Consider the following 288,358-nt stretch of genomic DNA (forward strand, 5'->3'; position numbering starts at 1 on the left):
ATTTAGGGAGGGCATGAAAGAAGGTATTAATAAATTCCCTACTGTCAGTGTGAACCCTCGTGGTGGTCTGCGCAAATGCATATTTAAGATCTTGGACAAATTCTTGTTGGGCCTGGTCTTCCCCACATTGCAGGTTGTAGGCTGCCTTGCGGGCCTCTTGAGGGTTTCTATGAATAGAAAATGCTTTAGGATGGCCGCCCCATAGGTGGACCATCTTGAATGGTTCTGGTCCTCCAGCCCCGTAAAGAAGCTGGAGTATTCAGGTGAAAATGTCCACTTAACATACTGCATACAGCTCTGGCTGTCCTTCAAGTGAAAAGTCTCCATCATTTGCTCAAACAATTCAAGGTGCTCCCAAACTTAATATTTGGCATTTTTGTACTAGGGCGTGATGACGCTCCTAATAGCCTTTATTTGCTTCAGGGGATCCTTGAGTAAAGCTCTCTTAACTTTGTTGGCCTTTTTAGTTCTAGTCACCCTGGTCCACTCATCCTCTGACTCAGACGCACTGCTACCAGAGGTGGCTGTCTGATCTTCTAGGCTCTCCATCATTCTGCGAGCTTGGGAATGGCTGGCAGAATGTGGGGTCTAGGCTCTTGAGACCTGTGGTGCTCTGAAGATTCTTCTGACTCTCACTTGCTCCCAGGATTGGTTGAGTACCCCCCCCTGTCCTAGCTGGGAAGAGGTTTTTAAGATGTTCTTAGTGGGTCTATTTTCATGAAATTCCCCACCAAATTTTACTGCCTGATCTCTAGGTAAGTGATATTGTTGAGGACCCAGTTCTCTGATTCTCCCCTCACTGGAGCCTCCCTTATCAGAGAGGCTGGACCTAATTATTGGGAACCTGTACATAGATGCCCGACTATCCATTTCTGGGAGGCGCTATCAGTCCCATATTGTTTTGAAGTCTGCCATCCCCATGGCCCTTGGCTCATATGAGCCAGTGGACATGGGGGTGGCAGAGTCCATTGAATTGAAGAGATTAAAGTCCCTAATGCCAGGGTTCATGAGGTTATGCTCATGGGTTTCCCTCTCCCATCTTACCTCATCTCTTTCTGCCCCAACTCCCTGATGACATGCCAAAATCTGACCTTTTTGTTTCTCTATTCAGGCCTTACTGGTCTCTATGAGTTGTTCTTGCATGGCTGTCTGTCTATGGAGCCTGTCATTATTTCACAGAGAGCCTAATTGGCTCTCTGTGTTTTGTGCCTGAATTGGGAGCATGGGCCAATTTGTGCTGCAGGAGACACACCTCCTGTGTTTGGTCCTTACTGGCCTGGTTATTCTTTGCCAGTGCCTCCTCCACCCACCTGGTGTGCTCTAACAGCTTTTCATAATCCATTTTGATTTCATCAAGTTCCTGAAGAGCCAGGTGATTTTCTTCTAACCTTGTTATTAAATGACTGACCTCATGGTCTAAGGCGTCCCTTTCCTGAGTTAGATTACCCCTCTGTGCAGCCAGGTCGTCCCTTTGTTTTTTCTTGACACTCTTTTTGTAATGTCAGTACCTGGGCGTCTTGCTCTGCATTCTTTTGCAGTAAGAGCGTCAGTTATTTTTGGAGTTTGGTGGCATACTGCCTACCCTCTGTTTCAGCTTCTTGGCTACTCTGGAGCCTTTGCTCTGCAGAGTCCAGATTAGTCTGGATTTTCTGCAGTGCTTCCCCTTGCCTCTTTGTGAAGTCTACGTGGTCTGCATACTTTTCCTGTATAGCTCCTATGTGGAGGTACAGGTAGGCCGCTATTTTGGCAATTTTGCATTGCTCCTATTTTATTTTAGGGGTCATGTACAGCTCACTTAGTGCTTGATGTAATGGCCCCTTGTCCTGCCAGGTATTATGGTTGGTTTCAGTGACTTCTTATTTTATTCCCTGCAGCCATACCTTTTCGTCCTGTTCCACCCATTCACCCCTGACAAACAATTTGTGCAGTGGGTGTTCCCTTGCAATATTGATTTCCACTGGGGTCGCCATTCCGGAAATATTAATTTCCTTCTGACTTATCTCAGTGTTACTTTACTTTTGCAAACAGGCCCAACTCCTTTGAGTATTTCTATTGAGGGGTGCTTTTACAGTGTAGCACAGTATGGTAACCCAACAAGGTGTATGTACCCCGTGAGTTAGCACGCTGTTTTAGACTGTAATGAGTGGTATGTCTAATTCAGGATCTCGCGACAAGCCCCCAAGCTGTCAGTAATTTCAATCCGGCACACACCCAAGTCAAAGCTCAGCATGTAGTGCACAACTGAAATCCTTCTTTATTTTTGTCTAAATGTTCAGTATTCTGAACGATATACCACTCATATCACACCCTTCTCCTGGAACCACCCCGGTCACACGGAACCAGGAATCAGGCTGGTTTGCAAAGGTAAATATTTATGTATGTATTCAAAAGTTATATCACAGTATGTTTTAATAGGTACACAACATTCACCAATGGGGTGACACAACACTAAATAATAGCTTTAATACACAAGGTGTAAGTAATGAGCAAAACAGTTGCAGCACAGAAAATAATACTTTTGTGTTGGTTCAAATCAGATAGCACTTTGGTTAGCAGTTCCCCTTGCAACATCCCTCAACCCCCCAATAGGCAATGTGAAGAGATAGGAGGAGAGAGCAGGGATTCAGGAGTGGCACAAATCAAACAGAATATCAGTCCCACCTTCCTCCTTTCAAACACAAGAGAAAACGGAATTGACTGTCCAACTGTCAGAATGCCTTTTAAGATTGTCTTAGAATGGACTAGGCAAAAACACTAAATATGGTCAAAAATACTGAAATTGTTCTAAATTCTTATGGGAGCCACTTTAAACAGTTGCAATGATTTGTTCAGCAGAAAACAATGGAAAACTTAAGGTCCAAGTCGGGAGCAGTTGAAAGCTATTTTACATGTGTAAAGATTTATAGATATGGATAGAATTGGATGTTGGCTACAAGTAGAAGTTGAAATTTTGTTTCTATCACAAAAAGTGATTGAGTTATGGAGGTTTTAGTAAAGGTCGTTTTTGTAAAATAGGCGTGAGAATGAAAACAGAAATGCACTTTTAAAAATGACAAATGAGTTTGCTTACACTAGGGGATGACTATGAAGAAGCAAATACCACACAGGGTTTAGTCACTGGATCAGGGTGACCACCTGATAAGGAAACCCGACTTCTTCAGATGAGAAACAAAGGGTCATCGCAAAGATAGTTCTAACAATACTGGTTCTGAAGGAGAGATAGGATGGGTTAAAGCTAGGGATAAGACAAGGCAAATATACTCCTAACAATACTGGTTCTAAATGAAAGATAGGATGGGTCTGATAGGGACAAGACTATGCAATTATACCATGCAACACAGTTCTTCCTATTTATACTCACTGGATAAGTGTTTAAATGGGACTGTCAGCTCTGGTCGGGATGGGTCTGGTCTAAGAAAAACAGCACACCAGGCACCAGACTGGATCTTCTAGGCCGGTCGCTGGATTGGCACAGGATCTGTGCTCCTAGTCTGTGGGTATTTGGATCAGCTGGATGGCAAGTTCCTCAAGCAAGCCGAGTGGTGGCAAGCCAGAGAATTTCTGGATACTGGGTCAAAAGGCCTTCTCACCCACACAGCGCTTTACTGAGTGGAGAGGATACATTTGAGGATTGGGGCCTTGCTAGAAATCAATAGTCTCTATTGCTGGCAAGAGATTTGGCATCTGGATCTGGAAGAATAGTTAAAGCTGGATGTAGAAAGCTGGATAAGAGTACTTCGCTGGAATTAGGAAAGTGGCTGGATCTGTCAGTCCCTATCTGCCCTCTGCTGTCTCTATTTATGCCTTAAAAATGACATCACAAAGGGGGTGTATGGGCCGGCTTAGCTCGGCTTGCCCCTGTGAAGGTTATTGGGTCAGAGTCTACTCTCTGCCTTGATAGGAGGAGAGAAACTGAGTGTCATCTTTATGGTACAATTTTATGATGCTGAGAATCCACCCCTAGGCATTGGAACACAAAGTCTAATTTTGGCAAAATACATATTTACACATGTGCAACCTCTATAAAAATCACACACACAGGTTGCATATTTTACATAGCAGCTATTCCTCCAATCCCAGTGGCTGTGGGATCATGTCTCCCCTTTCTACAGACGTTTGCCCTTTTCGCTATGAACACACTTTTATATTTTTATGCAAGTTTCCAGAAATGTGCGTGTTTAACATAGGAATGAGTGTCTAAAGTTTCACAATTCTAGTGGAAATACAGACCCCATAAACCCCCATTTATTGCCATTCCTGTACAGAATAAGCTACACGGTTGTACTACGTTTTCAAAGGTAGTGCTAAAAATGTGGTTAATTAATCTGCCATTTTCAGATGTTGCACCCCTTTTGATAATAAGTTATACATCTTCTAAAAATGTCCATTACATATCCTGTTAACACCAACTGGTCAGTCTTTGTCACTCCTTGAAGCATGTGATGGCCCCCTCCTTTGCAATTTGCTTCTGTCAGCCAGGGGTTTCCTGTGCTGCAGCAGTTTTACGGCCTTTCACACCTTCAATGTACTGGGTGGGAGGATGGTCATTGTTCCTTTGCTCTCTGTAGACCAGATGTTGTTCCACCCCTGCAATTGACACCTCCCCATGAGTTTCTGCTGAGGGAAGGCCTTCCTTCTGTGAGAAAACCTGCTATTCCAGTTTTGCAGCTTCAGCCAAACTAATTAACTTTAAATTGAGCAGAAACCACATCTGTTGCATCAATCACAAATGCATTTCTTTCTTGCCTTAAAATCTGTGGAATCAAAAACACAACTAAGATCTGTATTCCTTTTTGGCAACAATCCTTTTTCTGTTTGTTAATCCAGCAGGCTTTTGAGTTTTAGTTCACTTTTAGTTTCCTCAGCTGTCATTCAGGTCGCCCCGAGTACTGCACCCAGATTTTGGCATAGAGGCTGTCAGTTTTCAGACAATCCAGTTTTCTGATGAATGTTTTGCTCTTAATATCAGGACTTTGTATGTTTACAATGCTTCATTAGATACATGACTTTTAGCACCAGGCAAGATTTTAAAATGTTGAAAAGTGTTGTGTTATAGGCATTTTGGAGTTTTTAGCAACCAAGCAAATGACATTTGTAAGCACATTTTGGGTTTCACTTGCAAGTTGCTGCTTTTCTCTCTGCACTCTGTTTGCTGGTCATGGAACCCACTGGCACATTTCTGCAGGGTGTGCTCTATTCCACTGCAGATGCACCATGGCTGGCAGGTTGTACATCCTTCTTTTTGTGTGCTGAAGCACACGGTGTTTGTAGATTTTTTGTAGGTTTTTAGTGCGCACAAGGGTTTTGCCGTCATTGTTGCTGTTTCTTTCCCCATAAGTGGCAGGGTGATGCCGCATAGGCCAGCGGAGTGGGTCAATACATCCCACAGAACCACTTGACCACTGCATCACACTACAACCCAAACCAGCGATACTCATTTTAAACCATGCTCAATCGTTGAACTGCTCCTGGTAATCCATTCAACTTGCATCGCTCAATGCCACCCTGAAACAAACAAATCACCCCTTCGAATCCGACTTGACGCCAACTCTCTGCCAAGGACCAACATAACTGTACAACTTTGGACTTGGTTCGACCTGCAAGCACCACCCTCCACAGCCGGGTTCAACACTGTAAAACTGCCTAAAGTTGTTATCAGGTACTGTGAAGTGATCCTGTGCCTCTGGTCCACTTTTTAGGACCGTAGTGACTGGTTTAGTCCCCTTTCCACCTTTATCCATTAACAACATATCCCCTTTGAACTCCTCGTTGCATTTCTTGGCAGTTTCCACCCCTTCTAAATATCTGAGTGTTAGCATCATTGCATTCTGCATTTCTCTGCCTTCCTTAAAAGGGAAAGGTTTGTATATTGTTTTTGATAGTTATGTGTACAATTGATTTGTATAATTAAAATATACATTTTCATAGACCCTTGGTTGAATATTCTTTTCTTTTGGACCTGGTGTACAATTGCTGTTTGGGCTGCTAATGGCTTACATTTACACCCCTTCTTAGAGTATTGCCTTCCCTCTGCCCACATTACTACAAAATGTGAAGGAGGTATTTATCTTATATGTGGCTGTTTTACCCTTATGATTGGCTCATTGTTGGTTTGTTGAGGTTTGGGGATTGCTTAGGCGCTTTAGACACTACTTTTCCTTCTACACCTGTTGAGCAGAAGTAATTTTGTCACAGTGTGTGTGCGTGTGTTTGTTTGTGTGTGCCAATACAGTGCATTACTGTGGATTTTACATGGTTTGATCTTGTTCTAGAAAATGCTCCAGTGCTTACATCCAGTGGCCTTGTTGTTTAACCAATATACATTTTGGTTAATGGACAAAAATTAACACATACAGTACTGTTGGTCTTACGAATAATTTGCTGTTATAATCCTCTGTCAATGCCCACATGTTAAAAAGTTCACAAACAGTCTGTTTAAATACGTAGAGCAACCTCTGCAAAGTGAATGTCCAATGATGGTTATCAACCCCCACATTTCAATGAGTGTCTGGTGTGGGTCTTTCTAAGATCTACTAGAGCGGACCAATTTATCACTGATATTCTTGCCCTCTCACTGCAAACATGGACTTGGCAATGTCTGAATTGCTCATATACAGAATGTGCCAGTTATGATTTTATCAACTTCTTCAAATCTGCACTCTTCTTGGAAAAGGTAATAATGCAAAGCAGCCTCTTTTGTTTTGTTTCTTTTGTTTGGGTTGGATAAATGCTGAACGACATCTGTACTGTGCACTAATTATACATGGATTGTTGAATCTTTGTGCATTCCATGACAGAATAAACAAAGCAGTTGGTTCCAGGTTTCGACTTCTTTTGTGATCTGAAAGAGGGAGAGAACTGTGGCAGTTGGTGCATGAGCTAGAGATGGGCACTATCCACGGAGGTTCTCCATTACCCACGATGTGTCTTACCTGTGAGTTCAATAACGACAACATTGCACTTACCTTAGAGAGTCTGTCTCTTCATATCAGTGGTGACAACCTGTGAGACCTGTAGTGACAGCCAGTGAGTGTTTCGTTGGAGGCCACTACCATCATAGTTGTGGCCCGCCCTGGCTGCCATGAGCAAGGGTGACCAGAACACTATGGCAGCAGAAGGGATGAGATGGCCAAACCACAGCTGGCCTCTAAGGTGCAAAAGGTTGGAGAGAAGTGGACAGCAGCTCCAGGTGAATGCTACTCGCAGCGTAGCAGGCCCAGGAGCAGTCTCCACAAGTGCTCCCATGACCTACAGCTGAAGAGGTCTTTCTCAATGATGCATAGTCTGCTAGGAGCACGGTGGTACCTGTAGAAGTCACTGACCACTGCTGGCAGTGTAGTGTCTGGATGAAGCATGTGGAGCAGTAGAAGCCAGTCCCTATGTCCAGAGCAACAAAAACTTAATGTAAGTGGGGAAGGAATGGCATCACTGTTCCTTGGTAGAGTCTTCACTACATGGAGAGTGAACATGAGGAGGGAAGGGAAGCAACCAAGGCTCCCAGTTAAAATAGATAAAGGAATAGCGGGACTAAGTGCTATGGAGTGGACTGATTGATCGTTCTACTTGAACAACAGAACAGTTCTTAGCCAGGTAGGCAGCACACGCAGGAAAGGGGAAAAGCTTCATGCTGTAGTGAGGGTGAATGGGGTGGATGTGCCTATGTTGGTTGACTCGGGCTCTGATAGCACCATAGTTGAATGCAAGGTGTTGGACAAGTACTTCAAAGCCCTGGGACATAAACCTAAACCTCCTAGGATTAAGGCTAATGAATATGGGGGTGTGCACATTGAGATAGTTTGTGTATTTCAGGGAGATTGGAGTGCAGGGGGTGTGTTACGCCGGCCGACGTATATGTTTTCAAGAGAGGGAGAAGCTTGTTAGGATGGTATGAGCAGAGCAATTTGAGCATAGAGTTGGATCCAGGTATTCCTGGTCGGATAGCGGTGGTTGATAGAGCCTCCAGGAGTAGGTCAGATAATAGATTGAAGGAGGTGTTCAGACCAGGGCTAGGTTGCCTCAACATATTTCAACATCACATTTGGCTAAAGGTAGGCTAAAGGCTTGTGGTGGCTAAGTTAAGGAGTGCACTGATAAGTATGGGGGAGGGGTTTGCGTAGGAACCGACGAGGTTAGAGCAGGATGGGTCATTGAGACAGTTCAAGCTTCTGAGTGAGTGTCACCTATTGTGATAGTTCCAAAGGCAAGTCAACAGATTAGACTGTGTGTGTACTTGAGATGCTTGTACCACTCAGTAATAGTAGATAGGTTCCTGCTGTAAAATATAGTCGAGATGGTGATATTAATGGTGGGAGCCAAGATATTTAGTACCCTCAACGTTGCATCAGTATACCATCAGGTCAGGTTGCACCCAAGATCAAGGGAATACAGCACATTTGTCACACATGAGGGAATATATAGGTTCAAGAGAATGCCTTTTGATTAGGTGAATGCAGCATCTTTTTTCAGACGGACAAGGCACTCATTGTTGAAAGGAATTGATGGTGCAGCATTCTTTCGGGATGACATTTTGGCCACAGGAGTTACTGACCTGGAACAGGATCAGAGGTTGGCAAAGGTAGTGGAGATTATTGCAGAGAGAGGTGTAATGCTAAAGTAGAAGTGCAGGTGTAGGCTTGCATCCATAGCTTACTTAGGCTGCAATTTCAGTGCTGCAGAGGTGGAACTTTAAGAGTCCAAATAATAGGAAGGGAGCCATGTCATTCCTTGTTCTAGTAGAGTTTTATTCTAAATGTATTAGACATTTTGCCAGCAGGTGCAAGGGTATGTGGTAACTATACCAGAAGAGGGCAGAGTTTGAATGGACAAAGGAGTGTGAAGTGTTTTTTTTTTTAAACCAAGCAAGCAATACTGACAGCACCTGTGTTGGACAGTGTTGACACATGGTGTGACACCTGGGTCATGAATGATGCGAGTGACTCAGGTTTAAGAGCACATTTACTATAGAAGCAGTATTGTGTCTAGTAAGTGGTAGCACTTGCCTCACAAACAGTGAGGGAGGCAGACATCTGATCCTCAGTGGTGAGAAGGAAGCACTCAGTGTGCTGTAGGTAGTAGGACATTCAAAGCCTTTCTGTGGTCAAAGGGATTTATGATCCACATGGACCACAAGCCCTTCTTCGATGTACTTATGAGTAGAGAGCGTGGACGGTGGCCAGGAGGATAATGTGGTAAATTACCTAGTTACAGGGGCATGCCTTTGAGGTTTAGCATGTCTAAGGCAGAGAAAATATGATAGCCAACTGCTTTGTGAGAGCAGATAAACATGAGGAGAAGGAAGAAGATGTAGAAAGAGAGGAAGTTGAACAAGTGCTCGTAGTTTGTGGTGATGCTGCCAAAGGCGAGGAGAAGTCTGCAGCAGAGCGAGAGGATGAGGAGTTGCGGAAATTCAGGGAGAAATAGAATGGGCCGATATTCACTTAATCTATTCCACAAAGTTAGGGATGAGCTTAGCATGGAGGGTGAGTTAGTTTGCAAGGTTCAGAAAATAATCACGCTGGTGGGGGTAAGGAAGTTGTTTTTCTTAGCCTCACAGGTAGGAGCAGGAAGAGGCCCCAGTGTGGGTGGCCTGTGAGAGAGAGGAAAGGAGGGAGCTGGTGTTCCAATGAGGAGGATCTCAGTCTTACTGGCATAAAGGCAGAGATCATTGGCAGCACACAATTCCTGAATTGCGGCCAGACAGTCTGGTATGAGAGAAGGGGAAGATGCGGCTGAATGATGGTAAGAGGTTGCAGAATATATAGTGAGGCTGACAACGTACTGCGAAACAGAGAACAATGGCTCAGGTCATTGGAGTTGCCAGGCCTTCCATGGGAAGTGTTGGCTTTGTATGCATGGATCCCCTGATGTGAACAGGGGGAGGAGGCATTATGTGTTCATAGTGATGGAACTTTACTCCAAATGGGTGGAGGTGGAGTTGGTGCAGGCGGCTGATTACCGGGCGGTAGTGAACTTACTTGATACAATCTTTAAGAGGGAAGGATTCCCCAGGATGTTCTTGGCAGTCAATAGGGTGCACTTAACCTCAAGCCTGGTTGAGGACCTTCTAGAGGAAGTGGCGATTATACAGCAAAAGACCTCATTATTTCATCATGAAAGAAATGGGGCGGTTAAGATGTTTAGCCATACACTGATGAAAATCATGGAAATAGGAGGTAGAGTGAAGAATGATTGGGTATAGGTTTGTGCGGAATGCTATTATGGGTTTAGTCCCGCTTTAAGTGTTGAGGTGGAGGAACCGTCACACTGTGGTATGTCCCCTGTGGCTGGGGCGAGCACGCTGTGTTGAATGGGATGAGCAAGAATTGAGGGGGCTGGTGCAAGACAAAGTTGAGAGGATGAAGACACAGTATTATAAGCTTAAAAGATTGTAGTGAGGATGATGAGGTGCGAGTCAAGAAGCCAGGATCTGTGCTTAAAGGTCTCAGTAGGTTTTGGAGACCACAAATAGTGGAGAAAGTACTTGATGATGTGGTGGTCACAGAAGATAGGAGACTATGAAACAAAGGAATGGTGGCGAAAGGGTAAGAGGTTCAAACTGGAAATTGGTGTGTTTTTTTGGGAGTCCCTGAAGGAGGCGAGGCATGTTGTATGAAGTGTTGAATCTGTGTGCATTCTAGGACAGAACAAACAAGGCCGCTGGCTCCAGTTCCAGACTGCTATTATGATCTGAATGGGGGAGAGGACTGTGGCAGTTGGTGAGTTCATTAGCCACTGGGGGACTCTCATTCCTTTCACTTGTCTTACCTGAGAGCACAATAAAGACAACCATTGTGCTTACGTTATTGAGTCTGTCTCTTCATATTAAGGCATCTAATGTATCCTCGTTTAACAATCTGTCCATCAAATTTTCAGGCTGTGATACAATCCTGCCTCTGGACACTGAATGCCGCAGAATCTAAGAAACTGCCTGTATAGTAAATGATCACACTATGGGCCTCATTATAACCCTGGCGTTCCCATAATGAAGGGTCCGGTACGGGACCAGCAACCTTCATTATGGGAGTGCCGATTACGAGGTTCCCTTTTCGGGGAACCAGGCGTCCTTAGCAGGTCCCGCGAGGGGAAGAGGGAGCCAATAGGGCCTCATTACGCGGACAGCGGTGGACCAAGGTGCTGTTAGCACCTTGGTCCATGCCGGTAAAATACCGGCACCGCCTTGGAGGAAAGGGGAATTACCGCCCTATTCCAAGGTTGGTGGGTCGGTAATTCCCCCTTCCCCCTTTGCCCTTCCCCATTCCCATTTTTGCCCCATAGGGCATAATGGGAATGGGGAAGGTGCTAATTACGGCACCGCAAATTGCGGTATTGTAATTAGCTCCCTGGTCCCTTTGCGGGTTGGTTTTTAACACCTGCAAAAAGCAGGCGATAAAGTCTCCAACCCGCAAAGGGACCTTGTAGCAAGGCGGTAAGGATTAACGGTCACCGGTACCATTAACGGTGACCGTTAACCCTTACCGCCGTCCGTGTAATGAGGCCCTTGGATTTTGTCTGAAATACCTATTGTAATGGGGGTATTTCTGTTAGTTCCTTTCATAAACAGCCTGTTATTGATTATACTGTCCTATGTCTAATCTGGTACATCCAAAATAATTACTGTGCCATTCTGAAGATGTTGGGGTGTCATCGACTAGAAAACTATAATGGACAGTTTTTGAACCTGTTTACTTGAATTGATGCAGTGATTCAGATTGTTTGTGTTATGCTATGTTCTTTAATCTTTCTGTGCAGAGGGTAGTATGCTCGTTTTCAAATTTTCTTTTGAAAGTGTGCTATGCAGCAATTATTATGGCAGTTTATCGTGCATCAACATTTTATCTTGTGGTTAGTGCATGTTGTAGGGTATGGGTACAGCTGGCTTCTTTTGTTAGCTAGCTTACTTTTATAATAATAATGTGTCCATAGATAGTGTTCATGCTAGGCTCCTCTACCTTCCAAGTGCTGTAAAAAACACATGCCCCATTTAGAAAGAAACTCGTTTTTTTTAAATGTTTTTTTTGTGAATTCTACATATGAGTCTGTCCAATGCGCATTCCACTACTCAATCTCTAACACACATAATTCATCTTATATCTTGATTCATGAATATCATTATTTAATACAATGAAGCCTTATCTCATAATGTTCTCGGCCTTGCCAACACGTGTTTCGACCTTCTCTAACACAGGTCTTCTTCAGGGCTAATTTATATCAAAATCCATATATATATATACGTACATATATCAATCATGTACACAATTAAAAAAGTACAATTTGTTTTACAAATCAAAATTAATCAACATTACCGATCAGAAATGTGTTCCACATCCGGGAGAGGTGAAAGAAAAAAACTGAAAAAATATATACATAATACATATAGAGAGTACTATCATGTGTATAAACACATTTTATCTAAATATTTTTCATCCTATTGTGTGTTAGTTTACACTTCCATCCATGTGGTTATAATGAGCCAGTCACTGATCGGGCACCGCACATTCACGTGTCCACCACCAAGCGGTACTATTATTACCCATAGATTAATTAATGCATGAAGTTACATGTAAAACAAACTATTCCCTAAGTTGGTTCAAAAACCTCTCATTCTCATATCTTACTTAAGCTATGGCTGTAATCACTTCATCCACTGTACTCCAATTCTTCTAAAAGCAACACTTAAAATCTTCCTCGAATCTGTGATTAGTACATAAACTATATAATATTAGGAAGGGAAAGATACAGTTAAACTCTCCTTCCACCATCCTTGTTATCGGTTGGCAGCTATCACTTTAGCTTGCCACTGACCATACAACTTTTATTCACTGTGCATTATATGCGTCACTCCATTCATGCTTACCTCTTATGATATGATATGATATTAATAACTTGTCTATACACAAGTGTTTCAAGGTGCAACAAGGCAAGGCAGGGGGAACAAAGGGAGGACAAAGACAGCGATCTTACTAGGCCAAGTGACATTGAGATTGCGCAAGTGCAGGGTAAGGGAGGGGAAACATCTTACAAGATGATCCGTTCCTAGCAAACCCGTGACACTTCTGCTAATGTTCTCACTAATGCTGTTCAACAGCTTCCTGTAATCATTGATCAGTCAAATCATGAGAGATTACTGCAACAATGCGATTGACACAGTAGCTTTTCTCAAAACCCCCACAAACACGTACATTAAATGCACACCTCCTAATGTGCATAGTCAAGTACGATCCACCAATAAAAGCAATGATCGCAAAATATCAAGTGCTAAATTGACTTTATCATGCTCTGATATAATTATAGCCTGGCCTATTCAAACAGGTTGACAAACAGGAGTCATACATTCCACATACTATACTGTGCCCCTAATAGCACGTCTCGCTCCTCCGGACTGCAGTGATCTGCTTAACGCAGCGCAGCCTCATTCCGACTGTGTTTATGTGGTTGCCATGGCGCAGGACGTGCAATTTAATCTTGTTGATGTACCTCACATTGATTTGTGTGACACAACACTGTAAAAACTGAGATTGGATGGATTAAGTTCGAAAAGTAGTCTTGAAAGGGTTTGGCTGTAGTGCGCGCTGCTTTGCATCCAGGTGTCCACCCAGAGTGGAGGCTCTTTAATTTAATATATATTTGCATCCGTAACATAAAGACCAATAAAATGGTATAACTGACGTAAGAGTGGAGGGGCTTGTGTAGCAAGAAATGTAATTTGCACCATGGCGATTGAATGGATGCTTGGATGGGGCTTCCGAACTGGTGACAGGAAGATAATAAGAAATAGGGAACAACAGGCAGCATCATTGTTGACGCATGAAGTTGGACGTACACGTCCGGCGTCAATGCAACCACATAAACACAGGCGGAATGTCATAGGTCAGGCTCGAGTGGACCGAGAGTCTGTTGTGAGTAGTCCATGCTACTGAATCACATGAACATAACGTTATAGTTGTGCTAATTATTTAGTTGTGCCCGGATCTAAACCTTCGTGGTTTGTGCAGTAGAGTATCAGTCCCAAGGTTGTAGGCTTCTTTAATGTGTGTATTGTCATATTGTTTTTCAAATCAAAACACAATAGCAATTAAATATCAACATAACTTAAAGAATCAGCCAGGCAAAGAACATTCATCAAGAATAATACTGATTTCTATGACAATTTCCAATCAGACAGTACAGATTGAAAACAAGAGATCTACCTAAACATTGTGTTTTCAGCCAAACTCTTTTCTCGTTTATCTTGTTAAAATTGTGAACAAACCGTGAGAAAGCATCTCTCCTGAAACAGGTTATGTGACATTTAATGCAGAAGTATCTCAATCGGAGGAATGTAAAGCTAATTTGGCCCTGCCAGAGATTCACACTAGCAAAGTGCAGCCTGTTTCCTTCATGGACACGGCCACACATCACTCCTGTAGCCATGCTTTTTGTTTTTTTCTGTATGCAGGAGCATTAAAGGGGAATGTAGCATCTAGAGTCCTTCTGTCACAAATGAGATAGTTATATGTCTGCAAGATCCAATGCATTAGATTATCAGTTTAGTTAGTACTGTCCATCTTTTGTTGTCAGAGATAGCAAACTGGCTGCTTGGTGATCGAGGGACTCGGCCCGGATTTGGAGGAGGGGACTTAGATGGCGTATTACTGATGGACTCCTTCATGAATCTGGGCGGGTCTTCAGGAAATTGCATGCTAGATCTAGTTAATAGAGGGTTGCCAGGGAAGTCTAGTGGTTTGTCTCATGGAAGGAGTAGGTGGTTGCTACTACATACAACCATCTATGGGTTTGCTGTTGTAGGTAACGGTCAGTGGCTGGGATCCTGAGCATCCAGCATCAGTATCAGGTTGAAGTGATAGGGAGTTTGTTTTTAATTCTGTATTGGTTTAAATAAAAACATTCCCGAATACAAAGTAGATACAATAAGATTAACTACATAGCATACAAACTTAAATAAAAGGCATGTTAGCCTTGTTACATTAGTGAAGAATACTGTGAGAAACCTGAGGGTATTGTAGAGGAGCAGGTAGATGCTATCTCGCCGGTTCCTGCTCCCTCACCGCTGTCATATTGGAATAATCAGAGAAGAGCAATACATGGGGCCCCCTGCATTGTTCCTATACCGCATGGTGTGTAAGAGAAACACTATGCACTCAGACAGCCATACAGATTGTGTCCTCACACTGAAAGTGTGGAAGGATGTTGCATGGAAGAATGCTACATGGAAGGATGTCACCTGCCAAGATGTCAGAATGCATCAATGAATATTATGGGCGGACGTTAAAGTGAAAACTGATGAGGACAAAGTGATGTCATAAAGAAGATATATGAACCTATGCTGAAACGATATGAAAATACTTAGGAATAGTGATATAACTGAAGCACTAAGAACAACATGTACCTAAACCTAAAGTAATTATGGAAACAAAGAAGATGAAGTAACTTACTGACCAATAACTGTATACAAAAGTAACGCAATGTAGAAAGAAAAAGTATGGAAGATTGCTATAGAGGAATATCTGACGTGGCAAGGACGGCCATAATGGGAAAATGGGCGCTGGCTAACGTTGAACTTAACGAAGCTACCTCACAGACAGGCCAAGGCTGTAGAATCAGGAAACGCAGGAAAAAGAGCTCTGTGTTCACACCCAACGATGAGTCAAGGTTGGACTAATTGGGAAAACGGGTAGTAGTTTGACGGGATTGACATGCCTACATTTCATTTCACGTATGTGCTGCTAAAGAGCCAAAGGTCCAAGGTTGGGATGGTATGTCAACCAATCAGTGTAGTTGAGGGACAACATAATATGCAATATAGCTTAAACGAATCCACTGTTGTTTTGTCCACTATAATCAGTACTATATGTATTTAGAGGTAGTTCAAGGTAGGTCCTGCAGGTAAGGGGTAGCCACTGATGTACTAATCCTTATCTGTTCTATCAGTAGATATGTGCCCTTAAGCAATCCCTTCCCTTGATAGGTTTTGTATTTTGCCACGTAGAAATACATCATAGAGGATGCATATTGGGGTGAGTGTGCAGGCATCAGTTCAATGTCTGAGAGACCTCCCTACTTTATTAAATTGACAATAAAGTGGTACTTTGCCATATTCTTTGAGTCTGTCTGACTATTTGGTTTGAGATCATTATTGTAATTCCATCTTACACAAACAGACGCTTTAAGGTGCTAGAGCACAGTATCCTCACACCTACTCCTCTTGGATCCTCTTCTCAGGTGGCCAGGAAAAGGCCATTGCTTTTGGAACCTGACCCTGGGGGTGGACATGTGATGGAGGGTCACCTGGGTGGAGGGTCCTTGGGGATTAGGGAAAGGATATCCACAGTCGAGACATGGTAACCCCCCTTTTCTGGTGAGAACCAAACTTACCCTCCCCCTGACTTTATAGGCTGTTGTACACATCTTATCTAATTATGCCTAAAGTGCCAAGGGTTATCGGTTGTGTGACCTGTTATGGGGTGGACCGTGTGGTCCGACAAAACTGCGCTTAGACCGAGGCACCCTTCCTTGGAGTAAACCAAGAAAAGTCAAGAGGCTGAAGCTGGTCGGCTTAAAGTTGTAAAAGTGATATAAAGAAAAGGCAAACTGCATACGTTGATTTGAATGTCAATTTGAAGCCTAAAGAGCTGTCTACTTGGTGAAGGGAAGGGAACCCCAAGACCATTTTGTGGAACTGTGTTGAACTTGGGGAAGGGAACCCCAAGACCATTTTGAGGAACTGCGTTGAACCTGGGGAAGGGAACCCCAAGGTTATTTTGTTGGAACTGTCTTGAATTTAGGAAAGGGAACCCGGAGCAAACCTGGAGCCGGAAGAAGCTCAGAACTTTAGTTTGAACACTGTTTCTTTGTTTGCTGACATCCCTACACATTATTTAGCTTCAGTTGTGAGGGAAAGTTTAGGTTTTGGACACTGACAGACTTCTAAGTTGAACTTACTGACTCAGACTATCATTAGTTCATTTAAGTAGGGAAATGCCGTGTTAGTATAGTGCAAGTTAGGACTTACACTATTGCGATATTTGAGTTGATAAGACTTTTTATTTGAACTTTGAATCTTTTGTATGGGTCTTGCTTCATAATGCCTTTGCACTACATAAATAGTGATTTCATCTTTACACAGCATAATACACTTAAAAGTTTATTATTTCAGATATATCAAGAATCATATCACAATAATTGATAGACTGAAGAACCTGAGAGAAGACGGAACCAGAAGGAATCAGTCTTAATAAAATTAGAGGTCAAAACACATCTTTCAAAGACCAGAATCCGAAGTCCCTGAAGTGCAGAGCGGGAGACTAAAGATGTTTCAAGGTTTCAACTTCAGTCCAGATGTTACCAAAACGTCAGGGAGAGGTAGATTATTGCAATTTTAATGCGAGTATGCAGAATTTTGTTGGGGCGGAAACCAAATTGAGCTTAAATCTTATGAAGTGAAATCGCCTGGTTGCCTTAGGGAATGCTTATTAAATATGGACTGAGTGTTCCCATTTCTTTTGTGTTCCTGTGCATCTTGGAAATTAAAGTTTATATTTCATTAATGCCATACATGTAGTACACCAATAACTTTCCCAAAGTTGATATTTTACACAATTGGGATTTTTCACCTTAATCTCTGTAGAGAGATTTAGGTCAACAAGTACTTTATTGCATGTCTTTATGCTGCAAGCCCTTCACGGAATCACATCAACCTTCCTGAAAAGCCCTATGTCATTCTGAAACAAATGAGCCAGGGGGAGGATCTAACATTTTTTCAGCAGCAATAAGTGAGTCCAAAGAAGTCTATCTCTCAGCAAATGGAGTTCTAGCTAGAAACAATCCACATCATGGGGGACAGAATCTGGAAGTGACAGTACCTTACGCCATAGTCTTGTTTTGATCACACTTAATTCATTGATTTCCAACTAAAGTAACATCTTCAAACCATATGTCAATTTATGGACCACTTTCGTCTTGTAGTGGTAATAACTATTTTCTTAATGTTCCCAGTTAATGTACCTGCTTTTATATGTGAAAGCTGTGGGATAATGCTTTATTAGGATTTCCAAATAATAGGAAGCCTGAGCACAAAAGTTGGTCATATTTCACAATTTAACATTCTCAATTGTCCACTGAAAAGCAATTTTTTTCCTTTGTTTCTTTGAATTAGCTAGCCTCATTATCTTGGTTTTCAATTTATTTATGTGTAGTTTGTAAATACGAGTATAGTTTTGAAGAGAGCTCATCAGCCTTTCTGTGCCAATTTGGGTATTGTCCACCAACAGGACGTCATCAGCATATGCTAACCAGAAGAAGTGTATCAAACCTGTTCACAGGGAAGCAAAGGAGGCTGGCTCAAGATTGTCTCAAAGATCAGAAAGGTAGAGATTGAAAAGATATGGCACCAGCTCACAACCTTGCCTTAAACCGAGATAGCGATTAATTTGAGTTCAAAGGTAGCCCTGTTGGTTCAAGCTCACTTGGATGCTTGGATCAGCACGTAGGTGAATCAAGATGATTAACAGCCCAGCCAGAAGCCCCAATTGGTGAGATTAAAAGCAGATGAAACATCTTTGAATCCCAGAAATATGGGGGTGGCAATACTACTCCATGTCAACATAGTCTTCGAGATAGCTTAAGTAATCGATTTGAAAGGCCATTAGGGCCAGGTGCACTAGAATTACAAAATGTGTAAATAAGACAAATAATATCTTCTATATCAAAGCATAAGTGCCATGTGCTGGTTATCAAATTGTATGGCGGGATTGGCCCTGAAGGTTTAGATCCGGGCACAATCTGAAATAGGATTTATTTAAAACTCTAACTGATCCATTCCAGATTGATAATTTGCATCCAGAAGTTGGAATTATGTTTTGCAGAAAATAGCTTTAGCATGGCTTTACTATCTCGATGGTTCATGTTGTATTGATGTTGAATTAGGCAATGTATATGTACATTTGGCGTTAAATCTTAACCAAGTTTATTTTGACAATCTCATGATTGATATCTTGTAAACTTTGAATCAGTCTTTTTAGCTCTTTTTTCTTAGAGTGTACACATTTATCATATCTATTAGAATGTGGAGCATACTACACTTCATATTATATCCAATGTTTTGGGTGTTGGCTATCAAGAAGACTGAAATTTAATGCAGAAGAAACATTATTGCTCTTCCATTCTTACCCTTTAGTGTCAAAGATATTTGCAATTTCTTTATTAAAATGATGTATGTTTTAAGGATCCCAGACACCACTATTAGCAGCTGGATAAAATATCAGGTTGTTAGGGTCATTCGACATAGTTTTCATTCTTTCCATGTGTAACATAGAAATTAGCATGTTGTGGGCACTAAGATTTCAATTAATAAGGTTAAACTCTACACATCTTTGGAAAAGGGTCGTACAGAGAAATATGTAAACAATGCACAAAGTATAAGCCCCTCTATGTTAAATTAGACCACCATGAAAATACCCTGCCACATTACCGCTCAGTTTTTTCAAGCACCTGTCATGTAAACATTGGGAGTCAATGGATAATTTTGGCATACTATAGAGTAATTCCTCATCATTATTACGCAAGACAACATTAAGACAAGTGAAGTTAAAGTGGCTGATGATAATTACTGCTCCACTATTTAATTCAGATGGCTACCCTTCTAGTAATGTTGATATGCTCCCAAGAGGCCACCAAATAATCTATGAAAAGAGATGGAATGAACATAAAAAATGGGAGGATTTAGATACCAAATCTTTTGCAACAAAATAATAGATATTCCATTCAGTAAGGAGCATAGGGTAGCATTAGTTAAAAACTGTCGATGGCCCCTAGAGTTCCAGGAAAGTAGGTTTACTTAATTAATCTACCATTGAAGTCTGTTGGAGCCACCACCCATTTTAATAGTATATCGATGGAGGGCTGATGATAGCCAGGACCAGTCGGCTTTGTCTATTGAAGGAACACTTTTGGTGCCAAGTACTCAGACTGTGCAAAGGCTACCACAGCCCTCCTGATAAATAATTTCCATAGGTTCCACTTAAGTTGTTAGTGGGTGTAATATCATGTAGATAGTCATTTGTGTAAGGCAGAAGAACATATCTCATCGATCTAAATTACTCAGTTTCTGAAAGAATCATATATTATGCAATTTTTCCATGGCATATCCAAAGTGACAGTCAGTTTGTGATGAATCAATGAATTCAACAAGATCAATGTCTCTAGATGTGAATAGCCTCAGGCATGGAATGTCATACATTAAGGCCAGAATGTTCAATCATAGACCAACAGGGGACCATTGATTCCAATGCCAGTCTAGGTGCTCTCAGAGGCTGAATATATTACTTGTAAATAGGTGATAACCTTTGGGAGTCATTGGGGGTCATAACAGGTTTTTCGGTAACCCACCTGTAATACCAGTGGGTTACTGGCAAACCTGCCTTACCATTACCGATGCCTGCTATCCCAGTGTTACCAGGATATTATGGGTGCCGGCAACAGTGGTAAGTTCCCATTCCATGGAGTCCAAGAGGTTTGCTGCAATCACAGGCACCAGTAGTACAGGTGCCAGTGATCGGGGCAATTCCTTACCAGTAGGGGCCTGAACTTCTGGCAGGTCAGCCTGCCGGTAGTTCATTGCCCCTACGTGCAAACTCAGAGTGTGCCGGTCCATAAAAAATGGCAGATCTGGATTTACGGGCATTTTTCCAGCATTTTTACCAGACCGGAACACTCATAGTAAAGACCATTGTCTTGATAATGTCGATTACTCTGCAAGGTTAAATTAATGGTACATATTGATTTATTGTTCATTTCATGGGTGAAGGTTGTTGACTGTAGTGAGGTTGTTACAAAGGGGAGGTTATTTGAAAGATCAACTTTAGAAGTTATAGCCGTTTTTGGGGGCTCCTTTTGGGTATCACTATGATTTGTTTTTGAGGTTGTCTTTTCAAATGATAATATTAATATCTTGTCCATAGTTGGCTGGATTTCAATGATGATTTGTAACTCTTCTGATACAGGAGGAGGGAGGGACGGTTTACTTTTCTTTTTTCCCTTTCTTGTTTTTACGTTCCACAATGTTTGTTTGTTTCAGTGATCTCAAGGGGCAGTCTCAAGCATTGCTTCCTTGGAGTATAGTGAACACAGAAATTTCCTAAATGATTTGCGGATGGATGTCATATTTTAAAATGTTGTATCTTCTTTGTTGGAGGTGGTTTGGAGCCTCTGGGATTGGAGCTAGGGATTGCTATTTTCCAGGGATGTGGTACAGCACCCAACAGTTGTCAAGGAATTGCAGTTTTTAGGCATTTCAGAGGCTGCTTGCAAAGCATCAGGTTTCTTGAATAAGGAAGGAACATTTGTGTACAGTGATCCCTTGATAACGATTTCTTGAGGCATCAATTTGGATAACAACAAGTACTGGTGGGAAATTTGAAACTAGACATATTGTCAGAGGTCCTGGCAAGAACCCCAGGATTCCATTTGCTGTTTTATAGTGTTCAGGAGTACTTTATGATGTTTGACCTTTGCACTAATGTTGTCATATAACTTTACAATAGATTTTAAAACCAAGCTTAGTGCAGAGTTTACTACTGAGGTTGCACATAGAGGGAGGGTGGCCGGCCATACAAAGATGAAGAGTCAGATACTTCAGAAAGGTGGATTGTTTTTTTAAAATGTATTTTATTTGAAAAATCTACAGTTTTAACATATGTAAAACTTTTGTTTCAATTCTACTGACATTACCCACTAAACTCCTCCAAAACCAATAGCTCTTCACGTCAAAGAAAGAAGGCAGATGATCAGAAACAAAGATAAGAACATATCAGCCAGTTTGTACACGACATGCAAGGAGTCAATTAATTATCTGTTCATTTTCACTAAAACACATAATTGAATCTTAAGGTCACAGCTCAAAACGGCATTTCAGAAGTGCATCATTGCAGCAACATGTTTTGCATTTGCGTCAAATGAAATCTTGAGCCACCAAGTGAACATACCATCATCTTAGGGAGCAAATTGACCAAGGGGTATAGATCGCAAGGCACTAGTTTTCTCACACTCAATGATTAGATGTTTCAGCGATTCAACTGCCAATGAACAGAATCGACATAGATTGTCTTTTGCCAGTTTGTCTTTTCGTTTCCTTAGATTTCAAGATGTTAAATCCAAACCTAAGGAATTGCACGCGATAGTAGCGAGAAGGAGAATGCATTAAATAATGCGACTGGAGATTTAACTTTTTTTGACCAATGCCTGGCCAGTGTGTTAAAGACAGTTTTTCTCGTGTGTCTATGTTGATGATCCAAACCCAAGACTCGAATTTCTTTTTTGCAACTTGTGGTCTGGTCAAAAGATCAAACTCTGAGATTCCCGCGGCATCAACCGAAGCTTGTACTCTGAGACGCCACATATCTAATAAGGTAGCATTGGTATCAACATAGAATTTGTTGAATATTTGGTAGGCGGGCATTGGATTCTCAACAGAAATTTTCCACAATAATGTGATTGATTTCCAAATCACATGGCTATGCAGTGAGTTCAATGACAATTCATCTCGTAATGATATCATTGAGATGCATTGTGGTAGATGGAGAACATAGCGCCAAAAAAAGCCCTTCTAGAGAGTTCCAGATGCGCTCGCTGATGGTCCAGCTGACCTAAGCACCAAAAGTTAGTATAGGTACTACCTTTTGTAAGTAGAACATTAAGACCGGGGATAATGAAAAGTTACCATAACTTTTGTTTATTTTTGCCGGTTGAAAGGCAAGGCTCATGGTTTTTAGTTTCAGGTCTTTCACCCATTGATGTGCACAAATGAAATTGTTAAACTGCATACCCAAGTATCTTATTGAGTCTACAGTGTCAAGGAACTGGCCATCTACAGTCCACCTAAACGCCTTTGCCTTTTGCCACAATTTTAACAATTTTCTTCAGTGTTAATTATGAGCTCATTGATCATTAGGTACTCATATAAAGAGTTGAGCAACCTTTGGAGACCAATTTGAGTTCTATCAATTAGCACCAGATCATCTGCGTAGGCAATGCAACTTACTGAAACTCGGTTAACCTTTGGGGAAAAACAGTGGACATGTCCTAGATGATCGGGTAAATCCGCCAAAAATAGTTTGAACAGATCCGCGGCAAGGGGGCACCCCTGCTTTACACCCCTTGCCGTTGGAATGGGATCGGACAAGTCTTCATTTCTATTTAGGCGTACTCGGATTGAGGTGTTCTAATTAAGAGCCATAATTGGATCAAGAATATTTAATGGGCACTTGCACTTTCTAGGTGGATTGTTACTCTTATGTTTAAAGGATAACTACTCCTTAACTGACACAAGCCGCTTCAATCTGCTACCAACTGTGTGCAACTTCCACGCCTCTGTGAGCATTTTGAAGCCCAGGTACAGATGTCACATACAACAAGGTCCATGTAGCAACAACGAGCCGGTCCCAAGCATGCAAATGTACTCTGATCCCCTCTGCGGCACTCTGCACCTCCATGGGGATTTTGAAGCCCTGATACAGGTTTCACCCACAGCAAAGTCCGTGTAGCAACAACAGGCCTGACCCAAGCGTGCAACTGGGCTCTGTTGCAATATACCTTTTTGAGATGTTTAACTGATCATACAGAACTGTGGCCAGTGGTCAGATGGACATTTGACCTGAGGCAGATTCTGGTGGTTCTGTGACTGACGACTCAGGTAGAACATCTGTCAAGGATTTAGGTATGGGCTGATGCTTCTCTGGCGATTGTCAAGGGAGGTCGTAATTCTTTAGGTGTTAATTCTTCCTATAGAAAAAAGGAATTGTTTTAACAATTTCAGTCTGAATCATGTATGTGGCAATATTCTCAGGGTAAGTATTGATTACTGCTCCTCTCTGTTGCTTGGTCTTCCTGCCTCCCATCTTCTTCCTCTTTGTTCTGTTCATAATACCTTTATTTGTTTCCTTTTTTCTTTACCCACTTGGTCTTCTATTACTTCTTCTCTATTTTCCATTTCACTACTTTTGAATCACGTATCATCTACCACTGTCTCTCAACTGTCTTTAAATGTACCAATTGGTCTTGCCCCTCCTTATCTCTCTTCTTTACTCTTCTTCTATGTCCCATCTCGCTCTCTCAGATCGCAGAATGTATTTCTTTTAACTGTTCCCAAACATCCCTGTGCTTCTTCTCATTTCCGCTCCTTTGCTCTCTTAGCTTACAAAACACTAGAACTCCCTTCCTCTCTCACTTCGCTCTGCCACATCACTCGTCTTTTATTGCTTCTTGTCTGATTAATTCTCTTGCTTCCCCCTCTTCTGTTTTACCCATGTCTATATTTTATCATGATTGTACTGTTTTTTTATATTTTTTTGTTCAGCGCCTTAAAATAAAATGAAAAATGAAATGAAATCTTGTCTGCGTGAATATTGTAATAAGTCGCATAGATTCATTAATTGCTCATGCTAGACATGTGGCTAGGAAGCCATACTGTTTGATCCTTTGGATATTATTTAAACAGGTCATTCATGACCATAAAACCGTGCAAGAAGCCACACTGTTTCTGATGTAACATACTGCTTTTAGTCCATTTAGCGATTCAGGGCCCGATTCTTAATTTGGCGCAGTGAACGTGCTAATGAGCACGATTCACTGCGCCAAATCTGGACGCCCAGGCTCCAGCAGTATTCTGAAGTGGGGCTGGGTGTCCTCGTAGTGCACGACAGTGCACTATCAGGTTTGCGCCTGTTTGTTTCATAAAGGACGCAATCCTGAAATCTCGGCAGCATATTTGTAAAATAACGACATTTTCGTTATTTTACAAAAATGCTGCCGAGAACACCAAAGTAAGCAACTTCAAAGTTGCAGGATACAACGTTGAAGCTCCTTACTTTGGTGTATATGATAGTGTTTATATACACCCTTGTGTTGCTTATGAATACTTTCATATACACCAAAGTAAGCAGCTTCAAAGTTGCAAAATACAACGTTGAAGTTGCTTACTTTGGTGTATATGAAAGTGTTCATATGCACCAAACGGGTGTATATGAACACTTTCATATACACCAAAGTAAGCAGCTTCCACGTTGCATTGGGTGCAGATATGTCTCTATTAGGATACGTTTAAATATTTAAACGTATCCTAATAGAGACATCTCTGCACCCAATGCTTAATTCTTGTGGCACTCCTCCAGAATAACAGCGCCAAAATGGAACTGTATATGTGCGGGACTTTAGCACCCATATAAAACTGGAGGAGTGCCGCAAGAATACCAGTCGAACGAGGCAGCTAAGGAATGTGGTGGTTGCTAGGTTGGTTTCCAACCCATCCTAGCAACAGCCACATGTATTCCGAAATTGGCGGATTCCTACCGACTTCAGAAGAATGCACCACCTTCAGAATAGGTCTTAAATACGCTTTTGACTACCTTTTTGGTACTTAAGACCCAGTTGAGAATCTGACCCTCAGTGTATAATGAGCAGGGTATTTTGGTTTTTCATTTCGATTTCTCTGGGGAATTCTACTGTACTGCTAAATTGAAGAATTTGGTTATTTTGCATAAACATCAGGGACTTGGTGAGCGAATCAAATTGAAAACAAGAAAAACAAAGGACGCATCTTCAGAGTACTTGGCTGTTGTTTGGAAAAACATAATAAGGATCGATGGAACCAAGCCTGGGAGTGGGACCAAGCCTGATTTGCATATAATATTTCCCCTTTTTGTAATACGTTGGAAGGTGAAGAACGATATTCTGGAGACTTGGCGGGAGTAATTGCCAGAGGTTTAAGATTCATTCTACCCCTTCCAGCCATCACCTATTTGTTTTGCTAGGTTCCCCACATAGGACATCATATAGAGGTTTAAGGCCAACTCGGTTAGTACGTGGAGAATCCAATAGGGATTGAATTTCTGACTTTATACAGCACTGCATACTACTCTACCAATAAAAATGAGTGGCACAGAGTTCAAAAGAGTGAAAGACTTTTGCTCAGTTGCGTTATCCCATCAATGGTACAAACAATGATGAATTACTATTGACACAATTTTGTGTTGCACTTTGTTTTATTTAATTGCAATTGACATTATTTATTTCTATCGGCCTTGTAGATGTGTCTTTCAATTTACTGATAACATATCAAACGTAAAATTAAATTAATATATTTTCCCGTTTATTATATAACAAAGATTGTCTATGTAGCCAAATCTGCAAGGGGCTAAGTAAGCATTACCTCAGTAGTACATACAGTGAAGGATTTCCCTGAATGTTCAGTTTTTCATGCATTCATTTTATTGGTAGAAGATCTATACTGTGTACTTGGTCTAAGGTAATAGTGGGACACTTGACAAAGAACATGGATTTTGTGATATATATGGCATGGTTACAGTAGCATGCATGGCTGTTTACATAGCTCAACAGGAACAGAGGGGTGACATACAAGCTATGTTCAAGCTGCTTCTTATGAACACTATTGCCAGCAATGTCTTCTTTGGGTTAGATTGCTCTTTTAAATTGGCTGGCTTTGTTAAATGGAAAAAACACGCCTTCATGGGTTTTATAAACAAAAGTGAGATTCTATTGCTCTAAAGAGATGTGGAATGGAGTACCAGAACATGTGTGTCTGAAAGGAAAAGGAAGGTCCTCCCATACGTGCGCGTCTGAAGCAGGGTGTTACTGCTAACTCATTTATGCCACATCTCAAGTATCTGTTGGGGATATGATGACTTATTTTAATTTGACGAAAACGAAGCCTCGAGTTATTCTTGACTTTATAAAAAAAAAGCAGGAGATGATCCATGTAACCTGCTTCTCTATCGGCAACCAGTGCTTGACATGAGACTGGTGAGCCGTGGTGAAAATATTTAGTATTGCCACATTTTACAGTTTCTGCAGATTCGACACCAGATACTCTGGAGTTCGTAATTAAAGCTCTTGACATAGTCCAAACGGAACAACATTAGGTCGATCAAGCCTTTGTCAGAAAGAGACGTTTCAGATAAGAGTACAAGGGATAAGGGAAGGATTTTCAGAGTTAGATTTAATCATTTATAAACTCCAAGAAAATTGGGTAGAAAAGTATCTGATTCTAAGAGCCATTTACCATTTCGGACATCACCTTAACATATTTACAGATGTCCATGCTTTATTTTTACCACGAAATCTTTGCCTTGGAAAATGTTCAAAAATATTTTTTTTTACTAATTCGCCTGAAATTGTCAGTCTAGAACTCCATGATATTTAGCCACTTGTTTAAAAAAATGTCTTCCCATTGGTCAAAATGTACCATGATGTGTCAGGTATACATTGTAGAAGTTCCTGGGCAATCTTTAATTAAAATGCACAGAGGCTTCTTCCGAATTTGGCAGTAAGTATGGTGGTTATTCCACCAGGCAGAATTACCATTATGGCTAATGTGTTTGGTGGGATTACCTCTATACTACGAGCCCATGGCCATGGAAAAATCCTCCTGGTGGAATTACTGCCCAAATCTGCTACCGACTAATAATTCTGACAATTTTTAGCAAAATTACAGTTACTGCTGCCAGTATTTGAAGGAATTACCAAACAGTAATTCCACGCAGAAATCATGGGAATTAGCACCACGTGGAACTAGTCACATCCTGAAAAGGGGAAGTTGATTGGAGGCCATTTTGTACAATCCAATCCATTGCTTTTCAGCTTCCCCAACAACCACTGAATCCGAAGAAAAATAACATTTGTAATTTATTTGTAATTTATTGATTTATAAACCACTTTCGCCAAAGCGCTATACAAGTGCAGAGTGGTACAAAGTAAGTAAAAGCAATACACAAACCAAAAGGGAGGGCACGTTTTACATTTGAGTAGAAAGCAGATGAGATTTGAGAGAGCAAAAGAAGATGGACAGCATGGAGCAGGAGCAAATGGAAAGATGTAAGGAGTACCAGTGTTTGGGAGGAAGCAAGAGAAAGGAGCGGAAATGGGATTGGGCACATGGTAGTTTAGGGACTGACAAAAGGAACAGAGATTGAGAGCATCGGGATCAGGGAGGAACAATGAATTAGTTAAAAGAGGAGAGCTAGGGAGGGGCAAGACCGTGCATAACTTTGTAGACAACGCATAAGAAGTGAAAGAGTAGGCAAGATTCAAAGAAGAGCCAAGAAATTTTAAAAGGAGTCGAAATGGCACTGCAGGTAGATAGAAGAAAGAGGGTGCAAATAGAGGAGTTGAAAATGGGGCAGAGGGGCAACGCTTGAGGCTAGGATAACTAAATAAAAGAGCCGAACAGTAATCAACATGTGACAAAACCAAGGTGTAAACTTTATTGGCACTGAGAATTAGAGAGCGATAGTAGAAATGTGGGTGGAAAACGAGAGAGACGAGTCAAAAATAAAACCAATATTACAGGCGTGCAAAGAAATGGGAAACAAAGAAGGGGAAAAGGGATGGGAGAAGGGGGACAGGAGGAGGAGTTGTGGTAGACGGAAACTAGAGAATGTCAGTCTTAGAGGAGTTAAAATGTAGGAAATGGGAGTGCATCTAAGATTGGACAGTGATTAAAGAGTCAGTGTTTATTGCATGGATGAAGTCAGAGTAGGAGGAAAACGATCTGGGAATCCTCAGCTTAAAATTGTGAGGAGAGATCAAAGGAATGAATAATGTCAGCTAAAGAAGAGGTAAATAGTGAGAAAAGGAGAGGGTTGGGGAATGGCCTTTGGGGGACACAATATTGTAGTGGAAAGAGGAAGATTTTGTTAGCCCAAGTGGCTGAGATAGAACGATCAGCGAGTTAAGAGTGGAACCTTGCAAGAAAAGAACCCGAAAGACCTAGAGAAGAGAGGGAAACAAGAGAGAGGTAGTGGTCAGCAATGTTGAAAGCCACCGTGATGTCAAGAAGAATCAAGGTTGATGATTGCTTGGCATGACTATCAGAGAGCAGAGAGTTAGATACAGAGAGAAGGTCAGTTTCCATGGAGTGGAGAGCATGAAATCCAGATTTAGAGAGGGAAAGTAGAGAACAAATGATGCAGATGAGCCGAGAGCTGGGTATAGACAACACGTTCAAGAATTTTAGAAAGATAAAGATGGGATATGGGTTGATAATTTGCAGCATTAGAGGGACCAAACAAAAGGACGTTTTTTTAAGAATGGGGAGGACTACTATATGCTTGAAGGAGGACAGGAAACAGAAATAGGCGAGGGAAAGATTAAGAGAAAAGGATGAACAGATGGATAAACTTTAAAGATGAGAGAGGAAGGAAGTAGATCAAGATAAACAGTGGGATAAAAAATGTGCAATAAAATGGGCAGTGTCTGAGCCAGGAACAAAAGAGAAAGAGGACAAAGAGGAAGGGACTGGCAACGAAAGAGGTAAAGTGCTATGAGTAGGAGGGAAAGCAGATTCAGTGGCAGAACATTAGAAGGCATTTTTTGGTAAACAAAATCTGCAGAAGTATGGGAAGATTGAAGGGGGGGGTCAGGAGTCACAGGAGAAAAGGTATGATTCGAGATCTGGAATAGGTGACGACAATGAGGAGAAAGAGAAAGGAGTTTAGAGTAGTATTTTTTCTTGGCTGTTAGTAGAGAAGAGTCACAGGTAGAGAAAAAAGATGAAAATGTGTAAAGATTAGCGATGAGTGAGTCTTTTGGCCCACCAAAGTGAGGTACCAAGAGACAAAAGAGCAAAAGGGTTGAGAAGGGTGCAGTATATATAAAGTAGAGGTAGAGCAGAGATAGGAGATGTTAGGGCAAAGTCAAAGTAAACTATGTCAAGAGACAAATCGAAAGGCAAAGTGCCAGAAATTAGGCTTTGTAGGCCCACAGTCAGAGGCAGAGTTTACCGTACTCACTGAGGAGGTTGAGCCACACACAGACCAGCTGCATCTATCGAGCAGTCGGAAGACCACACTGGAGCTCAAGTCTGGCATCTGGACTTTGGTGTGTGACAAGGTGGTCGCGGTGGGGACAGAACCCAGGGATATCAAATATGTCAAACAGTGCTGGAATGACCTGAAGGCCAGGGAAGACAGTCTCCAGGCACACCATCACAGGGAGACAGCTGCCACAGGAGAAGGCATTGCAGAGTCACTGAACCTGAACCCCTGGGAGGAAACGGTTAGCAGCATATTCCACCTGGCATGGCTGGAAGGGTGTCAGATCTCCTGAGTGTAGAACTGGTAGCCAATCTGCTCCTGGTAAGTAAAAGATAATGCATTGTGTAACCTGATAAACAGTACAGAATTGCAAGGCCTCCACTGCTCCCCAAACATGCACTATGGTGTGAATCAATGAACAGGACATCTGTTAGGTTACACTGTGCTACACTTTACATAGAATGAGAGGGCACTCTTTAAAGTACCTTAACTCTAACATAAAAGGTGCCTGATGTATCCTGAATGGGCCACCAACTCTCCAATCCATCATCCATAACCCTCTCACACAGGCATCCGCAAACATGGAATGGAATGGGCCACACAGATATATGTGGGACATATGTCACCTATCCACACCCAAGAAACTACTATCAAGGCCTGTGGAGATGCATTAGTCATCAGTGAAGGTCCCCTCCATGAAACATTGCACCAAGCATCACCACTCTCATCACCTCCTGTGCTCACTATACAATCCCTTTAGCCCCACAGCACCTACTGCATGCATGTAGTCAAGAGGCAGTCACCAAGCTATGAAGTCTTGGGGGTCGGATGTGAAATATCAACAACTTTCTCAACAAGAACTGCATTGGGTGGCCTAATAAAATACTCAAATGTAATGCACAATGCACAGTGCAATGCTATACAATGCAATGCTAACTCTTACACATAGCATTGGACGTGTCGTGCTAATTGGGTCAGGAAAAGTCAGGTACTTGACTCTAAATGCATACATCTGATACCAATTAGCTCTCCTCACATGGATAAAAGGTGTAACATAGAGACACACTCTGAGCAAGGTGGATAATGAGTAAGAGGAGAACTTACAGGGTGAAGGAAAACCTACTAGAGCACAGCAACGAACCATGAGACGAGAGCGACGGGTGAAATACCCCAGGGGCTCCCTGCGGGAGGTTGTTGCCTCCAAAAGGCTGCGAAAGACACGTGGAGAAGGCCGAGTCCCAAACAAGAAAGCTGAATTGTGTTTCAAAGATGCCAGTGACCCTAAAGGGTGAACGGCAGAGTTGGGGAGGTGAGACCAAGCGTGTGGTACAAACCTTGACTCATAAACTGAAGGAGAGTAAAGACAAGAAAGCACCACACACAGCCGGTGAGTTGGCAAGAGACGTGAGAGACCGGTGCGTGTCAAAGAAAGATAAAGTGGCAACAAAATATCACACAATTAAATGCTGCACACATGTGGATGAGACGCAGAGAAAGGCAGACCTGCAAATGAACCTTGAAGTGACGATAGCTTCAAAGTCAGCGATACTGAGTAACGGATTGGTGCCGCAAAAGGAAGTGGCCCACCCAAAAGTCTCTGTGAAAGGTGAAAAGTTTGGGGCAATAAAGTGAATGAACTGCAAAAGCAATAAGATTGAAATTGACCCTGAGAAAAGGGGAGTGTAAAAGGTAAATGTTGAACTTTGGGTCATAATACAGTGAACTACCCAGATCAGGAAGAAGCACTGGGGCAAATAAAATAGCAGTGTAATTCGAAAGCTGGAAAGTCGAAGTAGTCCTGCGGAGGTCTGCAGAAAAATGCCACGCACATTAAAAAGTCTGCGACATAATTTCGCGCACTGTAAAACTTGTGTATAGGCATGTCATAAATGCCATATCATATATCATATCATATCATATCAGGAAGCGGTCTGTTAAGTCAGGGGAAGGGAACCCCTAAAGGAGATGAATTAAGCTTGGGGAAGGGAACCTCTGCAGGTGTTTTGTTTTTCTGTGAAAGGCCCGAGCCCGACTGAGGGAGACCCATGTGAACTTTTATTGTGAATGATCTGAGCCCGACTGAGGGAAACCGATGTGAACTTTTGCTTTAAGAGGTCTGAACCCGACAGAGGGGGACCGACGTGAATTTTTTGGTGAACTGTGTTTTGGAAAACTTTAACTCCAGGTGGGCCTTGATCCACGTCTTGAACTGCCTTTGTGTTATCTTGCTTACAGGGATCGCCTTACTCCATGCTGTCCAACGTGGGGAGGAGAGCTGACTCAGCCAAATGTATTCTTTATGTTTGAACACTGTGCATACATATTCTCCTTTTCACATTTATTGTACAAGATATAGGGTAGGAATTAGGTTTTTGTTAGTGAAGGCCATTTTGATTTGAGGGACTAAACTAGGAAAGTTTTATTTATTGGGTGTTGGTTGAGACTACTCCCATCTTAGATATAGGGCAACGTAGGAGTTTCTCCAACCCTATTGAAACTTCAATGAAGGTTTTACAAATTGTACCTTTTGTGTCAGTGTCATATTTGTGAAACCATGTCTCCCTTTCACACAACAGCCACAGTTGCAACCATAACCACAACCTTTATGTGTCTCTGAGGCTACCACCACTGTCCAAACTACAACCTTCGGGACAAGGCGGTCTGTGGTATTACAAGACTCCATTCAACACACTTCTGTTGTCACAAGCGGTGTGCCTCATCAACTGAACTCAACGCCACTTCCCTCCCTCTCCCATCTCACCACGGTGTCACCACGCGTATCCACTGGCCATGCTCTGCAGTGACATCATGATCAGGATAGTGATTTCATTCTTGAGGATGACTTTTCAGGTGGCAGGCCATGTAAATTTGGAGGGAAATGCCTCATGATCGACCATCAAGAATCCCCAATAACACACTTGGCGTGATCTAGCAGAGACTCAACAAGATGGAGCAGACACAGAAACACATGGAGGCCATGGTACAGGAGCAACTGAGGCACTCTCATGCCGTGTGTGATGCCATTCAGGAGTCATTCAGGAGGGTGCCCTCTGATGTGGAGAGGCAGGGCAGGAGAGTAGCAGATGTCAATGTGGTTGCCACAGTAGTGGTGCAAAGGGTGCGGGTGTTGGCAGAGTCAATATCATCCGCAATGAGACCGTATTGAGGGCCTTCACACTCTGTAGCACATTCTGGGGGTGACACGGCCAGCTCCATCCCGGCCTCGCCCAAAGTGGGACCTCTACTCAGCACCCCATTGAGGCACTCTTGACAGAGACAGCCCCCCTCACTATCTGCTACACATGGATGTGACAAGACCCAATGGACATAGAGCAGACCATGCCACAGACAATGTTTAGAGTATGTGGGAGGTGGGTGGGCATGTGTCTGTTTCTGTTAAATTAAAAATCTGCACTGGAGCAAATTAATCCAGTAGTCATTGAGTTTACCTTATAGAAGTGCTTTTAGTGAAGTTAAATTACAGTGAAATGTGCATTCATATGTGCACAAAAAAAGAATAAGAGTTAGCTCATGAAAGATGACGCATCCTTTCCTTGCCTCCTCACGTCCGCATCAAGTGGGCCTTTAATTACCTGCATCATTTGAGTTTGAATCAGGGTGAACACTGTCATCCACTGGAGGTATAAGGTCATTCTTCCTAATGCACATGTTGTACGGTATTGGACAGACCATGACCATCTTCCCTGCCTTCTCGGGGTTGTATGTGAGTGCCCCACAGATTCTTCACTTGATCAGTCCAAATGTGTGCTCTGTGCAGACCCTTCTCTGAGTGTGCATCTCATTGTACGCCACCATCTATGAGGTTTCAGGCCTTGTAATGGGTTTCTTCAGTCATGGCAGCAGTGGATAGCCTGAGTCACCTACAATAGGTAAGAGAAGTGTGTAATGATGGAAGTGTGTGCTTACCTCGTTCAGATATTATTCTGGTGAGTGCCTTTGCCAACTTTTTAACCACCTTATCACAACTGCAACATCACACCTACTCAATTCAATATTCCTGACATGTTGCAATATTTGAATGGTACTTGTGCTGGGCATTATTGGGCAGTTTTGTCATTTGCCTTCCTGTTTATTAGTGTGAGGTGGCTATTGTCAGGGATCATGGGACATACCTCAGTGTATCCTCTGTGCCCTACCATCATGGCCACTCATGTCACACTGTGCGGAGGGAGGCGGTGATATGGGCAATGCGCTAGTCATATGAAGTGCACAGTGTTGTGCCGCATGCAGGATTGCATTCTTTTACTCGCATGCATCAACTACTAAAATGGATTTGGCCATGCAGTCCATGTTTATGGCAGTACTCCTGTGCCTCCACCCCTGGATTTCCCCCTTTTCATTCTTCAGGGCACATGTGCATTGCACATTGCTTCTCATTGTTTCCACTTTCCCAATATCCATATATGATGGTCTCTGTGGGAATCCATGCACTCTGACAAGGAGCTGTTCCTCTGGCATCATGGGTAGAACCCGGGAAATAGACACAACAGTGGCTCACCATGAGATCAACATTTCAGATGACTTGGATGTATATGGAATAGTACAGTTTCCTGTTGCAATAGATTTGTTACTGTACAGCCTATTACACCAATCACATTGGGGAAATGTGGTGTTGGAGAGAAACGTACCTATAAAAAAGGTAGGGGGAAATCTTGTTTCGTTATAGGTTTCAAGGGAGCAAACCTGACATATCTTATAGACGAGCCAAAAAAGGGGGTGCGCTCCCATATGTAAATAGGTGTATCGACACAAATCACTGGATCATTCAGAAAAGTCACACTCTAAATACATTCAGGACAGTAGGGAAAAGAAGTCTAAGGAGAATACAACCTGACCTCATTGTTAATGCAATGAATAATGAAACTTTAATAAAAGAGCACACAACGTTAAAAACATGTGCATGAAAACTAACATGTAAAATCTAACATATAAAAACTGACAAAGTGACTAGTGCTTACAAGGAGAAAAGGTGCTAAGTGCTAGTCGCCAAGTTGCTAGTAAAGAGCAAGGTACATAATTGAACTGTATCTCACAGATACATAAAGAACACCAAATGTACCTATAAACATATGAACAGTTATACACCTTTAAACAAATTCAAACTACATTTTTTGACAAAAGGAAAACCACACAGAGTACATAAATCGAGAACCCTCTTTGTTAGGTGTCTCTAGTTCTGATGCCCTAGTCAGGAAGTACCTTAAGTGCATCAAAGGAATATTGATCCTAAAACAAATACTTCATATTAGTATCTGATCACATTGGGGAAATGTGGTGTTGGATAGAAACGTGCCTTGGTGGCATTTACCTCGTTTGGGGTGGTGGGCATTGTGATGTGATTAGGTACACATTGCATTAGTGCATGAAGCACTAGTATCAGCACTTTAATAAATGGGGCTGCAACATGTCATGTAGCATCCCATCTGTGTGCTGCAATGTGCTAGTTGCTAGCAAGTGCAAGACAGCCACCAGATTCAGCATGGGTGGGATGGCAGTCCTGAGGCTAATTCCACTCTGGAGGTCTACCCGTCTGAGGGTGGACAGCTTGGCTATGGTGTCCTTGTTTAGCCAGTAGAGTGTGATTATCTACTCATCCATCACTGCCAATGGTTACGGTCTGACATTGTTTATGGATGGCCTCATCATCATCGCAGGTTTCCTCTGCCTTTTGTAGAGGCAGTCTCCTTGGCAGCTGCTGCACTGCATTTATCTGTAGCTCAGTGTACAATAGAAAATGGTGGCGCCCATAATCCATATTTGCTAGGGGTTGAATGTTTCTTCAACGTGGGTTTGGTGAAAGCGGTTGCCCTTAAATACTCTTTTCAATGAAATTGGAAGCATCTCTGGCTTATTTTTATCACATGCATTCATATACCTCCACTCCTGAGGTGGAGGTAACTGCGCTACTATTTTGAAGGAATTATGATCTGTTATTGATGGTATTTTGGTGGTATTTCATCATGTAATACTGTGGAGTTCTCCTTCCCTTTTTTGGCAGGAAATTCCTCCATTGGAATTACTACTGGTGGAATGACCACTGTGTTTTAGCAGTAATTCCTCCAGTGGTAATTCTGCCAGCAGAATTACCACTGATTTGGTAATTTTGTAAATTGGCTATGTGGTACAAGTGGCAGTAACATAATTTCTGCCACTTTCTTACTTCACCACCAAATCCAGATAGAACCCCACAGTGCCGTCCATCTAGATGTGGGTGGTCCAAGTACTACAGAATGCATCCTGTGCAACAGGTCTAACATTCTAATATTAATTAGATATTAGAAAGACACAGATTAGGGTTAATAATAGACAAAGTCTGGAAGAGAAGCAATGTAAGTTATAGGTCAGGGTACTGAAGTAAATACTGCAGAAAAATAAATGGTTTCATATAGAGCACAAAATTAAGGATGATGCTTTGAAGAGAACATCAACATATTGAAAAAGGTGATTACTACAAGTGATAGGGAATTTCACAGCAGCTCGAAGACAGTGGGATATATGCCAACATATTTAATACCTAACAATATATCAGCAGATAATCCCAACAAGTAATGTCCAGGTACTGCAGGATGACACAACGAATGCCATGTCATTGGGTTGGCAATAAACATGGCTAAATGACTGGTTTTACTGCTTGCCCAGCCATTTGATCTGAATGCGCATTTGTCCAATTAGTGAATATGCACTGTCCAGTGTGTACTATATATCACTCATTTCTATAATGATTGCCAGTGAGAAGACCTTTGTCATAGTTCTTCTCGTTTGACAGAGTCCATCATTGTTCTTCGTCGTCGTGCTTCTCCTTCCACCTTATTCCTTTATCCCAGTTCTTCCTTTTCATAATAGTCCTTCATCAAAGACATTCATACAAGTCCTTCCCCTTTATAAAGGTCCTTGATAAAAGCCCTTTAACATACTCTTTCTCCTTTGTCATAATTTGTGAGTACAATCCTTTGCCCTTGTCTTCCTAAATCAAAGTTCTTCATCATAGCACTTCATTCTAGTCATTCTGCTTCATCATAACCCTTCATCATAGTACTTTTCATCATAGTACTTTTCATCATACTTCGTCTCCTTCATCATTTATTAATGCGTTTGTTGGTGTTTTATAGGGATGCCAGCTGCATCCACAGTCATATAGAGTGTCTCACTGTCTCAAGAAGAAGGAATGGAAGGGAGTTGTGGCAAGGAGGAGGTCTGATCATTTGCAACCATGGAACATTTCAGTTCACATAAATGCAAGCAAAGGGAGCAATAGAAGTGCTGACACATACAAATCATGAAGTATAAAAACAGGGGAAAGTAGTAAAGAATGCAAGGATAACAATGTAGTGCCAACAGAGGCATAATTTCAGACAAAACCAGCCATGGTCAAGAGCAATCCTCTGTGTAGGTAGTTTCATCTCTTCCACGTCAATATCTAGGTGTATGGAGGAATAGATGGAGTTTTGAGCTTACATCTTTCTGTGAACAGTATAGTGTTGCCAACGGCTTTGAGGGATACTGGTAGTTCATTCCACAATACTATTCCTTCAGTGTCTAGTGATCTTCAACCACATTTATTTTATCTGTTGGGACCTTCCGGGGGGCATATGAAGCCTGGTAGGGCAGTATTTTATGATTTTCTTGTTTGTTTGTATTCTGGACCTAAGCCCCATTATACTTATTGGATATAACTGATCACCTAAAAAGTGTTGTAAATGCCCACATTGAGTCAGTGGAAGGCTATTTGTGTATTAGTACAATTGGTAAAGTGCTAGGCCTCTTGCCAGTTGCTCTTTGTGTGACTACTTCCATAGACAGAGAATGCACATAAGCACGTGAAGCTGTAAATATAGCTTCTAAGAGGGATCTTGAACTTGCAGTGTGAAGAAAAGAAGACCTTCAAAAACAATGGCAAGGTCTTTTGTGGCATACCCAAGGGTGAGGGGAAAGACCATGCTAACCGTGCATCTACAATGGATGCAAAGTGGCACAGAACAGTTAGGGTAAATGATCTCTGTTTTAGAATCATTTAGGCATAAGGAGTTATCAATCATCAAGTCTTTGATGTGATGACAGGATGAGATATGGTGGTGTTAGGAAGTGGACATATGAGCCTGATGGCAATCAGGGTATCATCAGCATAGGCTTGGAATGCAAAGGAGATGGAAGCAACAACATCCCTTAGTGGCTTTAGGTAAACGCAGAAGGGTCAAGGGGAGAAAACGGGTCCATAGGAAACACCACAATTGAAAAAGGTTGCCTTAGAAAGAAATAGAACAAAACTGACTTGCAATTTGCTAGCTTAAAGTAAGGATGGGTCCCAATTTAGGGCATAGCTGATAATGATGTTCAGTAGTTCAATGGAGTGTCATTGTCATTGTATCAAAAGTGTCTGATACATCTAGGAAAATAGAGATTATAAGTCTGCGGTTATCAAATGAATGCAGGAATGTGTATCTCATGAACAGCAGAGCTGGGTCTTTCCCACTAGCTAGTCAAAACCCAAACTGGTGATCAGAAAGAACGTTATTAGACTAGCTATTGTGCATAAATTGTTGGGTGGCCATATTCTCCAGAGTTTTCCACAGACATTTGGTGTTTGCTATAGGGTGGCAGCTGGATAGGAAGGTGAGATCAAGGGTCATTTTTTTTTAGCAGAAGTTAGATTCAGTTCTTTTATGAATTATCAGGAAATCAGCTATTCCTAAAGGAACTGTTGACGAGAGAAGTCAAGGATGGAGGCGGGTAGGCATTGTTATCTCCAGTAGTAATGGCATAGCTGGGGATGACCTGCTCTGACAAGACCTTCATTTTTAGGGCAGTTTTGGTGATTTAAGAAGGCATACCTGGTTGAAGATAGACACAGTAGTCCTGGGGTTAGGGTCATATTGAGGAGGGTAAGATTAGTGGTCCTGGCTTGAAATGTTTGTCTGAACCAGATAAATTGTATCTCAATGAAGCAGGGGTTTTCGTTAGTCAGCTATCAAAGGTGGTGGGGATGATTGTCCTCTCTGAGGGAAGTGTTCTTGGCAAATCTTGATGACTTCATATTTGAGGTCTGGGTGACACTGTTGTGCATGAAAAATGGTTTCTTCAATTTTATGTTGGCATGATAGCTTCCCAGATGCCTTAAAAAATTGGTTTTCCTGCTCACATGATTTTTGCCAGTGTATTTGCTGAGTAATCTGAGGGCATCCTCACTTCTGTCCGCAACATATCCTACCCCAGGTGACCAAGGAAAGGCTGTCACTAGCGGGCCATGACCCTGGGGGTGGATATGCAAGGGAGGATCACCTGAGTGGAGGAGACTTGGAGGGAGGAGATGAGGTACCCTTAAGGTGAGAGTGGTATCCCCCTTTTTTCTCTCAAAATCATCTCTCCATCCCCCAGACCTTTGTGGGCTATTGTAGGTCAGATCCCTATTTTCCATTGACATTTATTCATGCACACACCACTTTAGTACTGGGACAAGGAAGAAGCAACAACCACAGACAAAATACTCTAGAACCAACAATGTGCAGTCTAGTAGTCAGAGAACCAATCATCTTTGCGGGAAGTTTAAATACACACAATACAGGAAGAAGAGAGAGAACGGTGTCAGTTATGGCTTTGCATGTGAAAAGACCAAGTCTCCCTGGGAAGCCTTGAAGAAGGAAGAGCAAATGCAGGTGTGGTGGAACGAGGAGATTCACTGACGAGAGCTGCAGCAAGAAAACAGCAGGCCGCGGGGACGCCGAGCGCAGAGGAGACGCTCTGGGACGTTTACAGGTGCAGGCAAGCCGGACAAGGCTTACCAGAGCTCTAATCCTAGACGCTGGGAGAAGTGGCGACCGCGGAAGCTAGAAGGCGATGAAGGAAGTGAAAGCAAAGCAGACTTCACCATAGCGGGTGCTACAGTTTACCGTGAGAGAAACCAAATGCGCCAGAAGAGACTGGTGAGTCCTGTGAAATGGAAAAGGGATGCCCGGGCATTTTGGAGGTGGCCTGTGTACAGAAATAGCAGAAAGTAGAAAACTGAAGCAAAGTATGGATGTCAATGACATTTCACGTATAACAAAGCACTTTTTGAATACTGATCCAAATTAAAGTACATTTCACGTATAACCAAGCACTTTCTGAGTACCGATCTGAATGAAAGTAAGCAGTTTGGATACTGATCTGAACATACGCAGTTTTGTGAGGAAACTTCTGAATATCCAAGAACTGTGAACTTTGAGAGAACAAGCATTGGCCAGAACCATATGAACTATACCACAGAAGTGTGTGTTTCAAGAAAACTGTGAGCTTTGAGAGGACGAGCATTGTCCATAGCCATATGAAGTGCCATAGAAGTTTATTTTTCAAGAGAAACAAGTATTGACGAGAGCCACAAGAAGATGGGAAAGTGCTCATGTGATTGGTGCAAATGTATGTTTTGAAAGAAAAAAGTATTGGCAAGAGCCATAAGAATATGGGCAAGTGTACCCTTTGCAGAGTGTCTCACAAGAAAAGATAAAGCATCAAGAGGATGTCAAATGAGCCTGAACTAAATACCACTGTGAAGCTAAAACAGGGCCAACATGGAGGTGAAGGAGAAACCAGTCCAGTGTATCAGTTCTGTGACCTGTAATGGGCGGCCCGCGTGGTACAACAACTGTGCCTAGACCGAGTACACCGATCAATGGAAAGCCAATTGAAATACCTGCAATAGAGCATGTGGGTGAATCTGAAAGAAACCCAGTAGTGAACTGGAACTGAGGATTTTAACTTTCTGAAATTGTTGAAAGACCTGAGGCCTTGGGGAAGGGAGACCAATCTGGGTTTTGTGAACTATCCTGAAGCCTTGGGGAAGGGAATCCCCTTTGTGTCTTGTGAACTATTTGGAAGCCTTGGAGAAGGGAACCCCCTTTCGGGAGACTTTGTGAACTATCTTGAATCATGGGGAAGGAAGATCCTTTCCTACCCAGAGCTGCAAGAAGCATGGAACTGTTATTTGAACACATTTGAAGATGACATCCCAACACAGTATATATAAATAGAGGTAAGGGCAAGTTTATGTTTTGACACAGACACACATTTACTTTGGACATCCTGAAATAGACTATACTTAGTTTCGTTTAGGTAGGGAAATCCCACCTTAGTACAGGGCAAGTTCAACCTTTTTCCAACCATCCTTCTGATTTAATAAAAGTATAAAGAGAAATCCTGAATTCAGTTGTCTGTGTCTACTTCATGATGCCTTCACAATTTCCAGAGACCTGTGTTATTCTTTTTATATTGGACAGCTCAGTATTATATATATATATTTTGTATTGACCTTTCAACAATACAGTTAACAAACAACAGATTGACCAGCATGGCACGGTAAGGGAGAATTGTCACACATCCTTGCCAAAGCATCTTTGCCCATGATCAGCTCATCTCAAGTCCACTTACCCAATGTGTACTTCCCAATGACAGGTATCTCCTTTGTGCCCCCCCTGCACTTTGTGTCCTTGCATTTCCTCCCCCAACCCCAACAAAAAACTAACTCCCAACTGTGCATGCTTCCCCCTGCCAACCACCACACCCCTGCCTGATAACTCAGCCACTGTCTATTCCCCCCCGCTGTGTGGTTCCCATTAGTTTCACAGTCTACTGTGTCCTAAGCTTCATGGCGGCATGTCGTCCGATCGCACATACATCCTTAGGACCAGTGCATTCCACCAACAATGTTATCACTGGCTTAATTTTGTCACCAGCTCGCTGCCCTGTACCAAAACACTGTCTCTGCCTCTGCCCATTTTTTCAGGTCTCTACACCAAGGTTCCACCAAGTGCCCCTCTGCTGTTTTCCATGACATGGCGATCCAGTGTTTAATCAGGACGCAGATAAGATCATTCATTCTGGCTATTGACGTTTTAGTGCACCTTCCTTTGAACAGCCCTAATAAGCTTGCTTCTGGCGGCCACAAATGCATATGTATCCTTGCCCCCAGACTTTATCTGTGTTGGCGTTGATGTGGTCCAATCCCACCCCCCTCAACCATTACTGCAGTGAATAGATCACATGTAAGCCAAGGGGGGAGAGGCCCCCTACCCCACGGCACCTTGCCTTATAATGTAACGTAGAAATTTGCCTGCATAACCTAACCCACAGCCATGTAGATAGGCGCCATTTTATATTAGAAGAAACGCCATCTTTTTACTAGGTCTCAAAGTCATCCCTCTGCAAAACTCAGCTCTCCCAAACCCCAACACCTCGCACAGAGAGACCCACCCCCGCCGCCTCCCTTCCCTGCCAGCTCTGTGCAAGCCTTGTTCTCACGGCATGTCCAATTATTTATTGTTGCAATTGCCCAGCATCACTTCCCCAGATTATGCTCTCTGCAGAGCGTGAGATTGAAGCAGGCCTCAGCACAAGTGCCCATCTATCTCCACAAAACTGCCCATACCCCTTTCAACACCCACCCTGCCAGGCCACGGACCAACGGTCCCTAACACCTCTATCTTTCATGCTGATGCCCATCTGACCTCCTCATAATGACCATTACAGAACACCCACCATAGGCTTGATCCTGCATGGTAATATATTCGCTCCCAATCACAACATGTCTGGTCATGCTATGAGGCATCAGGGAACATAAATAATAGATCAAACCCGCAAGGGGAAAAACCTGGTTGTGGTATCAAAGAGGGCTGAATACAGAGGTTGGAATGCCAATATATAAACCCATGTTTCTCCAAAGTACCCCATTCATGCAAGGAGTTTATGGTTGCCATTAGTCACATATTATCAGTTCCTGTTGTGTTAGCTTAGACAGTTAGGAATCACACTTGTTCTGACCTTCACCGTGGAGATGAGCCCAGCTGACCCACGTGCCACCAAACTGTCTGGAAAGCAGTGCCCAATCACAGCCTGGCATCCCATATAGAACTAACTGTGCCACATGGCCCCTCCAATCCACACCCCGAATTTGTACCCTATGTGATGACATATTTGCTGATGATTTATACCCGTGTATTCTTTGGCAGAGCACTCTCTTCAGTAGAGTACTTTGCTTGCTAACTTTATTTTATATAAAGTTTGTTTTCCTTGCAATTCATCTCTTGATCACATTCCCTGACGGGGTGTGTCGCCATTATTTGGTCTAATAGCAATTGCGTGTTTTAGGGTGCCAGCCTTCATTTGGTGACCCCTTTGCGTGATATTCCTTGAAACCCCTGTGCTTGCAGCGAGATCCAGGGTTTCTCCGACAGGGCCGCCTCCACCTACGGCAGACCAGTCCCCCAAAAATGCATACGCAGAGGAAAAAGGTAATTGTGGGTTCCGGCTTTGCAAACACCCCCTGCTCGCCTGAGCCGGGTGCGGCCCCAGGTAGAGGACCAAATGTTGTGGATGCACAGCAAACAGAGGCTCGGAAGAACACAGGCATGTGAGTATAAATTGCTAGGAATGACAAATGTGGGGGATTTAGAGTAGAATGATTGGGAACAATCAAGGGTTGTATGTGAAGGAATAGGTTGATTGTTTAAAGTAAAGTACTTTTTTCCTTTTTATGGCAATTCGGTTTTTATTCAAAGAGCAATAAGGTGAAAATATAGCAGAGATATGGGAACCTAGCTTCAAAAGGGGGTGGAAGACTGTGCCGCGGTGCACTGTCCCGACCAGTGCAACAAATAAGGAAGAAAAAAAGTTGGAGCCCAATATAATTAGGGGGCTTGGGAATAAGTAATGGTTGTTGTTTTAACTTGTTATTTTAGCTTATTATTTTCAGTGTTTTTGTAATATGTGGAGGTAGGCCCAGGAGGGCAGATGTTATGCAAGTGTTAAGTAGGTGAGAAAGCAAAGATGCTCTAAAGAGGAAGGGCGTGGTATAGTTTTTTTTTTCTTTTGGGCACCTGTTTTTTGTTCATTGTCCTTGGTTTGTTTTTGTTGGTTTTAAAACGTTCAATGTTCAATGTTTTCCATGTGTAATTGTACTATGTGTTGTAATGTTTAAAACAAAGGGTCTACGATATTATTATTTTTTATTTGTTTATTTATTTGTGTGTGTTCCAAATGGAACTTTACAAAGATTCGTATTCCTATGTTTCCACGATTTCTGAGGGCATCAACCCAACATTTTCATTGTTTCTTGTATAATCTTCACCAAGTCAATTTGCCACATTATTCTGTCTCCTCCAGTCAGTCTGAACCACCATTGGTCAGCATCGAAGTGTCCATTTGACCATAGGTGGTCAAGGTAGGCTGATCTTATCGGTTGATTTATTGGACAAGACTTGCTGTTTCTTTATCAGCACCACAGAAACGACACTCATTTGTGACCGAGATACCTCGAATTTGGCGAATCTCGTTGGTTTCAATTAAATGTAATCTTATCCTGAGAAAGTAATTCCTAGATGGTCTGTTGGGAAATTTTTTGATGTACCTCTGAAGTTCATTTACTTTGCACAGAGTATGTGTGAGATAAGCTAAAAGTTTGTTTGCTGCTACTTCCACCTGAGTTTGCGACCAATCGAGGTTTTTAAGTTTCTCGGATACTCTGACCAGGTTCGTAATCAGGTCATCTTCTGAGCATGCTACTGAGGTCAATAGGGCTAGATTATCCTTTTCCAATTTGTCAACATTTTCACTTTGGCAGTTTTCATTTCTTTCCCTATCATTGCGTAGATGTTCTGTCCGTTTTGGGTGATGCACTTTTGGTAGAGCAGGACCGAGTTGATGTTTACTGTGCCTGCTAGAGAGAGGAGACTAAGTTCTCGCCGGAAGGCCGGCATTGAAGTTGAATTTGGCAAACACAAGACTTTTTACCAGAAGTGGCCCTCTAGCTTTGTCCAGAGTCCTTTCAGAATTTGTGGCATTGCTTCTGCTCCATTTGTAATTGAAGGCACTACTTTTTTCTTGTAAAATTCAATTACAGGGATTGTCGAAAACTTTCCGAATTTTAGGTCTATAGCTTTGCCATGGGCTGCTAGCCTTTTGATTTTCATTTTCAGAGATTCTTGCATTGCACTTTCTGTACGAGAGCTATCAAGGGTCACACCCAGGTATTTGAACTCTTTTGTTTTTTCTATCTCTGTGTCTTCTAAATACCGTTTGTATTTGTCAAATCTTTTTGGCACGCATTCCAAAATCAGTATTTTTGTTTTGTCTTTGTTAATTGTAAGTGTTTTTCTGCTGTGTAACGTAGTAAGTTTGTTAGCTGTCTCTGCTGTCCTATCTGGGTCTGGTCAAACAGGACGAGGTCGTCAGCGTACATGAGTCGACTGATGTGAACCTTGGCCAATTTTGGCAGGAAGGTTCTTGTAAGGCCCTCAGTTTCGCCAAAGTTGCCCATGTACGCAAAAATAACTCAGGAGCAAGAAGACACCCCTGTTTAACCCCTCTTCCAGTGGGGATTTCCGCCGAGACTTGTCCTTGCAGGGTTAGTCTCACCCTAAGAGTAGTGCCTGTATGCAGGGCTTTTATTGGCAGGAGAATCTCCTTAGGGCATTTCCACCCTTCAAGTTTAGACCAGAGATGAGACCTGTCTACCAGGTTAAAAGCCTGGGAGAGGTCGACAAAGGCCACAAATGATCTTGATTTTCCTTCTAGAACCTTGCTCTTTAGAATGCTGATGACTAAGATGTTTGCTGATGTACCGACATTTTTTTTTAAGCCTGTTTGGAATCTATCGTGACATGGGGCAAGTTTCGCCCAAGTTTGAAGTCTTTTCAACAATAGGGCACCGAAGAATTTTCTGATACAATCTAAAAGAGCAATTGGATGGAAGTTTGACGGGTCGCTCACGTCCCCCTTCTTGTAGATTGGTACGATAGTCGCCTTGGTCCAAGAAGATGGAATAGATTTCGATTTTGCACATCTCACAAAGATCTTTTTTAAGACGTTTGACCACTCTTTTGGGTTATTTTTAAGCTCCATATTAGAAATCCCATCCGGGCCGACTGCTCGGGAGTTTTTTTAGGTTTTTTAGGATCTTGAGGATTTCTTCTTGGTCGTCGAAGTAGAGCCAACTCAAGGAGTCGTTTTCTATGGAGCTATCGTCCACCTTTGTTGGAGACAGGGACGTCATTTCACCAAAATGCCAGGGGTAGCGGAAGTGACATCACCCGACCCTTAACCCTCTGATGACATCACAGGAAGTGATGTCATTAGACCCCGCCCCAAAGTGATATAGCGGGTAGCGATGGAACACGACATTTCACCCGTTGACAAAACAGGAAGTGGCATCACATAGCATTGTACACTATGAAAAATATAGTTATGATATCACTATATGATGTACATTCATACAAGAATGGATCGCCATATGTATCATTAAGTTCAGTGTTTATTGGCCCGTATTACCAAATGACTGTGTATGCAAGCAGAAGTGCTATATAATAACACATCATTAAGCGCTTTATATAGAAAAAATATACACCCAATATCACCCAACCTGTGTTGGTACTCATTTATCGACCTCAGAAGGATGAACGGCTTAGGTTTAGTGAGGCGTTTAAGAACAGACTAAATCAGTGACTCACCCCCTGAAGTGTGCCTGAAATAAACATTTAATGAGGCCAGCAATTACTGTATAGAATTCCAGAAAGACACATTATTTGGTATTCCTATTCTTTCTTATTTAGGGTCAGTGCTGAAAGTGTTAGAAGAAAAATAAGAACAAGTGCCTCAAGTCTTTTTTTTTTAAGGGGCCTGAACAAGAAAGCCAGCCACCCCAGAAGTAAAGAGCCACAGCCCAGGAGCTTGCATAACTTTAAAAAAAAAAAAAAAATGTATTTTTTTTTTTAGTAGATGTCGCAAGGGACACCACAGAGGTCGCAAGGGACACCACAGAGGTCGCAGTTGCGACCCCTGGCGACCCCCAAATGACGTCCCTGGTTGGAGATTCAAAAAGGGTTGTAAAGTAGTCGATCCATTTCTGCTCCCCCATCGAATTAATGATGGAGTTTTTCCTTGATGGGGTTGTAGACTATATGAGGAACCAGAATTCCCTAGCTTTGTTGCCACTGATCGCTTTCAGGACATTTTCCAAGTCTTGCTGATAGAGAAGTGAGCAAGTGAGCAATGGTTTTTGACTCAGTTTCTGTAATTTCTGGATGCTTCTGACATTTTTGCCTCTAGTTGGCTAGACAGTGTTTGCTTCAATTTTCTCTTGATTTTCCAGAATTCATGTCTTTTTGTGGCCAGCTGCGCATCATAGATGTGTCTATGCGTGACACCGGGAGTTTGGGATGTTTTCTTTTTTTTAAAAAAAGGCCATGAGTAGAGGCACATAGTCTGGTTCAGGGGTTTCTTCCAACTGGCCTTCTTCAGAGTATCTTTGTGTAAGCTTCCTTACTGCCGATGTTGAGAGTTTTAGGTGATTTTCCTGATTGTTTACTTTAACTCCATAAGGCTCTTCATTCGCTCTTCGGGCAGTAGTTGACCATGTTGTTATTAGTTGGTTGTGGTCACTGTCTGTTGTCTTACGCACCTGGAAGGCTGCTACAGTTTCCAGAAAGGGACGGGAGACATAGATATAATCTATGGTGGCTCTCAGTGCTCCCTGTTCCCATGTTGGAGGGCGATCTTTCTCCATGAAGACCGTGTCAAGATTTAGCATGTGTCGTGAAGACATCAACTTGCACCAAAGTTTTCCTCTCTGGGCTGCTGCTGTGGTTTTGGAGTTTTTTCCATCTGTTTTGCAGGGTTTTTTTGATGTTACGTTGAGGTCTCCACAGATTATGATATATGACACCTGATGCGTTGACTGGATTTTGTCGATTAGGTCTTCCATCATGAGTATAACATTTTTTGAGTCTATGATTGCTGGATTCCAATAGGTGTTTAGAATTACTATTTCTGTACTTTGCGCCTTTGTAGAGCCTTCTAACTCAATAAGAACTGCCAGTATTGATAGATTCGTCAACAGGATTTCTTTCATTTTCAATCCTACTCCATTTCTACAAGCCACTAGTAGGCCAGATGATGGTCGGCCTAATTGACCTTTTTAGCAGGAGCCAAGACCAAGTCGTAGCCATCCAGGATGGGTTTATCAATGGTTTATCAATGAGCCAAGTTTCTTGTAAACAGATCACATCAAACAATGCCAAGTCGGCATCACCCCGAGTCGTCAAGTGGAGCTGTCCACGAGTGTTCCAGGAACAAAGTTTTAGTGCAGTCGGAGGCGGGTCGGCTGGCGGGCTGTCGTTGTCGTGGCTCTGCCGACCTTTGGATTGCTATTTATTGACGTTTTTTGAAAGTGCTTTTGGGAGCCTAGACCAAATTCCCTGAAGATTTTCTTTTGGCTGTACATTTTGTGGCGATTTCATTGTCTCTAAAATGTTTTTTTTGCAGCGTAGTAGGCATTCATTTTTTTGGAGAATCTTTATTAACTGATTCCTGTGAGTTTTTATTAGAGTTTGTATCTCTATTTTTCCCACTTGTTGAGTTCCTTTCACTTCTTCTTTGGGTTTGGGCCAGCTCCTGGAACGATTTCAGGGGAGCTGAGGAGACTATTTTTTTTTTCATTTTGTTCACTTTTTAGGAAGCTGCCACTCTTGATTTTTTCTGATGTAGTCGTTTTCTTTGTATAAGAGTGGTCCTCAAGCTTGGTTCTGGTGGAGCCTGTACGTGTGGTCCTAGAAGAGACATTGTCCTGTATTTCTCTGCATTCTTTAATAGGCGTTGAGTTTCTTGTCACCCTACATCCGAATTTAAATAATTCATCTGTTTCTTCAGTTATTCGAGTCTGAGTTTTCTTTGATGGAATGTACAGGTGGGTTTTTGCTCTTCGATTGGAATGATAGGGGTCCATTAGCTTCAGATCCTCTGATTTAATCTGTCGAAGTGCTGGGATGAGGCCAAAAAGGGTTAGAACTCCTCTTCTATTAAGGATAATTTCATCGCGACTTTCTGACCTTTGTTCTATTTTGAGAGTCCAAACGGTCTTTTAGATAAGGTTTCGTTGGTCACGGTAGGATTCAGTTTTTGATTTATAATGAACGCTCCAGGTATTTCCTTTTCCCGAGTTGGGTGTTCTTTTGGGCTCTCTCGGCTTGAAGCTCGCTGCGGATCTTCTCTGCTTGAGTTTCTGCCCCTTTCTCTGTGTTTGTACTGATGATCCAATTTCGGGGTCTCCCGATTTGGGGAAGGGGAATTTGTCCTTGACGAAAATGATATTTTTCTTTTTCCAGCGTTGGCTAGGTTGGTTTTTGAAGTATAATGAAGAATTTTTCTTCTTTCATCCATGGTACAAAAGGGAGGGCTCTTTGTCTGTCAGGGCGGGGGACTAGAAGAGAGACTAGAAGAATGGACGTTCTACTTATCGAGTCGTTTTCTAGGTGTTCACTAATATTCATTAGTTGATCGTCAGCCAGGAAATCTTCTACTGTTTTTGGAGAGTGTTGGGTTCCTGTGACATTGGCAATCTGAAAGACGAGGTTAGAGTCCTGGAGTGTGGTAGAACGACCCTTTTTAGATTGGCACTTCTTTGACTGCTGCAGCCGGAGCACTGATTTTGACTTGTCGGTTTTGTCTGCCGATTTTACTGTTGGAGCACAAAATATCGGGTAAGCCTGATCTTTTTCATTAGGTTGTATTTGATTTCCAGTGGGTCTTGGGGGTGTTTCTTCACTGATATGTATAACTTCACTTTGTTCGTAGTTCACAGCACTGTTTTTAATAGTGGTTGAGGGCTCACTGACCACTGGGAGGGCTATCGAGACAGAAGTTGGTGGAGTTTGCATTTGTGTGGCAATGGAAATCCTCTCTTGATCGTGCAGTGTTACGACTTTTGATTGATCTTTCAGAGGTAGGGTATTTGTTTTTAGACGTTCATCCAAGGCGGTAATATATCCTTCCAGGAAGATCAGTTTGGTGTACATCATTGCCTGCATAGTGGTGTGGTCTTTCAGATTTTCACTAATGGATTCATATAACTTTGTAAATGGCGCCAAAGGTATCGACACCACAGACATGATGGATAAGAAGTCCAGTTTTTTCTTTGCCTGGGACTCCTGAAGGATTTTTATTTGAATTTTACTCATTTGTTATCGATTTTCTTGCTGGAGAGTTACTAAGAAGGTCTAAAGAGTCGCTCCTGTCCTGGCTTTGTTTGCCACTTTGAGATTCTCTCGGGTCCCACCCCTGAGATTGGCCTCCCGCCCGCTTCTTATTTCCATGCTTGTGATTTCGCTCAGGGGTATTTGGCAGGGGGGTAGCCGCGGAAATGTTCACTTCTTCAGCCTTTTCAGTGGCAGGTGAGGGACTTTTGTGGTTTGGCTGCACTGGGTCCTCTGAAAGTGTTGCTGGATGGACATATGGATTAGTCTTCTGGACCGGAAGATTTTCCCCATTCGATGGTAAATTTCCTGCAGGCGAGATAGAAGCCTGGGGTAACGTACCTAGGGTCTTTTCTTGTTGAGCCACTGGGCTTGCCGGGGAAGTTTGTTGTTTGTACGCACCCGATCCGGGGGCACATCCTTGTTGCCGGGGCAATGAGTCCTGCATTGAAGCACCCGACACTGACGGCAAGGACTCGGGCGTTTGCGGGGCTTGAATCTTAGGAGGAGTTTTAGGTTTCATGGGGGTGCCAGTGGAAATATCAGTTTTCCTAGTTTTTTGGGGTGGTTGACAGGAGTTTATTGCTTCTAGTATCTCAGCATCTGTAAGGTCCTCCTGGGCACCCCTGGCCTGTGGGACGAAAGCATTGAAAAATTCCGTTACCAGACTAACTGCTGGTGTTTTGCCTGATTCCAACGCCCATAGTTTTATTATTGATCTTGCCCCGGGATGTACGATGTTGCGAGGCTGTTGCTGAGTCGGCATGTTCTTTTTTTGTATGTTAGACTTTGTGTTCACATTTGCTTTTTGTCTACGTTTTTTCACCTTCTTTGGCAACATCGTCTGGCTCCAATGTGTTTCTTTTTGTTGTTCATGTTTTCCGGCTCTGTAGTGTTTAAAATGTCCTTTTCCTCGGGCAAAAAAAAATGGGTCAGCCTCATGTAGCTGAGATAGGTTTCTTAACAATTTGTTCGGCACTGGCGTCTTTTCACATGTTGAAGACTCTGGGTGCATGTGAATGATTGCAGTGATTGATCTATTTCCTTCTTCATTAGTTGTTTGGGACACATTTGCTGACGTTGCGGCAAGTGACAACGTTGCCGTAGCTGTTGGATTAGTGAAGGGCTGACGTGTAAGCAGCATCCCTGTGGGGCTTTGAGGAGCTGGTAGGATCGGACTCGTCCGGCCCTTGCCACCTCTTTGCCCGTGTTGGACTTCACTGTTTTCTGCAGATCCAACATCAGCTAGATGAATGCAGCCCGTCTTCGGCGTACCCACGCCCCTCTCCTTTTGCTCACTGCACCCGCCCTTCCCTCCGGAGGGACTCGGGAGCTGGACCGGGGAGGAGGATGCGACGGGAGCCGGCGAGCTACTTGTTGATGTTGCTGTAGATAGCGACGGCAGCCCGGGGGGCCACAAGCCCTCCCCCGAGCCTCCATTGTCACCGGTCGAATGCTCCTCCGGGGGACAGGTTTCACACACAGGTAAGATCGGTTTGTCTGGTTGTCTCTCCACTCTCGGATCACGAATGTCTTTTTGTTTTTTTAAAGAGGTTACCTCAGTGCTTTTGAAAGGCTGGACAGAGCGTTCTTTTTCGAGGGGGCGTATTCCCAGTTTATAACTGTTCGGGGGGGTACGAGTTTGTGCACTACGCAGTAGGCGACCCTCTTCCAATTCCAGAGCCTGCACCTCTTGTTCCGTAGATTTGTTGGAGTGGGCAGTCTTGGCAGCCATGGCAGATAAGACTGCAAGACTGCCACTCTTCGCCACTCCGCGGAGGAGATGACGTTTTGTAGGGAAGTGAGGAAGCAGTAGAGACACGCCTCCAGGCGTGAAAGCACAGGAAACTGGAAACAGACTCACGAGGTGAGCAGCAAGACTGCCACTCTTCGCCACTCCATTATAGATTGTCCCAGACAGTAAGAAACAAGGGTGACACCGGAAAGGAGATAGAAAACGAAGGCCCTACGAGGTGTTGGGGATCCAATACGTATTAATGGGAAAAGGGGGCTTTTTAGGACATGGGAACGCATACCCCACTGTCACATATTTGTAAGGATCTCCCCCTGTAGAGTGAGCGAATACAAATGTAATACATTCTATGGGTAAGTGAGACAAAGGGGGAGGGACTATCTCATGCTTGGCCAGAAGAAGGATCCTTTGACAAGGGGACATTGGAACACCTAACCACATATCTAATGGCAAAGTATAAGGGGAAACAGCTCCAAAACAGACGGGAAGTGAGAGATTTGTGGAGGATTTAAGAGAAAACACCCACCACAAATAGGAGGGAGAAGGGGTCAGGGTCGCCCGAAGTAGTGAAAGGAGATGAGGGTGAGGAGAAAAAGGAGAGGAAGGACCTAAGAAAATATATCCATTACTTACTAAGCCAGCCGAGGGGTATACAGATCCAACATATGTATCTGGAGGCAGTGTGCAAGCCACCCACAGCACAGCCCCAATGCCACCTTATGACTCATCGGCAACCACCCCGATCCCTGCAGAACCAAGTAGTCAAGACCTTGAGGTGACAGTAACGTCCACCCAAACAGAAATAGCTCCTTTGCGAGCAATATGTGAAGGAACACAAGCATCAGGGGGGGCCCAAGCCCTAAAAAGCTACTCTCTCCTACCAGAAGATGAGTGGAAGTCTGGGAACTTTCTCTTTAGGGTAGATAGTGCATCAATATGGGCAGTCTGAATATAGGGGGATTAGGGGATTAATATTCTCGAGTGTAACACGGTTGCCTCGGTGAGGGACGGAGAATACTGGAGTGATTTTGACGAAGTGGAAGAAGAGGCCGTAGGAGGGATACAGCAAGTGCAATGGGCATCCCAAAGGGGGAGTGAGCGTTGGGAAGGGAGACTCAAAGAAAAGAATGGGAAGAATAATATTAGCAAAAAAGAAAGCAACAAAGGTGAACAGTGGAAAGGTAAAATCAGAGCTACAAATACCCCTTATCCATAAGGGAATGAGGCGACCCCACTATGTACCCTGGGCACAGATGGATAAAAACAATCTCCTCAAATCCCTCCCCCTACTCAGAGTGGACACGGGAAAATGGATTTATGCTTTCAAAAAGAACACTGCAGGTGTGCCCTTGGCAATAGGAGATATTAGAGGTCTCTTGGTGTCTGCGGTAGATGATCAGGACGAAGCAGTGTGGGTTCCCAGGTGTGACGACAAGTAATGACACTCACGATGGGGAATCGATTAAAATAACGTAAGAGCACAGGTGTGGGATTCCCTGCGGAGAACCTTCCCAGACCCCTGATTTAGATTCCATAATGCAGTGCACTATGGAGGATGAGGAAGATGCTGCGCAGTTCATTCTTCGGGTGCAGGAGATGTGGCGCACAGAGACGGGCACTACGTGATAACAGTCTTCCTCCCTATTTTACTTTAGAATTAAGCAAGGCCTCCCAAAGGAAGTACAGAAGGCCATTGATAAAATAGCAGGTATAGAAGCCAAAGGCTGACCTGAGATTCAGAACATTGTAGTGCACCACTGTAGGAGGATCAAAGAGAGGGAGAAGGAAACTATTCAGAGACAATTAGCTGAATAAGCAAAACTGGTACAGACAAAATTGGTGAAGATCACGGCTGTCACAGCAGCTCTTCCCTCAGAGCAACAAGGGAAGGAGGGAGGTGTTTCTTTAGCAACACAAGCAAGGATGGCTGCAATGTGGGCAGACAATGGGCAGGAGCAGTGGGGAGGAGAACAGCAGTACATGGGACCCCAGTGGCAAGGAAGACCTGCAAGAGGATGAGGTGGGTTCCGGGGACAAAGAGGAGGGGATACGGGGGACAAGGGCCTTGGGGGGAAGTCCCGGGCAATGCTGGTCATGCGGGAGATGGGGACACTTTTCGTGGGAATGTCACAGCAGAGAAGGTGGTAGTTATCAGTACAAGGAACCCTATCAGAATCAACCTCAACGTGCACACCCCCACATGGTCAGCCCATACAGCCTCCCCCAAGGAACTTAGGAACAAGATGAGAAGCCACACCATCCACAGCCACCCAGTTACAAAATCCTACGGCACCCCCTGCACAACATGCAATCACACCAAGACCACCCCAACCAGCGTCCTAATAATCCTTTTGCCACCACCCCAAACACTGCGCCGGCACCTTAACAAGGGGCGTGCGTGCTCAGTAAAAATATTTTCTCCCAACCCGGCACAGATACACACCCAGATTAGGACAGCCCACAGAGAGCACTTGCATGTCCAGTCCTATCAACTACCTTAAATCCAGAAGAGGAACCACTGGTGGGGGCAGAGATAGTAAACAAATAGTTCATCTTTATGGTGGACTCGGGCAGAGAAATCATGTATATGTGAATATTATTTTCCGTTATCTGGCAAAAATATCAAAACGCAAGGGTTCTCTGGGGCTGTAGTCACGGTTCCTTTTACAGAAGATTTGGATGTCAAGATGGGGGAAAATAGTACAAGCCCTCCTACTCTACTGTGAAAGTTCACCTGTTAATTTACTAGGGTGAGATTTGCACAGCCATTGAATATTACAATATCTTTCACTGACAGAGGAATTGTTTGTTCCACTCCTGAAATGTGTCCCCTCAGGGCAATGCTTTTGATACATACTGCGGCTAATTAATTTAAGGTGAGAGGGGTACCAGTAGACCCCGACACATGTGTGTACGTGATCAGGGTTTTGGCTAGGGCAGTGCCTGAACTGACTAGGAAAGAATGGAGAGTGCCCTCAGATTTAGTGTTCCGACCTGTAGCTGCCCCTGAGATTGTTGCTGGCACAATATTGTCCTTAGACTTACAAGGGGAGTACAGGTATCTGCAAAATGAATAGTGGCAATAGGGATGGACACGCATGGATGCGAGTGGTGCACAGTACTATGCATTGACCCAAACATACCCTTGCGCGAATTAACAGATGAGGAACTGTTCACAGATGATGACAATGATGGAGAGATTATTTTGGAGATAAGTGTCCCTTGTGAAGTAATGGTGCAGTACAGAAAGGTGCCGAGCCACCTCATCGCTGTCAGTGCACCACATTCCTACTATGACACAGATATGTAACGAGTGCCCTCTCATCTGTAGACTACAAACCCCCATGATGTAGGGTTATTGAGGGAAGTGACTCCTGTGAAAATTACTTTAAAACCAGGAGCAATCCTAACAAGAGTGAAGCAGTACCGATTGTCCCAAGAAGCAGAAGAAGGGATCTAAAAAACAATATGTGCATTACTCCAGCAAGGTATAATTGTCCCCTCAAACTTCCCATGCAATACCGCAGTGTATCTGATTAAGAAAGTGACAGAAGGGGCGTGGCGTATGGTCCAGGACCTCCGCCCACTCAATGATATCATTCAAAAGGAGTTCCCTCTTGTCCCGAAGGCTGCTTCCATTTTGTGTAGCATCACAAAAACAGGCCACCCATTTTACTGTGGTCGATTTGAAAAATGCATTTTTCTCTGTGCCCCTTGACCCAGACTCCCAATACCTCACAGCATTCACACTGGGTGGGAGCAGGTACGAACACCGCAAATTGCCCCAAGGGTAATGTGAGAGCCCTAGCATATTTAACAGGATATTCATGAAGACCAATGCAATATTCAAGTTCCCAGCACCATTATTCAGTACGTAGACTACCTTTTGTCTGCAGTGTGAGTGAGAAAAGTTGTTGAAGGGACTCCATTTCCCTCCTCCACCTACTTGCCCAAAAGGGTTACAAGGTAGATAAGAAAAAACTGCAGTATTGTCTGACTGAGGTCCTGTACTTGGGCCAATTGATTTAAAAAGATGGTAAATGATTAATACCCGACAGGGCGGCAGCAGTGCATGCCTCAGCCAGACCCCACACAGTTAAGAATATGCAGAAGTTCCTTGGGATATGCAACTACTGTAGGGCCTGGATACTTGACTATGCAGCTTACACAAGGCCCCTTTTGCAAGGTCTAAAAGAAGCACAGAAAGATAAAACACACATAACGTGGAAACCAGAGCTGCAACAAGCATTTGAGAGCCTGAAAGCATTGATCAGCACAGCTCCCGTCTTAGCCACACCTGACTATGATTGAGAATTTGACCTGTTCTCACATTCCAATGGAACACTCAAGACAGCAGAGTTAACACAAAAAACATCCCTGGGCCACAAACCATTAGCATATTACAGTGGCACACTCAACTTAGTAATGCAAGGTCACTTCGCGTGTGAACAAGCACTCACAGTCGCCACCTTTGCTGTTGAAAAAAGCTCAGCAATTGTTATGGGGTATTCCATCACCTTGTACATCAAACACTCCCTATTTTCCATACTTGAAAGGTCAAAGTCTACCCTCACCACCCAAAGTGCAACTGCCTATGAAATGATACTATCAAGCCCAAATATCCATCTGGTGCGATGCAAAATAGTAAACACAGCCACGTTCCTCACAGAGCCATGTACCGTAAAAGATATGCAAGAACATTATTGTGCCATATACGTAGGGAAGGAGGACGATATTCTGAAAGCGAGAGAAAATGCATTGCAGGAAGGGGAGGTGTACTTTGTAGATGGATCAGCATCCATTCTGTCAAAAAACAGGTGAAAGACATGTCGGGCTGCAGTAAGGCTGGAAGAAGGGGAATATGAAGTCCTAGTGAGACAACGATTGCCTTTACACTATTCTGCCCAAGCCGCAGAAATAGTGGGACTGATCGAAGCACTCCATGCTGCAAAGGAGTGTGCAGTAACAATATAATCAGATTCGGCATAAATAACCACTATGGTACATGCTGGATTATTGAGATGGAGAAGGGGTTCAGGAGAGCAGATGGGTCCCCAGTACAACATGCTGAATTGTTAAGCAAATTGATTGAGGCACTTGCAGAGCCTTCTGTAGTAGCCCTTGTGAAATGTCAAGCACACACACATAATGATGATGAAATTTCTTTAGGAAATGCAGCCGTGGATGCAGGTGCCAAAGAAGCAGCATATCTTCCCATACCAATGGCCACAGAATGCATAGTGATAAATAAACAAGAAGAATCCAAATCAGAATGATACAACTCATTGCCTATTGCCCAAATAATAGAATTGCAAAAATGAGAGCCCCACCAACAGAGCAGGAGTTGTGGACCAAACGGGGGTGCATGCAATCACCCAACGATTTACTGTGGTGACAAGAAAGTACAGGGAAGGTGGTCATGCCCGTAGAATCATTGGGTGTAGCATTCAAACAATTGCATTTTCCAGCACATACTTCCAAACAGCATATTGCCTCCGATCTCCAGGAAGATTGTTTTATGCCAAACCTTCAGGAATACATTAATAAAATGGTAATAGAATGTACAACTTGCCAGGTATTCAATTGAGGGATGACACTTAGAGCACTCAGGGGGACACTAGCCCGTCCTGTAGGACCCTTCCGTGAGCTGGATATTGACTATGCAGACATGGGAGAGAGATGCAATGGAACAAGATATGTAATTGTGGTGGTGTGTCCCTTTTCGCGATAGGTAGAAGCAGGACCCTGCGCCCACCCCGACGCAAACTGTGCAGCTATGTTCCTTGCAAGAGAGGTGTTCACCCGTTGGGGAATATGCAATGTCATACTATCCGACAACAGAACACATTTCGTAAATTATCTATTCATAGAACTAACATCACTATTGGGCATAAAACACAACATGTGTTAAATTTACCACCTGCAAGCAAATGGAGTGGTTGAGAAAATCAACAGCCTCCTTAAAAGTAGAGTGTCCAAACTGTGCCCATACCTAAAAAAGAATTGGGTGTACTGCCTGCCCATGACCCTTTTCCAGCTGCGCACAAAACCCAGAAAGGACCACCATCTGTCCCCCCATAAATTGTAACTTGTTGAAGGATGCAAACGCCTCTGCCACCAGGAAGGAGAATGTCTGATGCAGCTAGAGCAGCAGTTGTCCAGGGGGAAGAATTCAAAGAATACCTCACCCAGCTCACGTGAGCAGTACGATGCATTGCAAAACACATTGCACTGTCATTCACCAGAGAAAGCGAAACAAACACAACAACTGCAGCGGCAGACAGCCCTGCACAAAGCTTAATGCCTGGTGAATTGTTTTATGTGCGAAGCATTGTGAAGAAGTGGAACTCGCCGAGTTTCCATGGACTTTACGAGGTCATATACTGTACTCTCCTCGCTGTAAAAGTAAAGGGGCTAAGGTACTGGATACATCTCTCAGATGTAAGGAAAGTACACAGCAGCATAGTACCTGAAACACTGGATAGCAATCAAACCAACGTTGCAGTACCATAAAAAATGATACTGGACTTAAAATGAATACAAGGTCAGTTGTAAATAATGAGTGAAAAGACACATAAACATGTAAAAAAGTAATGTAAATATAAAATTAAGGGATTTTATTGTTTGTTTGTTTATTTATTTAGCGTGCAAAACCCTGAGGTATCTAGGCGCTTAAGAGATTAGTTTCAATGCTTCAGGTTACAGAAAAGGAAGCGTAAAAAGTGCATTACAACATTGTGGAACGTGTTAAGGTAATACATCACATGCAAAGTGCAAAAGAGAAGTACATGGTGATCACATCCATTAAGCCTGCCCCCATTTTGCAGGGCGGCAGCCAAAAACAGATGCAAAGGCAAAATCAGTGGGCAAATACATGGTGCCTACCCCATGTTGAAAGCCGGCAGCAGCACACAGATGCGAAAGTCAAATCAGTGGGCAAATGCATGGTGCCTACCCCATGTTGCAGGGTGGCAGCAGCACACAGATGCGAGAGTCCAGCAATGGGCAAATACATGGTGCCTACCCCATGTTGCAGGGTGGCTACGGCAAACAGATGTGAAAGTCAAACAATGGCCAAATACATGGTGCCTACTCCATGTTGCAGGGCGGCAGCAGCACACAGATGCAAAAGTCCAGTAATGGGCAAATACATGCTGCCTACTCCATGTTGCAGTGCGGCAGCAGCACACAGATGCAAAGGTTAAATCAGTGGGCAAATACATGGTGCCTACGCCATGTTGCAAGGCAGCAGCAGCACACAGATGCGAGACTACGGCAACCAGGGGCGGGGTGGAGGGATCAAACAGCATCAGAGGTGACCAGGGGAGGGGTATGGGCACACACAGCATCACAGGTGACCAGAGGGGTGGGAGGCACACACAGCATCACAGGCAACCATGGGGGGTGTGGGTGGCACACACAGCATCACAGGTGACTAGGGGAGGGGTGGGAGCACACACGGCATCACAGGCGACCAGGGGAGGCATAGGGGGCACACACAGCATCACAGGTGCCCGGGGGGGAAGGATACCTGAAGTGGACAGGGAGCAGACAAGGCCTCAGTGTGGGCCTTCGATGCTAGTGGCCAGCAACCGCCTCCCGGATGCAGTAATTGGTTAAAGAGTCACCTGCAGCCAATGGGATGGGGAGCAGGGCCAGGCCAAGACTGAGGATCAAGTGTAGAAAGGCGGCGCCATCTTGGAGGGCCACAGAACAATGAAACTTACCAGATTCCAATGGTAGGTAAGGCAGAATGAGCCAAAGATGATGAGGAATGCTACATTCAGGTGGATACTTCGGCAAGCACGGAAAATAAAGCAATTTTAAGAGAATGTTTTTTTCTTCCTGAAATGGTGCCGCACCGATGTGCACTTCAAAAATCACACCAGGTTTACTCCAGTGGCTGCAGATGATGAATGCAGCAAGGTGAGGAACGTGGAGAGCCTCACACGAAGATTCCGATGCTGGATGCAGGACGAAGCAGGAAGAATGCTTTCTCTCCATCTCTCACTCTTTTACTCTTCTCTCATATTCTCATCTCCATCTCACAAACGCTCAACTCTATTTCTTACTTGTCCCATTTAACACCCTCCCTATTTCTATCATCCCTTCAGGTGCCATGATGACGGAGTCAACACCAACACCTACTAATCAGTTAGAAAGCAGTAGGAATAGAATTAGTGCCACAGAATGTATAGTTATGACTGCAGCATCTATTTTGTCGCAATAGTTTTTACTATAGTAATAACTGTTTCAGGAATATATTGGTCTGCATCTTTTATCTGGGGGTCCCATATAAAAGAAGGGGGTGAGGGGGTAAAACTAACATGGGACAACAAAACACTTTTTAATATCACTATCCAGCACAAAAAAGAGAATGGAATATTGTTTAATAAGGAAAATTAGATTGTGTCCGATGTAGAAAATGCCAGGTTACTGCACCCGATCACGTTTACAAAAACACAAGCTACCTCACAACCTACTATAGTGCCTACCTCATTGTTTAGAGAAACAGACAGTGTGCTCCATACCCCAGCCTCTAATATGAAACTTGTGTCCTCTTCTCCCCCTATGATGTACAGACAAGACCCTGTTAGCACTAATATGAATGTAAATGATGATATGTTTCCAATGTATAGTCAACAGTCCCTAAACGCTCAAGGGTTGCTATGTACCAATGATGAAATGTGTAAAATGCTTACAAAATGACCAAAATCTCTTTTGCACAATGGAACCTAACAGTTGGTATTCTGACATGAGTGCAACCGGGCAAAGAGCAAACAATGGCAGTTGCTACCTGTGTTCCTTGATACCCCATGCCTCTGGTATGCTGAAAATGTTAGTGCCACCAGAAGCTCCATTAGTACAAGCCCAATGTTTCCTCCATCTCACACTTTATAGAATAAAAATCTCCTTCCAGGCACGCACGTTGAAATTGAAACTCCTCCCGCCAGACGAAAAGCTCTGCAAAGAAGGGTTGCAAGGTCCAAACTGTTATAAGGAACCGTTTCTGGCAATCGAAGGCACAAGTTTGGTGCAAAACAAGCAGAGTCAACCTACATGTGCAAAGCAGAGGTGCTACCTGGCTTATCGGATCAAAGACAAGAATGGATGGACCAAACTTGTGCACAGATATAGACAGAGCACGTCACAAGACTGACATTGGTCACAGCGCTGGAAAAACCCATCAAGGTCTGCCAGGAAGAAAATCATGAACTTTCTTTCTATGGAGAAGGGAAGGTGTCCATGGGTTCCAACCCACACTGCAATAGAACACTTGTGATCCCTGATCTTCGCAAAGGCACTGCTGCCTTAATGGAATATTATTGGGGGTGCGGCAAACAGGCATACGTGCACCTCCCGCCATCATGGAGGGGTTATTGTACGCATGCAACACTGCACTACGCACTGCTGGTGACACCTGAAGAGCATGTCAAGGGGGGAGTGGTGCGTCAAGAACAACAAAGGACACCCCGACCAACTGAAGCGCAACCCCCTATCTTTCAGATATTTCCAGAGGAACTACATGTCTCAAGCATCCTCTGACCTCCTTGCTCAAATCATTGATGAGTACAAACTCTTCAGTTCAGCAGAGAAATGTTTTGCATCACTTGTGCTCAGTATCCAGACAAGAACAAATGCAAAATGGCGCCAGATTGTACGCTGGGACCTCATCCAACTGGCTAATGATACCAAAGAAGAGTTCAACGTCATCAAGGTGGAACTACGAGCACTTCGACTAATGACAATGCAGACCAGGTACATGCTGGTCCTCCTAACTGCTATGGAGGGTGGTGTTTGAAAGACATTTGGGAGTTCATATTGCACATTTGTATCTTCTTCAGATGCTGAAAATGGGACATTATCACATGTGATTGCAGCCGTACATGAACTGGGCGTGAAAATGAGAAAAGAAGGAGGAATACAGAATGATGACTAGTTCTGCATGGCATTCAGGTGGGTATCCTCTTGGCTTGGAACAATTATACAGATGCTGGTGCCTATCATTGTGTTCTTCCTGCTGATTTTCTGTGTGCGCCAGTTGGGACAAAAGCAGTGCCAAACAATGCAATGATGATGGTGACAATCGGCAACAGAAATACAAATAATAATGTACCACATGATACTAGGGAAGCCCAAGCGCAAACTGGAGAGAATGATGAGCCCAAATGCTGCATGGTGCCAATATACCACACAGGGGATGAGGTAGACAACTATTACCACACTACTATCAAACCGCCCCAAGATCTTGAGAATTATAAGGAGGTGTGTGTTGACCTGGACGGGGATGGGGGATGTATTTACATGACATGCTCTCCTGAAGAATATGCATGGCGTTGGGAGCGTTTAAGAAGCGGGTGTAGGGCATGGATGCCCATCAAAGGTACCCCCCCTGGGATGAAGCAGTAAAAAAGGGCTGAGGAGCGTATACGTACTGGCAGAGGGTATTTGTTACTTTAGGAGTAACGAAAGGGGGGAATGTTGGGGATGAAGTGGTCCAACCCCACCTCCTCCACCATACCCACAGTGAATAGATCATGTGTAAGCCAAAGGGGGAGAGTCCCCCAACCCCACGGCACCTTGCCTTATAATGTAACATAGATATGTGCCTGCATAACCTAAACCACAGCCCTGTAGATAGGTACTATTTTATATTAGAACAGATGCCACCTTTTTACTAGGCCCAAAAACCATCCGTCTGCAAAACCCAGCTCTCCCCATCCCCAGCACCTTACAGAGGGAGCTAAACCCCACAACACCTCCCTTCCCAGCCAGCTCTGCACGAGCCTTGTTCTCAGTCATTTATTGTTGCAATTGCCCAGCATCACTTCCCCAGATTATGCACTCTACATAGCATGAGATCGAAGCAGGCCTCTCCACAAGTGCCCATCCATCTCCACAAAACTGCCCATACCCCTTTCAACCCCCACCCTACTAGGTCACGGACCACCAGTCCCCAACCCCTCACTCTCTTTCATGCTGATGCCCATCTGACCTCCTCATACTGACCATTCAGGAACACCCTCCATAGGCTTAATCATGCATGGTAATATATTTTCTCCCATTCACAACATGTTTGGTCATGCTATGAGGCATCAGGGCACATAAATAATAGATCAAATCCCAAGGGGAGACACCCGGGTGTAGGGCCCCAGTGTCAAAGAAGGGCTGAATACAGAGGTTGGAATGCCAATATATAAACCCATGTTTCTCCAAAGTACCCCATTCATGCAAGGATTTTATGGTTGCCATTATTCACATATTATCAGTTCCTGTTGTGTTAGCTGAGACAGTTAGGAATGTATCACACTTGTTTTGACCTTCACCGTGGAGATGAGCCCAGCTGACCCACGTGCCACCAGACTGACTAGAAAGCAGCACCTAATCACAGCCTGGCATCCCCTATAAAACCAATTGTGCCACATGGCCCCTCCAATCCACACCCCGAATTTGTACCCTATGTGATGATATATTTGCTGATGTTTTCTACCCTCATAAGGTGTATTGTTTGGCAGAGTGCTCTCGGGCAGCAGAATTCTTTGCTTGCTAACTTTATTTTAGATAAAGTTTGTTTTCCTTGAAATTTCTCTCTTGGTCTCATTCCCTGACAGGGTGTGTGGTCATTATTTGGTCTATTGGAAGTTGTGTGTTTTAGGGTGCCAGCCTTCATCTGCTATGCCCTGCCAGAACTTGATGATCATACGGCATGACCAAAACATGTGCAATATGTCTGCCTTCTTGTTTGTGCACCTCGGGCATTTCACTCCCCTGCTCCCGGAAAAAGTGAAATAGTGTGTGGCATCCTGTATGGCCCTGTGTGTGACCTGCAACTGTATTAGCTTAAATCTAGCATTTCTCAACACCTTCCTCATGTACATCAAAACCTTAGCCCATTCCCCATAGGTAAAGGCGCACCCCACATCCCTTTGCCATTTGGCCCTGGTCCACAGCTGGTTTACTCAGTGCGTCTATTATCAGTTCTTAAATCCTGGAAATAACTGCTCTGATAGGTCAGGTAAGCTCCTCAACCCGCATTCGTGAGTCAGGTCTCTCAGCGTGATTATTTCATGAGGTTCCCAGTGTAGTCTGATAGAATGGACTTCCTCACACATCTTTCCAGAGACTGCGGCTAGGGGTATGTTGCCCAAGTACGGGTCCCGTTTCTCCACCAATTTCCACATTCTGCACCAGAGTGCCCGCCCAGTGGCACCAACCAGGGCGCCCTTCCAAGCCTGCCCTCCTTCACCCAGAGCAGTTCCATCAGGTAGTGCGGTTTGACCCCTTCCCCCAGCAATCTCATATCTAATGACACTTCATCCACCAGCCAGTCTACAATAAACTGCAGCTGCCCACCAGACAGTATGCCTCGAAGTGCGGTACCCTTGCCCGCCCCCATCTCGGTAGTCCCCATGCAGCACCTCTAGTGAGATTTGGCACCTCTTGCTCCTCCAGATTAAACCTCGCACGGTGGAGTCCAGTTTGTGGAAGAACTCTCTGGGTATCTCGTAGGGATTATTAGCAAAATGATACAATAGGCACGGTAACACCACCATTTTAAGGAGCATCACCCTACCAATCACCGAAAGGGGTAGTTTCTGCCAGAATGCCACAGATCTCTCTACTCCTTGCAGCGCCTTTAAAGTGTTTGCCTCATGTTCCTCCTTTGGATCGTGGTGTGAATTCACCCCCTGGTATCTGAAGGTGTCGACTGTCCAGCACAAGCCCAAATTTGGCAGCTGCCTATGCTCAAACTCCGCAAGGCCTGCCAAAGTGAACAGGCACACATTTCCTGATAGCCTTGCAAAGATATCCAGTACTGCCAGAATATGTGGCAGGTTTTCCTCGGGGTTCTGAACATACAACAGCATGTCGTCCGCAGTTAGCAAACATGCGTCTCTTCTCTGACCGGGATGCCTGCTTCCTTGTGTCCCTCCTAAGATAGACCGCAAGTGGCTCAAGCGCTAGTATGAACAGCATAGGGTAGAGAGGGCACCCCTGTTTGGTGCCCTTTCCCAGTTCCCAATTTCCACTTATCCAAGATGTGTCTTCCTGTCCTAACTCTGGCCAAAGGTCAGGTATAAAGCAACTGCACCCACTGCACAAAGTCCGGGCCCACACCAAAGTGCTGCAGTGTCGCTTGCAACCAGTCCCATCATACACCTTTATTGCGTCCCTTCTATGACATGGTGCAATCTATGCAAGTTCCAGGATTAACTTCTGCCTGGGATGTATCCTGCCTGATCCGGGTGCACCAGTGTACCAATCACGATCTTCAGTCTGGCCGTCAACAGTGCTGCCATTATTTAACAATCCTGGTTTATCATCGAGAGTGGCCTGTACGACCCGCATTCTAGCAGAGGTTTCCCAGACTTCAATATTGAGCTGACTGGCAGTATACCCCCCTCTAATGCCTCCTCCACCATCTGCAGAAGATGAGGAACGAGTTCCGATTGTGTATTCCCTGCAAAATTCTGATGGGAACCCATCTGTCCCTGACGTCTTGCCGCCGCGTAATGATTCTATGATCTCACGGAGGGAGTACCCGATGGTCGTCTCCCTGGCATTGCTGCTACATTACCCAGCCAGAGACTTCACTTGTGCGTCTCTGTAGGCTGGGTCCCCCGCTTCTCCGCTGCACATCTCCAGGGCTCTCAAAGGGTTTCCTCCCTGTCCCTCTCTCCCAGGAGCGGGCGCCCCTGTCCAACCTCCTGCCACTTTCCTCCAGCCCCAACACCGCCGCAGCCCAGGGATCCATGGGGACCCAAGTGGCTCACCTCTCAGTCCGGGTTGGGTCCCCAGGCCGTCAACAGCAGCTCAGCGTTCTTCTTTGTGGGGCCGGAAGGCTCCACGTCCTTCAGCCGCACCCTGTGGCTTCACAGCTGCCTCCCCGCTTCAGTGTTGCTGCTTCTCACTTTGGCGTGGCTTCGCCTGCCGCAACCTCAGTCGGGCTTCTTCCGTCACCTGCTTCACCAACTTCACCTTACATGTGCCAGCAGCTGGCAGAGGGAGGGTCTCCTCACTGGGCATCTCTGGAGGGGTCCTCTGCTGCTTGGATCATGCTCTGTTTGGGCCTCCCAGGCAGTCGCGCCATCTTGCTAGCCCATGGCTGGGCTCTTCACGGTCGTGTTTGCGGTTAATCCTTTCCTGTTTCTGGAGCGCTGCAACTTCAGTGCACTCAGGCCGCTTTCCAAAGCTGGTGTGTGTTTTCCAAGGGCCCAAACATGCATATTTCCACGCTTTACAGGATTATCAGTTACGGATCTGTAGGAGCACCAGAGGCTTGCTGCTTACTCCATGGCTTCTTGCCATGCCCTGACAGCTCAGTACTATACCATTTATTTCATTTCTGGCACATTTTCTAACCTTCTTTTTCTAGCAGATAATGAGGTGTTGCAGGTCTAATGATTGGGTGAGCTCTTCTTACAATCTGGTAAAAACCATCAAGGAGGGCAGTTTGTGGTGGAAAAGCCATTGCTGTTTGCAAAAAGAAGACATGTAAACCCATTGTATTGGTCTCTCCTAGAGAGAAATATTATCCTGATCAGACACAGGGGCATGGACCTTGCTGTCTCTTGCCAATCTTGAGAGAATCAGATGGTAGACAGACCAGGGCAGTAACATGAAAGTTAGTGAAAACCACCAAATTGCAGATCGCAGTATAAGTGGATGCATAGTGCCAATGGTGATTGTCATGGTTTTGCAATGGTCCAGGAGGTAGGAGTTTGGTTTGTTTCCAAGGCAGTCTAACCAGATGTTACAATCCCCATAATAAGAATCTTATCATTTGCTGATTCACCATGAGGGTCAGGACATTCTTTGACAAAGAGAGTGGAAACCCTACGGGGCATTTATATGGTGATGATAGTGACACTAGTATTGGGATCTAGTGAAAATCTGCGTGACAGACTAGCTTGGGCCATACTCTGAGGGGATACACTTGACCTCGCTTCCACCTTTGCTCATCCAATTACTAACATGAATGTTATATTCTGTAGGCAGAGTGGTGTGGAATAAGGTGGTGCAATTGTCTGTGTACCACATATCCAATACACATAGATCTTCCGAAAAAGGTTTGATATCTGTCATGTGATTGTTAGATGTCCTGATTTTTAATGCACCTATTTTCAAATAGTTCCCTAGAGAGATAGTAGCTGTGCAAGAAGAAGCAGCCAATAAGGTGTCCTAGAGCATGGTTGTAGACATGGTTTTAGACAGAAGGTTACTATTTAAGTGTTAACCACCAGTTCCACAGGCTGGAACGGGTGGTAATCGCCAGGGCCTGTGCATGCGTTTAAAATGGGCCTGGCCCTGTTACCACCCGTTCCAGCCTTTGGAATGGGTGGTTAAGGGTATTAGCACCCACCTTGGATGCTGCATCCCATTCACAGAAAGAAATACTATACAAACATGGCCGTCATGGATCAGGAAGGCGGGGCTCTGTACAGAGTCGCTCTTCCATTTTCATGGGAGCCAAATGGGGCAGCGGGGAAGGAGCGGCAGCAAAAGCTGTGGTGGCAGCACTTACCGCTGCTGCAATGAGGTAAGTGGTGAGGGGGGGATTGAAAAAAAAAGTGAATGGAGGGTGGGGGAGGGAAGATGGCATGTAGGCAAACCAGCCATCAGACAGCTTGTAACACAAGCTAGATCAGCAGTATCAGTCCATGTTCCTAGCCACCTGACTGGTTGGCTCCCCACGCAGGGTGCTAATAGACATTATGTCATCATTTATTATGGTACTACCTGGTCGGTGAGAATGCGATTTTTCAACTGTAAGATGTCAACCTAAATATTACTAAATTCTGACGACCTGGAATGGGTGAAAAAAAGAACAACAAATGGAAAACATTCAATTGCGACACAGATATCCGGGGGATAAACTGCAGGGATATAAAGGTAGCTATGGAGTAGAGCAAAAAATTGCATCTCTAATTAAATTGCAAAACTTCATTAGAAATGGAAAATAAAATGTCAAGCCGAAGTGCAAACATAGCGTTATTGTAAGCGTGTATATTTTATGCGTGAATCACAGTACTTTAATACCATTTGTGAGCAAGGACATTATGTGTCTTGCCTTCCCTACAACTACTTTTATGCACTCAGGGCACTCCCTATAATTGCCGCTCAACCATTTCAGAGATCATCGTGTAATTTGAAATGAAATAAACAATTGGATGGCTCAGTACTAGACTGCATTTTGACGTTCTTGCCTTATAGACTGTAAAGATATGTACCCATCTGACAACATTAATATTTGAAATGACTGTGCTAATACTGATTGTATTGCATCAATAATCCAAAATATACACACCACTCGCAAAATCATTTAAATGAGCTGCTAGAACACAATGCAATCATATAGTTTTGCATACATTGGACACATTTCAAACAATTTTGCTGGAGCACCATTCTGTACAGAGAGACTGTTCATCAAGCTCTCTCAGTGTTATTATTTATGTTATGTTATTGATATTTATACCACACACCACTGCTTTTTCATGGTCTCCAGGTGCTCAGGAGGATCTGAAAAGGAAAGAGGGTTGTGCTTGCTGACGCTCCTTTAGCCACCCCCCACCATCCTTCTCGTCCTTTCCTCTTTTCTCCCCTGATGAGGTCGCTAGACAAGTCCGATCTATGAAAGCCTTGTCAAAACAGGTTCATCCCTTTTCCTCTAAAACCATCAAGGACCACATTGACACCCTCGCTCCGGCCCTTGCTGATTTTTGCAACCACTCCTTTGCCTCGGGATCCTCCCCTCCCCTCTGAAGCACTCCTTTGTGCATCCTTTTCTCAAGAAACCCACAGCTCATCCTTCTTGTCCAGCTAACTATTGCCCAATTTCCACTACTCCCTTTCTGGGTAAACTCCTGGAGAAGTTGGCATCTCTCAGCTTAACCTTCATTCCAATTCTGTTGGCTGTCTCCATGACCAGTCTGGCTTCAGAGCTGCCAGAAGCACGGAAACTGCTCTCCTGAACATCCGTGAAGATCTGCTCTCCAACCTTGACTCTAACATTCCATCTGTCCTCATCCTCCTCGATCTCTCTTCTGCCTTCGACACAGTTAACCATACCATCCTGCTCAACCGTCTTCGTGAAAAACTGGGTATCACTGATCAGGCTCTGGCGTGGCTGACCTCTTTCCACTCTGATCGACCCTCCCAGGTCCAACTTGGGTCCTTCCTTTCATCTATCTTCCTCTCTACCTGTGGTATTCCCCAGGGGTCTAACCTCTCGCCCTGGCTTTTCAACCAATACCTGGCAACTCTCTCCCACTGTATTTCCACTTTCTGCTCAAATTTCCAGTGCTACGCTGATGACACTCAACTCATTTTCATGCTGCCCTCTGCCACTTCCTCTCCCTCTCTCATCTCTGATTGCCTAACTGCCATTTGAGATGCCAATGATCTTTGTCTGAATGCCAGCAAGACAGAGATCCTCCTCATCGGCACACCTTCGCCATCCTTTGCCCTCACTCGCTGGCCCGTCTCCTTTGGCCCTGCTCCTACCCCCACCTGCGAGGCTAAGAACCTCGAGGTCATCTTTGACTCCACCCTTTCCTTCTCCGCCCACATCTCCGAGGTCTCTAAAAAGTCAAATTTCCTACTGCACCTCCTCAGAGGTACTCTGCCTTTCCTCTCCTTCCCCAGAAGCTCATGGTATCACAAGCTCAGGTTCTCTATAGCTTGGACTATTGTAACAGCCTCTTTCTAAATCTACCTGTCTCTACTCTCCGCCCTCTGCAACTAATCCAGAACAGGACTGCAAGACTTGTCCTTGGCCTCAAGCCCTGGGATTGTATCTCTCCAGCTCTGAAATCTCTCCATTGGCTCCCTAGCAGATGCAAGAATAAAATTTAAAACACTCTGCATTATCCACAAGGCTTTCTGGGGCCTGGGTCCAAAATACCTTCAGCTATCCCTCCGCAAATACCTCCCCTATCTGGCTCTTCGCGCCTCTACCTCCAACTCCCTCAAGGTCAGTCGTTTTTCAAAGAAACGAGCTGGGGGTAGATCTCTGTCTTTGGCTGGGGCCTCCCTCTGGAACAGCACCTCAAGACCTTCCTCTTTTCTTCTGCCTTCGCTCCCCCTCTCCCCTACTGATCTGTTCTCTCTTGGCACTGTGCACCTGGCCACCCCCTGTCCTCCGGGTCCAGGTACCTGCTCACCCTGCCACCCTCCCACACTGCCCCTGGGCTACCCTGTGCACTGGGGTCTGTATCTGTACCCATACAGCCCCCCCTTTTTCTTCCTGCACTTATCAGACCTACCCTGTCTGCTGCCTTAAACCTAGCACTTGCAAATTGCTGGCTGCATTACCACTGTTTGTTTCCTATATTATTTATTTATTGTTATTTATCTGTTTCTCCTCTGCTTCGCTCTTTCCACTTCTCCCCCCTTCCATGCACTTTTCCCCTCCTCCTCTCCCATGCACTTGCGCGTTCTCAATGTCACTGAGCCTAGTAAGATTGCTGTTTTGTTCTCCCCTGTTCCCCTCCCTTGCCTTATCGAGCTCTGAAACACTTGTGTACGAGCGCGATAGAAATAAAATATCAATATCAATATATCTGAGGCATAATGCTGGAGATTCAGCATCTTGGGTTGAGTGAGACTCACAAGAGGGTGTGGTGTTTGCTGTTTGATTTCTGGTTTGTGCTGCAGTAGGTCTTTGTGAGTGTTGTATTTGGTGGTTGAACAGTGAGTTTGGAAGAAAGTTGAGGTTGTCAGTCTGTTTAGTGGTGAGGGGGTCTATGTGTTCTTGCAAGCTGTTTTGTTTCGATTCTTATTCTGCACTTGGCTATATTATGCTTTCTTTCATTGGGCCAGTCCTGTTTGGTTTGGTTGTGTTCAGTTTGGTTTGGCTTTTATAATGATATGTGGTACCTTTCCTATTTTCGCAGTCAGGTATTTCTCTTCAGTGGTGCTTCAAGTTTAGGTGGGCGAGTTAAAGAGGCAGGTAACAGTAGTAGTTTTCTGAATGTTAGGTGTGTGCAGTTCCTTGGGGAATGACCTCCTAAGTTTTGTTGAGATACAAGAGCCTGGTGATTCACCAAATTTAGGTTTTGACTGTTGCTTTGGTTCAAGGCATTTGTCGCTGCTTGATCTGAGTGCTTGTTTTGGTCTATAGTAGGCGATGTGTTCCTCTATTAAGGCTGCTCCTTGGCCATGTATGGCTCTGTGCACTATGCAGAGCTTTTTAAAGTGAATCCTTTTTTGACTGGTAGCCAATGTGGGTTCTCACTGTTGGTGTGACGTGTTTTCTTTTGCTGAGCCTGAGGACTAGTCTTGCAGCTGCGTTCTGTATTTGCTGCAGTGAAGTCAGTTTTGGTGAGGTAATACGGCATTCCAAGGAGAATCCAGTTGGCATAGTCTACCCTTGGCATGACAAGGGAGATGACGGTGAGTGTTCTGTGGTGGAAGGTGGGGAATGGCTGGATCTATTTGATTTTCCTTAGGTGGAAGAAGCATTTCTTTACAACTGCATTGACTTGTGGTTCCAGTTTTAGGTTGTTGTCCATTAGTATTCGAAGATTTTTAACCACTTTTGAGGGTTCCGGTTGGTTTCCCATTTCACTAGGCCTTGGAATGTGGTTTTGATCAGAAGGGTTGTTGGGCGTGATCATGATATCTGTTTTGTCAGGGATGATCTTAAGGCTGTTGGTGCTCATTCATACATTGATTTGTGTCAAGCAGTTTATGAGGGTTTCATCTTGTTCTCAAGTGGGGCTGATGTTATAGATGAGCTATGTGTCATCTGCATAGTTGTAGCAGAGAGCCTTGTTATTAGAGGAGGTTGATGAGTGGGTCATGTAGTTGTTGAAGAGTAAAGGTTATAGATATGAGATTGTGGCACTCCACAGTTTGGGGTGCATGGTGCTGACTTGTAGGTGTCCAGCAAGGCAATGGGCCTCATTACGAGGTTGGCGGTAGCCGTGACTGTAATGCAGGCACGGCTGCCGACGGTATTTATTTTTTTCGGCGCCCAGAAATGGTTTATTACCGGGTCAGTACGGCCTTGCCTGGGCTCCTGAAAAAATTCTTCCCCATTCCCATTGAGCCCAAGAGGGCTCAATGGGAATAGGGAGGTCGGATGCACCGGCGCTGTTTATAATGGTGCTGGTGCATCCGACATGCTGTGCTTACGGGTGCCTTACATTCTGCCAGGTCAGCCCTGCCGGAATGAAAGCACCCGTGAGCACAACTCGGGGTAGGCCGGTCCGGATACAACGTTACCGGCATGCCTACCGGTACCGTTGTATCCAAACCGGCAAGCTTGTAATGAGGCCCATTGCCTTTATTCCCTATTTCTCAGATACTTATGATCAGGGTTGCATGGTAGACTGTGTCGAAGGCTGCTGAAAGGTTGAGTATTAGCGCTCAGGTGATGTTGGAGTTGGCATTAGTTTTAAGATTGTCCCAGATGGATAGAAGTGTGGTTTCCATTCTTCTCATAGGTCTGAAACCTACTTGTACCTGGTCAAGTACCTGATTGCTTTATACACGTTCCAGGATTTTTACATGTACATAGGTTTCTGGGTGTTTTGCCAATTAAGGATGTTTGAGATAGGTTGGTAGTTGGTTAGATCTTCTGTGTTTCCTGAGGGGTCTTTGAGGAGGGATTTAATGAATGCCACTTTGAAGCTTCACAGTGCAACACCTGTCACCAGAGACTTATTCATGAGGTTCTGGAAGTATACTGGAGATGTCTCTTAAGTGAGAGAGATCTTGTAGATGCCCAGTGTGCTAGGGGCTGCTGGTGATCTTGCTTTGTCGCTTCAGTTCACTAGTTTGGTGAACAATTTTTTCGCGATAGCTGGGTAGTTGTTTGCGTTATTGGGGATACACTTGATGATTTGCTGGATGTATAAGATTTAGTTTTTTAAGTGGTTTGTAAGGTTGTCCCACAATTTTTGGGAGGAAGTGGGTGTGTTGTTGCAAACTGTTGGGGTTCTTAGCTCGTTGATGATACTGTACATCTCTTTGTGGGGTTGCTAGCTTTTGGGATGCTTTCATTGTAGTATATTTTTTTTTTCTTTGAGGGTTTCAGTTTGATGTAGTTGTATCTCTTTATGGTATTCAATGATTGTTTAAAATAATTCTAAGGCATACAAGTGATCTTGTAAATTGGTGCTGAAGTACAGTACTGAAGTACATTCTATTAACATATTATCTAGTCACACTGCAACCAATGTATTACCTATAAAGCATATGTAAAGCAGACAACTTAAGAGTGAACATTTACAAGCGTGTGAGGAATTTTGTTCCTCATTTTGGACATGGGGAAGAAACTGAGTATTGTGGTTAAAACACGCATGGGTCAAGTGTGAGGCATTGCCATCTGGCAAGGGTGCAAAGCTCCAGCATTTTTTTGTTTAATTAAGTAATACAATTATGCAGGTAATTCCATCTCGGAAAGGGTAATCTGCAGAGCAGAATCCTCTTTCATAAGCTACATGCTAAATTAATAGTATATATCAGTGTCCTGCTGCATCCGTATACTGATCCACAGCATCTGCTCTACCAGTGGGCCTGAGCAGGTTCAGAGGTCACAGATGCCCAGATGAGAGTGGCAGTGATAGACAAGTCACTGCCGCGAAGGGGTTGCAGTTGAGATATGCATCCCTGAACCAAATCTATACTGATCATATGTACCCCATGATGGTGGCAGGATAATCTCTAAAATAAAGCTATGCCTAAATTTAGGCATAGGTCATGGTACTACATATGCTCACGGCCACCCCATCGCAATTGATATCGCACATGTGTCAGCTCCTCTGATTCAGCTCTGCTGTGAAACGTGATGTGTATTCTGGTCTGTGGGATATATTTACCCACTCAGCAGTATTTCCCCACATCACCAAGCTGCACTTCAGCAGAACCAGCAAAATAGCTGCGCTGGCTCCTGTGAGCACCATTGCCTCACACCAAAACTGCATTTTGCAGCAGCAAAAGGAGGGCTGCACTGTTTTGCCAAGCGCCATTGGGCAATATAGAACTGGGAGCACTCTGTGAAAGCCTACTAGGGTGTGTTCTTGTTTGTCTCAAAGAAATGGAGTGAAACAGCAGCGCTGCTTTGCTGCAAGCCCAAAGTTCCTATTGAAAAAGGGAATATTTCACCTTTAAAATGATGCTGGTCTGATGCCATTTTTCCCTGTTCTTCATCACACTACCTTTATCAAAAAGACCCTGTCATGCCCAGCCATATTCACATTGTGTTACATCAGACAAGAGCCTTATTCCTGAATGACAGTCTGTGCCAGCCAAACCTGAGAACATCAACAAAAGCTTTCCTTCCGCTATACGGGAAACGCTAAAAGTTTGCTACAAAATGTCAGAAAAATCACTGCTTGAAAACAAAATCATAGCTTTCTGCGCACATGTCAATTTCATGATGACTTTTGCCTTGTGCAGACTGTTGTGTAAAACAAGCTGACTACAGCTACAAAACCATGTGGGAATCCACATGGAAGAGCAAAACCGAATTTGAAAGGACTATGCCAGCTTTCCCCACATGTGTCAGAATGGGCTCTTACAAACCAGAGAAAAAAAAATAGCCGGTTTTAAAGAGTACAATGTTGAATGAAAGCTTGTCCGTGCCTAGCAATGTAAAGGGGTTTGTTGCTGGGGAAACATATATGGGCTGTTTTATTCAACAGGCTTGATTTGATTCAGGACAAAATAAAAGAAAAATAAAACTGTTAAACTGCATGGGCTGGCTTTTGCAAGCTCCCAGAACAGGTTATTCCAGTTGGAAAGAGCTAAGGCTTCCCCAAAAGGGAACCACCATAAACTTCCGGGACACCTGGATGATAATCGCTAGGTTGGAAAACTTTGATTGAGCAAGACAAAGAAACTTCACATACTAATCAGACTTCGGTCTGGGCTGAGCCATTTTACAATGGAACTTCTAGGACACGGATGTGCGAAGTGAAAAATCACACTTCCTCGTGACTTTTACCAGACGCTTCAAAGGAAATCTTAGTGACAACCCTTGGTTGAGGGGGTAGCCTTGGAAAGGCATGCCCATATATGGGGAGCAATACTGACATTGGCCTCCAAGGACTATTTATTCATAAAAATGTTAAATACTTTTATCTGTGCAGCAGGACTTTGCAAAAATTTGAAAAGGTAACTGTTTAAATGTGATTTTATGGGCTTTAATTTAAGATGTCATAGACTTCACTGACACATGGGGAATAGAAATTGCAGAGAATTGGGTATTTTAAGGGAACTATCTATGCTGCCACTACGAATTTTAATACTTACATGACTGATGATAATCCAGACACGCGTGTAAAGTTACAGAATTTTAGTCCGAACATTAATACTCAAAATTACTAAAAAGTATCAGAAGGGTGAAACAATGTCTTACAGATTGCAGAGTTGGACTGGTATGTTTTGCATAAAATATGTAACCTGTTTATGTGATTTGTTAAGATACTTCAACTGTATGAATGCTCCATTTATGGCAAAATTGGATGCTAGCTAAAGTAACTGTGTGAGGATTTGAACATTGAAAAACTCACATCATAAATCTGACATCTTGCCCTTGAAATCCAACCAGCTGAGAGTGAGGTGGGGACTATCACCCCTGACCAATCCAGTGGTTTAGAGGTGTGCCTAACTAAGCCTGCCCTACCATATACTTCTATGTTGTCACTATACATTATAAATAAGAGTCCCTGACAGGACTCTAAACACTCTCTCTCCTGAATTTCCTGTGGCTGCATTCCTGATCTGCTCCATTCATCTTGCTGATTACAGATTTCATTACAAGGCCAAAGCATTGCTGACCCTACTACAGCAAGGCCAATGCATCGCTGATCCTGTCCCAGCAAAGCCAGTAATCCAGAAAACCCCCCACTAAAATCCCATTAAAAAAGGGAAAAGCCTTGGTACCTTTTGCATCCTGAAATCAGACTAGCTTGCTGCCCACTACCTGCATGCCTGCTGCAACCCTGCCATCCAGCTGTCCTTGCCATTAGGTGACCAGAATTGCCCAGCCGTTTGCTGTAAGGCGTGCCCGCTGTGTGGTGACCAGAACCAGTTGGCTGGTCCATAATTCCAAACCTAAGCGTGGAATGTGAGTATCTCCACATCACAGATAAACACATAGGCTACCAATCTTCACCCTTTTGTCTGTATTACACTCTCTAAGCAATGCCATTTATACCCTGGTAACTTGTTAAAACTTTTAGAATTCTCTGTGCACCCTGTCCCTGATTTCTAAGTGCTAGCGCCATCTCTCTTTTCATTTCTGTCTGGTGTAAATCCTAAGCCCTTAGTTATATTTTGAGTAATCAAACTAATTTCCAGTTAAAGTTGAGCACTGGGGTGATAAGGTTGACCTTTGCGAATCAAACTTGGAGCTTACTGTGTTCCTATTTAACAATATAGTCTAGATAATTTAGTTTAAGTAACATTTGCCTTTGTTTCAAAACCAAAGTTTTCATTTTGACTGCTCTATTTTTCCTAAAACTGAACCCTATTGCACCTTGAAAATCTTTTCCAAATTTTCCACCATTCTTTCACTTTGATATTGTCCCAGTGATATACATCTGTGCCCCAGACCAAAAACCGCATTGCGATTTTCAGTATTTCACCCGTTTTTATAAAAAAACGTTTGGGTCATTTTGAACCGGAATTGAGGAATTTGCAACTTTCCAACGTGTCATTCGGCAGCAGCATGTTTTAACTTTCCCCTTGTTTTCAGATTATATGCCTTCTGTTGATTCATTGCCTTGTGATTGCTAGTGTTTATTCATTGTTGCCATTCTGAGAAATCATATTTGCCTCACACATTTAACCTCACATTAATTATGTATTTGTCAATTTCTGAATGTCATTTCATGCCTTTCCAAATGGTTTAAAATCCGTTTTTGCCTTGTCGGATTTTGATTCTGTTTTCTGCCCCTTATTCCTGACTACCTGCTGCTTCTTTCTATCCACTCAGAATCTGATTAATTGGGGGTTGAAGGAACATTGCAAGGGGAAACCTTACCTTGGGTGCTATCTATCCTAATTCAAAAAGTGCTCCTATTCACTTGTGCGTGGTATATGTTCTAGAAGAAGGTTAACCAAGTGCATTACTTCCATTTTCCTTGTAATTATCACCCCATTGGTTATTGCTGACCCATATTAAAATTGTATGATTTCCTTTGAATCTTTAAGTAAATAAAATATTGCATTTTCACCAACCAGCCTGGTTCATGGTCCATTGTGACCTCGGGTATCTTAAAAAGGTGGTGTGAGACGAGTTGGGTACCATCTCAAATTGATCCTCATAAAATAAAGAGAAAGGCATCTCAGTCGTGTTCTACATACTAGGCTGAGACCAAGGTGTGTGTCGCCCGATTGAAATCCTTAACAAACTTGGGGGCTCGTAGCTGGGATTGGGTTTTGGTTGCCACCCGTGGAAGTCTAACACAGCAGACTAACCTGCAAGGTCGTGATACTTTGTGCGGTTGGAATACTGTGTTACATTGTACTATTGCGTCCCCAAAACAAATACTTTAAGTACCATGTCTGTGGATAAAATTAAAGTTAAATCAACCCCAAAATAGACAGAAATCAACAGAATACAAGTTACCCTTAAATAAATAAATAAATAAATAAATAAATAAATAAATAAATACTGTTTCAGTAGAGATCTATATGGCTAGGGACCACCTTCTGCACAAGTTATTTGTCAGAGGTAAATGGCCAGAACAAGATGAAAAAGTCTGGCTAGAAGAAGTAACACAACAGGTCACTGCCATGAACCTGGATATGTGGCAGGACGGTGGTCTATTACACCAAGCATTGAGTGAGTTATATATGACCCCAAAAATTGAAGAGGAGCAAATTAAAATTCACAATCGCGGCCTACATGTATCTCCACATGGGTCTGACATGGGAAAAGCATGAGGAAAACACAACTCTTGCGCAGATTCAATCTGAATTATTAAATAAAATCCAGACGGATCTAAAATTAGCAGAACAAAAATCACAAAAAAGCCACGATTTGGAGGTAGAATCTGGAAATTGCATTCTAAAACTAAAAGAGGACTTGACTCTCTAATAGCAGAATAATGTAGACATAGAGGCCCAACTAGAAGCAGTAAAAATAGAGTGTCAGGAAAAGGTTGAGCTGACTCAACAATTAACGTATAGCAGGAGCTGCTCAGGACAAATAACCATGCTGCAAGATCAGGTCAAAAGGATGGAAGAGGAGAATAGCAAATGCATTATTAAAGAGCTCCACTCCCAAGCAGAATTAGATCAAGAGTGCCAAAAATTAAATACCATCAAGAAACAAAGGGATGACCTGGCTGAACAGAGGGGCACCCTAAATCAGGAAAAAGACGCACTATGCCAGGAAGTAAGCGATTTAAAAACAGAGTTACAGGGAAGTGAGTTAGGCCTCCAGAAACTAAATTAACTCAAAACAGAATATGGGAATCTACTGGAGCACGCCAGACAGATAGAAGGTGCTCTGGAAGGGAATACCCAAACCAAAAATGCACAAACTCAGGAGGTGAGTCTGCTGCAACAAAAATTGGCTCAGGGTGCTCAAACTACACAGGCAGCACAAAGAGATAACAAGGTCCTACGTGAAGAGAATGATGGGCTCCACAAATAAGTGGCAGCGTAAGAGCGGGTCATAGAGGCTAGTAAAACCCTGATAGCTCAACAAAAGTCACAGATCTTTGCCTATCAGGGGCTGAGAAAGAAAAACTAGTGAGGTTGGAGAAGAAGTATCCTAGATCTAATACCAACTGGGGGGACCCCGAACAGGTAGAGAGAGACAGGGTAACCCCTGATCATAGTATGATGACCACTATACTAAGGGACTCACACCCATTTAATCCTTTGCTCACTGCTGATTTCATGGCTACCGGTTCACATGAGCCGGAAACCATGAAGCCATCAGAATTGAATAGGCCAAGCATAATGGAGCTGTCAGGTCAGCGCCCCCCAGAAATTGATAGAAGGGTGTCCTCATGCAGGTTTAAAAATATAAATCCTGATTTCTCTGACTAGGAAACCTCCTACGAGGAGAGAGTCAGGGAATCAGACCTGCAGTAGCACTACCACGAAAGGGACCAGTTGGTTCGATTTGCTCAGGAACAACAGAAAAAGAAGCCCCATAAGAGCATCCTGAAGACCACCACCCAATCACGGCAGTGAGGGGGATACTCTGCCAACCCTGGGAGCTGGGAGGAGTCAGAAGACTACTCTCCTGTGCACTGCAGGAGTGAAGAAACTAGGTCCCACCATTCTGCGAGCCCCTCTCAAGCTCACAGAATCAGGGAGCGCCTAGATGATCATGAGGAGACCACAAGTAGCAGCGCCTCTGAGTCTGAGGTTGAGTGGACTCGGGTGACTAAGCCAAAGAAGGCAAATAAATTCAAGAGAGTTTTGAAAAAGGGCAGATTAAGGCCATTAGGAATTTCATAACCCCATACCACAAACACGCAAAATATTCAGTCTGGGAACACTTGGAACTCTATGAGCAGATGATGGCCACTTTTCATCTTAAAGACAACCAGAACTGCATAGAGTATGTTAAATGGATCTTCTCTCCAGAGTACTCCAGCTTCTTTGTTGGACTGAAGGACCAGAACCATTCAAGATGGTCCACCTACAGGGCGGCTATCTTGAAACACTTTTCCATCCACAGAAACTCCCAAATGACTTGCAAAGTGGCATACAATTTGCAGTGCAGGGAAGATCAGGCCCCACGAGAATCTGTGCAGCAGCTCAAACGCGCCTTTGCACAAACCACTAGGAGGGTGCGCAGGGATAGCAACGAGTTTATAACTATCTTCTTTCATGCAATCCCAAAGTATATCATGACCCAGCTGGTGAGGGATTTCCATGATAAAAGATCTCTGGACTGGGTCATAGAGCAGGCGACCCGCATTTATGAAGTCCAAAAACCTGCAGAAAACAAAAATCAGACCAAAAACCCCAAGTCCGCCAACACCCCTGCTACTGCTAAGGTAGCAGAGGTGAAGGTTGCACCCATTTTAGACCTAGAGATGGGGGAGCCTAAAAATGTACCTACACAAAATCAGCAAAATCAGAGATCCCGAAGGCCTTCAGGTCAATCACAAACAGGTGGCGTTCAGGGAGGTAATCCCTCCAATGGGACCCCTAACTCCCCAGATTATATAAATCCCAAATATAAGGGCAACTGACCAATCTGGGGGAATGTATGGACTCCCCCATCCCAAGGGGGGGTTTCAATCAGGTAAGTACTGCCTCTGGAAACTTCCCTCCTAACCTCCCCCAGTAGGGCAGTAATCCCCCAAATGCAGGGTTAAGTTTCTTTCCCCGGTACCCACAAAACCCCAATCTGCAGGACAACCCTCCTTTCTTTCCCCACTTTCAGGAAACCAGACAACCCAATCCGAGAGAGGGTAGGCCAAGGTTGGAGGGTTACCAAAATACACAATATCCAGGGTACTACGGGAGAAGGGATAGTTACCCTTCCCGTGATCCACCTAGATTTGAACAGAGACCCCGCACCAGCCGGAACGGGTGTCCCAACTGCAGCGCCAGGTCCAGAACCTTAGCCAGGATCTGGGTCGCATGTCGAGGGCTCAACAGAACCCTCAGATGAACATGGCGGCTCAGAATCCCACAAACCAAGGGTCTGGCACCCCAGAATAATGACGGGGAGAGAACCCTTACAACTCACCGGTTCCAGAGGAGGAGGCACGGGGAAAGGGAGATGTAAAGCTCTAGAGGAAGCTTCCTTCCTCACTCGTGAAAATCTCCTGGACACCCAGGAACCGGAACAAAAAATCTCCTGCCCCTGAAAATCTGCAACCCAGGGAACAGAGGGTGGGTAGGAGAAATAAAGACCTTAAAAAGGCCCATTTTGTGGAGGAAGTTAGTGTTTTCCAGTTGGAAGGGGAAGAATCCTTAGAGGATTCTTGGAAAAACTTCTCCTTCAGGGACAGGGGAACTCCTCCCAAAGAAAAATGAGTCCCGAGCGATCTAAATGAAGACTTGGCGGGTGTGGGGACTGATTCAGAATCACCTATCCTTGAATCCCAGAATGAGCATCCAGAGAATCAAGTATTGAAAGAGAGATCCCAACCCTCACAAACCGTTTCTGGGACTGCCTCCAAGAAGGGGGGCATCCTAGAATCAGAAAAGAAGGAGCCCAAAACTCCCAAATATTAGAATGTCAAATTTTGATTTTAGATTCCAAAACTCCAACACAGAATTATGCCCAAACTACCCCTTTGTCAGAGTCCAGAATAAAGAAAATGACTTCCCAGCTTGCCCAAAATGCACATTACCTTTGCCCACTTGAGGAGAAGGAGGGTAGATTTTATGCCCCTGTCCAAGTGCAAGGGCAATGTACATTTGCAGCGCTGGTGGACACTGAATCCCAAGCCACTCTTCTGTCAAAAAGGGCCTTTGATCAGCTAAATACCAGATCCCACTCACCCCTCTCCTTGGACAAGTCCAGAACTTTGATGGGAATGAAATTCCTGTCAAGGGCACTGCAGATTTGGAAATAAAAATGGGCGACATAAGGTGAAACACCCTGTCATATTCGTGACTCCAGAGGGCACACCCTGTCTACTAGGGAATTACATTCAGCGTAGGTTGTCCTCCCTAATAGACGATGTGAACAAGGTCCTCTGGACTCAAACTAACAGGCAATAAAATTAAACCAGAGTATCAACCTGATCATATTGAGTTTCATTTCCAGAACAATCAAATACCTGACGTGACAGTAATTGCTGTAGGACAACAAACTGGTGATGGGAACTCCTCCCCATTCCTAAAAATAAACCTTCCTGCCAGTTTCAAGTGGCATTCCAAACTAGAAGGAAATACTTTGAAATTGTATACCGATTCCCAATTTGAAAATCCATGTCCTGTAGTAAAAAGTGATGAAAAACCAGCTCAAAGCTTGGCTGATATTCAGAAAATGGGTGAACATCTGTTCATCCCCATTCAGGTTAATGGGGATAGGGGGTGCTGTTTGCACCAGAGTAGGCCTGGATAGTGCAGAAAGCTTAATCAGCGAAGCGTTATTCAGGAAACTCTCAAATATCAGACCATTCCCAGTGTTGAGGCGGTTTATCAGTGGGTACGGGGCCTGGAAATTCCCTATTCCAAACATCTTCTGTTTAGCAATTGTATGCTGGAAATGTCTATCTCTGGTAAAAGCATAGAACAAAATTGATGGGTTGTGCAAGGTGTTCCCTATGCCTTTTACATAGGCAGTAACATTCTCTACATTTTATACTGATTCACAATCTGAAGATCCTAATTATATAGTCAAAAGTGATAAGAAACCAGCTCAAAGTTTAGCTGATATTCAGAAAATAAGAGAACAGTTGTTCATCCCTATTCAGTTAAATGAGGGGAAGGAGTCTGTTCTCGCCCGAGTGTGCGTGAACAACGGTAAGAGCTTAATCAGCTAAGCCATGTTCTGAAAGCTCCAAAAAGATCCAGCCATTTCCACATTTAAATTGATCGATAAGTGGGAAATGGGCCTGGAAACTCCCAATTCTAAACATCTCCTGCCTAGCAGGTGTATGCTCGAACTTTCAAACTTTCATTATTGGAATGCCGTTTGATGACTGACATTTTTCCATGGATCTAGGAAATTAACTGATAGGACCAATCCCCAATGACTGTTTTGACAATGATAGTGACAATGACTTACCACCAGGCAGGATCTTCACCCGGCAAGGGGGGAATTTCCTGGTGTATTCTTCCTGCCCTTACGGTGAGGAAGAGGTGACCTGTGACATCAGGCAGGATGAGGTGATATTCCAGGTCCACCAGGACTGTCTCTCCTACCCGAAACCCTCTGTCCAGGTCAATACTCTAACCATAGACCTCTCCACCCAGCTGGAGGAGGTCGCTGAGATAGCAAAACCGGAAGTCTTTCCTGGCCTCAGGCAAATGGTTGAAGAGCGGGTCGACCTAGCTGATGCCTGTGAGACTTCGGAGCAAAAGCAAAAGTTGAAACAGGTTTTCTTAGATTTTCAAGATCTCTTTGCGGTGGACTCGTATGACTGTGGTCGCACCGAAATCCATACAACAACAATTACCACAGATCCTGGAATGACTCCAGTGTTTGTGAAGCAATATCACTTGCCTCTCGCATCCATGGAGTCCCTGGGAGAAATCATCAAAAACCTTGAGTCCCGTGGCATAATTTGTCCAGTCCACAGCACCTTTAATAATCCGATGCTGGGGATTTTAAAACCAAACTGCCAGTGGAGACTCTGTGTTGACCTTAGGGAGCTAAATAAATGGGTTCACATGTCCCGATGGCCTCTCCCCTACATTGACCAGGTGCTGCCCCAGATCCAGGGGTCAAAGGTATACACTGCCATTGACCTGACCAATGGTTACTGGACCGTGCCTGTCAGTAGGAAGGACCAATACAAGCTGGCCTTTACCTTCGGGGGGCAGCAGTACACGTGGACCTGGATTCCATTCAGATACATACATTCTGGCAATGAATTCAACATCTTCCTACATAAATCCTTGCTCAACTTAGATGACAGGGGTAACCTGGCCTATGTGTATGATGTCCTGATAAAAAGCTCAACTGTGGAGGAACACATAGCGGAAATCTGTTATGTTCTGACACAGTTGAGGGTTGCCAGAGCAAAACTGTCCTTCCAAAAAGCACAGTGGTGCAGAACCCGTGTCAATTTCTTGGGGCATGAAATAACTCCTGAGGGTCTTAGCTCCCAGGAGAAGAAAGTGGAAGCACTCCTAAAACTGACTGACCCACAACTCTGCGTGAGCTAAGGAGCCTCCTTGGACTGACTAATTACAGTAGGAAGTGCATTGAGGTTTACGCAGAGATCACAAGACCCCTGATCCATCTGTTGAAGGGGGGGTCAAGTGGGAGTAGGGTCCAGAACAAGCCGAGGCAGTAAAGCCACTCAAAAGAAGCCTCTCACAAGCGCTTTGTCTAGCTTACCCTGTCAAAAACAAGGATTTCTTCTTGTAGACAGGGTTCTCGAATACATGCTTGACAGCAGTATTATATCAAAAGCATGACAAGGTCAATAAAGTCATCTTCTATGCAAGTAAGACTTTATCCTCTGTGATGAAAAATTCTACGATTGCGAGAAGGCACTCCTGCCAACGGTGTGGGCATTGAAAAATTACCGCCCGTTCATCCAGGGGGAAAACATCATAGTGGAGACTCCACACCAGACTTTGCAATACCTCCAAAGTGACAGAATCCAGGCCTGACATGTGAGTAATTCCAGAATAACCTCCTGGATTTGGTCAATGCAAGGCTTTCCTGTGGAGATCAGATATGGCCAAAACAAGAAGAGTCCCCTCGCGCAAGGTCTGGCTGACTTGCATGATTGTGCCAGAGAAAACTGTCTCAAGGACGAAAGTCTTAACACCCAGAACAACATGGACGCGTACCTGAATTCCCCGCACAAAGTCTATGAAGAAGATAAGTGAGAGGGAATGCCCACAGTTTATATGGACGGGGGCTCCTACCATGTTGACAACAACGGGAAAAGGAACTGGTGGCCGGCGTTGGGAATGCTTGGGTGAATGTGTAATACTCAAAATCAATTTCTCACCCAAAGTCTGGGAAGCCGTCGGAAATCACCTACCTGTATCCCGTTGGATCTGGGTTGGCAGTGCAGGATGTTCTTCGGTGTGCCGATTAATGGCATCTACCTGAATTCACTTCTGGGTCCTAGCACAAGGCTTGGACACAGAAAGAACCCCAGGGAAACCCCGAAGGGAAAAAACCCTGAGAAGAGCTGCTAGGGTTCGTTGATCCTTGATGCAGTGCTCCCTTGACACTAAAGGCAGGTATAGTAGTAGTTCCTGCTTGTGAGGTTAACTATAGCAGAAAAAAGGAATGGAGATTAACACTAAACTCCTGTTTCTAGTTAACACCCTGCCACCTCTTTTCCCCCACCTCCCAATGCCTCTCTTACCCCTGTAGAGCGGTTATGTAACTGATATGGAGAAATAACTGCATAGGAGATGAGTGGATTAGATTGCGGTATCTGTAGAAAGCAGAACATATAGAGGAAATAACCAGGGAGTTGACAGCACAAAGAGCAAGGATTAACCAGCCCTGTGTTATCCCTACCGATGGACGTGGAGGGTTTCACGATCCAAAGCGTTCTGGCTTTCCGGACCGAATAGATTAGACTTCAGAGGAGGAATGTTGATCCTACGGGAAGGATGGATATAGAAATCATATAATCCAAGAATTTACGGAGGACTGGAGAGATGTGTTTCGAGGGCAATGAAGAGTTCAGAGTAAAGGACCTTACAGCGGTGTGAGGGAATGGCTCACGGCAAGGGAGGAGAGCAGCTTCCGTGAGCGGGGACCGGTAAGCCTCTCAAAGTAAGATGGACACGTGATCTATAAGTGATCTATACAGAAAGGATTAGATATATTAGTGGCTGAAAGAATATTGCATCAGAAGTATAGCACACTATCATGAGAAAATAATCCTGCACTAGGCGAACTCACGGAGCGTAGCATGACTCCTAAGAGAGTAGCAACGCAATGTGTCTTGGAACCGCCCCCAGCATACATGAATCTGGAAGTGGGCGTCGTCCTTGGCTTACTCTTCATTGCTTGATCCACTAGTCCATTTGGGTTTAACCCTTTTGGAGTCATTCCTGCACTGAAGTGGGTAAAGGCTGGAAATATTTGTCACAGAATGATGCCCTGCAACCCTCCACTGGGTAAGAAATCGGTCCCCACAGTAGTCAGGTGGCAGAGTTAATGGCAGATCATCAGGCAATCCTCACTGCCGTCGAACACCAACTCCACAAACTGGTCATAATCACTGACTCGGTCCGGAACGGGTTTGTGGAGCACCTGGGTAATTGGAAAACCTGAGGCATGCTATGTGCTAATAATAAACTGCTGAAACATGGCAATCTAATCCAAAATATTGATGACCTGGTCAGCTCTACCGGGATGACCATCTATTGCAAGAAGATCAAGGACCATTCCAGAATAGAGGGGCCAGACAAAATTGAAAATTACCTAGCTGATCAGCTGGCCAAAACCGGAGCCATCCAGGGGGATCTCCTTGAGATCGAGTCCCTGTTGGGGGTAATCCTGATCACTGCTATCACTAGGTCCCAGACAAATGATCACAATGAACCCTCAACTGCCCAGTGGAGTAAGGAGACCCCAGATTCTGATGTAATCATGACACAAAAAGGGGATCCGATCATTGGTAAATTTCATCAACACATTGAGGACGCTGAGAACTTTCCCCTGACGGATACCGATTACTTTGGGAAAAAGGACCTCAGAGTGTTGATGAAGTGTCAAAAAATGTTCTGAATCCAAGACGGTTTGTTGGTTAGGAGATCCATATCTGGCTGTGACCAGTGGTTGGTCCCTACCTCATTCCGAAGCCTGATGCTAAGTCACGCCCATGATGCGGCCACAGCCGGTCATCGGGGGTGTCAAACTACATTAGAAATCTTGCGTGAGGTTGCATACTGTCCACACATGGGGCAGGACCTCGACCAATATTGGAAGGGGTATCTTGTGTGCGCACAATATCAGCCAACTTCACTCACACACCGAGCTCCCCTCCAGAAGAGGGGGATAACACTGCCTTGGTCAGATTTACAAGTAGATTTCATCTGGCCCGTGATTTGCTCCTCTAGGGGGAACAAGTACATGTTAACTGTAACCGGGCCCCAAATTGCAAGGCAGAAACAGCAGCTGCCCTGATGATCAACCACATATTTTCGCGTTTTGGCATACCCCAAAGGATTGCATCAGACCGAGTGTAACGCTCACCTGGTATCCACGGGGACATCAATCAGCCTGTTCTGACCTCATACTACCTCAAACCCTTCCCTGGAGGCTATTCGACTGGAGACTGGGCCTGAAACACAGGATTTGTAGAGTTTAACTCCCTATTGTCTCTGTGTGCTTGAACCCCTTCTTCCCCGGGGTCCAACCCGTCCCTTTAATCCACAGCTCAGCTTGTTTTCTTGGATAGTGTGCTCTCCATCCTGCCTTCAGCACAGGGGCGTGTTGATTGATGCAGGCTCGTTGCTGCCTAGGTAAGTCATGGCAAGAGTCCGACAGGTAATTATAATCAGTCTTTTGAACAGTTCTCTAACTTCGTTCCTTTCCTTCCGTAGATGATGGCCGGCGTCCGGGGATGGCAGCGTGCTGCTGAGATGAGTAGCGCTGAAGGTGAGTGAGAGCGTGATGCGCGATGCACCCCTTTTGTTTTCAGCGTGGATGCCAGTTATGAAGAACAAATGCGGTGGGTCAGCGCGGTATGCGGTGCCTCTAGATGTTTCCACACTAGACAGAGTCCCCCCAGAGCGGCTGGGATTCAGGTAAGCGTTTGAAACTCGTACAGTATTTAAAAATAAGCAAAGGTTTGCAGAATTCTTACTAATGCCTTTTTTCTGTTCTTTTCCCTTTTCCTTAGGAAGAGGCGTGCCGGGATGGGAATGACACTGCCGAAGATGCCCGGAGAACAGAAGGAGCGATGACTGATGGGCAGAAGCGCCACAAGGTAATGCTGTTCCTAACAGTGTTCTTGTTCTTGCAGGAGCTGAGTGCAGAAGAAAGATGCAGGCCTACTGGAGACTGATCCGAACACGGTGAGTGTCACGCTGCAGGTGCAGAAAACGCAAAGCATGTTTCTCAGCCTGGGTGTGGCTTAAATAGTCTCTGAGTATCCCAGGTGCCTCTGGGCTGAACCACACCCAAAAGACTAGACCGCACATGCAGTTCTGGGAACCGAAATATGTGGGGGCATCCATCTTGTCCCCATCAATGCACTACAAGTCCAATCCCCAATGTTATCCTATGGGAGTGAGTGAGTCTGGTGCCACAAGCGCCAAGTCTGCCTCCAAGTGGGTCTTTGGAGGGATGGAGAGGCCCTTGAGGGCCATATAGGTGATCGCGGCCTGGCTCCAGCCTGACATCTTGGAGGGCTGGGGACATGAGGGGCAGGAATCATGACAGCACTCCCCCCCAAGGCCCCTCTCAAGGTGGCTCTTCTGTCTGGTCCTGGTTTGGTTGGATGGTTTTGATGAAATTGTCTAAGCAAGTGAGGTGCATGGATATACTCACAAGGCTCCCATGTCCTGTCTTGTGGACTATACCCCTTCCATTCTACTAAGTATTATAATTGGGATATGACGTACTTTGAATCTAGGATGTCCTTGACTGCGAATTCTGGCTCCCTGGCGACTACTACTGGCTGCGGTAGCGTTGCTACCCGGGTCCCAGGTTGAACAGGTTTAAGGAGAGACACGTGGAACACAGGATGAATTTGCATGTTTGACGGCAAAGCTAGTCTGACCGCAACAGGATTTATCACGGAGGTGACGGTGAATGGACCCAGGTATCTTGGACGGAAAGTTCGGGCTCCTTTAATGGACACGTGTGTAGACGCCAGCCAGACTTTGTCTCCCACTTGGTAGTTGGGGGGCTTTGATCGGTGTTGATCAGCAAACTTCTTTTGGTGATTCTTAGCTTGAAGTAGGTGTTCAGCTGCCCTTTTAAAGGTTTGAAAAATGGTTGTGTGCAAGGTTTTGACTGCTGGCATTTCCAGGGTTGTAGGAACGTCCAACGCAGATGTACGTGGGTGCCTGCCATACATGGTATAAAAGGGTGTCTGCCCAGTGCTGGTGCTTAGGGAATTATTATAAGCATATTCAGCTATCCATAATAGGTCGAACCAGTTTCCTTCAGCTTGGTGTAACATGCAACGCAGATACTGCTCGAGCGTCTGATTTGTCCTCTCAGTTTGACCACCCGTTTGGGGATGGTGCCTGGTGGATAGTCGGATGTCGATCTGGGCCATAGAGCAGCATTTGCTCCAGAAGTTAGATACAAATTGAGTACCTCGGTCTGAGACCAAAACTGAAGGAAACCCATGGAGCCTTAGGATGCCTTCAAGAAATACCTTTGCCAGAGTGGAAGCATTTGGGAGCCCCTTAAGAGCAATGAAATGTGCCATTTTTGAAAATAGGTCCGCGACCACAAGAATAGTGTTAAACCTTTTACTTGGTGGTAAGTCAGTAATAAAATCGAGGCACAACGTGTGCCAGGGTGCTGGTGGGATTTCCAGTGGTTGTAATAGCCCAGCCGGCTTCTGCTTGGATGACTTGTTTTCAGCACACACTCCACAAGATAGGATGAATTGTATAATGTCTTTACGCCACGTGTGCCACCAATAATTTTGTTTTACCTTGGCTAGGATTTTAGCGATTCCGGGGTGACCCTCAATCAAGGAATCATGATAACCAGACATGACTTGTTCTCGTAGTTCTTGGTTTGGTAAGAATAAACGATTCCGAAAGTAGGGCAACTGATCTTTTATCATGTAATGTTCTCCTTGTGCACATCATGCTTGTAATTACTCCAGACTCATCAGGTTTTGGATTTCTTCATGTAATTCTTTCTGAGTTATGGTTGCTGTGATTCCTAGGAGCTTGTCAATCGCGATGATTGCTATTGGGTCAGGGGTCTGATACCCTTGCTCTTCCACCCCCATACGGGAAAGGGCATAGGCCTTCCCATTTTTCACCCCTGGTCGAAATGTAATCACGTGGTCATAGTCCGCAAAAAGAAAAAGAGCCTAACGTAGTTGTCGTGAGGATTGGGCCTTTGCCGTTCTTAGGTACTGGAGGCTCCGGTGGTCAGTTATTACGGTGATTGTGTCTCTGGCGCCCAAGAGGTAGTGCCGCCATGCCTTAAAGGCTGACTTAATAGCCAGGAGTTCTTTGTTTGTGATAGCGTAATTGAGTTCAGGGGGTGTGAATTTACGCGACCAGAAGGCAACAGGGTGTAACTGGCCCGTTTCGGGGTCCTTTTGTGAGAGGTCGGCTCCCATAGCCATGCTTGAGGCGTCCGTTTCCACCAGGCATTGGAGATCAGGGCGAGGGTGGCGTAAGATTGGGGCAGATGTGAATCTTGCTTTGAGTTCCTGGAAAGCCTCCTCGGCTTCTGTTGTCCATTGGAACTTTTTGTTGCTTTTCCTTATTAATGACATGATGGGATGCACGATTTGCGAAAATTCTGGGATGAACCGGCGGTAGAAGTTTGCAAAACCCAGCATACTTTGAACCCCCTTGAATTAATTTGGGGATGGCCAGTTCAGGATAGCATCTACCTTGTGTACATCCATTCGGATTCCTTTCGGGCTGAGAATAAAGCCCAGGAATTCTACCTCGGAGACGTGGAATGAGCACTTTCCGAGCTTGGCGTAGAGCTGGTGTTGACAGAGTTTCTCCAATACGGATCGGACGTGTTTAACGTGGTCCTGCTTTGATGCAGAATATACTAGGATATCGTCGATGTACACTAGAGCACAGACATCAATCAATTCCCGTAGGACATCGTTCATGAAGTATTGAAATGCAGGAGGCGCGTTGCAAAGGCCAAAGGGCATTACTTGATATTCATACAAGCCGTATTTGGTGAGAAAAGCGGTTTTCCATTCATCCCCCTGTTTTACGCGAACAAGGTGATATGCCCCCCTCAGGTCTAGTTTTGTGTAGATTTGGGCATCTTTGACTTGATCAAGCAATTCAGGGATCAGTGGCATGGGGTAGCAATTTTTTACGGTAATAGGGTTCAGTGCGCGATAGTCGATGCATGTTCTCAAGTCTCCCTCCTTTTTCAGTACGAAGAATAGAGGACAGGTTGCTGGTGACTTCGAGGGACAGATGAACCCGTTGGCCGGGTATTGGTCAAGATAGGCCTTCAGGTGCTGGTTTTCTGGTTTCGTGAGTGCGTAAATTCGCCCACAAGGGATTTTTGCACCAAGTATCAGGTCAATTTGGCAATCGTATGGTCTATGCGGTGGCAGGGTATTAGCCTTTTCTTTCTGAAGGACATCTTGAAAGTACTTGTATTCACTTGGTAGGGTGCCGATTGCCACGGTCACAAGCGTGGAGGTTCTGGTGTCTATTGGTTGTTTCTCTTGGCAATAGCATGTGTGGGCGCAAGTCTCGGGAAAGGCCAATTCTTTTGCTTGCCAATCGATTCGAGGATTGTGAGCTACCAACCATGGCATTCCCAAAATCATCCGGAACTGTGGTGCCTTAATGAGGTCGAAAACGATAGATTCTTGGTGTCCATCCTGGCACAGAAGGGTTAAAGCTGCAGTGCATTGGGATACTGGACCAGAAGCTATTTCCGTGCCGTCGACTGTGGTAACAGTGTCGGTGGTTGATTTAGGGCGTAACGGAAGCCCCATCTTTCCTGCAAGATCCTGGTCGATGTAATTCCCAACGGCTCCACTGTCTATGTATGCTCTTACTGCGTGCATCTGAGATGGTTGTTGGTGATTGATCAAGACCACAGATAGTGCAAAATGGGAGGTCTGTAGTTCACTTTCTTCGCTCGACAAGTGGACCCCTACACTTGCCGGGCTGGGGAGTTTTCCGATTCCTTGATGGTATCTTCCTTGTCCATGGCCCCTACCGTCCTTCTCAGTGGCTTCACAGGGCACTCTTTAAGGAAATGACCTGACCTTCCGCAATACAGACATAACTGTTGCTGTCTCCTTTTATCCCTTTCCGCTTTTGTCAAGGCGGATCTGACCCCCCGCCCCCCGATTTGCATTGGTTCTACTGAACCTTCCCTTGTTCGGGCAGTATTGTCCTCTGAACGTACATACATAGGGCGAGTGTCCGGTCTGGTTTGATCTGCTCTTCGGTCCTGCAACCTATGATCCAGTTGAGCAACAAGGTCAATGAATTCTGAGCAGTCTTTCGGGGGGTTCACTACTTGTGCGTGAACATCTTTGAGCTCCCCCCGCAACCCCCGATGAAATAACGTGGACTCTTCTCCACTGGCCAATTCTGCTTCAACTACGAGTCTATTGAACGTGGCTATGTATGTTAATAGGTCTTTATTCCCTTGGCGTAGGGACAGAAGTTCGTTGTCTAATGCCTGTCCATGAGTACAATGGTTGAACAGCTTTTCCATCTCCTGCTGAAAGCCCCTGAAGTCATGCAGCAAAGGATCTTCTTGGGCCACAAAGGGTACAGACCAGTCCGCGGCACTACCACTCAGGTAGGATAGCACAAAAGCGACCCGTGATTGGTCATTCGGAAAGGCCCCTGGCCTACAAAGGAAGTGCAGGCGGCACTGGTTCATGAACCTTGCAAACCTCTTGGGATCCCCCGTAAATCGTTTTGGCGGGGCCAAGGGAACTGCCCTAGGAAGGGTTATCTGAACTGGATTGGCTGATGGCGCTGGCATCGAGGGCACACTTCCCGGCAATGGTGCATGCCCTGCTTGTGACTGGAGAAGTTGCCGGATTAAATCATCAGTGTGTTCTTTGGCTACTATCAGCTCACTCCTCAGGGTGTAGGTCTCCTGCCTTGCTGCATGTACTTCGGAACGTAGCTGCCCCAACATGTGGGCTAACTGGTCGGTTTCTGACGTTTCCATGATGGCCAGGTGGATTTTGATGTGAGGCTTTGCATTCTGTAACGCTCACCTGGTATCCACGGGGACGTCACTCAGCCTGTTCTGACCTCTTACGACCTCAAACCCTTCCCTGGAGGCTATTCAACTGGAGACTGGGCCTGAAACACAGATTGGTAGAGTTTAACTCCCCATTGTCTCTGTGTGCTTGAACCCCTTCTTCCCCGGGGTCCAACCCTTCCCTTTGATCCACAGCTCACCTTGTTTTCTTGGATAGTGTGATCTCCGTCCTGCCTTCAACGCAGGGGCACGTTGATTGATGCAGGCTCGGTGCTGCCTAGTTACGTCACTGGCAAGAGTCTGACAGGTAAATATAATGAGTCTTTTGAACAGTTCTCTAACTTCGTTCCTTTCCTTCCTTAGATGATGGCCAGCGTCCGGGGATGGCGTTGTGCTGCTGAGATGAGTAGCGCTGAAGTTCTTTTTCTGTGTCTTTTAGGTGCCGCGACGTTTTCAGCGTGGATGCCGGTTATGAAGAACAAATGCGGTGGGTAAGCGCAGTATGCGGCGCCTCTAGATGTTTCCACGCTAACCTTGAGTGTCTTTTCACTCTTGTAGATGGATGAGAAGTTCCGGAGACAGAGTAACCCAGAGCGGCTGGGATTCAGGTAAGCGTTTGTAGCTCGTACAGTATTTAAAAATAAGCGAAGATTTTCAGAATGCTTACTAATGGCTTTTTTGTGTGCTTTTCCCTATACCTTAAGGAAGCGGCGTGCCAGGATGGGAATGACACCGCCGAAGATGCCCGCAGAACAGAAGGAGCGATGACTGATGGGAAGAAGCGCCACAAGGTAAGGCTGTTCCTAACAGTGTTCTTGTTCTTGCAGGAGCTGAGTGCAGAAGAAAGATGCAGGCCTACTGGAGACTGATCCGAACACGGTGAGTGTCATGCTGCAGGTGCAGAAAACGCAAAGCATGTTTCTCAGCCTGGGTGTGGCTTAAATAGTCTCTGGGTATCCCAGGTGCCTCTGGGCTGAACCACACCCAAAAGACTAGACCACACATGCAGTTCTTGGAACTGAAATATGTGGGGGCATCCATCCTGTCCCCATCAGTGCACTACAAGTCTAATCCCCAATGTTATCCTATGGGAGTGAGTGAGTCTGGTGCCACAAGCGCCAAGTCTGACTCCAAGTGGGTCTTTGGAGGGATGGAGAGGCCCTTGAGGGCCATGTAGGTGATCGTGGCCTGGCTCCAGCCTGACAACTTGGAGGGCTGGGGACATGAGGGTCAGGAATCATGAAGCTGAGGTACTCACTTCACCAGTGAAGTGATGACAAAGATGTGGGAGATACTTGGGGTAAATTGGAAACTTCACATTGCCTACAGCTGTCCTCTAGTGGTCGAGTTGAGAGGTACAATAAAACAATTGTGAGCATTCTAAAAATGTTTGTGGCAGATTCTGGGCAAAGTTGGGACATCCGATTCCCGCTTTTTCTGATGGCCATCAGATCTACACCTTCTTCTGCAACTAAGATGTCTCCATTTGAGCTGATGACTGGACGAAGGATGGTGCTACCTCAGCATCTCCTTAATAGAACACAAGAGCAGACACTGATAAACGCCTCCACAACTCATTAATATGTTGAGAATCTAAGAAAACACCTTCATCATGCTTTTGCGTATGCTCAACGGAATAGGAAAGATCTGCAGAGGGTATTAAGACTCAATATTATTTAAAAACAACCAAAAAGGAATACCAAGTAGGAGACAGGATCTACTTGTACAATTTCCAAAGGAACCAGATCAAAGAACGTACATTTTTGCCAAGCTGGTGGGGTCCTTTTGAAATTGTAGATAAAATTTCACCTGTCGCCTACAGAATTCGCATCCCCAAAGGCGAACTGACAGAAGAGAAATGGGTCCATATTAATCGGCTAAAGAGTTGTCAACCTAGGAACACTTTGCAGCAAATTGAGGAGCCAAGGTAGAATCAAATAGAGTAGGCATCTGAAGGATAAACCAGAGAAAGAAGAACCAGAAGGGAACAGATAGATTTATATGTATAATTATGTAACAGGGGGTATTTTTCTTCATTGTCATTTGTCATTATTGAATGCATGTGTGTCCCACTGCTGTCATCCTTACGGGGGGGCAGTTAGTGGGAAAATTTAGTAACCGGTTTGTGTTTATTTCATAGACTCGTACTGGTTTCGCCCATTCATCAACAAGAAGGACCTCTTTGAGGACCGGAAAAGGAAAGAACAAAGGAAAAGCCAGGCCGTCGCTCCACACCATAAAGAAAAACCTAAGGGGAAGCTGTGGGTGTCGCTTCGCACTACAACGTGAGACAATGAGAGGATCGTGGAAGTATTGCTCCCTGATGATGGCATGACTCCACCTGATGAGCCCCATTTTGCCCACTTGATGAATATCACTTTCCCCTACTCTACCTCAACAAGAAATCTCAGAAGAGTCGGGGAGGGATTTGTGGGATATATTTACCCACTCAGCAGTACTTCCAAACATCACCAAGCTGCACTTCAGCAGAACCAGCAAAATGGCTGCGCTGGCTCCTGTGGGCACCATTGCCTCGCACCAAAAGTGTGTTTTGCAGCAACAAAAGGAGGGCTGCACTGTTTGCCAAACACCATTGGGCAAGATGGAACAGGAAGCACACCGAGAAAGGCTACTAGGGTGTGTTCTTGTTTGTCTCAAAGAAATGGGGTGAAAAAGCAGCGCAAGTTCCTATTGAAAAAGGGAAGATTTCACCTTTAAAATGATGCCACTCTAATGACATTTTTCCCTGTTCTTCATCACACTACCTTTATCAAAAAGTCCCTGTCATGCCCAGCCATATTAACATTGTGCTCCATCAGAAAAGAGCCTTATTCCTGAATGACAGGCTGTGCCAGTCAAACTTGAAAAAATCAACAAAAACTTTCCTTCAGCTACACGGGAAATGCTTACATTTTGCTACAAAATGTCAAAAAAATCACTGCTTGAAAAGAAAATCATAGCTTTCTGTGCACATGTCAATTTCGTGAAGACTTTTCCCTTGTAGAGACTGTTATGTAAAACAAGCTGACTACAGCTACAAAACCATGTGGGAATCCAGATGAAGAGCAAAACCGAATTTGAAAGGAATATGCCAGCTTTCACCACATTTGTCAGAATGGGCTTTTACAAACCAGAGAAAAAAAATAGCTGGTTTTAAAAAGTACAGTGTTGAATGAAAGCTTGTCCGTGCCTAGCAAGGTAAAGGGGTTTGTTGCTGGAGAAACATATATGGGCTGTTTTATTCAACAGGCTTGATTTGATTCAGGACAAAATAAAATAAAAATAAAACTGTTAAACTACATGGGCTGGCTTTTGCAACTCCTAAAAACAGGTTATTCCCGTGGGTCAGAGCTAAGGCTTCCCCAAAAGGGAAACACCATAAACTTCCAGAACAACTGGATGATAATCGCTAGGTTGGAAAACTTTGATTGACAAAGACAAAGAAACGTCACATACTAATCAGACTTGGGTCTGGGCTGAACCATCTTACAATGGAACTTCTAGGACACGGAAGAGCGAAGTGAAAAATCACACTTCCACGTGACTTTTACCAGAAGCTTCAAAGGAAATCTCAGTGACAACGCTGGGTTGAGGGGGTAGCCTCAATATATGGGGAACAATACTGACATTTGCCTCCACGGACTATTTATTAATACAAATGTGAAATACTTTTATCTGTGCAGCAGGACTTTGCAAAAATTTGAAAAGTTAACTGTTTAAATGTGATTTTATGGGCTTTAATTTAAGATGTCATAGACTTCACTGACACAGGGGGAATAGAAATGGCAGATAATTGGGTATTATAAAGTATACATGATGCCAGTACAAATTTGAATACTTACATGCCTGACGATAATCCAGACACAAGTGTAAAGTTACAGAATTTTAGGCTGAATATTAACACTCAAAATTACTAAAAAGTATCAGACGTGCGATACAATATCTTACAGATTTCAGAGTTGGACTGCAATGTTCTACATATAGTATTCTGCTTATATTATGTAACCTGCTTATGTGAATTGTTAAGATACTTCAACTGTATAAATGTCCGATTTGTGGCAACATTGGATTTTATATTAAGTAACTGTGGGAGGTTTAGAACATTGTAAAACTCACATCATAAATCTGACATCTTGCCCTTGAAATCCAACCAGCAGAGAGCGAGCCAGGAACTCTAGACACAATCTCTTCTGAATTTCCTGCGGCTGCGTTCCTGATCTGCTCCTTTCATCTTGCTAATTCCAGATTTCACTACAAGGCCAAAGCATTGATGACCCTACTCCAGCAAGGCCAAAGCATTGCTGATTCTATCCCAGCAAAGCCATTGATCCAGAAAAACACCCACTAAAATCCCATTAAAAAAGGCAAAAGCTGTGGCACCTTTTGCATCCTCAAATTAGACCAGCTTGCTGCCCACTACCTGTATGCCCGCTTCGACCCTGCCATTCAGAGGTCCTTGCCATCTGGTGAACAGAATTGCCCCACTGTTTGCTGTAAGGATTGCACACCGTGTGGTGACCAGACCCAGTCGGCTGTTCCATCATTCCAATCCTAAGCGTGGAATGTGAGTATCTCCACATCACAGAGAAACACATAGTCTCCCTAGCCTGACCCTTTTGTCTGTATTACACTTTCCTATGTATACCCTGGTAACTTGTTAAAACTCTGTGCACCTTTTCCTTGATTTCTAAGTGCTAGCGCCAGATCTCTTTTCATTTCTGTCTGGTGTAAATCCTAAACCCTTAGTTATATTTTGAATAATCAAACTAATTTCAGTTAAAGTTGAGCACTGGGGTGTTAAGGTTGACCTTGCGAATCAACCTTGGAGCTTACTGTGTTCCTCTTTAACAATATAGTAGATAATTTAGTTTAAGTAACATTTGCCTTTTTTTCAAAACTGAAATTTTCATTTAACTGCTCTATTTTCCCTAAGACTGAACCCCATTCCATCCCGAAAATCTCATCCAAATCTTCAGCTACCACCATTCTTTCACTTTGATATCGTCCCTGTGATATACATCTGTCCCCCAGACCAAAAACGGCATTGCGATTTTCAGTATTTCACACGTTTTTATAAAAAAACGTTTGGGTCATTTTAAACGGGAATTGAGAAAATTGCAACTTTCCATCGTGTCATTCGGCTGCAGCATGTTTTAATTTTCCCCTTTCTTTCAAATTGTATGCCTTCTGTTGATTCATTGCCTTTTGATTGACAGTGTTTATTCATTGTTGCCATTCTGAGAAATCATATTTGCCTCACACATTTAACCTCACATTAATTATTTATTTGTTGATTTCCGAGTGTCTTTTCATGCCTTTGCAAAGGGTCACATTTTGATTCTGTTTCCTGCCCCTCATTCCTGACTATCTGCTGCATCTTTCTATCCACTCAGAATCGGATTAATTGGGGGTTGAGGGAATGTTGCAGGGGGAAACCTTACCTTGGGTGCTATCTATCCTAATTCAAAAAGTGTTCCTATTCACTTGTATTTTGTATATGTTCTAGGAGAAGGTTAACCAAGTGCATTGCTTCCATTTTCCTTGTAATTATCACCCCATTGGTGATTGCTGCCCCATATTAAAATTGTATGATTTCCTTTGAATCTTAAAGTAAATAAAATATTGCATTTTCACCAACCAGCCTGGTTTATGGTCCATTGTGACCCGGGTATTTTAAAAAAGGGTGTGTGAGACGAGTTGGGTACCATCTCAAATTGAATCCTGAGACCAAGGTGTGTTTCGCCCGATTGAAATCCTTAACAGTCCAGCTGGGTGTAGTCCGCCATATGGCATGACAGGAACCTGGAAGGCCGGGCCACCTCTTTGATTTCTTTGTGAGGGCATCCCCCATCTGAGACAGCAACAGCAGGCACCTATCCTGGGCCCGGGCATCAAAGGAGCACACCCATTCAAAAGCAGTACCTCACACCATAGTGCTGCATCAGGCCTTTATTAATAGTGAGAAGGGAAGGGGCATGATTATATAGGCAGGTGGCTCTGGTAACTGGAAAGAGACTTCCTTCCTTTTGGTTCACTCTGTCTCTCTCTGTTTCCAGTCCCCACACTTCCTCTGGATCAAAGCATTTTTGATGTGTCATCAGAAGGACAAAGTCCCCTTCCTTCAAGAGCAGGGATTGGACCAGTTAGGGAAGCTAGCTTTAGTTCAATCACCTGGCGACTTGAGCCTTTAAAATAAGGGGTCTCCCACCCCTCAAGAGATTCTCTGAAATCCTCTCAGGTCCTTTAAGGCCTCAGATTCAATTTGAAGAACTCACTGGGCTTCCTTTGGGAAAGATATATTTTCCAAAGCCCTCAGCCTGAGGTGAAGAAGAAATCATCCAAGACAGAAGGACGATATGTCCCCTACCCACTCCAAGGGCACATCAGGAGTGGCCTTTGCTGTGGACCAGGACCTGCCACTCTGAGTAGGCCTCATAGGAACCAGAGAGCCAGAGCAACCAAAGCTCCATGTTCTGTTATGATATAATATGATTTGATAAGTCATTTACAATGCGACTGTACACAAGTGTTTCTAGGCGCGACAGGGCAATGGAGGGAAAACAGAGGGAGGACAAGACAAACGATCTTACTAGGCCTAGTGTTATTCAGATTGGGCAAGTGCGAGAACGAGAAGTGCAAGGCAAAAGGGAGGGGTGTGTGCAAAGGAGATAGGAGGGGAAAACCGGACAGCAATTATCTGAGTAAGTGCAGCCAAGGCAACACAGCTCTAGGCAGGGCAAGTAGAACAAGGGACTGTAGGGTTACAGTTACAGACCCTAAGTGTGTGGTAGGTCCGGAGGCAGTGCAAGGTTGACTGATCAAGAAAGAGCCTGGTACCCAGTGAGACTCTAAGGGTAGCCAAGCAACCAGTAGGTACAGCATACAGGTAGTTTGGGTAGGTCAGCAGGGGAGGGAGATCGGGAAATCAGAGGAGAAGAGGAACATTTCCAGCTGCTTCCGGAGCTTCAGGTGTTCTGGCTCAAGTTTGAGAGGGGCAGGGAGACCATGCAGAGGAGAGAGATCTACCCCACTCTTTGCCTGGAGAAGTGTCTAACCCTTAGATAGTTGGAGGTAGCTGAGCAGAGAGCTTGAGAAGGAAGGTATTTTAGAAGAGGACATTAGATGTAGTGCAGGTACCGGTGCCAGCAAGATTTGTGGACAATGCAAAGGGTCTAAAACTTGATTCTTCCAGCCAACGGGAGCCAGTGGAGAGATTTCAGGGCTGAAGAGATATGCTGTCTCTGCTTGAGGCCAAGGATAAGTCTTGCAGTCCTTTTCTGGATTAGTTGCAGAGGGCGACGAGTAGAGTAAGACAGATTGAGAAAGAGGCTGTTGCAGTAGTCCAGCCTAGAGAGAATAAGGGCTCTGGAGACAGTGAGCTTCTGGGGGAAAGTGAGGAAAGGAAGAGTCCCTTTGAAGAGTTGCATCTGGTAGTGGGACTTCTTAGCGACGTCCGAGATGTGAGGAGAGAAAGAGAGAGTGGAGTCGAAGATGAGACCAAGGTTCTTTGTCTCGCAGGAAGGGGAAGGAAGAGGGTAGATGGGCGGCCGGAGTGAGATAGGGAAAGCAGGGGCAGGGGTCCCAATGGGAAGGATCTCCGCCTTACTGGCACAGATCGTTGGAGGCACACCAATCCTGAATCACAGATAGACAGGAATGAGAAAGAGAGGAGAGGAGGCTAAGGGGAGCCTGAATGAAAGCTGAGTGTCATCTGCAAAAACAATAAAGGTTAGAGGAGAAGGTAGAGACCAGGTGGGCCAAAGGGGCCAAGTAGAGGTTGAAAAACCAGGGTGAGAGGATAGAGCCCTGGTGAACTCCACAGGTAGAGAGAGAGGTGGCAGTAAGAAAGGGGCCAAGTTGGACCTGGGAAGGGTGGTCCAAGAAGAAGGAGGTCAGCCACTCCCGGGCCTGATCCCTGATGCCTAGGTTCTCACAGAGTCAATTGATAAGGATAGCGTGGTTGACCATGTTGAAAGCAGAGGAAAGATCAAGGATGATGAGGACAGGAGGAATGTGGAAATCAAGGTTAGAAAGCAGAACTTCATAGGTGTTCAGGAGAGCAGTTTCCGTGCCTCTGGCAGCTCTGAAGCCAGACTGATGGTCATGGAGACAACCAACAGATTCAGTGTAGAGAGTAAGCTAGGAGATGGCCAGACTTTTCAAGAGTTTTCCCAGGAAAGGAGTGATGGAGAATGGACCATGTTTTGCCAGGCAGTTTGGATCAGCAGACGGCTTCTTGAGTAGGGGCTGTACAAAGGAGTGCTTAAGAGGAGAGGGTAAAGTTCCTGTGGAGAAAGAGTGGTTACAGGAAGCAGCCAAGGCTGGAGCGAGCGTGTCAATATGGTCCTTGATGGTTCTGGAGGAGGAGGGGAGCACTTCTTTGGATGATACTTTCATAGATCGGAATTGCCTAGAAACCTTGTCAGGTGTTGTCAGAGCGAAAGAGGTGAAAGAAGGAGGAGAGGTAGAGATGGCCAAAGGCAGGCTGAGAGAAGAAGAGGTAGAGGAAGAGGAGATAGGATGTCCTGAGTTTCAGCAGAGATGTGAGAGTGATTACACAAATCAGCCAAGGCTGGATGAGGGTGTCAATATGGTGCTTAATGGTTCTAGAGGAGCAGGAGAGCACATTCACCCCACCTGGAACAAGAGGGTTGCCAGCACTTTTTTCTGCACTCCTCCACCACTTCAAACTTGATTGCTATTTAAAGCAGCTCAAAACTGCATCAGGGCCTAGCAAAAGCTCATCACTCGTTAGGCATGAAGAGACTGCTCGATGCCAGGACTCAAACTGAATCACTGGAGATTTACATGCTGACTCTAACCAGGTGTTACAACCACGACTTTACCCAGCAAGCCCTTGAACTGACTCCTCATCGAATATACATTGACACATCCAAGAACACAATGATGATGACTGTCACCAGCCAGCTCAAACTGCTGGAGAGTCACTCATCGAACCATCCCAGGGGCTAAAGCCTGTCTCGTTCTGGCCAACTGTGAATTGTTCCTTGGACCGCCCAACCTGCATCCTTGAGAACCGCCCTTCTACTCCACAGAGCATTCGCATTTGCCCCTACTCAAAGCCCACTTGCTGCTTGGGCATATACGATCCAACGATTTGAACTGAGCTTGATCCGACACATTTACCTTTGACACTGGATCTGACTCCGTCAGCTCACCAACAACTGAATCCAGGTACTGTTGACTCTGAACTGTCCCCTCAGAGACTAGTTAGGTCACTATCACTCTTGTTTTCAACCAACCATATATCCGTTTGGTGGCTAGTGATTTACCTACCACCCCTGGAACTACTCTCAGAGTGCTACTTCATCCAGTCTGTTGCATCTTCTCTGTTCTTACTTTGAGGTGGGTTTTTGTACAGTATTTTCTATTTGTTCTACTTGCAGATAGTTGGTTTGCATTAAAGTAAGTACATTTTATAGAACCTTGATTAGACGTTCCCTTTATTTATTTTGGAATGTGTTTGGGTCACTACTGGCTCACCTTCACACTGCATTTAAAAGAATAGCTTTGCCCTCGGCCCACGCTAACACAAAAAAAGGCGAAGTAGGAATATCTCTAAACTATCACTGTTTTACCTTTAAGATTGCGTTGTGTTTTGGTTTGTACAATTATGAGGGCTCAGTGGGGTATTTTACCCCTACTCACCCTTTTACTCCTATCACTGAGTGGCAAATACAGAATGCACTTGTAGTCAAAATATCAACAAGCACATCAAGCCTGGCAATGACCTGACGCATGACTACTCTGCAGAGCCTCAAAGGATATTCGCTTGGATTAATCTGATCCATATTTAATGTTACATTATATTGATTTGTACTGCACACCGCTCCAAACGCTCATGGAAAATGGTGTCCCCTTTTTTAGGAATGATTTGAAGAAATAAAACGAGGAATGGAACAGGTTTAGTGTACATTACCTTTGGGAAATATCTAATTTTCAGCATATGCATTGTGGGTAGAAGATAACAGGCAGGGACAGCTGAGGCTTGTAAAGCAGTCGGGAAGGAACCAACATGGGTAATCATGCTTCGAGAACTAACATTCCCCATCAAAATATACTCACCAGCCATAGATTGAGCACAGCACCGTTCATTACAGCATGTTGGTCATCCAGGATGAACTGAAGCCAAATAACACCATCATTATGGTCATACCCTGCAAGTATGTTGTTCCTCCCAGACCCCTGCTGCCCTGGCATGGCTCATCTCATATTTTTCCATAATAACAAGCCAAGTCCTTGATCCTGCTAGATTGGGATAGGGACGACTTACCATCCCTCATGGACCAGCCCATCAACAATATAATCAAAGTGAAGTACTCCACTATAGTGGACTGCTTGAATGGTGTCAGATTGCTGAGCTGCACTAGTGCATCTCTTGTAGTACCAGAGGCTGAGTTGCAGCTTCTCAGGAACCGTATGATGAAACCAAGCATGAACATTCAGATGGTGTATTATGCAGATGTTTGCTGATCACATGTCCATGCCTACTTTCCAGGGTCAACTCATGACTGATTTGTGTAAAAAAATATGTATGTGTTTGATTCGGCTAGAGCGGCACAACTGGTTTAATATTCCAAATGGACACTCCCAATCCCCACAACTCTGAGCAAATTCTCAAAACTCAACATTTATTTAAAGAAATAACTTAATTCTAACAAAATAGCTCTCCAGATTTATACCAAGGAAATCACTACAATTCTATGGGCTCATAAAAAATGAATCAGCAAAACAAAATTTCCCTGCCTATTGTGAGAAACCCAAGGGTATCCTCACACCTACTCCTCTTGATCCTCTTCTCAGATGGCCAGGGAAGGGCCATTGCTTTTGGATCCTTAATCTGCGGGTGGAGAAGAAGAGGCGACTAGGAGTAATGAACACAAGTAACTCCTTTCCATACTTTAGTGCTGGGATGAGCAAGATGCGTGCCAAGTACTGTGAAGGTCAGGCATGTCCCTTTAACTATGCTCAGGCAAGTCCAATTGGAAGCCTAAACCAGCAACCCGTAAAGTGGTTGCAGGTATATCAATGTGTGTGTGGCAGAGGCCAGCAGGGGTCTCTTTCTGTGAGGAGGCAGCCGTGGTAGGACCTGAGAGGAAGCCAGGATGCTGTCAGAAGTCCCAGCAGACCTGTGGAGCCGGGGTTTGAGGTGGACGTTGGACTGCCACAGGTGTGTGTGAGCCTCCTGATCAGGAGAAGAGCCAGAGTCGGGGGAAAAGAAAGGAAGAAGAAATGAAGAGCAGAACTGGTAGTATGTGCTGGGAAGGACCCGGAGTGCGAGCAGGGCTTGCATAGACCGGCCCGCCAGCCTGTGAAGCACAGACGAAGCAGCAGAGCTGCTGGAGAGGAACAGCGAGGACCGGTGAGTCCAGGGGCAAGGCACTCGAAGATGCGTGAGCAGCAAATGACGTATGAAGCAAAACTGAATACCGAACTGAATGAAACTTGAAGCAAAGTTAAATTAAGCATCCTGAATGCCGAATTGAATGAAACTTGAAGAAAAGTTGAGCTAAGCATATTGAATACCGAACTGAATGAAAACCCGTAGCAAAGCTAAATCACATACTTTGAATACTGAGTTCGGTGAAAGCTAAGTGAAAGCTGTAAACTGATGAAAGTCAAAAGGGAAAATGCCCATGTGAAACCACTCTATTGAAAGAGCACAAGTGTGAAAGAGTGTGACAGGAAGGTGGGGAACTAATAAGACCACCACAAAGTGAACTATATGAATAGAGACAATGTGACTAGGCCAAAGATTGGCATAAGACCTGCAACATATTATGGCAAAGCCAAGAGGCTGATCAGTAGAAGCCAGGGGAGTGTGAAGCTGCACATAAAGCCAGTCGTCAGACAAAAAGAAGCTAAGTGGATGTTAATTTGGACACAGGACAAATGCTGAAGAACTCGTGTGGGCTGAAGAGCCTAACGTTCCTGTTTGCGCGACCTGTGATGGGTGGACCGTTTGGTCTGACAACTGAGTCTAGACCAGACACCCCTAAATTGTGAAAACCAAAAACATTGTGAAGCACACCAAAAAGGAGAACTGTAAGTGAACTGTTGATGAAATCCAGAAGGAGGGTCAAGTTGACCTGGAATTCTGTTGAACTGGAGGAAAGTACAATTTGCTATGTTGAAGTATTGGGGAATGGAACCCTGAGACTTGATGAATTGCAGATACTGGGCCTCATTATGACCCAGGCGGTAAGTTACCGCCTGGGTCGTACCCTTACCATTCCAAGGTGAGTGGGGCGGTAAATCCCCATTTCCCATTTTACCCTTCCCCATTCCCATTTTTGCCCCATAGGGCATAATGGGAATGGGGAAAGGCGATAATTACGGGACCGTAAATTACGGTGCCGTAATTATCTCCCAGGTCCCTTTGCGGCATGGCTTTTAACGGCTGCAAAAAGCAGCCATTAAAAGCCATCCCGCAAAGGGAACCTTGTAATCAGGCGTTAAGGGCCGGCGCCGTTTACGGTGCCGTAAACCCCTTAACGCCTGAGTCGGAATGAGGGCCACTGTCTTGAGGATGGCACCTCAAGACCCTTTTCTTTTGAACTGTGTTGTCTTGAACTTGGGGAAGGGAACCCCGAGGATTAATAGCCCGGTGGCACCTGGAAGTGAGGCACTGGTAATATTTTACGAGTCCGGCAACAATCCGCCGGTAGCACCGGCAGGGTTACCGCTGGACTCGTAATGAAGCCCATTGTGTTTCGAGGTGCAACAAGACAAGAGGGGTAAGGGGGGGGCAGGGAGGACATACAAAATAAACATTCGTACTAAGCCTTGTGACATTTGGATCGTGCAAGTGTCATAACAAGAATTGCATAGGAGAGGTGAGGGGGGAAGTGCCGGTCAGAGCGGAAGAGCCTGTGAGAAAAAGTGAGTGCCATGGGAGGCCAGGTGAACAGAACCAGGGGAAAGAAGTGAGAGCAGGGGAAGGAAGGTCCATGAGCTAAGTGCAAGTTAAGGGGCAGGAGGGCTACAGGGATGCAGGCCCATCCAGGCTAGTGTGGGTCAGGGGTCCAGATGGCAAGTGCAGGATGAGGTTGTGGTGTCAGGAGAGACGAATTGCAGGGGTAGACTGGACTAGGGGGGCCTGATGCCCAGTAAGAATCTGAGGGAACCAGGCAGCCAGTCAATAGGCAGGCAGGGGCCACTTATTTGCTTTAAAAAAATGTGTTTACTGTGTTATGGCATGAAATCAACCTGTTCACAATTATAACATTTAACTATACAAAGTAGTGCAAAAAGTCTACTATTGCTAGGAATCCACTTATACAAATCTGCTTGTGCAAAATAGTGCACAATTGTGCAAGAAGATTATTTACATTAATTCAGTACATTTATGTAATTTGAAAAAACTTGAAACAATCACAATCGGAATTAAAATATAGTTGGAAATAGCACTAACAGAAATCTTGATACAGCTAAAATGAGGTAAACATATTTCCCTTCTAAAATCCTAATCCATCATTTATCTGTGGGTAAGGAGTAAAAACCATTTATAAAACGTAAAAACCACATCTCTCGTTATGACATTAGTGCTACACACTCTTTCAGGAGATGTCTTAAGGTTTGAATTGTGGACTTATTTGTGCAAAATCTGCAGTTCCTCTTTGATGCCCTGATTCTCTGAATTTCTTTTGTAGTGGGAGTGTTTAATCTAAATCTTAGAAATAGCTGTTGCCTTTTTGCATAGAGAAATGTTATTCTAAAACAAGACAAGAGGCTTGCATTATGCTTATCTTTCTTTATTTACTGCCACACCAGCACTTTAAAACTTTAACTTTAATACAGCACATTTATGTCTTTTCAAAACCACGGTTCTGGAAAACGAAATGGGTCAGTTTAAATGTTTAGTCCTTCACTTCTGTGTGTCCAATGCAATCACCAGGGAACTACAAGTCCCATGAGACTTAGGTGTCTGGTAGTCCAAGCCTCTATCCTCTGCACCTATCAGAGGGCAGCCCCATGTATAAGAACCCCTCTGCCCAGGTCCTTTCCTCTTTCTTTTTGCTGCCTGAGATAAGTGACATCATTTTTTCTACCGTTGATTATAGCATGAAATGTTAGTCACGTTATACAGTTTTGATAATGTTTAAGATTACATGAGGGGGAATCATTGTATTACTCAGTATTAGCGCTCTCGCACTCACTATTTCACAGTTTCATTTCTCCTCAGAAGTTTACCTCGGCGTAGCAAAGCGCGAGCATTGCGCAGCAAGCGATTTCTTTCAGCGTGTGAGAAACGTAGATAGTAGTATGCAGAGCTAGCGGGGGCCAGAGCCATGAGCGATTCTGCCTGCTTCTGGCTGCCGAGCCCCACTCTCTCTAGGATCATTATGGCGCCGGCGAACACGGCAGCCGTTAGGACCCAGGGGAGCAGGAACCGCCCAGGTTTCCCAGTTTCCCCTGGGAATCCTGCTTCCGTTCGTAGTGTGCTTGCAGCCGCGAACGAGTGAAGTGAATTAATCAGACCTCCAGAATCAATTTAAAAAATAAAAAAAACAAAAAAAAGAATACATTATAAATCGCAATAAGCGGTTTACATACACACGCTGCAACGATCTACAGCACGTGTGGAAAAACCATAAGAGCCTTCAATTGCTGACTTCCTCACAGTTGGCTCTGCCAACACCAAGAATATGGCTCGCTTTGGCACCCCAACTAACACTCCATCCACTTCCCCAGAGTGGAGTCAAGAAGAGTGGGAAGAGGATCCTTTGCAACAAGAATCAGACTTGTCACAAAGTTTTAAAAAGGTGCTAGGAGACTCCTAGAAGCAGGCTGTCTCACAAGGGGTGCAACCCATTACAAAAAGGCTGGAGACTGTGGAAATGATAATGGCTGAACAGCAGAAACAGCTTACAGCCAAGAAAAGACGGGCTAGTAGCCCTGAAGAAGGAAGGTCAGCAGGACACCCCCAAAAAGGGGTTGAGAAAAAGGGGTGTAATGTAGCCCAGAAGAGCAAGCACTCTTTGACCCCCCGGGCAATACTGAACGGGTTAACATTGTTCCCCAATTGGTAGGCGACCCTGTCGCCAGGCTTAAAGAAGCCTTTCTGGCAAAGAAGAGAGATGGCCAGGGGAGTACAATTTAGGGGAAGATGACGAGGGCTATTCGCCCGATGATGAAGGGGGTGAGGAAGAGGAGGACATCAATAAAGATGCAGAAGACCCTCAGAACATTGACTACATGGCAGACATGTTCGAGCCGGAGGCCATCCAGCACCCTAAATCGTCAGAATGGGTACCATCCCCCAGAGTGGCACTATACATGGCCCAGCATATTAGAAAGCCCCTGGAGAGGGAGGTGAGATCAAGAATGAGATTGGAGTTCCCTAGACCAGAGCTGCCGAATAAACTGGCAGAGACACCAGACCTAGAACCCAAGATGGTCACTTTTGTAACCAAAGCATCTCGAGACGTCAGAAAAGGAGTAGACCACACCTGGAGGGGATGTCAGGACAATCTCCTGGACATTTCAGGTCCATTAGCAAAAATTATGGACCCTGCTGAGAAATCGAAAGATACAGGTACTCCAGTAGACGCGACCATCCTAGGCAACTGGGCGCAACGTGCAGTATGCCTCTTGGACAACCCCAATTGTGCCCTATCTTCAGAAAGGAGAAGAGGAATCTTATTGAAAATAGACAACAAGTTGAGCGATCTAGCCACCTACGAAGCAGGTGAAGGCGCCAAAGGTCTGTTGTTCGGAGAGGCGTTCGCGAAAGAAATGTCACAATTTGTCGGAACTTACTACGCACTAGAGAAGGCCCAGAGTTCCATCAGGAAGATCTTTCCAGGGCAAGTTTTTGCCGGGACCGGACGACATAGGGGTCGCTCTTCCGGTCGCTATAACTTTCAGCGAAGGTATCATAATCAACGCGCCCAGTACTGGGACTCTAGAAAACAAGACTCCTTCTTCCCAGCTAGATCAAGGTTCCCTAGAGGTCACAGAGGAAGAGGATCTTACAGGCAACCATGGGCAGCAGCCGGTGAGTATTGCAAGTTGGCGTGTGGCAGAAAGAACCCTCCACTACCTGAGTGAATGGCAAGCTCTATCAAGCGATGCATGGGTGCTGCAAGCAGTAGCGGGTCTACAGATAGAATTTATAGGAACACCCGTGCAAAGAACAGAACCTCACCCTATATATATGGCGCAAGAGGAGTTAGCGCTCCTGCACAGCGAACTCAGCAAATTAGAAAGCAAAAATGCAATAGAGCGCGAATACCAGGGAGGTCCCAGATTCCTCAGCAACATGTTTCTAGTTCACAGAGGGGGGACACGATGATACCAGTAATCAATCTGAAAGACTTAAACGAGTGGGTGGTGTACAACCATTTCAAAATGGAGGGGATTCATCTTCTCCGAGACTTTCTGCATTCCGGAGACTGGCTAACACATCTAGACCTCAAGGACGCATACCTGACGATTCTGATAGCGACAGCTTATCAGAAATATCTGCGCTTCAGATGGAAGGGAGAAGTATGCCGATTCACTTGCCTCCCGTTCGGTCTGTCCTCCGCTCCTTGGGCTTTCACCAAGCTCATGAAACCGGTGGCAGCAGCCATCAGAGAAAGAGGCATTTGTATCATCATCTACCGAGACGACATTCTCGTCTTTGGGCCAGAGAAGGCTACTCTAACAAAGAATGTCCAATGGGTTTTCTTGCTCCTGACCTCCCTAGGGTTTCTAGTGAACCTAGACAAATCTCAGCTATGTCTGATTCAGAGGATAGAATTCCTGGGCTTTAAAATAGATTCAGTCAAAGCGTCTCTCAAACTCCCGGGACACAAAGTGAAAGCGATCAAGAAGGAGCTCAGAGCGGTTCTAGCGAAGGGGACTATCTCCCTTCGCAAGCTGGCCAGAATAGTAGGTGTTCTGGCAGCCTCCATTTAGGCAATATTTCCGGGGCCTCTTCATTATCGAGCACTTCAGCGGCTCAAAATAAGACATCTACAGGAGGCCTTCGTTACCATCAATTAGTGACTCTAGATCACAAAGCCCTCACAGAGCTCAACTGGTGGCTGAAAAATTTGGAAGCTTGGAACGGTCGTGCCATTTTTGGCGATGCCCCAGATCTGATAATAGAATCAGATGCGAGCAGGTCAGGCTCGAGAGCCAGATGCGAGCACGTTCAGACAGGAGGGAAATGGTCAGAAGAAGAGTTGCATCTCCACATAAACTGTCTCGAGTTGTTAGCGGGCTCTTTTGCTCAAGATGGACAACATCTCTGCAGTACGATATATAAACAAACTAGGAGGAACAAAGTCCAAAATGCTAGCCGAGATAGCGAAGAATTTCTGGCATTACTGTCTCCAGAACAGGATATCCGTATCTGCAGAATATTTACCAGGGAAGCAGAACAAAGTAGCAGACTGGAATTCATGTTATCTTGTGGACTCCAGCGATTGGAAGCTACATCCTCAGGTCTTCTAGCGATTACAGGATCTCTGGGTGGCCCTGCACATAGATCTGTTTGCGTCCAGACTGAATGCTCAGACTCGAGAGTACTTCAGCTGGAGGCTAGACCCGGATGCAGCGGGCACAGATGCATTCCTGCAACCATGAACAGGAGCAGTACATTATGCCTTCGCGCCATTCATTATGATCACGAGGGCTCTAGCAAAAATTTGCAGAGATCAAGCAGAGATCGTAATTGTGCTACCCCTATGGAAGGCACAGCCTTGGTTTCCAGTAGTGATGGAACTTTCTACGGATTTTCCGAGGATAGTTCCTCATCTGCCGGACCTTCTTCTCGACCCGTCTGGGCAAGCTCACCCGCTGGTAACAGCGGGCACGTTACACTTGATAACCTGCAGGGTTTCAGGAAAAGATGGGACTTGCCAGGAATTTCACAGCTCGCCGCAGATTGCGTAAGAGACTCCTAGGCGCCTTCCACCCTTCGGAGCTATAGTGCGGCATGAAACGGGTGGAACAGATGGTGTTCAGAGCACGAGTTGGATCCCGTTTCAGCCCCTTTAGTAGAAGTCCTCAACTTCTTAGCTTTCAAATTTCAAGAAGGTGGCACCTTCAGAACGGTGGGAGTTTATAGGTCTCCCATTTTAGTGGGGCATGAAGAAATAGAAGGTAGCACCGTGGGCGAGCACCCAGCAGTCTTGTGGTTGCTCAAGGGGATGAAGCTCAAAAGACCACCTATGCCCAAGTACAAAGTTTATGGGATGTCAGAGACATTTTTCACCTCTTTCTCAGATGGCCCAATAACGAGAACTTATCCCGATCACAGTTATCAGGAAAACTAGCCATGCTACTTTGCCTTACAGCCTGTAGGAGAGTATCTAATGTCAAAGTTCTTGAGATTGATAGGAAAATATTCTATCCAGATGGCATATCATTCACCATTACAGACAGATTCGAGAGTAATTGATTACCCATACTTCACAAGTAATAAAAAGCTTAGCATCGCGCAGTGTATTAAGGATTATGAGAAAGCAACAGCGCCCCTTGGACCGCAGGGAGTGTCCCAGCTACTCACAGCATGCAGGAAGCCCTATCATGCAGTAGCGGCAGCAACCATTGCTAGATGGTTGAGAGAAATAATGCATTGGGCAGGTATTGACTTGAGTCTCTTTGGCGCGCATTCGGCCAGGGGGGCGTTGGCTTCAAAAGCTTTTACTACAGGGGTGTCTTTACAAGACATTATGAAGTCAGCAGATTGGTCCTCTGAGTCAACCTTTAAGACATTCTATTTTAAACCTGTATCCAAGATACCAAGTAGGGTGGTGGACAGCATTGAACAAGCATAATGCGAGCCTCCTGTCTTGTCATAGAATAAAGATTGCCCACGCTAACAGCTCAGGAAGTCTTCATTAAGATAAGGAGGCAAGCATTATATACCACCCAGAATATCAAGAAATCAATTTGCGTTGTCATGTTGTTAACTATATATCACCGTTGCTCATTCCCACCCTCATAATTTACTCTCCATTCCTTACAGGAGATGAGCAAAAAACGGCCGGATGAAGAAGTTCTCAGAAATTGAGGAATGACAGTTCTAGTTGGTCATGTTGGACCGAAGAGTTTACAGTTTCAAGGATTCTTGCCAGTTCAGTTCCGAAAGGATTGCTTCATTGGCGAAAGACAAATAAGTTCAAATGCTCAGACATAAAGAAAGAGGAAAGAACCTGGGCAGAGGGGTTCTTATACATGGGGCTGCCCTCTGATAGGTGCAGAGGATAGAGGCTTGGACTACCAGAGACCTAAGTCTCATAGGAATTGTAGTTCCCTGGTGATTGCATTGGACACACAATAGTGAAGGACTAAGCATTTAAACTGACCCATTTTGTTTTCCATAACTGTGGTTTTGAAAAGACATAAATGTGCAGTATTAAAGTTAAAGTTTTAAGTGCTGGTGTGGCAGCAAATAAAGAAAGATACGCATAATGCTCGTCTCCTTGTCTTTAATAGAATGAAGACTTCCTGAGCTGTTAGCGTGGGCAATCTTTATTAAACACTTCTGAATCACTCCTAGGCGTTTCTCCATGCAACAAATGTGTTTTAAGATATTAGATTTCACACATTCATCTTTCATCTTGCACCAAAAAATAGAGCATCGTTTTTTCCTCAGTGTATTAGGTTGTCTAATTAAACTCTGCTCTGTTCCGTTAAATAGACTTAACTGGTCTTCAACAAATTGTTTCCATTTCGTAAGACTCTGATTTGAACTTTCTAGTTTAAGTTGCTTAACAGTGGCTCACATGGTGGTTTCATCATTTTTCTGTAAAGAGACATTAGTTTCCATGTGACGATTACCTGCAGGAGCAAAAGGCTGAAATAGAAGCAGATGATTTGTGCTGGAACTGCCTTGGGCAGACTGAGTCAGTATCTCCAAAAGGTACCCTCCGTCTTGAACCACAAGGTAGGATCCAGCATCCACAAGGTCTCAGATCCTCATGTGAAATGTAGCTACTATCTTAGCTTTGCAAGATTTAATAATTGGTAGCATTGAAAAACAACCACATTTCCTGTGCAGTCTTTTGGCTTGGATTGCTAGGTCTAATGTTTTGGCTTGAACACCATCATAGGTTTTCTTTTTGGATACTTTCCCATGGAAAACAAAACCCAAATAGATAATCTGGTCAACAGATGTTGCTTTATTTTACAAGTTTTACTAGTTTGTAATCTTTTAGATACAAAGAGAATTTCAATTTTTTGCCCTTTGATTAGAAACACCAAGATGTTTGATTTTGCTGAGTTGATTTCTAATTAGTTTCTTTTAATATGAGATTCAAAATCTCTCAGCTGCCATTGTAGCCCAACTGGTGTATGATCTAAGAAGAGGTCGTCCACATGGGCCCACCATGAAATAGGTAAAGCCCCAAGGTACGGTGGAAATGATTATGGGCCTCATTACGACCCAGGCGGTAATCGCCCGTCATTACCGCCATGGCGTAATGAGCGTTTATGCCGTGGGCCGATGGCGTAAAGAGCGCCACATTATGACCCATCGCGCACGAGCATTACGCCATGGCGGTAATGCAAATAACGCCATGGCGGAAAAGGCCCCTACCGGCATCGTAAAGCGAGCAAGGTGCACTTCCGCCACCGTAAGTAGCGTCCACCGTAAGTAGCGGCCACCGTAAGTAGCGGCCACCGTAAGTAGCGGCCACCGTAATTTGCGGCGGCTGTAAAAAGCAGAACCGGAAATAGCGTCATCGCGCCGGAACGGGAAACAGCCCGTCGGCCATCTTTAAAAACACAATCCATTGCCATCCTACCGAACAACACCAGACCCAACCCTGACACCTGTCCCAACCTATCACCCACCCATCCAAGTACCCGAAAATGCCAAAAGCTGTGAAAAAGGCATGTGACCGCCAGCGCCAGGAGAGATTCAGCCGGGAGGAACTCTGCATGCTTACGGAGACCCTGCAAGACAACGCAGGTGTCGTTTTCTCCCCGGAAATGACCAGGACAGCCATAGGGAAGAAGAAGGCCATCTGGGCCCTGGTGGCTGAGCGCGTCAGCGCGGTGGGGACCGTACCCCGCACCCCACAGCAGTGCAGGAAGCGCTGGGATGACCTACGCATACGGGTCAGAGCCGTCATCTCTGCAAACCGCAACCTTGCCCTGGGTACCGGTGGAGGGTCGGAATCCCCCCTAAAACTCCAACCGTGGGAGGAGATCTGTGCTACCACGATTGGCATGGAATCCATTGAAGGCGTCGGAGGGATGGAAAGGGGAGCTCCGACATCAGGCGATGAAGGTAGGTGCCTCAAACAAGACATGCCATAGTCACTGCAGTCCAATCATGTGTAGCACAAGGTTGCCCTAGAGTGTAAATGCAACACATATCAACACTGCCCATAGCCACATGCAAGCACCACCCTGTATGCACTGCTGGCACCCGCATACCTGCATCCACATTCCACACTAATAGGAGACAACCTGCATGGCACTGCCTGAAATCTGCCTCATCTACTGACCAGAATAATGTCAATCATTGTCATTCCAAAGTCCGCAGACCCATCAATAACGCACTCCCTCCTTTGCTCCACCACAGGCACAGATTCACACCCAGAGGACCAGGACACCCCTGCGCCGAAGAGAGCCAAGAAGACCATCAATAACGTCCCTGCACCCTCAACCTCAGCTGCAGTGAGGCAGACCCCACTACAAGCAGGTCCCACTGCAAGCATACCTGACGTCCCACCGGCAAGCACCCCTGTAGGCAGCAGGCCAGCAGCAGCTGCTCCACCTCCACCGACATTGCCTGCCACAGAAGGCACGGGGTCAGCGGTCAGCAGCAACATCGGTGAGACAGCTGCAACAGCTGCATGTTCAGACTCAGACATGGAGCACGAGGTCAGAAGCCCCACTGACCTACTACATTCCCCCTGTTTCTCAGACGCCAGCCCCCATGAGGATCACACACAGGGGCACACAGAGGTAGAGGAGTGGCCTTCCACCCCATGCCCTGTCCACACTCCACAGGAGGGGAGCAGCCCCTCCATCACTCCACCAGCACTGGCCATGGGCCATCAGGGCCAGCAGTCCCTCGAGGACATCACGGAACGGCAGCATCAACTGTCCACGATGCTGAATGAGCATGCCGCGGAATGTGTGGGGGCTAGGTCTGCCGTTGAACAGGCCACGGAGACCCTAAGGGCCGAAGTAGCACAGAGCACTGCCACCCTGAGGGATGCCATGCAGGCCATGTCCAGGGACATCTGTGCGGAACTTGCCGCCTTGCGTCGTGCGCTCACTGGGCACACCCACACCCTACCGGATGTGCATGCACAGGGGCAGCCAGGGACATCCTCCACTGCCAGTTCTGCACAGAGCAGCCCCGTGCGACGTTCCGGACGTAACCTGTGCTCCACAGCCAGGGGTGCCCCGGGGGCCGGGAGAGGGGGCTTGTAACAGCCTGTGGCCACTGTCACAGGCATCTGTTGACACCTAGAGGGGGTGTGTTGGGGTGTGCAGGGGGGAGGTGGGAGGGGGTGTGTTGGGGTGTGCAGGGGGGAGGTGGGAGGGGGTGTGTTGGGGTGTGCAGGGGGGAGGTGGGAGGGCGTGTGACACGACATTTCATAGTTTCAATACACTTTTTTCTTTCAAAAAAAGTAATGTGTGGACATTTTCATTGCGTATGTGTGCTTTATTGGTGTACAGTCCACAGTGTGCATGTCCCAGAGACACACAGTGCCCCAAGTGCAGTCTCCATGTGATAAACACCAGCCGTGTGTGCTAGAAGCAGTGGTCGATGATACTTTGGCGCATTGCACGCCCCTCCTGTGCATCGCCTCCTCCATGGGGTGCCGCCCCATCTGCACCCTCCTCATCCTCATCGTCAGGTGGTTGCAGTTCTGCGTCAGGGGGCAGGGGCACATTCCGTCTGACGCACATATTGTGTAGCATGACACATGCCATGACGATCTTTGCCACCTTCTCATGGCCATACAGGAGTGCGCCACCAGACCTGCTGAGGCTTCGGAACCGTGCCTTCAATAGGCCGAATGTCTGCTCTATGACCACACGAGTACGTGTATGTGCACGGTTGAAGTCCTCCTCGTGCTGGTTCTGCGGGTTCCGGACTGGTGTAAGGAGCCACCTCTTCAGGGGATAGCCTGCATCACCTGTATGTAGGCGAGAATGTATGTGTCAGTCATGTTGTCTGATCAGGAACATGATGTTCCACCATGGCTCGCATCCAACTGTTACTTTGGCTCACTTCTACATGCACTGATTGATTCACACAATGCAACCAGTATATGCTCATGGCTCCCATGGCCTGTTTTGCATGCCATCACCCAATGTATGCAGAGGGGTTGTGTGCATTGTGAGTGCCCATCCTCTGTCTCCGTTCTCTGTGTTACTCACAGCCAGGTGGAGTATGCATCACCCCCCCCCTTTCTGCCAGGTGGAGTATGCATCATCCCCCCCCCCTTTCTGCCAGGTGGAGTATGCATCATCCCCCCCCCCTTTCTGCCAGGTGGAGTATGCATCATCCCTCCTCCCCCTTTCTGCCAGGTGGAGTATGCATCACCCCCCCCCTTTCTGCCAGGTGGAGTATGCATCATCCCCCCCCCCTTTCTGCCAGGTGGAGTATGCATCATCCCCCCCCCTTTCTGCCAGGTGGAGAATGCATCATCCCCCCCCCCCTTTCTGCCAGGTGGGGTATGCATCGGTACATCATTCACCTGCCCACTTCCATGACATTGGACTCACCGAGTAGCCAGGATCTTGGGCCTGCATGTCGCTCCATGTAGCGTGGTATTGTGGAGTTCCTCAGGACCATAGAATCATGGGTTGATCCGGGGAATCGGGCACAACAATGTGTGATGATCTTGTTGGAGTCACAGACCATTTGCACGTTGATTGAGTGGAACTGCTTCCGGTTGCGGTACGGTACCTCCATGGCACGTGGAACCACCAATTCCACATGGGTGCAGTCGATGGCACCAATGCAACCGGGTATGCCGGCTAGTGCATGGAAACCCACTTTGGTGTTTGCAATCTCCTGGGCAGTCCGTGGTAATGAGATGTGGTCGTCTGTGTGCTTGAGGAGGGCATCGAGCACTTGGATGAGTGTTCGTGAGAATAATGGTTGTGAAATGCCATGCAGGTGCCCCACTGTGTGCTGGTAGGTGCTTGTGGCCAGGAAGTGGAGTACAGACACTACCTTCAGTAGGGGGGGGGGTGGCGGTTGGACTTTCTATCATGCTGACGATGTCGTTGTGTGTCATGTCTACGATGGCGGTGATGGTGTCCCGGTCCAAACGGTACAGGGTGTGGATCTGCTCAGCAGTGAGGTTGAATGGATTGGCTCTGATGCGTGGGATTGGGGGCTGCCTGCGTGGTGGCACTGGCTGTGCTGGTGGGGCTTGCTGGGCCTGCCTTGCCCTCCTTCACCTCCTGCGTCTCCTCTGTGCTGCCTGTTGTTGTTGTTGCTGTTGTAGCACATGCATTGCTATCAGGTCCTCCAGCCCCAACATTGCTAGTCGTATTGGCATCATTGTGGAGTGTGACTGGGTGTGGGAAGGGGTGGGTTGTGCTCTTTTTGTACTTCCCTGAGTCTGTATTGCCTTCACCTGTGCTGTTTCTGTGCACCTGTGGCAGCTGCATTCACTTAACATGGCCCTTTACGGTTGGTTCGCGATGGCGTTATTTGCACCATGGCGGTAAGGTACTTAACGGGCTGGGTGATGGTGTTAGGTGCATGTCCGCTTGGGTCGGCATTTGCGTACCTTTCCGCCATGGGGCTAAGTACGGTGTGGGCGGTCGCGTGCGCGCACCCTTAGCGCAGTTAGCGGCAGCGTTAACTACGATGCCGCTAATGGCATCGTAGTTAACAGTCACGGGTCATGATCGGACCTGGCGGAAAACGATGGCGGTAACCATTTACCGCCATCGTTTTTCACTTAGCGCCAGGGTCGTAATGAGGCCCTATATCTCTAAAAGAAAATCCTTGATGTCTGCGATGTCAAAGTTGAATAAAAAGGGAGCCAAGATTAATCCTTCTCTATAGCCTCTAAATGTCTTTATCTGAGTCGACATATTCCCATCTACATTCAATTGAACTTGTTTATTGGTGTTAGAATGCAAATGCCTCAACTGGCAAACCAATGATTTTGGGCACCCCAGCAAAAATGTTTCTCCCAAAGGTTATTGCGACTTACCCGATCAAATGGCATGGTTAAGTCGTTAAAGGCTAGGTATTGTAAGAGTGCAGAAGTACGCGTCTGACACAATAGTGGAATGGTGATTGCCAAAGACATTTATTAGATGAAAATAAAGGAGAAAAAACCCAAACGACTCCAAATACTAAGAGGGATTTCCCCGCTTCAATTAAAAATACTATGGAATCTGTCAGGATGTCCAAAGTAAAGAGTCCACAGTCCTGTGTCAAAATCCTATTCCGTTCCCTTATAATTTTAAATAAACTAATCAACTGTGTTGTTTTCAGCGGCTCCGTGTTGAGACTGTGGGGATGTCTCTCTTCCTCAGGTTATAGTGCTGTTTGTAAACAACATAAAGTTACAGGTTCACCATGCTTCTCAAAAACACAGTTCACAAGAAATATTCCTTCTTTGTCACAGTTGCCTTCACTGTGATATCTTTGGCATATAAACATATTCAGCACTTTGGTCAAGGGGGTGACTCCCTCCCCTCTGGTCCCAGTTCACGGTGTTAGGGGGATGACTCCCTTGCCCTAACCTTTCTCAGGTTTCTGGTTGCTCATGTCTCTGTAGGTGGAATGTCTCCATTCCAGGCCTTCCTCGGGCTTCTGAAATAATATACCACTTGTAGGGGGAATGTCTACCGCCCCTGGCATTTTCCTGTGTTTTCAAATGACACAATGCTTGATGGCGGTATGTATCCCTTCCCCTGGCCTTTATCAGGCTTCTTCACAGTTTGTCTTGTCAGGTGGCATGGCTTTCTACCCTAGTTTCATTTACCTTTTCATTATACACAGCCCCCTGACTTATCACTCTGCCAGGTACTGTGACTATGAAGAGATACTGAAGATCTCTCTTCCTTTTTATGGGTGCCGGTCCCCAACTTGCTTCTTTTGTGTGGTTCTCCTTCTGGATAGACTTGGTTCACTCTTCTGCCAAATACTGTCATGTGGCACAAGGTATGAAAATGTCCCCCTTGGATAGAGTCCCAGGGCCTGTATTCTTGACTGTCTCTCCCCTTTTGGACTCTATACCACCTTCGTAGGGCCCTAGCACCTTCCCAGCAATGTGCGTACCTTTTCTCCTGGTCTTCGACCATCATGAGTCTTCCTTGGCATCTGCGATCAGCTTTCGGGCTTCCCTAACCCTTGTTGTTTCTCTCTGAGCTGCGACGGTTCCACAGCAGTACACTTACCTCAGGTAGCGCGGATCTCCCTTCTCGCACTGACCCGCTGTAAGGAATGCCTGGAGCATCTCTTGGTGGGACTGTCCGACCCCAGACTTGCCCTGTAGCTTCCCACTCCCTTCTTGGCATCCCAGTCTGCTTTTTTCTCAACTGGGCCGTGCTGGCGCTCGCAGCTCCTCCAGGGAGGATTGGACATATTTTGCAGTCCTTTGTTCCTTTTTATATGTTTAAAGTGTCCACATTGAAAGGCGTATGTACCTTGGTTCCATGGTATGCTCCCTATTGTTCTGCAGATCTTCTTCATCCCAGTATTGTCAGGATTACTCTCCTCTGGGTTAGGTGAGTTCTCCTTTGTCTCAGTTTCTTGTTGTACTCCGTCTCCTGCTAAGTAATCCCTAAGGGATCCTCTACAGCCATAGGTAGAGGTACTGCGAAGTGCAGAGGTGGTTGTAGGGTGCGAGTATAAGAGAGGTTGGGGTCGAGGGGTGAAATACCACGTTCTCCCATAATAGTTGTCAATGGTCCCATTGGGGGTTTCCCTCCCGATGAGATCCTACTGCTGAGTACCACCCCCAGGGGGACTATCGGGTAGCAGCCTCAACTCCCTGGCCTTATGGGAAGGGGTTCCCCCCATGGGAGCAGTGACAATACCCTGGGATTCATCACAGTATATAGGTTGCTTTTTAACCTGAGATCTTTCTTGTAGAAGCAATGTTATTACCAATTCATTGAGATCCTCAGTCATTTCCTTTACCCTGACTGTCAAGGGTCTAGCCTTCCACTATGTTTGGCCCAATTTTTTAAGTGATTCAGCAGAAAATCAGAGAAGAAATTATCTCAAAACATTGAGCAATACTATCGGGCGATAGTTCTTGGGTTCACACCCATCCCCTTTTTAAATATGGATACCAGGTGGGGCGTCTTCCATAAAGGGGACACTGAGCGAGAAAATATTATTCAACCAAATAAATTGAACGGGATACAAGACCATAAGTCCGGGTTTCCTTTCCTGATGGGATTGCATAACCCATCTGGTCTCGGTGCTCTTGAGGGTTTTACTTGAATGATTACTTCCAATCTTCTCTTGCAAAGACAACTCCCAAATTGAATCATCCTGATGTAAACATGTAGGAATATCTACTGTAGATGCAGGGTATAGTGTTTTAAAATGAGCAACTCAAACAGCCACAGATATGAGATTGATTAATTGAGGTGCATGGTGGTCAGTATCTCTATTGATAAGTTTCCAAAAGGTAGAAGATTGTTTAGAAACCAATACATGCAACATTAGTTCTGAAACCTTGTGCACTAGCTGGTATTTATACATTCACAGCCAGTTCTTATACCTTAACGTTAAACTCTTCTTCAATTTCCTAACTTCTCCTGAGCGTATACCATGTAGCTGTCTTATGTCGGGCCTCAGCTTTCTTTTTTTCTCGTTGACGTTTTTATCATAGTGATGTGTATGAATAGGCACATTTGAATTGTTATATTTAGCGCATTTCAAGAGTCTGTGAATATGCCTGTGAAATGTTTGGATTATATCAATCCTGCAAATAATTATTCAAACTTCTCTTATGCATAGAAGTCAATTGCCCACTATAGCAATTTACATTTCTCAGGTTCCATGAAATACGTTGCCCCCCTGGCTAATTTTGATAATCTCACTCTGCTTTGATCTTGATCCTTCTACTTTCATCATTGTCCAGTTGTGGCAGAGAATTCAGTGGCCAATTTGATATGTGTGCAATACAGTTAGTGAGGAGCAGCCTGTAGTGAAAGAAAGAGTAGCAAACATGTCATCAAGAACAGCGGCCGATGGCTCCCTATAACACGTTTTGAGAGGGAATGTCTCCTTTTAAGTTCCCATTCAACATGTCAAATCCCCAAACACCCATTAGTTCCAACCATAATTTCCTTCGCTCAATAGAGTTTTTTCAGTAGTGTGCAATGTTACTAGCGCAACTCCCTACTTCTTCATTGCATATAAAATTAAGGTTACCTCCTAACAGCATACTGTCCCCTTGTTGATCTACCCGCTGCCCCTCTAACAAATGGTTCAAACATTCAAACAAAACTGGTTGGGCTAACAGTAGTGGATTCCAATACAAATTAATCAATAAGACAGAATCCACACTGGAATATAATGCTTTATCCCAATCTAGCCTAATGACTTGAATAAACAGAGATAAATCATGCCACGTGGCAGCAGATAGTCCTATGTGATTATGAACCGCTACTAGGAGGTCACTATAAAGTCTAACCTTCTATCCTTTTTTAGCTCAGTTAAAAAAACGATGTATCCATCTCTGAGGGGTTTATCGCTTAACCATACTTCTTGCAATATCAAAATATCAAACTTCCCTAGATAGAGAGCACCTGAGTGGGCCATCAAGAGATGGGAAAAGCCCCTTGTGTTCCAGGACAGAATGGTTCATACATGGTTAGTAAAGACAAGGTTCCGTGCCAGACACCAAAGACAGGGGCCTATGCAGAGCCTTAGCCAACCATGACTAGTCTTGGGGTGCAGGTGCTGCTCGTTCATCTATGTTATGTGGCAAGGTCACCTGCCTCTTAGAGGTTTAATTTTTGTCACAAGTTATAAGTAATGGTGTTGTAATTGCCAGGCGTTGTGTACACTTGCTGTATGTCTTGTCAGCTTGAGGCTGGACCAAAATCTCTCACCTATCTTTAACTTCAACCAGGTCATAGCCCAACGTGTACTACCAGTAGTAATGTATCCACAATTATTCTTAATCTTATAAGAAAAATAACCTTATCTAATTTAGATCCATGACAAATTGCACCTGATCTATGTCTTTAGACTTCAGAAATCCCAAACAAGGAACAGTGTCTAGTAACAATTGCACATTAGTTCTGGTTAAAATACACATGGAATATGTGTGTAACCAAAGGGTGTCTCACCCACTGGTCCTCGGGGACTTGTCATCCAGGTGGCCAGGACACGCCCATCGCTTTTGGATCCAATTCCTGGGTGTGGACCAGTGCGGCAGGATCACCTGGGTGATGGGTCTTCAGGGAGCGGGGGTGAAGCAGCCAATGATGAGACACAATATTCCCCCCTTTTTTGTACACCTAACACATCCTATTGTTTAGGATTTTCTGATGTCTCAACCCCCCAACCCTCCTTCTGCACAAACACTGGGCCGAGGAAGAGGGTGACTGAGAGTAACAAGACTAATTCTTATACATCACACTGGACATGTCCCGCTAATCGAGTCAGGCAAAGTCAGGCACTTGACTTTTAGTGCATACATCTGATACCAATTGGCTCTCCTCACACGGATAAAAGGCGGAACACAGAGACACACTCTGAGCAAGGTGGAACACGAGTAAGAGCAGAACTTCCAGGGAAAAGGCGAACCTACTGGAGCAGAGAGACGGACCAAGGGACAAGAGCAGTGGGCCGAGAACCCCAGGAGTTCCCTACAGGAGTTTGTTGCCTCCAAAAGGCTGCCAAAGACAAGTGGTGAAGGCCAAATCCCAAAGCAGAAGGCTGCATTATGTTTAATGGACACCAGCGACCCTCCCAGGTGAATGGAATAGTTGGGGAGGCAAGGCCAAGCCTGTGGGACTAACCTTGACTCGTGAATTGGAAAACAGTAAAGACAAGAAAGAAACACACAGAGTTAGTGAGTTGGCAAGTGACCTGAGAGACTGGTGTGTGTTAAGGAAAGATTGAAGTTACAATATTATATCGCAAGTGAAGGCTGCACGTGTGTGGATGAGACACGAAGAAAGCCAGAGCTTTGAATGAACTTTGAAGTAAGGCTAGCTGTGAAACCAGCGATACTGAGTAATATAGTCGTCCGATGAAAGGAATTAGCCCACCCGAAAGTCTCCCTGAAAGGTGATATGTTTGTAGCGATAAAGTGAATGAACTGTAAAAGTGAAGTGTTCCAAATGAACCCCGAGAGAAGGGGAGAGAAAAAAAGCTGAACATTGAACTTTGAGTATAAGTGGTCCTGAGGAGGTCTGTAGAGAAAGCCATAAACATTCAAAAGTCTTTGACATGGTGAAACGTTCTGAGCCCGACTGAGGAAGACCCGAAGTGTAATAAGTTTGGGGGAGGGAGCCCCCTGCAAGTATTTCTGAAATTTTGTTTTGCAGAGGTCTGAGCCTGACAGTGGGGGACCAATTTGAACTTTGCCTGAGCCCGAAAGAGGGGGACCAGCATGAACTTTTTGTAATATGTTGTTTGGAAGACTGAAAAGAGAGACTTTAACAAACATGGGAGTCCAGATGGGCCTCAATCAACATTTTGAACTGTTTTTGTGTTAAAAACCAGACCCACAGTGCGTCATCCTGCCTACGGGGACCACCTTATTCTGTGCTGTCTAGCGTGGTGAGGAGAGCTGATTCAGCCACATTTATTCTTTATATTTGAACACTGAATTTCCTTTACATACATATCTCCTTTATACACTTTTTATACAAGAGATAGGGCAGGCATTAGGTTTTGTTAGAGTAGGTCGTTTGGATTTGACGGGCTCAAATAGGACTGTTTGATTTATTGTTTGATGGTCAAGACTACTTCCATCCTAGTAATAGGGCAAAGTAGGAGTTTTTTCCAAACCCAGAAAATGTTCTTTTCCTCGATTGGAACTGCTCATCTAAAGGTTCCTCTTCCAATAGAATAGACGAGATTGCACGTAGGAATTTCCTTGAACTGGTATAAATGTTGCTCAAAGTAGTTTTATTGTTTCTAGATTTTTTCAACAGTGGCAGCTTTCCCTGGAAAATCATTTTTTTGGGCTGAAAAATCACATAAACCTCTTTTGGGGAAGTAGTGTATTGACCCTGCGAGTCCGGACTAACATTGTCCCAATTGAAAGCATTTAAGCAATTTGGTGAGGCTTTTCTAGAACTCTACAGGGACAGCTGGCATGATTCCCCAAGCTTCACCTAAGTCATTCCATTTGATTGATACCGAGATGAAAGACTAAAAGCATCTATAACAACACCCTCTTCTTTGTTTGCCTCCCTTAGACTGGAGGTTATCGCAGCAATGCTGTACTTTGTTGTTGTTGTTGTTATTATTATTATTATTATTATTATTAATAATCTTTTACATAGCATCACATGCCCATGGGCCTCAAGACGCACAATTAACAGTAAAAACACAGACAATACAAGTAAAACAAAGTCAGTAGGTCAGTGCTGAGAGTGAGTGGCTGTAGAATCGAAATCTCCTTAACATGGTATGAGGTTAAACAGATGAGCTTTAACAGCTCTCTTGAATTCTGTCAGGGATCGGGCAGCTCTCAGTGCAAGATTAAGCGCATTCCATTCTTTGGGTACCTGCATGTCAAAACATGTTCCTCCCGCCTGAACCATACTTGTATTAATTTATAGCTGTCGCTGGAATGCAAATGCTGGCTTGGGTGCTTTACGATCAGGGGGTGCATAAGATATTGGTGGGCTGTGGAAGTCCTGCATTTGTAGGAGAGAGCTACACGGTTGTAAGTAATCCTGTGCCTGACAGGAATTCAATGTAAGGCGCTTCTAGAGTCCATTATATGTTCTTGTTTGGATAAAACACAGTCAGTGCGTACACTGCTCTTCTGAGTGATTTGAAGGGAGTGGAGGTTAGCGTGGGAAGTTCCAATGAGAAGGCTATTGCAATAGTTGAGCCTTGTATTTACTAAGGCCATGGCACAGAAGCAATATATTGCTGAAGGAAATATAATCCTAATTTCATTCAAAATGTTATGATAAAGCCACATGCCGATCGTGTGTCAGCCACATGAGACTCAATATCAGATGGACACCCAGGGTCTCTACACATCTAGTCACCATGATCTTGCTGCCTGCGATGTGGAAGCATCATAAACCAAGTCTTGTGTGGAGGGGCAATTGCCAGAATGAGAGTCTCTGTTTTCTCATTATTGAGTGCTAGGGAGTTTGAGGGCATCCAGGACTGGATGGCAGCATACAACCCATTCAAGGTCTCTGAGCCTTGTGTGTAGTCACCTGGCAGTTTGATGACCACCTGAGTATCATCGGTGTAGCTGGTATAAAGAACACCCAGGCAGTAGAAGAGGTCAAGCAGAAGCCTTATATTGATATTAAATCGGGACGACGCTATGCATGATCCCTGTGGCACTCTGGCAGTGATTGTGGTTGGTGTCGATTGAGCATTCCCTAATGGCATTCTGGAGATCCAAGGACACATGAAAGAGACATCCCAATGTATGGCTCTATCAGAGCAACAAGCTCTACCTTTCAATCTGTCGACAAGTATGGTATGGTCGACAAGATCGAATGCTGCTGAAAGGACTAATAGCTTTAACAGAACAGGTTGACCTCTTTCCACTGTACCTATAAGATTGGATTTAAGGTACAGAAGGGCAGTTTCCATCCCTTGTCTTGTTCTAAAGCCTGATTGTTGGGTGCCTAAGATGCCATAGTTCTCGATACAATTATGTAGTTATAAATATGCTACCCTATCCACGATTTTGAGCAAAAGGGGACATTAGTTATGGAGTGACAGTTTGGCCCACGTAGGATCAAGGGCGCTCTTTTTCAATGGAGGTGTGATCCAAGCCTCCTTAAGTGATCGTGCTCTATACCCTCCCTGAATGACTTCTTGACCTTTCTAGTGATCCATGGGATGAGCATGTCTAGGGACCCTTTGAGGATGTTAGCAGGGCAGATGTCTCCCTGACAAGACGTGGGTTTCAGGTCGGAGACTATCTTAAATATTTTGGTTTCAGAACATTGTTTGAATTCGAATTTAGGTATTGGAGGTTTAGTAGTAGAACTAGCAGGAGTTGTCGTAGTGGTGTGCAGGCCATTATTCATACCATTGAGACTATGTTGACAAGTGAGTATGGCTTTTTGGTGACCAAGAACTTTATCTGTACATGTTTTCTGTATTTCCTGGCATCAAGCTGAGTCTCAGATGACACTTTGAGTGCCAGTGTCTTTTCCCTAAAATTCCTTGAGAATTTGGAAGAGTTCACTGGAGCTACATCTGGTATCGCTTATCTCTTATTGCAATATTTAGATTTAGCTCCCGTGATAGCATTCTTGAACATTTTCACAGAGTACTTGTAATTTTTCAGGATATGCATGCAAGGGTTTTTGCGCCATTCCCTTTCCAGGGCTCCTTTCTTGACTCTCGTCTGGAGGACATTATTATCAAACCAGACGTTCTTTAGGTTCTCGTTCTTTATTTTTGTAGTTTTACCTGGTGCCAGAACCTCTATGGAAATGTATATGGCAGAAGACAGATGAGATGTCACATCAATAGCATTCTCACAGGAGTCAAGTGGCCGCAATTTATATTCCAAGAGAGCCGTGAGTTTAGATGGAGTTACATTCCTAATATTCTGGCTCTTTTTGAGAATTCTAAGCTGTTTATCCAGCAGACTGGTGCCACTGGGAGACGGACTATGGTGTTAACCAGTAAATGACCAGACCAAGGGCATACAGATGTGAATGTGCTCTTAATTTGCAGTTGGTGTGTGAGAACCTAGTCCAGAGAGTGTCCATCTCTATGGGTGGGTTATTTAATCTATTGGGTATGGCTAATGGCATCCAAAGCCTTTAATAACAATGTGGCTTGTTTAGCATATTTATCTTCATCTCAGTAGTTGAAATCACCTAGGACAATTACGGGAGACTTGGGACTTGGTAATGTTGTTGAGGAGATCAAGGAATTGTCCTCAAATAGAGGCATATCCTTAGGTGGTCACAAGATGGTTAAAATACTCACAGCGATGTTAGGGTGTATTTTCATTTATCAGGAGGCGTTCACAGCCCTCTGGATTTACGTGATTGACTATGTGACAGTCCACATGTTCCTTGACCATAAGAGCAATTTTCCCATTTTTGGGTAATACGGTGAGCTCTATAGATTTTGTAGTCCCGGGGGAGAGCTTATGCAGCTGCCATCTGCATGGTTTCATTCAGCCATGTCTCTGTTATGGCCAATATATCAAGATTGGCTGTGATAAGGTGGTCTACAACTTTCCACTCCATTTTGTACGAGGGAGAGGGTGTTCAAGAGTGACATGCTAAGGTATGAGGCTTGGGGAGATTTAGTATTAGTATCTATATTGGCAAGGGATATGTTTGCTTTTCGTGGATCAAATGTTTCGATATCAAATTGTGGAATGTCTTCAATATTATGTCCACTTAATGGTCGGAATCATGTTGTCCATGGCCCCTGGGTTCTCAGCCTGTGTACTTCTATCATCTATTGTAATGGGTTCGATTTCCTTAATGCAAATTGATGATAAACTATAAACAACAATAAATAAATACAATTGATGATGGTGCTAATAGAATGTGCGGGGGAATGGTGAGGGAATGATAATGAGCCACTAAATCCCCATGTTCAGAGTGATATTGCTCAGTGTCGTGGGATGTGGTGACCTTCGTGTGGGTAAGCAGTTCCTCAGACAAAATGCACAGATGTGACATGTTGGAGACCTTTTGCTAGCATAAACTCTTCTTTAAAAGAGATTTTGGAGTTCATTGTAGATAAAAGCATGTTTTAATCTCTCTGATATTCATTAATGTTTTCATACAAACATACGACAGAATTCAGAACACAATTAAGTGCTGTATTCTGTACTGTTCTGCAAATATTTCTTTGTGCTGCTAAAAATTAGGAATAGGACATGTTGTGCATAGGGGCATTGCTCCCACCCCCAAAGGGTAATTTGAGGGGCTGTATTTAGTCCTTTTAACGACGAGGTGGGATTGCAGTGGTATTTTTGCACTAGTATTAGTTCTAAAAAAGACGTAATTTTAGCCTGGCGCGACAAAGTACATTGAGGTGCCATCTTGGGTGCAGAAAATTGATCTTCTCGGACCGCGACTGTGTCTTTACAAGTGACCATGTGTAGCGGCCACGGGCAGACCCTCCAACATATCAGGGGAGAGGGAGAGGCGCGGCAGGCCTGATTTGCTGCAGAGCTCATAGATTGAGAAGGGAGATGGCAGAGGGCAAACAGCAGCGCAATAGCTCACATGATGGGTTCCATACTCACCCCTCATAAGACAGAAGGTGCTCAAACTTATCCTTGTGGGGGTTGCACCATTTGGTCATTCAAGTTTCTGATTGTTTGGTCTTAATCATGGCAGCCGATCTTCTGAAGCAGCTGGCAGAAGTGCTGCGTTCCTTGCTGAGTGCTGGTCTTGTAGGAGCCCCTCCTCCATGAGTGCTCCTTGAATTCAGGTTCTCCAGCAACTGCGATTCCACCAATAAAGTGCTCATGCAGTTGAATGCACTTATCAGCTGCACTTCCATGCCACTGTCCGCGCAGACTGCTGCTATGGTAGTAGGAGCCCCTCCTCCACAGGTGCTCTCCAATTCAGGTTCTCCAGCAATGGGGATTCCACCAACAAAGTGCCTGTGCAGTAGGCTTCACTTGCCAACTGCACTTGCGCAGTATTCACTTACTCATACAAAACCATTTCAAAACACTTCAAAAACACCTGGTGTCAGAGAAAATGTACTTCAATAAATGACATTTAGAAATGTCTATTCATTCAATTTAGCTTACCGTGAAGAAGTGTGGGGCTGTGAATGTTTTGTCTATGCACAGGTCATTTAAATGTAGGCAAGAACAAATTACAACTGACTCCTACAGGTTTTCATTAGGGAAATTATACTCTCAGGGTTTGCCCACTCGTCTCTGAACACATATGTCTACCATGGATGGGGTGACATGTAGGGGCAGAGTAACATTTAGGCCCTTTTATTTTTACACAACACCACTGGGACTGCTTTATTTTTCAATTGATATTTGACGCGTGCTCCCATTTTAGATTTAGGTTTAGTTTAGGCGTTTATTCACCCTGCAATTATAGTTCAATAAACCCTCTTGAACTGTGATCACTTATGTCTGTCTTTACTGTTGCCACCATGAGTTCCTTACAGTAGCCATATATAAGTTATCTTGTGTCACCCGACACAATGGCAGCCACTGAGATCACCTTGTGTGACAATCTCTTTCTCTGAACCAGTGTTAAACAGCACTTTATGATATGATATGGTATGATATGATATGGCATTTGTAACGCGCCTATACACAAGTGTTTCAAGTATGATGTATTGCCTGCACTTCTGGTGCTGCATACCTCGCAGACAGCCATCACCTGGCCTCTTCACTGGCATCAGACAAGCTGCCTCTTCAGCATCACCTACAATGCTACTTGGTAATTGACCTTGGATTTTGCAATCATGCAGACATCAGCCCAGGCTGCTTGTAATTACAGTGTTTAGTTATGAGGTGTACCTGGCGTCCATTCTTTTCTAATATCCTGATGAAGTCTTGGAAATTTCTACTTCAAACATGGCAAGATCTTTATTGCCTATACCTTCTCATGATCTGCGGCCTATTGAACACAAACGTAGCTACCTCTGAATAATACAAGCTCCCCTCGAGCTATCCTTTGGTCTTAAATCTGGTTTTAAACACGGAGTTTAACACCTGGGTTTGATTATATAACAGTAGGACAGTAGGACAGTTAGGCAAAAAGAGCACAGCAGTTGCTTTAAAGTACTTCCTTATTTTTCTACTTCAAGAAATTCTGTTATGTTATTACAAACACCACCATTCCGCATTCACATTCTCGTCCTAATTAGAGGAGGTTAAGGTAGCATGATCACGGAAAACAACAAAAATAGCCCTTTTAGACATTAACCGCAGGTGGCCATGCACATCTAAATATACACATTGTATTTATAAAGGTACAAATTATTTCTTCAAAATGAATCATAACATAGACTGTAATATCACAGCAAGGACAAATAAAAAAAACACTCTTCTTAAATCCTACTATTTTCTGAGTACATTTTCTCAGAATCCATTCCTTCTGTGGTACTTTCGTATGCTTCATCCACTCTTGCCATCTGCACAGCAACAGGAACACCAGTATTAATATTACTGCTTGTCCTGCATTTTATAACCAATCCAGCACTCTCTTATAACTCAAGGAATGCAATACTTACTAATAGTAAACAGAGCTTGTCAAAATACATTTTCTTTTTCATTTTGCAATTATTTCTTTATTTAGGGCATCTAGTCCACAAGCAATTGGGATATACCATGTTACAATATGGGCATAGACAAATGTTCATGTTTATCACCTCCATATTACTAAGTTAGGAAACGGCAGAGCCGGAAAAGAGCGAGTGAAGCAAGGCACTCACGTGTCTTCTAGCTCCCGCAACTTTCACTATTCAGTCTCGTGTACAATTTGCACACTATCCTCAAGACAGGCCTTCAATCTCATCTACCTGAAACACATCACACAATATAAACTTCACGTGGGGTATATATTCAAGAGTCATATTTCAAAACTGTCTTTAGTCATGTGTGTACAGAACACAGTCAGCCTCTCACCTGCGTTTCTAAAGTGGGCGATAAGTAAATGGGAGCGTTGGTGGCCACACAATAGTGTGTCACAGAATGTTCTACATGTTTATAGCTAGGTGGTGTTTGACCATATAATGCACCAATCTACCTGTCAATGTGCCAAGGGGAAATTACACTCTTTTTCAACACCCCTATGATTCAGTGCCTTATGACCTTATAAATCCATTACAGATAATCAACACGGTTGCATTGAGGATTGTAGGCTGGTTGCCAATCCAACCATGCAGCCCCTACACTGAGAGGTGGACTGATCTATAGAGAAATTGATGGATCACTCAACAGGCTAGAGGAGCTGGGGCAGAGCCAATCTCATGTCATGCACATCATTTCCCGAGCTTGCTAGGTCTTTAAGGCAACTAGCCAGTTATGTGATCTCCCTCTCTTTTTCTAAAGGTTACAAAGCGGGCCTGCTAGCCTTGGAATGTCGAATTTTCTCAATAATGGGAAGTTCATTGAAGTGGAATAGTGGTTCCGACAGCATCCATCTCGTTGCCTTTGTGCACTTTCTACCAGTGACATAGCTTAGTGTGTTAGTCTCGTGCCATTGAGCTCTGCATTCACACTCAGCATCACATTTAACCCTGCAATACCATACCAACCTTTAATCCTTTGAAGGATATGACATACATACTTTTTTCACTGCTCAGAGAAATCTAGCAATCCATTTGTGAGACTGATTACACAAACACAAAATACACAGCCCACATATTAAAATCGGTAGCAAAGCTGCTAAACATTTTGCAGATATCTGTATGCCCCAGAAATAGCACCACAAGCAGACCCTGCTGGTCCAGGAGCTTTCGCAAAGACACATCCATGCTCTCCTTTTGATGATGTTGGCTCCTTAGTTTTTTTGCCAAATGACAAGGCACCATTTAGCAAATCATGTGTTCTCCTGTAAGTTCTGGTGGGTGCCTTAAGAGAAATACAAGCTTTCTGCAACCTCTCCCATCTTGGCACAGTAGTCCATGCACATGCCTCTCCAATCCGTGAGAGCATAGTCAAGGTGCACAGCAAAGTTGTACAAAGTGGGCCAGTCACTCAAGAGTCCTTAAAGCAAAATACACCACCAGGGTGCAAGTTGTAGCCTCCAACAATGCAAGCTTCGGCATGATCTTACAGAGTACATTTCAGTGCAAAATAGGCTATACAATGTTGTCTTGCTTGCACTGTTAGTAAAAGGAATACTAACAAGGCACTCAGTCACTATCTCCAAAATACACAGATTCATGCACCAGCACACATAATCATTCACACACAAACTGCATACAAATTTGAAGCACATGTAGAAACACTATAATTTTTAAACTCACATTTAGTTTCCACTTGATGGCCTGCGCTAGCCCAAAGAAGGGGATCTCGAGCCAGCAGCAGCCAAAGGCAGGGCTGACAGTCGGGATGGCAGATGGGAGAAGAGGCCATCTCTTTTCGTGACTTACATTTTCCAGAGTCAGATTTGAAGGGCAAAGACTCCGGCAAAGTGTATCTGTAAAGTCTGGCAGGCACACAATTGTAAACGTGCAGAAGAGAAGTTTCAGCTCTGCTGAGTTGCCAGGCAACATGCTCTGGCTTCAAAGAGGAAAGAGGTGATCTCTTCCTGACCTCTCTTAAGCATACACAGACTATGACACCGAATTCATTCGAAACAGTCAATTTCTAGTGTGTTGAGACCGGTCCATTATAACTTGATTTCCATTTAGCCCATGTTGTCCGTATGTCCTGTCGAACCTTGTACAACACATGAAAAAAGACCTCTCTCACTACTGTGATGAATCAGGGTTGATGATTCCTACAGAAACTGCGACCTGGGACCCTTCTTATGTGGCCAGGGAAAGGTAGATTTTCTCTGATACAGACCCTGGGCATGGTGTCCTGCGGGAGGATCACAATGGTGGGGGCGGGGGTTGAGAAGAATGGGAAAATCCTTTTTATAACTTCTCCAGTGTACCTACCCTCCTGATGGCGTACTGTAACATTGAAGAAGTGGAAAAAACAGATGTTTGCATTGTAGACTCCAAGTCCCGCAATTCCTAAAGTACTGGGATGAAGAACAGGGCTGTCAAGGCACAAGGCTGCAAGTTTCAGCCTATTAGTGGTAATGATCCATACCTATGGGAAACTGGGAGGCATCAAAGGAACATAGTGGTGCAGGAACTGCTGTGGCTTGGAGTACGGATTACGGTTCTGAGAGGGTTTTTTCATTCAGAGAACTGAGGTACATAGATCATGCAACAGGAAGCGTTACAAGTACAATCTTCCCCCTGAAGGACATTACTGCAGAGATTGCGCAGGGTGAAGCACTGTTTTTACAGACTTCCCCCCTGAAGATCGTGGTTGCAGAAGTAGCGCAGCAGGAAGCCTGAAGTCAAGAAGCCTTTCACTCAGCAAGACAGACTCAGCTAGCAGGCGAGCACCAGAGAGCCTTAGGAGCACGGTACGCTCCTGTTTTGCTTTGCTCAGCGTGGGCCACAGAAAACCAAGCAAGGCAATTTTCCACGACGCCCGAAGCAGAAGAAGCCAGGAACCCAAGAGCAGCGAGGCAAGCAGCCACGTACAGCAAACCTGGTGAGTTCACTTGTGTGTTGTGACCCCGGTTGAATACCAAACTAATGTAAAAGCAGCAGAATGGCAGAAACCTCAATATGAAGCATTTCAAACTGATGTAAATCAAAAAGTTATTGTGAGTTCTTTGTCACAAGTGCAAGAAAGAAAACCGTGTTGGCTAAATTGGAAATTTTGTGGTCGAGTTGGAACTTTTGTTGTTAAATTGGAATCAAAATAACTGAAGTGGAACTTTGCTACAAGACCGGATTTCCTTATCTTTTTGGAACTGTTGATTAGAATCCTGCTGGAATCTGGGGAAGGGGAATTCAAACGGATTACAAGGAGGGACTGTTTTCAGGTTTTAACATAACTAATACATTTGTTTTATCAGAACTGCCATTTATTACCTTGATGAGTTATTGTATGTACAAGTGTGAGGGACAGAATCATTTTGTTAGAGTGTTTCCTTTAGTTTATTTTAGGCAGGGAAATCCTCGTCAGGGCAGGCACAGGTAGGTGTGTATCCAACCTTTTCAATTAATAAAATGGCATCTTTTGAAAAATATTCACAAAGTTGTTTGCATCACATTTCAGACTCCTCAGACTATGGTCATGAGAAAGCAGATATACTGGAGAAGGTATGACCCTAGCAAGAGTGAAGAAACGACACAACAAAATGCTAGTAATGAGAGAGTTAAATTCAGAAACACCTAATTCTGCTAGGTTGAGGATAGCCCTTTTTAGGAAAGCACAAGTCAGGTAGGGGGATACATGCAACAAGGTAATTATAAAGGACGTGGTGGCATTGGGAACAGAAGAAATTACAACCGACGGAACAGAGGGAGAAGAGACAGTGGTCCAGAACATTTTTTAGAGAAAGATCAGAAACGGACAGAGTGGGGGAACGAACCCAGAATCACAAGTATCAAGAGATCCTTGTAATTAATCTGTTAAGTTACAACCCAACCTCGCATGAAACTAAGGTTTTGGAAAAAGGGCTAGGTTTTGTTACTGCCAATTCCCATGATAAATTAAATTTCAGTTTAGAATTTTGTCAACTGATGGGAAAAATTAATCTCACACAATATTTTACACATAATGTCATGGAAACAGCCAGCAATGGTTCTGGGTTACGAAACCCCTCTACTGTTTCCCCCCCTATAACTAGTATAGTGCAGAAGCACAAGTCTTTGCAAGCAGAGTACTAAACAAGAACCGTTGTTCCTTGTGAAAGAAAAACTTAATGTTCCTAAATTCTTTATTCTGCCTAAAATTCATGAATCACTACAGAACCCTCCAGGCCGTCCTATTGCTTCTGGGATAAATTAAGTACTAGAACTTTTAACAAAGTTTTCCGATGTCTACCTGAAACCATTTGTTAGGGAAATTAAGTCAGATGTGCAAGACATGATTGCAGTAATTAAGCTCAGTGAAGACCTTGATTTTGATCCCAACAAAGAAATTATTGTAAGGTTTGCCATAGTCTCTCTGTATACAATGATACCTTAGATTGTGACACTGAGCATGTTAGAAGAACTAATTTATGTGAAATGTCCCAGCCATAACACACCCAACTTGTTCATTTTATGGTTTGTCGAAATGGCCTTGACAGAGAAATATTTTCGATTTGATAAATACATGGTACGGAAATAGGAGCTAATGTAGCAGCCAGTGTGACAAATCTGTACATGGAAAGATTAGAAGAAACCACGATATTTGCAGATTCCAACCCTTATAATCTAAGATGAGAATATGGAAGCACTATATCGATGATGTCTTGTTAATATGGACAGGTGATGAGGATGAGCCAAGAGCCTTCACTGAGTGGTTGAATAACAAGGATAGATATCTGAAATTCACAAGTAATTCGAGTAATATGGAGATTCATTTCCTGGATATTGAAATATGCGCAGATCCAGCTCTTGGTCTTCAAAGTTAAACCCTTCCATAAACTGACAGATAAGAATGCATTGCTACTGTGGACTAGTTTCCACAGAAACATACATATGAAAATCTCCCGTTGGGATAATTCTTGAGGCTGAAAAGAAACAGCTTGATTGGGAAAGAGCTTTTAACCAGGACATTACATGCACAAGGAAGTCCTGGGAATAGTGGTTAATTAAAAGAGACAAATACAACAACAGAGAGGCACTTTTGGAACATAATTTGATGACGAAAAGGACAACCTCAGAGAATATTGTCTTTCTCAGCACTTTCTCGAACTTAACCAATAGAATAGTAACATTATTACAAAGAACTGGAGACTTTTAGAGAGTGGGAAATGCTCTCTGAAACAACTTTTATGTCCCTATAAAAGAAGTAAAAATCTAAAAGATTGCATTATGAGAAATGACATTGGTTTACCACAAGCACAGCAGACTAGGCTCACTGAAATATGGGGCACCACCAAAATGGTGTGACACACAGCTTGCAGAAACTGTAAATGCTGCAGAACAACTAATCACAGTGTGGAAGTAAATATCAGTCTTACACGCCGATGGAAACAGTGCATGTTTACTAATTACAACTCCTCAATGATTATCTCTGCCATCTGGTGCCAGTGTGAATTGCTCTACGTAGGCAAGACACAGGGGAAAACAAGAATCAGAATAGCAGAACACAAAAGCTGTATAAGAAGTAAAATAATGACAGCCCCCTTCGTCAAACATTTCAAATCCAATGGACATATGTGTATGGATCTGAAATGGACTATCCTATATCAAATAGATAAAGGTTGTGACACTACGGCCAGCAAGAAGACATTAATCAAACAGGAGAAACTATTGATTTTCCTGACATAAAGCAAGATACAAGGTCTCAATGAGTGTATTGAGTGGAATAAAGTGCAATGAGGCTTTGACTAGTATGCTGTGTATGGTTTAGAACGAGTGCCTTTTATTTTACCACTATAGGAAACTCTGACTTGTTTTTACTGAAACAGAACTTGACGATCTGCTGCAGCGTTTCCAGGTGTTAATACAATAATTATAACATAAGGTTTCCCTTTAAGATGGAGGCCAGTGAGAAAGAACTTATACAAGTGAATATCAGTCCTACACGCTCATGGAAACAGTGCATGCTTATTAATTGCAACTCCTCAATGATTATCTATGCCATCTGGTGTCCGTGTGAATTGCTACATATAGGCAAGACAGAGAGAAATGCAAGAATGAGACTTAGATTATTATGCTGTGTATGGTTTAGAACGAGTTTAGAATGAGTGTCTGTTCACTCTGATTTGGTTTGCCTGAAATGATCTGCTGCAGCGTATCCAGGGATTAATACAATATTAGAACATAAGGTTTCCCTTTAAGATGGAGGCCAGTGAGACAAAACTTAGTGGAAAGCACCTTTGACGGCCGTTGATGCCATCACGCAACTGGAACGTAATATAGGAAGTATAAGGTAGGAAGCAGATGCTCATTTTGCTAGTCGCAGGACTGGGCCATGCTGGAACAGTCAGTACCAGCGGTTCCATTTTCAGCTTAGAATTCCCTGCATTTTCGACAAATGCGTTGACAGGGTGACTGTGTTCTGTACACACACGACTAAAGAGAGCTTTGAAATACGGCTTTTGCATTTTGACACCACAAGTAGTTTATATTGTGTAAAGCGTTTCATTGTAGCTGATATTGCAGGCCTGCCTTGAAGATAGTAGTACACACATTGTATATAAGACTTAATGGCGAAAGAAGAAGGATATAGCAGCACAGGGAAATCTTCCAAACTGTAGTTCTCGTGAAACTCAAAAGGGCTATTGGGGAGTTTTCAGAGGAGAATGAGCTAAATCTTCAGGTTTTAAACAGACAAGCGGATGTGGAGGGGCATCTTGCGTGTAAATATTACAAGCTGATTGTGTCAAGGGCAAGGAGCAATGAGGGCTTGCTGGGAGAGTGGAGGGAGAGATTGAGTGTGACTTGCCAGAGGAGCGTTGGTGGGGGATTTGTGGGAATGTCTGTCTTTCGTCAGTGAGTTTGCGAGAGAGATCACGTCAAAGTAAGATACTGAACAGAGGTTACGGGATGCCTGAGAGATTGCACAAACGTGGTATGTCTGATTTTGATCATTTTTGGGGTTGCGTCCATATGTTAGGCACCCTTGAATTTATGCTCTGGGAGTGTGTCAAAGTGAGGAACTTCAGGGGGAGAGTATGCATTATTTTGAATAAGATTTTGGGAAGGTCTATGGACTTTGATGTTGCCACCCTTATCCTAGGGGATGATGAGTTGCTAGAGAACCTTTATTCTGTCCAAAAGAAATGGCTGTTCAGGGGCTCGCTTGTAGCAAAAAAACTTATTTTGAGAGTTATGAAATCTAAGGTGTCTCTGAAAGAGGAGGATTGGTTGGAGAAAATGTTTAAACTTGCTGCTATGGAGAGAATAATATTCCACCTACTTAAGGAAATAACCTTATTTGAGAAGATTTGGGGTAGATTCATGGAACTGTACAAACACTGTATGTGATTTTGTCTGTGGGGGTTAACTTGTAAAATTGTAAACAGAAGATACGTGAGTGCTTTACTTCACTCGCTCTTTTCCTGCTGCGCCTTCTTCTATTCAATAATATGCAGGTGTTTTTAAACCTGAGTGTTTGTTTTTGACCATATTGTTACAGGGTATATCCCAATTGTTTGTGGACTAGATGCCCCACTGATTCCTCACTACTGGATTGGTTAGAAAATGCAGGACAAGCAGTAATATTAATACTGGTGTTCATGTTGCTCTACAGGTGGCAAGAGTGCATGAAGTATATGACAGTAGCAAGGAATGAAAGGACTCTGAAAAAATTTACTTAGAAAATAGTAGGATTTAAGGAGTGTTTTTGTTATATATCCTTGCTATGGAATTACAGTCTATGTTTCGATTATTTTTGAAGAATGGATTTTTACCTATATGAATAAAATGTGTATGTTTGTATGTGCATAGCCACATGCGGTTAATGTTTAAAAGGGCTATTTTTGTTTTGTGTGTATGTGGATCTAGGGAGGTCCTTTTAGCATCCCTAGTGTCTCCCTGATGTGTTTATTATGTAGCATGCTCACAAAAGACATGGTGACTTACACCAGTATTTTGTCCTGGGGGAGTGATGTTGCACTCCTCCATTGGCCAATTTCCCTATGAGCTAGTATTGCTCAGAAATTATAATAATTCGTTTTTTATATATCGCTTTAATCTAAAGCGGTTCACATCGGCCATATTTACATACATTACTATTATTACCCAATCAAAATTGGTATGCATTTATTGACCTCCGAAGGATGAAAGGCTGAGTTGGCATTGCCAGGATTTGAACCTGTGACCTGCAGATCAAACAAAGATCACAGCACGGAGTGTTTAACCCGCTGAGCCATTTTACCGGCTTTCAGCCAATTAGTGGGAAGCCATTACATTCCCCCCAGTATTGCAGCACTGTCGCATGGCTTTTGGGACAGCCGTCACAGGATGTAATGGAGTGGCACACCGAGACCCCTAAAGCTAGAGCAGCAACAGGGTTGTCCGCGTGGCGCTCCTGTAATGAGAGGGAGCAGGATTCCGAGAGCCATTGCTGCCAGACTCTTGGCATAGCACTGCCCTAACACCAGCACTGCTCTCCACCTTGCCCAGGCCACACCTGACAGATACAGCCCAGCCACTTTGAATAACCTGCTCTCTGCCCTCCTTACCTTACTCAGATGGGGGGTGGATGGCTCCACGCCCTTGTACACATTCTTCACCTAGCCACACCTGCCAGGCCCAGCCCGGCTTCTCCATATTTGTCAAATCCAATCACCACTCCCTGGCCTGCCAGGCCTCACCAGGAGACAGGCCCCATGTAAGCCATGCCCCTCCCTCTTCTTTAGATTGTAAGTGGTTGCTGGGAACTAGTTAGTTCCCAGCGACATCTCCAGACAGATTGACTTTGTTTTTGTTTTTCTTTGGTTTACACCCTTTCACCCCATGCACATAGTAGCTTTATAGACCACACCCTCGGGCCATACTTGGAATTTTGAACTTATTTCACTCTGGCCTTTAAATTGGTCATCAGGGCACATAGCTCCTGGTAGGTCCCTCAGTCTAGGTCTATAAAGCTTAACCATACCATAATATTTAATTGTGAGAATTGCATCTCTCATGGGAATTTTTCCAGATGTTCAGGTTTTCAAAATTACAATGCTTCCGAAAATATGTTTTTCAGATACACACCAATGCCTGATTGACTTGGCTTCATCTCAAAGCCCTTTATTTATGATTGGTCGACGTAAGATACTTTTATTACTGGTGCACATGAATGTTGCCTTTGTGTTTATGGTGTCCATCTACTTATATTTCACCAGTTCTCTCATTGCCATTGTAGGTTGTGTGAATGTGTTCGCTTCTGTGTTCATTTCAGGGACGTCATTTCACCAAAATGCCAGGGGTAGCGGAAGTGACATCACACAACCCTTGACCTCTGATGCCATCACAGGAAGTGATGTCTTTTGACCCCACCCTAAAGTGATATCATGGAAAGCGATGGAACACGACCTTTCACCCCCTGACAAAACAGGAAGTGGCATCACATCGTATTGTTTCTAAGTACACTACGAAAAATATGCTTACAATATCACTGTAAAGTGATATACATTTATACAAGAATGGATCACCATATATATCATAAATATCAGCGCTTATAGGCCCATATTACCAAATTATTGTGAATGCAAGCAGACGTCCAAGGCCAAATTATAATGATGTGTTATTATATAGCAGTTACGCTTAAGCGCTTCATATAGAACAAATATACATACAATATTACCCAACCTGTGTTGGTACTCATTTATCAACCTCAGCAGAATGAAAGGCTGAGTTGACCTTGCCGGGAGTCGAACCTGCAGATCACACACACACACACACTGCAGCAGAGTGTGCTCAACCCACTAAGCTATGTTAGCAGCTACAGGTATCAGAAAACCAGCCACACCAAAAACAAAGAGCCACATGCTGCTGGCCACAGCCCAGAAGTCTCAATTTCTTTTTTTTTTTATTGGAAAAAACTGTTTTTAAAACAGTTTTTTAGGGGTAGAAAGGGAGATCACAGGGCTAGCAAGGGAGACCTCAGAGGTCACAGGTGCGGCCCCTGGCGACCCCTAAATGACAACCCTGGTTAATTTTTAAAGAATTGCATTTGGTTACTTCCATAGCCTAGAACAAGATTTTAACATGTTATTTTTCTTTTTTTAATAAACCCACATGTATTTTTTATAATAGTCTTTGGTAGGGCATTAGATCAGCTTTATTCAATAAGCGATTTTCAAACATTAGTATTTCTTCATGGTATTTGCCTTTTCATAATGTTACTTTGTATGTTGGTTAACAAAAAACAAACATACATGTATTTGGTCCTATACAAAAGGCATTGTCACAGTGAAACATGTGCATGAGGTTGGGAATGTATATCCCACTCCTGCTGTATTTAATAAGGAGACAAAAAGGTGTTCCTGTTTCCACGTGGATTGAAGGGGCACATGCTATCAAGTTGTAATATGCAGAAAAGAACATGTTTGCACTTTATGAATCAAAGGCAGTTGTGGTGAATGTTTAAATTGGAGGGGAGTAAATATTTGCTACAAATATGCCAGAGCAAACAAGCTTATGGAGTGAGCCTGAATCAACGAAGAGGCGTTAGGGGGAGGTTTCCCCCTGAGAAAATGTTCTGAATAATGGGTTTAAATGGTGCATTAAATACCACAATTTCTGTAAAAAATTGGTAAAAAGCCAAAGAGTTTGTAATTGGTTTTGTAAGGTAACACCAATCCAAAATTGCAATAGATACAAGCTACCAATAGTGCACAGGAGCATTTCCCAATACATTTTCATGATGCCTTTGCCCACAATATATACTATTAACACGCTTGGCGGGGATGCCAGCCAATCTGGAGGCAAGGAATGCAGGCTGATACTGCCGATCTAGCCCGTGTTCCAAGCCACATGATGGCCTGTTCCCCCACCCATCATCTTCCCCCCCACCGTCCATTCCCTTTTAAACAAGCTCCTGTCCCCACTTAGCTCATTACTGTGGTGGTGGCGAATGCTGCCACTGCAGCTCTTGCTTCTGCTCCCCAACGCTCTGTGATGCTGCCATGGAATTGGAAGAGGGTCTCTGTATGGAACCCTGCCTAACCAATTCATGGCAGCCATCTGTGTGCAGTATATTCTTTCCGTGAACGGGATTCTGCGATGGGACCGATATTTCCCAGTATTCCTGTATGCGAACATATTCATGTTTGCTTTTCAGATGATACTTGTAAGCATACTATTAAAAAAAGACCATGTTGGATGACAGTATCCCCACGTAAGAACATCCTCATGTTGGCTATGCCTTTAAAAATGCCATTGCACAATAAGAAAATATTTCCAAATTGGCTGCACAATATAGGCCAGTCTAGACACGTAATAACACATATTGTGTTTACTTTGCCTTTGATGCACAGTAAACAATGTCATGTCACAGTTTGAAATAGCGAGACTGGATGCAACAAAATGCCAGAATATCCATGCAAACACACTTAGCATGCTTGCTTTATCAAAGATGCCAAGATAAAAAAAAAAAAAACTCATACCACAGTAAGAAATGGATACACTGGCTGCGCGAAAATGGCAGTATAGCCACATAATAACACATAGCATTCTTGCTTGATGTTATTTTATGTTAGCTTGCATTTGTAAAGCACCTACTGTCATAGTGCATGGCATTGAAGCACCTTTGCCCGTCAGAGAGGCAAAGGAGGAGTAGGACAGAAAATTCAGTAGTGGTAGGGTGGATAGTTGGGATGAGCAAGAAGGATAGATAATGTGCTCAGGCAGGCATGAGAAGGAAATAGTGGAAGAGCTATGTGTACAATTGCACCACATTTATCATGGGACTAAACTATATTCTATGGGGTGCAGCACCAAAAGGAGAGATAGCTGGAGAAGAGGTTGTTGCTGCTCCAGTGGGTATATCTGGAATCTGCTCATTGCATGGTGATCTTGGGCATGCTGAAGCCATGCCCAAGAAAATACATATGGCAACGCCCTTCTACTTGCTTCCCCAGGGTCCCCAACAAGATTTGGCTGGGGTTGTAAGACGGAATTTGTCAAATTTGGATCAGCTCTTTGAAAAGCATGCAACATAAACTCTAATATCTTGCTTTCCTCATTTATTTAAGTCATGGTTACCAAACCCTAGGCTTGAACACAAAGCACTTAAGAAGAGCAAGCCTGTCTATGGATTAACCATGGCCAGACTTCTGAGACTTGCACCGAGTCATCATTGGCCAAGGCATATAGAGACCATGCACAAGACAACATAGCTTGCACAACCCCTCTATTCATTCTCCTGAGCCACAAAGGGCCCAGTTCTATAGATTGGAAAGCTGTAAGGAAATATGGGCAAATCTAACTGAGCTTGGGATTTCAACCATGGCTTTTTGATAGCAGAAGCCCCAATCCCGAACCTTTTTCTGAGTTTCTTGTGTTTATGTTCCCTTTTCCTTGCCAGTGTAGGGGTTCCCCTCATTTTTTTACTCCAGTGCAGCAGTGGTGGCTGCTTTAGGGTTCTTGATTTTGAACCATTAATACCTACTTGATTTATTTCTTGTTTTGAACAACACATAATTTGTATTCTGATTTGGCACACTTGTGTTCTTGTTTCTCCAATCCCACATGGCAGAGAGCTCTACGCTAAGTTATAGTGAATAAGATATTCTAGAAATCATTAATGCTCCATCTCTGTTTTTCCCTCTGGGCAATGATTCTCACATATCCACTCAAATCTCTAGTGAGGAGCTCACCAGAATTAAAAAGAAGTGTTTCTGCATGGAGCATCATGGTCACTTCCTGCACAAATATTTAAAAGCAAATATGATTCTCGCAGGATTAGTGATAAGAAATAAACCATGATTCCTTGACGTTTTAGAGTATGGAATAAACTTCTGTTATGTGGCAACAAACACTCAGCACAAAGACTCAGCACACAGCTAAAACACAAACTTGACATTGAGGTATGTACATTTTTAGACAGCACAACAATAACCAATGCTAGGGACAAGTGAGCTGACAAAGCTAAACTAGTCAATGATTTCAAATCTACCACTTTGAGTAAAAAAACAAAACAGGTAGGGATATAAAGGACTTAAATAATAACAAAATGGTATACCCCTATCTGGCCTCTAATTATTTCGAACTAAAAAACACTAATTGTAACGCTTACCTCTGGGGTCCTGCAGGAGTGCCTGGTCCGGTCTGTCGGCGAACTCTGGTCCGGACTGTGAACGCCTTCTGTTGATACCCAAAACGCTCCCTCCGCTCTGCTCGCTGCAGGTGAACTCACCCAGCGGTCAGAGGGGCAGGAGTGATCTGGAGGTACGGGAATCTGGATCACTCTTATGTTGCGCCTCCGAGGCGTGCTGCACCAAGTCTCTTAATCTCTTTACAGCCCGGTTTCCTCACTGGGCTGGTACTAGTCCTGCTCAGTTCCTTTCACTGAGCTTCGTAGTTCCCCGGTAAACTCCCCTCCAGTTCCTTCACTGGGACGTGGCGGTTCCAGTTGCTCCACTGGTGAAATGGGCGCCCAGGCCTGCTGCGACCCCCTTATTTGCCGCCTCTAGTGTTATTGTTTTTACTTATAAGCAATGTCCTTGTGCTTGCTACTGTGCTGCCAGTTCAATATTCTGCTTTCTTCCCAGGGTTAATATCCTAATGGAAGAGATAGGCATAGATGAATACGGCACTGCTGCTGGTTCAGGTAAGGTATTGCGAGGGTGGCGGGTGGGATTAATGACATGACCGCCACTTATGGTATGTCTTTTTGTCTTTCTTTGTTTTAGGTGTGAAGGATGCAGAACTCCGTCGCACGGGTGGAATCCAGCAAGCGGTGCTGAGCGGGATGCAGAACTCCGTCGCGTAGGTGGAAACCAGCAGGCGCTGCAGAGCGGACGTTGCTGAAGAAGTCAGAAGAGTACCGCGATCTGAATTCAGGTAAGAGCTTGATCCGCGTAGTGAAGACTCAGCTTTTCCACATAGAGCAGATCTGTAAGCGAGATGCCTTGACATGTAGTGCTGATCGGAAGTTCGGAATCTTGATCCGACGTGCAGATTAAAACAGGATCGTGACAGGCAAGCGTCACACTGGAAGTCAAAGAAAATGCTAAGCACTGGGTCTGGCTCAGGGCGGGGTTTATATAGCCCCGGGCCCACCCAGAACCACCAGACCACAATGGAAACCAAAAAGGTGGTACTCTAGGGGCCATGTTGAATATCACTGTTGGGTTCAGCCTGGGGGCCATCTTGGAAGGGGCCAAAGGCATACATAAGCCTATGTCTGCGCCACACATCCAGTTTTCAGGTCCAGGTGCTTCTCTGAGCCTTAGGGAGTCCCGGAATCATGACACTAATAGAGGGAATAGATCTTGTGAACAACAAGGTTTTCCGAATCCACGGACGGGGTGGGTAGCTTTTTCTGACACTTCCCCAAGGGATTTTTCATCTTACGACTTTGAGGAAGGAGGTTTTTATTCATTTAGAGGTTGTAGACCCATTTTAGGCAGAGGAGAAGGGAGGGGCAGACGCAGGCCATATTACCCTCCAGAATATTACTACCAGGGCCCTCCACCATCACAACGATTCTACAAGAAGAGATCCAGGATGTAGGGATGGAGAACAGAACCATTTTTAACCTAACGTATATGGAACCTTCCTCTGAGCAGGTCTCTCTATTAACGAAGGGCTTATCTTTTTTTCCTACCACTTCCACTGATTGATATATGACCAAGCAGGAAATCCACCATTTTCGATGCAAGGTTTGCCCAAAAGCATTTTTCAATGAGAATACCGATCAAGAACAATTCAGGACACAGGGATCTGTCTAAAATCTACTTTACACCTCCCAAAAGAGTTGATCATTTTTTTAATGTGTGTGTTACATGACATCACTAAATAACAAACACAAAAGACAAACATTCGACATGACTTTAGAAATGCTGAGAGAGGGGCATTAAAGTCTCTTAGCAAGAACCAAAATCTGACTATAAAACCCTCTGATAAAGGTGGTGGTATTGTGTTTATGATGTCTCAACAATATGAAAAGATGCTGATGAATTTACCTAATGATGGCCAGAATTACAGAACGCTCAAGAAAGACACGGCAAAAACAAAAGATATAAAAAGGTAAATCGAGGAAAGAACACTATTTGAGTTGGAAAGAAATTGGTTGAGTAAGAGAGAATTCGATTTTTCAAACATCTCGATTGGAAGAGTTCTTCAGTTGTATGTACTGCTGAAAATACATAACAATTGAGAGAATCCCCAGGTAGGCCTATCGTCTCAGGGTGTGGATACATTTTGGAACCTTTCTGCCAATTCATTGATCTTTTCTTGAAACCTATCAGTCAAAACACGTTATCCCTCCTGCAGGATACTACCTCTGTCATTACTGTTTGCAAAGCAAAAGCATGAGAAATATTGAAGATATTCTAGTAACCATGGATGTCCAGGTGCTATATATGAGTATCCCCAAGAAAAAGTGGTTGAGTGTATAAGACAACACCTGGTAACTAGTCTCTTGGAAAATTGAGTCCCTCTGGAATTCATTTTAGAAATAATGACTATTGTGCTGCAGAAGAACTACTTTATTTTCAACAAGCAATTCTATATTCAAACCAAAGGGACGGCAATGGAGGCTGTCTTTGCACCCAGCCTCACTGTGCTATATATGGCTTTGTTGGAAGAACAAATCATCTACTCAGAAGATAAACCCTTCTTCCACCACATCTCGATGTGGAGACGATACATCAATGATGTCCTTTTCATTTGGCATGGTGACACAGATACTATCTTTCTTTTCCATACTTGGTAAACAGTTGTAATTCCAATACTAAGTTTAGACTTGAGTACAGCTACACTGATGTGAACTTTCTTGATTTAAATCTTAAGATTGTTGACAATTCGATTAATTGTACCCTATTTCGAAAACCCATGGATAGGAACACAGCCTTACATTACACGAGTTCCAACCCCATTAGTCTGTGGGATAAGTTGTCACTGGAGCAGTATTTATGTATCAGAAGGAACTGTACTGACCTGGAAGACTTTAAATTTCATTCTTAGATATTGGACGATCGCTTGCACAGAAGGGGTAATCCAAAGAAACTTCTCAGCAGCTTTAAAAAAAGAGAAAGAGCAAATTTCACCCCATGAGAAATCCTTTTGAAAAAACATGATAGGGCCATTAATAAAAATCGTACGATATGTGTTCACACACACTCACCAATTACATCTAAGCTTAAGACCATTATCAAAAAATATTGGCCAATAGTCAAACTTAGTGTGCCAGATAAGGAACCACCAATGTTTGCAATGAAACATGCACAAAATCTAAAGGATAAACTAGTGCAAGCAGCCTTTTAAATATCCTTCTGCCGCCCTAAGACTACTGTGTGGAATTTACATACCTTGGTGGGACACTACCCATGTGGACAGTGTTCAGTGTGCAAATGCATAGAAGAAACTGTACCATTTATGATAGGGGATAGACAATGGCATCTGACTGACCTCGTGAACTGTAAAACACAGATACAGTAGTGTATTGCATGGAATGCCCCTGTAAATTGAGGTACATTGGGCAAACCATGTGATCAGTGCAAAATAAAAGGGCAAAATACATTTGTTCGAAAGTGAAAAGGTCAAATATTTTCGACCAAGTAGACCCAAACTGATGGGAGATACAGGCCCCACTGGGGCACACCACAGACAGTAAGTGACGGCAGAGATGCACCATCGCCCCAGCAGACTCTTGACATCCAGAGTGACAGAAAGGAGTGCACCCAGTTGATAGCATCCGGGCTACACAGCCCAACATCTCTTTAAGTAAGAAGGAGGTGTTTGTAATCTAAAAGATCGAACATCACTGATAGATCCAGTAAAACAAATAGCCCTGTGTTACCCTTTTCAGTGATGCCCAACATGTGAGTCTGCAGATCTAGAAGGGCTGTTTCCGTACTGTATGATGGCCTAACGCCAGATTGTCTGGGATGTAAGATATCATGTGCTTCTAAATATGTTTGAAGCTGGACAGTTGCTGTTTTGCCCAGCACTTTCAGCAAAATGTTGCAGTTTGTTACAGGTCTCAAGATAATTGTTTGCCTTGTGTCTGCTCCAGGCTTCTTGACCAGAGGTGTAATTGTGAATGATTTGAGGACTCTGGGACGTGGTTGTTTTTGAATGATGAATTAATGAATCTGACCAGGAAGGGAGTGAAGATGTGTTTATGGTCCAAGATTACTTTAGGTGGGATAATATTTCCTGGACATGAAGATGGGTGCAGTGAGGTCAGGGTATTGATCATATCTGGTGATAGGAGCGAAGCCGAATTTAAGTAGCTGTTCACTGGACCTAGTTTTGGAAGTGAGAGGTAAATTGGATTTTTTTCGCTTAGGATCTTTGCTCATGCTTTTGACACTTTAGCTTCAAAAGCTAATTGTATCTTTTGCAGTCCTGGTTAATTGAGATACAGGGCATTGATAGGGCTATAGGTTTTTTCGAGCAGCCTAAAAATATCAAACAGTTTTTTAGGGTAGTTATTAGCCTCCTCAATCTTTTTGTTGGAGAAATTCTTTTTGGATTAAAAAATAGCCAATATGTATGCTTTTTCAGAGATCTTCCAGTTCGTTTTGTTTGCTTCAGTGGGATTTTTAAGTCACCTAGTTTGCGCTTTCCTTTTACCTTTTTTCAGAAGGCTAAGTTCCTGGGTAAATCATTTTTGGTGAGATACATTGTCCTTAACCAGTGTGTCCCTGAAAGATGCCACTCTATCCAAAATGGCCCCTAAGGTGGAGTTAAAGGTGTCGACGAGGATGGTTGGGGGATATAACTCTTGTGTTTGGATAACTTGTAGATGCTAACACAAACAGATACGATACATTTTGTTATATGTTGAGAATACTGTTTAATAATTTAAAATAGCATTAGCCTGGCAGAACATTTACTCTGTGATTCTCGAGGAGATACAGGTGCCAAAGCCCTTCTGCATGCTTCCCAAGGGCCCTCAACAACATTTGGCAGGGGTTGTAAGACAGAAATCCGAATTAGCCAATTTTGCAACTGCTCCCTGAAAAGCAAACAGAATAAACTCAAATGTTTTGGTTTCCTCATGTATTCATGTCATGGTTACCAGAACACTAGCCTGTGTGTGGTTTAACCATGGTCAGACCTTTGAGCCTTTTACAGTGTCATCATGAACCAAGGTATGTAAAAACCATGCACAAGACAACACCACTTGCAAAGCCCCTCTATTCATTCACAAAGGACCAGGTTCTATAAATTGGAAAGCTGTAAGGAAATATGGGCACATTTATCTCAGGGTGGGATTTCAACCACAGTTTCCTGGTAGCAGAAGCCCCAGCCCAGACTTCCTCGAGGTTCTCTGAGTCCTGCTTGGGCTTTTAAGGTAACTGTCATATTTGTGTGTGAGGCAGGAATCCTCTTAGGCTGAGGCTGGGTGCTTATGGGAGTTAATTTACATAGGGCCTCATTACAACATAGGTGCTCCCGTAATGAAGGGTGCTGGTACGGGACCGGCACCATTCATTACGGGATGCCCGATTACGAGGTCCCCTTGAGGGACCCGGTAAGGACGCCTGCTCAGACCAGACGTCCTTTGCAGTTCCCGTGAGGGGACTAGGGAGCTAATAACGGGCCCATTATTAACAGGCCTGTTATTAGTTCCCTCCCAATTCCCATTGAGCCCTATGGGGGCTCAAATGGGAATGGGGATGGGTTCCTCCAAAGAGGAATTACCGGGTCCTCCAAGGTCAGAATGACCCGATAAATCCCCATTGGAGGAACATGATACTGGAACCCGATATGAAGGCAGCCATGCCGTAATTAAGGGCATGGCTGCCTCCATACTCATAATGAGGCCCATAGTCCTGCCTTTCACTAGCCTTTTCACTCCGGGCTGCAGTTACTGTGTCCTGTTAACAGAGGGCATCATGTGAAAGTTAGGTCAAAATAGGGGTGTATGATTTAGTTAACAGATTAGATTTCCTAGTCTACCCTTCTGGATTTTCTTTCTTTTTTTTGCGTGCTTAGGGGGTTGCTACTGCTGGTATTTCACCCTATTTGGCCCATGCAGGGTAGGTGCAACAGCTAAGGCACCATCTCATTTAATGATTTCCCCTCATAATAGTAGAACTGGCATTGGCTTTAAAAGGCCAAATAGAATGCAATGCCTTGAAGGGAAAGAGCAAGTAGTGTGATACATGCTTAAAGGGCAGTCTAGACTGCAATACTTAAAATAGGGACAGTAGTGCTGAAAAAGCAAAAGTATACTCAAAGCGCTTTGATGCTCAAAGACGCTTCAAGAGGCCTACATAGCAGAGTCACAGACACAGAGCGAGAAGGGTGTTTCTGTGTTAACATACATTTGTGCATTCATTTATGATACCACTAAGCAGCTTGATAGCTTGATCATATCATACATACATGTATGCAAACAAGCTTACATATGTAGTTATGGGCAGCCCAGTACATAAACCCATATGCATACATATAACAAATAGTTATAACAAGTAGGCAGTAAGAATAAATCCACTCCATTTTCTATGATAGAGGAATAAGCAGCATTTTGCTTAAAAGCAATGACGTTGAGTTAGGTCATTGAATTAAGGACATTTAGGGGCTTTAGATATTTTAACTTGAAAGCATAGAGATCATTTTTTAAGAAGCTGAGGCTTGATAATTCAACAAGAAGCTGAGGGGAGGTACAGATCATATTGTTTACCAATATCATATATCATACCATTGAATAGGGAAGATACTTCTAAATTAGATTTAGAAGTAGGGGACTCTCCCGCCAAGGGATGGCATTTATGGTAAGCAGAATTTCCCAGCGAGAGCCCCTATAAATATGCTGTAGGCCCAAAAGCAATGGCTGCAGACAGTTGGTGCTTATGCTGATGCCATACCAGAGATTTCAGGGGGTGTTAGCTCTGATCTACACCTTAGAGTAACGTTATAGATTGAGATGCAATGGGTTTTGGCTTGATTGAATAATGTGCAATAATTATGGACCTGCATTCCATTCCTTTTGCACATTTTGTGCTTTGCATTGAATATTGTCATATGAACTTAAAACATATGATTCACACAATAGGTGTATTGATTTAATATTTGGTTTGATTAAGAATAGGTTTTAGTGTCTATACACTGTATTGTTTCAGTGTCTTGAGCATTGTGATTTGGCTTTAGAAGTGTTGTGCCGCTTAACACAATATTCCCCTAGACTATATTGCTACAGTGACTTCAGCATTATGGTTTGACTTTCGAAGAGCTGTGCATTTTTTTCAATAAAGAAAGGGGGATGGACACAGCTTTTGGTGTTGTAATGAGAATTATGCACCAAGAGGAGAGGATTGATGTTAATTGGCTTCCGTAAAGAAAAGTGACTTGTTACCTACCAAACAGATGTGTTTGAATCTTAATTTGAACTAGCGAGATATAATGAGGGACATTGAAGATGACAAATGTATTTGAACAATGTGTTGATTTAGCAAGATGAAATTAGGGTTTATAAATGTAAATAAAATACTTATTATATACAACAGTGGTCGTTCTTTACTCAAAGGTAAATTGGTAGCTGTGTTATATTGTATTTTTCCTCTCTCAAAGCCTTTCTGTTTTGTCAATTATCTCCATCCCTATGTGTGCATTTTAGTAGCAACACAAGAATTGTCATGGAATTGTTGCAGAACCCGTAAGTAAACTGTCAGGTTTTTGGGGGTTGTGAATTGCAGTAACCGTTAGGAGGGAAGAGACACACGCTTTGAGGCCCTCAAATTATAAATCTAATCATTGTAGCAAGAGCACAATATCAGCTCTGAACTGGTCGAGGGAGATGTCCTCTGCTATCTATCCAGTGATTGATAGCTTCTTGCGTCACATAGAAGAACACTAGACCTCACTATGCGCTGAGCCGAGGTTGAGGACAGTCCCCATGAGATCAGAGTCTTCCTAGCCCGGGATGATTGCTAGCCGACGTGCAACACTACCAGCTGTTTTATGGCAGATTTAAAGGCGCTATAAAATTAGACATTTGAAGCAAAACGTCTACATGAAGATAGAGAAGCGATAGATGTGCCTCACTTTTAGCCCATCATCACAGTCATCGATGTATCGCAGGTGTGAAAAGTGGTATTCTCTTTGACAACCGTTCAGACCATACCCAATTGATGATTTCGACGACATGGAATTGACTTCAATCAATCAGGTCGACTGACTGGAGAACCAGAAATCAATGATGTAATCACTGACATTACGGCATAGCTGCGCTTATACATGAAGTACCTATCCATCCATTCATGAAGCTACGCATACCTGCACTAGTATATTGCATATAGGCATGAAGCACATGCCTATGACCCATTTAGGCAGTGGACAAATACACATACATGTTTTTATATTCATAACTTTCGCCAAAGCTCAAACCACAAGACGCAGCAAAATTCATATATATAGCTTGCATATTCTTAAACTACTACTAACATGCAGAAGCCATAATAGATGTTATAGAAGTTATGAGCCATCAGACCCAGCAAGAAAGGAGACAAGTTCAAGAAACACAGACAAGCTGACATGATTGCCACAGCTCGAGACGAGCAGAAAGCAGGACACCCAGCCAAGGACGAAGGGGGAGCAGGAAAATTTCAGCTACCGAGATAGTGAGCCACCTGCAGAACTTCAAACTAAAATCCTCATAATTGCAGACGAGAGAACTTCCTTTTGTGGTCTTGACAAACATGAGTTGGACAGAGAAGACTGTTCCCAGAGAACCAGAGGAAAGAAGATGTGTTTGGTTGGTTTACCCTGTTGCCTACATTTCATTAACTGACTGCACTCTAACAGGTTTGGGTGATCAGAGTATAGCAGCATTAGAGAACGCTTTGCACCTCCATGTTATTTCCCATCCCCTTCAAGAGTTACATTCAGACTGAGAACTGTTTGGGCTCCCAAGGTTGTGGGGGACTCACTCTGTCCAATCCAAATTCACCTTTAGCATGGGGATATCATTTGTTACAAGGGATAATGATCTTTCTATGACCCTGCAACATTGTAGATGGGTGCTCTTAGGGGTGATGCTAGGAGGGGCCACTAGACAAGGCCAGCCAATCTCTAAACTAACCTATGTATTTTCTATATGTATCTTGCCCAGACCGTCCAATCTACATTGTCGATAGGTTTCCAGGAGGGATCCTGTGTTTGTGACATCACACTGGAACAAAGTAGGTGACACATGCTTGGAAGCTGAGAGCTCTGGACAAACTTTGTTTGTCTGATGTGATCCCTGTTTATTTGCTAATACACAACAGTAACGTTGTCCTATGGATGAGTCTACCGTTCTTGTGGTTCGGGGTTTCTGATGGGTCCAAGTGTACTCTGCTTTTATCTGGGGTGACTGCTAGAGGAGCCCGGCCACACTGTACAAATTGGTGGCAGAGGAGGTTGCTAGGTTCTTTCCGCAAGAGCCCACCTTGTCGCCCTGCATGCCCGAGGGGCTGTGTGGTGACCCGCAGAAACTGAAGTCCAATTTCACGTGTGAAAACACAAGGAGGTCCACAGGAGCGGTCTTTTGGAAAATTCCTGCCTGCTTCCCGGGGGACACAGATCAGACTGGATGGCAGAGTGGCAGGCTGGGGGAGAACTGGTGCCCGAGAGACCTCAGCGGATCATGGAATGTAAATATAGACTCTATATGGTAAATGTGGGGAAAACAGATCTGTTCAGGGGTAGTCTAAGGATACATGTTTGTTTAGCAGCCGGTTTATTTGGAATGCTTACACAGTCGGCTTAGCTTGTGGAAGAAGAAAACTTTGAAAAAAAGAGATATGGTGGTTTACCTGGATATATTGGTTAGTGGAAAAGATGACCTTATATTGTGGAAAGATGATTTCCTACGTTTCTCACTGAGATGTAATCCTGTAAGGCAACGCTACAGAAGAGAGACCACACGATTGCTTGGTTTACCCTTTTAGGAGAAGCTAAATAGGAAGACAGCTGTGTATTTGTTATGCTGTGTCTTGTTGTGCTGCCATAATTCTTCCTCTATGGTAGTGGTGACGTCACCGACAAGGTTGTGTGATAGGACTTGGTGTGTGAAAAGTAGTGAAATTTGGTAGACAGTTTTTTGATCTTGGTGTAAAACCATTGTTGTTCCGCTGGGGCAGAGCGTGAGGAGAATGCAAGTGGAATTGTAAGCTAACCCTTAAGGGCAGAGAGCCACAAAGTGGCGGTGAATGGACCACGCCTGTGTTTATGGTGTTGAGCTGGAGAGGCAGAGAAAAAGATATGTTATATTGTAATTAATCAAAATTGGTAGTCTCAAAAACCTCCAGTTGAGGCCAAGTAAGTATTTGACAAAAGTATTGTTTTAAGGTAACATAATGGGGGATACGCCTCTCCAACACTTATGCAAGTCACTTCCGCAATATCAAGACAAAGAGGGTAATTCATAGAATTCAGCGCACAAGTGGGGCACGCGGCTGGCGCACAGTGTGCACGTGTGACTTTCTGCGGCAGCCGCGTGCACTAAAATCCATTTCCACGCACAGCGTATTCATGGATTTTAACATCCAAAACCAGCCGTGACGCAGAGTGGCGCATCGACCCTACAGCAGCGCCAGTTATGCCCCAAACCCTTCCCTGTGCGCCATGTACAGCGCACAAATCCCGTACATGGCGCACAGGCTCACAACCTCGGAAACGACTGTAAAACTCCCCGCGCACCCCTCCGAATACACGTACCATGCTGCGCGGGTAGTCTCACACGCAATTGTCCCTGTGCGAGAGTGGGGTACGTGTATTACTGGGGTTCGCGGGAAGTTTCACACGCGGTTGGCCCTGTGCGAGTGGGATACGTGTATTACTGGGTTTCGCGGGAAGCTTCACACGTGATTGGCCCTGTGTGAGCGGGGTACGTGTATTACTGGGGTTCGCGGGAAGTGTCACACAGGATTTTGCTGTCAGAGCGGGGTACGTGTATCCAGTGTGGTGCACGGGGAGTGTTACACATGAATAGGCAGTGTGGGTCCTCCCAGGTGTCCCCTCTACCCCCTCGATGGCCCTTGCAGGCAGCCCACACCACAGGGGACTACCCTGCACCCCTGGTCATGTCCCGCAGGCAGCCCATCCACCATGGGCATGCCCCCCAGCCAAGCCACATGTCACCTTGCAATATGATCACCAACTCATTTCCAGGCCCCCACTCATGTCCCACTCATGTCCCCCTGCACCCCAACCCCCAGCAGTGAGGGGCACCTGCCAGCAGGCCCCCACTCATGTCCCATTCATGTCCCCCTGCACTCCCCAGCAGTGAGGGGCACCTGCCAGCAGGCCCCCACTCATGTCCCACTCATGTCCCCCAGCGACCCCACCCCCCAGCAGTGAGGGGCACTTGCCAGCAGGCCCCCACTCATGTCCCTCTCATGTCCACCCACCCACTCACCCACCCAGCAGTGACATGCCCATCTCATGACAAAAACTAAAAGTCAGCTATGCACATCAACATATGTCTGTCACACACACACACACACAGAGGTTGCCATTGCTTGAGTAAACCCACATGTCAACATGCATGAACCCAATGAGTGAATCCCACACATTGAAGTAAAAGATCAAAATGTATTAACATGAAAACCAATTGAAAGTACTTAAAGCATAAAATAAAATGAAATGCATGTCCAAATAAAAAATAAAAAAATCCTCAAAAAAAACCCAAGTAATCCAAAAGGAAAATGGCCAAAACTCTCTGTCCACCAAACCAAATACAAATGAAACGCAAAAATGTAAATCCATTGATCCATGGTGAAATGAAATTAAAATGTCCAAATAAATCCAACGTCCAACTATGTACAATACAATTTTCAAGGGTCTATCTAATAACCTACCTAGCAAAAAAACTATTTACAAAAGTGTGGGGCATAGTCCAAAAGCCCCAAAATAAAAATAAAAAAAGGAAACCTAACACTATAAACTATTTACAATGGCAACGGGAAAGTCCTGCCGCTCACTCAGTGATGTTTTCGGCCAGGGCATCATCGAACTCAATGTCTATTTGATGGAGGTGGGCCTCTGTCCTGGCCCCGAGGTCTCGCAGGGAGGCACTCATGGCCTGTTCCAACTTCCTGCGAGTCGCCTCGAGGCACTCTGCCCGCCTCAACGCCCGACGCATGGAGAAACCCGCCCTGACCATGGTGAGCCGCGCCTCTTCCGCCCGCCACCGCTCCGCACCTATACGCTGGCCCAACCGCTGCCACACGGAAGACACATCCATTCCAGGGTCCTCCTGCCCTCTGGCCGATGCCTGCCCCCCTGATGTCGATGGCCCCGAGCCATCATTGCTCCCACCTAGAGCCTGCTCCTGCTGCTGCTGCTTCTGCTGTCCATGTGCCCTGTCCGATGATGCCTGCACATCCTCCATCAGCTGGTCTCCAGCTATGATGTCCACCCCTGCTGGACCGCCAACTCCCGACTGTGGCAGGGATGGGATCTCCACCAAGCTGGCTTTGTTGGTCAGGCCAGGTCCACAGGGGGCCCTGGTGGAATCTGGGCCGGAAGACGGCAGGAGAACGACTGGCGCATAGTCTCCACAGAGGAGGAGAGGTCCGCCAGAGTGCGTGTCACATTTAGGAACCCACCAACCAGGGCCCCTCCCAACAGTGCCACCTCGTGACGCTGCTGTTTGTGATGGCGTGCATTCTCCACCCAGGAAGAACGCACGTCATCACGAATGTCATGCATGCGCAACGCGACACCAATCAGGATGGAGCCCATACGTTCATGGGACCCCTCGGCCGCAGGTAGTGGAGAGGCAGATGACATGGCACTCTCCCCTACCTGTGGACGGGCCTGGGACAGGGCATCCCTGCTGGTACATGGTGGTGCAGTCACAGGATCAAGGACAGGGACATGCACAGGCCACTCCGCGGTGACCTGTGCTGCCTCCTGACCCTGTCCCTGGACTGCACCATTACACCAGTGGTACTACCCCAACCAGGCCCCATGTGCGGCTCAGTAGCGGGCTCCTCCTGTGTGGAGACCACCAACCTGGAGGGTGGCTGTGGCTGGGCCTTGCGTCGCCGCCCAGTGGAGGCATCCCCGCCGCTTGGCTCCAAAGCGCCGTCTCCGCCCTCTTCTTCGTTTGACGCTGCATAGAGGGAGACATAGAACACAAGCATTGGGGTACAGTACAATATTCCCCTAGACAGGAAGCAATAACACATGAGTGGCAGTGCCTAACGTCACTTCCATCCTGTCCCTCCACAACACATGGGTGAATGCACGCAACACACATGCATAAACAGGCATGGCGCCTGCAATCAAAATCAGCATCCATGTACAAGGGCCACTATTAATCAAAATGTTGCCTTCAAACTCACATGCATCATGGCTCACACTGATCCCATGCACACACATCGCCGGAGGGTCATGCATCATGCCTTGTACACCACAGACACAGTGGATAGACACAGTGCATACAACGGTGACCGCACTGCATGAGTGAATGTACACATCATCACGGACATGTGTCATGAATCCATGGTGTATCAAAGTCACAGACACACTTCTCAGACACACACACATGTGCACCATACATGTACATGACAGCAGCACCCATCCTTCACACCCCCACCATGTGCAAGAACAGACACTGGCATGCTTTCATGTGTGCATTTGCCATACAGCTCCCCATGTAGCATTGGAACTCATGCACCAACCATGTGGTTCGCACATTACTGGTCTCACATGCATGACCATGATGTCCCTGCACACACATATCCATACATGGCCCATGTCACACATACAGGCAAGTATCAGACTACCAGCACACTGCAACATGCCCTGTCTCAGACACCAATGCTTGACCACTTACTGCTCAACTCCAGACGGGTCTTCCTCCGAAGGATCTGGGTGTGGAGCACTGGGCATACGTGTTCCAGGACCCTCATCTGGATGTCACTCATGCTGACCCGGCCCGACGCCGCGAGGCGCCGGGCCTTGTGGAGGGTCCTGGACCTGAAGTCCTCCCAGCGCTTCTTGACGTGCTTGATGTCACGGGTTGCCACCCCCTCCGCGTTGATGGCAACCACTACGTCATCCCAGATCCTCTCCCGTCCTTCCTTGTTGGCGCGTGATGTTCCAAAGAGGGCATCATAATGCCCCAGGACATGCTCCACCAGAACACCAACTTCCTTCACACTGAACCTGGTGGCCCTCTGCCTCTCTGGCTGGGGGTCGCCAGTGGTCTCAGATGGTGTTTGCCCCGACATGGTGACCCCCAAGGCAGGCGTGGGTGGGCAACTAGGTCCTGGGGCTGGGCTGTGGAGCGATGGTATCCCATTGGGGAGTCTTCTGTTCCAGCAGAGGTGGACACAGCAACTGGAACCCTGGCTGACGTGCAGGCACCAAATAGCAGGGCACGTGGGCAGCAGACAGGCAGGCAGCAGCAGATGGCAGGTGGGAGCATGCTCGGGGCTCTGGAGGGCAGTAATTCGGCCTTCTGAGCAGGAGCGTGGTCTTCCGTGTGTTGTTGCGTGGCCAGCTTGATACGGAGTGATTTGGCAAGTGAAAATCTTGCACGTCTGCATGTAATTAGAGGAAAGGCCCTTAGCGCGTAAGCGCGTCTGTGATGTTATGCGCGCGGGCGTTTCCCTCGTGACGTGGTCATAGTGGCTCATGGCACGTGAAAAAACTGCACGTCTGCGTGTGAATGCGTGGAATCCGAGGAAAGGGCGTACGCGTATATGACGTGATGCGCGCGGGCATTTCCCTCAATACGGGTGCATGTTCATCGTACACGTCCAAAAACTGCACGTCCGAGTGTCAGCTCCTGTAATTGGAGGAAAGGGCCTTAGCGCATACACGTGTAAGTGATGTTGTACGTGTGGACCGCTTTAAAACGTACGTGTAGGACCCTATTTCCTTGTGCGTGCTTTTCGTGGAGAGCGAGTGGGTGAATTCTGTACTTCTTGTCGGTTCACACGCCATTACTTCACAGCGTTTCAAGTTCGTACTCCCTGTTACCTCTGACCGCGTTAATTTTTTAGTTGGGCCTGTTTCCTCAAAGAGCGTTAACTTCTTCTTTTGTCCTGTCTCCTCAGACAGCGTACAATCCTTCTTTTGGCGGGGGTGTTGCCAACGCGCATCTTTTTCACTTTCTTTTTCCAGGCAGACGGTGAGTCGCGCACGTATTTACCAACTGTGCTTGCCCCGTGTGACCCCTTCAGAGGTCATTGTAGGCTGTGTGTAACATGATTACGCTTATTTTTGTGTTCCTGGGTGCCACAGCGTAGTGCCGGTTCATTTTTCCACACACGTGGTCTACGAGGGGTTGCGCGCACGCAATTTTTTGTTTTCGGGGTGCATGTGCGTTGCGTGACCCGTCATCTTCCCCCAGGGGTCACAGACAGACTTGCTAGAGCACTAGGGTACAATTTCCATCGAGTACCCTACCACTTTCACCCCCAATTGCCCAGGACAATCATTTACTGCTACTCCCATACGCACAACAACATCAGTGCCATGGTTGGGAGGCGACCAAGCGGTAAGGGAGGCAAAGGTGGCTGACCTCAAAAAGGTGGCCGTGGTGGACGCGGTAGGGGACGTGGCCAGGATTTGCAGGGTGACCCTAGACCCCCATGTGTGGAGGACCAATCAGGGACACCCATGCCCCCCCATGGTTGTGGGAAACGTAGCTGACACCATCCCAGCTCAGCCCTTGTTGGACAAGCCCATTGTGGCACGTGAACTGGCACAGGATGACTCCCAGGCTGACTTTGAGGTCAGCAAGTCTAAGCCACGTGTGGTGGTGCAAGTTGGTGTCACCAGGCCACGTGGATCTGGGGCAGCGATGTCATCTGCTGCCCCAAGTAGGCAGGGTGGGGAGGCTGCAGGGGCAGCTGCAGCTCTATCCACCCCAGCTCTGAGTCTCCCAGGGACAGTCTCTGAGGACTGGGACAGTGTTGGACCAGGTCCATCAAACCGATCTTGCCCCTGCCAACATCACACTTCAGCCAATGCCTGCACCAAGACCTATGGTCATTGTGCATTCGCTCACTCCTAGTAACCAGTCCACCGGCGCTTCTGCCCCTACTGGCCAGAGCAGCGTAAGCCACTCAGGCTCCGCTCCACCTTTGAAAAAGAGGAAGAAGGGTGCTCTGGCAGTACAGGCTGAGACCCCAGACACGTCTACATACTCCGGCACGTCAAGGAAGCCTAGCTTTAATGACGCCAAACTTGATGCACTTGTGGCCTATGTGTCGGCACATAGCCGCGAAATGGTGGTGACTGCAGGGTGCAAGACCACACCTGGTCAACGTAGGGCACACTGGCAGACCATCGCGGACCGCATAAGTGCCCTTGCATTTGTGAGGCGCACACCTGATGATTGCTACAAGCGGTGGAATGACCTGAAACGCAGAGCAAAGAAAAAGCTGGCCTCAAATCATGCCGCTACTCTGGTGACAGGCGGTGGGTCTCCACCAGAGGACAACAAACTCACTGAACATGAGTCTGTTGCGTGGACCTTCATCACAGAGGAACAGATCCAAGGCGTGGGAGACCTACTTGATTATGACGCATTGTCCGGTGAGTGCCCATGCATGTGTGTGTAATCCATGTGTATGTTGTTTGGGTGATGGGTTCTGATTGAGTGCCAGGTGAGGGTATGTACTCCTGAGAATTATGGGTCACCCATGTGCTTCCTCCAATACATTCACGTGCCTTTGATTTGGGTATGACAGTATCCCTTCTGCCCACAGTAGCCAATTAGCCCCACATTACTGCTGTTGCCCTTGAACTATCATCTTGCAACAACATTGTTCTGATTTTTTCTGTGTTCATTCAGGCTGATAATTTAGATCATCTCATTTTTCATATGCTTTTTTCATCCCTAATGCCACATATGTGACATGCTTCTGTCATTGTTTACACCCCACATTGTGCCACATTAGTTACCTGGTTATGTGAATGATTAGACCATTTAGGGCGAGAGAGTATTGGCCTGCTGAATTTTTTTTTAGGGCCTGTTTGCATGTGGAACATGATAGTTGTTTCCTGTCATGTTGAAGTGACAAACCATTGATGTGTACATCTGCCTACAATCACTGTATTATTGTACACTGGATGTGTTGCAGTGTGTGGCACATGCATATTTTGCAAAACTATTCTGCATTAATCTTCTCATCATGTCCATGTGACATGGATGTGTGCCAGTACTCATTCACTGACATATAGCTGTAGTTGTCTAATTTACCATGGCTTTGCTACATAACATCTGTGTGCTGGCATGTGTCATGTATGTGTATTGGACATGACACTCACAGGCTGATATGTGATGCCAGTGCTACACAACATGCTTCGAATGTGTTGCTTTTCCATCTTGATGTCCTCATTTTCTGCCTTTTTGACTCCCCTTCAAACTCATTGACAGTGCATGCATGCCATGGTTATAGTCATGTGGGACATGTGTAAACCATGTACAGGATCTCTGTCTTGTCAGGCCTATGTGTGTGCTATGGTGCTCATGCCTGTTTCCATTTCTTGTATTTCATGTTTTTGCAGGTGACGACGCACTTGATGCTGGTGAGGTTCAGGAGATGGTGCAGACCGAGGAGGATTCTCAGCCACGACCAAGCACCAGTGGGGGACGTGGTGTGGTGGTGGGTGAAAACACTTTGGTACTGCAGACCATACTGTCGAGGGGTGTCTCTGGATGCAGCTCCCCAGACCTCTATTCAGGTGCTGAGTCGGATGATGAGACTTATGTGCTGTCGCAGGTCAGTGCTTCTGGCAGGGATTCTGTTCTGTCCAACCCACCTGCACCAGGGGTAGAACCCTCTATGGGGATGTCAGTGTTGGTAGGTCTGCCTTTGGCGGTTACGGATGCAGGGTCACACTCCACAGCATCTGATCCTCTTCCTGGGCCAGCAGATCAGAGGGGGAATACAGTCCTGCAGCCTCAGGCAGTGCCAGCACATCAAGGTGCAGATCGCCTTGCCTCGAACAGGTGTGGTGCCCGCCGACGCGGTGGCCGTGTGCCACCAGGCAATACTGTATGGGAAAACTCCATGTACCGTATGGCAACCCAACAGGCAGCATCAGTAGAAATGATGGCTCAGGCAATGGAGAGGGTGGCCACTTCCATTATCCCCCCTGAAAGGCAGATGGAGCAACAACAGCAGGCAACAGACTCCATTTGCCAATCACACAGGGAAGACATGTTGGCGTCCAAAAGGGACCGACGGGCGGCACTGGAGACTCTGTGCAAATCCATATCAATAGAGTCACAGGGCCACAGGGAAGCCCTGCAGGTAGAACTCCATAACCTCAGGCAGAGTCAGCTTGACCTTGAGGCTTCCCGAAATGTTAGGGCAGAACAGCAGCTGGAGCAGCTCACACGTTCGCTCTCAGCTGAGCTGCAGGCAACACATGAGGAGATCCGGGCATCACGCGAGGCCATGCTTGCAGAAGTTCAGGCAACCCGTGTGGTGCTGCATGGGGATCTCTGCACTTTAATCCTCCAGAATCAGACCTTCCAGACCTGCATGCTTGCTGCCATGGAGGACCATACCAGGGCTTTGCATGGGCTGCCTCCCATAGTGCCACCACATCCTGATTCAGCAGCAGAGGGTGAAGAGAGCGACAGCAGTTCTCCCACAATGGCATAGCCGTGCAGGCCATGAGCCCATGGAGGTTTTTTTTTTTTTGCAACATTCACGCAGGTGGGTGTTGGTGTGCACCCTGTCCTCAAACCTCCTGGGTGCCCCCCTGTCCTCCACATGGCCATTTTTAATTTTTTTATTTTTTATTTTTTTTACAGTCTGTTGCCTTGTGTGGCTCCCGTGGGCATCCACTGTATTCCGGCTGGGCACATGCAGGCTTGTCCTGAGTTTGGGTTAGATGCTTGGGTTCGTGACACACACACCCCTCCTGCTTCCCTTTTCCATGGGCTTGCAAAGGGTGTGACCAAGTGACAGTGACTTACACAGTGTCATTGGGCTCCCATGAGCTGTGTGGGCAGTCTGTAGTCGATATTGTGTGGACATCCTTAGTGGGTATTGTTGTTGTATTGTACACTGCATGGTGTATTGATATGTGCTTCTGCAAGCCGGTCAGGTGGCACAGCGAGTAGAGCGCCTGCTTGACATCCGTGCAAAGCCTGCTGATGCAGGTTCAAATCCCGGCGGGGCCAAACACAGCCTTTCATCCTTCCGAGGTCGATAAATGAGCACCACACACCGTGGGTAATAATAAGCAGTGCTCAGATACCTGAGGGTTCGTAGCGCTATATAAATGACAAATTATTATTATTATTATTATCCATGTCTTCCTCTTAATTTGCAGGTTCCTTCCTCATGTCTTCATAAGGCCTTCTCCTTTGCAGATGGAGTTCATGTTGTATGCAGTACACTGACACATTTGCATGGCAGCAACACTCTACAGTTGGAAGGGGTCGATGTGCTGGCTTATTCAGGTTGTAAGACTACCACTACTTTGACTTAGTACTGTCATGTTTTTGCAATGTTTCATGGTGTGTTGCTGTATTGTGTTGGTGGTAAGTATTTGTTCATGTGTGCTGTTTGCTATTGATTACTGGGAGCATATTGTCTGTGGGCAGTTTCCATTTGAGACAGTGCACTTTGTGACACTTGTGTCAGGCCTTGTGCATTGCTTTGTTTGCTTTCACATTGCATGACATGCCATGGTGTGTTGGGTGGCTGATCTGGGGAGGGGTTGGGTGACATGGTGCTGTTTTCATGTTGTATTTTGCAAGGGGGTAATCAATTTAGCAGCATAGATGTATGTCTTATAATGACACAGCATTGGTTGTGTTTCAGTAGGTAGGGATGCACACAATGTAACACTTCCAGGTGACCAATCTCAGGCTGGTATGGTTGTGACAGTTGACTGTCCCTTATGTCATCATCATTGATTGTCAGCTGGTATTTGCCAGGGCTGTGTGCACTCCACAGGGGTGTGATTTTAGGTGAAGTAATTAGCCACCAGCTGGGTCCGGGCTGCCTCACCACGTGCCCTTTCCCCTCCATGCGCAGTGGCCGTGCATGTGGTTGGGAATGTGGGGAACCACCATGACCTCCGGCAGGCCCCGGCGTGTTGCAACGTTGTGCAGGACACATGCTGCCACTAAGATCCTGCACACTACTGGGGGAGCGTATAGCAGCTGCCCACCAGAGCGATCAAGGGAGCGAACACGTGACTTGAGCACTCCGAATGTGCACTCCACTATGCCCCGGGTTGCAATATGGGCTGTGTTGTATCTTACCTCGGGTGGTGTGGTAGGGTTCCGAATTGGCGTCATCATGTGGGTGCTCAGAGGGTAGGCACTGTCCCCTGGGGAGGTGGTGATGGGTATCATTAGTGGGGTTGTGACATTACTCAGTATCTGACATGCATGCATGTGCAGTGGCATTTATACTCACCAAGCAGCCATGTATCGCCATGCCGCCCAGCTTCTAGGTCCCCGTTTAGGGTTGACATTCTGTAAATGAAACTGTCATGGGTGGACCCTGGATAGTTGGCATATACTGAGTTGATAATTCCCTTGGCATCACATACTACCTGCACGTTGATGGAATGCCAGTGCTTGCGGTTTCTATAGATGTGCTCCGTTGCCCTGGGGGGACGTAGAGCCACATTGGTGCAATCAATGGCACCTAGCACTTTTGGGAAGTGTGCCACCCCGTAGAAATCCTGAACGGCAGCCTGCCTTTCTGCAGGTGTTCTGGGCAGGTATATGTGCCTGCGGACTGATAGGCATGTAGTCATGATGGCCAACACCTGGTGTAGGCAGCGTGACTGTGTGGCCTGTGACATCCCCCCCACTATTGCACTTGTCCGCTGAAATGATCCAGTGGCCATGAAGTGCAGTACATTAAGCACCTTTTCCAGGGGCTCAGTGCTTGCGAGCACAGGGTGGGTGATGTGAGGTCATCCCCCCACTCACTCACCAGGTATTATGTGAGGTGGAAACCTGTACCTCCCATACACCTGGTCATCAGGCATCCCAAAAAGGCTGGTTCTGGGTGTAAAAATTCTGGGCCTGACTATCCTCCTCCTCCTGCGGTATCCCTCGACCACTGCTGCAAGGAACGGTATATTCATCTTAGCGTCTGAGCTTGTTTGTTGTTTGCGTGCACTTTTATGCTGCACTGGTCCACGTAGCCTGCTTTCTGCTGGCGTACGTGTTTCCGGATTAGCGCGTCTTTTTTGGTGCACGCATTAGCCCCGTTCGATTCCATGAATACGTGTTGTAGGCGCACGTGTGGGCATTGCGTGCATTTGCCTCCTGTACTCCATTCCGCGTGTTATGCCCCGTGTTACGCCTACCTTTGTTGTGTGCGCTGTGCTATGTGCGCTTAAGCTGTGCGCGTAGCGCACGCTGTTTGAAGATGTGTGCGCCAGCGTGCGCCACGCAGGATTTTGGCGCACATCCATGGATTTAAACGCACACGGACTTCCATGAATCGCTGTGCACGGGTTTCGCTGTGTTTTTTGCACTTGCGCTGCAATTCGCATACTTTCGCACGGAAATTTTCAGCGTACATTAATTCCATGAATCGGCCTGAAAATGTGCAAGTATAGTGCCGAATGGACTTGCGACATAGAGGGCGAGTTGGCAAAGCCATGGCCCAAAGACGGAAGTTATTCCAAATGTTTGCAGGAACAAATTGTCACATATCTACAGGCAGCATATAAGGGGAGTACATTAAGCAACCAATTAGTCATTTTAGATTTGTGGAGGATGATTCCGGACAAGAACAGGGATTTGGAGAGCAAATAGCCCTCAGCTCCCCCCCCCTTCTTTTCCTCAAACAGCAGATGCAGATACTGCCACTGAGAGCAACAGACAAAAGCGAGTGAGACGGCACAAGACAACAGCAGTGAACGCAGGGAGAGCCACGAGATGCAAGCACAACTACAGGAGAGTGACACTGGGAAGAAAGGACTTGCTACGAGCCAAGTAACATCAACCAAATGGATAGGTGGACAGATATTGCACAATCTAGACGGAAAGCCAGCAAGTGAAACACAGAACGTGGATAAAGAAGCAGCATCCAGTAAACACAAGGAGGAGGAAGCTAAAGAATGGGCGGAGATAATTGAAGAAGTGCAGAGGAGAGAGAGATGGAAGAAAAGGAGAAAAAGGGGAGGTTACAAACTGAAAGAGAGCGAGCAGAAGAGTGAGAAAGTGAAGAGAAGGAGTGAAGGAAACAGAGAGCTGGAAGACATAGCAAGGAGAAAGGCAGAAGAGGAGCAGGAAAGACAAGTACAGATAAAGAAGGAGAAGGGGAGGTTAGAAGTCGAGCAGATCGTTAAAGAACGCTGATGCAAGCAAGAGGAAGGGTGCAGAAATTAAGAAAAAACAGGGACGAGAGCGGGAACTCTACTAAGGTAGCAGGCGTTAAGACGGATTTGACATGTTGGAATGATGAGGATGGGGAAAGTATACAGAGAAGGCTAGGGGGACAGGAGGGGCAGCACGGCTGCCTCACAAGCAGACAGAAGCGCTGATCCCTCGGTGAGAGGTGAATGCAAAGTTACAGACCGAATGAAAGGAAAACAGTGGGATGACGTAATGTTAAGGACACTTAGCTCCAGTGACGACAGACAGACAGGGAGACAGTGACAGCAGCATCGGAACCATGGGGTCAGGTGAAGACTCACAGAAGAGTAAGAATGATGAGGAGGGAGAACACTTTCAGCACTCCAGAGAAGTGAGCCTAGACTGAGACACAGTGTGGGGAGATTAGGAAGGCTTGGCCAGAGAAGCAGGATACAATGAAGGACAGTTGTCGCATTTCTCGGGGGGGGCAGCAAGACACAGGCGATATCACTTCATACATGCAGAGGCTTAGAGCCCAGCCAGGACGGAAAAACACAGGGATGGCAAGGGCATTCACTGCCACTAAAGATATGGGAGGACATGACGAAGGAGGGAGAATGACACAATTCCCACTATTGGAGAAGGGAGGTCAGTGACCCCAATATATACCATGGCAACCGATGGACAAGGACAATTTAAGATGCAAGCTACCAGTGTTGGTGGCAGGGGCGGGCAAGTGGATCTATGACATAGAGAGACTGACAGCAGGGATGACATTAGCAGTAGGAGACATGAAAAGCCTACTATCAGCCATTATTGGGGAGGTAGCAGATGACCTAAGGAAAAAAGAAGAGTATCCTATAGTAACAGCAAAGAACATGGCACACAATGATGCGCCATTCAATAATTGCCAAGCAGCCGTATGGCAAGCTCAAAGAGAACAGTACCCAGACACGTCGGACATAAGCGTGATTATGGCAAGCAGAATGCGTGAGAATGAAGACCTGCTCCACAGATTCAAGAGAAATGTCATCTTGAAATGAGGGAAGCGTGGGACAGAACAGTGGGGTTATTTTATCATATATTATGTCAAGGATTACCAGACCAGGTTCAGAAGCAGTTTAAGATACTAGTGGGGAGGAAGGCTAAACCGTGGTCGGAAATTCAACTAACTATAGTGCACTATTGCAGACTAATGCAAGAGAACACAAGAAAAAGGCAGGAAGAGAGGAAACAGGAGTGAGCAAAACTAGTACAGAAAAAATTATCCAAACATACAACGGCAGGGGCGCTGTTAACAAGCAGAGAAGGAGTAGTTTTCAGCACGTGCAGTACAGGCCATAGATGGCAGGATGAGGAGACATGAAACAATGGACAAGAGGACAACGAGGGATGTCTCTGGGAAGAGGGTTCGGACAACCGATGCAACAGAACACATGAGGATTTCAAATGGGACAGCAAAGGCTAATGGGGGGTCCCATAATATGTTGGTTTTGCAGATAGCAAGGACACATAGCCCAAGTGTGTAGGGATAGAGAACTGATATATCAAAATGGGGAAATGCCACAACAACCTATGCATGAGACTAAGCAGACATACGCACCACAACAAATGCACACGCAAGACATGCAAGCACAGGCATACACACCACAACAGATGCATACCAAGACATGTAACCATGACAAAATCAGCCCATGACACATGCTTTACCAACACAGAGTACGTGCAGCTAATGCAACCAATGCAACAAGCGCAAATCCAACAGAACACCATATCAACGACAAATGCAGAATCGATGCAAAAGCAAACTCCTGCGTGAAAACTCGGAGGGGTGACTGTCATAGATGGATATCCATTCACAGGGACAGGTATGTCACTGTACCCACAATAGGATAGCCCACAGAAAGACCTGATGTGGTCGATCCTATCCATTACACCTAATCCAACAGAGGAACCACGTATAGGGGTGACCATAGGTGACAAGACATTTTCCTTTCTCGTGTATATTGGGCCACTAGATCCTGTATGAGGGGGTGAGACATTCAATTGCAGACATTTCCATGTTTGCGCAGGGATTTTCTGGGGTGTCGGATTTGGTTTCTTTTAATGATGATTTATCACTTTCATTGGGAGAGCACAACATGACTGCCACGTTTATATTCCTAACAGGCACCAGTAAATATAATGGGTAGAGATATGATGAGCAAACTGAACATGACCATGTTGTTCACTGGCAAGGGGATAGTGTGCTTGTCCCCAGGAATTCATTACATGAATGTGAGGGAACTCAGGCAAGCTTATTGTGGGCAGACAGTACCAGTGGACCTTGAACTGTTTTCATATGGGCTGAAGTGCTAATTGCATAGCTTCCAGGGATACAGGGAAGGCTATTACGAATACCCAATGAGTTCTTATTCAGACCATAGATCCCCTTAGATGAGAAAGAAGGGAAGGTGATCCCAAAAGAAATCGAGGCTTTCATAGTGAGAAATGAGGTGATAATATTGCATGGGACAGACGACACAGGACAATATCGGAGGACAGCGAATGCTGTAGGGGAACGATACAGACTGACTGACCTGACAGATGGGGAACTATTCCAAGATGACTGATCAGACAACAATTCGACATTGAGTGTGACACATTGGGTGGGAAAACTTTATAGAGATGTGCCACAGAGAATGCCAGTGTTGCGAAAGCAACCTCCACCATTCTTTGAAGAAGATTTAGGGTGAGTGACCAGTGTTTTATGGACCACTATTCCCTATGATGTGGGTTTGTTAAAAGAGATTGGGGCAGTAAAGATGAAGTTCACACCAGGAGCTATTCTACTGAGGGCAAGACAGTATCCCATATCAAGGGAAGCAGATGAGGACCTCTACGAGACACTAGCTGTATTGGTGAAGCAGGGAATATTAGTATCATCGGAAATGCAGTGCAACATGGCTGTGCATCATGTGAAAAAAGCAACAGGAAGGTCTTGGCCTTTTATTCGGATTTGCGTCCTATGAACCAGATATGCAGTGTCGCTGAGGCACTTCCCCCTTCCCCTCCCTCCTGGCACCTCTCTCCTTCTCTCTTCCCCTCCCTTGCGTGACCTGAATGACACAAGGCCTAGTAAGATCGTCATTTAGTCCTCTTTTGTGTCCCCCCCTTGTCTTGTCACGCCAAGAAACACTTGTGTATAGGCATGTAATAAATGCCACATCATATCATATCATATCATGTAATTTCTCTTAAGGTTTAAATACCTTTTCTTGGGTGAACCACAGTTCCCAAGAAGAGTAAAGCAAAATTGACTTTACTCCCCTTTTCTCTTTGTGGGTCCAGCACACACCATCTTATGTGGAATGCTGGGGTGTTACTTAATAGCCCCTTATCCTACCATACACCTTCTCCCGTTGGGTTAGTGGGACCAACTAAACCTGATACGAACTCCACTGGACAACCATCCCCAACTTGCTGTGCTTCTCCGTTGCTGCGTGAGCCCAATGCCCAGGGTCCAGTGTCCATAGTCGGGTATAATGTCTGCCACTGAACAAATCTGGCTCGAAGATCCAGGAGCCTCCTAAGGACCCTTCAAAAGCAGAACCTCCAGATCCAAATTCCCCTCACCAGAGTGCAGTACAGAGGGAGTGAAGGTAGTCCAACTGATGTATGTGGTCCGCATCAGTGCTGTTTACACAGCAAGGAAACCGCAAAGTGCTGCTGAACTGAAAAGAGCCAGTAGCTGCCGGCGGCCTTCCTAGGTACTGCTACAGGAGCCCTTCAAACATCCTCTGTCGTGTCCCCATGACTGAGGCTCTGGAACCAGGGTCTGCATCCCTATAGCAAGACGGAATCCAGCTGTACCACTCTTCTTGCCTTTAGCCATGCTTTTCTCCCAAGGAATTGCATTTTCTTACCTTTTTCGAGTTGATTTCAACTCCCTTCCCACAAGTTTAACAGCTTGTGACCCTACAAGTGATTTTCTGAACTCTCTAACTTTGTGCAAGAGTTTTGTCCAAGAAGTGCATCAGATCCACAGACTGTGTCCAATTGACTTTGGCTGTCCTGGCTCTCTAAAGGCACTCTTCTAGATTCATTGGGCGTCATTATGAGTCTGGCGGTAGCCGTGTGGGTAAAAACGGCACGGCTGCCACCGGAGTCATTTTTTTTCCAGTTCCCACCAATGAGGACATACCGGGGCATTACAGCTCGGTTATTCCTCATTGCCGGGTGGCAGAACATATTACCCCCCATTCCCATTTCAGTCCCATTGGACTCAATGGGAATGGGGAGGACGGATGCACCGGCACCATTCATGAATGGTGGCGGTACATCCATCTAGGTCTAAAAGCGGGTGCCTTCTGAAAGGCACCCGCTCACAGAACTTGTAGTTTGCCGGTCTTGAAACAACGGTACCGGAAAGCTCACTAGTGACCGTTGTTCCCGGACCGGTAACCTTGTAATGACTGCCATTGACTTTACTGCTGTTTGTCCCTCATAGGTGGTAGCTTGTTGTATACTAGTAAAAATAAGAAGAGAGAGAGGAGAGGTGAGGCATGCACTCCAATTCCTGGCCAATATACTACCTGAAAAAAGAAAAAGAATAAATGGGTTAAATCCCAAAGTGTCCAATTCACTGGCTTAGATCCCAATTGTTGCAAAAATATTCACATGGTTAGATCCCTTATGCTGCATTGGTACTGCTGTTCTCCTCCTTCAAATATTCACAGGGCTGGATCCCTTATGCTGCATTTGGGCTGTTGTTCACCTCCTAGCGCTTTCGTGTGCCAACACACTTCAGGGAGGCTTTGTTGCCTTTCACTTCAGGTGAATCCAATTAAATTGCTAATGCAGTCTCTAAGAATTATGGGAGCTGTAGTGAAATCATTAGTTCATTTCAGGTGACCAAGGAAAGACTACCCTCCAGGAGCACATATCTTACCCTTAGCAGGGGGAGGGGGAAAACCATAACTATGATTCTCCACTGTAGGGATACTAGTACTGCTGGGAAACAGTTATCTAGACTTCATTGGAGTATTCAATTGTCCTCAGAATTGCTGAGAAATTATTCTAACCTTTTTACTTCCCTAACCCTTTCATTTCTGCAACTCAGAGTCTACAAAAGTGTGTTGGTGTGTTTTATATAAATGCAAATACTGTCACCTCAGGATGTAGGATTAGTGTATGAAGCATAACCAAAGAGTATCCATTGACTTTATTTGACTCTGAAAAGAAGTTTTGAAGTGTATTTTAATTGTTACAACAAATTGCCTTTTTTATCGAATGCCTATTTAAAACTGATGTTAAATAAATAAAACATTTTTTTTTAACTGAAACCTTGAGCGTAGGTTCTACTTGGCTACTTGTATTTACGGATTTCAATTGTACAGCTCTACATTTACCACTCTTGAGGCCTGGCTGCTCAGTCACACTACCAACTTGTGTAATACAGACCTATATCAAAAGGTGGGTTACCTAATACCAATCAGATAAGTGTTGTGTAGTCTCACCCAGTGTGACTATAGCAATTCTTACCTAACAGTTCCAAATCCTGCAACAATTCTGTGCAACATCCCAATGGAATCCACACAGTTCACGGTAATCGATTTGAAGAACGCCTTATTTTCTATACCACTTCACGAAGAAGGAACTTCAGTGGAGGGCTCAGGTAGAAGAAAAACAGTTATGGGTGAGAAGGGGATGTTCAGTACCTCTCACTGACGCCTTATGGTGACAGGAAAGCACAGGCAAACCTCTACTCACAATAACAATATTGCAGACTGCACTCACGCAATTGCATTACCCTACTGTCATGAGTAAGGAGGTACTTGCTGCACCTATAGGAGAAGAGTGGTTCTGGCCGAATATGGCAGAGCATATAGCTGCATTTACATAGAACTGTGTGACATGTACAAACAATTCTGCTGGACATACTTTACTTGTAGTGAGAGGAGCCATTACACGCCTGACGAGTCCCTTCCAACATCTCCTATTGATTACATTGATATGATCCAGGTGTGCCAAGGCTACATGATAGTGGTTGTATGCCTGGTTTCCTGATGGATCGAAGCTGGCTCCTGTTCACACCCGAACACCTTTAGGGCTGCAAAATTCATCGTTAGAGAGGTGTTCCCACGATGGGGGGGTGTGAAGTCCTGCAGTCCCACAATGGACCTCATTTTGTGAATGAGATTTTTGAGCATATCACTACCCTCCTGGGGATACAGCAGGAGGGTAGTCCTCGGGATACAGCACACATTCTCCTGTGCTTATCACCCGCAAGTGAATGGGACATGTGAGTGCCTGAAGTTCCTGCTCAAAGAGAAAATAGCAAAAATAAAAGCCACTTGGAAAAAAAGATGGCTCCACTGTCTACCCTTGGTTCTGTTTGCATTGCGCAATCAGCCCGGGTCTGACCACCACTTAACGCCCCATGAGGTGGTAACAGGATGGTGCATGGCTCCTCTCACTAGGGCATTTACAGATGTGAGTGCCACCTCCAATGTTTGCGGTGATGAGTTGTACAACTATGTGGATTCCTTGATTGTTAGTACATCTTTTATTTCTCATAAACTGCAGGGGAGAGGGCAAAGAACATGAAGAATCACAGCCGCAAATGATTTGATCCAGAACAGTAGAGCTAGAAAAGGATAATACACACACATAAGTTAGGTACACTGGGCATCATCCAGAGTCAGGCGGTCCAGTAAAAAAGTGCCAGTATCTGTGGATACCGGCACTTTACCGTATCACCCGACTATGGGTTTGCTGGTGGGGCACCTGGGTTACCTCCAGCTAAATGCTGGAGGTAAGCTAGGTGCCCTACCGGCCAAAAAAGCCCTCATTACCACCACCGGCATTGCCATTGGTGGCAATGACAGATAATCCCCTCAAGGAGACCTATGAGACTCCATGAATGGGAATTTACACCGTACCGCCGGCACTCGGATTACGGCGGCAATGCCGGTAAAGGTAAGTACCAAATGCCAAAATCTTGATGGCTCTACCGCCAGGATACCGAAAAACCCGGAATGATGCCCACTGTCTTTCCTTATACACAGCATTCATCGAGAAAGTAAAGAGACTGTATTTTCCTTATGATATTTCAACAACGTAACTCATTTCAACAGTGCTTTACGAATTTTGCAATACGAAGAGACTCAGAGCACATGATCCCTTCAAGGCTGTTTTTCCATGCATTCCTGTTATATGTAGCACAAACTTACCCACAATTGACAAGTGGAGACCCATCCATTATCACTTTGCTTGGGGACCCAAGAATATGTATAATGTGGGAACAACTGTTTTAAGCAGCACTTGCTCAGTATTACCGGTGTAGAGCTTGAATTTACACACACTTACAAGATAACAACCCCTTTTTGGGGCTTTGCAACATCAATCAACAAACACCTGGAGCATCGCAAGGCAACAAGATGGGGAACATTATACAAACTGTTCTGGTAATGTTTTGTGCTTTTTGCTGTTTCTACTTCTTCAGACTCCTTGTTTTAAGAGGATTGTTGTTTGCACATGCACAAGATTCGATCCCTACTAATTTGACCCCACACCTTCTATGAACTCTATACCGATTGTGCTTGCACAGGTTTCTTCCCAGTGGCTCAGTTTGATTGGTGAGTTTGAGCCACAGCCAGTAGCCAAGCCCTGGCTCCGGTTGGCTGACAAGATATTACACACTCTGAGGCACGGGTCATCCCAATGTTTTATAACGTCCTTTACTATGCGGAGGGTGGTGTCAACCGCACTGACTTTCTGGGCCATATAAAAGCATAGAATAAGGGAGACATACAAACAGTGACACTAAAGGAGATACAGTGTCCCAAGACGGGACACCCAGGGATAGGAGGAATGCCAGGATGTTGAGAAAGAACACAGATGCTGGTGTATGGTCAAGTATACACCTCAGAAGGATGGAAAGAGGGAGTAGTTGGCAGTAAAGCACATGCTCGCCGTAAAGGTTCCAGTGGAACTAGTACCGCAAGAAAATTACTAGTGCCTCAAGTAATGGGAAGCAAGCGCCAAATTGCTCACATGGGTAGAAAATGAAGCAGGACCCATGCCCATCATACCACTTAAGAGAGTTGCTCTATGTTTGCAGAATGATGGAGAAGTAGAGGTTGGGGAGAATGAAGAATGCAAACAGATTTCAAAGATACCAGGCATGAAGGTAGGAACAGCAGTGCTCATGGATCACTGCTGGGCTTGTGGATCGAAAGCATAACTAAAACTTCCACCTAAGTAGGGGGAATATGCTCACTATTACATCTGAATATCCCAGCATTGGTAGTGCCTCAAGAGGACGTACACAGATGGACAACATAAAAAGTAAGATGAGGGCTGCAGAACTGACAAGAATAAAAAGAGGAAACTATGTATCATCAGACATGGATAAGGCATTAGATGCAGTACCAAGAGAGCACTGGCTGTTCAGAAAGACAGAGATGTTTTTTTGCATCTATTGTTCCAGTAGTACAGACAAGTGCAAATGGCAAATGGCTCCAGATTACCCGTTGGGAGCTAATGCAGACAATAAACTGAACAGTCAAGGGATTCAACACCATCAAGGAAGAGTTGAGAGCAGTGAGGCTGATGACCATCCAGCACAGATATGCTCTGGATCTCCTCACGGCCATGAAAGGAGGCATTTTCTGCCAAGATCGGGTCTTCTTGCTGTAAATTCTTTCCTGCCAATGATGAAGTCAATTGGACATTGACGAAGGCCATCACCAGGCTTTCTGAAGTGCATATGAAGATGGAGGCAGAAGCGAAAAATAGTGGGAAAGATGTCATACATATTCTCATGGATGCCAACACGGATGGAAGATGGACTGAAGGTGCTGGCTGAGCATTACTACTAGTATTGATAGCACGCTGTGTCATAAGGTTAATCATAGCACAGTGCAGAAAACAGCTAAGAAGACTTTAGTGATGGAGGTGCTGATTGACATAGAGAGAAAAGAATATAAGTACACAAAATCATGAAATGCATTAAAAACACAACTGACACAGTGCCCTCTGTTCCCGACAGGAGCAATGTTCGGGTATCCCCTACAACACACGTGACTATTGGGGGAAGTCGGATTAGTGCATCCTCGACAGCGACTGCAGTTATATCACCTGGAGCCTGGATGACCATACCAAGTACTATGGACATCTCGGAGGGGTAACGAAAGTGTGGTTCCCGAAACTGCAGATAAGTAGAGAGAGTCATGTCGGTAGTGTCGTCAATTCATCGACCAGAGGGGGGATGGTAGAGTAGGGCCAAACCTGACCCTCATGCCCCCCGCAAGACTCTCTACACAAAGACAGAGAAACAATAGATGCACCTTGCTTTTACGCCCATCACCATAGACATCGATGTATCACAGGTGTGAAAAACGGAATTCTCTTCGACAACCATTCAGACCATAACCAATTAATGATTTTGATGACATGGAATTGAATTCAATCGATCAGGTCGACTGACTGGAGAACCAGAAATCAATGACATCATCAGGGAAATCACGACGTAGCCACGCTTATACATGAAGTACATATCCATCCATTCATGAAGCTACACGGACCTGCACTATTTTATTGCATATAGGCATGAAGCACATGCTTATGACCCTCTTAGTCCGAGGACCAACGCACACACATGTTTTTATATTCATATCTTTTACCAAAGATGAAACCACAAGATGCAGCTAACATGGAAAAGCCAGAAGGGACTCTATAGAGGTTATATGCCATCAGACCCAGCAAGAAAGGAGACAAGTTCGAGAAATGCAGATGAGATGAAATGATCGCTGCAGCTCAAGGTCAACAGAAAACAGGACACCCAGCAAAGGACAAGGGGGAGCAGGAAAATTCCAGCTACCGAGATAGTGAGCCACCTGTAGAAACTAAAGCTAAACTCCTCACAATTACAGATGAGAAAGTTCCATTACGTGGTCTCGACACACATGACCCAGACAGAGAAGACTGTTTCCAGAGAACCAGAGGAAAGAAGATACAAGTGTTGCCTATGTTTCATTAACTAACTGCACTCTATCAGGCTTGGGCAAGCAGAAAATGGCAACATTAGAGACCGCTTTGCATCTCCATGTTCTTCCCATAACCATGAAGAGGTTCATTCAGTCTGAGAACTCTCTGGGCTCCCAGGGTTGGTGGGGACACACTCTGTCCAATCATAATTCACCTTTACCATGGGGATATCATTTGTTTCTGTGACCCTGCAACATTGTAGATTGGTGCTCAAAGAGGCGGTACTAGGAGGGGCCACTAGATATGGCCAGCCAATCTCTCAACTAACCTATGTATTTTCTATATGTATCTTGCCCAGATCAATCAATTCAGATAGTCAATAGGTTTTCAGGAGGCAACCTGTGTTTGTGACATTGCACTGGAACAAAAGCGGGAGACACATGCTTAGATGTTGAGAGCTCTGGACAAACTTGTTTTTCTGGTGTAATCCCTATTTTTTGCTAATAAACAACAGTAACTTTGTCCTATGGCTGAGTCTTCCATTCTTGTGGCTGGGAGTTTCTGATGGGCCCAAGTGTACTTTGCTTTTATCTGGAATGACTGCTAGAAGAGTCCAGCCATGCTGTATAAGATCGCTTGGGATCTTTGGTTGTGCTTCTGGCACTTTAGCTTGAAAAGCTAATTCTATTTTAGTGCAGTGCTGGTTAGTTGTGATACAGGGCGTCGACAGGGCTTTAGGTTTTTCTAGCAGCCCAAAAATATCAAACTGTTTTTAGAGTTGTTATTAGCCTCCGCAATCTGTTTGTCGAAGAAATTCTTTTTGCATTAAAAAATAGCCAATTTATAGGCTTTTGTAGAGATCTTCCAGTTTGTTTAATTTGCTTCGGTGGAATTGTTAAGCCACCTAGGTTCTGCATTCCTTTTACCTTTTTTCAGAAGGCTAAATTCCTGGGTAAACCATTTTTGGTGAGATACATTGTCCCTGACCAGTTTGTCCCTGAACGATGCCACTCTATCCAACATGGTCCCTAAGGTGGAGTTAAAGGTGTTGACGAGGATGGTTGGAGGATCTAACTTTTTTGTTTGGATAATTTTAGATGCTAGCACAAACAGGTGTGATTAAATTTGTTATATGTTGACATTACTGTTTAATAATTTAAAATAGCATTAGTCTGGCAGAACATTGTGTCTGTATTTCTCAATGAAATACAGATGGCAATGCCCTTCTATTTGCTTCCCTAGGGCCCGACAACATTTGGCAGGGGTTGTAAGACAGAAATCCGAATTTGCTAATTGTGCAACAGCTCCCTGAAAAGGAAGCAAAATAAACTCTAATGTGTGCGTTTCCTCATTTACTTATATCATGGTTACCAAAAAACTAGCCTGCCTGCGGCTTAACCATGGTCAGACCTCTGAGCCTTGCACAGTGTCATCATGAGCCAAGGCATGTAGAAACCATTCACACGACAACACCACTTGCAAAGCCCCTGCATTTCTTCACAAAGGTCCAGGGTCTATAGATTGGAAAGCTGTAAGGAAATATGGGCACATTTAACTCAGGGTGGGATTTCAACAACGGTTTCCTGGTAGCAGAATCCCAAGCCCAGGCTTCCTGGAGGTTCCCTGAGTCATGCTTGGTCTTTTAAGGTAACTGTCATATTTTTGTGTGAGGCAGGAATGCTCTTAGGCTGAGGCTGGCTCTTATGGGAGTTAATTTACATAGTCCTGCCTTTCACTAGCTTTCTCACTTTGGGTTGCAGTTGCTGTGTCCTGTTAATAGAGGGCATCATGTGAAAGTTAGGTCAAAATAGGAGTGTATGATTTAGTTAACAGATTAGATTTCCTAGTCTACACTTCTGGTTTTTCTTTTTTTCTATTTTTTTGCGTGCTTAGGGGGTTGCTACTGCCATGGTATTTCACCCTATTCGGCCCTGCAGGGAAGGAGCAACAGCTAAGGCACCATCTCATTTCAGAATTCCCCCTCATAATAGTAGAACTGGCATTGGCTTTAAAAGGCCATATAGAATGTAGTGCCTTGAAGGGAAAGAGCAAGTAGTGTGAATCATGCTTAAAGGGCAGTCTACAGTGCAATACTTAGAATAGCGACATTAGTGCTGAACACAGTAAAAGTATACTCAAAGCACTATAGTGCTCAAAGAGGCTTCAAGAGGCATGTATTAGTATTGTATTGAAAATATATATAGTTACATAGCAAGAGTCACAGACACAGAGTGAGAAGTGTGTTTCTATGCGCACATATATTTATTCATTCATTTATTATACCACTAAGCAGCTTGATAGCTGGATCATATCAGACATACATGTATGCAAACAAACTTATATATGTAGTTATGAGCAGGCCAGTACATAACCCCATATGCATACATATAACAAATAACTATTTTTTTTTTAATACTTTGTTTAACCCAAGGGTTTTTAAAAGAGTTTATGTTGCATTGTCTATCAGAACCTTTGTCCGTTTATCTATTTTTCTTTATCTATCGTTGATAGAATTGAATCCAGAATTTTTGCTGTGGCCGTTACCCAAGTTGTTCGTCCACCCCCAATTAGCCTCGACCACCAGATCTCCTCATCAAAAATGTGAGCTGTAGCTAGAACAGGCTTCAGATACGGTCTTCTGATGGTTTCGATTCCTGCACATGATAGGAGAAGATGTCTTGTTGTTTCGACTACAGACGGATCTTTCCAGAATCTGCATTTGTTTGAGAGTGCCATGCCTCGTATCTTCAGAATTTTGTTAGTATGTAACAGGTAGAGGCAAGCTCTTAAAAAGTGCTCCTCATCTTCCGATTAGGATATTTTTCCACAAATGGTTGAAGCACATGAAGTTTGTGGTTCAAATGAGGCAGATGCAAGACCAATTTGTACGATGCTGCCTGGTCAGAGGTGGAGGCCCAATCAAGTTCATTTAGTCTTTTGTGAATCTTCATAGGGTTCTCAATTAGCTCTTTTTTGGAGCATTTGATCAGTTGCAGTTTGGCTTCTTGTTCTTCATACCATTGATTTAGGGCCGAACATCGGCCTCCCTCTGCCTCATTGTTTACAGCTTCAAGTAACTTCGGGCGATTTTCCAACAGAAGCTTCCTGAACATCATCATGGTGTTTCTTTCCACTATCGATAATAGTGAGAGCTGGCTCAGCTCTCGTCTTATTAAAACCTTCGGCGTGGAACTGGGTAAATTCAGAACTTCCCTCCAGTAGTAGCTTTCTAGTTTAAGCCAGGTTTTTTTGGGTTCGGCACCATAGACAAGTGTAGGAACAACGTCAGCTTTGTAGTAGTCCATGATGGGTGATAAAGAGAAGCGACCAAATTTCCTATCCATCGCTTTAGCCTGTGAGGTTAGGCTCTTTATTTTTGCCAGCAGATGTTTTTGCATAGCATTTTCATGTTGCGATTTGTCGACCATAATACCTAAGTATTTGAACTTGGCGTCCTTCTCAATACGTTCTCCCTCCATGTACCAGGCAAAGGTGTCGCTTTTTTCTCTCCCCTTTCCAAAGAATTGAATTTTGGTTTTTGACTTGTTGATTTCGCGGCCATTTTCTGAGATGTATTCGGCGAAGTTGTTAAGCTGCCTCTGTAGCCCTTTAGCTGTTTGGTCAACAAGGATAATGTCATCCGCATACAGGATTCTCAATATTTTTGTGTTTCCAAGTTGTGGTGGGAAAGCTCTGACCTTGTGCTCTGTTTCCTTGTAATCACCTATAAATCTCAGGAAGAGCGCAGGGGCCAATGGACAGCCTTGCTTGACCCCCCGATTTGTCATGATCTCTTCAGATAGGGACCCTAGATGGTCAAGCCGCACTTGTATTCTGGTGTCCGTATGGAGTGCTATGAGAGGATGTAATATCCCCGCTGGACAGTTCCAATTCCTTAGCTTCACCCATAGTCTTGTTCTATCAACTTGGTCAAATGCTTGACTTAAGTCGATGAAAGCCATATAAATTCGGGATCCCCCAGCTAGAGACTTGCTTTTAAGAATGCTCAATGTTAAGATGTTAATGTTGGTCCCCACGTTCTTTTTGAAGCCGGATTGGAATGGGTCATTACAGGGTGCCCCGCTTGCCCAACTTTGGAAGTGGTGATGGAGCAGTGATCCATAAACTTTGCCAATCACATTTAGGAGAGCGATGGGACGGAAGTTCGTTGGGTCGTCTATCTTTCCTCTCTTGTAAATAGGCACTACAGCGCTAGTCCAGGATTTGGGTAGTTCCTTCACTGTTGTAACTCTTCAAAACACTTCACTAATGAACCCGGCCCATGCCTCAGGATGCTGTTTCAGGTTCATATTTGTCAGGCCATCCAGGCCAGGAGCCCTAGAATTTTTCAGTTTTTTCAAAATTTCCACGATATCTTCATGACCGTGAAGCTCAACCCAGGGTGATGCACTTTGGTCCTGTATAATGGTAGACGTTGCAGAAGGGTCATAGAAGAGATTTTTGAAGTGCGTAGTCCAGATGTCTTCACCGATGCCATTAATTAATGAGCCGGTAGTGGTTTGTTCTGTCAAATTGATCAGGAACCAAAATTCACGGGATTTTTTACCACACACAAGCCTCAACATTTCCTCCGAGTCTCTTTGGTACAAGGAGTAGCGATGCTCTTTTTGCCATGACTTGTATTTCCTCATCTCGAGGATCAGTGCTTGTTTGTTAACCTCAGAACTGTCTTTCACAAATGCTCTCTTTAATTTTCTGAGAAGGCATCTTCTGAAAACCAAAGTTTGATCGTAGTTGTGAATTGGTTTGTTGTTGGATGTTGCACCTTTCGATTTTGTTTTTTTTAAGATGTTAAGCAGTGCGCCATCGTCAGGTGAAATGCGAGCATCTCCTAGTGACCCTAACTGGGCGTATTTATTTGTCAGAGAGATTACGTTATTTAAGCTCAGTGATAGGCGATTACCTTTCAAATTAACTTCCACATTTGAATTGAACGTTGCTTTTTCGAATGAAGTGGCTGGCCATGTAGTACAAAGTAAATTATGGTCACTTGCCATGGTTTTAACGATGTAAAAGGATACAATAATCGCCAACAGGGCAGATGAAACATAGATATAATCTATAGTGGCCGATGAAGTACGTCCTTCCCATGTTGGAATGCGTTTTGTACTGGCAAATGTTGTGTCCAGATTGACAAGATCTTTCAAATTCATCAGCAAAGTCCATTTTTTACCACACGATTCGGCCTCAGTTCCAGTTCTTTGCGCAGACTGCATTCAGGTCTCCGCATACGTACAGGTGAGGTTCGGTGTGATCAATGTAAGCTCTGTCGATTTCTTTTTCCATCATGTTCAGGAAGTCTTGATCTGAGATGGAGTGTGGATTCCAATAGACGTTTATAATTATAGCTGATGTTGACACTGTTTTGTTAAAAACTTCATTCCAGTAGTTCCATTTCACTTGGACTGTTAACATAAAGAGAGACACGTCAGGATCTTGATCATTTTCATCCCCTTTCCAATTCTGATCGCAGTTAGCAGGCCCGATGATGGTCTCCCTTTCGGTCCTTTTTTGGCCAAGGCAAAAGCTATTTCAAACTCGTCCAGGACAGGCTTAGTTGTGAGCCATGTCTTCTGAAGGCACAGGATGTCAAAGGAAGCCAAATTTACATCTCCCAGCACTGTAAGATGTGCAAACCCTCGTGTATTCCAGGAGCCTAGCTTGACAATTGAGTTGGTTGTGGGACGTGTTGTTTCCTCAGAGTGTTTCTGGATGGGCTTCAGTTGCTATTTTTCTTGAAGAGCCAGGGCTTTCGGAAGCCAAGTCCAAAGATTTTGTAAGGGATTGAGGTTTTCCCTGTTCCCGTGCTGTATTTGGTCTTTTGTCACGTTCTGCATGTATGTTCTTTTAATTAATGTTAGAGGGCCGCAAGGGGTTCTTTCATTTTTCTTTTATGTCTCCTCTTGTCGTTCTTTGCAGATGTTAGAAGTAGAGGGTAGTCCATCTGACTTTCTTGTTGGAGCTGAGAATCTTCCTGCCATATCTGGGCTAATTAACGTCTCCATCAATGGTGCTGTTAGTTTCCCGTTGTGACGCTGCTCAGAGAGGTTGTTCTGGGTATCTTCCTGTGGAGATCTCATGTGCTTAGTATTTTCTTTTGTTTTCCCTGAACTTGAGTATTTAATACTGGTCTTCTGGGATTCCTAATGTTGCTCGTGTCTGGTGTTGTCAATTTCTCATAGGTCATATCTCAGTTTTAACAGTATAACAGATAACTATGACGAGTAGGCAGTAAGATCAAATCCGCTCAATTTTCTATGATAGAGGAATAAGCAGCATTTTGCTTAAAAGCTAAGATATGCCAACTACTGACATTGAGTTAGGTCATTGAATTAAGGACCTTTAGGGGCTTAAGATAATTTAACTAGACCCTGTTGAAATAATTTGTTAAGGAGCTGAGACTTCATCATTCGGCAAGAAGCTGAGGGGAGGTAGGGATCATATTGTTTCACTATATCATATATCATACAACTGAATAGGGAAGACACTTCTAAATTAGAATCAAAAGCAGGGGATTCCCCTGCCAAGGGACAGGATTTATGGTAAACAGGATTTCCCATAAATATGCTGCAGGCACAAATGTAAGGGCTGCAGTTGGTGTTGATGCTGATGCCATGCCAGAGGTTTCAGGGGGTGCTAGCTCTGATAGAGTCACGTTATAGATGGAGATGCAATTGGTTTTGGCTTGATTGCATAATGTGCAATAAGTCTGATCCTGCATTCCATTGATTTTGTGTGTTTTGTGCTTTTGAATATTGCCATGTGAACTGAGATACACATGATGCATATGATAGGTGTATTGATTTAAGATTTGGTTTGATTCAAAATAGGTTTGAGTGCATATACGCTATATTGTTTCAGTGTCTTGAGCATTGTGATTTGATTTTAGAAGTGTTTGCCACTTAACACAATATTGCTGTGACCTCAGCATTAAGGTTTGACTTTCGAAGAGCTGCGCCTTTTTTTAAAGAAAAGGAAGGTGGATGGACATTGCTTTTGGTATTGAAATGAGAATTAAGCACCAAGATGAGAGTAGTGATGTGAATTGATTTCCATAATGAAAAGTGACTTGTTACCTACCAAACAGATGTGTTTGAATTTTAAGTTGAACTAGCAAGATATAATGAGGACATTAAAGATGACAAATGTATTTGAACAATGTTTGATTTAGCAAGATGAAATGAGGGTTTATAAATGTATATAAAATACTTATTTTATAGAACAGCGGTCGCTCTTGACTCTAAGATAAATTGGTAGCTGCATTATATTGTATTTTGCCTCTCTCCAAAGCCTTTCTGTTTTGTCAAATCTCTCCATCTTCATGTGTGCATTTTAGTAGCGACACAAGAATGTTGTGGAAGTGTTGCAGAACCTGTGAGCAAACTGTCAGGTTTTTGGGAGTTGTGAATTGCAGTAACAATAAGGAGGGAAGACACACGCTTTGAGACCCACACATTTTAAATCTAGTCATTGTAGCAAGAGAGAGAACAATATCAGCTCTGAACTGGTCGAGGGGAGATGTCTTTTGTAATCTGTCCAATGGTTGATAGCTTCTTGCATCGCATGGAAGAACACTAGACCTCACTTTGAACTCAGCTGGGGGTGAGGACAGCCCCCATGAGGTCAGAGTTCTTCCTAGCTCGGGGTGGTTGATTGCTGACGCGCAACTGTTTTATGGCAGCTTTAAAGGCGCTTGAAAATTAGACATTTGAAGCAAAAAGTTATAATGTAACCTCAACATAACATAACATGACCTATCCAGCTAGTATAACAGGAAACCAACATCATATCCCCCTAAGGAATTAATGAGTACATGCAGTAGCACTCAAGTACATTCTGCTTAATGTGAATTTAGATTTGGGAAAAGAACAGATTGATCCCAGCTGAACAAGACATTACACAACATGTTTCTACAGCTTAAAACATGACATGGGATTTTCAAGTCTATGTTGGATTTAGGGATGAGCCAGCTTGTCCAGGAGCCTACTCACTCACTGGGCAATATTTTAGATATTATATTTTCAGATGTCGCAGCTGTTTCTGTCTCAACAGTAATGCCAGACCTGTGGTCTGATCAACAGATAGTGCCTTTTCTGATGCTACTGCCTGCTATTAAATCATATGTACAATCTGTTAACAGGCATAGTTGGCACGCAGTAGAGTATGACTCCCTGGGGCATTTTATTAATGATAAATGCAATATTGCTCCTTCCTTGTCCCCGATGCTGTTTAACATCTACTTACAGCCACTTGTGTGTCTCATCCGCTCGTATGGACTCAGGTGCTACTTTTATGCCAACGACACCCAGATTGTTTGATTAGATTTTTGCCAATCTGAGGTGTCGTCATGGTTGAGTTGAGTTGATGCCTTGCGGCCGTGGCTGGGTGGGTGAACAGCAACTGGCTTACTCTCAACAGGGACAAGACAGAGGTCTAGTGGTTGGATCCCCCTCTAACTCTTCTCTCTGGACTTCTACGTTCTGGCCACCTATTTTGGGTGTTCCTCCTATTCGGGTGACAGTGGTCAGGAATCTAGGTGTCAATCTGTCTGTGTCACTTTCTACTGCTGCCCAGGTTAGTGCAGATTGTAAAGCCGGTCACGTTCAACTAAAGGTTCTCCGCAAGGTGTTACCTTTCTTGCCCAGATGTCTGTGACCTTTGGTAGTTGCCTCTTTGGTGCTTTGTCGCATTGACTAATGTAATGCCTTGTATCTACCCCAGCCCCAGTATTTATTTCAGCGGCTGCAGCTACTCTGGAATCTGGCAGCCAGATTGCTACCAACTGTCCGTATGGGGCTGATATCACCAGTCTCCTCACTGTCTGCTCGTTGCCAAGATGGTAGCATTCAAGTCTCTTTGCTTTGTGCTTTGGGCGTACTATCTCCTGGGGTGGAGTACCTACAGGATATGTTTGTTCCGTATCTTCCTGGGTGCCTTCTCCGCTACAGTACTGCCTGTCTGCTCACTGTTCCATGCTTTCATCTCTCAAGGATTGGCGCCTTAGCTTTATCAATCACTGCAGAAAAATTGTGGAAAGCTCTGCCACTTACTGAGAATTTTTTAGCATCTTTATGATTTTAGGTGCGAATTGAAGACCTTGTTATTCTAGATGCCAGAGGTAGGTTCGTTTTGCCTGATGGTCCTAGCACCAAGATGCCCTTGTGTTGATGTGCAGTTTACAAATTCGTTAAATAATAATAAATAATAATAATAACAACACAGTGTAGCATGTAAATCTCGCAGAGTGTTGCACTTCAAAACCAGACATGGCATAGATGATGTAGCTCAGTTCAAGCATATATTAAAACATGCCATTGCTAGGCATCCCACCACCGGGGAAGGCTGTCAGGAAAGGCTGTAAGCCTGTCTGAGCCAATCATTCAGGCACACAACGCGGCCTCTCCTCCATTAAGGCCACCACAGAGTCAAGGGGCTGCTCTCTACTGCCTGAAGACACTTACACCTATTGCGACCGGAGGATGAAGGCCCCTTGGAAGATGGCTGCCTCCTTTGCCTACTTCCAGTGCTCCCTCGTGTGCCCAGTAGGAGTGCCCATGACCGGCAGCCCTGATTGGCCATCTCTCTGCTTATTTCCTGAACCTCCCTGAAACTGGCAGGCAAGGCAGCATTCCCCACCGGGGCAAGCCGCCGGGAAAGGCTGTAAGCCTGTCTGTGCTTGTCCAGGCCAGACAAGTGGCCTGACAGACATCCATACACTCAGGTATACACCATCCCTGTTACACCACTGGCTACTTTTTATCACATCTATCACAAACTTCCAACTATATCATCCAGCGGTATCTGCTGCATGAACCATATAACCTTCGGCTAACACAGGGTTTGCCCAAAAAACACCTAAGACCTGTCAGTATTTGCTCAAGCTCTACAATGGCAAACTGTGCTTCCACCTTCCAACACAATACTTGAAGCTCTATGACTCTATTCGCAAAACCTTTGCACTCCCAATGTAGCACCCTGTAACATGGGGTGAGGCTTTTCCGTGTGCGCTTGGCAAACCTACTACATTTACCATTATACATCTTGGCGATTATGTCCCCATACATGGTTTGCATCTATTCAAGCCTAGCATGCGGGATATGTCTTTTAAATGCCAACTCATGTCTATCCTCAAACTCTACTCCAGTTTCGTGAACCACAGAGGTTTATTAATATCACCTGTAACTTGAACTTGTAACCATTACCAATCCTGCCGACTGTGTTCCGCCACCTGCACTGCGCCTGTGTGAACCTTATGAGTGGGGTGTTTTTCCTTGAAGCCAGGCCATGCCTGGTCACGCTCGTTACTGCATTTTCATTAACCACTTATGCATTCTGTAATATCACCTGTAATGAAAAATGGTTACCGCTCTCCATCTTGCCAGCTGTTTTCCTCCATGCACTGCGCCTCTGAAGATTTTCCGGTTGCACAGAATGATTTTTGGATACCCCCTTCCTGGCTGTGTCTCATATGTTTGATAGCACACCTGAAGTAGCCCCCCCTACCATGAGGTGAGGCTTTGCCAGTTTGTGTTGCCACATCTATTTTGTCTCATATGCTCGATTGCAAGCTTGTAGGAGCCCCCGATCCTTGAGGTGAGGCTTTGCCTATCTGTGCTCTCATACCTATTGTGTCTCACATGCTTGATAGCATGCCTGAAGTAGCCCTCTACCATGAGGTGGGGCTTTATTAACCTGTGTTCTCATACCTATTTTGTCTCATGTGCTTGACAGCACGCTTGTAGTAGCCCCCCTTAAAATGAGGTGTGGCTTGATATAGTGTGCTTCTTCCACCCTTTACACTGCAAACCACATGCTATCTTGCACTTTATGAAATGTACCATGCACTCTCTGTAACTAGCGCCTAGATGCCTCAAGGTTTTGTGCACTGATATAAATGCAAATAAATAAAAAACCCAACAGAAACAGCACCTCAAAGGTGGCATCTCATACAGACAAACACATACACACACATGCACAAATGCATGCACATACACAGAAACACACACCCACTCTCTTCTTGAGTCTCAACGTTTCTGGATTTGAAGTCTGCTACTGATCTTGGGGTGTCGTGGTATATTACGCAGTCACCCTCAACTCAGGGTAGCGCACAATAACTCACTATTGTTTGTTACGGTTCACTTTGGTAAGGCTTCCAACCCATCTCGCACCCAACCCAACAAATACTTGGGGCCACAATGGACTAGGAACCAGGCAGGTGTGTAGTTAGAATGTAGATATATTAATTTATTTTAACCAAATTTGACCAATTGTCTAACATCAGCCACCAATGCTGTGGCAACCCAAGAACAGAAATTACTTTGTATGGCACCACCACAGAGATAATACTGTGATGTGCAGTCACAATTTCCTGCAGCTTTCTTTTTAAATCACCCACCAATACAGAAAAAGAACAATTCAAAACACACATGATCGCTGATTTGGTTATAATAGTTTTCTCCCAGCGACCCCCACTCTCCAAACATCAATTAGACTTGGCCCCTCTGAATTGAAGGCCAGTGGCAGAGAGTGGAAACACAATGGGAAAATCCTTTTGGGGTTCTGATAAATATGCACTCTTTGAAAAAGGGATTCAATGGGAAAATAATTTTTTCTACTTATTACCACATATGCTACATGAGGGAAAGAAATGGAATGGGAACCTTCATTTTTCCACACCTAAATGGACAGGCAGGGCTTTTTGGTTTGTGTCAGAGCACAATGGGAACAAAGTGTCAATTTTGTTTCCCACCACACATGCAAAGGAAATACAAGGCCTCAAACTTCTGATTTAAAATGAAAGGGAGCAATGGTGAATTTTGTTTTGCCCCCTGCATACTCATGTGGAAACATGGTTTTGGGATTAATTATTTCAGCAAATCTTTATGTTTATATTGGCTCAAAACACACTGGGAAGAGCTTGATAGTTTTGAATGCAAAAAAAAACACATCCCGTGATTTACAAAAGGGAATTAATTGATTTACTTTAATTAAATATGCTAAGGATCTACACAGACAAAGAGGGTATTTTGCTATGGGGAAATAACAAAAACAATGCTTGAAAATGCAGTGCCTACACAGTCTATGGCTTTAGGGATAGTTTACTTACAGGAGAGGCCTTGTGATGAGCATCAGGGAACACCGGGCACCTCTGGGACAGCAAGGGTGTCAGTCCAGGATAGTCCCCTCTGGCACCTCCAAGGGGTCCCAGCCAGCTTTTATGTCTTTGGGTCCCTGTCTCCAATGCAGGATTTGGGGCCTCTCCACTTGGGTGTTTCTCACAAGAGTTCAGCAGCAGGTTACCTCCAGGAATAAGTGCAAACTGGTTTACTTATAGGGCAAATGACATCAAAAACTTGTCATGATTCCTGCAGAAGGGATTGGTTGATTTTCTCTACCCACCTGTGTGCTAATAGGACAGGGAGATGAGAGGTGTGAGGAAGGAAAACTCTGGGAGGAGAAGATTTGTCATCCAAAACTGACATGTGGGCTTGGCATGTTCAAAGCTCTGAACATTTTTCAACATGGTAAGTACCCTAATATTTCAAATCTTTACATGTATGGCTACATTTTTAAGAACTACATTGTAAGGCAAATCAGATGATGCAAATCTGAAGTCGGCATGCCCTTGCTATGCAGAGATACAGCTTTTCTTCATTTACTCAGGAGCTGTATCAGTGAAAAATATGCCACTTCATAGTTCCCATGTTGAATTTATCTTTCACCCTCACACCAACTTTCAAATCTCTCAGAATCAAGGGAAGGCCCAAATCAAATTTTCATTAATTGATAACTTTGGTTATGTTTATCACACAAAATTAGTTTTAGCATGGTCCCAAGGGGTTTACTGTCACCTTTAATAAAAGTCTGGATTATCCGTTGTGACGTATACACTGCCCCTTTTATGCAATAATATGTATTTTTCCATTAACTAAACTCCAGTCTTTTCTTTATTTACTTTCAATTTAATTTCCCCTTAAGCATGTGATCAGCCAGAGGCTGGCTCATGTTTATCTTTGCCTCTCCCTGCATGGCCTGTAATGGCCCTGGCTGCAACTCTAATGGACATTTTACGGGAATTGTGACCTCAAGGTCACTTCTGCTGAAAGAACAGGCATGGCTTTATCTGTTTCCACCGTGGTTTAAATCTAGGCAGTGTATTTCAATCTATATTTTTAAGCAATGGCCCTGATTGATGGTTGACAACCAGACCTCCCTCTCCAAGACTAGCAGAGGAAAGATCTTGGAGGTTAAGTTTAATCTTTAGGAGACAATTCTGCAAGAAATGGCTTTTAAATTCAAACACAATGCATTTTACATCACATTGTATAAGGCACTTGGGCCTTATATCCAGGTGTAATGTACTTCTTTAATCTCACAGTTACAAATACATGAATATCACTTCTGGATTGTCGATATGCATGGGGCAGTTATATGAGAAGGCCATGTTCAAACTTTGAAAGTCAAGTAGGTGCTTCTATCTGCAGACTGTCATTTGGATGAGGGAAAATCAAAGTTATTTCATTCCTTACAATTGCACTTAACTTGGTTTCACTTGAGATGACTGGAGCACAATCTGGTATTACATTGATGACAATGTACACACTGCTATCTGTGTCTTTAAGAAAAAATGCAGCTCTCCATGGATTTAGTAAAACAGCATTGTCAGCCACGTCTTTAATAATAATAATAATAATAATAATAATAATAATAATAATAATAATAATAATAATAATAATAATAATATTTCTTTTTCTTGCTGCAATGCATATCTTTGCACTTTTGAGATACAAGCCCATTGTCTTTCCTTTGAGATTCAGGGCTGTCTTAAGTTCAACAGGCCTCATGTCTGACATCACCATTTCTGTGCTGGCCTTATACTTCAATGGGACTTTGCAAATCACTCTGCCCTCTTTATTTCTGGCATTCAGGGGCTCTATTTCACCCCTCTGGTCCTCCTCTTGATTCTTTGATTTCAGTGAGACAAAGAGAAGAGCACGGAGAGAGTGGGTTTTCTGTTTTCCTTGTGGCCTGGGTTCATTCCAGAAATCTCCTTAGAGCATGTCCGCTCTTTTCCCTGTCCTGAGGAAGTGGCGCCCTGTTCTGCACGCCACTCTTTTTGGGATTTTGGGTTTTGGTCTTAGATCCCCTGCCTTCCCGGTAGCTCCACCTCCGGCCTGTAGAGGCAAGGAGTTTTTTAATCTGCTGAGAATAAAAGAGATGTTAAGTATTTCATACAGTACTCATTTCCCCGGTATGATCACTGTGCGAATTGACAACAAAACAATGAGTTACACATTACTTTTCACTTAACGTATATGTGTTTGGTACATTCCTGATAAGTATATATTGTTTTACTCCCTGTAAATGTGTTATTTTCTCCATCCGGGTTCCCATTCTTTACTTTTATTCCTCAGATTGTTCCTGGGCTCTACCCTCACTTGGCTCTTAAATCAGTCACAAGTTCTGTCTGGGTTGACAGCTTTTCAACTGATTGATATGAACCCATTTCTCTTTCGTCTGTCCTCCTTTAGGATGCAGATCTTATAAGCGACAGGTGAGATTTTATCAACAATTTCAAAAGCACTGCACCAAGAGCAGAGGAAAATCCGCTCTTTGATCTGGTTCCTTTGGATATGGTTCAGGTACACCCTGCCTCCTACTTTGTACTCTTTCTTGGTGGTCTTTAAGTCATAGTGGGTGTTCATCCCCTCCGACTTTTCTAAGTTTCGCTGAGCGTAAGCAAAAGCGTGCTGCAGGTGTTTTTGTACATTTTCAATGTATTTATGAGTCGTGGACACATTGATCAGGGTCTGCTCTTAAGTTCTGTAAGCAGATGCTCAGGAAGCACCATTTTTCATCCAGTCATGAGCTTGAATGGAGAAATTTTTTATGCAGAAGATGGTGTGGACCTGATGGCTATCAGGACAAGTGGTAATCGGATGTCCCTACTAGGTCCAGTGTCTGCCACAAACCTCTTCAAGATGCTCACAATCATTTTATTGTACCTCTCAACTCCCCTGCTCTAGGCTGGGAAGTAGGCAATGTGGAGTTTTCTCTTTACCCCTAGTATCTCCCACATCTTTGTCATCACCTTACTTGTAAAATGACTTCCTTGGTCCTACTCAATCCTTTGGGGAAGGCCAAAATGAGAGAAGATGTGATTGATCATTAGTGCGGCAGCTGTTTGCGCCTTGCAATTTGGGGCTGGAGGACATTCCACCAACTTGGTAAACCAGCATGTCACGGTCAAAATGTACTTGTTTCCTCTACAGGAGTGATTCACTGGCCCGATGAAATTGACTTGCAAATCTGACCAAGGCAGTGTCATTTCCCTTTTCTCTAGGGGAGCTCGGCATGTTAGAGAACTTGGCTGAAACTGAGCACACACAAGACACCCCTTTAACTATAGGTTGAGGTCCTGACCCATGTGTGGCCAGTTTGCGACCTCTTACAAGATTTCTAAAGTTGTATGAAACCCCCTATTGCCGGCAGTGGCCACGTCATGGGCGTGACTTAACATCAGGCTTCGGAATGAGATAGGTACCACCCACTGGTCACATCCAGATATAAATCTCTGTACCAACAAACCGACTGGGATTCGGATAATTTTGGAAAACTTCATCAACACCCGGAGATCCTCTTTCCTGATATAATCAGATTTTGTAAGAGGAAAATTCACAGGGTTTTCAAAATATTGATAACATTTCCCAATTATAGGGTCCTTTTTTTTTGCTGTGATCAAATCTGCATCTGGGGTTTCTTTACTCCACTGGGCAGTTGAGAGTTCATTTTGGGCATGTGTTTGGGACCTGGAGACACCAGTGACCTGGATTTCTCCCAACAGGGATTCTGTTTCTATGAGATCCCCGGGGATGGCTCCGGTTTTGGCCAAGTGGTCAGCCAAGTAATTTCCCTTTTGCAATAGATGGTCATGTCATTAAAGGTGACCAGATCATCAATCGCTTGAATTAATTTCCCATGCTTGAGCGGTTTGTTGTTCGCACACAGCATGCCTTAATTTTTCCAATTAATCAGGTGCTCCACGAACCCATTCCTGACATAATCAGAATCAGTGAATATGACCAGTTCTTTGAGTTGGTGTTGCATGGCAATGAGGATGGCTTGATGTACCGCCATCAACTCTGCCACCTGACTACTTCAGGGACCTATTTTGTACCCAGCAGAGAGCTCTGGGGCATCATTCACCCAGGCATTCCCAATGCCAGCCAAAGGTTCTTTTTCCCTGTCATTATCAACATGGTAGGAGCACCCATCCACATAAACTGTGGGTCTCCCCTGGCACGTGTCTTCATCACAGACTTTATGTAGGGAAGCAAGGTACGCCTCCATATTGTCTTTGGTCTTTAGACTTTCGTCCTCGAGATAGTTTTCTTGAGCACAGTCATGTAAGTCAGCCAAACCTGGCGCTAGGGGACTCTTCTTGTTTTGGCGATATCCGACCTTCCACAGGAAAGACTTCCATGGACTTAATCCATGAAGTAATTCTGGAATTAAGCACATTCCCTGTTCGGATTCGGTCACTTTGAAGATATTGCAAGGGCTGGTGAGGAGTCTCGACAATTATATGTTCCCCCTGGGTGAACGGCCGGTAATTCTTCAATGCCCACACCGTTGCCAGGAGTGCCCTTTCTCAATCATTGAATTTTTCCTCCACAGAGGACAAAGTCTTGCTTGCGTATGAGATTACTTTGTTGACCTTGTTGTGCTTTTGGTATAATACTGCCGTTAAGCAATTATTTGAAAACCCATTCTCCAAGAAGAATTCCTTGTTCTTTATTGGGTAAGCCAAACCAGGCCAAACCAGGTGCTTGGGAAAGGCTTCTCTTTAGTGGTTTTACTACCCACCCTTTAATAAATAGATCAAGGGTCGTGTGACCTCTGTGAATGGACTAAGGGTTGCGTGAACTCTGCGAATGACCTCAATTCCACTATAATTAGTGACTCCAAGAAGGAGGCTTCTTAGTTCACACAGAGTAGTAGGGTCTTTCAATTTCAATAATGCTTCCACCTTTTTCACCTGGAGACCCTCAGAGGTGATTTCATGCTCTAAGAGGTTCATGTGGGTCTTACACCACTGTGCCTTCTGAAAGGACAGTTTTTCTCCGGCTTTCTCCAACTGGGACAGAACATAGTGTATTTCAGCTATATGTTCATCAACAGTTGAGCTCTTGATTAAGACATTTGGGCCTCATTATGACCTTGCCGGTCTGGAAAGAACGGTGGTGGTAAATCCGCCACCACCGTTCTTTCCGGACTGGCTGATTAAGAGTCCTGCAGGTGGGAGGTGTTATTCCCGCCACGTCTGACCTGGCGGGTTTAACACCACCCGCCTGCAGGCGGACATGGAAACACCGGCACCATTACAGCATGGTGCCCGTGTTTCCACTTCCCCATTCCGACTCCATGGGAATGGGGATTAACAGAATTCCGCCTCCGGAATTACCGGGTCACCAGTGTTGTAATGTCCCAGTGATTCAGGCAATCATGGAGGTGGAATGGTAATACGAGTCTGGCGGTAACCTGCCGGCATTTCCGGCACGGTTACCGCCGGCCTTGTAATGAGGCCCATTGTCTACATAGGCTAGGTTTCCCCTTTCGCCCAAGTCGGGCATGACCTTATGTAGCAAGATATTAAATTAGTTGCCAGAGTTTATGTATCCAAAGGGGGTTCAGGTCCACATGTATTGGTGCCCCCGAAGGTAAAGGCAAGCTTGTACAGGCATTCCCTACTCACGGGTACTGTCCAGTAACCGTTGGTCAGGTTAATAGCGGTATGCACCATTGACCCTTGAATCTGGGCCAGTCCCTGGTTGATGTAGGGAAGGGGCCATCTTGACATGTGAACCCATTTATTTAGCTCCCTAAGGTCTGCGCAAAGCCTCCATTGGCCATTGGGTTTGAGTATCCTCAGTACCGGGTTGTTAAAGGTACTGTGAACTGGACAAATTATCCTACGGGATTCTAAGTTTTTAATAATCTCTGTGAGTGACTCCATAAACGTGAGAGGCAACCGGTATTGCTTCACAAACACTGGAGCCATCTCAGGGTCCGTAGGTATGGAGGTTGAATTTATCTCTGCATCCACAGTCGTACAAATCCACGGCAAAGATATCCTGAAAATCCAAAAACACATGCTTCAGCTTCTGCTTTTGCTCCTCATTCTCACAGACATCAGCAAGTTTGATTTGTTCTTTGACCATCTTCTTAAAGCCCGGAAAGACCTCGGGTTTGACAATTTTGGTGGTATCCTCCAGGTGGGTGGAGAGATCTCATGTTAGGGTGTTCACCTGGACATGAGTTTTCAAGGATGGGAGGTAGTCACTGTTGACTTGAAATACCACCTCATACTTCCTGATGTCACAGATCACCTCTTCCCCACCATAAGGGCTGGAGGAGTACACCAATAAATTCCCCCCTTCCCGGGTGAAAATCTTTTCCGGCGGGATATTTTTGTCAAAATTGCAACAGTCATTTTGAATTGGTCCGATGATCTCATTCAATAGAATAATGTTGGGCATCAACATTATTATTATTAGGCGTCTGCACCCAAAATGATACTTCTAGGGTCGCTGTTATCCACCAATATTTACCAATATCCACCAATATTCAAATGGTGTCATGTTCTAGGTCAACTAGGGGTGTTGGATGTAAATACAAACCTTGCTGTTGGAAGTGATAATTCAAATGTATACAAGCATCCTTGTTTTTGAGTTTCTGTCCTCGCTTAATTTTTAGGGGAATTGTAAATTGTCGTGCCTGTCCTGGGATGGTGACCTCTTCTGCCATTTGAACTTCAACCGCATACGGCAGCAATTGAGCTGACCAAAATGCTTTCTCAGTGTTGTCAAAGCCCATGGGGTTACCCCCAGTCGGGACCAGACTTTGTAATTAATTAGGTCCAAATTAATTGCAAATCGATTGAGAATGTCACTGCCTAAGTAAAAGGCGAAGGGGACATCTCTCACAACCCAACAATTATGTTCTATGATTTTGTCGCCAATGGACATTTTTAGCATGCACCTGTTAGGCAGCAAATGTTTGGAATTTGGAGTTCCCAGGCCCATTTCCCACTTATCAATCGACTTAAACATAGGAATGGTCTGATCTTTTGTGAGTTTCCTGAATAATGCTTCACTGATGAAGCTTCTGCCGTTATTTAGGCATACTCTGGCAAGAACAGGCACCCCTCATTTACTCTAATGTGGAAAAACAGCTGTTCGCCCTTTATCTGGATGTCAGTCAAACTTTTAGATGGTTTTTCATCATATTTTATCATGGGATTTGGGTTTTCTTCTGATTGTGGATTGGTATAACATTTCAGAGTATTTCCTTCCAGTGTGAAATGCCACTTAAAGCTGGGAGGAAGGGTGATTTTCAAAAAGGGACAAGGGTTCCCATCACCAGTGTGCTCTCCTACAGAGATGAACGTGATGTCTGGGACTTGATTGTTCCTTAAGTGGAATTCTATTTGGTCGGACCATTGTTCAATCATGTGGCATGTGCCATTTAAACTCACATCATGTGTAATTTGTTTTAATTTGATTGGCCGGTTAGCCTGAGTCCAGAGGACCTTGTTCACACAGTCAATCAGGGGTGATAACCTCCAAAGGAGGCCATTCGCCAGTAGACAAGCTGTGCCCTCTGGAGTGATGACTATCACCAGGTATTTCACCCTATGTCACCCATTTTGATCTCCCTTCGATGGAAATATCATTCCCATCAAAGTTTTGGAGTTGACCTGGAAGATGTGTGAGGGGATTTTGGTGATTATCCCCCCCTTTCTGAATTTAGTTGGTCAAAGGCCTATTTGGACAGGAGATTAGCTTGGGATCCAGTATCTACCAGAACTGATAAAGCACATTGACCCTGTACCTTGACAGAGGCATACAATCTTCCTTCTCTCTCTTCAAGGGGACAAAGAAAATTAGTATTTTGTGCAAGCTTGTCAGTTCATTTTTTTTACATTGAACTCCGACACTATGTCTGAATCCTGGAATCTGTAAAGAAGATTTTGCACCCATTTATCTGTGGGTTTGGGAAGTCCCCTTTTTCCCTTGATCCTTTGCTGTCCCCTTTTCCTTGAGAGAGTTATCCAAACATGTTTGGGGGGAGGATCCCTCATTGCTTTCAGGGTCACCTTGGTGACATTGTTGGGGTTTAAGAATGTGTTGCTCTGGGTCCATCTCCATACTTACCCAGTCTAAATTAGGGTATTTTGGGACCGATTTTTCCTTGGGAGTGATCCCTCCTTCCCTGAAAGAGAAGATGTTCTTCCCTGAATCCTCCAGGGATTCTTTCCCTTTGAATGGGATGATGTTGACTTCCTCCATAAAGTGGGTTCTCTTTCTCTCTTGACTTCTCCTACTTACCCTCTGTTCCCTAGGTTCTAGCTTTTCGGGGTAGAAAATTGGTGTCCAGGTTCAGAGGTTTCCAGGGGGTTTGTTCTGGTGAGAAAAGAAGCTTCTGCTAAGGCTTTGCATCTCTCTTCCCTCTGTGCTCTCTCCTCTGGAACCAGTTGGTTGTCAGAGGTTTCTTCCCATCATTGCTCCGGGCACCAGACCTGGCTGTGGATCTGTTCTGAGCAGCAATTTCCATTTGAGGGCTCTGCTGAGCCCTCAACATGTGACCCAGGTCGTGTGTTAAATGTTGGACCTGGTGATAGAGCTGAGACATCCTTTCTGGTTTGTAGGGGTGGTCTGGATTCATACCTTTGCTTCTCCGGAAATGGTAGCTGTCCCTTCTCCCAGAGTAGCTTGGGTATTGAGAGTTTCCCTGATAACCTTCCATCCTTGGTCTCCCTTCTCCCTGATTCGGGAATCTATTGCCCTGAAAGTTGGGAGAGTGAGGAGGATTTTTCTAGAAATGTGGGTTTGATGGGTATCTTTGAAAAAGACTTAGGTTGGCGGTGGAGTATTTCTTCTCTCCTGAGGGAAGTTCTGAGGGACATCTTGAGGGATGTTTCCTGGGGCAGTACTTATCTGATTGGGCCCCCCCCTTGTGCCGGGGGAGTCCATTCATACCCCAAGATGGGTCTGTTACCCTTGTATCTAGGGCTAATATAGGTGGCAGGGTCAGATAGAGCGTTGGTGAAATACTCTGGCTGGCTGCCACCCGATTCGGTTGGATCAGAGGGTTTCCTCTGCCTCTCATTTTGCTTATTAGTGTTGGTGGGAGGAGTATTTTAGGATCCCCCCATTCCCACATCTAACATGGGGAATTTTTCACTTCTGCCACCTTTGCAGCAGAGGGTTTGGTTGACGGTTTGGGGTTTTTAGGATTATTTTTGTTTTCAGAGGGCTTTTGTATTTCAAAAATCTGGGTGGCCTGTTCTATCACCCAATCCCGGGTCCTACACTCATGGAAGTCCCTTACCAGTTGGGTCATAATGTATTTTGGGAGCGCATGGAAGTAAGTGTTAATGAACTCCTGGCTATCTGTGTTCACCAGCCTAGAGGTCTGGGCAAATGCCTGCTTCAGCTCTTGCACAAACGCTCCAGATGCTTGGCTTTCCCCACACTGCAGGTTGTAGGCCACCTTGCCGCCCCCCTGAGGGTTCCTGTGAACTGAGAAATGCTTTAAAATAGCTACCTTATAGGTGGACCATCTATGGTGATCTTGATGCTCCAGCCCTACAAAGGAGCTGGAGTATTCTGGGAAGAATGTCCATTTGATGAATCCATGGAATTTTGGTGATTCTTGCTGCCAAATGAAGTCATCATTTGGTCATACAGTTCTAGATGTTCCCATATGGAGTAGTTGGCATTATTGTGGTAGGGAATCATAAAGCTCTTTATGGCCTTTATCTGTCGAATTGGGTCTTTCACAAGACCCCTCTTCTGTTTGGCAGACTTTCTTTTCTGCTGCACCTGAGTCCACTCACCCTCTGACACAGAGATCCTACCATTGGTGGTCCACTCCCTGTCCTCTAGGTGCTCCCTACCTCTATGAGACTGGGAATCCCTTCCAGAATGATGTTGTCTGGTCTCTTCTCCCCTGTGGTACTGTGGGCTCTCAGGGTCACTTCCCTTGCACTCCCCTATTCGCACAGGGGAGTACCAATATCCCTCATCCCTTCTTCCGGGTATGGTGGAGAATTCGGCCACCTCCCTGAATGTGTGAAGGTTCTTAAAATAGTCTTTTGAGGCCTGGACACTGGTTCTTGTCTGTCTGCAAAGCAGACCAAACTGTCCCTTTGTAACTTTAGTTTCTGCCAGTCTAACTCCCTGATCTTTTCATCATAGGAGTCCTCCTGGTCAGAAGTACATGTCAGGGTATTTTTAAATCTGGGTAGAGATGAATACCCGGGACAAAGACTGATATGCAAATGGATATTTCCCATCTGTGAAGGTACAGTGAGCAAAAAGCAATGGCTGCGAACTCTCAATGTGGTTAATAACCACTGAACAGGTTATCATGCCTTGTTCTTTCGAGAGAGGGGCGCCTGCTACCTTTTTTGTATTTTTGAAAGGAACTTGGGGTTGGTCACCCTAGGTTACCTGGGGGCAACCAGACGTGGACTCCCTGCTCACTGTGCTTAGAGAGGCTCAGCTTCACCTCACTGATGATGCCCAACAAGGCTGAAACACGTGTATGGGGTTGCTGATGGTACTCTTGTTCAGAGAGGAATTGCCATAGCATTTCGGTGCTGGACTGCCCTTGTGGGCGGGACAAAGACTGATATGCAAATGGATATTTCCCATCTGTGAAGGTACAGTGAGCAAAAAGCAATGGCTGCGAACTCTCAATGTGGTTAATAACCACTGAACAGGTTATCATGCCTTGTTCTTTCGAGAGAGGGGCGCCTGCTACCTTTTTTGTATAGTAGAGATGAATACCCATCAATATCTGATAAGGACTGGCCTTCCAGCTCAGTTGGACTAGGCCAGGTTGAGTCCAGCGGCCTCATGTTTCCCTGTTCATGCAAACTGGCAGGCATGAAATTAGCAGCACCCTGTGCATATAATGTGGTGAGTAAGGAGGTCATCACTCCATGATTGGAGGGTGCCTATGCATACTCTAACTGGTTGGGGTGTCTCAAAGCCAGTTTGTATTTGGCTATTTCCTTTTCCAATCTCCCAGATTTGTTTTTCTCAGCCCCTATCTCTTCATCATATATAGAGGCCTGAGTTTTCAACTCTGATACCAGTGGTTGAGTATTTTATAGTACATTTTTATGTGCCAATAGTTGGTCACTGAGCCCCTTGTTCTCCTCACAAAGGGACTCATTTTCCTTTTGTGAGGCTTGTATTGTCTGGGCATATTAAGACCTCTCCATTTGCAGGAGACTAACCTCCTCCCTTTGTGCACTTTTGGCCTGTGTTGCCTGCTCTATGTCAAACTCTGCTTGCTTCACATGTTCCATTCATTTTTCATTTTCTATCCTCATGTCAGTGTCATGGCCACTGGTCAAGGCCCATCCACTTTATATCCTTCAGGGTCCCAATGGACCCAGTCTTGGTGCCTCTGGCACCAAGCTCATTTTAAAGTGTGCTCAGCACACAGTATGCTCAGGGCACATGCATCTGGGCTGGGTGGGGCCATACAAATGTATGGAAGGCACGTGCAGAAGACAGGGAGAGTGGCAAGGTGGGGCCACAAGGTGGGGCCTAGAGGGAGTGGCTGGGGCCAGGCTATATGAGCCACCACCACCCGCATGCTGGCGCTTTGCGTTAGTTTGCCTGTGCAGCATAACGCTTACCGCCATCTACAGATCCTTACCTGTTCAGTACGAGCATCTTCAGCCTACGGAACCCATCCATCATCTTACCTGGAATCAGCCACGTCATCGCTGGAAGCACCGGTGTCCGCTTCTGACTCTTCAGCTGCCACGCATCTTACCTTGAGGTCATCCACACGATCACTGGAAGCTCTGCTACCCGCTTCCAACTCTACAGCTATCGCATGCATCTTACCTGAGATCAGCCTCGCTATCGCTTAGGGCACTTCTACTCATTTCCAACCCAGCAGCGGCCGCATGCCTCTTATCTGTCTCCTCGAATCCACTTCGGGCAGCACCTTGCACTTACCTGTCCCGAACTCCCAATCAACACGGGGTCCTCTTCCGGCCAGCATGCTCGTGGATCTTCTCATCTGGCAGCCGGCAGGTGTCCGGAGAACCGCTTGCCATCACCTGCAAAGGAGACAGAGAGCACAAGGTAAGCAATTGCATAAACTTTAAACGCTGGGCAGCGCAACTCACGAACTTGGCGCATCATCCGGAAAGTCAATTTACCACATGTGGGTTTTCCAGATTGGACTTTCATCCATCTCCACGCACTCGTGGGCCATCTTCATACCTAGAGAGAGGGAAAAGGACAATATAACATTAAGGACAGTAATCATTGCGGAAAATCACCACAAAGGATACAGACAATAATCATTGTTATAAACACCTACCTTCAAGGCGGAATCGGTCGCAGCCGGTCTGGACTTCCATGCTAAGGACCAGTGCACAACTAGGACCATATACAGCACCCCTGCTGAGAGAAAGCAGGATGGAGAGCTAATCCTTACATTAAAACAGGTGAGCTTGCATGGGCAAACTCTTGCTCACTTCATTCTGGCACAAAAGGTTTGAGAGGGATCACGACACTGCCACACCACTCTCACTGCCTCTCATCTTCTCTCAGGGACAGTACCAACATACCGAGTCTTCGATTTCGCAACAGCTGGGGTAGAGAGTCGATTGAAGGGAGCCAAGTCCTGGGAGGGCTCCAACCATTCCCCAACATCTCCGCAGAGACCAGGTCAGCTTAACAGTCAGTCAGTTCCTGAGAACATAACTCACTTGTCTCCATGTCCATCCTTAACTGACGCACTCCCTGAAACAGGGAACTTTTCTCCTGACACGATTTGCTATTTTTTTCCCTGAACTGTTCTCTCTGTTGTTTCAGGGTGTTCAGAATTTGACGCATCTGGTTGAATTCCCCTTAGGAATTTATATCCCTATTGATAAACTGGGTATTTTCATCTTTCAGTTGTTTTATCTGCGTTTGAAATGCAAAATTGTCCTCTAAACTGGCTATATTGTGAAGAACATGTTCACTTAATTTGTGCTGAGGTGCTCTCAGGTTTTCAATACCTTCTTGCTTCTCCTCTTTCAGTGCAGAAAATTGAGTCTCTTGCTCTAAATTCGCTTGCTTTTATGTCACTAACTGATCTTTTAGCTGCTGAATAATGTCTTCAAATTACAACTCTGAATTTTGTCTCGGTTTCGCTTTTTCCTCTCATTGTTTCAACTACCTCTGTGCTTGATCCAAAAGTTCATATTGGTTTTGTACAGAGGCTACACTATCCTGGTATCTTTCATCCATGATCATCATATGTAAGTACATATATGCCGTGTTCTGAGCCATTTTAATTTGCTAATCTCTGCTGGACTGTGTCATATATAAGTCTGTCAAGGCCTGGTGTAGCAGCCCATTATCATGCCACATATCAACATTTGCAGAGGTAACTTCCTGCATAATTCTAGCTTGCCACATGTCATGCTCCTGTTTGACACATTCACCTTTAATAAACAATTTGGATAAAAGGTGCTTCCTGGCCATATTGATTTTTTACGGTGCTCATTCTGAAATGTGTTCTGCATTTAATATGCTCTCTATGCAAGGGCAAAATCTCAACCCTGTTCCTGCTTAGTTTGTACTCACAATGACAACTCATATCAACACTGTTTTATCTACACACCATCCTAAAACCCAGGGTACAGGTCGGAATAGCGCCTTCACAATGCAACACAACTTTCCATCCACTGGAATGCAATTACACCTAAATGAATAGTCTACTGCTACTGCACTGTCACAAGTGGAAACTCTGTACCAATCCTGGAATGAGCCAGTTTTGGCGTGGTTTATTACACAATCACCCTCAACTCAGAGTGGCAAACAATAACTCACTAATGTTTGTTAAGGTTCCCTTTGGTAAGGCCTCTAACCAGTCTCACACCCAACCCCAAAAAATACCCAGTGCCACACTGGACTAAGAACCAGGCCAGTGTGTAGTACGAATGTAGGTTTATTAATTTATTTAAAAAAATGTTACCAATAGACTAACATCAGCCACCAATGCTGTGGCAACACAAGAACAAAAATTACTTCAGTAATGGCACCAACACAGAGATAATACTGAGATATGCTGTCTCAATTTCCTGCAGATTTCTTTTCAAATCACCCACCAATACAGAAAAAGAACAGTTCAAAACACACAGTGATTGCTGATTTGGTTATAATACCTTTCTCCCAGCTACCCCCACCCTCAAAACACAATTAGACTTGGCCCCTCTCAATTGAAGGCCAGTGGCAGACTAGGAACACAATGAGAAAATCATTTTGGGGTTCTGATAAAAATGCACTCTTTGGAAAAGGGAATCAAGGCGAAAAATAATTTTTTCTACTTATTACCACATATGCAATATGAGGGAAAGAAAAGCAATGGGAGCATTCGGTTTGCCACACCTAAAAAGGACAGGCGGGGCTTTGTGGTTTGGGTCAGAGCACAATGGGAACAAAGTGGCAATTTTGTTTCCCACTGCACATACAAAGGAAATACAAGGCCTCACACTTCTGATTTAAAATGAAGGAGACCAATGGGGAATTTTGTTTTGCCCCCCTGCAGGCTCACATGGAAACAGGGTTTTGGGATTCATTCTTAAGGCAAATCTTAATGTCTATACCGGCTTAAAACACACTGGGAAGAGCTTGTTAGTTTCGAAGGTTAACAAAACACACCCCAGTGATTTCTATAGGGAAATTAATTGATTTAGTTATATTAAATATGCTAAGGATCTACACAGACAAACAGACTATTTTGCTAAGGGGAATAACTAAAACAAGGTTTGAAAATGCAGGGCCTACACAATCTATGGCTTTGAAGATAGTTTAACCTACAGGAGAGACCTTGTAATGAGCATCAGGGAACAGTAGGGTACCTCTGGGACGGCAAGGGTGTCAGTCCAGAATAGTTCCCTCTGGCTCCTCCAAAGGTCCCAGTCAGCTTCTATGTCTCCTGGTCCCTGTCTCCAAATCAAGATCTGGGTCCCCTCTGCTTGGTTGTTTCTCACAAGAGTTCAGCAGCAGGTTACCTCCCGGAATAAGTGGAAAAAGTCCAGCGCTGATGAAAATTGGTTTACTTATAGGGCAAATGACATCAAAAACTTGTCATGATTCCCGGGGAAGGGATTGGTTGGTTGTCTCTACCCACCTCCGACCTGTGTGCTAATAGGACAGGGAGATAACGGGTGTGAGTTAGGAAAGCTGTGGGAGGAAAAAACTTTGTCATCCTATACTGACATGTGGGCATGGCATGTGCAAAACTCTGAAAATCTATCAACATGGCAAGTAACCTAATTTTTTTAATCTGTACATGTACGGATATATTTTTAGGAACCACATTTTAAGGCAAATCAGATTATGCTAATCTTAAATTGGCACACCCTTCCTATGCAGAGATATGTTTTTTCTTCATTTACTCAGGAGCCGCATCAGTGAAAAATATGGCACTTCATAAGTTGTTAATTTTATCCTTCACCCTCACACCAACTTTCACATTTCAATGAATCAATGGAAGGCCTAAATAAAATTTTCTTTATTAACTTTAGTTATGTTTATCACACAAAACTCGTTTTAGGCTGGTTCAAAGGGGGGTGACTGTCACCTTTAATAAAAGTCTGGAATACCTGTTGTGGCATATACGATGCCCTTTTAATCAATAATATGTATTTTTCCACCAACTAAACTCCAGTCTTTTCTTTACTCGCTTTCAGTTTCATGTCGCCTTAAGCATGTGATCAGCCAGAAGCTGCCCATGTTTATCTTTGCCACTCCCTTCATGCCCTGAAATGGCCCTGGCTGCAACTCTTATTGACATTGTATGGGAATTGTGAATTCTGCTGAAAGAACAGGCATGGCCTTATTTGTTTCCACTTTGGTTTAAGTCTAGACAGTGGATTTCTTTCTATATTTTTACGCAATGGCCCTGATTGATGGTTGACAACCAGACCTCCCTCTCCAAGACCAGCAAAGGAAAGGTCTTGGATGTTAAGTTTCATCTTTAGGAGAAATGACCGGCTGCATGTACAATTCTACAAGAAATTGGTCTTAAACTCACACACAATGCATTTTATATGACATGTTATAAGGCACCTGGGCCTTATATCCACGTGTATTGTACTTCTTTAATCTCACAGTGCAAAATACATGAACACTTCTGGATTGTCCGTATGTATAGGGCAGTTATATGAGAAAACTATGTTCAAACTCTGAAAGTCAAGTAAACACTTCTCTCTGCATGCTGTCATTTGGATGATGGAAAAACTAAGTTATTTTATTACTAATAATTGCAATATGTTTGGTTTCACTTGCGATAACTTGAGCACAATCTGATATTACATTGAAGATAATGTACACACTGCTATCTGTCTCTTTAAGTAAAAGTGCAGCTCTCCATGGATTTAGTAAAACAGCATTGTCAGCCACATGTGTTTCTTTTTCTTGCTGAAATGCATTGTGCATATCTTCGCACTTTTGAGATTCAAGCCAACTTTCTTTCCTTTGAGATTTAGGCCTGTCCTTAGTTCAAAAGGCCTCATGTCTGACATCACCATTTCTGTGCTGGCCTTGTACTACAATGGGACTTCCCAAATCACTCTGGTCTCTTTATTTCTGGCATTCAGGGACTCTATTTCACCTAGCAGGGGTTAACTGATTTGAAGATGATAATGGCTGCTCTGTTGTTGGCCATGGCCTTTGATCTTCAAGGGAAAGGGACTGCACCCTTCACATCCTTCCATCACTCTACCCTGGGCCATATTGTTCTTTCCTTTCATGCAGATGTGCAATTCCTCCATTAATGAAGATGTGTTATCTCTGTTGACCAGAGGAAGGAACATTTGTCATAGATGCCCCTTAATAAAAAATGTCATGCCACAGTATGAAATGGCTAGACTGGCTTCCCCAAAATGGCATTTTAGCCATGTGATAAATATAACATACCATTGTGTTTTAATTGACAGACTATTGTTACTGAACATCTATGATAGATTTCCAGTAAAAAATGCCTTTGTTGCCGGACCCCATGCCTCTCCCCCACCACCATATTTCCCTTTGACATTTTAAGACAGCCAGGAATGCTTCCCACTGCAAAAAGCAATTGAGGGCGCAGTCTGTGTTTGCGTTGGGCTGCCGTGGCTTGTTCATCATGTTTGAGGGTTCAGGCAGGTCGGTGCCACTCAATGAACAGATGCACAATGTCTAGAAGACAGTGAAAGTGTGCAGTGCAACGTTCTTGCTGGCCCTCTGTCACTCTTACAGACCACCAAATATGTAGCAATAATCATTATAGAGTCACTTTAGTAGACAGCTACTAAAGTGACTCTATAATGATTATTGCTACATATTTGGTGGTCTGTAAGAGTGACAGAGGGCCAGCAAGAACGTTGCACTGCACACTTTTACCTAGGTTGCCCTAGTGTGCAGTAAGTGCCCAGTTGCCTATGTTCATCCAACACATCTGTGCACTCACCATGCTGAATGATTAATCACATAACATTGTCACCCATCTACTTTGATAGGTATTCCTTTGTGTGAATCTCTGAATGGTTACCCACCCCAAATCTCTCAGCAACATCTCTTTGCATGTTTTATTTCCACTTTCATGCCTCTGTCAAGTCCCTGTCGTCATGCTGCACCCTGGGACTAAATGTGTGCATGCCAAATTACTTTCAGTTTTGATGAGTGGCCTGTTTGTAAAATGCAATAAATTCAGCCCACATTTCTGGATTGGTGTTAATACTCCAGCATACCTACTCTGACCAAAACTTTGTTCAGGATGACACTTTAGAATTTCTCTTGGACTGTCCATACCCTATTTTGTAGGGTGACTGAATGTGTAACAGTTTTCATAACATGTTTATAATGTTATCTCTTGAATGTGTGCAAGATTTTATTTCCTTGAAATATAAATTAAGTTGAAATATATCTGACATATGTATTTCAATGCTTTCTGATTGGTTGCGTGTTCTATGAATAGGTTGAGAAGTAGACTTTTGAAGTAAAGTGTTTCCAGGGTTTCCCGATGCGACAGCAGTATTGTTTACTAATTCTCTTAGTGCAGCAAATATTGATTTCATCTGAGAGAGTGCCACAATTGCAGATTATACAATCCACGCCCCTACATTATACAGCTGTGTTGTGTAATATAAATACTTACTCACATGTATGTTGTGTGTAAAGAATATTAATATATTGACCTGTGCATTGTAATGTTATGTTTGTGTAAAGTGCGTAATTATTCTGAATGCTGATATTGCTTCAAAGTTGTAAATCGTTGCAGATGTGTTTGAAGAATATATACAGTAACCTGTGGGATCTGGCTGTGTTTAGTGCTTACAATCTGTGAAAGAGATGTTTGTTGCTACGTGTGTATTGAAATATACACAGTGCAAAGGGAAATGCGTGAGTAAAATATTGTCAGGGGGTTGGGGGGGAGGAATGGGGATATGTGTTAATTGGTTTCATTTTTCGATGTTTAGGATACTGGGAAAAAGGGACTGAATTGTCGCGACTGTGCAGTTCAGGACTAACTTTGGGTTATTATGCATGATTGGCACCAGCATCATGGGCATGCCATGAACCATAATACTTAATAACCAAATGTAGGTGTTTTCTATGCATAGCACCAATTCAGTAGTGACAGAAAACCATTTGCTTTGAGGCCTCCATCACTTAACAATGTACTTTATTTTAAAAACTATATTTTCAACAAATCAACTAATTGGCACTAATATCTCGAATTGACAAAGAATCAAACCTAGACTAAATCATTTATCATCTAAGCACATATGGTCAACCTCTACAATAGGAATCAGTAGAGGAATCGTCATGTGGAAGTTGTAGGGCATCTTTGTAAATGCACGTGTAGAGAAATTGGGAAACATGTCTCAAAATAGTTTATTTGTGATTGTGGATACACTTAGTGGGATGGGATATCAAGGGTATGCTGGGACATGCCAGCACATATGCACCAGAAGTATTTAATTGGCCCTAGTGTCAAAGTTAAGTTTTCAATTAGATGAGCTTCTGATGCCATCTAGAGTTGGTCAACCTTGAAGACGGAGGTGGTCTCTACATCCTTGGATATGCTCTGTCAAAGCCCTATTGAAACTGCATTTAAGCTAGAGGTTAGAATTCCTTAAAAAGAGGTGGTTTAAGATTATATCTGCTAGGAGCTTTAAATTGTCAGTTTTATAGTGCAAGAGCCAACACACAGGCCTTTTGAATATCCAGGAAGAGTGTGCCATCAAAAATGTTGCAGGAGTCTTGGCTACCAGTTCGAGTCACCACCCCCAGTCTATACAAAGGGATTAGGGTAGGAGTTCATTTTTTTCTCACATGGCTCTCTAGTCCTACAGGATGTAGATTTTCCCCAGAAACCCAATTTTTATTTATATATTGGAAACATACAAAGTGCTCTGAAACCACTTTAATAGTCCTGAATTTCAATGTAATTCCAATGTTTGAAAACGTATATCTTACACACCTGCCAAGTTTGCCAGTTCGATGCAATATATTTAAACCAATCCTGTTATTATTTTCTTTAGTGCTGCATGCTTGGACTTGTAGGCCCACCCTTGCAATGAAAAAAATGAAACTACAAGTTCCAGCATGCAATTGGAAGCAAAAACCAAGACTGGCTCAAGGTTTTCCGCATGGAACTGGGAAAGATTTCAAGGAGGCTATAGATGATGTGTTATTGTAATAGTAATCCTGCTCAGTACGAGAGAAACCGCAGGTTCAGATAGTTGGTATATGTGCTTGGCTGAGGAGCCAATAGAGCGAAGCTACCACGTATGGGATTATGACTCAATGACTCTAAATCAGAATCCCCCCTAAAACATAATGATACTGCAGTGCTCTGGAGCCTCAGTAGGGCCAGGTTAGCCGTCCTCTGGGCCAGTGCATAGAGGTGCTCGCCCCAGGACTCGAGTGTGGACAGAAAGGACCACTTCTCTTGCCCGTAGAGCACCACATGTTTGTGGGGAACTTGGTGCTAAATAATTCATAGATGACTGGATTATGGGTCAGGGTTTCATAAGTAGCAGAGCATCTACCTTGCTGCATTCTACTGAAAAAAAGTGCTGTGGCAGTGCAAAAGGGTCTCCGTTATTCCTGCTGTGCCGCAGGGTGCACAGAACTTCTCACTGACCCTGGATGCACCTGCTGTGGTGAGCTCTTCTCTCCCTTTCCGGTCCACCTAGCAGACCGGAGGGTCGTGGCATAGCCAGCAGCAGAGTGGCAGGACCCAGCAGGTTTGAAGGGAAGAGAAGGCTGAACCTTCGTTCCGGATGGTGGCTTAAGCCTCGGCCTGGGGAGCAGAGCTGGCGGCTTAAGCCCCAGACCCTGGACAATGGCCTTAAGGCAGGCACAGCTTACGTGGCTGCCCAGGTATCTGGTTACGGCGAGACAGCCCTGGCCATCTGGTCCTTCGGCTTGGCCAGACTGGCCATCTGGCTGGGTGGTTGGACCAGATGGCCCGAGTTGTGGCTGGCCCAGCTGACTCTTCAATTTCTCTCCAGCCAGGCTTTGAGGGGTTTTAACAGTTGATGCGAAGTGTCTTCCTGCTGGGTTGTTGTAGACACCTTCTGAGCATTTGGACCGGTGCCCCAGGAAGGTGGCAAGCCAACCCCCCGAGGGGGCCATGGGCCTCCAGTGCAGGTGTGGCCCAAGGGGCTTGAGCACAGGGCAAGGCTTAAGCGAGTTTGGCAGCTGAGGCTCAGTTGGCAGCTGGGGTCTGGCCTAGCGGAGAGCTACCAGGGCAGCACAAGGCAGTTCGGGGCCCCCTGGGCTTACATCCCAGAGCAAACCGACATGCCCCAGAGGGCAAGAGCAGAATGGCAGTACCATCAATCACCGCAGCTGGACACCCATACATAGGGAAGGCAGTCAGTTTGAGTCTCGAATGCTGGCCAGGGCTCCCCAACGTCGGCTGGGGTGTTCTGCGTCCGCACACCACAATAACCGAGTCAGAGCACTCACCCCCTATGCGGCCATGGTGGAGGTACCCATGCCCCTCAGCAGTGGCCCTGTACACCCTCTGGAGGGAAAATCTCTAACATGCCCCCAGCTGGCCGTGGGTGCTGACCTGTCATTGGGCACCACACATGGGACCCAGACTTCTACCAAGGGCTAAGCCCTGACACCTCAGGGCCAGAGCCCTGTGGGCCCCCTGTCTGCTTCAATACCCTTTCCCCAGTCATGGGAGCTCAGCAACCGACATGGACACAATGGCCCTGCCAGGCAGAGGTCCTACCGTTCCCAGGTGTGTTCCCCATCCTTCACTGAAGGGAAAAGCCCTATCACGCCATAGCCAGAGCTCCAAGAAGGCCGGGTATGCTGACTCTGCCCTTGGGCACCTTCCTCCCACATGGGACGGCCGCTCCTATGCAGCAGAGGTCCCAGTGCATCCCTAATGCGCACAGGGCAAAGCTCCAAGATGGCCAGGGGGGATTCCCCCACTCTTGGGCACCTGCCCTGAACATGTGTTGACCATCCCTCTGTCCACTGGTGTTCCCTGTGCACCCTAGCAGTGTCATTTTTCCTCCCTCGAGGAAAAACCTCTATTGCTCCCCAGCCAAAGCTCCAGCATGGCCGGGGAGCCTGTCTCACACATGGGTTGACCGTCCCCCTGTCCAGCAGCTATCCCGGCAGGGTCCCAGTGCCTCCCTAAAGGTAAAAGCTCTGTCTTGTCCTAGCCAGAGCTCCAGGACTGCTGGGCATTCTCCGCTCTCCCTTAGGCACCTACCCACAGGTGGGTCGACCGATCCCCTGCCCCAGCCCGAGCTCCAGGATGGCCATTGGTGCTGTCACCTTACTTCGGCACTTGCTTTGCATGTGACTTGACTGTCCCAGTGCCCAGCGGCACTCCTGGGGTGCAATGACAGGCTCCCGAGACGCAATAGAGGGAAATGTTCTATCACACCCAACCAAAGCTCCAGGACAGGTGGGTGTACTTACCCCTTCTTGGGTGCCTGCTTCACATGTGGCTTGACTGTCCCTGTCCCTGGCTGTGGTCCCCTGGTGCCACAGCGGGGTCCCCATCCCTCTCTGGAGGGAAGCTCTATCACTCCTCAGCCAGAGATCCAGGACATACAGGGGTGCCGCTCCCTCCCTTGGCTACCTGTCGACTTTCCCTCCGCTCAGCAGTGGTTTCGGGGTACCCCAGTGGATACTCCAAAACTGTATCACTGCCCCAACAGAGCTACAGGACGGCCGGGGGTGCTGCCCCCTCCCCTGGTGCCTGCCTTGCATGTTTGTTGACCATCTCCCTGCCCAGTGGAAGTACCCCTGTGCCCTAGAGGCCTGCCAGTCAATTGCGAGGGTGTCAAGGGCCCTTCCTGAAAAGTCACACTAGAAAGCTTGGCACTACCAGATGGCCGCTCTCCAAACTGACCATCTAGTATTTGGGCATAGAAATGAATGGAAGGACCAGATGGCTTGCCTGTTTGGAAGACTAGATGGGCACAATTTTACATTTTTCTCCAGCTGGGTCTATATGGAGGCTGGGTACATTTGGCCAGACCTCCTCCCTCTGTCACCCAGGGTACATAGATTACCACAAAGCTTAGTCAACTTCCCCTGGATTACTGTTGAGAGTGAGTTAGGGTCCTGTCTGCAATCCACTTGCTCACTGTCCCTCACAGGCTCTGTGTCAAAACCTCTTTACCCCCGCCGATCCAGCCAAGGGTTGTTCCCCATGAGATGTCCCAGCAGAGCCGGTCTGCTAGAGTGGAGCCCTGCATGAGGTCTTTGGAGCTCTTCTGAGAGGCCTATCTTTCTGGGGAACCCTCCTGTTTGTTGTCTCCTCAGATAGGATCAAGGGGGCCAACTGTTCCTTTGCCAGGGCACATGGGGCCCTTCCTGCTCAGGCCCTTTAAAATGCATTGCACTACCAAATGGCAGCGGGTCGAGCACGGCCATCTAATACATGGAAGGAATAGATGGCTGGCCTGCTCTGGAAGTTCGGATGGGCGACATATTGAAATTTCTCTCCAGTTGTTGGCTGGACACTTTTGCCAGACTTCCCCTTATGACACCCAGTGTACACAGAATACAAACATAGCATAGCCACCTTTCACCGGATTACTGTAGACAGTGTGTTAGGGTCCTGTCTGCACTCCACTTGCTGCGCCACCCAGGCTCCATGGCGAAACCACTGCATTCCCCCAAGCTGGTGACACCATGCCGGGCCACGAAAAAAGCTTTTTTTCTGCACTATTCCAAAAGGCCTACTGTGTAGCAGGGAGGGTGCCTGGCAGAGAACCTCAGCTGACTTCTACACGGAAGGCAGGGCAGCCTACCAGCGTGCTGCCTCGCAATCAATGTGATTGATTAGGTGCACTTGTTCATCTAGGGTTGGACTGCTTGGATGGCCTTGCCTGTTGTTTCTAGGAATTAGCTTCCACCCGCCTTGGGACAGTGTTGACTTGAGGGCAAGCCCCCTCGGGAAAGGCCCATTGTGTGGGTGGCACTCCCCTCCGAACAGAGCGAAGGCTGAGCAGCCCAGCAGGCTCTGTAATGGTAAGATCAGAGTGGATGGGTTGGGTGGAGCTAGCCCCCGACTGCCATATGGTGGTGCAAGCAATGCTGTTGCCCCTTCTCCACTGAGCACCTTTCTCCAACAGTTCGCAATGATTGTTGCATGGGGTGTTCACCCCCTCTCACCACACCAGTGGGGGCACGTGGCTAAAGCCTTCCCACTTTAAGTTGTGCCTGGGCCTGGGTTGATGGAGCAGACTGGGCCGCTGGTGCCCATGTGGTTGACCTGTCCACCCTCTCAGCCACGTCTTGGGGAATGCTCTGATGCTTGGTCCCTCAGAACACCAATGGTGTAAAGGCTGGCCTTCGACAGGGGCACGGCTCTCCATTTCCGCTTACATGGTTGATCCTGCCAGTAGCATATGCTTGTCTCATAGATTGAGTCTTGCACATGTTATTATTATTAATATTATTATTATTGTATTTATTGAGCACAGGTCTAGCTTTGAGAAGCAACAGAGTTCTTTACAGAGGTAACAACAAAACAGACATACAGCAGCGGGTAGGGTGAAGAGGGACACAGAGGAGGTGTACAGCTGTACAGGGAGGCAGGGAGGAGAGGGGCGGACAGTGTCTAGCAAGTCATGTGGCGTGGAGGCAATGTGATGGAATAGGTGTTGAGGAGGAGAGACTCATTGAAGAATTTGGTCATGAGTTCTTTTCGGAATTGTAGGATCATGTGGGCTAGTATAGTGAAACTGCAAATGGCTCACTAAATCATTTGCTCCATGTGTTAGTTGGATAACTGTGGTAATACTATAGCTAACAGATGCTGACGAGCACTGACCTCCCGGGACACATACAGTGTCTTATGTGTGGCAGGAACCCCTTTTGAGTGCAAAAAGAAGTTTATAGGCAGTATTACCTGCCAGTGTCATTGAACTCTGATGATACCAAACTAGTTGTTTGATCTTGGGAGTGAACCTAGAGTGTGTTATGAAACAAGTGCTGATGGTTTCATTTTCCCAGAACTTGTTGGACTGTATACAATGCTCATTTTTCTGTTTATTTCAATTAGTGTAATGGATAGCCACATTGCAGAATAACAGTTAAACAGAGAATTCACTTGGTCAGAATTATACGTGAATTTGTGACGTAACTTCCAAAACTGGCTATAAGGTAGATTGTCTCTTAAGATTTTAGGGTGTTGACTGGAGTAATGCAATACTGTATTATTGACTTTGGGTATTTATACAAAATTGTCTAGAATCTGTCAGGAGTATGTTTGGCAATAATGTCAAGAAAAGGGATCTCCACAGAGCTACATTGCATAGTAAATTGTAAATCAGTGAACGACTATTAAGACAAAATCAAATTCTTAGAGTAATTCAATGCTGCCATTCCAGATTATGTTGGATGCAAACTGTTGATTTGGAAAGAGGAATTTGTTCACAATGGAGACCATACATACATTGCCGTAACTAAGGGCAGATACGGCACTCATGGCTGTACCTTTGACCTGTAGTTAGCGCTTTGCCAGACACGAAACACTTTACCAAGAGTCACCTGATAGAGTTTGAGGAACACGTCCTTTGGAATTGCATGAAGAGAAACTCACAGAATAACCTTATATTCAGCCCCTTCTAGTGTTTGTGGGATATGTTTGTATACAAGTCAGTAGGGATATTAACAGGTGATGCTCTGCATCCAAAGGAGGATTTCTATCACCCTGATTGCATCTCACGTGTCTGTTACAAAAGCTTTAGTACTAAAGGTTAAGGTTTTTCGTAATGAGTCTATGTATTGGCCTATGGGTTCCAAAATAAAGTGAATCAATAGGTCTTCCAAGATGGTTTATTAAAGTGTTCATACATTTTTGGGGGCACATAGAATTTTGGCCTCTTAACATCTCTGTGTTTGAAAAATCTGCCTTTGCGTTTGCTCACAAAGCCATTTTCAATTCCTTCTGAACATACATCTTGTCAATAGCTCATGCCTTCTTGGGGAGGTTCTTTTTCCAAAGGCGTGAAGTGAGAAGCATCGGAAAGCAGGTCATTGCTTTACTCATAATGCCAGTCACAACACTAGAAATAAAATGTTGATGCTGGTATCGAACAAACATACGCTGGCTGGCTTTGCCAGTAATAAGCCATGCCACAATAAAAAATAAACATGTGCAGGCTGGCTGGACTAATGTAGGCCAGTATGGCCACATAAGAACACCCCTAATGCTGAATTTAACATTGATTCCCAGTAGAAAATGCCATGACATGGTTAGATACTATGCGTAGACTGGCTGAACCAATGTAGGCCAGTCTGGGCATGTTAGAACACTAATCATGTTGGGTTTACCTTTGATGCCCAATAAGAAATGCCATACCTCTGTTAGAAAATATAGCCAAATGGGGAGTACCATGGTAGGCCTTTACAGTTACAAAATAACCCTCATATAGGCATGTCTAGCTGCGTAAAATAACTATCATGTTTGCTTTTCCATTGATGCCCAATAAATATTGCCATGCAAAAGTAATACAAAATATCCAGACTGGCTGTACCAAAGTAGAACAGTCCAGCCACGTAATAACACTTATCATGTTTGCTTTAATATTAATGCCCGGCAAAAAATCCCATACCACTGTAGGAAAATATAGGTCAATCTAGCAACATAAAAGAACTATAATGTTTGTTTTACCATTGATGACTAGTAAATATTGTACTGAAATAGTAACAGAATGTATTTTGTATGGATGTACTATAGCATTACCATTGATGACCAGAGTGAGATGAAGACAGAGCATTTCCCTGATTGTGTATTTAAATGGGAACACAAGGATTGGAATACAGTGAGTCATTTTTATAGATAAGCCTTAGGTTGTTCTAATTTTGAAGAGATATTTGAATATTTTTCAATGTTGATTCTTTTATTCTTCTTGCAACTTGAGTGATGAACTTAAAATAGCAATGTATGCAACATACTTTTATGAAGGTTCAATAGGTTGACTTAATGTATGCACACACCAAATACATAATAGTAACAATACAACATTGTGGTTAAATTAAACAATATGTTATTCTGCTTTACACAATCATCAAGGGGATTACTAAATATCTTCTTTATCTTGATTTAGATGGGTGTCAATAACTGGATGAGGAAGAGGTGTTGAAACATTTTCGGAGTACATTTAAAGAGTAAATTACAAGATGAAAACAATGACATAGGGATCCAGTATTGACATTTAAAATAGAATTCATACATCATTTATGAGTTTGTACGTGTAAACTGCATGAAGTTTCCAAGCCAATGGGCATTAGGAAAGTTTTTGAGATACAACACCAATGATCCTACCTTTTTATGTTATGTTATGTTACTTTGCATTTATATAGCGACTTATATACCATTGGTATGGTCTGAAGGCGCTCGGCGGTTGAACGCCCTTGGGAACCGAAGTTCAGGTCAGTAGAGAGAGTAGAGAGAGTCAAAGGTGCGTGTGAGCACCGGCTATGTGTGCAGCTGGTGCAATATTCGTGTAATAGCTGCTTCTTAGCGGGAGGTGTGGTGGTTGAGAGGTCAAGAGTATGTGTTCGTTCTGGCAGGATTTATCCAGACCGATTGTGGCTGCATTAGGCTTGAGGAGAATGCCTGGGGTGCGTAACCAGCAGTGTTTAGTTAGAGTGATGGGGAGTATGAGGCAGGTGTTGGTATGAGAACAGTTATACCGAATGGTGTCATAGTATCTCTGTGTTCTAGTTGAGTGGTGGTGTAAAGAAGAGAGTAAGCGTGGTGATGTGAGACGGTGGGTAACATGCTCATTGAACATTCCATGCATTCCAAACCATTCCATGTAAGTCGCACAATTCTATGCACTCCAGTTCGCTCCATGCCTTCAAGTCCACTCCACGCACTCCAGTCCGCCCCACGCACTCCAGTCCGTGCCACGTACTCCACCCCGCATCATTTGCGTTGTTTTATGCACTTGTATTTCACCTGCATCTCTTATTTCACCTGTACCATCCACATACTTCCCGGTACCTCTCACATATTATACCAGTACCTTCCACATACTTAATTTGTTCTGTCCACATATTTCCCCTTCCATCCACATATTTCATCCTTCCATCCACATATTTCACCTGTTTCACCCACATACGTCACTTGTTCCCTCCACATACGTCACCCATTCTATCCACATACGTCACCCGTTCCATCAACATACATTGCTCATTCTGTCTACATACGTCACCCATTCCTTCCACAAACTTCATCCGTTCTGTCCGCTCTAGGCACTTAACGGCCCTAAGTAGTCATCCACTCTACGCATTCATCCGCTCTACACACTCATCAGCTCTAGGCATTCTTCCGCTCTACGCACTCATCCACTCTATGCACTTATCCGCTCTACGCATTCACCCGCTCTACGCACTCACACAATTCACGCACTCACCTGCTCTACGCACTTATCCGCTCTCATGCAATCCTCTGCTTTCATGCCCCTTCCGCTCTCACGCCCCCTCCGCTCTCACGCATTCATTCGCTCTTATGCACTCGTCTGCTCCATATATCTGTCTGCTTCATACATTCATCTGCTCTACCCACTAATCTGTTCAATGCATTCATCCACTCTACACACTCCTCAGTTCTTACTCACTCCTTTGTTCTACACACTCCTTTTCTCTACATACTCCTCTGTTCCGTGCACTCTTCCGCTCTGTGCACCTATCACTCTCTGCGCATCTATCACTCTCTGCACACCTATCACTCTCTGTGCACCTATTACTCTCTCTGCACCTATCACTCTCTGTGCACCTATCATGTTCTGTGCACACATCCTTTCTGCGCATCCATCCGCTCATGCACTCATCCGTTCCTGGCACTCATTCGCACTATGCACTCATTCTTTCATGCTCACATCTGCTATATACACTCATCTGCTCTACCAGGTTGTTCGCTCATACGCTCTCAACCGCTCAAAACACTTATCTGCTCTATACACTCATCTGCTCTATACATTCGTCTGCTCAATACACTTGCTCTATACACTTTTCTGCTCTATACACTCGTCCGCTCTATACACTCGTCCACACTATACACTCGTCCAATCTATACACTCATCCGCTCTATACACACATCCGCTCTAAACACTCATCCGCTCTATACACTCATCCACTCAATACACTCATCTGCTCTGCACATTCATCTGTTCTATGCACTCCTGCGTTCTTCACACTCGTCCGCACTTACGCACTCATCTGCCCTACACACTCATCCGCTCTACACACTCATCCGCTCTATACTCGTCCCCTCTGCATTCATCTGTTCTACACCCTATCCGCTCAACATACTCATCCGCACAACATACCCATGCGTTCTACACTCTCATCTGGTCAATACACTCATCTGCTCAACGGATTCATCTGCTCTCGCCGCGCACTCATCTCTTCCAAGCGCTTCATTCATTCTAACGATTTCATCTGCTCCATTCACTTTGTTCATTCATCTGTGCATTATTGATTTCAGGCCATGTCACTCGCCATACGCACTGGATCCGTTCTGTGCTCACTATATTTTTCATGCACCACAATCGTCTCATGTGCTTGAATCGTCTATTCTCTATATTCCATTTATGCCATGCATTCATACAGTCGGTATCATCTGTCTGTGTACTCATTAGTCTCTTGTATTAATCTTTCTATCCTCTTCTCTTTATTCCTTTCGCCCATTTTGTTCATTGCACTCGCTTGTATTCATCTTTCCATCCTCTTCTCTTTATTCGTTTCGCCCATTTTGTTCATTTTGCACTCATTACATCCATTTCATTAATTTAAACCTCATTGCTCTTTTCATATGATTTATTCTTTTTATCCACTTCACTGCTTTGATCTATTTCACTCGTTCTATTCTGTTTGTCTTTTTTAGTTTTCTAAGCGGTTATTAGTTGTCGCATTCTCGCATGGTCTTGGTGTTGTATTGTTATTTGGCTTATTCTTGTTCAAGATCTAGTAGTTTGTTGGGTTGGTGTTGTTGAGATGCTGTTGTTCAGTTTGGGCTGTTTTACGTACGGGTTGTTTTTAGGGGAAGAGCCAAGTTTTCAGTAGTTTGCGGAAAGACATTAGATCTTCAGTTAGGCGGATGTGGGGTGGGAGTGCGTTCCACAGCGTCGGGGCTAAGGCTGAGAATGATGATCTGCCTAGCCTGACTGAGTTTGTTTTAGGTATGACTAGGAGGCCGGCTGATCTTGATCTAAGAGTACGTGGAGGGTGATAGGGTTTAAGCTTGTCTTGAAGATATTATGCACTGCTCAATGAGAAATGCATAAGGTTTTGAAAGTCACCCTTCAGGCCACTGGAAGCCAGTGCAGAGTTTTAAGGGCTGGGGAGATGTGGTCTCTCGGGCCAAGCGCTAGTAGCAGTTTGGCTGCAGCGTTTTGTGCTCTTTGAAGTTTATTCAGTTGGTAAGCATGGACTCCGAGGAAGAGGGGGTACCATAGTCCAGTCTTGATATAACAATTGATAGGACCGCAGAGAGTTTGTTGGGAAAGGAGAGATATGGAAAGATGCGCCTAAGAGTTTTAAGGTGGTAGTGGCAGGACTTTGAGACATTGTTGACTTGACGCGAGAGTGTTAGGTCTGAGTGAAGGGTACATCCAAGGTTTTTTACTGAGTTAGGTGGAGTCGGTGAGTTGCACATGCATATGGCCAGGGTAGTGGGAGTGGAAGAAGTTCGGAGCTGCCACACACCATGATTTCGGTTTTGGAGGGGTTTAACAAGAGGTGGCTTTGGGTCATCCAGAGCTCAATGTCGAGGAGGCAGGAGGTGAGGTCAGGTCGAGTTCAGGAGTTTTAGAATCAGTTGAGTGTTATCAGCGTAGTTGTAACACAGGATGTTGTGTGAACGAATTATTGGTGGGAGGGTGATCAAGTATAGATTGAACAGGAGGGCAGATAGGCATGCTCCTTGTGGAACTCCTGCATCGACTGGTCGTGCTTGGGAGGAATAGGTGGAAAGTATCGTTATTTGGTACCTATCTTTGAGGAATGAGGCTATACATTTGAGAGCGGTTCCACAAATTCCTATGGAGTGGAGGCGGTCAAGGAGGATTGAGTGATCGATTGTGTCGAAGGTGGTGGATAGATCGAGAAGGATTAATGCAGCGCATCCTGCGGAGTCTGCTGTGATTTTAAGGTCATCCCAGATTGAGGTTAGGGTGGTTTCAGTTTTGTGCCGGGCTCTGAACCTGATTGTGCAGGGTCAAGGAGATTGTTTGCTTCGACAAAGGCATTTAGTTGGGTGTAGGCGGTTCGGTCAATGAGTTTGGCAAGGAACCTGGTGTTTGAGATGGGGCGGTAGTTTTTGGGCTCTAGAGGGTCGAGCGAAGGTTTTTTTATTAGAGGTTTGACATGAACCGTTTTGAATGCTTCGGGAAAAATACCCGAGGAAAGGGAGTCATTTATGATGGATCTTGCGAGTTCTCCTGCGCAGGTAGAAGCAAATATTTCTTTGAGGGTTGTGGCCAGGCAAGGGTCTAGTGGAGAGCCGGATGGTTTGCGGGCAGAGAGAAGCTTGAGAAATTGGTCGGGTGATATTGGACTAAAGGAGTCGAACGTTGGTTGCGCAGTGGTCGCAGGCGGTGGGTTGGTCGGTATGGGGGGAGGGTTGCCTGGTGCATGTAAGAGAGCTAGTTTGGTGGTTAACGCATTTGTTCTTTTGAGAGCCGTGGCGTAAAAGTGGAGAGAGAGAGAGTCGCACAGTGATTGTGAGGGGGTCGGGACTGTGGTAGTGCATGATTGTTTGGTGAATTCATTAATGATTTTGTGGAGTTCTTTGCTGGGGTTTTTGCAGTTTAGGATTCAGGAGTTGTAGTGGGCTTTTTTTGCTTTCCGGATTTCAGCCTTGTACTGATGAAGGTGTCGGGCTAAGGTGGCTCTGCTCTCTTTGGTTTGAAATTTGCGTTGTAGGTATTTATACAGTTGTTTAGTGGTTTTCAATTCAGGTGTGAACCATCTAGGGAAGAGGCCACGGCGGGCTGATGGTTTGCAAGAGGGTGTGAGCCGCATTGGTGAGTCGTTGAGCCATGAGTCGAAGGCGTCGGGCGTTATTGGGTTGGCAGATAGGTGGAGGAGACTGGAGGAGTGCGTCAGGAACGATTATTTGTTTTTTCCAGAATTTGCGGAGACTTGGAGGTTCTGGTTCCGGTAAGGGGAGCGGGCTGGGTGAGCGAATGGTGAAAGCGACAATGAAGTGATCGGACCAGATGATAGGAGTGGGGGGGGTTTAGATGTATCTGGTTGTGAGAGCTAAAGATGGCATCAAGAGTGTGTCCTTCATAGTGAGTCGGCCGTTTATGTGGGGTTGGAGATTAATTGCGTCTAGACCGTCAACCAGAGAGTGAGTCATGGGGTTGGTGGGGATGTCGAGCCATATGTTGAAGTCTCCAAGAAGGGCGAGGTTGGGATGGTTTAGTTGAAGGGTGGCAATAGAGTCACAGAGGTTGTTTGAGAATTGTCTATCATAGCCAGGGGGCCTGTAGTAGGAAACTGTGTGAGAATGACAGGGAGAGGGATAGTTTAACGAGGAGTGATTCGCAGGAAGGAATGGAAGGTTGATTGTCAATGATTGAGGCGTGGAAGTGAGACTTGAAGAGGAATGCTATCCCCCCTCCTCTAGGGGGTCATTCAGTGGGATGAGTGAGTAGTCAGGGGGGAAGGCTTCATTGGCGATTGGGGCGAAGTCATCAGAGAGCCAGGTTTCGGTGATGAAAACCAGGTCTGGTTTGTCAGAGACAAGGAGATCAAAGATGCTGTGTCTGTTTTTTGCTACGGATCGGGCATTGAATAGGATGCAGGTCACTTCGGTAGGTGAGGTTGGTGTCAGAGCTGCAGTCGAGGTGGGTTGGGAGGGAAAGGGTGGAGACTGGAGCGGGAGAGGGGTGGGGTGGTTGATGATCGGTGGAAAAAGTGGGCGAGCAGCAGGGTTGGCAGGATTCAGGGGGGCGGATGGATGTGTGTGTTAGGGAGATTGGGTTAGGCCCGGGGGACTTGAAGTTGGGGTGTGGGCGGTTAGGAGTTTCAGTTGCAGATGGTGAGAAGTCGAGGGAGAGGGGTTTCAGGAAGGGTGAATCAGGGGGGGATGGTGGTGATTGAGGGTGGGAGGTGGTGGGTCGGGACAGGGAAGGCGATGAATGCTGGGAGATTGAGGGAGACCAGTTACGTTTCCTCTTTAGTGTCTTTGATGTGATTGGTGTGTGTGAGAGTGTCGGGGAGGCCAGCGGGGGATCAGGGTTGAGGCTTCTGTTCTCGCTAGAGCAAGCCGTGTGGTTTTTAGGGAGGGGAAGGGGTGTGGTCGGGAGGGGATGGTGGCAGGGGATAGTGGGAGAGGAGGGAGATGCATGATTGCAGAGTCGGTCGTGCCCAGTATGATAGGAAGGGGAGCGGGCATGATCAGCATAGGCTGGTCGTTGGCGGGGTTCAGGGGAGAAGCAGTCTTTATGTTGGTCTTTATAAATTTGGGAATATCACTGGGTGAGATTAATCTTGGTTTCTGGGATCTACTAAGCGGGTGATTTTAATTAGGACTTTCTAGTTGTAGTTCTAGGTTCAGTCAGGGCACGCTATTGGGCAAGCTTCTAGATTTAAGCAGGGGCCATATTGGGCTATTAGGGATACTTCTGAATTCAACTAGGACATGTTATTAACATCTAAATTAGGGTAAGCTGTGTTATTATGTCTACTTCTAAGTTTAGCTTTGGCCAGAGAGGGAATTAGGGGCACTTCTAAATTCAAGTTTGGACAGCGGGGATGTTTAGGCACACTTCTAAATTCAGTTTTGCATAGACGGGATAATAGGCACACTTCTAAATTAGACTTTGCACAGAAGGGATGTTTGGCCTGCTTGAGACTTTAAGGTTTTGCGCAAAGGGGGCTATTAGGTGTAATATTAAATTCAACTTTATACAGAGCGGAAGTTAGGCCCTGTTCTAGATCCAAACAGGGTGGACTATTGGGCGCCCTTCTAGATTCACCAGGCCACACTATTAGGCATACTTCTAATTCAACCTTGCACAGAGAGGCCTATAGGGAATATTATTTAATTGAATTCGGCACGCTATTAGGTACAATTCTAAGTTCAACACGGACAGGCTATGGGGCACACTTCTAAATTATACTTTGCATAGAGAGGCTTTTAGGGACACAAGTCAGTTCGTCCAGGGCACGCTATTTGGCAAAATTCTAAGTTCTATTTTACACAGAGAGGATATTAGGCACACTTCTAAATTCAACTTTACACAGGGAGGATATTAGGCATAATTCTAAATTCTAACTTTGCACAGCGAGGGAGTTGGACACACTTCTAAAATCAACTTTTTATAGAGAAGGGGTTGGACACACTTCTAAAATCAACTTTGCATAGCGAGGGAGTTGGGCACACTTCTAAATTCCACTTTGTTTAGAGAGGCTATTGGGCACACTTCTAAATTCAACTTTGCACAGCAAGAGAGTTGGACACACTTCTAAATTCAACTTTGCACAGCGAGGGAGTTGGACACACTTCTAAAATGAACTTTTTATATAGAGGGGGTTGGACACACTTCTATATTCAACTTTGCACAGCGAGGGACTTGGACATACTTCTAAATTCAACTTTGCACAGCGAGAGAGTGGACACACTTCTAAAATCAACTTTGCACAGCGAGAGAGTGGACACACTTCTAAAATCAACTTTTTATAGAGAGGGGGTTGGACACATTTCTAAAATAAACTTTGCACGGCGAGAGAGTGGACACACTTCTAAAATCAACTTTTTATAGAGAGGGGGTTGGACACACTTCTAAAATCAACTTTGCATAGCGAGGGGGTTGGACACACTTCTAAAATCAGCTTTGCACAGCGAGAGAGTGGACACACTTCTAAAATCAACTTTGCACAGCGAGGGACTTGGACACAATTCTAAATTCAACTTTGCACAAAGAGGGGGTTAGACACACTTCTAAACTCAACTTTTTATAGAGAGGGGGTTGGACACACTTCTAAACTCAACTTTTTATAGAGAGGGGGTTGGACACACTTCTAAATTCAACTTTGCACAGCGAGGGACTTGGACACACTTCTAAATTCAAATTTGCACAGCAAGAGAGTGGACACACTTCTAAAATCAATTTTGCACAGCAAGGGAGTTGGACACACTTCTAAAATCAACTTTGCACAGCGAGAGAGTGGACACACTTCTAAAATCAACTTTGCACAGCGAAGGAGTTGGACACACTTCTTTTATTTTTTTTACTCTTTTTATTGTTCAACGGTGGTCTCAACAGTTACAGCAACATAACCCATCAAGAAACACAAGTCGACAAGCAAAGAAAACATTTACATTCAACATTATATGGACATTTCATCATTTGAGAGCAACTCACACAGATAGGTTCGGAAGGGGCCCCATATGTCTTTTAGTCGGCTTGCCCCTGGCAAAGTCACAGCAAATTGTTCCTCACATTCATTGATGTATGTAAGGTCACGGAGGAAAGTAGTCACATTTGGTGGCACAAGCATCTTCCAGGCTTGTAGGATACATTTCTTAGCCACAGCACATGCGACATTAAATAGCCTCCTGGTTTTCTCCGAGCACTTGCCAATGTCCCCGAATAAATATTTTTGGGGGGTCAGCTGTGGGGGTATCTGTGTAATTTCAGTCAATATTTCGGCCGCCTCTCCCCAGAATCTCACAAGAGATGGACGCTTCCAGTACATGTGAAAGGAGTCCGCATGTAGGGCTCCACACTTGGGGCATTCCCCCCCATGTTCCATAACAAATTTTGCCATTTTAGCTGGCGTGTCGTGTAACCTATTTAGGAGTTTAAATTGTATCAAACGTAATCCTGCATTTAATGAAACCTTTTTTGTGAGTGAACAATATCTGCTCCATTTGTCCTCCGGGATAGGTATTTGCAAGTCTGTCTCCCATTTGTCCTTGACCCGGTTCACCGAGGGGGTGTGGGCCTGTACTGCCCCATAAAGTTTAGAAATGCCTAGCCCAGCCTTCATTGTGATGAGTTGTGTGCAGGGGTGTTGAGGAGGTTCATCTGGGAACATTGGCCATCTTTTCTGAAATGCGGCCCTTACTCTGTAGTATTGTAGTATTTTGAGTGGCCCACCCCCCATCGCTGTAGTAAAGTCCTCTCTGGTTGCAAATTTACCATCCATGAACATATCGCCCACCTTCATTTCCATGCGTGGATCCCAGCCCTCCTGGATACTCACATCCGATATAGGGGAGATGCCCGGAAAATTCCACAAGGGGACCTCTGGGTTGTATGGTGTTTCCAGCTTCAGTCGTTTAAATAATGCCCCCCAGGCCCTGACCGTGCAGCTACCCGGATCGTAATCACAGGTGTCTTTGTGACGTGAATTAAATAGGACCGACTTAATGTCTGCTGGGAATATAGTTTGTGCTTCCACCCAGGTGTGTGGTGTAACCCCAGGTTCCTCGTACCAATATTTTGCAAACTGCCTGTGCGACCAGGTAATAGAGCTCAAAGTCTGGAGCCGCTATGCCTCCGGTGTCGTAGGGCTCTGTCATTTTCTCCCACCCAATTCTGGCCACCTTCCCGTTCCATATAAAGGTTACTACCAGCGACCGTAGTCTCGAGAAAAAGTCTTTACCCGGCCATATGGGTATATTTACAAATAAATGTAATAGTTTGGGGCTATCGTTTTGAATAGGGCTATCCTGCCGTACAGGGATATAGGGAGGTGTCCCCAGATCTGTAACTTGGTGCCCAATGTTTGCAGCGCCTTCTGATGGTTGTCCACGTAGAGGGTTTGCCTGGTCCTAGACACTAACACCCCGAGATATCTAATATATTGGTCCGACCATTTAAGGCTGCAGGTGTTCGCAGGGCATTTAGTGTGGGGTGTGAGCGGGAATATTTCCGATTTGGTTATATTAATGACGTATCCTGAGTAGTCCGCAAAATCATGTATATCAGTCATAATGGGCGTTATGTTTTTTTCTGGCTCGCGGACGTAGAGTAACGTATCGTCCGCGTAAAGTGAGATTAGCTGGATAGAGCCTTTCATGTTAATTACCTTGTCCCTGTGTCTCAGCCGAACCGCAGCTGCCATAGGCTCAATAGTTAGGGCAAACAAAATGGGCGAGAAGGGACATCCCTGCCGAGTTCCTCTACCCAATTGGAACATCTCAGAAATGGTTCTATTAGTGCAGACTTTGGTGCCCGGAGCAGTATAGAGCAGCCTTACGAATCTGATAAACGCCAGCCCCACCCCAAACGCTTCTAAACCCGTGAAAAGGTAGACCCATGATACAGAATCGAACGCCTTTTCGGCGTCTATGGCTACAGCTGCTGCGCTTCTGCCCGGGTCAATCTGTGCTATTATACTAAATAGTTTGCGGAGGTTCCGCGCGGTGGACCTCTGGGGAATGAAACCATTCTGATCGGGATGGACTAGAGTGGAGACCAGGGGCAACATTCGATTCACCAGTACTTTAGCAAAAATCTTGGCATCAACATTGATGAGCGAAAGGAGCCTGTATGATGACATGTCGCTAGGTGGGCGTCGGGGTTTGGGCAGCACAGTGATAATGCCTTCCCTCATCGTCGGGGGTAGTATGCTTCCCCCTAGGGCTTCCTCCCAGGTTTCCAACATTATGGGGATCAGTTCCGTGCGGAACTCCTTATAGAATTCAGCCCCCAACCTGTCAGAGCCCGGTGCTTTGCCAGACGCTAGCCCCATAATTGCCTCACTCATTTCTTCCGCAGTGACCGGCTGATCTAGTGCCATTTTACTCTTGAGTGAAAGTTGTGGGAGCCTGAGCGACGCCAAATATGTTTTAATCTCAGTAGTCGTCTTCCTATCTTTATTTGAATACAGCGTCTGATAAAATTTGGCAAATTCTCCATTTATACCCTCTTCGCTCGTCAGTACCTCGCCAGCAGTGTTTTGTATGCTAGTGATTGGGTATGGCTGCTACTCATGTTTAATCAAGTTAGCCAATGTTCTGCCCGCCTTATTACTTTCACCATATGTGCGTGCTCTGGCAGGGGCCGCTATATATTGTATTTCTCTAGCAGCCAGCTCATTAAAGGTTTGAATATGTTTATTAATCTCGACCAGAATGGCCTTATCGTGTGTATAGCTATACGTCCCCTCAAGGCTGTTCAAGGTATTTTCTACCCCTTATAGCTCCCTCCTCACTCCTTTCAGGAGTCCAGTGGATTTCAAGATAATTGCCCCCCTAGCCCAGACCTTAAAGGTTTCCCATATCGTGGAGACTTGTGTGACTGACCCAACGTTAGTCTTGAAAAACTCTGTTATTTCTTCCCGTAGGGTCTCCGCTACACTCGGGTCACCAAGTAACCCTCCCGGCATACGCCATCTTCTGGCAGGTCTAGGAGCATCTCTCAGCCTGAACTCCAGTGTAACAGGGGAATGGTTGACAGTGTGCGGGACAGGATTTTGCAGCTGTGCAGTGTCTCAGAGAGGTTCTGGGATAGAAAGAAATAGTCTATTCGCGATTCACTGTCGTGAACGGATGAGTAGTGGGTATAATGTCTAACGTCTGGGTGTAATGTGCCCCATGCATCTATTAACGCCATTTGTGGAAGGAGTTGCCCCAATGTCAGTGCCATTTTGGTTGGTGTCCTCGTTTTTGTACTGGATCTATCCATCACCGGATTCAGGGCCATATTGAAGCCCCCCCCCAAATTATGGAGAAAGCATCTAGTTTGTTGAGGGTCTCATATATGTTTAAATAAAAATCTGGATCATCGATGTTGGGGCCATATGTATTAACCAAAGTGATTTGCTTTCCCGCTATCATCCCTCATACAAGAACAAACCTCCCCATCGCATCCACCTGTGTCCCTCTGCCCGGAACCCCAGCGAGGGATGAATGAGAGTGATGACCCCCCGGGACTGGGACGAATAGCTCGTATAATATCATGTCTTACCACATTTGGGCATTATATTCATATTTACTGCGTCCATAGCGTGGGTCTCCTGTAACATCACAATCTGAGGGCAATGTCTAGAAACAAAGTTATTGACCTTCCTGGCCTTCATCGGGTTATTTAAACCTCTTACATTTCAGGACAGCAGCGGTATTCGCAGTCCCACTGTGGTAACATTCCCATGTGTAATGACACTTGCCATACCATCAACCAATTCCAGTATTCACATGGCGGGAGCAGCAACCGCAACTGCGAGACCACTTAACCTTCAAACCAAGCTTAATAACAAAGCAACTTACCCCCCTCCTCCCTTTCACCCATAGCTCAACGCAGCTAACTGTTGCCTTGCAACCTGACCCCCCACCCGCATCATCTCCGCCAACTCGACGATGTAACCCATGAACACTCATAACTCACCCGGTGGGCTTTCCTATTGAGTTAGTGGACATTTCCAAAGGGGCAGCCACTGTTGCCACTTGGCCGCCCACGCCGGAGGCCCCAGGCTCAGTAATTACCCACTGAAATCCTTACTTTTGAAAGATGTATCCTGAATGACTTCGCTAAACTACAAACTAAAACAATCAAGACCAAACACAACCTGAGTTCAGCTGAAAAACAAGCTTTGATGTCGCTACAGAAAAATAAAAACATCATCATTAAGCCCTCAGATAAAGGTGGCGGCCTAGTCATTATGACCATTGACCAGTATAAAGATATGGTGCTGGCACTACTCAATGATACAGATAGTTATACTATCCTTCGTAAAGATCCAACACGAGAAATCTTTCAAGAGATCTCAGAAACCGTAAATTTCGCTTTACAGCGTGACTGGATCACCAAAAAAGAATCTGAATCCCTGTTTTTATGCACTTCCAAAAATTCATAAGGATCCTGCTAATCCACCAGGCTGCCCGTCTCGGGCTGTGGCTCCATTCTTGAACCACTCTGCAAATTCATTGATTTCTTCCTGCAACCCATCAGTACAAATACATCCACTTACCTTAGGGACACTACACACACCATTACCATATTTGAGGGCATAGATTTTGACCCCACCAAACAACTTTTGGTAACTATGGACATTAAGTCCCTTTATAAAAGTATACCGCAGGAGGTAGCGATCGAATGCATCAGGGCATGGCTAACTGCCGAGCTCCCAACTGACCGGACCCCTACCAATTTTATCCTTGAGCTAATGTCAATAGCACTACGGAAAAACTTTTTCACTTTTGACAACTTACTGTACCTACAGACAAAAGGTACCGCCATGGGCGCAGCTTTTGTTCCCAGCCTGGCAATCCTGTTCATGGCCAAATTCGAACAAGATTTTGTACTCTCCAACGTTAACACATGGCAGCCCCAGGTTAGCCATTGGTACCGCTACATAGATGACGTGATTTTCATATGGACCGGTACCACCCCCCAACTAATGTCCTTCTGGGCCTGGCTCAACACATGTAATATTGACATTCAATTCACCATTGAGCACAGTGCTTCTGAAATCAAGTTCCTGGACCTGTCCATTCAACAAAAAAATGGTAAACTTACATGTGATCTATATCGCAAACCCACATCCAGGAACACATTACTGCACTATACCAGCAACCACCCTGCACACGTTAAGGACAACCTTCCATATGGACAGTATCTTCGAATACGTAGAAACTGCACAACACTTGAAGACTTTAATCACCACGCAGACAATCTGACCACCCGCCTAAAAGTAAGAGGTTACCCTAAAAAACAGCTTGAGTAAGCCAGGAAAAGGGCACGCAACAGTAACAGAGAAACCCTTCTCGAGTTACAACACGATACCCAAGACACCAAAGAAGATCGCCTCACCTGTGTTGTTGTTACCTTTGGTACCCATACATCACAAATAAAGAAGATCATCAGCAAACATTGGCACATAGCACGCCTCAACCTTCCAGAGGAACCAATTCCCAGATTTGCCTATAAAAGAGCAAAAAACATTAAGGAACACTTAGTACACTCCCAATTCCAGCCAAACAAGAACCCCACACGAACATTAAGACCACTGCAGGGCCATCACCCATGTGGCAATTGCGTGGCTTGTCAATTCACAAAGAAAATGAGTAACTTCTAAATTGGACAACGCAAATGGATTTTGAGGGATCTCACTAACTGTAAAAGCCAGAACGTGATTTATTGTATCAAATGCCCCTGTGGACTTCAGTACATAGGTCAAACCACAAGAGCAGTCAATATCAGGATCTCGGAACACAGATCTAGAATTAGGTGTAAGAACCTTACATCACCCCTAGTTAAACACTACATGGAGGCAAACCACACACCAAACAATCTCCTCTGGTGGGTGGTTGAGAAAATTAAAGGGAGCCCCGACATCCAACAAAGCCTCCTTAGGAAAGAGTCCAGGTGGATACATCGACTAAACACCTACCTCCATGGCCTCAATGAAATCTTCCAGCCAGTAATATAACAATTATGACGTATGCTTGCTTCAACGTCTCTGACCACCACTACTGATTAGACCCTCCACACCCACACTTATCAACAATCCACCCCACTCCTATCTCCCCCCCCTTCTTTCACTCCTTCCAATCTTTAACCCCCACCCGCTCCCCCCCGCCCCACATCCCTCACTACTGGCAATACTTCAATCATTTGCCATCACGTGATAAGACACCACCCGTGCCAGCCCATAACTCAGCAAGTATGACACTACCTAACTTGATGACTCCCTGCACACAAGCTTCAATCAACAATTTTAGACTAACCAATCTCGTTTTTGTCATCTAAAAAATATGCACGGAGACATGTATTTCTCCTTTGTCCCTTTGCTCAGCCCACGACTCCACATGAGGCTGACAGCAACACTTTCCTTACACCGAGGCAGGCTGGAGACTGATACCATCTCCCCCTGCATGCTCGAGTGATTTCGTCTCGGGTCGCCATGACAATGATCAACTACGCGGCTTAGCGCATGCGTGATCATCACAGCCCCGGCAATTTTGAGCAGGCAGACACAGTCTACACACACCCTCAAACCAGAGGGGACAGGCGAGACGAGCCTCCAGCCTCTCCCTCTCCCAGCGGATGTTTGCTGACTCATGCAGCAGGTCTGCAAAGTAGTGAAGCAGGTAAGCGTGAGATGGGATTCTTTTCTTTTTCCCCAGGCATGTCTTCACCTCGCATGCAGTTTTCATTACTCCATGTAACCGGCCAGTTCCCCACTCGCCATTTTCACTCGTAGCCCATTCTTTTGGCACACGACTGGGTTTAAACACCTTAGACCAGCCGCCGCACTGCTTCTGCATCCCCCACGTGCACACAGCATTGTGAATGCACGCAGGCATCCAAACGCACAGCGCTCAGTCTGGGAGTACCTTTTCACGTTGTCTTGTTTCTGGATGAAAGCATTAGTAGCTATAACATTAAACCACAGTTCTGGCGCATGGGATTTTTTAACCACCATCCCAACACTCTCCAAGTAAATGAGCTCTGGTTTTCTGTTCTGCCTTTTTCACACAGGCAACAGTTGCCAGCCCACTGTGAATAACCACGTTCCACAAGCACCGACAGAGTTGAAATTTTATCCAAGCGGTGCTGTTTCATTACAATCAGGTACTTAAAATTGGTAGAGCATTACCCTCTACTTTTTAACATTCTCTTTCACTCATGTAGCTACTCAGCCATTACCTACCAGTACCACATAACTTGGGGCCAAGATACCCCATCTACAGCTTCTGTTCCCCTTTCCTTTTATTTTTAAACTCTGCGCAGGATATCACCAAGATGTAACTGTGACTTTACCTGAGAGCTCTCAGTGTTCACACAGATGCATGATCTTGTCGCCTGATTTTTTCCCCGTGTGGTCTACACCCGAACCTCTGGGATCTGAAGCACCGGCAGGTAAGCCGGCCACCGGTGCCGAGAGTTTACAATATTTTTGTTTAGTGCCCTAAATACAAGGGGCACCCGCTTGTCCACATCCACCCCACTCACTCGATATCCATATATTTTCCACAGGGTCCCCAACTAGGAGCCCTGATGAAGGCGGACCTATCGCAATAGAATACCGCCGAAACGTGATGAAAACAGGGAATTAAATCAAACACATATATCCCTGATCCTTTGGAACTTATATTCTGGTTCCAACTATCAAACCTCAAGTTGGCAAGGATAACAAAGATATCTTGTATCAAAGACCCTGCAGCATTAATTGCTTGAAATTAACAATTGCAAAAAGGGACTACCACTGAACAGAATCCACAGTTTGGGCAATGATATTGTCTATCTATTGAACCAGTATCATGCATATGTCCTTTTTGCACTCTATTCTATGATTCAGTCATTTTAGTGAAACGAAATGAACTAAACCCAATTTTCTTTGTGTTTCTTGTTTTTGTTCTGTGAATATAATTGTGTTAAAACACCTATGTATACTGTAATCTTTCCCCGAAAAAACGTTGTCTTCTCAATGTACCATGTGGATGTACTTATATTTTGTTTTACCCTTGGTTGAGATTATAACCATGTTGATTTCCGGTTATGTGTTGTGTTTTTCTAAAAATATATGATTTTGACCTTCTTCTTGGAAGTAAGAAGTGATTGTCTTTTGTTCTTCCTAAATTATATTGGTTATCTATTACCTATTTCTCAAACACTGGAAGCATCACTGTAATATTTGTCCTTTGAAACATAGAGCAATTTCACTACTTGGGTGGACACATGAGAACAACGGTTGACCTCACCTCAGGATTTCCGCAATCCGGAAACCTCGTAAAAATAATAATTAACTTTTAAAGAAAAAATATGAAAATAAATAGTAGCAAGGGTACATTCTTCTGTTTAGATCAGTAATTACGGAGATCAGTCCAGTCCAGTTGTATCGACTTATATGAAGGAAGGTGAGCAAAATACCATGGCGGTGATGGTGTAGCTTCATCCATTTGTCAGATCTCTTCAGTCTTCACTGGGATTGGGTCTCGCATTTTGATCGCATTTGATCCACATGGAGGCCTCCACGTATGCCATAGCTTCAGCAGGGTTCTCAAAGAAATGGGCCCTCTCTCCGTGCTGGATTCTCATTTTTGCGGGGAACATTAAAGCGTAGGGGACACCACGGAGCCGTAGCTGTCTTTTAACCATCTCATAGGACCTACACTGTGATAGTATGTTCGCAGAGAAATCCGGATAAATATGGATTCTACTTTCCTCATGTTGTAGCGTACCTTTCTCTCTGGACAGCCGGAGTATTGTATCCCTGTCCCTGTAGTTGAGGAGCCGTGCTATGATGGTGCGGAGTGGAGCGCCCGGCTTCGGAGGCGGTGCAAGGGTACGGTGAGCTCTTTCAACAAGGAAGTGGTCTGAAAGGGATCCTGTCCCCAGCACAGACTTTAGCAGTTCCTCCACTTGCCTTTCCATGGAGCCCTTGCCGAACGTCTCCGAAACCCCGAATATCCTAATGTTGTTTCTACGGGACCTCGATTCGAGATCCTCACACTTATGCAGGGTTTTGCGCAGTTCGGTTTGAAGTAGAGCTATGTCGCGGCCATGTTGTGTGAGTACCTCTTCGCTGGAGCTTATTCTTTTCTCTGCCTCCATGATGCGCGTGCTTTCCTTTTCCACTCTTTTCCTTTTCCACTCTCGCCTTCAGGGAACCAATTGTAGTCGTCCAACTTGACGTTAACAGCCAGGAAACCATTCTGCACGATTGTTGGCAGGGGATCCAAGGAGTCCGTGTCTCGGCTTTCGGATGTTTGTGCCGCCCCTCCCATTGTCGCCTGCGGTTGGGAGCTGGCAAAGGTATCCATTGGGCCGTTTTTTTTCCCCCCTGCAGCCTTCTTCTCAGTGCGGCCCATTAGTTACCACCACTGGTGTGGAGTGGATTGCGTTCTCCCACGTATATGTGATGGGTCCTCCAGAGACCAGAGTTGGATGTCAGCCGTTGTATGAGAGGGTGGTGTAGCAGCCTTAGCCCTGTCTGCCAGCAAGGAGCTTGTTGCAACCCAAATGAGAGATTGAGGCTTTGCGCGACCAAGGTGTATACTCCCGTCCTCGGGTCGTTATTATTGAGCTCTCGCGACCCTCTCCCCGGATCACTCACCGTGCCAGCGGCACTCGAGCCGGGCCTCCGCTTCGATGGGGGGGTGCGTTGCTGCAGAGCCTTCGACCAGGTCTCACCTTCCTGGCCCGACGCGATTGTGCCTTTTCCCAGGCGGGGGGGGCAGCGATGTAGTGCGTTGCAGTCCCTCAGCCGCGCCCGGGTGTTGACGCGTCGCCTCTCCCCCACTCGGGCGGCCCACGGCTACAAGCACCGGGCTCACGTAGATGCCATGTGGAGCCATCGGGCGGCTGCGTCGCAGTCGTGCAGTCGCCGCAGCCTCACATCCGGATATCTCTGCTGTTTTGGGGCCGCCGTGGTGAGTGTTTTCAGGATTCCTTCCGCCGCAGTATTTTATGGTCAACCGTCAACCAACTTGGAGCTGGAAGGATGAATTTGGGGCAAGGATTTTAACCGAGCCGTAGCTCTCCACCTAGGTGGCCATCTAGAACGTGCGCAACAGCGCCCCCCTCGGAGTTGGACACACTTCTGAAATCAACTTTTTATAGAGAGGGAGTTGGACACACTTCTAAAATCAAATCAACTTTATATAGAAAGGGGGTTGGACACACTTCTAAAATCAAATTTGCACAGCGGGGGACTTGGACACACTTCTAAAATCAACTTTTTATAGGAAGGCTACTGGGCATCCTTCTAAATTCAACTTTGCACAGCGAGAGAGTTGGACACACTTCTAAATTCAACTTTGCACAGCGAGGGAGTTGGACACACTTCTAAATTCAACTTTGCACAGCGAGGGAGTTGGACACAATTCTAAATTCAAGTTTGCACAGTGAGGAAGTTGAACACACTTCTCAACTCAACTTTGCACAGCGAGGGAGTTGGACACACTTCTAAATTCAACTTTGCACAGCGAGAGAGTGGGCACACTTCTAAAATCAACTTTGCACAGGAAGGGATTTGGACACACTTCTAAAATCAACTTTGCACAGCGAGAGAGTGGACACACATCTAAAATCAGCCTTGCACAGCGAGGGTCTTCGACACACTTCTAAAATCAACTTTGCACCGCGAGAGAGTGGACACACTTCTAAAATCAGCTTTGCAAAGCGAAGGACTTGGACACACTTTTAAAATCAACTTTGCAAAGGGAGGGGGTTGGACACACTTCTAAACTAAACTTTTATAGAGAGGGGATTGGACACACTTCTAAAATCAGCTTTGCACAGCGAGAGAGTGGACACACTTCAGAAATCAACTTTGCACAGCAAGGGACTTGGACAAAATTCTAAATTCAACTTTGCACAGCGAGGGGGTTGGACACACTTCTAAACTCAACTTTTTATAGAGAGGGGGTTGGACACACTTCTAAACTCAACTATGCACAGCAGAGAGTGGACACACTTCTAAAATCAACTTTGCACAGCAAGGGAGTTGGACACACTTCTAAAATCAACTTTGCACAGCGAGAGAGTGGACACACTTCTAAAATCAACTTTGCACACCGCGAGAGTGGACACACTTCTAAAATCAACTTTTTACAGAGAGGGGGGTTGGACACACATCTAAAATCAACTTTCTAAAGAGAGGGGATTGGACACACTTCTAAAATCAGCTTTGCCCAGTGAGAGAGTGGACACACTTCTAAAATCAACTTTTTATAGAGAGTAGCTTTGACACACTTCTAAAATCAACTTTTTATAGAGAGGGGGTTGGACCCACTTCTAAAATCAACTTTGCACAGCGAGACAGAGTACACACTTCTAAAATCAACTTTGTACAGCGAGTGGACACACCTCTAAAATCAACTTTACACACGCGAGGGAGTTGGACACACTTCTAAAATCAACCTTGCACAGCGAGGGAGTTGGACACACTTCTAACATCAATTTTTTATAGAGAGGGGGTTGGACACACTTCTAAAATCAGCTTTGCATAGCGAGAGAGTGGACACACTTCTATAATCAACTTTTGCACAGCGAGGAGTGGACACACTTCTAAAATCAACTTTGCACAGCGAGGGAGTTGGACACACTTCTAAAATTTGCTTTGCACAGTGAGAGAATGGACACACTTCTAAAATCAACATTTTATAGAGAGGGTTTGGACACACTTCTAAAATCAACTTTGCACAGCGAGAGAGTGGACACACTTCTAAAATCAACTTTGCACAGCGAGGCAGATGGACACACTTCTAAAATGAACTTTGCACAGCGAGGCAGTTGGACACACTTCTAAAATGTTGAGGGTTGAGTGGTAGGGTAGTATGGCGTGAAGTAATTGCTTCTGTCCCTGCCCTTGCCACACTTACTTATTGTTGGCTTCTTGCTTCTCCTGCGGATACCTGCAGATACGACCTGGAGCCGTCTTTGTAGGAGCCGTCCTTTGCCTCACGATCCTTAGCCGATGGGGCTGCCGGGCAGAAGGCTGCCCTGGGAGGGTCAGAGATGAGCTGAGTAGAGGATAGCTGGGCCAATGGGGGACAGTAGGCGAGCACAGGGGAGGGCTGAGAGAGGGAAACCAGGAAGCGGGAAGATGTCGAGGGATGCGGCCTAGAGGGACACGTTCCACAAAATAGGGGGAATTTATAAGTTTAAATTGGCTCGGATGGGCTCACCGCACTCCTGCAGTGATCGTGGATGGTAAGAGGGGCTGGGACTGCTAACGGGTTGTTCTTCCTTCAGTTGAGCACATAGGCTGTAATTACACACTGCATTGTATGTTTCAATCCAATTCTTACGATTAACAGCCAATTTTACTACACAGGGATTTCTGTAACAAGTCACAGGGGACTTCCACATCCTGAAGAATTTTGATCCACATTTGGGAGAATACCCTAACAAACTAAAATCAACTTTTTATAGAGAGGGGGTTGGACACACTTCTAAAATCAACTTTGCACAACAAGAGAATGGACACACTTCTAAAATCAACTTTGCACAGCGAGAGAGTGGACACACTTCTAAAATCAACTTTGCACAGCGAAGGAGTTGGACACACTTCTAAAATCAACTTTTTATAGAGAGGGAGTTGGACACACTTCCAAAATCTACTTTTTATAGAGAGGGGGTTGGACACACTTCTAAAATCAACTTTGCACAGCGGGGGACTTGGACACACTTCTAAAATCAACTTTGCACAGCGGGGGACTTGGACACACTTCTAAATTCAGCTTTTTATGGGAAGGCTACTGGGCACACTTCCAAATTCAACTTTGTATAGAGAGGCTACTGGGCACACTTCTAAATTCAACTTTGCACAGCGAGAGAGTTGGACACACTTCTAAATTCAACTTTGCACAGCGAGGGAGTTGGACACACTTCTAAATTCAACTTTGCACAGTGAGGGAGTTGGACACACTTCTAAATTCAACTTTGCACAGTGAGGCAGTTGGACACACTTCTAAAGTCAACTTTGCACAGCGAGGCAGTTGGACACACTTCTAAAGTCAACTTTGCACAGCGAGGGAGTTGGACACACTTCTAAATTCATCTTTGCACAGTGAGAGAGTGGACACACTTCTAAAATCAGCCTTGCACAGCGAGGGACTTGGACACACTTCTAAACTCAACTTTTATAGAGAGGGGGACGGACACACTTCTAAAATCAGCTTTGCACAGCGAGAGAGTGGACACACTTGTAAAATCAACTTTGCACAGTGAGGGACTTGGACACAATTCTAAATTCAACTTTGCACAGCGAGGGGGTTGAACACACTTCTAAACTCAACTTTTTATAGAGAGGGGTTTGGACACACGTCTAAATTCAACTTTGCACAGAGAGAGAGTGGACATACTTCTAAAATCAACTTTGCACAGCGAGGGAGTTGGCCACACTTCTAAAATCAACTTTGCACAGCGAGAGAGTGGACACACTTCTAAAATCGACTTTTTATAGAGAGGGTTTTGGACACACTTCTAAAATCAACTTTGCACAGCGAGAGAGTGGACACACTTCTAAAATCAACTTTGCACAGCGAGAGAGTGGACACACTTCTAAAATCAACTTTGCACACCGAGGGAGTTGGACACACTTCTAAAATCAACTTTGCACACCGAGGGAGTTGGACACACTTCTAAAATCAACTTTTTATAGAGAGGGGGTTGGAAACACTTCTAAAATCAGCTTTGCACAGCGAGAGAGTGGACAGACTTCTAAAATCCACTTTGCACAGCGAGAGAGTGGACACACTTCTAAAATCAACTTTGCACAGCAAGAGAGTTGGACACACTTCTAAAATCAACTTTTATAGAGAGGGGGTTGGACACACTTCTAAAATCAGCTTTGCACAGTGAGAGAGTGGACACACTTCTAAAATCAACTTTGCACAGCGAGAGAGTGGACACACTTCTAAAATCAACTTTGCAGAGCGAGGGAGTTGGACACACTTCTAAAATTAGCTTTGCACAGTGAGAGAGTGGGCACACTTCTAAAATCAACATTTTATAGTGAGGGGGTTGGACACACTTCTAAAATCAACTTAGCACAGCGAGAGAGTGGACACACTTCTAAAATCAACTTTGCACAGTGAGAGAGTGGACACACTTCTAAAATCAACTTTTCACAGCGAGAGAGTTGACAGACTTCTAAAATCAACTTTGCACAGCGAGGGAGTTGGACACACTTCTAAACTCAACTTTTTATTGAGAGGGGGTTGGACACACTTCTAAATTCAACTATGCACAGCAAGAGAGTGGACACACTTCTAAAATCAACTTTTCATAGAGAGGGGGTTGGAAACACTTCTAAAATCAGCTTTGCACAGCGAGAGAGTGGACAGACTTCTAAAATCCACTTTGTACAGCGAGAGAGTGGACACACTTCTAAAATCAACTTTGCACAGCAAGAGAGTTGGACACACTTCTAAAATCAACTTTTATAGAGAGGGGGTTGGACACACTTCTAAAATCAGCTTTGCACAGTGAGAGAGTGGACACACTTCTAAAATCAACTTTGCACAGCGAGAGAGTGGACACACTTCTAAAATCAACTTTGCAGAGCGAGGGAGTTGGACACACTTCTAAAATTAGCTTTGCACAGTGAGAGAGTGGGCACACTTCTAAAATCAACATTTTATAGTGAGGGGGTTGGACACACTTCTAAAATCAACTTTGCACAGCGAGAGAGTGGACACACTTCTAAAATCAACTTTGCACAGTGAGAGAGTGGACACACTTCTAAAATCAACTTTGCACAGTGAGAGAGTTGACAGACTTCTAAAATCAACTTTGCACAGCGAGGGAGTTGGACACACTTCTAAACTCAACTTTTTATTGAGAGGGGGTTGGACACACTTCTAAATTCAACTATGCACAGCAAGAGAGTGGACACACTTCTAAAATCAACTTTGCACAGCAAGGGAGTTGGACACACTTCTAAAATCAACTTTGCACAGCGAGAGAGTGGACACACTTCTAAAATCAACTTTGCACAGCGAGAGAGTGGACACACTTCTAAAATCAACTTTGCACACCGCGAGAGTGGACACACTTCTAAAATCAACTTTTTACAGAGAGGGGGGTTGGACACACATCTAAAATCAGCTTTGCCCAGTGAGAGAGTGGACACACTTCTAAAATCAACTTTTTCTAGAGAGTGGCTTTGACACACTTCTAAAATCAACTTTTTATAGAGAGGGGGTTGGACCCACTTCTAAAATCAACTTTGCACAGCGAGACAGAGTACACACTTCTAAAATCAACTTTGTGCAGCGAGAGAGTGGACACACCTCTAAAATCAACTTTACACAGCGAGGGAGTTGGACACACTTCTAAAATCAACTTTGCATAGAGAGGGGGTTGGACACACTTCTAAAATCAGCTTTGCATAGCGAGAGAGTGGACACACTTCTAAAATCAACTTTTGCACAGCGAGGAGAGGACACACTTCTAAAATCAACTTTGCACAGCGAGGGAGTTGGACACACTTCTAAAATTAGCTTTGCACAGTGAGAGAATGGACACACTTCTAAAATCAACATTTTATAGAGAGGGTTTGGACACACTTCTAAAATCAACTTTGCACAGCGAGAGAGTGGACACACTTCTAAAATCAACTTTGCACAGCGAGGCAGATGGACACACTTCTAAAATCAACTTTGCACAGCGAGGCAGTTGGACACACTTCTAAAATGTTGAGGGTTGAGTGGTAGGGTAGTATGGCGTGAAGTAATTGCTTCTGTCCCTGCCCTTGCCACACTTACTTATTGTTGGCTTCTTGCTTCTCCTGCGGATACCTGCAGATATGACCTGGAGCCGTCTTTGTAGGAGCCGTCCTTTGCCTCACGATCCTTAGCCGATGGGGCTGCCGGGCAGAAGGCTGCCCTGGGAGGGTCAGAGATGAGCTGAGTAGAGGATAGCTGGGCCAATCGGGGACAGTAGGCAGGCACAGGGGAGGGCTGAGAGAGGGAAACCAGGAAGCGGGAAGATGTCGAGGGATGCGGGCTAGAGGGACACGTTCCACAAAATAGGGGGAATTTATAAGTTTAAATGGGCTCGGATGGGCTCACCGCACTCCTGCAGTGGTCGTGGATGGTAAGAGGGGCTGGGACTGCTAACGGGTTGTTCTTCCTTCAGTTGAGCACATAGGCTGTAATTACACACTGCATTGTATGTTTCAATCCAATCCTTACGATTAACAGCCAATTTTACTACACAGGGATTTCTGTAACAACAAGTCACAGGGGACTTCCACATCCTGAAGAATTTTGATCCACATTTGGGAGAATACCCTAACAAACTAAAATCAACTTTTTATAGAAAGGGGGTTGGACACACTTCTAAAATCAACTTTGCACAAAGAGAGAGTGGACACACTTCTAAAATCAACTTTACACAGCGAGAGAGTGGACACACTTCTGAAATCAACTTTGCACAGCGAAGGAGTTGGACACACTTCTAAAATCAACTTTTTTATAGAGAGGGAGTTGGACACACTTCTAAAATCAACTTTTTATAGAGAGGGGGTTGGACATTCTAAAATCAACTTTGCACAGCGGGGGACTTGGACACACTTCTAAAATCAACTTTGCACAGCGGGTGACTTGGACACACTTCTAAATTCAACTTTTTATGGGAAGGCTACTGGGCACACTTCCAAATTCAACTTTGTATAGAGAGGCTACTGGGCACACTTCTAAATTCAACTTTGCACAGCGAGAGAGTTGGACACACTTCTAAATTCAACTTTGCACAGCGAGGGAGTTGGACACACTTCTAAATTCAACTTTGCACAGTGAGGGAGTTGGACACACTTCTAAATTCAACTTTGCACAGCGAGGCAGTTGGACACACTTCTAAAGTCAACTTTGCACAGCGAGGCAGTTGGACACACTTCTAAAGTCAACTTTGCACAGCGAGGGAGTTGGACACACTTCTAAATTCATCTTTGCACATTGAGAGAGTGGACACACTTCTAAAATCAGCCTTGCACAGCGAGGGACTTGGACACACTTCTAAACTCAACTTTTATAGAGAGGGGGACGGACACACTTCTAAAATCAGCTTTGCACAGCGAGAGAGTGGACACACTTGTAAAATCAACTTTGCACAGTGAGGGACTTGGACACAATTCTAAATTCAACTTTGCACAGCGAGGGGGTTGAACACACTTCTAAACTCAACTTTTTATAGAGAGGGGGTTGGACACACTTCTAAACTCAACTTTTTATAGAGAGGGGTTTGGACACACGTCTAAATTCAACTTTGCACAGAGAGAGAGTGGACATACTTCTAAAATCAACTTTGCACAGCGAGGGAGTTGGCCACACTTCTAAAATCAACTTTGCACAGCGAGAGAGTGGACACACTTCTAAAATCGACTTTTTATAGAGAGGGTTTTGGACACACTTCTAAAATCAACTTTGCACAGCGAGAGAGTGGACACATTTCTAAAATCAACTTTGCACAGCGAGAGAGTGGACACACTTCTAAAATCAACTTTGCACACCGGGGGAGTTGGACACACTTCTAAAATCAACTTTTCACACCGAGGGAGTTGGACACACTTCTAAAATCAACTTTTTATAGAGAGGGGGTTGGAAACACTTCTAAAATCAGCTTTGCACAGCGAGAGAGTGGACAGACTTCTAAAATCCACCTTGTACAGCGAGAGAGTGGACACACTTCTAAAATCAACTTTGCACAGCGAGAGAGTTGGACACACTTCTAAAATCAACTTTTATAGAGAGGGGGTTGGACACACTTCTAAAATCAGCTTTGCACAGTGAGAGAGTGGACACACTTCTAAAATCAACTTTGCACAGCGAGAGAGTGGACACACTTCTAAAATCAACTTTGCAGAGCGAGGGAGTTGGACACACTTCTAAAATTAGCTTTGCACAGTGAGAGAGTGGGCACACTTCTAAAATCAACATTTTATAGTGAGGGGGTTGGACACACTTCTAAAATCAACTTTGCACAGCGAGAGAGTGGACACACTTCTAAAATCAACTTTGCACAGTGAGAGAGTGGACACACTTCTAAAATCAACTTTGCACAGCGAGAGAGTTGACAGACTTCTAAAATCAACTTTGCACAGCGAGGGAGTTGGACACACTTCTAAAATCAACTTTGGACAGGGAGGCAGTTGGACACACTTCTAAAATGTTGAGGGTTGAGTGGTAGGGTAGTATAGCGTGAAGTAATTGCTTCTGTCCCTGCCCTTGCCACACTTACTTATTGTTGGCTTCTTGCTTCTCCTGCGGATACCTGCAGATACGACCTGGAGCCGTCTTTGTAGGAGCCGTCCTTTGCCGCACGGTCCTTAGCCGATGGAGCTTCCGCAGCAGAAGGCTGCCCTGGGGGGGGGTCAGAGATGAGCTGAGTAGAGGATAGCTGGGCCAATCGAGGACAGTAGGCGGGCACAGGGGAGGGCTGAGAGAGGGAAACCAGGAAGCGGGAAGATGTCGAGGGATGCGTGCTAGAGGGATATATTCCACAAAATAGGTCGAATTTATAAGTTTAAACGGGCTCGGATGGGCTCACATGCACTCCTGCAGCGGTCGTGGATGGAAAGAGGGGCTGGGGCTGCTAACAGGTTGTTCTTCCTTCAGTTAAGCACATAGGCTGTAATTACACACTGCATTGTATGTTTCAATCCAATCCTTACGATTAACAGGCAATTTTACTACACATGGATTTCTGTAACAACAAGTCACAGGGGACTTCCACATCCTGAAGAATTTTGATCCACATTTGGGATCCTAATAGGATTATCTTTAACATACAAGATCAAAGTATGGAAATCCTTAAATATAGAATCCCTAGGTGGATCCATAAATGTACGACAGAAGAGCATTTCTGACATATAACAAATACTCTAAGAGAAAGAAGGCCCAACTTGGAGTGGATGGCCACTACCAGAAGTCAATTGTGCAGCCTCAAGATTTTATGACACATTAAAGATTCTACACAATCCAATTTTTCGATAATCCCGGGTTGTGTGGTATCAACACGATAGGTTAGTTTAGAGACTACCTTACCCTCATGGAATTTAATTAAGGGTAAAAGAGAAAACGGGCCATATTTTCTTTTATTTTGCCTATTTGGCCAGCTAACAGTATGGCCTTATGACATAGGTATTACCAGATGTAAGCTCTATTGGGTTTTACAGTAATTGTTAAGCAAAAATAGATTTGATTATGCATAGTTTTAAGTCTTATGTTGTAAAACCCTGTGCACTTTTTTGTTTTAGACAACTGTAGAATTTTTGTTTTTGTAGGATTTATATCAAGATACGTGTCATTAGTAAAAACATTAAGAACATTGATTAAGCATTGTAAACCAATATGCTTTCATCACAGCATTCTGTTTGCCTGTTGTGTGATCATAGAAAGCTCCCTGAACAAATGACAGTGACTATCAACAGATGATTTTATTACTGGAAGATCAGCACATGGTACTGGGTCCAATGGTGCTCTTTGCTCTTTAACATGCAGTGTGCATAGACCCCAAATAACAATTTGGTGAGATCCACCTGTCCAAATGAAGACATTTTCTTATTAGTCCAGATTAGTCTAACCTATAATAGAAAAGAAATGTGGTCAATGTTACAACCTTCTAACACTCCTTTGAAAGGGTCTTACATTGTGTATGGCCTAACTGTTTGTAATGTGATTGTGTTTCCTACACCCCAAGCATCTTTTGACTTGTCACTGACTTCCTCATAACAGGAGAAAAAAGAAAACTAGTCTTCCATGACACTCCCCTCTGAATGCATGACAAAGGAGAGTGGCACATTTTTCAGGCTTTTCTGCAACTTAGGTGAGCCTTCAACAGATTTTAACTTAAGTGACACATGGAAATAGTTATTTAATAGCCACACCATAATGATGTTTCCACACCCGTTAATAGCCTAAATATGTGTGTCGTGCCAGGGGTTGATTCACCATCTCATCATGCCTTGATTGGCAATGCACAAATACAATTTTAGTCATATTTAATGCAATGCAAATACAGACAATCAATGCATTTGGCAGGGTTATGCTCTCCATTACATCAGCTGTCTGGCACTTAGGTAAGCCATCAGCAGATTCTTAATTAATTGACATATGAAATTAGTTATGTAATTACCACACCATAATGAAGTCTCCACACCTGTTGATAGCCTAAAAATGCGTGTGGTGCCAGGGGGTAATTTATCATCACATCTTTCCGCAGTTGGCCATGCACCAATACAATTTTAGTAATGTTTAATTAAATGCAATGCAAATACAGACAATCAATGCAGTTAGTAGGCATATGCTCTTCCATATATCAGTTGTCTGGCACAATACCTACTACATTTTTCTGCATTACAAAATGTCTTTTTAAATTAGCAGAAGCATATCCAGGAGTCTATGGAATTCAACATTAGAGAAGATACATTTTGATTGCTCAACCAATTTAGATTCCAAATTATACCCCAGTCATGATGGATATTTTTAATCCAGATACCTTTTACAAACCCTAATTTCCATTACACATCATCTTCTCACATCTAACCCCAGCACCTCTCCATTTCTCAGACTCAACATCACTATACTTCTACATCTCACTCTCTTTCTATTGCTCTCTGGAATGCAAAGTCTGAAATAAAACCTGCTTTACCTCTAACTTCTTCCTTATTCATTCTGCCTCTCTTGACCTCATTACCTGTACTGAAACCTGGATCCCTCCTTCCGACTCTGCAACCCTTTCTATCCTTCATGACCCTGCCTACACCTTCACTCACTCTCCACGCCCCACTGGCAGGGTTGGTGGTGTAGGACTGTTTTCATCCTACAAACCTCCTATCTCTCCTACTCCCATATCTCCAGCTAATTCTCCATTATTTTAATACATGATCCCCACAATCACTGCCCCCTATGGCATACATATTATCTCTCTACCTGCCACCTGGTCCTGTAGGTCAATTCTTCTACCGCATCATCCAACTAATTGCCTCTATCCCTCCCTATCACCACCTCATTTTCATTGGTGACTTCTGCCTCGCCTCTTTCTCTCTTTTATCTCTGCTGCTCTATCCACTGACTTTAATTCTCTTCTACTTAACTACTCACTCTCTTCTGTCCATTGTCTGGCCCCCCACTTAAATGGAAACTCCCTTGAATGTATTCCCATCTCCTCTCAACTCTCCGCCTCTAATATTTCCACTCTGCCTTCTTCCTGTGATCACTCTATCGTCTTTGCCTCAATCTCCACTCCTGCTTCTTCCTCACTCTCACTCTCTCCAAACTCCCTAACTACCTCTTTGACCTACACCACTCTTTCTACTCCTATGCTGAACTCACCTTTACATCCACTGACAAAGTCTTCACTAATTTTAACACTGCTCTTTATGCTCCCTTTTCCTCTCGCTACCATCTTACTACACTCACTCCTAAACCTTGCCACCGAGGACCCTATATTACACCTCCCACCCTCACCTTGAAAACCAAAATGTGGAAAAAGCTTTGCACTTGACAAAGGTCAAGATGCTCCAACATCTCCAACTCTATCTCACTGCTCTTCAAAACTTTTCTTCTAATCTTGACTCTGCCAAATGTGCCTTTCATCTCTCTCTCCTTTCGTCTCAGTCCTCCCAAACTAGGCACCTCAAAAAATATCTCAACTCCATTATCTCACCTCTTAAACCTACCTTCATCTCCTCTATTATTTCTGAAAATGATATTGCTCTCTTCTGTGTATCTAAAATATCTAAGATTCACAATACCTTGCTAATTACCATATATCTCCTCTGCCTGCTCACGTTTCTCCATCGCTTCAACCCTCCTCTTCCATGTCTTTCTTTTTCCTCACCAACTCAGATGAGATTCTTGCCCTTCTCCTCAAAGCTAACCATTCCTGAACTCCCATTGACCAACTGTCCCCACACATTGTGAAGCACATAGCTCCCAGTGTTGCTCCACATCTTATTTCCCTCTTAAACTCCTCTCACAATGCCACTTTTCCCTCATCCTATAAGACATCTACTGTCATCCCACTCCTTAAGAAACCTGGTCTAGCTCCTACCTGTCCTGCCAACTTTCACCCTGCCTCTCTTCTACCACACCTTTCTAGAATCCTAGAGCAAGTAGTATTCAATCGACTCACTGACTTCCTTGATAATCACATCCTCTGGCACCCTCTTTAATCTGGCTTCCGACCTCTGCATTCTACGGAGACAGCTCTTGTCAAGGTCATTAACTACATTAACTACATCTCTTCCATGTAGAGTGGCTACTTCATGGTGCGGCTTGACAGACATTCTCAATAACGTTGCTAGGCCGTTTTCTCTAGCGAATGTGAAGCAGCGAGCTGCAGGGGTTATGTGGAGCAGTGCATAGCTTTGCAGATTGGAGGTGGAGGTGGAGTGGATGGGAGAGTCACCATTAACTTTACGGTCTGCTGCCTAGACAACAAGCCCTCAAGTTTGGCCCGCGGATATATACACAGCACCTCTGCTGACTTGCCCATTTTCTGTTCTTTCTCGTGATCTATTGGAGTCTGAAGAGAGAGGGGGTTCTGCGCACTAGCCTTGCACTCCAGGCTGTTTGATACAGCCCCCAGGTAATGACCCATGGCCACCCATTCCTATATCCTACTATTGCACGCCCTGAAGGTGCTGATTTTATCACACCATGGACTCGTGACAACCCACTCCTGCAGTGAGTGCAAACCGCACACTGCAATTAACGGTTTGATTGTAACCCTGTGGTGAATATATAAGCAGCGTTTCCTATTTGGCCTTCTTCTCTGCTCTCCACCCACCTAATTCCCCTCCACCCCTTCCTTACCCCATCCCCTGTTGTGGCAGTTGTTGCAGTCTACTGGATGGTGCAGTGTGTTCTCCCTTTTTGAATCACCTTGCTGCAAAGGTCACCCTCCATCAAAGCTGCTTTCATTTAGCCTTTCATTTGGCACAACCTTATTGTAGTCGTGATACAAAGGTGTGCTCAGCGGTAGGCGAGGATGCCAGACGGCAAGGACATTTACAATTGTAAACAGTAAAATATGTACGGCGCTCCATCGCATACCTCCATATTCTTTCTGGAGACCCTCCACAGCTTCCCTCCTTGCCTTTTAAACCACACGGCTGAGAGATCCAGATAGAAATCTACCCCTAGGTAAACTACCGGCTTGCTCGTCTGGGTACGCCTCTGAACTAAAACTTACTAGCAGTTCAACTAGCACCAACTCACTTCAGTCTGCTAAATAGGCTAATGATGAAGACGCAGGCACAAGGTAAACAGCCTTGCAGCACAGTTGTGAAGGTGGGTAAAAGAGCTTGCAGCCCAACAGGAAAGAAATGTGCCATAAATGGGGCTCCACAAGCAAAGAAGAGAGCAAGATATTACCATTCCCCCAATAATGTCACGATACAGCCTAAGATCCCCTTCTTCTACTCTAATGTAGTTCCTGCATGCCTCATTCCTTCAGGTGAAGTTGATATGGCCCCAAACAAGATTGATCTCCCATTATCAGAGACACCTGAGGTAGAACAAGTGACCACATTTGACAACTCTGGAGGATTGGACAATAATGGATCATTGCTGAACTACAAAATAAAGAGGAACTCGTTAGGTCCTCTATCCACCCTTGTGGAAAAAGTAAAGAGCCCCAACCTGTCGGCAACCCCTAACTTGGAGGCACTGGTAGCGTGCTCAGACAGAATGACAGCAAGCGACACCGAGCAGGTGCCAAACAGAAGTCGAGAGGGCAAAATAGGCATTCTCTTCTATATTGATATCTTTGGTGATCAGACTGGACATGCTTATGGCTTTATGCACAAATATGTCCAGTGACCAGTGGGCCATAAAAACAATTTTCTTCAAAATACTGAATCATCAAAGTGTGGTAGAAAACTGTAGCCTAGCTAAAGCAATTGGTACTGATACACAGCTAGAAGACAAGGGTCCCTTAGAAAGAGGTCTCCAAAGAAGGGAAATGCCACTAATTAAACAGATGGTCATCTCCAAAGGTGCTGTAGTGGGGGAAACTGAAGACCCCCTCTCAGCTAGACATGAGCCTGAGTTGGTTCACTCCACAAACAGCGATTCTTGGAGGCTCACGGCTGAAAATGAGGAAGACACGTTGGAGGCACTTTGCTATGAAATCTTACTACTTAATAGTTCCCCTAAAATCCCAAAGATAAATAGAAAGTTGAGCCTGAGAAAACTCCTGATAACATGTCTTCCATGGGAAGAAACCACCATTAATCTGGAAGGCAATAAGCTACATGGCCTTACTAAAAACACAAATATATCTAAGGGGGCTTAAACTGTTTCATTTTCTAATGATCTGGGTGATGGGATACGCAGAAAGGTTGAATTGAGGGGCTCCATGGATAAATGGGTGCACCCTACAAACAATCCCTCAGGAGAAAAATGATCAACGGCTACCCACATCCCTGTGAATTTGCTGCATGATCAAAGCAGGTCTAACGCGGATCATCCTTTAGAAACCAATCCCAGGAAATGTTGGTGCCAAAAGCAGTCAGGGAAAGTCTTGCAGGGAGATTGCCAAATCAAGCCTTCAACTAAAGACCAATATCCCATAGTGGGGATCGACCCATGTCCCCTGACCAAGGGGTCTCCCACACTCAAATGACCAACAACGGTAGGAAAAGGTGGAATGAATTTGCAGGATTAGAGCTGATTGTCAAAATTGAAGAACTTCACCCGAAGCAGGACAGCCCTTTTTTAAACCGGTGAAGAGTATTGGAGCTATGGGGGAAAATACCAGATCTGGATACCATTACCTCAAATGATATCTGTGGCGTGGAAATGCCTAGGTAGAATAGCTGGCACAACTGGGCCATCATACAAGTTAAACCACCAGAAATTATGTCACTATTAAACATTTGTTTGAATGAATTAGCAGAAATGGATTTAAAATTGACAGTTTGTCTGACCAGGGGAAGGAAGGTGGCAGCGAGATTATATGCTGCAAGACATAACACGTCTTTGTCCAAACCAACTGCCTTGCAAGCAGCATGTTCTGGTTACGAGTGAACATTGAAAAATGACTGACCTGCTCTTGATATTGAGAAGTTGTCTTTTGATTGCTGGTCCTTCCTTTCCCATCCTCAGGGAAAGGAGATCATCAAATCGAGTGATATATTCTTACTACGAGAGACCTGGCTGATGGATGATCTCCTTATCGATAGGTGCACTATAATTTTGGTTCACACTGTAGGTGGCAAACAAGGGAGTCCTTCGGGTGGAATAAGTATTGATGCAAAAACCTATTTGGATCTGGATTCTTTCATGCCAGAAGTAGCATCCAAATCAGTTTTACTGGTCATTGTTAGCCTGAGGTCATCACATTTTTTAACAGTGATTGTAAATGTATATTCTCCTTCAGGTACAGTGGGATATATTGAGGACATTATTAAGTTGCAAAATGTACTTAACAATTGGTTTGTAAAACATCCTACTGGGAGGGTTATTGTAGCCGGTGATATGAATGCTCCAAGATTGATTGATGAATGTGATCTTGTTAATGAGGATCAGACTGGAGAACCGCTGACCACTGTCAAGGACAGTGGTGGTGCTTGGGCTAGGCTAGTCTTAATAGGACTATGCATGGCAGTGGCACAAGATATAAAACCTGGTCAAATCGTACCAGTTGGTCTTGTCTTGACTACGTGTTTATTGACAGAGGGACAGTAGAGGTTTGTAATAACTTTGAGATTACTCCCACCGCACTAAGTGACGACTCAGTCATGACATGGACTACTACGCTCCCGAACCCTTATAGGATCAAAAAAATGTATTACCAAGGTAATGTAAATTCTACAGGTAATCGTATCTCTTGGAATGGAAAGAGCAGTCTTAAAATGAGCAACTTCATAAATAATCATAAGGCATCCACGGCCAACTGGCTTAGAAATAATGACTGGGACTTGAGGCTATTTATGAACTGGCTCAACTCACAAGTACAGATATTACCAAAAGTTTATAAATCCTTGAAACAACACAAAAATATCTTCGATCTTGAGATCCTAGCGAGAAAAAAAAACTGCAGAAGCTGCAAAGAGCTGTCGATAAGAATAACAGCATCGCTGGATCAGATCAAAAACCTCTTAAGAATGTGATGAAAACGAAGTACAAAAACTGGGTAAAAAACCATAAAGCATGACTTAAATCAGCAATTGGCTTGCTCTTCATAAACTCTTTAGAACCAGGGATGACAAACAGTTTTGGGGAATGGGTCGAAGATTTCTGAAGAACTGCTCCATAATTGAACCATGCCCAATTGGCGAGTCAGTATGGCAAGCGACTATTAGGAACATGTTCTATGGTGTATCAGCCCAGGACCAGATCTGCTTTGAGTATGTGCCCTGCCCTAAATTCAACACAGATTTTGGGTGCAAAAATATCGTATTAAACATCAAATCTTTAAAAAACTCACATGCCGCCAGTCCCGATTCAATGGCAAATGTCGTATTTAAGTCCGATCCAAGATTGTGAACCCATATACTGGAACAATTGTTCAGCAAAATCTTATTTGAGGGCTAAATCCCACAGTCATGGAAGAGGGCCATTTTAATGCCAGTCTTTAAAAAAGACTCTCGATATGACCCTCACAATTATCATCTCCTGGCAATGATTGATGCAAGTCGGAAGATTTTTCCCAGCATCCTATTTAGGAAGGCGATAAAATGGTCCATAGAAGCAGGGCGCCTTTCTCCTTGTAAATCCGGGTTTAGAAGTGGATTTAATACATTGTATAATATGAGTATTCTTCAATATCTCATTTCTGAGAGCAATAAAAAAAAGTGCAATTAAAAATTATACATATGTTTCATTGATTCTTGTAGAGCGTTTGACATGGTCCCTCGCCAGAAGCTCTGGGAAAAACTTGACGGCTGGGGCATGAATGGCACTCTGCTTTTTTTTTTGTCTCTCTTTTGTATTCTGAGAACAGTGTTGCTATTCGACTATACTGTGAAGGGGTGACTACTGGTGACATTCAAATGAATGTAGGTGTGAGACAAGGCTGTGCACTTGCACCCCTTTTATATAATTTGTATGTGAGTGATATGGGGCAGGCTATCCCAACTGCACAAAGTTATCCGCCCAAGCTTGGTGTCAAAAAGTTACAATGGCTCAGCTATGCTGATGATACAATCCTATTGGACAAAACGGCCATCGGTCTCCAATGCTTCATTTTAGCTATTAATAAGTACTCTGTGACTAATAACTTAAAGATAAACATTGGAAAACTAAAATAATGATATTAGGTAACCAACACAAATCATCTAATTACAAATGGTACCTGAATGGAACTCCCATGGAAGTGGTGGATAAATACATTTATCTGGGTTTCCACTTGTGTAAATCATCCTCTAATGATTATTATTGCAATATTGTGACTTCTAAGGCAATGAAAAAATGTCTTGTCTTTAAAAAGATCATGCGCACAAAGGGTGGAAAGAACTAAGAGGGCCAAGTAGCCTTATATAGCAAAAGTATTGTTCCAGCTATACTTTATGGCCTGGACATTCTCACTAAATATAACATAACATGCCTTGACATACTTGAGTGTAAAATACTCAGATCAATCCTAGAAGTCCCCCAATCAATACCGGTGCAAGCCCTCAGATGCGAGTTGGGCCTACAATCGTTGAGGACGTATTAGCTAACTCAACAGTGCCAACTCTATATTTCTATCTGCCTAGCGGCTGAATCCCTTTATTACCATCTGGACTGGTTATATTGCATAAGCTGTAGTAATGCATTTTTACAAGGGCTGAGGGCTGAGGCAAACTGCAATAGGGCATATGACAAAGATACAATTACCACCGGATGAATTAAGAGACCACCCTAATTGGTTAAAAGTATTAAAAAAGAGAACTAAACCCCTAGCTGTCTCTAACAATTTGGATTCTTTGGCAACTAAATTAATGTATATAGAATAATGTAAGCAAGCATTCAGGGTGCTCCTTGGTAAAGTATCGCTCTATCCCGATCCGTACATTCATTACTTACCTCCGATTTAATATATTACCCACGCTGGAGCATACGTGGAGGTGGAAAAGGATCCCCCGTGAAAAAAGAATGTGTCGTATGTGTGGAAGCGAAATCGAGACGGCCCGTCATGTATTAACTCAGTGCCCAAAGATTTTTGACTATTATGATAAGGGCTACGCTTAGTTTTGGGCAAACCCGCAACAGAGCGAGAGGGAGATCAATTCTGGAGTCCCATTATGGGCACGGAATCTGTGGTAATTATGGCCACTCTGTTTTATATTTGGAAATGTATTAACAATTGTATCTCTGACCCTCCCCGATCCTTGTATATCTATGAAATCGGGGCATATGTAACAAATGAAAGTTTTGTATTTGTATTTATTTTATTTATAATTTAAATAAAGATTTTATAACGAATGTTGACAATTATTCTGCAATGAATTTGAACCTACTGTTATATTTTATCGATATTGTATTTTGTACTTTGTATTTTAAAAAAGGCATTTTAGACTTCTCATACAATGTGTATTGATAAATGTGTTTAAGGTTAATTTTAACCAACAATAAAAAAAGAAAACAATATAATAAAAAAATGAATTCATCTCTTCAGCTCGGCATGCACACCTTTCATCTATTTTCATTCTTTTGAACCTCTCTGCTGCCTTTGATACTGTCGACCATTCTGACCTTCTCTCTACATTATCTCTCCTTGGCATCAGGGATAAGGCCCTTGCTTGGTTTGTTTCATACCTTGCCCCCAGACACTTTCAGGTGTCCTGGAACACACTTACCTCCACACTCACCCCTTTCACTGTTGGAGTTCTCCAAGGGTCTGTCCTTGGTCCACTTCTCCTCACTCTCTATACTTCAGCTCTAAGCACCTGATCTCCTCTTATGGCTTCTCCTATGAACTCTTCACTGATGACACTCAGATCTTCTTCTCCTTTCACTCCTTATCTGAAGAGCTATTGCCAGAAATGTCAAACTATTTCTCCTGCCATCTAATATTGCATGGCGGCTCACTCGCTCATGCTTAACTGAATTAAGGCTGAGGTTCTCAACTTCCCAGCCAAACATGCTATCTCTTCCTCTCCTCCTCTTTTCACGTGTCTACCTTCCTTACTCTGCTTCCACTAGTAACCTTGGTCTTATCTTCGACCCATCACACAATTTCTTGCTCTTCATCTCCAAATATGCCACTTCAGCAAGACTCAACTTCCTCAATATTAAAACAATCCATCCTCTTCTTCTTTTCAATACTGCTAAACAGCTAATCCTCCTTAGTCCTTTCTAGATCTGACTACTGTGCCAGGCTCCTATATGGCCTTCCAACTATGTTTTTTCACCTCTGGACAAAGTCCTCAACTTCGCGGTCCACACTTTTTTCAACCTTTCTCGCTGTTCCTCTATCTCCTCAGCAGTGGCGTAACACATCGGTAAGTATAAACTTCCTCTCTCTTCCTAGATCATTAGGATCATCGTCAGCTCACCTCCTTGCCATCACTCGAGCCACCTGTGCGCCCTCTTGTTTCCGCTCTGTCTGGCTCCTCGCTCCCCTACTCTCCAATGCTCTTCGTCTCTCTCTACTTACTACGCCAACTCTACCACTATTTAAATCCAACCTCAAAGCTCTCCTTCTTTCTGAAGAACCTTTTTCCTAGCACTCTACTGCAATACCGTGTTTTGCACTTTCCCTACATCATGAATGACCCTACAGTACTTTTGTGTCGGCCCTCCATTCTTAATTCAGCACTTTCTCCAACGTCCCATTCCTATGTCATTCTGTCCTGTCCTCGTCCCTGGTTTATGTTTCCACCTTCCCCTGCAACATCTGGTCTTCAAGTCACATTACCAATGGGACATTTTGTAAGAGTATTTGTGCCAAAAATGCAGTGCTTTCCCAGTGATTTGTATTAATAAATACATTAAAAGAAAATATCCCAGAATCCTGTTCAGATATGTTTTGCATTGACACAAATAAACATATAGTGGCTACGGCCCTTTATATTTTAACTGTGCACAATGTGATAACAAGTTCATCAACATAAAACTCCAAACCTATCTTCTCTGATTGCTTTGCAGAAGCCATTTGGGGATTTATTTAACATTTATTTAAAACAGAGATGTATGTTCATTTGTAATCAAATATTCCAAAGCTTCATCGTTGTTGTATGCAAAAATATTATATGTCCTAAATCAAAACCCTTTCTGTTTGACTAAACCTTCTTAAATAACGTTTTGACGTACTAGTAAAACATCTGTAGTTTGTGACATGTTTTGTGATTTATGTTGTAGAGATGAAGACCTGCAAAGAAGTAAATATTTGTATTAGTTTCTTGCCTTGTCATGGATAACCTTTTTATAATTATAAAACGATTCACTAGGAAGCTGATATTTTCTCTAGCAAGGATTACACTGAAAACAATACCAGCTGCAAAACAGTTTTCACTCAGTGCGTTCTTGATTATATATTGTAAAATAAAATAAAAAAAATAAAATCAGTACTATATTTACTTTTAAGTACAATGTGTTAAATGCTTATTAGGCCATGTAACCGAATTGACAGACAACTGGGATAGCTAGCTGTGGGTCTCATAGCTAACTAGTCAAGTGTGTTGTATAGACAATTATTGAAGGAGAAATCTGGCGTGCAGAACTCCTCTTCGTTCAAGTTCAGATGGCATGTACCTTTTAGAATAATCACTCACAACTAAAATAGAGCTCAGTAATTATATGAATTCACCAGCCTTTTGTTTCACGGAAGCATAGAAATCTAAAGTAGCTGCAAACCATGTGAAATGCAATATGGACGTTTTTAGCATTGGCTCTTTGCAGGTGCAGCCAGCGAACAGAAACACGTATTTGCACCAGGCTGCAAGGAGGAGAGTGCAAAGTTTTAAGGGAGGAGGCGAGAAGGGATGAAGGTGTGCAGGAGACTGTGAAGGGGAAAACAGCAAGGGACGAAGGCATTGAGAGAAGGTGCCATTGATGAGAATCAAGAGAAAATATGAGCATGAACGGGTGAGAGTGTGATGGTAAGAGACAAAGTGAGGGTGTGAGAGGGTGGATGAGAAAAGGTAAGGGCTGCGAGAAATGGTGAGAGTTGGAGAAGATGGAATGAGGGTCCAAGATATCTCCAAGGGTTCCAGTGTGAGAGGAAGAGTGAGGGCACAAGGAGGAAGGGTGTGAAGAGAAAAAGAGAGAGTGACAGCACACAGTGAGAGAGTATGGATGTGCAAGGTGAGACAGCATGCCAATACAAGGAGAGTGACAACACAGCTAGAGAGAGAGTGACAGTGCAGAGAGAGAGAGTGTGACAGAGAGAGTGATAGCACAAGGTGAGTGATAGTGCAAGAAGAGGGATAGTGACAGTGCAGGGAGTGAGTGACAATGCAGGGAGAGAGACAGCACAGAGAGAGTGAAAGTGCAGAGATTGAGAGTGACAACACAAAGAGAGAGTGACCGCGCATAGTGAAACAGAAAGTAAGAAAGAGAGTAAGAGTCTGACTGCTGCATTCCCTCCGCTATACACAAATCCTTGGTGCACTGAAAGGCTGGTGATACTATATCTGCCTGTCAAATCAAGTGATATGGAAATGAGGTAGGGCCAATGCAACAATAATGCAATTATAGGTGATGGCATTGGGGAACAATAACTGTGGATTCAGAGGGTACATCATGTGGTCCCTAAAATCATTAATTCTGCCAAATTGTTAAGGTCTCTTTTTCCACATAGTGTGAATGTAGTCACTTCTATGGACTCTAATGTGTTCACTTAAGTCAGAGAGAGATACATGTTTTGCCCATGATCACAGACTTTGCTTAAACAGTGAAGCCGGGACTTTAACCCACTCTGGAATTTATGCACTTGACCACACCCTTCTAACCTTCAGTTGGTACAAATATTAAAGGTCTGCATTTTAAGGCCTACAATAACACTGTATAATAGACTTTACTTGCAAAATGCACTAATTTCAAGAACTTGATAACATGTAAATCATTGAAGAAACATGTCAATCTAAAATAATATAATTGCATTTTCATTGTTTACCTCCTGAAAGGAGAAATATAAGTCCCAGACTACAAAGTTAAGAAAAGCCTAAACCGTGAAACATCATTTATTTTACCACTTTCAGACACTGAAAGAAGCTATGTAATAATCTAAAAAGGCATAATGAAAGGTTCCTGAGTACACTTAGGATCTAACTGCTGGTTTGCTTTATTTTAAATAACAGAGTCCAGAGGAGTGTGTAGCAAGGACCCAAGAGCACCCCAGCCTCTCAGCCAGCATCAATTCACCAGTAAAACCTAAGTTTAGAAATAACCACAACAATAGGTTCCAGAGTCAATGCTGGGAACTCCATGTAGAATGTTGGTCACAGAGTTCCACAGCCATTGCTGGGGACTCCCTATAGAATGATGCACGTGGAACGATTACAGATGTACTGATCTGGAAACAACAGAGATAATATATAACATTCCTGCTCCCTTCTCACAGCCATGAAATAAAACAGAAACAAAGGTTGATACATAATGAAATGTAACCATGAGGTTCCAACCAACTCCTTCTGCTTATCCCTTTACTTTACCAAGATTACATTTATTACATATCCTCCCATCATCCATGGCTACAGCACCATCATATACTCTTATATTTTGTGCCCCCCAAAACCTAGTGAGTCTTTTACAGACGATCGCCCCTTTTTTCACTTGTACCTTCTGAAAAGCACTCCTTTTAACATTCTTCTGAAGGGCATACCTTCATTTTCTGCACCTTCTCATTCACCTTTTATCTCAGTTTCTGTTCATCCCATCCCACAAATCTCACATATCCCAACAACGGGGGGCACACCACACTATATGGCTTCCTACTCCTCAGCACCTCGAAGGGTACCAGTCCCGTGGCCACATGTGGCACCAACCTGCATGCACAAACCCTGCATTCCACAGCTTTCTCCCCCCAACTTCCCTCCATTCTCTTGGATGACTCAACCACCTGCATGGGTCTGTGATTGATTCAACCGCACCATTAGTTTGTGGGTGGTATAAGGAGATCTTGTGGTGTGCAGCCTCCAGACAATCTAGAAAACACTTGACAACCTTTGATATTAATTGAACACCATTGTCCATCAGCAACTTACTGGGGAAACCCTTTCTCTGGAAAGTCATATCTAAGAATTCAGCCAGTGCCTTTGAGTCAGCCTTCGCTCACCACCTGGGCCTCTATGCACTTTGAATAGAGATCCATTAGAACCAGAATATAATTATTGCACTCCTTGTCTCCGTCAAGAGGACCTAGATAATGTGACGCCAAAAACTCACAAGGTAAGCTGGGAAATTCTAGAGGCTTTAATGGCTGGATCCTGTTCTTTAATATTTTATCAACATAACTACACATACAGCATTCATTGACCATTTTCTCAACATCTGAATCCATGCCAAGCCAAACATTTTCACACCGGCTTCCAGCATTTCTTTTCTTACACCCAAAACAGCTACTACTCAACTTCCCTTGCAGAAGAAACCGCTTTCGATGCTCAATTCCTCCTATAATTTACTCAAATGCTTAAGTCCTGGACAATCCACGAGCCTGTACCATCCTGACTCCACTCTGCTCACAACATCCCTCAGCGGCTGACATGTTCCAGGGCAACGTCTCACTCTTGCTTGTCGACCACTCCCTCACATACCCTTTCGACTTGTTCTTCCTCCTCCTCATCACCCTCTACCTTTTGCCCACTTCGCCTTGCTCAGGACAAGTAATCTGAGCTACATTCTCCATACCCACCACATGTCGAAGGAAAAATAATGTCATTGTAATGGGTTGAGCCACCTCATGATTCTCTGAGATATCCTTTCCAGACCACGGATTGTGAACACTCCCCCCAAAGGTTTGTGATCAGTAAACATGTGGAATGTGAAGCCTCAAAGAAAACAGAAACATTTTGAATGTGTTTATTGGCTACACTACATGGAGGGCTTCCTGCTTGATAACTGAGTATTGCAGTTCAGTTCCTGTCTACACCACCCTGCTTTTGTAAAAGCACAGCTGTGACACTCTCCTCCCTGGCATCAGTTATTAGCCAGGTGTCACAGTGCATATCAAAATAAGCTAATGCCTGTGCTGAAGTAATAGCCCCTTTCATGTCATGGAATCAGCCTCATACACCTCTATACAGCTAAACTCCACACCCTTCTTTCTTAACCATCTGTTATTTCTGCACCTGTCATGTCTCACACACTAAGAATAATATTCCAATAAACCCAAAGAATGACAGCACCTCCTGTTGGTCCTAATCAAAACTTCTATGGCATACACCAACTCCTTCCTGTGCTCCACCCCACTCACACTCAAGATGTCCCCAAGATTTTATATGGACTTTAACCTTTTTTTAAACTTCTCCCTTCTTAGCGCCTATGTCACCTCCAATATAATGCGCAGAACTCTGCCAAGTCTCAAATCATGTTCTTGTGCATTTCTTCCGATAACTACAATATCATCCTGGAAACGAACCACCCTTAGACATCCCTAAACAACGTGTGCATGACTCTCTGGAATAATGCTGCAGCTGACACCAACCTAAATGCCATCCACTTGAATCGATATGTTTCTTGTTGAGTTACAAATGTCGTGAGCCCTTGCAAGCTAGAATCTAGCCCAATCTGGTGGTCTGCAGAAGCAAGGTCGAGGGTACTAAAAACGTCAGCTCCCACCCACTAAATTGATCATCTATCCTATGTTAGGTAATGGTACCTGTCCACCACAACACTTTCATTTAGCCCTCTCAAAATCCACACACAAATGGATCTGTCTTTTGGGTTTATGTTCCACCACAATGGGTGAAACCCACTTGGAAGACTCTGCCTGCTCAATAATCCCATTGCATTCCAGTTTGCATAACTCAGCCGCTACCTCTTCCCTCATAAATATAGGGATACTCCTTACCTTTATCACCACCAACTAAGCCCCATTCTTCTGTTGAAACTGATGATGAAAGCCTTTAAGGCATACCAGCTTCATTTTGAAAACATCCTTAAACTTTTCTTCCACTCCCCTTGCAATGTCCTATGTGACAAAAGGACTTCTGCCCTGCAGGAGTGCATGGATGTGCAGAGGCTAAAGTGCTTACTCAGCCCTCACACTTCTACAAACCAAAGCCAACATGATCAAAAATGTAAAACAGGAACAGTTAAGAGATATACTTCATTCGGATTTTGTGGTGACGTGGGCCAAGTGGTATACTATCAAGAGGGGTGAGAATTCGCTTCAGTATCAATCCAAACAGTGAAGTATAACAAATTAAAATAAAGTCAAATATATATACTTTAATTAAACACATCATGTACAAAAACAGCTAAGGAAAACACTAAACAAAACCCACCTTGAGACAGTATATGTTCTTGGGTGCAAGGGGATATATGTTACCTAACCAGTTTCTAGGGCCTGACCTGGTCCAAGGGAGGCAGTTGGCAGTCTATAGTACCTTTTTGCAGTTCTTGGTGGTTGAGCAGTGCCAAACTAGACTTCTTGGGGCAGTGCGAGAAATTTGAAAATTGCAAGAGTTCAAAAGGCAGCACCGGAGGTTCCTGGTAGTTCACATGAGTTGAATGGTTCATGAAACATGGCTCCAATCAGTTCAATGGTGGAAAACACTAGGATACTGGCTGTCTTGGCTCTCGACGTGCTATGAGTACCACTCCAGGGGTTCAGGGACAAGATGAGTCCTTTTCCCAAACTTCAAAACATGGGTAGGCTGCCCAGTGAGATCCTGGGTACTACTGTGGCTGGCAGAGAGGCAGGTCTTGTTCCAGCAGCAGGTCACTCTTCAGGTTGCTGTGGGTCCCACTCCAGGGGCTCAGGGACAAGATGGGTCCTTATTCTTGGGCTCCCAAATAAGGGGGAAGCTGGCACATAACTGCAGGGGTCCTTCAACATGGTGAGGACTTGGGTACCGCTTTGACTGGCAGAAAGGCAGGTCTTGCTCCAAAAGCATGTTCAACCCTGCCTTCACATTCCAACTGGAGGACTTTGGAAAGAACTGCTCTCCGAGCAGGGTCCAAACAAAATCTTCTTCAAGTGTTCGATCCAAAAGATGTTTAATCAATGATTCAAAACGGTGATGGGAGACACCTTCTTTTGAAGCTAAACGTCAACAGGTGATTGGACTAAAGCCTGCCCTATTGGTCCAGTCCATGGTCTTGAAAAAAGTGGACTTTGCCCTTCTATCACACCCAAAGTGCTTTTCTCTAGAGGAAGAGAAGGGGACAGGAAGGGGAGAGAGAGGCAGAGAGAAACAAGGTGGTGGAATTCTTCCTCCTTTGGCGGGTCAGAAGAAGGACAAGGACTCTGATCTTCCATTTTTAAATATTCTTTATTAAAGGAAAATGAAAATGCCTGACTTTCCCTAAACTACAGTTTTGCCTACATAACAAAAATGAACTAGGGTGCTTGTCAGTTGTCATTGAGTCCAAAAATAAAATCTCTCTTCTGTGCAAACTAATTTAACCTGTCCTTGCCACTATCAAAGCAAATATGGCACTGGAGAATGACTCCCTTCTCCTGTGGGCTGCTTCTCAACAAGTTCACTTTAGTAAAGTATTCATAGGTAGTTCTTTTCTTATCAAGTCGTGTAGTTCAGATATAGAGCTCTTTAATGTTTCAACTGTGTCTTTTACACATTGGTTCTCCCTCGAGGTTTTATTCTTCTCTCTTGCAATCCTAGGTGTTTCTTTCCCACTTTTACTTGGGACAATTCTGTTATTCTCTTATTAGTTAAACTTGAGACTCTCTCTACTCAATGTCCATTTAATTTCTTGACTAGGAAAAATAGAAATATTCCACTTATCACTCTCACTCGTCTCCAACACCTGGTCTTTACTGGTACTAGTATGAGTTCCATTACAAATTCTCACTCTTCAACAACACTTGCATATTACTGGGACGAATATGACTGTTCCAGTAATCATTATCACTCGTCTACAACAATTGTCTCTTACTGGGAGAAGTACGAGTGTCCCAGGAATGCTTCTCACTCTTGTCCAACACTTGGTTTTTACTAGGATGAGTATGAGTATTCCCGTAATAATTCTCCCTCTTCTCCACCACTTGGCTCTTCTCTACCACTTCTTTCTTACCGGGACGAGTCTGACTCTTCCAATAATGATTCTCAGTCTTATTATATGCTTCCAATACCTGGTTCTTATTGGGGCAAATATGCATGTTCGATTCATTTTTTTTTATCCACCCGTGTCTCCCACTCATGCATCATGTAACTGGGCTTGTGGTTCACATTTCTCCTTCTTTTGGCACCCTCTGCAGTGCCTTCAGGTAAGTGGTCTCAGCATTGTTTTAGAGAATCCCATGTTAACCAGGATTTGGACACGCCACCACTTATCACTCAGTCACTTCTTGCACACTGTGTTAGTACTTCGACTTCTCGCACCTCAGGTCTTCCTGATGGTAGGTTGCCCGGACTTGCATTCCAGCTTCTTCTCAGCACCTGAACCCCTGCATCTCTGTATTCTGAAACTCCATCCTCACTGCTGATTTGGTTCTCCAGTGCTTCTCTCATCTCCAGTTCTCCTGCTCTCAGATTCATGAGGCTCCTGTTGGGACTTCCCTGGCAGAGCATCAAAGTCCTTATTCTCTGTTCTGCTTGTACTCTGTACTGCTCCAGTGCTTTTCTTCATCTCAGTACCACGGAAGTATTTCTTTTTAGGTTTTCTAAGGGGTTTTAACATTACAATAACAAATATCAGCATGTTCTTCATGTCTTCTTATGGGTGGTATTATTATTGATGGGCTACAGGTAGGTTGGTTAGGGAGTTCCTCATTGACACAGGAGTCGTTGTCCCCAAGGGAGGAGTCTCTGCTGGTGAGGTCCTGCTTGCCTTTACCCCTAAAGAGGGTATTACGTAACAGGCTTGGACATTAGAACTGTCTTTGACACTGTATCAAGAGATACCCTAGGGCAGATCTTGTTAGCACGAAATGCCCCCGTATATTTAGTCTCAATAACCACTTCCCTGTATTCAGACAACAAATTGAGAGTTTGTTATGGGTTGGGTGGTGAGATGACGTAAGCTTTTGATGTTCATTCCAGTGTCAGATAGGTTTGTGTCTGGGCACCCCTGCTATTTAATATATATGTACAAGAGATTGTTGATGTGTTGATGGAGGGATGCCGGACACACTGAGGATGGCTTCCAATAAATAATGCACACTTTTGTTATGTGTATGACACCCTTTAACTTGCAACCACCCCAAAATCTTGTTACTAACATTATAAACACAACCCCTTTTAGAGACTTTTTCTCACAATTCATTTCATATGTGATGTCATCGGTGTTGTCTTCAATGACATTTGTGATGTCATATTTGATGTCCTGGTTGTTAGTCTTAGCAGTGCACGGAGTTGGCACAAGTAATGGTTGCTAAGCGTACCTTAACTGGTGAATTTCTGAGGTTTTTTCATTTTTTATTTGTAACCATAATGTCCCTTTAATGTTTTTTCACTGAATTTCATGGATTTTTGTTAGTGCAACAATTCATTTCATATGTGATGTCATCGGTGTTGTCTTCAATGACATTTGTGATGTCATATTTGATGTCCTGGTTGTTAGTCTTAGCAGTGCACGGAGTTGGCACAAGTAATGGTTGCTAAGCGTACCTTAACTGGTGAATTTCTGAGGTTTTTTCATTTTTTATTTGTAACCATAATGTCCCTTTAACAATGTTTTTTCACTGAATTTCATGGATTTTTGTTACTGCAACTTAACCATAATGACCCTTTAACACAGTTTGTCAGTGACTTTCATGGGTTTTTATTAGTGCAACTTAACCATAACGTCTGTTTAACAATGTTTTTTCAGTGAATTTCATGGGCTCTGTAAGTGCAACTTAACCATAATGTCCCTTTAACAACGCTTTTTCATTGAATTTCATAGGTTTTTACTAGTGCACCTTTAATTTGCTACAAGTCCCTTATATTATACTCCCATCCCCAATATGGCATATATGGAGTCCGCAGACAGCCCGGTAGTCCGCGGACGTTGGACGGCATTTACAAGCCTCAAAATCATAGGGGAGACCCAAAAAATGATGTACCCATCAACCAACAAACAGATATACATACATTCTAAACTACTGTTTACAACATGCACATATACCTTTTTGTACAAACACTTATGTTAAAAAAACACATTTTGTTTTTATTTAGCACACATTACAATGGAATGCACCAATCACAAACCATAACTGTACACTTCATATAATCTCCTCATTATAATCTGCATACAGATTGAGAACCACCAGGTGCGTATTGAGCAACAAATTCTTACTAAATAGTAAGTGCATTGTATTTATTTATCTATTATTAGCTTTCATTATATAAATATGTTATAAGACAGAAACACTTTTGTTTCTCACAGAAATGGCAAGCAGATTTCCGTGGTTAGAAGAGAACTTCCCAAAAGAAGAAATGAGTGACGATAACATCTCCAATGGTATACAATACATATTTTAATGTAAACAAATCATGTATTTTGTACACACCTTACTAAAATAATGCTTTCTTTTTCTTACAGTACATAGTTTTCATGATGAAGCCAGACCCCAGTTTAATTATACACAATACCAAGAATCACATACAGATGTCATATCCCAACTGTAAATAATCAATTCATGAACTTGTCTAAAAAATTGGATGAACTGAGTAATGATTTTAAGGAACTTTTACAATATGTCAAAAATTATGTCATTAAAAATGTTCCCTTTCACTATCCTTCTTGCATTTGACCCTCATGTCACCAGCAAGGATCCCCATCAAATTCTGAACATTTTAATCAAAGACACTTTGATGAAACCTCACTCCTTTCCTCTCCTCATGATTATTGTAAACAAATTCCTAATTCTCCCATTTATTTTTCCCATTCTGCTACCCCATCCCTTCTTGAATAAATATATTTTTTGTACTATAAATGTTTTGTTTATTGTTGTGTCACATTTCCTATTTTTTTTTAAACTCCCATTATGAGTCCGCAGACACTACAACTGTCTGGGGTGTCGGCACTCAAAATGGAGGTGCCCCTGCACAGGTGCGATGTCTCGACATGTCCGTTTTCATGTGACAGACTTTTAATTAGTCTGTGGACACCACGTCTACGGCACTGCGATACCCGCCCAATGGGTGTCTGCCGAACTCATCATGTGACTGCACCAGTGCAGTGTGATGGGGTGTCCGCGAATCATGTACATGGCTGCAGACATTTTAAAAGTGCTTTTCCAGCCAATCTAGGGTGTTTCAAGCAGAAACATACCCTTGTACAGCTCCCAGACCCATTCTATATTGATCTGGCAACTTTTTACAATTTTTCAAGGCCTATTTTCGACTTGGTAGTTCGTGGACGGTTCCTCAGAAGGGACCCACCCATTACTTTTCCTCATTCTCAATCTGGCTATCCAGGAGAGAGCATCTGCTTCAGTGCTGTGCAGATATCTTTCGCAGAAGTTGTTGTTGGAGACCATAGCATCTCTTATGGCCATTGCGTCTTCCCAGGCATCGCCACCACCACCACCATCATCATCATCTGGATGGCCTGGAGAGTGGAACAGGTACAGTGATACAGAAGTGTAGGATCAAGAGGAAGAAGAGGATGAAGTGGAGGAAGTACCTGTCACCAGTACTTGGAGTGAGTCCTGGGTGTGGCAATTTTTCACGACCATCGGAAATGTCCCAAAGGCTTGTGCAAGCAAGGGTCAATGCACTTGAGTGCAAAGTTGTACTGAGTCTCAGGAAACCTGGCTTATATTCCTACGGGGCTACTTCCATGAGGTGCCACACCAAATCGACCCACATGACTGCTCTGAGAAAGGCGATACCTTTCTCGAGTAAGAGCAGGTTTGACTTCCACCACACCATCATCTTCATCTGCTCCTGTCACCACAAAGGGTGCTCCTTTGGGGTAGAGGATCCCAGCGGCTGCTTCACAGGCCATACAGAATGATGTTGACCCTAACCTTGGATATCTAAAGGATTCCAGGCGTGGGGTGGGACAATTGAAAGCATTTTAATTGTTTTGTGTTAAAAAAGGTGGCTCTTAAAATAACCTCTTTTGTGTTTTTGGCTTTTATATTTTTTCAATTTTTGGTTTTACAAACGGAACTAAGAAAACATTTAACTGAATTTAATTATTTCTTCTCTCTTTCACAAAAACTGCTTCAAGGCATTTTGAATATTTTCCAAGAAAATCAAAGTTAGATGGACTCCATCTCTTCGGAAAATGTTCGCACTAGCAAATTTAATGTTCTCATTACCAAATGATGTCAAAGGCAACATCTCGCACAAATGCATGCACACCTTTATTGACGTTGCACCTTGCTTTTTTCATCTGTTGACAAATTAACTCAAGCGCATCCACATTTGTCTCTGGGCAATGCGTGAAAACATTTTTTTGGAGCTAGAGAACATTTCCTTCAACTTTCCTAAAGTCTCCTTCATTGCAAACTGCAATGAGATTCCAATCACGTTCCGCAAACTGTTCCCTCCACAATGAACAATAATAATGTCTGGATGTTTCAATTGAACCATATTTGCACAAAATGGGAGCAAGTCCACCCACTTCATTTCTCGCACTCCATACCAGAACACTTCCAATTCAGGGAATCTAAGATTTTTGGCTATTCCACAATGCTCAGTATACACCTTCAACCAAGGGCCCAAAAGTCCCCCAATATCCAAACACTCTGCCTGGTGAAACACATTGCCATGGCCATTTTCAATCCTCTCATAACTCCTACTAACAAAACTCCTCTACACCACACCCAGGAAACCTGATTGGCTGATGCACAGGTGTCCGCAGACATCCATGACTGTCGCGTTCTCCACAGTCCCCTTTCCATGCAGGAAAAGACCCGGATGTGGCATGTGCCAACTTTGAACTACTGCGGTGTCCGCAGACGTTGCGGCCACTCAAAGGTGTGGAGGGGGAAATTAAACACAAGGTAAGTTATTTAATCTTTAGTGGTGGTTCTGAAAACCTTTTTTGGGGGGGTTTGTTAACAATCACTTTTTTCTTTTTCCTTTTGTTTGCTTTTATGTAAAGTAGTACAGTACACTCTACATCTTCCTTTGCAATTTTCTTACAGGAACTTTTTCAATGCATTCCTAACATTGTTAAGGAAAATTGCATTTCGAACATCTTTCAAATGAACTCCATTTTGCCAAAGTAAATTCACACCATTAGAATTTATATTTTCATTCTCAAAAGATAACATTCCTGCAGCATATAAAAAAGCAGATACAGCTTTATTGGCAAGTTGTCTTGATTTTTCAATTTGTGGGCTCATAAAATGTGATGGACATCTCCATGTTTGTCTCTGATTTATTTCAGAAAGAATAACCTTGGCAGCAGGCTTTTAAAGAAATCCTTCAGGGTAACCTGCAAATACACTAGAGTCACAAACCACAAACTGTCCCCTCCACAATGCACAAACACAATTGGCCTCATTACAAGTCGCTCAGTTCGGAAACAATGGTGGTGGTAAACCTGCTGCCACCGTTGTTTCCGGAACGGCGGATTGCGAGATCTGCAGGTGGGAGGTGTCACTCCCACCAGGTCTGACCTGGCGGGAGTAACACCACCCACCTGCAGATGTAAATGGAAACACTGGCTCCGTCATAGAACGAACCAGTGTTTCCATGGTCCCCATCTCCATGGAGTCCTTCGGGACTCCATGGGAATGGGGACTAACGTTATTCTGCCTCCAGAATTACCGGACCACCGTGGCTGTAATGTCCCAGTAATTCCGGCAAGTTTGGAGGCAGAAATTTAATCCAGGTCTGGCGGGAGCCTGCCGGATTTTCTGGCACGGCTGCCGCCGGACTCGTAGTAAGGCCCAATGTCTGGACATTTAAAGTGACCTATACTCTCACAGAATGAAAACAAGCTTGCCCAGTTCAAGCCATAAACTGCATGCCACAAAACTTCCACTTCTGACAATCCAATATTTCTAAGCATGCCATGATTTTCAGCATACTCCTTCAATGACTCAATGGAAGATTTCCCCCATATTCCAGACAGTCTGCCTTCTCAAACACATAGCCATAGCCATTGTCAGTGCTCTCAAAACTCCTGCAAACAAAACTCCTTTAACCCTCTTTTCCTGTACACCACACTCAGCAAACCCAATTGGATAATCCCCACAGTTCCCTTTCCATGCCATGCATCCACAAAAGACCTGGATGTGGCACGTGCCATCAGCAGACTACCACAGTGTCTGTGGACCCCACAACACAGGGACAGCCCTTCTACCCTTTCCGCTTACATATTCTCAACACTCCTTCATTGGCTGCTTTCAAAGAGTCACACATCCATCCACCAATCACATCCAAAACCTCTACACCTAACCCTGTCATCCCACTTCAACACTTCAGATGTACACTTGAACTACTAGAGTATATATCTCCTGTTAATGAATGTCATGTGCATCAAAAACTACTGCGCAACAGTCCAAGATTTCTATGTCCAGATTCAACAAGATATGCATCTAACAAAACATAGTACAGGTATGATTACATATATTCACTGAAAACATTTTGTTAAAGGGACGTTATAGTTAAGTTACAGTAATAAAAACCTATGAAATTCGAGGAAAAAACATTGTTAAAGGGACATTATGGTTAAGTTGCACTAATAAAAACCTAGGAAATTCAATAAAAAAACATTGTTAAAGGGACGTTATGGTTACAAGTAAAACCGAAAAACCCCAGAAATTCATGAGTTATGGTAAGCTAAGCAACCATAACTCGCACCACCACTGTGCATTGCTAGGACTAACACCCAGGACATCAAAGATGACATCACAAATGTCATTAAAAACCAAAATCAACCATATAACCTAGCCCCCAGTTGACAAAATCCATATAGACTTTATGAAAACATTTATATCTGTTTGCAAACTTTTGTGTAGATTCGTCAAATTGCACCACATTTATGAGCCTTTACAATATTTTGCCCCCCCCCTCTAATTTTGCCCCTCTTGACAAAATCCCACCAAATATTGCAAAAACATGTATATCTAGATCTATAATATATTTACACATGTTTGTGTAGATTTGTCAAATGGCACAACATTTATAAGCCTTTAAAATCATTTGTGACCCCACTCTAATTTTGCCCCCTCTTTACAAAATCCCACCAAACTTCACAAAAGCATTTATACCTAGATCTATTATCAGTTCCCCAATTTAAGTGTAGATTCATCAAATGGCACCTCATATATAATTCTTTATATTATTTTGGGACGCCCCCCTCTAATTTCGGCCTCCTCTTGACATAATCCCACCAATCTTTGCAGACTCATCTGGAATCAGGTCAAGAATATAAGTGCAAAATGTCATGCAGTTTAATTAAGTGGCACAAATGTTATAAGCCATCCAAGAGCTGCTTTTCACCAACCCTGTAATGCAGAGGTGTCTGCGAACTGCACTTGACTGTTCGCGAACATCAAGACTGTTCACAGACTTTCATGGCAAAAAACACCCATTTTTTTGGTTCTTGCAGCCATATCCCATCCCATCCTCATCACCCCTCACCTGCCCAGAGATTGTTTGATAAGTTAATATGTTTTTACAGCGATGTCCGTGGATACCAGCCGCTGTCCGCGAATCCAAGATCGCAGGCATTTCCAAAAATCTGACGCACTTCACGCTTTTCACCATCCAATCAGCGGACACATCCGATGTCCGCAGACACCACGTTGCCCTGTAAGCCAATCATAGTCGTGTCCGCGGAGCGAACAGGGAAGTGAGTCCGTAGACATATATATCACACATTTTTTTAACCTATTTTTGGGCTGTTTTAACAAAAAACTACTGGACGGATTTCCACCAAATTTACAAAAGCATGCTTTTCAGGACCAAGCCACTGCTCCTGCCCTAAATTTGGTGAAACTCCATCCAGCGATTTGGGCTCTAGGCGTGAGCAAAGTTTTTTCTCCATTCAGTCTATGCTAGGAAATTCAGAGTGGGCCATATACTTCTTCTTGCAAAGTTTGGTGAGGATTCGTCCAGGGGGAGCAAAGTTATAAGCCACCCAAAAAGGGCTCTTCCTATGGGTTTAGCAACTTAACCATAACTACATGGCCGCTACCGCTGTTACTTACCCTGCAATAACCTTCTCAATAAGCATATTCTCTTTTGTAACCACTCTAGCAAGTGTCATGCATTGCAGCATTAATCACCTGCTCACATGAAACAGCAAACAATTAGAATGCTCTGCGCTTCAAAATGTTTCTTTTTACAAGCATTGCGATGAAAGTTAAATAATCCATACATGCATGTATAGCAGCACTGTGTCATAATCCGATAAAATAGATCTTTAGACCATGTTTAAGTGGCACATAGTGTCTGCCAGTGTAATATGTTGGCAAAACATGCATACATCCCAACATCACCCATTCCAATCTATAGGTGCTTATTAAGTCTTTATTTTTTCCTTTGCATTCTGTAACTTCCAATTGACTTCACCCATTATAAAACTCAAACTACAATTCCCAGAATGCATAGAAAAACCCCAACTGAACTTCAAGATTCGAAACTGTGACATGTATATCAAATAATCATATAAAATGCTGTGCTTTTCAAAATATTTTTTGAAGCATTTTGAAGAAAGTTAAAAAATGCATGTCTCCATTTGTAGCACACTGTCGCTTTTTTCATGAAAGAAAGTTAAAGCAGATGAAATAGATTTGTACACCATTTGTAATTGCCACTGAGTGTGTTCCAGTTTAATATATTGACAGTACATGTACAGTTCCTAATGTAACCCATTCCAATCTTCAGCTACTTATGCAGTCCTACTTTTTTACTCTACAATCTGTGACTTGTACTCCAACTTTTATAATGGGAAAAGTGGAACTACAAGTGCCAGAATGCAAACAAAAAATCTAGGACTACATAAACCACTACAGATTATAATGCATCATGTTGGCAAGTATGCATGTACTCCTAACATTTTAAACTTCCACACACCAATTGCCATTTAAAAGTGTACTACACATCTTTTCCATCAACTTTTCTTCTCTTTTACAAAACATTACAGAGCTTCTATAAATGCACATAAGCATTTCTTAACTTTCATGAAAATGCTCCTAAAGTAATCATTTTAAACCGTCCATTAATTTTATGAACTGTTTCTCCCTACCACTCCTCCTTCCTTCATAAATAAAATCCTTGCTTACTAAAAGGACTTCACCACCACCACATATCCCCACTAACTTTCTTTTACAATTACTGGAAAGAAGCACATTACCGAAGACAACCGAAAAAAGAATACCCTTCACTTCTAACAAAGTAAGTACATTAATGTACCATGTATATGTGTGTAGCTAGAGCAGCACAGTTCCACTCTGTATTACGCAAGACTACTCTTTTCAAACTAACATTTCTTTCACTCGAGCCGATTGTATTGCACCATTCACACTCTTGCTATTCCCATGTACTCACGACCATTGCAACACCTACTCTGTTGCTCTAAACAGCACGATGACCCTAGAGATTCCATCACACCACCACTCCCTTACACCTCTGCAGACTCTTACTCTCACAACCTTCCCAACCACACCCAATATTCCACCCCACAACCAGACACTACTCTATTCATCCCTACAATCACACCCACAAACCCATGCACCATACATGCATATACATTGCACAACTTTCCAATGCAAACTTTCTTTTTTCCCAAACAGACAGAACAAAATGCATACTAAAAAGCAACTCAGTAGAAAAGAAAGAACAAATAGAGCTGATAAGAATAAAACGACACCCTATAGTCATCCACCCCAAAAACAATGTATAGAAAACCTAAAAACGAAAGAGCTAGTAACCTTACTCAACAAAACTAAACCAGCCACAACTAAAAGCTAAGGCCTCTCTTGCAAAAACTAAAAGTAAAACATGATGAAAATAAGAAAAGCAGACCTACAAAGGAACCTAACCCTCTATCTACTAGTGTTAACGTAGTCATGGTAAAGCAATCCAACAAAACATATATTACAGAAAATGTTCCACCGTAGAGTTCTTCACAATCTTATAAAAACAGCTGAAAAAATCTACCCTCAAAAACTACTGCAGGAGGCAAATATTTCAAGCCCTAATTGACAGCACCTTTTAACTATTGATTTTAAACAGAATGAAAGCACTAACTAAATGAAGCAATAAATTACAAAAACTACTTCTAAACATGCGCAGTGTCAATATACAAACCTTTTCAAACTTATGTAATGATTAATGGATTCACACAAGCTGCACAGAACCATATTTCAAGGAAGAAACTTATAAACAAGAACAGCAAAAAAAAATGATTACCATAGACAATAATGGCTCAGGGTATGAAATGGTGGAACACACCGTTATGGCAAAAGAAACCCTTATAGAAAAAAAGCCCCCAACAAACTTTCAACCAAATGTTCCTTTCACCTAAACAAACCATCCAGTGTACAAATGGACATGCTGTTCAATGTGTAATGTACGCCAACAATCGTTTAAATCTTTACGACAATTCCTCAATCACTATGTGAATCAAAAAGACAAAAGTAGAATGAAAACTTTACAAATCATTGACTCTTATCCAGGGCGCAGTCACATTGGTATGCAAGGATATTCATTATCCTGCATTTTAGGAACTGCTTGCAAAAGCACTTTCCACCCCATCAAAATGTTATCAACACACCATTCTACTATACAGAATCTTGTGCATCAACTATATGATGCAAAAACTGTTCTAGAACTGCAAAATTTAAATAACATAATCCAACATGGAACAGCCAAATAACTGCTTCAAGAAATAGAGCGCATCCAACATAAATACTTTGGAACTGAAGTTGCCTCCGAAAATTCTGTACCTTCAGAAAACATTACCGAAAACCTCATAAACTACATCCTACTAAAGACATACAAAGACATACAAAAAAAGAAACAGCTAATTTTCAAAACACATCTGCTGAAAAACCAGACCAAGCACACAGAGGGGAGTCCCCCAGATGAACCATTTTGAACCAAATTTAATAACCTAGCTCCAAGTTAGACTAGGTCACATTCCATGAGTTGTATACATCACCTCACAAAATGAAAATTACACAGAATACCAAATTTTTCATTTAATAAAAAATGTTTTCATAGTTTTATTACGTAGGCCATGGGTCCTACGTACACCAATCATAAAAAAAACACCACACAAAGACATGTATCAATGTAGAAAATATGTAGAATGTATCTATTAGCAATTTCATGTGTAATCATAAAAACACAGATGACGCCGCCAGGGTTTTGTATCACTGAGCTAGGAGGGCACATATTCTAACTTCATGTCCCTATCTGGCTAACAAGTCACAGATATGCTCTATATGGCAGTGTCACCCAATAACAATGCTAAAACTAATTAGACATGGCACATAAAAAAAATTATTGCGTCTGACCAAAACACACACATTCCAGGACCAAACATGTGTCTGTTGTGGGAGAACGTTTATAAAAAGTGCCTACAAAATAGAAGACAATGAAAAACCCCAATGGTTCCAATTAGCTTTATATCTAAAAGTAGAAACTGAATACAAAATAGCTGACCCCTCAACAGTTTGTACCTACTGCAAAACAAAGCCTGACAATAAACAAATGTCATCACGTGCTGTAAAGAAATATTCCCACTTCCGAAAGCTCTCCAACAACTTAACTTGTATGAGAGCATTATAATCCAAACACTGCACCCACTTCAAGCTATAATATGCCTTCAACCAAAATCAACCAAATTACAACCATCCAAGTTACTAAAGGACATTTGTGGCAAAGTAGTACATTTGCCATTAGATCTGAAAGAAAATGTACAAACTCTAGGAGTACAATGACCAATGACCAATAGATCAATCTTTGATTGTACTATTTAATGGTGTGCCAATAAAAGACAAAAATATTTGGCAACAACTAGTCAAATTAAACAAAGTTAGACAAGCCCTACAATATCTAAAAGAAAACAATGAATACTACAAAGATATAAACATAGAGGAAAACTTAAGAGTAACCACCTAAATTATTACAGACTGACAAGCAACTGGCCAATTTCAATGTGTAGATCCTGTTACTGCAGCCAACAGTTTAGACCAGTTTACAATTCACCCACTACACTCCAAAGACGCCATTGATGATGCATTCAAAACATATCAAATGCATCAAGCCAAAGGATCCCCAATGAGCACATGGAAAAAACGTTTAGAAGCACGTTATTTTCCTCTACTCTTTCCTGCAGGAAAAGGAGGAAGATATTATGAAAGGGCAACGCAAAAGAGTGCATCAGAAAATCGCTCTTTACAAATGTATTCTGAAGACCCCAGATTCAGACAAATTGTCCAATACATGTTCACCTCCTCTTTGAAAGTGAACAAGCAACTCTATGTTATTGAGTTGCACACCCATTAAAAACAGGCTCTAACCTTTTATACATATCCGCTACCCAACTGCTTAAAAATATAAAAGATAAAGATGAAGTTTTGCAGTCAAGTATCAAGAATTTCTTGGCTAACATTCATGGTACAAAAGAATGTGGTTCCGAAGTCACACTGATGTACGTTGTATGCTAAGGAACCTAGGCCCACCCACATGGTTTGTTGCTTTAAGTTGTGCAGAGTACACATGGGATGGCTTGCATGACTTCTTACGCACTGCAAACCAAAATAAAGATGGAATAGAAATAGAAACATCAGGAGAACTCTGTTCTCTTGACCCAGTCAATGTATCAAGGTTACTTTGACCATCGCTTCATTGTCATGCTGCACTTTATCTGCAATAAAACTACCCCTGAGACTGGAGAAATACAACACTTCTTTTGGAGAAAAGAATCAACATGCTTTTGTGGATAAAAGATGCTCTTAAATTGGCCATGACAGTGACGCCACTGTATTACAGTTCATTGAAAAATACATTACCTGTGACATACCTTCAGAAACCACAGATAGTGGCCTACATACACAAGTGTTACAAGTGTTACGCTTCCAAAAACATAAGTGGGGCAAATACTGCCAATGTAGATATAAAAACAAAGGCGAATACTATTCGAAATGTCGCTTTGGCTTCCCTAGACCAGTTTGCAAGAAAGGACAAGTAAATAGCTTGATGTCTTCTGTTAGACACAATGTAAAAGGCATATCTGCTAAAAATACACACAACCTTAAATGAGACGAAGCATTCATGTACATCAATGATCACAATGCAATCATTGCCCTCTTGTGGAATGCAAACATAGACATACAATAAATAGCAGACAATTCCACTGCAGTTGCAAGATATGTCACAGCCTATCTCACCAAAGCTGAAAAAACAGAGCTAAAAGATCTCTGGGATGACATATCATCGGACAAAACACTATCACAAAAAATGTACTGCTTTGGTATAAAAATGCTCTCCCATAGAGAATGCGTGTGCTACAAAGCTGCAGACCGTTTAACAGTTACAGCCTTACATGGCAAATCTGAACACATTGTCTGGCTGAACCTTGGACCAACTTCATCTGGAAAAAGAGTACTAAAATCCTACCAAGATATAGAAAACATAGCCACAAATGATCCCAAGAGCCAGGTCATTTTAAAAAAAACTATTTAACTAACATATAATACCCAAATAGAAGTACTGCTTTGGAAAACATGTGTCTGTATGACATTGCCCAAAACCACACCTACAAAAACAATGTCACGCCAAATGAGACAACTGGCAAATATTCAGTCTCAACTTGTGAAGGAAGCCTAGTGAAACTGACGGTACCCAGTGTAGTTAATCATATAAAGTTATCATTTAAATCTGCACAAAATAGAGAACTGTATTACATGGCCCTACTCCAACTTTTTTAAACTATGGAGAAAAGAAAATTAAGTATTAGGTGACTATGGCTCATTTGGCGCTGCATTCAAAGCAAATGAAAGCAGTATGACAAATGACAATTTCAAACAATACAAAGAAATGTTGGACAATGAACACCAAAAAAAGGAAAAAATTGAAGCTCAACTATATAAAGACACTCCTGAGCACAGTCAACTTTCCTTACAGGAAGCCAAGAACCGCTTGGAGAACCACTCATTCTACATGAAGCAGAAATTCCCATGACTGAGGTAGAAAATACCATATATCAATATAAACAATCTGAGGCAGACTTGTCAGTGCTTGAACCACAGCTAAATAATGAACAACTAGAAGTCACTCAAGAAATTGAACATGGTTTTAAACATGAAACTAAAACCTGAAGCTGTAAAAATTATAAACCTCTGCTCCTGTATGTAAGTGGTGAAGCTGGTTCTGGTAAAACATTCTTAATTAAACTTTTTCAAATTATGTTATTAGTGTATGGTTTATGATTGAAACCTTTCACTATTTGAAAGAGAAACTTACACTTAAATTATTACAGATATGAAAAAGTTTTACATTACAAGATTTAGTGATCACATTTAAATCTAAAAGTGTCCTTTACTTTGAATTCATTTCTTCAATTGTCTTAAAAAGTAGTGGCACTAATTCCAGCAGGGCAAAAGTGAGCAAAACGCTTAAGCCTCGCAACATGAGAGACCATTTGTCTATTTTCGCTCATTGTTTGATAGTTGCAAAATAATTTGCCCATCAAGTTAATCCTTGCGTGTTTTACTCCTGGAATTTCATGATGAGATGATAAAGATTCTCTTTTTTATATTTACATAGTCTGTAACAGTGATCTCTGAGTACCAGTTTTTTCCTGATCGACCGAACGTTCTTTGTAGGGAACAGGTTAAGACGCAGTCTTAAAAATTGTTCACGACCGTTGTCTGAAGCAAATTTCTCCAAATAGGGGACCACTGTGTTTCTTTTTCTATGCTCGATTTTTCATTTTCCATAGATCGTGTATAGAGGCTAATTCTAGAGTTTCTATCCAGTCTTGCTCGTAGAATTTACACTTTACCTGATCTGGGTTATCAAGCAATGTTTTTTCTGCAGTGCATAAGTGCTCCAGTGTTCCTTTGAACATGTCACTCCATTCATTAAGGATTGTTTCCTTAGTGTATTCTAGTGAGAGTCTGAGAATAGAAAATCCACCTTTAGCCGGCGGGGAGAGACACTTGCATTAAAAGGAGAGACTTTTCCATACAGTAACTGTGTACATGGAATTCAATCCAAGCTCCCTCCTGATTATAGCAGTTGGTATACAATTTGGCAGTATGAGAACATATCTCCAAAATTGACCTTCCATGCTTGACCACACCTTCCAGGACAGGGAGACTGAAGTTTCTGCCACATAAGTTTAAGCTTGTCAAGACTTTAATCCTGTAGAATTGTAGGATTGGCATGAGGGACAGTTTGCAATAGCAGAATCTGATTATTTTTACTTAAACCGCAAAAGTCTTGATTTTACTTCTTAAGCAATCGATTCTGTTGGAGTCTATTGAGCTCTCATTTATTGACACACCCAGGTATGTCATTGAGTTTACTTCCAGGATTGTCTCTCCATCCAGTGTCCATCCTTTCCACTTCATCTTTCTCCCTGGTTTCCTACCAAGAATCAAAATTCTGGGTTTATATGCATTTACCCGCATCCCATTGGTTTTTACATAGGTAGATAATGATTAATATAATTTGTAATTTGGCACTTATATAGCGCTACAAACCCTCAGGTTTCTGAGTGCTGCTTATTACCCATGGCGTGTGGTTCTCATTTATCGACCTCGGAAGGATGAAAGGCTGAGTTTGGCCCTGCCGGGATTCGAACCTACATTAGCAGGCTCTGCACGGATGTCAAACGAGCGCTCTACTCGCTGTGCCACTTGACCGTCATAATGCATTCAGTTTACATTGCAGACCGATCACTGTCAAATTCAAAATCACAAGATTGTCTGCATAGAGAAGACTGTTCACTGGAGTTCCCAATAGTCTTGGGGAGAAGCATTGTATGTTATTGAAAGCGTTCTTCATGTCAGATATGTACAGGTTAAAGAATGCCGGTGCTAAGCGGCCGCCTTGCTTCAGACCGATTGTTGTAGCAATTGGAGCTGTCAGGTCACCCTGATTGTTCATTCTGATTTGTATTTTGCTATCAGTGTTAAGTGCCTTGATAGCTTCTCGCAGATCTTGTGGCCATACCCAAAGTTTAAGTTTAGACCACAGAATTGAGTAATCTACCAGGTCAAAGGCCTGTGATAGATCTATCAATGCTAGGGAGATTTTATGTCCATTTGTCGCAATCACTCTGGTCTCAAAGTACTTAATTAGAAACACATTTATGAGCTTGCCTGTCCCCTTGATAAAGCCAGGCTAGCAGCTGTTAAAATTATGCATTTGAACGCTCCACTCATTCAGTTTCTTCAGTGTCAATGCAGCAAATGTTTTTCCCATCACATCAAGAAGGGCTATGGCCCGATAGTTCGTAGGTGCCAATGTCGCCCTTCTTAAAGATTGGCACTATAATTGATGTTAACCAAGAGGTTGGAAACGCTCTGTTTTTTTTAAAAGTTTTCAAACAGGTGATACATTAAGTTTGCCCATTGTTCTCGGTTTTCCTTAAGTGTTGCATTTGTTAGGCCGTCCAGCGATGCCGCTCTTGAGCTGCTTGCTGTCTTAATTATCTCAATAATATATTCCTTTTTTGTGTCAAAGGTCCATGCTATCCACATCTCTTTTATCCTCGTCCATTTCTCCATGACCTTTGAAAATTGTGCTGAAGTAGGCTCTCCATGCACTAGGTGCAATTGGGTTTGGCAATATTGCTTGCTGTGGAGCACTTAAAGCATTCAAAATTCTCTACATTTCAACTGAGTTTTTAGAGTTAACCATCCTCAGCATGTGTTCTACGTCCTGTTGCATTAAGGCAAGCTTATGGTTCTTCTGCCACTTTTTGTAGTTTTGTCTACCTTGCTTGAGTGCAGCTGATGATGTTATGTTTCGTTCTTTTCTGTACATTCTCAATAACACTTTTAGCTCAATTTTCCTTTTTGATAACTCTATGTCAAACTTGTGTTGGTGAAAAAAAAGTCTTCCCGCTTGTTCCCTCCCTTTTCATTATATATCACCAGTTACCTCAGATATTACAAAATGCCAGCTTTGGAGCTTCTTTGAGGCTTGTTACTGAATCGATGTTTGCTGGGTTCAGTTGATTTCTATATGGTTATTCCCAGTGACCAGTACTGCTGCAAGTTTTTCAAAGAGAAGGATCATTAAGATGTTGTGGTCCCTACACTCTGTGTGGAACACATCCATGCTGAAGAGATGTTCTCTGCTGTTATTTGAAAGAAAGATGTAGTCCAGGATCTGTGTTTCATTTCCCCTTTTCCAGGTTGGTTTAACTGGTATATCCCCAGTTGTAAAGTCATTGATGATTTGGATGTTTCTCTGATATAATTAATTCCTCAATTTTAAGCGCCATAGTACGTGCTCTTCAGCGTATATTTCTTGGTCTTTCATCAGTGCGTTGTTTAGATCAAAACAGTGTATGTTAAGGTCACCGCACACAATGATGTCCAAGTTGGGCTATTTCACCCTAGTCTCATCTATCTCAATCATTACATTTTGTACGAACACCTTTTGCGTCCCTTGACCTTACATTCCAATATAAATTGCAAATGAGTATTGTTCTCTTATTCCCGTATTTTCTACCGGACATCTCCAATAATATAAATTGGATTAAAGATGAGACTTTTTTGCTGAGAAAACTTTTAAGCCACTAGAGTGGTTTATTGCTGTTAACAGGCCTGCCATAGGACGGTCTGTCTGACCTTTTTTAGTGGGGTTTACATGAACTATAAAACCTTCAAGGATCGGTGCCTCTCTTAACCAAGTTTCCTGGAGACAAATTACATACAAATCCCTGAACTTTATTACTCCTTCACCAAACAAGGATCTGTGCCCCCTTGTGTTCCAGCTTCCAAGTACAAAGTGGGGGTGGTTCCGTTCTCTTGTGGGCTTGTGGTGTAACGAGTTAGACGCCAGAGCCCCAGCTATCCAACCCCATTGGTCTTTTTCTTCTATGGTCTGGCGCCTGTGCGTGGGATCTCATGCCTTCAGTAGTTTTTGGCTTCTATAATCCCTGTGAAGGCTGGTCTCTTTCAATTGCTTTAGTGAGTTGTTTCTTGAGTCGGTGTACTTTGACTCCTTTGCCCATGTTGGATGGCGTATCTCGTCCTCTCCAGTTCTTTGAGTTCGTTTTTGCCTTTCCCTCAGAAGCTGCGTTGTCTTGAGTGCTGATAGATGAATCGTCACTTTGTCCTTTCTTAATTCCTCTCTTGATCGAAAAGGGCTTAAGGATGGTAGGCTATAAAGAAGACGGTGGACATTTGCTCATTGACTTTTGCCTTTTTCGCTGGTGGGTTCGGGCATTTTCTTTCTCTACGTGTTACATTTTTGTTAAAAGCAAGCTCTCTAGAGTCATTTTTCCCTTTCCTTTTTGCTTGGGTCTCGAGATCTCGCCGATGTTGATCCATGGTACGATACACATGTCTTACATGCCCTTGTTGAGATCGACATTGCTTAATCGGGATGCTCTTCCCATTCTGCACGTTAGGTCTCTCCTCATTGTTGTTCACAGGGCTCCAATTCTTTTAAATATTTGTTGAGCATTTGTTGTCTGTCTCCGACTGCCAGCCCCCATTGTCCTCTTCATCCTCAGATTTCACTCGCTTGATGAATCGTGCATGATCGCAATTATTTTCTACTGTTCTGAGTCATAGGAATACATGCAGAGATTTATTAGTTCCGCTATCTCGTTTTATTCTTTTTTTTGCAATAGTACCCTTACGTGCCTTTTTGTAGCTTTGTTCTGGTGTGTTTCGTTTTTTGGATGTGCTTCATCTTCCTCTTCTTCGTGGGTAACCTTGGTCCTAAGCAAAATGTTATTTTTTTTCTTTTGTATAATTGTAGGATTATCGTTGCTAGATCTCACTTCATACTCACACTCCTTGCTAGTCTTAAAATCATGTCTTTGATGTTACTAATGTGGACGTTCGACCCTCTGCTTGAACTCACCTTGCTCTCACTTATTTTTTCCCGCATTATTGACTTGAGGGCTTCTCTCCTGCTCCGGGGAGAACTTCCCTGTTCGCCTTTAATTGAGTTGTTTTTAGGTATCATTGAGAACATATCATAGGTCTTCTTTGTTTTTTGTTCCAGTAACTGCTTAGTTTTCAAGGCACTAGGCTGTGTTCCAAGGGGTGCCTTACTTTCCCTCTGCAAACCCTCAGAGATATGAGCCCCTTGGTCAGTGGATTTTGCTGACATGTCCCCATCGTCGTTATCTCTCGTCACAGTAGATGTAGTTGAAGTGACCTGACCTACTTCTAGACCGCCAATGGTTTATGCAACTAATCCATCCGGTTTTGTGAGGGTATCTACAAGGACTTCATCTTCCCTTACTTGGGGAGAGACCCCTACTCCCCTTCTGGGGTTTGTGGTTTCTGCTGGCTTAGTAATATCGACCTTCGTCTGTTTTTGTCCTTAATTATGGGGTCACTAATGCTCCAAAATATGTTTGTAACTTGCTCAGCGTTCTTGTCCGTGTTACCTTGTAGAGCTGCTATAAACACTTCCACATAAACCATTTTGTAATTTAACAAGGCAATTACTGTTGCTTGGTCCTTTATCTGCTCCGCTATACATTCGTATAGCTTAATAAAAGGAGCCATTGTAATTGAAAGGGTTGCTACCATGTTGGGCTCTAGTCCAGATTGAGGCGGTGATCAACTTTCTTCCTGAAATGCTGCCTCATCTTCCATTTGGGAGACTGCAAGATCTAATAATAGATCTTTGTTTGACATGATTCCTTCCCTTGATTTGTGTCGATCGTCCATAGCCGGTACTAATCTATGGCCCTCATTAGGACCCTGGCGGTAAGGGGTTTGCGCCAGCGTTAGCTGCGCCGACCCCTTACCGCCAACTACGAGTTCCCATAGCGCCATGGTCATTTTTCCGCCCGCTTTTTGCGGGCGTAAAAATCCATGGCGCTATGGGACCTTGGTGTTAATTACGCCACCGTAATTTACGGTGGCGTAATTAACTCCTTCCCCACTCCCATTGAGCCCTATGGGGCCGAAATGGGAATGGGGAAGGGTAAATGGGTCAATGGGGACTTACCGCCCCGCCGACCTCGGAATGGGGCGGTAAGTCCGCCATCCGCCATGGCGTAAAGGGACTTTGCGCCATGGCGGAAAAGTCCGCCGACGGCGGAAAAAATCCGCCAGGGTCCTAATGAGGGCCTATGCCTTTTGTAGATTGAATCCAATTGAAAAGCTTGCTAGTGGGGTGACTGAGCCCCTTCTTTATTTATCAATTTCTCTTGATTAGTGCTTTTACATGCTGTGCCCGTTGCAACCACTTTAGGAGTCCTAATCTCTGGTGTTGTATATCTCTTTTCACAACCCAAGGCTCCACCTCTTCCAAATGCAACATCTGAGGACCTTTTTGCATTATGCGTAACTGATATTTTGCTTGGACCTTCATTACTGCCTAATCGTCCACCCACTCTGCCACACTTGCTTGGGATAGATCCCTCTCCTCCAACTGGTGACACATGTCTTTAAGCTTAAAACTCTGTGCCACACTGTTGGCCTCTGGAGGAATTGATGCTCCAGTGTAAAAAAAAAATATGCTGTTTTGCTTGCAGAGTGATTGGTGTTAAGCGCCGAGTTCCCAGATTGGCAGGTCTCTTATTAAAAACTTGCTGTTGTAATTATTTTATCGCGTGGACCCAAATGTGTTTATTTGGTGATGGTCTTCTATACCAGATTCTCCCTCTTGTTTTGTCATCTGTGAGGCCCCCTGTTTTTCACCCTGCACCAGTTGGGCAAGACCTGTCTCTGCAGCCACCAGTGTCGAGTGTATGATTGTATTTGGGGTTGGTGTTTCTACAATGGGCCCAACAGATCTTCCATAGCAAACGTTTCGTTCAGAACAGTCTTGTTTACAGTCTCGTTTCCGATTTACAAAATGTTAAGAGACAAGACTGTTTTAGAAGTGATTTCAACCTCGACGTCTATGGGACACTGATTGTGCATAGCCATATCCTTTAATTTTGGATTTAAACTGCAGTGCCAGCCCCTATTGATCTGGAGACTTTCAAACCTGGGTGATGTGGATCAAAGGGCCTTGCCCCGCAGTCTCCACGTAGAGAAAGTGTCTTTATTCCTTAAACGCTCAGACCTTCAATAAACTTTATTTTACTTTGTGTAGTCGCTGTAGTCGCTTAATGCCACAGTAGAGTAACTCTGAAGCCAGACACCAGTGTCTATCACGTAGATCCACTGCACGCGCCCCCACAGTCTCCATGTGCAAAGAGCACCTTTGTTTTTTCTCTTAGATCTTTTGAGCGCTTCAAAGCACAAGCGCACAGATGCACACTAAGAGACTTGAAGACTTAAAGACCCAAAACGTTGTTGACTTAACAAGAGTTTTACATCAAGTGCCGGGTGTTTGGTGCAAGCCTCAAGAGGTGTGCTGGTGAATTAAACAATTACCAGTGTGTGTTACCAGTGTGTGTTAGCCTCGTGAGCGGTAAACAAACAGTGCTACAGATTTAAACAGCACTCTAGCTAGTAACTACTGGAAAATTGAGAGTGCTACTCGCGGCATCAGTGGCTGTGACATTGTCAAAGGGGTAACAATTAGAAAAGTATGAGATAGAGAGTTTGGAGTTGGGGTGAATTGGAAGTCAGACTCCCAGTCTCCTGTTTACCTGCGGACTGCAGACTGCTTCTCCTTCACTTTGCAACCACTTGGCGGTACCGCAAGATTATAAAGGTTGCTCGGGGGTGGAGCCCATCTTCACTCACACACCGTCCCCTTGCAGATAAAAGGTGAAGGTGCACAATAACTGGGCCTCCGTTTTCCAAAGAGTAATTCTGGGCAATCCAAAACAAAGCCCCTGCAACAGCGATGACTGCAGACTGCTTCTCCTTCACTTTGCAACCACTTCACCACATTTCTACAAAACTGAACAAACAACAACCATTTGGCTGTGGTAATAGCCCCCACAGGTTTAGCTGCCTACCACATAGGGGGTGTAACTTTAAAACGACTACTGCTCCTCCGCATAGAACACCAAATAAAATTAGAATACTACAAATTATCGGCAGAAGCTGCTACTGAAGTACGCAGAATTCTAAAACAAATGAAAGTGCTCCTGATAAATGAAGTACGCATGGTTTGCAACCTCATGTTGGCTTTAATTCATCTCAGAATGCAAGACATTCTAAAAACCAACTATGAAGAACTGTTTAGAGGAAAACATGTTATTGTTTTCGGAGACCTCATACAGTTAATACCAGTGAAAGGTCAATCTATTTTCACAACATTAGGACACAAACAAAGCTGCAATACCCTCGGCGGCATTGGAAATGTAAATCTCTGGAAACATTTTCACTACAGAGAACTAACTCAAAAGATGAGTCAGTCTGCAGACCTTACCTATGCTAACATTTGAAAAAATATTAGAACTGGTCTGCTGACTAAAGATGCAAAATCAATCTTAAATAGTAAACTAATCCATGAGCTATACGGATAACACACATATGTTCCTGATGTCAAGGAACAATTAAATCAACAAAGTCTGAAATGCACATCCTTAATGCCAGCCCTTACAAGCTGTAGTCAATTCAACGAGACAATGTTGAAAAAAGAAATGCAACCCAAACTCCATATCAGCTCCACAGACAGTCTAGAAGTACACGACATGACACTTCAAATGTGTCAACAAGCAACAGCACGACTAAATAGCTTAGAAAAATGTATCTGCAACACAGCTGGATTGGAGAAAATAGTGACTTTCTGTCTAAATAGCAGACTAATTCTAAAACATAACCTTGACATAGAACAAGGTTTAGTGAATGGAGAAATTGGCACAGTTGTTGGCTTCCAAACATATCCACATGATGACAACATTCAATTTTTCAACATCCACTTTGACAAACTTGCCAAAGTTCAACAAATTGGCAGGACAATAGCACGTTTCCTTCTTTTCAAACACACTTGCATACACAGAGAGAGCAATTTTCTCTTTCTCTTACATATGCTGTCACTATTCACAAATCGCACGGTCTAACCCAAGATCATGCATTGATTGACATTGGCAGCACAGTCTTTAAAGAATGTACGAGTTACGTACCATTTTCACATCTGCATATACTCAATGGTCTGTTCCTAATTAACTTTGATGTAAACAAAGTCAATGCTGACATTCTTTGCATCCTGGAATACAACTATACACCCCCCAACTGGATATGTACCCAGTGTATAAAAAATAAACCTTTTAACAGACAAGTAATACAAACAGAAGCTATAGCAGATCTCCCAACAATACCACTAAAAAAAGCAACAACTAACTCCTTCTGCATCAAACAATACGACCAAAAAACTGTCTAATACAAAGTCAACTGCACGTCCATCAGAAAAGAAAGACACAAATGTCCCTTCTCCAGAAAGATTTCCAGGCCCAGTAAAAGATCCACAGACCGAACTCTCTAGTCCATTTAAATTCAGCAACACAACTGGAGTAAATTATTATGCTAATGTGACAATGAATCTTCTCTTTCAAATGCTACCAATTGTTCACAACATTTACTTAAACGGCTCGGACCAGTTGTGTTTGCAAATGCTCATCCTTCATAGAAATGCCACAAATAGTCCTGACAACACTTACAGTGTCTCAGGTATAAGGCACGAATTGGACTACTGTGCAGGAATGGTACAATGTCCCATAAACACAAAGGAAGATCCACAGGAATTCCTAATGTACTTATTACAAGTACTGGAAACCAAACACATCCCTATAAATTAAATTTTCCAGATGTCATACATGTGGAAACATACATGCACTCTCTGCAACCATGTTTCACAAGACCACATCCCTGATGAATGATTTGAATATATATCCATACCAAATTCTGAATCCATTCTATTTCAGCAGCTTCTGCAGAATGCAAATCATGGCATATTATGCCCTTTTTGCAATTCAGACAATTGTTCCACCACACAAATAAACACATATAGCCAATATGTCATACTAATGCTTCTAAGGCACAAGGCACATGATACCACAAATAACTGTAAGCTTACAGACTTCACACACGGCCAAGTATGTCTTGGAAAGAAAACCTTCACAACAGTAGGTATAGTGTACCACACTTGTGCACAAGCACTTCAGGGCATTACACTGCACATGTAAAAAAAGAAGTGCCTGGTTTGAATGTAACAATACCTCTTTTACTCCAAAACATGGGCTACCAGCAAATTTAACAAATGCCTACTTAATATTTCTTCAACCCAAATTTAGTCACTGAGCTATTGCACAATTAACCATTAGAATACACCAACAGGTGTCTAACTACATCCATAATAGTACAATAATTATTTTCAAAGTCAATCTAGTTAGAATGCGCCAACCAGTATCTAACTACTTCAAAAATACCCTTAATTCCAAAACACTTCAAATAAGCCATCTCAATTCTTATACGACAAAACATCTTCTAACCTCTAATTTAGTTAAAATACACCAACAGGTATCTAACTACTTCAAGTATTTCCTTAATGACAACATACTTCAAACAAATATGCTATCACCCTTACACTCACATAACAGTAATGTTTTTTTTAATCCAGTATGGATTTGTTTTCCCAATGACCAAACGATTATTTAATGTCAAGACAACAGCAGTATAGCATACACTAACGTTGTACCAAACATAGTACTTAGAATGTACTATTTATGAGGGTCTAAAAAAATGTATGTAAAATTGTATACAACTACAACTTTTAAACTATCCTGCTTAACAAATTGTACTGTTTTTCTTCCACAGAAAATAAACCAATGATTCCAGCTTCATAACTCTATAAAACTAATTAACCATATTAATTATAATCCAATACATATTCTGTGAGCACTGTCCTCAATTGTACTACAATCATAAGTACCATATACAGTTCAATTACATAATTACTCCATATAACAAACACTTTGTCCTGCCACTACATTAGCTATAATTAATAAACACATATGACTACTATGGAGATTCTGGCCATACTCCTACTACATTACCTAAAATTACTATACACATATTACTACTGTGGTGGTTGTGGCTAGTGGACATATTCTGGGGCCAACGCCTGCAGCCATTCCCCCATAATCTAGCCACTGGCCTCAACCATCACAATTCAATTAACTATTTAACAAGTACGTACCATACACCGTCAACTAACAAAACGTACCCTAACCCCGTGCAATTGAAATGATGTTGGCGGACACTGAAATTGTCTGCAGACTCAGCAGCATTTCCAAACCCTTTTTAGACCTATAAAAACAACTCCACATTACCTTAATTCCACTTCCCTACCATTTCTATGATCTCTTTTAGCCGTCCAATAACGCCAAATGTCTTTCCCAAGCTGTCCATTCACGGCACTGCCGCGAACTACCGCGATGTCCGTGCATAGCTATGACACCTGTCCTACCTTTTTCAACCTACACAAATAGCCCCATACCATCTTTTTTCCACTGCTTCACTCTTCCCAGCCCCTTTTTCTACTACCAAATAACCCAGAATGTGTTTTGCATACTTTTCCCCAGTGCGCTGTCCGCAGACAGAGGCGGCTGTGTGTGGATCCAACATTTGCGGTGTGTTAAGATGGATTTCTGAACTCTGACCTGGTGGGCCGTGGTTCAGAAGGCCAATCTAGTTTCTTGGGACAGGGTAACCTTCTGGACAAGCCAGACCAATCAAGGTAGCATTGGCGGCAGTCAGGACTAGGTCTCAGAAGGGGTGAGAGTTATTAAAAGTCCACAATGAGCACACAGCAAATGACACCACAAATTACTCTCAGTCAGGTGCATATATCAACAATGCATATATATCTATTAAAGGCCTTTTATCTCAAGCACAAGATGAAACTCAGCAATATTAACAATACTAACTCAACACTATACTAGGAAACATATATACAGTAACTCTTGCTCAAAAGTATAATTTAACAATTAGAGATCCACAACCTGCAACAGAAAGGAGTCATAGGGCCTCATTACGAATCAGGCGTTAAGGGGTTAACGGCGCCGTAAACGGCGCCGACCCTTAACGCCTGATTACAAGGTCTGTTAGCGCCATGGTGATATTAACGCCTGCTTTTTGCAGGCGTTAAAATCCATGGCGCTAAGGGACCATGGTGCTAATTACGCCACTGTAATTTACGGTGGCGTAATTAGCGCCTTTCACACTCCCATTATGCCCTATGGGGCAAAAATGGGAATGGGGAAGGGTAAAATGGGAAATGGGGATTTACAGCCCCACTCACCTTGGAATGGGGCGGTAAATCCGCCATCCACCATGGTGTAAACATAGTTTACACCATGGTGGTAAGGGTACGACCCAGGCGGTAACTTACCGCCTGGGTCGTAATGAGGCCCATACAGTGTAAATATACCTTAGCCAGTCCTACAACAAATCAAACCCTAACTAATAGACAGTCCAGTCCCTACAAAGTGTGGAGCCTTGTGCTCAAAAGTACATTCAATAAGCACTCAATCATGTGGTTGAGAACAAAACAGGTCTCTTCAAGGGGCTGTAGTGGCTCAGCAAGGTGGGTGAGGTAAAGAAGAATAAAGTGCCACTATTCAAGGAGGGTCTCCACAAGAGGGAAGAGTGTTAGGGAGAGTTCTCCAGAATGGCTAATGTCCCTTACCTACTGAGTCCCTCAGCAGCTTTGCTGGATTTCTAGGATTTTTTTTTCACCTGGTAAGAGTGTGAGCCTTTTTTTCCACTCTTACATGTGTTTTGCTGTGTGTGTTTAACATTTTTGTGTTCCTAGACTGTGGAGCGTCACCTACTCCATAGGCATCACCTTTTTACTGTGTGTTACACAGCACTCTTGACACAGGGTTGTCTTTTTCAGACTTCCCACTTTAAACTCCATATTCTGGGACTGGGTAGCCTCAAACTTAAATCCTCTGGACCCCATTTACATTTATTTGGTTCCGGCTGGGTTTATTCACCATTTCTTTTTGTAATGGTCTTTCTCTGTTTTACTCCAGGTTTGGTTCCTTTGTTCACCGTCCTTTGACAGGCTTCTGCACAGAAGCCTTCCTTTGGCACCTGAGAGTCTGGGGGGACAGGATGTGAGGGAGGGGTTTTAGGACCCCTGCACAGTGTTCCCTTGGAAACCCAAGTCACACTCTGGTTTGATTGGCTAGGTGACTGTCCTGCCAGGACAGCCACACTGCTGTGTGATTGACAGCCAGGCTGTGTGAATGGGGGAAAACTGCATAAAAAGCAGGTCACTGGGAGTAGGAAGGGAGAGTCGCCACTGGATCGAGAGAACTGAAGAGAAGCTGAAAGAAAAGGACCACTACCACGACTGAACCTCCCGGTGAAGCCCTGCTGCGGGTCTGAATCTCCAAACTTCGACAACAGAGAAGATCTGCAAGGAATCTTCTTCTCTTTAGCTGGTGGGACCAACCAGTTTGCCAAACACCAATCAAGGCCTCCCTCCCCTGGTCGAATTTGCTGTGCACAGCTGTAGTGAACCGGATAGCAAGGAGGAGCGGACCCTGTTTGGGTTTTAAGGAACACACCTTTTATTCGTTGCTTTGCTCTGCTGCTGGTTTCTTCCCTGGGCAGTGCAGGAACCTCCAGTCTTCCTACTTCATGTCAGTCCAACAGTCGCTTCAGGAACTGTGAGCCTGCAGGACCTGCCAGGAATTCTTCCTCAGCTACAGCCTTCTTTTTCATTTAAGGTACTGTTATAACCCAGTTGTTCGTTCCATTTTACCGCGGTGAAAGTGTTTGAAATCTTTCACCAATCCGACGGCTTGTCCTTCTCTACTCATTTAAATAACTTTTCCTTCAACCAACTTTGTTTCAAACTCTTGGCAAAGACTTTACCGTGAACTACTCTGAACTGTGTGATACTCTGCAAAGACTCTGAACCACTAACATTGGCCCAGGCCTCTTGATTTGAATCCTCATTGTAGCAAGTCTTTTCTAGATTGCCCTGCCTACTTACTTGTTGGTGCTGCTTAATTTTGTATAACCTTGTCTTTCCCTCCCTTTTAAATTGCTGGAGTGCCATTTTGCTCACACTTCATTTTGAGCTTAACTTGTCCAGAATTCATTGGGTGTTGTGTAGTTTATTAAGAGTGTGATTTTTCTGCTGCTTTACTTTAGTACCGTTTTACAACTGATGTGAAAATAAATGTATATTCTTTTACTCAGAAACCTTGAGTCAGTGTTTGTTTGAACCATAGTAATTGCTGTCCTTTGTGTAACTTCTGATACTGCTCACTTTACTCTTGCCGAACTACATTTCCCAGTTTTCCCAGCCGTCTTCATCCCACCAGCGGTGCATCAGTGCCAGTGCTTATCCAGAGGCCGTCTGTCGCTAGTTTGCGTCCGGCTTGCTACCTGCAGCTCTCCTTCTTGGTTGACATTCTGTGCCCAGGCAAGGCCTGGGGCTGCCCCTCCACATCCTTTCACCAGTTGAGGCTGATTTCTGATACTGGGTTTGACCCACCTATGTGCCCCAGAATGATTTTTATCTCATGCACTACTGACAGCCCAATCTTATTTTCCATTGATGCCTCCACTCCAACAAAGGGCTTGGCTAAGAAAGGCCCATCTGGCCCTCCGCTTGCCTTCTCCTTGATTAATACATGTTCCCTCATGCAACACAGCACTGAGGTAGAAGACTTACTACTACAATCTAAATGCGACTTCCTCGCAATCACTGAATCATTGCTCAGTGACTCCATTCTCACTGAAGCCACCGTAGGGGGTCGAAACACATGTCGGCTGAGGAACTTTGCTAATGAGACTATTAAATTTCCATTTATTGTATCATATTTTGCTGACAGCTGTATCCAATTTGACAAAAATCTCTCATCATTCTCAATTTTTCAGAATTGGATTCTGAGAGAACTAAACGTGTTGAGTGCTGACAACCAAGACCTGTTTTCTTTCTATGATTTCCCTACAGAAACCAATTTGGTGTTTTGGTAAAAATGCTCTGTGCCTTAGCCCAGATTTCTAGGTCCCTACGGACTAGGCCAGCAAAGATTTTTCCATCTGCATCCATGAGGGATATCGGGCGGTAAATAGCGGGGTCTAAACGGTCTCCCATCTTGAAAATGGGAATGATGATCGGCCTTCTCCATGTGTTTGATATTTGTTTGGAGTCAATTATACCCTTGAACAGGGCCGCTAGGAACCGCGCTCATGTGTCAGGATTAGATTTAACAATCTTGTTGCTCAAGCCGCTGGGTCCGCAAGATCTAGAACGAGAGCTTTTCATTATAAGTTCTTTTATATCACATTGTGAAAACTTCAATGACCATAGAGTGTCATTTGCGATCTTCACCTTTTCTGGGCATGGAATCCATACAACTTAGAGAAATGATTAGCCCATACATGTCACTGGATAACTCCATCCTGGCCAAGAATAGCCATGTTATCCATTGAGCCAGTAATGGACCAAACATTTTGTGAGTTGCTTTGGCAAATGGCCCTCAGCATTATTTTTCCCTCTAGTTGCGTGCACATTGGGCAATGGGCTCTGGATCAATTTATAAAGGTGTTTTTATGATTGTCACTT

This window comes from Ambystoma mexicanum, chromosome 1q (assembly GCF_040938575.1).
Source record: "Ambystoma mexicanum isolate Mex_15411 chromosome 1q, UKY_AmexF1_1, whole genome shotgun sequence".
In the NCBI taxonomy this organism is placed as follows: Eukaryota; Metazoa; Chordata; class Amphibia; order Caudata; family Ambystomatidae; genus Ambystoma; species Ambystoma mexicanum.